At 41.5% G+C, this 288,358-nt stretch overlaps 1 protein-coding gene and 2 long non-coding RNA genes across 5 annotated transcripts; 2 read left to right on the top strand and 1 right to left on the bottom strand.

Annotated features, from left to right (window-relative positions):
• Positions 1-139,867: 139,867 nt before the first annotated feature.
• EPHA4 (EPH receptor A4) lies at positions 139,868-244,186 on the bottom strand. Its single transcript, XM_053951474.1, has 18 exons — positions 244,096-244,186; positions 243,103-243,170; positions 238,104-238,767; positions 202,802-202,957; positions 187,389-187,727; positions 167,154-167,278; positions 165,829-165,988; positions 164,666-164,777; positions 159,461-159,519; positions 158,590-158,703; positions 158,224-158,409; positions 154,302-154,363; positions 153,353-153,562; positions 150,707-150,856; positions 148,135-148,328; positions 145,532-145,687; positions 144,372-145,249; positions 139,868-142,189 (listed from the first exon to the last, which is right to left on the bottom strand). The coding sequence occupies exons 1-17, from the start codon at positions 244,184-244,186 to the stop codon at positions 145,135-145,137; spliced, it is 2,961 nt and encodes a 986-aa protein (XP_053807449.1). The 3' UTR covers positions 139,868-142,189; positions 144,372-145,134.
• Positions 244,187-257,193: 13,007 nt separating this feature from the next.
• Positions 257,194-261,611, top strand: LOC128792942 (uncharacterized). Of its 3 annotated transcripts, XR_008432607.1 has the most exons (4): positions 257,194-257,337; positions 259,233-259,304; positions 259,841-259,910; positions 261,397-261,469. It is a non-coding gene; the product is annotated as an uncharacterized LOC128792942 (long non-coding RNA). The 3 variants fall into 3 exon arrangements; XR_008432606.1 differs by lacking the exons at positions 257,194-257,337; positions 261,397-261,469 and adding an exon at positions 261,549-261,611 and having other exon boundaries at positions 259,135-259,304; XR_008432605.1 differs by lacking the exon at positions 257,194-257,337 and having other exon boundaries at positions 259,135-259,304.
• Positions 261,612-262,311: 700 nt separating this feature from the next.
• LOC128792943 (uncharacterized) lies at positions 262,312-263,158 on the top strand. Its single transcript, XR_008432608.1, has 2 exons — positions 262,312-262,500; positions 262,603-263,158. It is a non-coding gene; the product is annotated as an uncharacterized LOC128792943 (long non-coding RNA).
• The last annotated feature ends 25,200 nt before the right edge of the window (positions 263,159-288,358 follow it).

The following is a 288,358-nucleotide window of genomic DNA, read 5'->3' as shown; positions in this document are numbered from 1 at the left end:
CATATGCCGTGCCACATGAAGAAACTCCAGGTTGTTCTCTTACACAAAGTAATGGCATATACAAATTAGGCACGTGGTAATTGTGTTTATTTGGAAAGAATTTACAGAGCAGACCACAAAAGTCTGATAAGGAAAGTGGTCACAAGCATCAAGTACTGAATGGCTCCAAAATCTACCTTTTCAAGCCCAGTCCCTTCTTCCTAGCACAACTAAATTTCTGTTTCTCTTGAAACTGTAAAATTTGAGTGTTTACTTTTTGTCCCATTCAGAATGAAAATATTTTTGCATGTGGTAAAAATGCTAATGTTTGGTTTCAGTAATGTGAACACAAAAGCCAACACGCACAAAATATATCAATATAGCAAAAAGTCAAGATACCTTATTATCGCAAAAGAGTAAAAATATATTTATAGCCATCTATTTATGCACATTCTCCTGCTGAATTTCATCAAAGACATTATATTCTCATGGATCATTTCTCTTTTGGTGAAACTTCAGTGAAAAACTTCTCAAAATGGTACAGTTGGGAGTGGGCATTTGCAAGAACTTTCCTGAAATAAAAGCTGATGGTCAACATAGTTATTTAGGGTGGAAAGCATGCAGTTCTTAGATGCAAGTGCATTGAAAATTCCTTTGCATTATGAAAATACTATCTTACATTAAACCATTGCAGGGTCCTATGCATTTTTTCCAAAACAAGTAAAAAGACCCTCACCTAAGCTGATCTCTCTCTACCCCATAACCTATAAAAACTTCTGGGTTTTATCTATATGAGGTGTGTCTTTCTTCCCACACCTACACAGGACTCTGCCTGTCAGTACTAAATCTGTTTGCAGCAACAAAGGAGTCGAGGGAGAATATCCTTAGAGACAAAGTGAATTATCTAGAATAACTATGAAAGCTTAAGTTAAAATAATGGCTTACAGAATGATGGGTACAAGATGGAAAGAGACTGTCTCAAGGAGATAAATTTTGCTAACAGTTTTTCCACAGCGAAAAGACATATATTATATTTAAACAACCTTCTGATTCAATTGCGTGAGAGCTGCAGTAGAAATCCAATAGAGAAACATTTTCTGGCACTTTTACATCACGTGCTCAAAGCAGGAGTTAAACCACAAGTGTTAATGTGCAAGCTAAAGAAAAACTTAAACATTTTATTGCTATATTTTTGAATTAGCTCAGAAAGAACTAATGTTTTCTTCTTTCCTTCATTTTAATATAGTCATTTTAGACCTGGATCCTACAAGTTTTGTACATGTGATATGCCATACAAGCAAAGCTGAGATTGCATTAGGGTTTGCAGGATCTGTGCCTTATATGAAGAACTTATATTAAGTTCTTCATGCACTTTTCCACCAGTGATAAAGAGAGAAATAATTAATGGGACATGGGAGAGATTCAGATGCCATTTAAGGTAAGCTCATTCCCAGGAATTATTTTGATGCAGGCTATGTAGCATTGCACTGCATTTACTAACTAAATTTCTGCATTAATCAAGTCTATCTTTTATTCATGGGTTTTCATTGTTGGAAATGAATTGTGACCTCCTGGTACCTCTCCCTCTACCAGGCCCTGTATTAAATGTGTTGGATATGCTCTGATTTAATCAAGTTGCACAAATCTGACTCAGATGATGATAGAATCTGACCAGATAGCCTTATTATTTGTTTTGGACTGTCGACTAAATCTTTGGCACACCCTGTACTGGACTATAGCACGGATCAAAACAGGGTAAAAAAAAATGGTGCTGTGAAATAACATTTCAGTTTATGGGAGAGCACCTACATCTGATCTGAAGACATGCTGGTTATAAACACATGGCAAAACCCAACTCTAGGCAGTATGGGAAGGCTTTCATAAATTCCATACACAAAGACATCAGCATTACATTTATTCTTGTTTTTCCTTCTGATCATTCAAAACAACATGATGCTGCTACCATTTAGCCCCTCTTGTTTCTGGATGTAGAGCAATGATTTTCATGAAATCAAAATTAATGAACTCACAGAATACTGATATTTAAAGCAACACTCAATGAAGACATATTTAGAAGTATTAATGGCTGCAATCTGGGACTCCTTTCCATTCAAATGAAGCAACTAATTAATTGAAAGTAGTCAGCAGGCAGAGTCCAGCAAAAAATAATTGTTAATCTACAGGTGACTAGAGCTGTCCTTGTGACTCCTTAATAAAAGAGAGACCTCAGTCACCATCTCTAGTTTCAGCCTCTGCTGACATTCTGTATGTCAAGAAAGTGCCATATGTGATGTCTCTGGAAGATCTGGGATACCTTGGGCGGGGAGTGAAATGCAGAAGTGACAGGGGAGAGCTGATTTATGCATTTACTCTATCCCCTGCATTAGACATTAATAGATTGTGCCCACTCCTCACCTTGTACCAGAGACAAATACCAACCACTGAACCACCAAAAAGAGTGAACAGAGGAGTAAAGTTAAACCAGAGCAAGCTCAAGGCTCCTCTGTGCTCTGCACTGAGATTTGTCACAGCAAGGAGGTGTTAGGTAAAAAGACAGGTGTTATAGCATGGGCAGAGCATGTTTGAAACACAGTGGAACAAAGGAAAGGTCAGGCAGAATTAAGTGGACAAAAGAAGCACAAAGAGACAAGTGGACAGAAGTAGTTACTTCGGTCACCAAAAAGGACTAGAAGGGATCAGTTCTGAGGAGCTACAGTTAAAGCAGTAGTTTTTTTAATGTTTGAATTCAGCTGAAGTGGTTTTCCCGAGCCAGCTCAGCACGTTGCACAAGGTGAGCATTACAAGTCCAGGACACGGAGGACAGGGGCTGATCCAGTTTGTGCAAGTTCCCTTAGCCATAGGGACTCATTGCCTAACAGGACCAACCAGATACACAGGAAGCAGGTAGCAGGTGCTACACACACCATCATCACCTATTGCAGAAAACATCTGCTATCTCTGAATAACACAGTTCATGTGCAACTACTGGGCCATGTCCCCTCCTGTGCCCATCCTGACACACTGGTAAGAAGGTCACCTAACAACAAGCAGGACTTAGAGCAGGAGATCTGAAAGCTTCATAAAAGTGATTGCCCTGTGAGCTGAGTTCCTCATGCCTCAGTCTGCCACAAGAGCACAGGAAGAATCTGGAACGAGTCCTGTGCATGTCTTCTGAATCTTCATCACATCAATGGCTTTATTACACACCAGGATGAGCCACCTCTGAGACTGCCTCTCTGTTTGTGGCTGTGATTTGTCACTGCTTTCATTCCTAATAACAGGTTCACAGATTCAATCAGGGAATACTGAAAAATATCTCACACCATCTGTTTAGAAGGTATATTTCACACCCTAGGGCTGATTCAAGAGCTAGTAAAGAGGTGACAGCTTTAGTCTAGCTCTTAGGATCTTCCTATATGGCTTTAATGGTAACTAAATGCAGCCTTTAGCTCCAAAATTTTACTACAGTCTGAAACGCAGAGGTGATAGTCACATATTAGGGCTCAAATTCTTCCCACTAATCACACAAGCTATCAGTTCATTCCTTGCAGTCTGTCATTTAAAGGGGATTCCTTATCAACTGCTGCATTGTCATGGGCAGGATGGGAATCCTACACACTCTAAATCAAATCCATTTGTATGTACTGAAAAGGAAATGCATATGAAAACATTACTAATTATTATTATCATAATCATCACCATCATCCTGCTTGCTGAGAAACATAGAATAACATATTCCATTACTTAGAAATACCAAACCATTAAACCCAAAGAAATAAGTAAGAACGAGGAGCTCATTAAAAAAAAATCCGTAAGATAATTTATCAGAACATCACTATTTTCTGTCCAGAAAAGTTGCTTTTCCTCTCTAAGAAGTGATTAACATTGTGCAAATTTTTTACAGAGCTGTATTTGGTCTGCGGATGCATTTCCATGACCTGAAAGTGTGTTTTTAAATAAATGAACTGTGGTTATTTTCATTAACAGTCTGCTAAACTGGGAGCATTTGCCAGAATAACAAGAAAATATTTGATTTAGGACAGCGATTGTTCACCTTGGAAACAGAGTTGTGTGCTAAAGACATCCAGTCATGGCAAAGTCATCTGTCCCAACAAGACAGCTTGCTTTGCATATTGGTCCTACTCTAAATGTGCCAAAGGCACTTCTGAACAAGCCAGCCAGAGTCCAAGAAGCTCTGTTCTACTGAGAGCCACGGCAATGCTCAGCTTCAAATGAGGGCAGATTTGATTTATTGATGTTCTGCCTGCCAGACAGAAGCTGTACAAGAGATAACCAACAAACAAAGCTTTATAAAATGTTCTTAAAGGCAAGTTTCCAGGAGGGAAATAAAGAAAAAAAATACCCTATAATAATCGTTGTTCAATTAAAAATTCATCCAGGTGGCACTTTGCATTCTACTGAACAGCTGTTCCACAGTGACTCAGAAAGCTGCCATTGCAATTTGCCCACTCCTAAAAACCCTCTTCTACACAGGCAAACTTAAGGGAAAGTGCAATTGCTTCAGAGTACGTTCTAGTTTGGTTTGGAATTTGACAGTAAAACATCATCACTGTAAGCCTGTTGGACAGAGTGCTGCTTTCATTGCCTTCCTTTTTTCTGAAACCCGAATCAGGACAACCCCAAAATAAAGTTACACCATTCTGACCGCAGCAGTATCGCGCTGCTGTTCGTTTACACAACTTTGCATGGGCTTGCTTGGAAGGCTGTGTTCATTTATCAAGCCTGGAGACTTGGCTTAAGAAGACACATAAATAAATGGCATGTGGCCCCCCAACTTTTGGCTGGAGGGAAACCATCAAGTGCTTTGAAGTTTCTTTTAAAATGTAGAAAGCGGTACCTGATTCAAAGTGCAAATATGCAGATTAGAATTCCTCAGGTATTAAGCTCTTCTGGCTCACAAATTGTTTGTGTTTGAATGCAGTCTAAAGGAAAGGAAAATAAAAAGAGCTGCACCATAACACTTTTTATGACACCATTTTGGAAACCATTCAAAATTCCTGGGTTTTTCACCTCACACGGAGTCCTTTTAGCGTATGTTGGAAGCTGTTTTTTGATATCAGTAGATTTTATGCTAATTTTCTGCAAAGAACAAACTATGTAGTCATAATTTTTACAAGAATTTTAATTACCTGTCAAATTATTTTGTGTTTCACCTAGGGCAGCTGTAAGGGTATTTTTACCTCACTTTTGGTGCTGTTTGCAAATTTTGGTTGCCACCATTTAAGAAATGTTAATGATGCTACTGACACTCAGATACCAAGCTTGTGTAAATTATTACAGCTCAGTTGATTTCTGCACTTCTACTGATTTACAGTTACTGAGGACCTTAAGATCCTGGCATTGCAATTTATTAATCTTGGCTATAGCTTTTATTCCATACATTCAGCTGTTTAGAAGTACTTGCAGGTTCAAGTGAAAACGCAGGTTGATGCAGTGAATGCCAGTCAATAAGAAAAAAACAACTTCTCACATTCATTTGCATTCATGGCTACATAATTTTGACCATAGTTTTTTGCAGAGGCATTGGGGTTATTTTCTATTTTTAATATGAGCACACACAAAAAGGTAAACCTCAGTTTAAACCCTTCAAGTCTGCAATGAAAGAATGAACAGGGCTTCAACTGCAAGCTTCAGACTCACGGGTTTTGATTTGCACACCACTACACTTGGAGTATCAGACCAATCTGTACTTTTAGTATAAAATCATCATACAACAAGCTCACAACTGAGGCAATATATTAAAAAATAGTGTAGATAAACTCTTTGGAGGAATGTAAATGCCATTATATTTTAGCAGAAGTCTATTCAGTTTCATCCTTACTTCTAGTTTCATCCTGGTTCCTGGTTTCATCCTGCGTGACTCATCCAAAGGTGTGGGGTTATCCTCAAGCAGGACATCTGTGCCACATGTGTTGGGTCATGATTCCAGTCCCAAGGTCAAAGCCCACTGCACTGACCCAAGTGACCACAACCTCTGCTCCCTGTGTCTGCTGATCTCACATGCAAGGAGAGTTCTCCAGGGCAGGGCCACCAAGCCTTCCTAAATGAGTCTGAGTTTTAATGGCAGGTCTGGGCCACCTGTATGACACAATTACCTATGAGAAAATTCCTCTTTATTTGCTCTTCAGCAGGAAGTAGAAGAGCAACACAGAACTAAGCAAAACAGTGAGTCATCTGAAAAAACAAGCAGACACGTAGAGACTGTTGACTAATAATTCTTCATGAGACCCAGACTTTCCTGAAATGGTCATCTAAAAACATCATAAGATAAATCAGTATAGCCTAAAGAATATTAGCTCTTCTGGGATTAAAAACAAATCAGAGATTTTATCATCAGGGGAAAAGTATAAAACAATTCCTCTGAAATATTCATAAGAATGGGACAAAATATAAAGTGGCAATGATGACTTCCCTTTTACATCAGGATAGACTCAAAATGATTGTGAATTTTCTCTCTCACTCTCATCAAATAATGAAAGAGTTCAACCAGAAAAGAAGCCATTCAACGTGAGGTGCTGTAAAGTCATTGATTTGAGTCTAGCAGAAGAAGGATTTGAATATAGGAACCTGACAAGTAAGACAAATGTTTTACTTGAGAGGTTAAGGAGGAATAGTGTATAAGCACACGCACATATTTATTTCTGGAGAAAAGAAAGCAGAGTTTTGGTGAAAATATTTGAATAAAAGTTTTGTCAAGAAATAAACATTTTCTAAGAGATACCCATCCAACCCTTAAGCCCCACATACTTCTGCAGTTTTCATTATTCTTGAGAAATGGCCAACTGACCCTAGTTCTGAAACACCAGAGCACAAAAGTGCACCTCCATAGCCCTTTTCAGTGAATTACTTTCTGCCAACCTGAAAGCTCAGGTGTCAGTGCTCCTGTGTGAAAACACCTATTGCTGAAGGGCTAAGACTAGACAAAGAAATTGGGTCTTTGAGTCTTCTAGTTTGAAACCTTTTATTTGTGTGTCTCTCATGAGATCTTTCCTACCCTGTAAATGTGGAGGACATCATCAAAGACTGTAGGCTGATTCAGGTAGGGAGGAACCAGTCACTGGTGCTGCCCTGGATATGGACAGTGGGTCTGTAAGGCTTCTGCCTCCCCTCCTGCCTTAGCAGAATATCATTGCATCATCGGCTTGTGTCAGAAAAGGCAGCTAAGGTAGAATTCACTTTTATCATCACAATTAGCTTTTCTAAAGAATATTCAAAGTTCTATTTAGTGTTTTAAGTCCCCAGATGAAAGCTGGAGGAATCAATTTGTCATGCCCTTTTTGTTGATTTCAATTTCTTTATCCCCAGCTTAAGAATAATAATCTGCAGTAGGCTGTGGTAATATAAAATATACTGGTTCCCCCAGTGCAAGGATATTAAAAAAAAAAAAAAAAAAAGAAAAAAAGAAAAAAAGCAGTAACACCAAGAAGAAAAGAAGAATGTGCTCAGCAAAGAAACAATGACCCTGGGTGAACGTGTTGGTGTTTTTAAGCAGGGCCTGACATAACCTGGTGCTAAAGATACACACAGTATGTTGTGAGTGGGATTTCATAACACAACTTCAAGATCAATGAAGGCAATGACCCCTTTTTCTGAAGGCATCAGAAATCCTGGAGAAGAAAACATTTTGAATGTAAGCAAATGGGTTATGGAAAGGATCAGACAAAGATCAGATGGATTTCCTAAAATATTTTTTTCAAGAGAATTATCAGTATTAGTTCAGAATTATACTAAAAGAAGCTTAAAAGCTGAACAGTAATAAACTTCATTCTTTAGAATTAGATCATTTCAAGGGGACCTTGGTTAGAAAAGTGTAAAGGGCTTGAAAACTTCTTTCACAACTTTTAGAATCTGGGAACATACTTCTGTGAGAGATGCCCTGTATCTCCCTCTGTGACAAGCCCTGCTAGCTGTGTACTCTGGCACCAACTCTGCATCTTGTAAACAAACTATTGTACCTAACAGGTATTTGGACATTTGTTGCTATCCCTAACCAGGATACATATGAATTTGGAATATGCAATTTAAGCCAGCTTATTTCTCCCCTCCCTCAGGGAAGGCAAAAAAATGCATTTTGCACTCTCTGCCCAGGGAAGCTGCAGGAATCCTTGAGATGTGGACGATCTGTGGACTCTTCTGTTACTGTTGTCAGAGCCATGAACAGTTTTTGACTCTTCTCTTCTGTTTTTTCACCCTACAGGTGAGATAAAAGGCAGGCCTTTTTCCTGTCTCCCCCAAAGCATGCAACACAAGAGCTGTGATGGCAGTTTATTTTACCTTTAGTCCTTAATCTGCATAAATGCAACCAAACAGTGGAAATGCACATTGTCCCCTGGAACCCATGACAATCTGCTCTTCTTTTATTTCTATCTGTTTTAGATGAATAACACATTAGTCAGACTTCCATGCCTCCCACTGTCATTCACACCTTGCCCTCCCAGAACTACTGCTGTGAGGCAGCATGGCACAAGGAAATTTAGGTATACTCACATATCATGTCATCACAGTACAATAGTACAAAATTAAAGCAAAAAACTTGTCATTTCAAACTAAACTAATTTAGACAAAAATAGCTGGCAGCATGATGTAAAGATAAAAACAGACTGGAGCATAAGACAGTTTGAGCTGTATCTGACTGTGGATGCTCAGTGAAAGGTAGCAAGGAGAGAGCAGATACTAATTAATCCTTCCCCAATATGCCTCCAGCCTATTGCAGTTTTCTGTTGAATATATCCTACCAGTAATAATCTCTTTAAATTAAATGCTGTTCTACACTTAGAGAGACCAGGAAAATGTAGCAATAGCAGTTTGACCCTAATTATTTCAAGGAAACCCCAAGAGTAGACTTCTGCCATGTGACACAATGTCAAATATGCACAGGAAGAATCCAGGGAAGGAAGATGGGGAGAGGTTAACTTGTTTGGGCACAGCTGACACAACTGGGTAACTTTTGAGCCAAGCCCATCAGTCAGCTCAGAACAAGGGCTCACTGAAGATATGTGTGTCTATCCCGAGCATTGTATGTCTGTCTTAAAAACTGCACTCCATCCTTCAATTTCCTTTGCAGACAAACCACTCCATTTTCTCACACTGAGGAAGAAATACCTGCTGTGCAGCCTCTCCCTGTCTCCCTTCCCATCCATTCTCAGAGGCAGGAGGAGTCTCAGCTAACCCTACAACATGGTCATGCATGAAGCAACCTATAGTCAAAGGTGGAATTCTATGATGGCAATAGCAGGATGTTTTACTCTTCCTTCTAGTCAGGACATTGTAGCCATAATTATTATACATTACCTTTCCAATACAAATCACTACCTACCCATGTTGCCTGGGGGAAAAGTCTTGGATAGAGAATCTCCAATAGATCTGCCTGTACTTACTGCCATTACAAAGTTCACAGTGAGAGGAGGAGGCCAGAGCACCTCTGAGGGTTCTCAGGGCTGGTTGCACAAACGCTAATGAAATCCCATTAATCACAGCCCCAGCAATCACAGACTTGTCAGCACAGGAGGTTGCAGACTACCCACAGCAGGTAGAGAGGTTAGAAAAACATGTCACAAGAAGGTGCATGTATGACCTTTCCTGAGTCTGCAGTGTTGGTCAAAATATTTTTGTGCTGTGGCTAAAGCGAAGATGGGAGGAAAACACCATGGGAAGAACATCTGCAAAACTGAAAATGACACAGTCCAGGGAATTTCTATGGTTCCACTCTCCACCTTTCAAAGACTTGAATGGGAAGTATTTCTCCATCCACTTTGCCAGGCAGGTAATTATTTGTACTCCTCAGTACCCATATTAACTGCACCTGCAAAGGAATGTTGGTTTTTTAGTATTTTGCATGCAAAGTGAGGCAGAGACAGAACAATTTCTCACCACCAGCATTAAAGCCCAGGTAAAAGTCTTATAAACAGGAACTACAATACCATGATGAGCAATAGTTTTACTTGTCATGGTCCGCTCTGCAGTGCCTGTCACAGCTGTGGCAGACACTCAGCAATCCTACACCTGCCCAGGAGATCTGGCACCTGATAAGGTTTCACTGCTCACTCTGGGCTCAGGTTCACTCAGGTACACTGCTGTGTATTTGTCCACAGTCAGCAGATACCCCAGCACAGTCTAAACCAAAGCACACTCCTGGCCTCTTGTTACTATTCTGGACACCTCATTATCATGAAGGAATTTAGTATCTCTGGAGCAGATCTGGTAAAGAAGGGAAGCTTTTACTGTTCTCCTGTGCCAGATAAAGTGTCCTGGAACCTGCTCACAGATGCAGACTCGATCAGATAGAAGCTGCACCCCTGTCCCAGGTTTTCCTTGACAAACACAAACAGATGTAGGTGACTGTTTGAAAGTGTAATTTAATATGAGGTCTCCTTCCTAATGTTCCCATAACAATATCTGAGGGCCAATTTAGAAGTCACAGAGCATACAATTATGAAGTCACACAAAGGCTATTTTGCAGCCTGAAAGAGGCTTGATTTGTCTGCATAACAAGTCAAAAGTAGCCATTTTATAGTGAATATGAATTTCTGGGTTTGTATCTCAATATATGACAAAGTTGGCTTCTTTTCTTTTTCTGTCAGAATGGCCTGTGGTTTTCTTCTGTCCCCAGACAGCCATTTTCTGAAAACCTACAGAAAGAGTTATGCACATTTCCTCCTATGTATATTTACAGTGGGAAAAGAGTATAGTGAGTGAAATCTAAGATCATGAGGAAAATATATGTTTCTGTAAACCATGTTTCTAAGTTGTTTGGGGGACTTTGTTAACAAGAGAAAGTGCTCAGTAATGTCTTTTATATGTTTAAATTTATTGTGATACAACTTCTTTTGGTCAAAAAGGCCAAATACACGGATTTTTTTTGTACAAACTTTCAAGTGATCATTCAATAACGTTTTAGAAAAAAAAACAGAAAGGCTGCATTCAAAGAACATGCACAAGTGAATTCAGTATTTCATATGGGATGCAAAGAGAGAGTAATTTGTAAACTGTGAGATAAAAAAAGATATCAAGGGAAGAGGGATTGCCTTATATAACAGACTTCGATTGTAAATAAAATGTCTGGGCAGGATGTTTAACTGTAATAAATTGGCTGTTTGGGTCTTTGCTGACATATCTTTTTAGCTTTATTAACATTAGCTATTTTTGTATGGAACTTTATTGTATGGGAAAGAGTTTCTCGTTTGGAATTTGAAAAACTAACAGTACAAGCATCTTGAAAGAACAGAAGATGCTGTTGGAGAGAGACTGAGAAGGCAAGAAGACAAGAGCTGAATCTCTTGTATGCAAGAAAATCACAGAGAAGACAGGCAATGGAATGTGGATATATTTAATTGCATTTTGAGTAGGATCAGCATTTTGCTAGATGTCTTTTACTGGCCATTTGTAACGCAGTAAGAAAAGGGAGGAGGGAGAATGAACCCTCAGTATTGAATTATTGTAATCTGAGTCACCAGTGAAACCAAAGGATTAGGCTTCGACTTTAGCTAGGAATGGCATTCCTTCCATCCAGCCCCAGCACTTACTGCTAAATGAACAACAGCTCTGCCCTCAAATTCCAGGAACATGGAAGCAGTTCATCAACCAGGCTCTGGAACAAGCCTAAATGTTACATAAAAGACTCAAATAACCTTCCATTCTGTTCCATTCAGCTCTTCAAGCAAATTTAGTATTTTCATATTCTTGTCCTTCTTGGCTAGTCCTAATTGAAATATCCCCCTCGTCATGCTGAATTCTTCTATTTTCACCTAACAAGGTTCAAGAACCTACCCAATGCTCAGACTTTTGGGAGATGTGGCCTTTCCAGTGAACCTCCCAAGGCCCTGGGGACGTGTGTGCCCAGAGGGGAGGGCAGGTGGGAGCAGGGACGTTGCACAGTGTTGGCCTTTCCTCCCCACTTCAGCAGAGAGGGCTCACTACACTGGCCAAGGCACTTCTCCCATCCCATTCCTACTCTCCTCTGGTTGAGGAGCTTTCCCACAGCACAGGTGATGGAAGAACCAGCCCTTTTCACTCTGAATTTCACACCACAGGGCTTTTACTTGAAATTCTGCCATTGGAGAATGGAAAGATTTGTCCATTTAGGAAAGAGGTTTATGTTTGACATATGGCTGGTGACACCTTTCTCCAACCAGGCTGACACAAGGTGATCAATCATACATCCCCACTCTCCAGGAGGTGTGGTCTCACTTGGACCACGGCAGAGTTCCTCCCTGTCCAGAATTTTAGGTATCATCTCAGCTTAGAGATGATAATTCTCATGGCAAGACTAAAGAAACAATGGGAAAATTTCAACACTCCAAAGCACAAAAGAGAATACACATCAAACACATCTGGAAAGAGATCAGAGCTACTTCAGTGAGTCCTGTGTCACAGTAGCTTCCGTTTCTAAAATGGAATATTAGGGGCCTGAGCAGATTAGAAAAGACTTATGGGGGGAAAAAGGGTCAAATTACTAGAATTGTTACCTTTTTTTCTTTCAAAACCCACACTTTTTCCTTGCAAGCAGGATGGCTAGAAATTTATCCCCAAATGTAGTAAGCACATGAAATGCATAGCCTTTAATGTGCAAATTCTATACTGCACAAGGGAATAACTAATGAGCCACTATTTTAATGAATCAAGTTAAAATGGCAAGGTGACATATCTCATTTAGGGGAATGAATTCTTAATGTCACTGTAAGATGAGCCCCTCCTTCCCCTCTGAAGGGAAGACAGTACTGGTTTGCATTAAAGTCCTGCCTTTTTTGTGTTTGTTGGATTTTCCACAGTCCTTGAGATCTCTCCATGGATCATACTCTACTGAAAAACAATGGCAGCTTTTGATCAGGGGAGTTATTGAACTTTAGGCACACCCAAGAACTACACAGTGAACAAAGATGAGCAGAACAAGCCCTGCCATGGATGCCCAATACCCTGAGGGAGCAAGGTGGGCACAGGCAGCTGCCTGGCACAGCCTGGGGACATCTCTGCAGCCAGCAGAGCAGCATCAGGCTGCTGCCCTCCAGAGAACAACTCTCCTTCGTGGTCTCTGCACCTCACATTTCTGCTACCAAACATTTCCTACTACAAAACATCTTCACATGTCCCCCTGGCACAAGCTGCTGCTCCTTCCTAACCCACAGGCATTCCCAGAAGTAGGGCTTTGCTCCCCAGAATGGTGCCCTATGCCTGATCTTAGTTCAAAGAGAATCTTTAAATCCATGGTAAAAGAAAATCATCACCCTAATCCTTACCATCTCTTTGCACATTTTTAAGTTGCATTAGGAGTGGGTGGTGGGGAGCTGGCAGCAGGGCTGTAGGACTGCCTGGCCCTCAGGGAATTTGGTGCTGCCCATGAGAAAAAGCAGTGAGGACAGGGTGGAACTCTGCCTGGCAGCCAAGGAAAACGTGGGAGAAATTTACTTCTATCTGACCCTGAGTATTACTCAAGACAATGATCTGCCCAGTTAATTAACCCAGAAATCTGAAAGAATCTGCACTAAATTCCAGCACACTGCTGCTCAGGCTCTCGTAAATTCTTGATTCACATTGGCAGGTCTGATCCAAATCCCAGTAAAGTCAATATGAATCCTTCAATCAACTTCCCTGCATTTTCTGAGTCATTTCAAAGCTCCACTGACCACATAACTTTTCTCAAAGTAGTATTTAAAGAAGAAGTGTATTTGCACCATTATTCTTTCGATCTCCCACCCCAGGTAACTACGTAAGATTATCACAAAAACCTATATCATGCATTTGCTATCATGAGCTGTTATCAGACAATCATTAGCTTTCAGACAATATTGCAAGAAACAAGAACTGATTCAGTAAATTTTAATATTTCTCTTTTAGTCCTGGCTGTTTAGCACAACTATGAGCAGCCAGTAATGAGCAGGATCTCCAGTGCCCAGCAGGCACATGTGACTGTCACTGACTGAAGGAAAACAATCCCTCAGGATTGTGTAAACAGTGCTCAAACATGGCAAGGTGCTATGGACAAGTATTTAAGTAATCTCTGCAGCTGGGAAGTGAAAGAGGCTGGAATCATCTGTGTATGAAAAAAGAGCAGGGAAGATCATTTTGATTTTTGATTTACTGAGTGGGATGGACTCTGCAGCAGATAGCTGATAACCTCTTTATGCAAAGCCCACAAGCTACAAAGATTGAAGAAGGGATGAAGGGCTGCCCTGGAAATAGGAAAATAATTTATTTATAACCAATTGTCCATTACTGTTCACAAAGAAATTGTCAGAGTCCTAGAGTCCTAAATGTATTCATTATTTCAAATTGTTCCGTTTATTTCTTCAGCAAATAAGCTATGTATTCTGAAGGTACTGAAGTTGTGAAAGGTACAATTGACTATTCCATTCACAATCTGCATTGGCTTGGATAGCTGAATTATTTGCATAGTTTAATTACATAACACAGGGCATGAAAATTGAGCCTTTAATCACCATGAGTAATGCTTACTCAAGGAAGAAGTCCTATTGAAGTCCAAAGACTAAAGACTTTCCAACATTAGAAAATGAGCCAGGATCTGGCCTTGTTCATATTTTGTGCTCTGAGGTAGTTTTACTCCTTGCTTTTCAAATATGTACCTACCATACACAGTATTGCCAGGGAGTAGCAATAGATACCTTTTGACTTGCTTAGTCAGCCAGCATAGGACCAATCCAAAGCTGAAATGCTGAGAAGAAAGATATGAAGTTCAACAACTCAGGTCAAGGAAGGAGAAGAGGGAAATGCCTGTTTCCCCAGAGCCTGTATGGTCACGAAGTACAAACACTTCTGTTTAAAAAAAAAAAAAAAAGAAAGAAAACACAATAAACCACAAAACAACCAATATTCAAGCCTGTTTTGAAATTTAGATAAATATTGGTAGGTTAAAACAAAGCCTAAAATATCATACAGCAAATGAAAAATAAGACAGAACTGCACATGATTAGCTTTTAGAACCACCAAAGAAAATAATGAGCTTTTCTGTCATCATTTCTGGAGGTCTTTAGGAGGGATCTAAATTGCTATTGTGGGAAGAGCACTAACAGAAAAAACTACAAACATATGCTAACTTGCAGTGCTTTGTTTGCCAATTAACAACACACATTAGACAAAATCAACAAGCAGTGTTCTTTATTGAGAAAAGTGCTGTAAAGGAGACAGCAGCACAAAGAGCTGACAAAACCCTTCTGTACCCTACCAACAGTGTCAGCACGGATCTGAGGTGAAGCCATGCTGTAAGTGCTGATCAGCAGAGGCTGCACAAAGGGCACTGCTCACGTCCAGGACAGCTGGTGTCAGTGGGCACCTGTAACCTACACATGCACCTGCAAAGGAGAGGGTTATGAGAGGACTAAAAGAGAAAAATCTTCAAAATCAAGTTTTTCTATGAGTTCTTTTCTTTTTACTTAGAAGGCCACATTTTGCTAAAACAGTGATTTCAGCAATTTGAACTGAGTCAGAATTAGTTTTATCAGCCATTTCTGATAGCTGTCTTCAACTTTCCTTGAGAAGAGGTGAAGTAAAGGTTCAAGCCTACCTTGTTCTATTTAGAGATTGAGCCAAAGCAACACTAAAAGCTGATCTAGCCAGTAATTTGAATGTCAAGCTATTTACCTAGCTTCATTATTATTTCAGTTTGTACCTGCTTAGTAGAGTTTTGCCCACATCTGATGTGCTTGGTTCATTAGAAGAGGTTGCTAATAAATAAACTGTTTTAATAACAGAGTTTTGTGGCTTACATTGATGCCTTAAGTTTTAGCTTTCATATTTTCCAGATTCTGTACTGCGTTAGTATATAACTCTGAACTTCATATAAAGCGCTAGCATGTTCTCCTCACAGCTCAGTCAGACAAAATAATCCTTTTCCAGCCCAAGAACCAAGGACACTGTTGCAGCTTCAGGCCCAAAAACTATGAACAGCAACAAATTGAAGAGAACAATCTGGGAGGATGGGACTTTACAACTTGAAGCTGTAATTGGACAATTGACCCCAGTGTGCAAATGGACCAAAGCCTACAAAAGTGTGAAAACTCGTGATGGACTTGAGTCCATCTTGGCTGTACCCTCAGCTGGGTTCTTGTAGTGTCCACGGTGTATCCTTTGAAAGCCTTTTAATAAATACCTACTTTATTCCTTTAACACTGTCTAGCTTCTGTTCTAGGTAGCCTCTCAAGGCATCAACACTACAACAAAGTCATCACTTATATCTTGGGCCTTCCATCCTCCTTTTATGTGGAGGATGGAAGTTACTTTTGTAGACGATTTCACAATTTCGTTTTCCTTGGGAAAAAAACACTGTGAATTTGCAAACTTCTCCAGATATTGAAAAATATTGCTCTGGATCAAAATGTTTCAGTATTGATGGATTCAATGGAGGGTGTTATGCAACAGGAGACAACAGAGGAGAAGAGGCAAAAACACTGTCAACTGTTCAGATCCAGACACTACTCACTCCAAAGCATTGAGGGAATGTGGGCTTTCTGGTGGCAGCAGTGGTTTGGGTTTTGTTTTTGTTTTAACATATTCTATCTCTTAGATTAAGCATTCAGACTTCAGGTCTCTGAATCCTTCAATTAGGCTTGTGCAAATGTACCCAGACTTTTTGTGCTCTTCCCCCTTCCCTCCTCCTCTTTCATTTTCTCTTCCTGCTTCCCCATCCTCACAGTGAAGTCTCTCAGTCTTGGCAGAAGCTGCTGGGCTCCAGCCAGCTGCTACTTCACACTCAGGTCATGCTTTCAAGGCACAGTCCTGCAGCAGGGTGGGGTTGGATTGCAGGCTGCAAACCAAAGCCAAATTGTGATGCCCCAGAGAGCACAACACACAGGTGCTGCTGTAGGAGGGAGCCTCTCCACAGTCCCACCCACACAGGTGAGTGAGGACACCAAGCCAGGGCAGACACCTTAATGACAGTGTTAATACCACCCTGTGCCAAAGTGAACACATCCCATTTGTCTCAAGCCCACTGGACCAATGCCTTTTCCACCAAAATCGAGCTAGGGCTCCTTCTGCTTTATTTACAGGACTCAGACAATGGTTGTGTAGTTCAGTTCCTCAGTACTCCACTCCATTTAGCTTTTTAACTTTTCACCAAGGTCTAAGGGAATAAACCTAGCTACAGGGAACAGAAGTTACTCCCTTTCCTTGTGTCTTCATCTGGCAGTGTTAAACCTAAAAGCTCCAGAGTCACAAGTCCTCTGCTCTCACGGGCATATTGCTTATACGAAAAAGGAATGATCAGGTTTAATGGGGACAAATAGCAGGTCTGCATTAAATTCAGTCAAGTAAATCAAACCTATTTCTTAGCAAATCAATTACATGATATCAGCTACCCTCTTCTTTAAGACAACCAGAATTAGGCACAGCAGAAAGCCTGGTGGACAGAGGTATCCCCACAGAAATGGTAACACCCAAGCCTGATGGAAATCTTCAATAGCAACTGGTTTCTGCCACACCTCCTGCCAGCTGGCATGCTAAAGAATCAGCCACGTTTCTAAGATTTCAGTAAAAGAAATAAAGCACCTGCTCTACAAGGGGATACATGAGATCAGCTTTACCCTTTCAATGGTGCAGAATGAAAGAGTTAAAGAAGTTCCTGCACACATTCTACACAAACTTATATGCCCAAAGGCACTGCATTTGGCTTCCTGTAACTTATGTGTTCCCTTTTACTTATCCCTAGTGGTTCATTATTGCAGGCCTTTTGACTTGTGAGAACAAGACTCATGATTCCCTCTGGGAGTTTTGCCGCTGCCCCCTCGCTCCCCATTCCTCCCTTTTTTGTTTATCGTCTTCCAACTACCTCTCCCATTCAGGTTGGGAAAGGAGGCAAAAGGCAAAATTTATATCATGATTCCCTCCTCCACAGTCTCATTTCAAAATAATTTTGCACTTAACAAGAGAAGCACCACCATAATGTGAAGACACTGGTGTCTCAAGCCAGACAGGTTTATTCAGAAAGCAGAGAGAAAGAAACCACAGCCCAAATTAACAGCAGGGATCCAGAGCACCCTCTGAAAAATTGGCTGTAACCCTCCTGAATCTCTCCCTCCTTGTGAATAAGTCTGTAATTTAAGCAAATCAGGCCTCAAATACTTCTTCCTTTCAAGTCTCCTACACTTGCTTTCAAGATTCAAATGCTTAAAAGAGTCAGAGGCTGCTTTTGTACAGTGCTTGTAGGTATTGGCAAAAGTGTTGTTGCACCAAAAAGAAAGCCTCTTTTCTACTATTATCAATCAGATATTATAGCAAAGACTACTGTATGTCTATTTGCTGATTTATTTCTTTAGCACAGTTTTTCTCCCTGCCAGTCTTTTTGCCTGTCTTCCTGGTAGAAGGACCCAATTTGTGAATATAGCAACTGCCTCTATGATCACTGAAAAAAAATTTAATATTTTAGACCTTATTTTTTCCTCTGTAGGGTAACAGGAGCATCTTCCAGTTTAAACAGGAAGCTGTGACACAAGGTGGAGTTGCATCCTTCTCTCTTTTGTTCAGCCACCTTTAACTTCCACATGGGACAGAACATCTGAAAGAACATGGGAAGCTGAGCTCAGGAAAGATGAAAGTGGTTGAAGGAAAAAGGTAAAAAACATAAAGATAATTTACTGCAGGATTTTTCTAAATATATCAATTTTTCTTGTGGATGCAATAGCCTGTGCTGCACATGTTTTCTTTTCTTTTCTTTTCTAAGAATAAATAATTTGCAGGTGCGTGGAGCTCTGCTACAACAAATATTTCAAACTGAAGCTACGTTTTCTTCATATGATTAATATGTTACATTACAGCTTGCTTATAAATTAAAGGAGCAGAATATGATGTACTGCAAAGGAGTTGTACATTTCCCCTGCTAAGCTACAGTGACTGTAAATCATTTCCATCACAGTTCATTTTTAATTTGAATTCATAAAAGGTTGTACATTTATTTGTGGTTTTAAATAAAAAAAAGATTAAAGGCTGTAAACTTAAGTGTTTATTAAAGGAAAAAATATGCTGATCTGAAGCTTCAGGAATTAAAATACAAGTAAAATATAAGAAAGGAGAACAAGTAAGATTTCTAGTTAAGCCCTGGGAAATCAATGTGAAATTTAAGGTCTTCCACTATAAATGCATCTGTATTTGGTCAAGTGAGGGTGGTAGGGGAAGGCAAGGATGACTAAATGGAAGGACAGGAGTTTCCCCATCTCTACCCAGAACAGGGATTTGTGAAGTCAGTTCCCATGGTAGCTAATCATTGAAGAAGTGGAGCCTACAGACACAAAAAATAAGAACCACTCCTCACATGATGCCAAACCTCATTCCTGCCCTACTGTAAGCATAGGCCACCACATGGGCTGGCCAAGTTGGACTCTGAGATGATATCATAAGGCCAGATCCCAAGTTAACCTTCAGATCTCATTTTTGGCAGCCACAAGGTTATGCCTCCAGAGTAAAGGCTCTGAGCAGCCTCAGTGATGATCTTTGGTGAAGCATCAGGGTTACTGTACAGATCATGTTTCTGTGGGCATCTTGCTCTCTATTGGCATTTTGCTTATCACTCCTCTCATCTAGTTTAAGGAGAGATCACCATAATTAAAATGATGGCCAGCAGGGGGAAGTAATTTTAATCATTTTAGCAGCAAAGAAGTCAACATGGCATCAGACTAAAATTTTACAAGCACAGTAAACTAGATTACAACTGTTTTAATGCCTCTTTCAAGAAACTGTTTTGCCCATCAGTAGCAATCCCACAGGTCTACTATTAATGGAAACAATTGCCCTGATTCTACACATACAAAGTCATAATTCCATAAAACTTAGCAGCCTTCTTGCCTCACCTCTCCATTGATTGATTTCAGTGGGAACATGTGTTTAAAAGAAATCATAGAATATTTTTTATTGTGTAGGAATGCAGGTAAGTATTTCAAGATCCTTTCTGTATCCCACATGCTTTAATATGGACACTAGTGGAACAAACTGGGAGGCCACATTTGAAATGGCACACCACATATTTCAAAGGGAAACACTCCCATTTCACACTGTAGCTGCTGGGACTTCTCAGAGAGTCCAAAAGCAGTGGGCAAACCTCAGGACTGCCTCACCTTTCAGTGCAAACTAAGAGCAACACCCATGTAAAATAAACATAAAGTTTGAGATTGGTGCTCTATATGAGATGAGAATCACCTGAGCCAGGATCCCTAACCCTGCACTTGGTGTCTGGAGCAAGTGTAGGAAAACCCCAGCCAGCAAGACCCAACAGGCTGCTTGGAGAGCCATATTTCTATCAAGTGCCTGAAGAATGTTGTTTTGCTTGGCATTTCCTGCTTGACTGGTGATCTTCCTAGCAACCAAACTTTCTTTGTCTTAATTTAAGATGTTTACTTTTGCTGTGATTACTGTAAAAGCCCATGCTCCCATAAGCCACAATTTGCAGAAAACAATGCAGGGCAGGAAATCAACTCCTAACAGTGTCCAACAAACTAAGCCTATAACGTTTCTGCTAGGGACAGTGGCAAACTAATGAGCAATCTCCTAATTACTCAGAAGCTATTTAAGTAAGCAGATTACCCCAGATGATGCTAAATTGACACCTCTTGCAGGCAAAACTGCTCAGTCACAATTAACCCAAGCAGGAGCTGCAATCATGCATAGATTGTTCAGTCAATAAGCCTTTGTCATCGATGAAAAATAAGTTTATTCTTTTCATAGATGAAGTTTGTTTTGTCTTATTTACAGCTCCGCCCTGCTGGAAATTCTTTTAGAGTCTGCCTTCCTAGCCAGTTAAGCCTTCCCTTGAAATCAGTGGGCTCTGCAAGAACAAAATCAGCTCCTAAACTGAGGTCCAGACCCAGCGATGAAGTTTCACAGTAGTCCTCATTTGCTGCAGTGTTTATGCATTTATTTCTGAAGATCACCTCTTCTGTATTGCAACACCCTCCCACAACTCAGATCTCATTATCAAAGAATATTACTTTTCTGCACAGTTTCCAGGGAATATAGGATTTTTCTTGCCCTCTCTTCTTTCCTAAACTCAATGTAAGAAAAGCTTTTTCTGTCCACCATAAAAAAAATTATTGTATTTAAAGGGAACTTGAATTATTTAAGATGCATAACTGAATATATGCATTTTTAATACCAGCTACAAAATCAAATAATACAGATTATATAATACCAGTTATAGTTTGGATGTTAAATTGAAAATCAGGTATGAAATTAATATACTGACCTTCTCCATGTTCTACACTTAATATCTGCTGAAAGATCCCGTGCAGAATGTTTTCTTATTAATTCCTATGAGCTCAGGACCAAGTCCCCAGCTTTCACTATCAAGCAGCAATCAGAAAACACTGAGTTCTTTACACCAGCTGCTAATAAAGATGGGAGACACTCTAGACAGGAAACCCAGCCTGCACTCTAGAAATGGAAAGGAGATCTACAGGTGATGACTGTTCTCCAGAGAAAGTGTGAAGTTCCAGCTGCCTCGTGTTCAGCTATACCCTGCTTGACAGGTAAGGAACAAGAATATTGCCAGGGATGAAAATAATTTTGGAGATTATCCAATATATTCCATAATCCAAAAAGGTCTCTTCCTTTTTCAAAGTCCAACCAGAGTGGAACATAAGACTGAATAAATGCTCACATAGACAAGAACATGATAATGAAGAATTATAGATCCAGTATTAATTTCATATTTGCTTCCTTTGTGTTGCAATTGGACATTATTTACTAATAATTCTATACCATAAACTCTAGCCCCTAAATGCAAATTAAAGTACCTTTAATCGCACACTGTCCTTGGTAGTACTTTTTACTACTTTCCAAAAAGCCAATGTTCAAAGAAATTGTCTCCTTGAGATAGAGTGATTCACAGTATGACTCAGTGTTTTCTTTCATAAAAGGACTGCATTCCACTTGTTCCCTGTTTTAAGTTTTATAATAGACTGTGATAGAGCTAAGATATGCACATTGTATAGTACCACTTTGCAAGTTGATTTACTACCACACAAACCATTTAGAGTTCTCCAAAGAAGCTTTGAAGGGTTTAATATCAAAATCTTTCTCCAAGGCCTGCTTTGGTACCAATACTTGATTAAATTAAAACCTAATTATAGTCTAAAATGAATGATGTGCATTTTCTCTCCATTAGACAGACCTATTTGCATTCCATGAAAGACCATTGACATGGCAGCGTGCCATTTGATTCTGTTTAAATCAAAGATGTCCCAATGGAATTTTCTTTTTCCCTACCAGCTATATTTGTCTTTTCTAACGGGTGCCCAGGGCCTAAGGGTTTAGCCAGACCTCATTACCTGAGGTAGACAGTGCATCAAACCATTTAATTGGCAGTAGCCAGTCCACTGAGCCAGTCCTTTGCTTTGCTGCATGCCAGCCTCCACTGATGCTGTTTACCAGACATTTTGCTCAGGTTTTCTTTCCAAGTGAGAGAGGCATTTTTCAGTACCTGAAACCCACCATTAACTATCTTCCCCTTCAGGTGTTCTCTTACTTATTGCCAGGTATTTTGTTGAGCAGAAACCCACTAAAGCATAGCAGTCTTCATAACAATTAGTGAAATGTAATTATCTTCAACCAAGGAAAGCTGTTCTTAAGTTGCAGCCAGAACAATTGTGGTGTTTTAGCTGAAAACAACAGAATGGTATTTTGCTATTTATTGCAGGTACATTTTCAAGGGGCTTCTTGTTTTAAAGCATGAATCCCTACTGAGTTGGTATTGATACAGAAAATTTCATCTGTGGCATAAAAAGCAGCACTGTTGTCTGCTTTGACAGAAATAATTTTAATTTCAAAGAGAATGGAAGTGGCTTGGTCATTTAAAATCACAAGAAAGCAAACAAAGACAGAAAAGCAAAGCCCTGATCACTCTATGAGCCTTCCACACCCAATCTTTGAATTTCTGAAAACAGTATGAATGCACGGAACATAAATGAATATGAGATTTAAGAGTCCACAAAAATTGACATTTATCATCAGGCATTTCCTGCTTCCTTCCTTGCTCCTGGGGCAGAACAGTTCTGTCTCTTCTGTGCTTTGGACTTCTGCTTACCATTGCAGAAGAGAGAACACAGCCTAGACCTTCTCCAGCCTTGGATCCAAAACCTGAACTCAGAGACAGTTCTTGAGATGTTCCCAGCACAAGTTTCCTTTTGGCTAGCCAAGTTCCTTCTGTGTTCCTGCACATTTTTTACCATTTCTTAGAAGCCACACCTTTTCAAACCACTTTGTCCTTTTTTTCCCTGTGCATCCTCACAAAGTGCAAACAGTGGGGGTCTCTTCCCAGTCTCAGTAAATTTGGACCAAGCCCGATGCTTTCCCTATAAACCACAATCTGAACATCTAGGAACACTTTTCCTATTTTCCCTGTGGATTACACCTCCTGCAGAGCTTACTCAAAGAGGCCATTGCAAAGGCTAGTGATCCACCTACTGCACCACATTTGAGACAGTGATTTGCTGATGCATTTTGGTAATAAGTATTTAGATAGTAGTATTCCTTATCACCTCTCTCAATTAATCTTATAAACAAACTTTACGTTATGTATTTCAAAATTAATATAATAGGAAACTATTTATTTGTCTAATTTCCTCCATGTAGACCATAAAACTCATATAAAATCTATACTGAAAGACCAATCAGATTCTCAGCTAATGACTTTTTTCCTTTATACAAGTCACTGGAATTTTTCTGAATTGCACCTGCTTAGCCTGTAATGGAAAACTGTCAGCTGAGAGAATGAAATATTCTTCTGTTAAACCATACCTTTAAATCTCTATTTGTTCTGCTGCTTTTCTGAAAGGAAATCTATTGTTAAGTCTTCTATGATTACCTCTTAGAATATAATGCAAATCTGCTTACTACCTGTCTCAATTCTATTTGTTGTGCATCCAAAGTGCTGCACACTGTTATCTTTCAGCAATTCTCTGATGCAGGAAAGAGTTACTGTCCCCATTTTAGGTGTGGAAAACCAAGGCCTAGAAAGGGCAGGTTAGATATCAGTTAGATACCAGCTCAAGCTCATGCATTGTTCAGGAACCAACAGAGTGGGAATCCCCTTAAAGCACTGCCTGCCACGGAACAGCTGATTTCCATTAACAGCTTTATACCAATCATCTAATCATCTGTCACGCTTTCCTTCACTGTATTATAGCTTTCTCACATCAAGGAACAAGATTATTTGTAGGTTTCCAAGTTCATTTTGCTTTTTCTATACATCTAAACTATGACTAAATTATCACAGGTCTTAGCTGGGATTGGGTGTGGAGTAGGGCTAAGCACTTTGAGGTGTCACAAAGACACAGAAACCGAGTGAGAAGCAGGACATAGATCACTACTGGCAGCAGAAAGCCATAAGGAGTGCTTCTATTTATGGAGGGGTGAAGTTCACTTGGCAGGAGAGGAAGTTTACAGCTTTCTGAGGACTGAGCTGCTGAGTGGAATGGGAAGGGAGAAAGGCAGACCTGAGCCCCTCACCGTGCTCTGCCACTTTGACTGCCACAGATGCAGCAGACATGACGTGGCCTTGATCCATCAGAGGACGCAGTGTGGGAATGTGTTTCCTGGGCACTGCTGAGACATCTACTGATGTCTGTAGCATATCCAGAGCTCAGCTGAATATGTGACACCTCAACAGAGAGGCAGGGATGCGTGACTGCTGTGTGAGATACGTGCCATGCCCTCCATAGCATCCCCTTCTTTCATTTCCGCTGTAATGGCTGACCTTTTGGGGGTTAAAGAGCCCTATTTTCTCTGTTCATCTCTCCTCTTGTCCTTTTTCCAAGGTTATCTATGGAAACAATTCTGCCTTTTTGCTTACACAACTTTTGCTGTAGTGTCCAGTCTTTCCTGAGCGTTGCCATGGCCAGACCCAGCTTACATGGGTGAGCAGTCCTAACACACAAAGGACATTTTGAGCCTGCTTTGTCACTCAGGCTTTTTGCCTGGCTGCTGTTAGGATTAATATAAATATGCTCTTGAGAAGCTAGAAAATAGCTGTGCCTGGTATGATTCAAAGAATACATAATTTTCTCTTATTCACTAGCCAGGATTATGAAAAAAAGGCTGTAAGTAGAGAAGGAATTATATTAAGCTCATTAAAAATAATTTCACAGGAAAGGGACAATTCACTTCCACCAAATTGGGCTATGAGTGAAATAATAAAACATACAGCCTATTCTTTATCTATTCAGTGTAATTTCTGTTATATTGCTGGAACATTTTTGATACAGCACATGTGTCTTGACAAAAACCTCTATCTTACAAGCTTGCTCAGCATTTACTCATAACAAAGGAAGTAAAAGCAGCATTTTCCTCCAGTCCACACCTGGGCATGTTCCCCACAGGAATCACCAAATATGATTCTTTCACTAATTTAAACTACAATTGATATAAAAAGTCCTGGACTACTAATTCTGAAGGTAGTGTTTATTTAAACATTATCTGCCCAGGATGACCAGTTAGCCTTGACTTTTAAACTCTCCTATTAAGCTTAAAGTGTTGTATATTTAGTTATGTATCTGACTCATTAATCTCTCCTCCAGTTTGATAGCTGATTTGATATTCAGTGTATCAGAGATAACTGTCTTGTTATAGCTAAATGAAATATGCATTTGGAAAAGTTCATTAATAACATTATCATTAATTGGTTCTTACCTGAATCTCAGTGCTGCAGGGACTCTTCAAATTAAATGACAGATTGCAGCTAGCTTTTCAAAAGTAGAATTTTCACAACCTCCCCACATTGCAAATGAAGTCTAATGGGCCAAATCCTGTTCTACTGATCCTAAAAAAAAAAAAAGAAAAAAAAAGTTATATTGCTTAGTCTAAACTTACTTTACACCAAGATGTCAAGGTTCAGAATTGATCGCAGTTTGCTTTTCAGTGTTTAGTGCAAAATCACATCTTAATCTTTGGAGGGAAGAGTATACACAGAGATTGATTTCACTTTGCCTTTTACCAAGCACAGTTGCCAAGGTGCACACTGAAACACGGAGGAGAACCTGAGCTGAGGTTGCTCAGCAGCAGTCTCACACACCTGGAGTCCTCTCACACACCTGGAGTCCTCTCACACACCTGGAGTCCTCTCTCACTCTGAAAGTCACGTCCTCCCCTCGATGTCCTCAGGGCTCCTCTGAGTGCAGCTGGCCTCTGCCAGTGCAGCCCTGGCCCTACGTGGCGCTGAGCTGCAGCTGGGTGCAGCACAGGAGGTGGTTTTGGGATGCACAGGTGTGTCTGGGATGGCCCTGCACGTGCAGGGCGCTTCACACCCGCAGCTGCAGGACTGCAGAGCTGCCAGTCTGCAGCACGAACAACGCAGCCATTGGGACAGCAGCTGCCCTGGGACCCAGAAATGCTCCCTCTCACACTGCTCACCCTGCCCAGATTGTTTCTGAGCATCTAAGTGAAACACTTTCTAAAAGGACAGGCAAAAGAGACCACAGGAGTCACGCTAAGTCCCTGGAATACTGAATTTATTCACTTCTACCAGCATTGAATGAGTCCTCAAATCACAATGGCTTTTGGACTCCCGGCCTCCCCACCAGAATGCAAAAGATTAAGCAGTACTTCCTCATACACAAAGCTATATCCCATCTGATTAAAAGCAAATTAGATTCTTGATCCAACTTGTAGGATTAAGTATCTCCTAGAGAGATGACATGAGGCCTACAACTTACTTATTATTAATAATTTTCTCATAAGAGAGTCCACACTGGGATTGACTATAGGTGCAAAGAACTATTTTGTCTTGGTCAGCATATTAATTGACTTATTGACTTCTTTCATGCAATGTAAAACAGCTTGCAGGCTACAGCAAAGGCAGGGCATTTAACCACCCATCTGGTGAGGAAGTCCTGCATTTGGAGCAGCCATTTCAAAGAGTGCAGCAGTCATTTGCAAAATTTCAGCAAAGGAGATTTGTTCAAAAACTGGTCAGTGCTGCTAAAGAGAAATGTGTGTTTGCGAGGCCAAATGCATGGATGTAAGAGGAGGAAGGAGATTCTTATACCTGTTTTAATCCTACAGGAATTCTCTACAGGACTTCGGCACAGATTTATTTTTTTCCTTTACTTGGCAGCTTTTATTCTGCCAAGATGACACCTGACACAACATTTGAACAAAAACAAAAAACAAAACAAAAAAAAAAAAAAAAACACAAACAAACAACAAACAAACAAACAACCCCCAAAACAAAACCCGACAAACCCACCAATCCAAAACAACAAAAATCAAATCCCCAGAACTAACCAGCAAACAAACAACAAAAAAAAAAAGGCACACACAACAATTCTTTCCCTTCTAAAGCCCAGTCCTAGATCTAGAAAAGTCAAACCACTTACTATGTAGGTAAATGACAAAGATTAGCCAGCTTTTCCAAATAAGAAACACTTCACTGAGATGGAAACAAAATGCAATTGAAAGTCCCAAACATATAAGGTACTGCACAATGTGCTCTTTTAGACCCTGTGAGCAAATCTAGTCCTGGGGTACACTATATAAAAATGCCTCACACACAAGCACTATTATTTCTAATGAAAAAACAATAACAATAAAAAGCCTTTCCTCTAATAAAGTTACTAGTAAAAAATATCATTAATGGCAGGCTTTCTAACAAATTCTGTTGCCCTCCTGCTGTCCTCTGCACCTGCTTACTGTCTGGAGTAGCCTGCCTCCTGCCTTGTCCAGCTGTTTTAAACGATCCTTCATTCAACAGTGCTTTCTAATGACAGCAGTTCTGGGAGGCTGATTCTCCACGATGGATGTTCAGTGTGAAACTGCCCCTCTCTGTCCTGATGGCACATAAAGGAAGCCTGACTCACCTGTTTGCTCCAACTCCTCATTTATTTGCAGCTCTTTGCAGCCCCACATCGTCCCACATCGGTAGTAAAAGTAAAAAAGTAGTGCAGTTCATCACAGAAGCATTCTGCCAAAACAACTTTGGATCAAATTATTTTAGTGATTCCTACCTTGTCCTTGCTACCACAATGAATGTAATTGAAGAAAGAAAAACATGGTTTCTCAGGCTTTGTTGCTCCCTGGGTACCACAAAAAATTAATTGGCCAGGCAGTGCTCACAGCCCAGGTTTTACCAAGTGAACAGGAAACCTGCTCACAGTGGGTTTAACACAGAGCACGTACAACCCAGGAGGGTGAAGGGAATAGTGAGATTCACCTTGTTGAACACAGCCAGTCTCTTTAAAAGGAGCATAAGGGCAGGCTCAGAACTCAGCAGCTGGGTCTGAAAAAAGGGGTTTGGTGAATGTTGCAGTTACCCTTGAGCGTGGTCCCCAGGGGTTTGTGCCATTTCCATGCTGGCTGTAGAGAGCAGATAGCCCTGCCCTCAGTGCAACAGGGAGCCCATCCACCTTCTGTGCAGCACTGCTTTGACTGGGGCCACAGCCAGCCAGGCACTGGGCACCCTGCCACCTGACAATGGGAAACACAAAGTGCACCAGCAAATGGCCTTTTTAGCATAAACAATGCTTCCAGCCTTCTCTGATTCTGCTCTGCCCTAATCCACATTTACTGGTTCGAGGGACTAATTCCTCTCATTTTCCTGCCACTCTTTGCACAACTGCAGCTGCCTTTAGTGATATGCAATGAATTGAATGAAAATAAAGAATGAGTGTATGAAAAGGATATGAAAACTATGACAGGACAAGACCCACATTACAGGTGTCTCTTCCTCATTCCTGAGTACCAGGCACAGACTGCCTTTGTTTCCCACACCTTGCTGATATGGCAACATCCCAAACTCATTTGAGGTGACAGGAATCCTTCTGTAGACTTCAGCACATTTCAGAGCAGAGGTAAGGCAAGAGAAATCATCAGTTACAAAACAACATTTGCACTATTTAACAAGGAACCCTTCAAATCTCCCTTTTAGCCAGATTTTTAGCAGAACTCAAGGATGATCAAGCTGTGCTGTACAGCCCTTTCCTCTTGAGACCAATACTTAAGTTTCTAAGGCCCTAAGCTTCATTATATTTGTGGCAGACCACTCAAGATTTGATCTTAGCTGTAGTTTAGGCTAAGAAGTGCCAAGAAATATATCAACAGCATACTCCTATGCTAAAAGGTGAGTTTGGCCTTCTTGCTCCATTAAGTTTAAAAGCTTTCCTGATAAATTTTCTATTAAATTTCCCTCTTAAAAAGACTGCTGCTGACACTCAAGGAAAACAAGCAATCATGCACTCTTATAATACTCGAAAGATGTAAAGCTAATCAAACATTATCATAGTATTTCCATGAAAGATCAGCTGACTTTGTGCATGTGCAATTTGAGTGCTCTAGAAAGTCTTCAGGAAAGGTTCAGCTGCAAAACAGCATAAATCACTCTGTATTCCAACAGACTTATCAGGTATTGTTTTGGGAGTTAAAAAGCAAAATCCCTGGTGTGCTTTTTGATCAGATGCCATCCAATTTTATGGTGATGGTCAGCTAAAAGCACAGATAACTGATTAATGACCTGTGGACCAGGAGTCACCTGGAAGTCCATTTTCAAAAGCATCCTTAGGACATCATTTTCCTAGGTCACCATAGCCACATACCAATGTTGAATTTTCACACCACAGTGACCATAGTCTCTTCCTTTTTACCTTCTTTACCAACAATCCAAACACCTTTCCTTATCATTCAGCAAAGTCTCAATGTACAGGTGTGAAAGACAAAGAAAACAGCCCAGCTAGGGGACATCACTGCATCCACCTTAGCATGTGTCAGATACACACCTGTGCACATGAGAGGGACAATAGGTCCTCAGGTAGGCACACTGACATACAAATGGCCTTGTGGTGGAGGATGCTCACGCTTGAACAGCTCTTGGATGGCCTCTGATTTTTTTTTTTTTTTCTTTTCTGTAACTTCTACATTCTTTTTCCTCTGAAGAAAGGGGGTTCTCCTTTATTTGAAACACAGAACCAAGCCACAGATCCATAGCCAGACTCCTATTTCAAATGTTCCAGTGCTCAGGAATCTCTGGATTTGAAGCTTTGGTTTGACTCATCACCAAGTCATACTCACTTGACCATGGTTTATTGAAGCTCGTGGGTTTTTACAGTCCTCCAGTTTTCAGAACTGGTTCATAGTTAAAATAATGTGGGCTTACTAATTTATTTAAATTAAATATTATTTTATTTACTAGTTTAGCTTATTAATTTATTTTAATTAAATAATACTATTCAGATTAATTAGTTAATTTAAGTGTGGGTTTCATTTGTCTCTGATTTTGAAGAGGTGTTACCAACATGACAGGGTATAATCCTGTTCTGTGTTCCTTTTAAAAGCTGGGAACTGCTTTTATCACAAATAACCATCAACAAAAAAAACCCAACATTACAAATCATACACTGATGATGTTGAATTCCCCAGCTCTATTTCAGTTCTTGCCTGTTGTAGTATTTTCTTTCTGTAATACTAATGTGCATCTATTACTTTTAGCAGTTAATAGGTGTAATTTCAATATCATTTAAATGTGCATATCAAAATATTACTTGTGAGAAGAATAGGATTTTTTTTGCCTCACAGAAATGTGACGATAAAAAAATAACATTGTCTTGATTGTATCCCTTTTATAAACACAGCAGGATTGGGAAAGCATTCCAGGATATATATCTGTCGCTGTAGCTGGTATCACCCTATAACTGTGCTAGTTAAAATCACTCTCTAATCAGAAAGGGTAATGGATTTCTTCTGCTGGCACTGGAAGGTGATTGTGCAAGTGACAGATGTCAAAAACATCATTCTTTCTGAATCCTCTCTTCACAGCTGAGATTAAATAGAATAGCTTAATTGCACTTCAGACCCATTTAGACTCCCTGGAAGCAGGTAGGATTTTAAGACTACAAGAATGTAGAATAGATGCTAAGTTTAAGCTTTGGTAGCTAGAGAGAGACAAAATGCAGCTTCATGTTCGACCTTCTGGGGAGATTTGAAAAGTCCTATAATTTAACCAGGAGAATCTACACATGGGGCTAAAAAATATTACTTGAAAAAAGGCCAGGCAGACACATGACCTAACATTAAGGTCCTCCAAGCTTTGATGCTGCCCAAAATCTCTAAGCAGTGTACAAGGGTACAAGCAGGGTACAAGCAGGTACAATTCTTACCCTGAATGGGGGCAAGAGCAACAGCCTAGCTCTGCCCATCACCTGCATCGTGGACAGCAGCCCAGGCTGCTGCCTTCCTCCTGCTTGTGCACAGCCAGCTAAGAGATTTGAAGGAAAGAAAATTAAGGTCTATAAAGTTAGTTCCAAGGCAGTCAGAGCAGACAAAGGATCAGTTTAGTGCCTTTTTTTCTCAGCTGCAGTCCTGAGTGGTATCTGGGAAATTCTTTATTGGCATCCCAGTCACACAGAAAGACACTTCAGCTGCATATAGCACAAGTTCAGTTTTCCTTTTTTACAGGTAACATTTACCTGCAGGGTTTGGCTAGCCTGTAAACTAGCATTTAAGAATATCCTCAAGGGCTCTCTCATCAACAAAAGGGAAAAAACCCATAAACTTGTAGCTTGCTTGGTTTCCACACTCTCTATCAGAGGAAACAAGATGCTGCAGTCACACAAAAGGTGAATAGGTATTTCACCATCATGGCACCATTAACTAATGCCGAGTTTTAAAACTCAACAACATGATCGTCCTGAAAGGAAAAAAAAGAGGAAAGACAAGAAGAATCCACATTCTCTGAACCAGTAAGTCTTGAATTTCTACAGAGGAATGGGAGAAAAGGATTTGAATTAAGTCTTTCACACAGAATCTACAACATTCAGGCTTTGAGGTAACAAGAAAAGAAAATATTTCTGCAGATGGATTGGAGTAAGGGGAGGAGAAAATATGAGAAGTCAGCACAAGAAAACAAATACCTTGCACTCAGCCATCAAGTTTATATCCGGTCTGCAGCCAAATAACTTTATTTTATTTTTCAATTACAGGATAAGCTCATTTATGAATGGCATGAGCCTTGCTTTCCACAGTTTTTCACATAATGGAAAACTAACTAGAGAAAAGTGGCAGATGCAGTTTTTATCAATAAAGCTCTGCTTAGAGGAGTTGAAAATCTTTTCCTTTCATGCTTTCAAGTTCTTATTGTATACAATTGTTTTCCTCAGGGGATTATACCTGATCCCATGAAGCTTTCCCTGCCAAGACAGTCCAGCCTCTTTGTGGAATAAGAGCAGACATTGATTGGCAGGGACCACAAGGGAGGCTGCGGCAGCTCTGGGCCCCTCTCTCCCAGCAGGGTTTTGCTGCTCAGCCTGTAAGGGTCACCTGAGCATGGCTTAAGGGATCTGGAAAGAGGAGGATATCTGAAGGCCAAATATTTTAAAAATGCAAGCCCTTTGCCATTTCTTTATGAACCTCTCCCATCAAATAAAGTAGATTCAACATAGTTTGTTTCTAAATGTGCTGGAAATGAAAATAACTGCAGTTATTGAAGCTGTGGGAGGTACAATGGATATTTCAGCTGTAACGGGATGAGAATGCCCATTCAAAAGTTCCCTTCAAGTTCTTTATAGCAGACAAATCCTCAAAAGAAAACATACTTTGTTAACTTTCATTTGAATACATCCTGCTCCAGCTAGACAGCCCACTTAAAATGACACAGAGGTAGTAAATTGTTCTGATTGGTTAGCTGGAGTTTAACAGCTTGAGCTTATCAGGAAAGTGATATGAACAAAAGTGTCGGGCACATCATCGTTCAGGCAATACCTCCTTCCACTCTTCATGAACCTCTGAGGTGAAGCCTTTAATTATTCTTTGCAGTAAAAGATGTGTGATGAAAACACTGGGAGATGGACAAAGGCCACCCAGAAGGGATCTTGCTCAACAAGCCTTGCATACTGTATCCCACAAGAAACCCTCTTAACATGAATTCTTTCACTGGCTGAGGTGGTGCATTGGTCCGTGTTTTTCCAAGATAGTGTTTCCTTCAAAAAGTCCCTTATGAGGAAGAAACAACAGGAGATCTTGTCCTCAAGATACTTCCAATATCTAGCAACTGAAAGATGATGAGAAGCACAGATTTCCTGTTCTTTTCTTCTGAGAAATGGCACCCCAAGGCATTAAAATGCCCATGGAAATATGGAGGGCCAGATTTTCACAGGCACTCACAGCACACAGTGCTGAATGGAGAAATGCTCAGTTCCTGTTTTCTGGCCAATCCATTTAGGCTGCTGACTTTTGGCTCTGAATCCTCTCCAGAGCTCAATGGCTTGTTCCCAATAACATGCACATGCCACTAAGCCCAGCATTGTCAGACAGCTAAAAGCCGATCAGAAGCATTTGTAGGTTTGGATAGTTGCTTGATGCTACAGGCAACCTTAGAATAATTGCCTCTGAAGAAATAGGAGTAAATAACACACATCCAGACTGGCCAAAAGCATACTATCAGTGCCAAAATCTCCACAATGTACAAGACTGTACAACAGGCAAGGACAATCCCTCAAAGGCAACTGTGATTGTTGCATGAAAGAGTAACTAAGCTCAATTAACCAATTAAATTATCTGCCAAGAGACTAAGGAATTCACAGTACAAACATATACAAAACTAGGCTAAATGAAAAGTGAAGAGGTCTGGTCAGATAAGGTGGCCTCACAAGAAAGCAAATACTACAGGTATTCATCAGTAAGGCAGCCCCTACACTGAAGGGTCAAGGGAGACCACAGGTCATGAAAGGGCTGGAGAGACAGGCACTTAGGGCAACTCAGTGATAGTGCTCATTTAACACTGAAATAAAGCAAAATATGGAAACCCACAGCCAGGTATGAGCTCTCAGCTGCGTTGGGTATGAAATCAGAGATAACACATACCTCAGACCCTCTTAGGGTAGGATGTTGTCATAGGAGATTCTGTGTATGACACTGCAATTTTGAACTCAGGGTAGAGAATCCAATATGACAAAATTTAACATTTCATGTAAAGCTTCCTGATTTAATCTCACCTCCTTTGTTTCCCTGGTTCGCTTTCCAAAATGCAGCTATAGCCCCTAATGACACCAATTGGACTGATGAAAGGGAAATAATTCCTGACCAACCTGACAGCATTCTATTATCACATGGCTGGAGCAGAGAAGGAAGGGAAAACTGTGGGTGTTGCTTACCTTGACTTATGCAAAGCTTTTGACACAGAGTCCCATAATATCTTCACAGATAACCCATGAAATGTGGACTAGAGAAAGGGACAGAGAGGTGGGCTGGAAATGAACTGCTCTGCCTGGCTCAGAGCTGTGACCAGTGACACAAAGTCCATCTGGAGGCAGCTCACTGGTGGTGTTTGCATGGCTGAGGGCAGAGCTGGGCCCACACTGTTTAACATCTGCATCAATGACCTGTGTGGTGGGACACAGGGCACCTTCTCCAGTGTGCACATGATGTGTGAACACCAGCTCTGCTGCCACAGAGAAGCACGAGAACAGACTGGAGAGAGGAAAAAAGGGCCAACAGGAGTCTCATGAAGCTCAGCAGTGGAGAGGGAAAAGTCCAACCCCTGGGGAGCAATAATCTCCTGCACCAGAATAATCTGGGGATCAGCTGGCTGAAAAGCAGGTCTTTCAAAAAAGCCCTGGGGCTCCTACTGGACACCAAGGTGACCACAAATCAGCAGCACACCTCCACAGCAAAGAAGGCAACAACCTCCTTGGCTGCAGTAGGATAAGCAGCAGAGCACATATCTAGGACTCTGCGCTCGGCGCTGAGCTCCCCAGGACAGGAGACAGGGAGACACAGGAGCAGATCCAGCAAAAGGCCACAAAGATCACAAAGCCTTGCAGCATCTGACTGATAAAGAGAGCCTGAGAAAACTGTGGTGGTTCAATTTGGAGAAGACAAAGGCTGGGGGGAATGTAGTGGGGGGGTTGGGGCAGGGAGGGCAAATAAAAATAAATACCTGATGGGAAGGATTAAGAAGCTAGAGCCAGGTTCTTCTTAGTAATATCCAGTAACAGATGGCAGGACAGAAGGCAGTGGGCCCAAATTCAACAGAAGAAAATTCCATTCAAACATAAGAGAACACTTTTTTTGGGTGGGGGGCAAACACTGCAATAGGCTGCCCAGAGACATGGTGAAGTCTCCATTCTTGGAGACAACCAAAATCCTGATCACATGTGGGTAACCTGCTGCAGCTGATCTTGCTTTGAGAAGAGGAGTTGAACTAGAGTCTCTGGAGGTCTCCTCCAACCTCAACTATTCAGTGAAAACATGCCAATCACCATTAGAATCTATCAGAAATAGAGTTATCCATAAAGAGCCAAGTTTCTGTGTATATTTACTAAGAATGTATTTAGTGCAGGTTTCACCTTTACCTTGAGGCACTCTGCAACTGTTCATCAAAGTAAACGTAACTCAGATACGTGTACCAAAAGAGAAGCAAATCTCACGGCCGACAAGTATAACATTAAAATAACATTAATGTCCACGATGCAGGAGGTGGTGGTGCTGAACACTAAAGTTTTCAATCCAGCTTTTCACTCCAGTGCACTTGCAGTGCCTTGAGCCTCACCACATGTGTGTAATGGATGTTTGTGTACATTCACCTGCAGATCTTTGTGTACTTTAAAGAGACTATTGTCCTCTGTGGTTTACATAATTTCCTTACTATTTTTGGCAAAATCTAGGAGGCATTTGATACTTCACTTCTACCAGTAATCTCCCAGCTCACCCCTCCTGGTATAATATCTCTTCTTTGTTTCTGATTTTTCTCTTTCACCTTTTACTCTTTCCAGTGTGTGATTCCCAGTCAGTTGACATCTCATGATAGCCATAACACATTTGAAAACAATCCAATGGTCCCCGTCCTGTCAGTTCAGTGCCAGACAGTGTACACTCTGTGTACAATTTGGCAGAGGCTAATCTAGCTCTTCTCATTTGTTTTCTTCTTTTTTTTTTTTCCTTCTTCCTTTTTTTTGGGAGGGGAGAGAGAGGGCATGTGAAATAGGTAACTCTGAATCAAAACTTCAGAATAAAGAAGCCAGAGCCTCTTAAACGAATTTACTGAGGTTCAGAAATGCATAATTGCCTATTGCTGTTGCTGTAACTCCAGACTTAGTCAGCAGTGCAGCAAATCAAACCATGGTAGCTCAAACATACTAAGAGATACAGAGAGACTCCAAAGTGTCATTAAGCCCCCCCAAACAGTAGGTCTGTAGGTCTGGCTGGCTGTAGGTCTGCAAACACTGCCTCTCTTAGAGGGAAACTCATCCCTAAACTCCAAACTAATCTTTGGAAATAAATTGACAGGAAGAATACGAGGCTAAAGGAAAAATCTACAGGAGTCTGACCATTCTAGTGCATGCAGTGTTTGTAATAAATCCTCCAGTAGTTTGTGCTCTTTATTGCAGATGTCCATAAGCTATTTGCTTGTTTTTCCAAGGTATTCAAGATATCCAAACATCTTCTGTTTTTTTCTGTAAACACTGATATGAATCATATGGACAAAGTAAACAGAGTACTCTGCTAGTTTCCCTTTTCACAAATGAGCCATAAAATTGTCCATTAATCAGTCTTGCTTCCCCAGGGGTTGGACTGCATTGTTGAGGTTTCCTTTTCCATTTCTGACCCATGTTTAGTTGAGGAGATTACAAAAGGGAAAAAAAAAAAAAAGAATAGGCCTTTGAAAACTGCCTTGCTCTCCACAGCCCTTGGGCAGTGCTGTTCAGTAGTGGAGAGTTCTAAATTTAAACACTCCCTATTTTTCAGCCTCCACCTTCGAGTAAAATAATAGCCCTATCATGGTTCCTTCACCTCCCATCCAGAGAACACAGTGTTCCTATCTATTTAAATTACTCCAACAAGTTCCTTAGAACAATAAAAAGGCCCTTAAAGGTCTCCTGGGGTAAATACCTACAACCAGGGAACTAATGAAAAGCTGAGAGAATTTACTGGGAATCTGGCATTTCAGAGCTTTGTCTCCTGTTAATTCTTGAGAAAGGTGTCAGCTCTGACAGTGCCTGAATTTATCTAGGGGGCATGTCCTTTTCAAACAGGGCAGGAAGGAGTGCACATCTACTGGATCTGTCACTCCTCCTCGTGTGCCAGCTGCAGGCACAGGGGCAGCAGCAGCCCCACTGCACATGGATCTCTGAAAATCCAGCCCACAGCAGCCAGGTCTGCACCTGGTTTTGAAGGTGCTCAGTGGGAATGGGGTAAAGGAGTCAATCTCAGGTGCCCATAGGTTTTATACCTGACTGCTGTGGTTTTTAAAATGAACAGAAAGGTCATGAGGTTTACACATGAGCACTGGAAGTGGTGTGAAACAGCACAGAATGAACAAAGTTCCCCAAATGCACATGATCACGTTACCTGTAGATCTGGCCTCTAGCAGTCATAGATTTGTCATCTAGAAGCTAAAGCTTTTGTTATCTAGGCAATAGATAATTTAATACAAATTTACCAATTCATCCTGACAAAAATTAAAACTTGGGTTCTTCTATTGCCTCTTCTGCCTTGCCTGTCTTTCACTTTCTGTCACACATTTGGGGGGAGATGACATAAGCTCCTTGCGGGGGTATATTTTTAGCTGAGCAGCTTATTTAGCATGCAAACCAAATACATAATCAAAGTGGTTTGGGTTTTTTTTAAAGGGAAAGTCATCTCAAGGTTGACTTAAAAGCCAAACAGCTTTATCTCACCAAAGTCTCAGTTAAGTGCTGCAGTGTGCAGCCCGATGTGTAAGATGAGTGCTTTTTCCAGTGAGGCTGTGTTGATCTATGATCTAATCTGGGCTCTTTAAATAAGCTTTTAAGTATGTAACTAAGAACTCCTTTATCTGTTATTAATATCTCGTTCTGTTATCACTGCAAGCAATTTAAACATACTGGTCATATCTGATGAATTCCTCTACATATTTCCTTGCCTCTCAAAACCATACAAGGCTTGGTAAGGAATTTTTTCCCCCTCTATATTCCTTATGAGCTCAGTAGCACTCTGACAACATTAGCCTCAAACACATAAAACCCTGAAATGTCTGGACATGCATGCAATGTGACTCACTCACACCTAGTGAACAAATTCTCTCATTCAAATGCTACAGAAGTGTGAGTTTCTTGAATCACTGCTTTTATTAGTACAAACATGTTGAACTTTACTAACATACCTTTTGACTTTATTGGCGTACCTTATTTTATACATCTTAAGAGACCTTGGCAGGTTTTCTGCAGTTCATTTAATCAAGATAGCATTCTGAGGAGAAAATAGAATACCACACTAAATCATAAAGGGAATTTCTCCTAATCTCTCTCATTTTAGTGGTGGCTGACCTGAGAAGGTACCTGTCACATAACCTGTCTTTCTCTCACGGGGGTTTATTTATTCTTGTCTAAAGCCAGCTCTTACTCCAGTTCAGTCTGAGCTGTGGGAAATGTCTGGATTTTTCACATACTGTTAGGGAAGCCCTGTGTTCTGAATGAAACTTAAAGCAATACTCATTATGGATATTTGCATTGGCTTCTCTGTCACCCAGGAAAAGAGCAAATAAAAGAAAAGCTGCTGGAAACAATTAACTGCCTTGGGAACAGTACCTGCCAAGTCAGCTCTTAACCTGTGCATCCAGTTGCCACAGAATTTGATCAGCTCTGCAGCACATTGCATCTGACTTACCCTGTTGCATCCCAGAACTGCTGAGCCTTTTGTTGTGGACAAAAGAAAAGGATATCTCAAAGGTCACATCTTCCTTTTTAAAATCTTCCAGCCCAAGGAAAGGTTTTTCTTTTCTTAAACTCACAGTCTGCTGCAATGACAGATATTTAGATTTGTGGTGAGATAAATAAATATGCAAAAGTTAAAATCAGGATCACGGTTCTGTTCTTGCTTAAATAAAACTACCTGATGGAGCATTTTATTCTGACCTTCAGCTGTCATATCCACAATTGACTTATACTTACACTCCTTTAGCAGGTGTTGAGTGGCTGTGAATTTTCTGTGCCAGCTAGGAAGGCTTAAGCAAGTTTTGACTTCTTTGTTAACAAGGAAGTGCCCTTTAGACAATTTCATTCACAGCCCCCATTCCTCCCTCCAGCAAACTATTGCAAAACAGGCTGACTAATATGATCCTGGTGCCTTATTTATGCCAAGTCAGTGACCAAAGGCAGCTCTAAAGGCAGTTAAACTAAACAAGCAGGTGTAGAGCATGCACAATGAACCCAAGAACCTCATCCTACCATGTTTTTATATGGAGATATAAATCCAGTAAGGAATTGTCTAAAGGCTGTAATTCAGCAATATCTGCTTTTCCATTGTTTAGAGATTCAAGAAGAGTAATTTCATGTTGTTCACACTGACATACTTATGCATGCACACATCCTTATACGTGCATGCACACACAGAGAACAGAAAACAAGAAAACATGGTTTCAAAAAAAACTCCAAGTATGACATCAATAAAGCAGAAGGTGCAGAGCTGGGTAATGCTAAACATCTTGTGAAAACAGGCCTGTGAATAGTGTATCACATTTTTAAGGCACATTTTTTTCTCCTATTTTATAACCCTGAGTCAAAATTATATCATAAAGGTTCCTATCACAATTTCATGTACCACCAAATTGTGATATGTCAAACTCCAGACAAGAAAGAATTGAAACCATAAATTCCTTCAATACTAAGTCTGATTTTCAGAAAGATATTTCAGCTAATTCCATCTTAATACATAAACTCTAACCAGTAGAAAATATAGTGTACATTATAGCATAGGCTTCTGAAGCAAGCCTTAGGAAAAGACCCAAGGATATAGTTATTTTTTCCTGAATCACCAGGAATGAGTGAATTCTGTACCAACATGTCTTGCTTTCTCTTTCTAAATCCATTTTATAACTGTAAAATATCTCCTTTGTTGCCCTCTTGCTACCAGCAGTGACTTAATTTTTTTTCCTCTTTTTTTTTCCTCTCTCTTTTTTTTTTTTAATTCCTTGCTTTGTTAACAACCTTTACAATGCAGAGGGTCTTGCTGGAAAAAATATGCCTAGAGCCTTCATATCATTTGCATGTCATTTTAAATACATTTACATTGCATTTTAATCAAGGAAAATGCAAACACATGGTTATAACTTTTTATTTATAGAGTTCTTATAAGGCACTCAGCAAAACATACAGACAAAATATGACCTCAGGGCTGAAAAGGAAAAAGTATCAGTGAGAAGACTGTCAGCATGTCTTGAAAATCCATCTGATAATTGTCCTGCTTTACATATAGCTATTATTGTTAGAGGCTATTTAGAAATGTGTAATGTTTTGATTAAATCAGCTTTGTGATAGGGAAAATCTGTCTACAAGTGCCCACAAAGTATCTCAGGCACAGAGCACACATGACTCTCAGTTCTGGATGTCATGTGGCAGATATCTGCTGGGACAGAGATGCTCTGAGGCACAGGCACATTCTCGACAGATCTCATATGATCCTCACCTTCAGATTTCAAAGTTCTGCTGAAAATAACACCCAAGATACCCTGACATCTATTGCATCTCCTCAAATTGCTGTGATATAGTTCAGCCAGCTACATCTCACATTTCCTGGAAATAAGCTGCTGGTGAGGGAGCAGGGTCACAGCAATGAAGTTGGCCAGGAAGAAAATGTTCTGCTCTGCCTCACACCAGTGAGCTTGACACTCACAAGTCTGCCCACCCAGCCCCTTCTGCAGCAGCAGCCAGGAGCTCCACTCTTCCCCTCCCCATCTCCCACCCTGCAAATACAATTATTCCAGTGGCTGACTCTCCTTTGCCTTCCAGGTTAAGGGTTGGTGTGATCTGCTGAGAGGGAAACACAGACAACAGAAAGCTTGGAGAGGTGGGAATGGAGTACAAATTCCAGAAACCAAGGAGTTCAGAGAATATAACCTCTATAGTTAGAGGTACAGCAACAATAGTGGAGAAACTTCATTAACGTCATGCTTAAAAAAACATGCAAGCAATGCCAGAATTAATGTTATCAGAAGAGACTTAACCACTTTAACCATGTACATCCTGCTGATTCTCAGCACTATACTGAAAGCCTCCATGAAAACCTGTGACAGAAATTAGACCTGATTGGACACCAGATTTTAACTACACCAAAACTGTTGGTATGACTCATCCAAAAATTTAAAGCTGAAAATTTCTGCAGAATTAAAATCCTGAAACAACTTTCTCCAAGATATTTTTCAAAATGTGATATTCCCCAAATGAAATACCTTGATCTGATTTCCTCCTGGGTCTGTGGAAAAAAGAGAAAAGCAGACTAAAACGGAGTAGATTCTTCTCAGTTTAAAAATTACTCACGAATAAAGCTGAAGAATGGGTTTCATCTTCAGTAGATTTGTCCACCTTGAACAGTGAATGAACTGTCTCTTCTGCTCAGAAGGACTGAAGGAGGTACAAAACAGCATCATTATTACTGTTATCTTAGGTACAAAGGAGATACTTTTAATGTGCAAGCTTCACAAATATCTGCCTCAGTCTGACAAGCAATGCTATGAGATTTAACAGGTATTTGTAAAAAGTTTAGCCATTCCTATTTGAAAAGTCATCTTGAAGTATTATTATTGTAGAAAATAAGAAAGGCCACAGTGTAACTAAAGGCATAGAAACTATGGGCAATATGTAAGAAAAAAGGGAAAACCACTGCCATACTTCAAAAGGCACTGCTTCTAAGGCCATCACTTACTGCTCCATGGTTGATCTACCTTTTTGATTTTCCAGTCTTGAAAATACATCAGTGTTTCAGACATGTCTTTTTCACCTGACAGAAATGTATAATCTAATTCTCTGTCAGGGCAACCAAGTAAATGAAACAATGAAACTGCTACTGCGCTACATAAAGTTTGCTTCAGGGCTTTAAGGACAGCAATGATAAAGAGAAAAATCTCTTCAAGCCTACACTGATCTTCCAAGAAGGAAATCAAGACCTTCTTTTTTTTTTTTTTTTTTTTTTTTTTTCCTTTCCTGGAAAATATAGGACTTCTCAGGTGAACTAAAGCAGCCCTGGTGTGACTGAGTCAAATGATATCAGCCAGGTGTCTCTGTGGACTGCCCTTTGTGTCTGCCCACCCTTCAAAGCCCATTTGCATGGGGGGACAGAGAACTTGGTAGGGCGGGATCTGCAAGTCAGAGCCAGAGCAGAGATTTTAGAGAATAGTGAGCTAAAACTGTTTCTTCGGTGCATTTCAGGTTTGGACTTGTTTTGTTGTTCTTGTTTTGGTTTCTGATTAGGGATTTGGAGCTCTTGAGGTTTTTGAAAGGATGAAGAGAAAAACCAAAACCAAAAACAACAGCTTGCTACAACTGGAAAAGGAGAGCTCTTAGAAATAAAATGTTATGAAGGATAGCTCTTAACTCATCCCCTGTGTCAGTGCCATATTATCCACCTTTTCTGATATGTTCCCCCCCTCAAGGACCAATCCAGCAATAAATACGTTCAGAGTTCAGCTATACTTGATGATCACTGGAATGTCACTCTGCTCAAATACCTTATTTGCAGCTCTTAGGATGTTGTTCTTTCCCAGCTGCATTATATTCATTCCCAGGTAAGCTACAGGAGTGACCTCCACATGGATATGTGCAGAGTTCTTTGGACTGCTGAGGGGAAGCCTTCATTCAGGTATCATGTGACAGCAGCTGATGGTAACAATGATGAAAAGAACCACGAAAAAGAAAATACATCAACATATTCTTGAATTACCCCCTATTTTCTATGAGTTACAAATCACTTTTAGGTTATAAAAATTTAGAAAATACCAGGTCATTCATTTTTTTAAAAAAATATGTTGTTACCTGGGAATTTTTGCAGAAAATTGCACCTCTGACTCAGTGAAAAGGTTTGGAAAAAAGGACATATCTGGTATTCCATTTTTTCTGAGTGGAATAAAAATTCATAAAAGGTGTGACACAGTTCACCTGCAAGTCAGTACTTCAAACCCAGCTGTAGCTCATAATTATGACTGAGCTTTGAAAACTCACATGAAATAACCAGATAGGCTCCATCCTGTTCAAAGTGGATAGTCATATCAAGCATGTAAACACTACTACTGCATAATGCTTCCGTATTATTAACTGTTAAAAAATGCATGGGCTGAGCAGACAGTGTAACATTGTCAGCACAAAATTTTATCAAAATACTCACTGGTTTAGGTGTTTTTCTTTAAAATCCCAGTTGTGACTGTATTTGAAGGTCAGATTTCAAAACAATTGCTTACCTCTGTTTTCAAGCGGAACTTGACAACTGAACCCTATAAAAAAAAATCAGAAACCAGCAAATGAGATGCTATAAAAACATATTGTTTTAAAACCTCTCTTGAAGGCAAAGACAATCTCATGATTATTATTAATAACACTACATCAGTGTAGATCAAAGTTAAGGACAAAACTGCATTTTAAGTTGTGAAAGGTCACACTAATCTTGGTACCTGTACTTGCCAGATTTATTTATATTTAATGCCACTCTGACTGCAATTTATAAAGGCCATCTATCTTTTTCTCATATAAAAATACACTTTTAAGATTTATATAGAAGAGAAAGAAAATAGAAACTTAAAACTTTGTGATTCATAAGAATAGGTTTATATTTAAAAATAAATTCTACATGATGTAGTAAAAATAAGTTATATTTTAACCTGCATTTTGCTACAATTTTTTTTCTATGATTAGTCCAAATCCGAGAAATAATAGAACATGCTATATTATCCCTGTGCAATAAACTATGTGTACTCTGGGTTTTTGAGCAAAAAGGTTAGTTTAAAGCTTATAATAAAAATGTGGAATATCATGAACTGGGCAAGGGGAGGATTTGCAACACCAACAGTTTATTCAGTAATGGTAGAATCAAGCAAATAAAAGAAACATGTCTGTCATCAATAACACTGTGATGACACAGGGAACGCCACTTTTACCAGAATTTTCATTTCTTCCTCCTGGGAACATGAAACACACAAGTACAAGATCATGTACCTGGAGGAGCAGCAATACTGCCTGTGATCAATCATCCTTCATCTCTTAGTGGAAAGAGAAGTTTTCTGGAGTCAACAAAATCAAAAAGAAATTAATTCACGTACAGGTCAAGAATTATGACCACTGGGTCTATAAGTAAAGTGTGAGGGACAGTTCAAGAGTCATTGAACAATGACATGGCAATTATTCTGAACATCTCATCAAGCAAAATTTCCAATAACAACCACATAAAAGACAAACACTGGATCTTTTTCTTGTCTTTTTTAGGTTCGGTTGTGAACTGGCTTTCTGTGTTTCTGAAGTTTGTCATTCAGTGATTTTTCCTGAAATTTTCTTGCTGCAAGGGTTGGGCTTTTTCACAAGTATTCTGCTACAGGTGTATAATCCTCATCTTTCAAACTGGCTCTGAGGTAAGAATTACCCAAAGAAATGTTACCAATTTTACTTTCTTTTCTTTCCGCAACATGGCCCAGTTCTTTTCAAGATTTCCAAACCTCAATGATGGGCTTTGTCACAAGTTAGAATACAGCTGAAGTCAAGCATTGTGAAGTAGAAAGAACAGGAAGTTAAATATGTCAACCAAAAAGGCTAAAATGTTTTTATTTGTCTTGCTATCTATATTTGGTTGAAATATGTCGTTTTGTTTAATATTTCAGCATGATCGTATTGGCATGTTTTCCTTCACTCAATTGAAGAATTTTAAACTACAGGCAATACAGAATGTTAAATACAAGAAATTTACGTTGTCAAACACCATGAAAAATATATATACATGCACACATATAAAACTTCTATTTCAATTTCACTTTAAGAAAAAGCCAAGCACATTTAAAGCCTGTTTCAATTATTTTGCCTTCTTGTTTTCTTCCTGAGTTATTTTGAGAAAGACAAAATATATCCCAAATAATAATTTAAAGACATCACTTAATGTTCTGTCATACATCACCACATATTTCAGTTCCCAGACGTTTCAGCAGTTATACAGCTGTTATTTATGGCACTGGCTACTGGTTTATACATTGATTAGCAGAAAGGGAATAGGAGGTGGGCTTTTTTTCTGGATTCTCTTCAAGAATGAAAGCAGGAAAAAACCCAAATATAAACAAAGAGTGAAAGTGTTGCCTTGCATTTGCTTAGTTGGGGTTGTTTTCCTTTCAGGTTCTCTTCTACAGACTCCCACTATAAACACATCTCTAAGGAATATTTCCTAAGGTTAAACTGACAAGTGGCCTTGGTCTTCCTGTTTTTAACTATTTTAATTCTTCCATTATATCTACCACCAAAATATTCTTTCTGTATTTATATACTGGTGTCTTATACAGCTACACAAAACTGAAGTAGTATTCAATTATCTCTTTCTTAACAGCTTTCCACTATCAAGCACCTAAGATAACACAGCTCCAAAGACAACACAGTACAATGTTAAGTGAACTTTAATACTAAATAAAAGATGGTGAGTGTTCTCTCTCCCCACCTGTCAAACAAAAATAAACACTAAAAGAAAAATACAATCATTTCAGTTTAAGAAAACATGCATTTCAACATCAGCAGGCAATCATTAGCACATAGGCCAAGTTACCACAGGATAAAGGAAAACAGATGAATCATTTAAAAGAAATGGCTTGTTACTAGAAACACAAACTCATATTTGACAACAAATGGCATCACAAGATCAATTTGACATTCCCACAAGCATAGGTTATAGAAGAAAAATGGAAGAGGGATGCTCCTCGTGATAATTAAGAACTGAAACAATCATATTGTAAATATTCATTATAGAAAGACAGCTTCACTCCTTAGAAAACATCTCCAGGTTGCGAATGTGCAATTGACTTTTTTTCCTTCCTTGTTATGAAGGATGAAAGACCCCAGCATCTGCTACACCACACAATCGGTCTGTTCACAACTCTGGAAAGCTGGGCACTTAAAGGTGAAAATATGCAAGGGGTTTTTTTCTCATTACTCATTTCTGCAGGTCTGTAAAACTGAAAGGATTAAAACTTTACATCCATTGATTACAAGCCTAGGAAAAGGACTGGATTGGTGCAGTTAATACCCAGCTTCTTTTTAAATAGAAAGCAACAATGACTTACTCTGCCTACAGAAATAAGAGAATCTGGCTGGAAGAAGATCTCCAAAATGTGAAGGGCAAAATCCTAACACAATGAACTTTTGGGGGATTTCTATTCCCATGGTGAGAAAACAGCAGAGGTGTTAATTGTGAACTACAGTTCAATATAAAGGCCCCACAGAGTACTTTGTACTCAGTTTTGTTTCTCATGAAAGGCCCATTTTTTCCACCTAAAAATTCAATCTCCAACCCCTCCATTCCACTCAGAATTCATAGTTATGCCTAATCTGCTGCTTTTCTGGCTCACTTACAGGCCCTGTTGGCAGGTAGTGAATGCAAAATAATTTTAATGGTGGAACCCCTGGGAACGGGAGCAAAAGTTTTAAGCATTTACAATTTTACAATGACATACAGCCAGCTGTTAGATAAAATAGGCCTCCAGCAGTGGAGCCCACTGGAATGGGAACGCTGGCATGGATGTTTTCAACTCAGCAGTCTACTAAAGAAGGAAACTAGATCAGCCAGACAACAAAGGACAGGATTGGTCTGGACAGGGAAACATCGTGAGTACATATGGTACTTGTTAAACCACAACGAGAACTCCATCCCCAATTTGAGGGCCACAAACTCTCAAGGCCACAAACAAAGTGAGGGCCCACAGAGCTTGAGGGAAGGCAAAGTAAATAAAATGGTTTGGAATGGCAGCAAGCAAAGAAAAGAAACCAGTGGATAAGGACAATTCAATATGTTGGACAGTTTGCACAAATACGAAATTAATTTGGATTGAGTCCAGAGCATATTTAGGGCAAAACAATCAGACACTAATTCCCATCTTTTCTACTACTTACCTTCCTCTGAATAGCTCTAAGCAATGACAGCTGGTGCCAAGTTTAAAGAAAATGGACTTAATTCATTTCCCTCTGAAATCAATAGAAATGTCTCCTTGTCTTCAGGGAAGTCAGATTAATCCATTTATGAGCAAGAGTACCTGCCCATAGCAATCCTATTATAGAACAATTAGAAAAATTATAACAAACTGAAGAATAAGCACTGTGGATAGGAAATAATAAAATCCCCTCTTTTTAAATATGCATCATTCTCCCTTTGATACAAAAAATAGCCATGGTGCCCTATTTTACCTTCATTTCTTCCAACTCATTCAACTGATCAGTGGTTCCCAAGGTACCCATTTACCTTGTGTTCCACTGTTTTGGTCTTCTCCATGGAATCATTCCCCTAATTTTTCAAGTAACACAAACATTATTTTCATTCCAGTGCCCCCCAACACATCCACAGGAACATTAAAATCAAAAACTATGTCTGAAAAAAATCTTGTATTCATTGGTGTGTATAAATTTGTGAAGGAAGTGTCTAATAGAGCTGAACTTTCCTGAACGTCTTTGCAGGGGGTTCAATTGCACTTAGACAAGGAAGATGATGAACATTTATCAGGTGGGAATCAGCTGGGAGGGGGAGGCACCAGCAGCTACTTGTGTGTCTCCATCCTTGGAGGTATTCAAGACCCACGTGGTCGAAGCCCTGGGTAACCATGTCTGATCTCACAGCTGACCCTGCTTGAAACTCGTTGGCCAACAGACCCCCTGAGGTCCCTTTCCACCTGATTTATCTTGGGATCTTACTAACCCCACCTTCTTCATCACTATCTCCCAGCTGAGAGGAAAAACAAAGGAGAAAAAAAAAAAAAAAAAAGTCAGCTAAACAGAGTTACCTCAGCTGAAAAAAAAAAAAAAAATTAAAAATCTGTCTCTAGTGGATATGAGGAATCCTGTAGTCCACATCCCTTCCTCAAGGAAGAACCATGATATCTATAGCATTTCTGACAGATCTATAGTTTACATTCCTCAAGATTTCCTCTGCAGAGTTATGAAGTCTCGACAACCCCTGCCAGTAATCCATTCTGATACGTTCTATCCTCCTCAGGAAGGTTTATCTCAACTGTGTCTAAATATGTTTTGATACAGTAAAACTCCAAAATTTCTTGCCCCAGCTGCCAGACATGGAGGGAAGAATATTCCTTCCCTCTTTGCAGCATCTTGTTCTGCATTTTTCAATGAATCTCAATCTTCTATTCAGTCTGAACAACCCCTTGTCTTAACTCAGTTATAAATCTAGGCTAGGTGGTTTCCTTCAGAACTGGTACTGTCCCAGATCCCTACACCAAATACTATTGCAGTTGATTAATGTCCTAAATGTTGGACTTCCACTCCTCCTTTTTGGAAAATATCCAGAATTTTCCAAGTCACATCTTCAGCTTTCCAAATAATTCTGATTTCTAATTTTCATCTAAAAAAAGTTCAAGTCCTTCATAAGTCTATCAGTCTCTCTCTATTGCATCACCTGAGTCTTTAATGTAAATATTGACCAGAACTTCAGAGCTGTGTAACTAGGAGGAAGCTGTTATTTCCTGAACCCCTCTCCTAACTTCCTTCATTCCTTCCAAGTCCATTTCCTTCATTCTTCCCCTAGGGCATCTACAGAGAACAGGCAACCTACTAGAGGAGAAGGATGCAGCCAGTTCAGCAGACAGAAATATAATTTCATAGAGATAAAAGCCAAAATTCTGCCTTATTCTGAATGGCGGCAGAAAACCTTGTTAACATTCAGTTGTGTTTGAGTGCCTTCAATTTTTTTGGTGCTGCCAAAAAGCCACACCCCCTTTCTAACTGTTTTGAGACAATGCCAGAGTCAAAGCCACACCCAGCAGTCTTAATGGGAAGGCTTAATCATATATACATATTCATGAAAATTATTATGACTGTCAAAATGTAAAATATTGCCAATGTAGTTAAAAATAGGAACTTGGCCCTTTGGAATAGAGATTGAATTTAGATCTGAAAATCACCCACAGCTCAAGTTAAAAGTAGGTGCAATTGACCTGGGCTCTGGTCAGCACCCCACAGTGAAAAAGTATCTCTAATTAATAAAAAAACAAAACCAATTTTAAAAATCACAGAGTGCTCCTCCAGTATTCCAGTTTTAGGTTAGGTTTAATATGTTAATAGGTTTAGTGCAGTTAAATATGGTTTTATCAATCAGCAGTTCAACTACCTTAGCCTGACACTGGACAAAAGGAGGATCACACAGGTGGAGACCTCTAGAAACCTTGACATAAGGACTTAATTACATTACCTGTGAATATCTATCAAGGACAGCAAAACATCTTTGCTATTTTCCATCCTATTTAGCACTAAGAAGGACACAATATTCTTCTTTCCCCTCATCAGAAATCGAGTTTGTTCTTTGCACCACAGTCAGGATCGACTTTGCCAGAGAGTCCATAATATATGTAACATTTCTGCCAGGTGCACTGTTTTTCTCTGCAACAAAGGGGCTCTTCATGTTCTCTGAGTGTATCATGTGCTAAAAGGCATTTGCAAAATCTCAGTGAAGGAGAAAACAGAGATTCAGAGAAAAAAAAATTCTCTTAAGACATAATTATACAAGTGGTCAACACTAGACAAATATTCTTTTAAAGATAATTTTAAAAACCGAAAGGAGGAAGATTTCTGAGGCTCTCAGACAAGGGGAGCATTTTCCACTTACTTTAAAGAAAAATCACAAGGTTGTCCTGGCAATTAGTAGTAGCAATACAGGCAAAATGTCACAAGGTATCCCCTCCCTTTTCACAAAGTTTTCACAGCAGTTCTGGGGTGCAAAAATGACAATCTCACTTCCCAGTTGCCAATCCTTACACCCTTTGTTCCAGAGCATTATAATGATGTAGCAGCAATCCAAAAAAACAAAACTAAAAATGATTTAGCTGAAAAAAAAAAAAAAAGTAGGGGTGTTTGCCAGATTATCTGAAGCCAAATCAATTCTTCAGTCAGGTTCTTCACTTTCTCATGCAAGAGCTTGTGCTAGAATAGCAGGCATGGACACAAGGGTTAAGAGTGTTTGGGTTGTATTATTAGCCAAACTCTAACTGCAGTGTCAGAATCCCAGAAGACACATTAGCATGTTTGGAGCAGTAGGCTGGTGGGAGGCAGGAATCTGTCACTGAATTTAAACCTGGTCTCACTCACACTAGCTGCACACCAACATGCTGCTCTCAGTTTTCATCCCAGTAAGAGAAAAAAAATCAAGACCAATGAGTTAATGAAATGTCGGGTGAAGAATCAGCTAAACATGTCAAAATGTCACAAAAAATATTGCTCCCAGAAGAGAAAGAATCAAAAGTTCACCAGAAATGGCATATGGCTGGCAATCATTATTAATAATCAAAGAAATGGGAAAAAAAACTCTTCTCCCACCCCACAATTCAGACAGATCCTTCCCTGGTTACCACTCTAAAATGATAAATTACATATACTACAAAAGATTCCAAAATACATATGCCAGTCCCTCTACCTCAGGTTTATTTACAGTCTTTTCAAAGATATAGACAATGGAGGAACCTCCCATACAGCTGAACCTCAATATTATTGAATCATTAAAAATAACAGCAACTGACTCTTAACCATAAAGATCAAATCCTAATCTCACCTCTTCTTAAATGTCATTCTGCTATCATCCCTCTCTTCATTATATTCTTTTTCCACATTACATTTTTCATTATCAATTCTCCTCAGTGAGCATCGTTCTGCAATTAATTTTAGGGTGTTTTAGTTAATTTTCTTTGCTCATTCCAGAATCACATACAGGGTGTCCTTCTGTAAGAAACCAACTTAACAGTGTCAACAGACACTGGTATGACACAAATGTGGAATCCAAATACCTAAGAGGCTGTTGTACGATGACAAAAAAAAATGTAACCTTCTTTCTGTATAACCTTATTACGAGATAAAACTGATATAGAATGAAACAAGATGCACTTTAATATGCAAAATACATTCTCTCTGCTGGATTACTCTCCTTGTATTTAGAAATCAAAATAGATTTCAAGTGGATAATGAAACTCTGAAGTTTTAGCTTTTTATAAAAGGTCAGTTTACTATTGATGTAAATCAGCTGAATTGCGTTTCATACCATAACATTTATCTGCATCAGTGGAGGATCTGTAAACACAGGAAGAATAGTCTTTAGTCTAGAAATGAGGAGCTCAAAGTTTAGTTCCCAGCTGTGCCAACACTTTTCTACAAGAACTTAAAATGCAAATCCCCAGATATCTATTTTTGTTCCATAAAAATGGAAACAAAATTTTTCTGGATAGTGTATTTAAATTGTAAGCCACATGAGGCAAGACAAACACTGTTGTTATCAAAATGGTAGAAACATAGTACTCATCCCTTTTTGTCTCCAACTACTAATCTGGTCTCTGTGGGCTAGTCAAATAAACTCTCTGATTCACCCTGGGATTCTGCCTGCACCAAAAGAGATTCCAAGTAAAACTCCCAAAAAAAAACTTTCTCTAAGTCATTTCCAAATCTGTGAACCTCTGCGCCACAATAGACTTCAGAACAAGCATGGAAAAGGTGGCTTTTGCATTTTCCCCAGAGGTTACTCATCAGATGGAGCCTCGACCAGATTCTAACACAACTGATACACACCTCTGGAACTGCTGTTCAACAGGTGCAGCCCCCTTTTGATGCCTGCCAGATCTGCTTCTTTACTGTCCAAAGCCATTTCACCCATCATCTAAGCTCCTTCTGACAGCCTTCACAACTTACTCTCATGTTTCCTCTTCAGTTACTTTTTTGACTACCTGTTTCCTTTACCTCCCCAAGATTTCAACTGACCTAAGAAGTTGCCCTCAAGAACAATTTACAGCTTAAATTCCTTAGCCAAAATAATACTGTGACTCTGAACCTTGTGATTTTATTGCTGGTATCCCCCTTGAGTGCTAGTCATTTTTAACTTCTGTTTGGCACTCTCTCCACAAAAACAAAAGTGCAAATACTCCTTTAAGCATTGAAGAAGGAACTGCTATGACAAATGTAAACACAACAACACAGCCTACAAAAAGAAGGCCAGTGAATTCATTTCAGGTTGCTGATAGGCCAAGGAAAGCTGTTTTATTCAGCCTGAGATGAAAAAGACACTTAAAAATATGTAGTTTTCCTCCAAAAAAAAAAAAAGCAGCATTTAAAAGGGCACTTATATATAATAAGTGCTCCTGATCTGGGGCTACAGAGATTAAGAAAATTATATCCACCTTCAAAGCTCAGGCACCCAGGTGAATTCAATAAACCAGTGAAAGATTTGACAGATCTTTCAAACAGGGTCATGTGAATGAATGCACTTGCAATCAGATGGCACAACTGTGATAGCAGAGAAAGAATCTCAAGTTTCCTGAAAGCTACTAAGCTTAAGTCATATCTTCCTCCAGATAAAGGTCCAGGATAATTTGAGCACCAGGTCCATGTGTCCTATGTTTTTTTGTTAGGACAGGACCAGGAAGAAATACAAACATCAAACTTCCAAGATTAACTCATCTTCTACTTTTTCTTTCTCCCTTAGCCTGAGAGAACAAAGGCCCTGTACTAAACCATTTATAACGCTGCATTAGAATTAGAAAAGAGCAGATTGCCAGACAGTCTTGGTAAAAAAACCAATGTGAATGTCATCTACATGGAGCAGATTGTTAAAAATCAATCGGCCTGAACTTGTTCACACAGGAAAAAACTACATAACAAGAAAAACTAGGCAAGTAAATTGCAGCAAAAAATGCTTAAAATATTTGCACAGAAAAAAGAGTAAAAATCTCTTAAATTATCTGCTGTGAATTGCTCGGCTCCCAAGTTTCAGCACTGCAGTATGTTCTACCATTTAAGCAGGAAAAATAATTAGATTTCCAAAGTAATTCTTACATACCTCAGTAACTTTGTACTAATATGCAAGGTCTAGAAATCAAGCTGAGATCTCATGACAGGACTGGTATAAATAGAGGAAATATTTCATTACTATAATGATTGGTTATACTGTTAGGGATAAACCAACAGTGAAACGTCACAAGTTTGCTTCCAGTTGTGCAACAACGTGTATAGTGCACCACATTTCTGTAGCATGATAGGACAAACCTGCCCTTCTCTCATTCCTTTTAACAGGGTTAAACTCAAATTGATTTCTCAAATGTCTTGGCTTTTGTCATCCACAAAGCATTATCCTCAACTCTGTTTTTGAGAAATTGCTCAAGATTCCAAGGAGGTGAAAAGGCATCAGTCCAGCTGCAGCTGAGGTGTCACACCTGGTTCATCCTTACAGATGTACTCACAGACAGTGACTGACACAGAACGATCTGGCACAATCAGGTGACATAAAACAAAAATGTTATTGCTGTTTTCTTTCAGCAATAGTAACCAAACCACCTCACTGCATCCCAGCATATGCTCCAAGGATAAGGCACACAGGGCAAGCTGGAAAGGAAAGTACATATGAGTGAAGTTTAGGAAAAAACTGTGCAAGCAGTTTCTTTAACAAACTAAAAATTGCATAAAATTCATGTCTTTTTTTTTTTTTGTCAGGAACCCACTTGCAGCCCTGCAGGCATGAGCCCCTCTCCTTCCCACCCTGCAGCACGGGGCATACCGGGTTCCACAGCCCTCCTTCCCTCCTGCTTATGGCAACGGGAGGGAGACACCTCACCTTTTACAGGGTGAAAATTTTCCATTTCAGCACTTAGGAACCAAACCCATCTTTTTTTTAACTTTTATCTAAAACTGCTTCACAAATCCATGAAACTCAGATATCATTTCAGAATGATTGAAATTGTATTGCTTTGGGAGTTATTTTCTGGGAATAAATTAAATTTAAAATTAACAGTTCCCCTCTAAATGAAGCAGCCCTGTATTCTCTTTCTGGCTATGCCACAAGCTTTTTTGTCTGCTTAGTTATTCAAATTCTCTTTGCCTGACTTATCTTATTGTTCAGACACTGATCATGATGCTGCTGGTCTCCAAGGGTGCTACAAAGCTGTGTCACTAATATCAGCAGTCTTTGAGACTTCTACAGGGAAGACAGCATGGAAATGAAAAAATAAGAGTTTTGCACTGAGCAATGTCTTTTACTCCTTTGACAATGAGACAGAGAGAAGAATCAAATATACAGAGACACATTTAATTCCACATAAACTGAGAAAACAACTGCTCTAAAGAGCATAACTCTATAAGGAGTATTGCTGAATTTCATAAACATTCAAATTTTCCTGCTGTCCAAAACTATCATTCCATCAAGCTTTTAACCTTTGCTATAGAAATTTAAATATTTATTTTATGATAACTTAACATTTGGTGGCAGCAAGCTACAATCTCATTTTAAACTGTTTAAAAGGAAAATTTAACTTAGATTTAACCAGAAATATACACGAGAAGTGATTGCTATGTTTGTTGACAGAGGCCCTACCTAGCAGCTCTACCATCATAGCATGCAAAAATCTGCAGTAGAGGAATGATGATGCTGTGCAGAGCTCTCTGAATTGCCTGTAAGAAGTCATCCAGACTATGAATATTTATGCTTCTTTTTTTTTTTTTTTCAGGTTAATCACCAACAGATCACATTTTTCCCCCAAAGGGTGACCCACCCCTTCTGCTGGGGTGGAAGGTGCCCTTGGCTGCCCACGTTTCTCAAGGAAGGCCATGATCAAGAGCCTGACGTCAATCTCCAAAGGCACTGGGCTGCCTGCATAAATGTCAGCCTGGGGAGGAACAGGATGGAGCAGGGCTTGCACACATTGCATGGTTGAGCTGATGCAGGTGCTCATAACTTATTGCAGATGGAGATAAAAATTGCTGACATCTCTCCCAGGACCACAGCATTAAGTATGTGTGCACAATTCCATATGTAAGAGTTTGAAGCCACAATGACTTCCTCAGGAGAAGCACTGTTTAGGGAACTGAATGATGGAATTTTTCTTTCATCTGGAGGGAAAGGGCCCAAAGGAAAAGAGTGATGAGATGTTTGTTTATAATTTTTGAATGAGCTTCTAGAAAAAGAACGCTGAAACATTTTTGTCCTAGAAAGGACAGACATTGTGGTCTTTATTTTTATCACTTAGCAAGCCAATGGCATGAATGCAGCGAGGGATCCTCACCATGGACCAAGACAATATAGGTGTTGCAGGAGAAGGAAATGTGTCTCTTGACCCGAGTTTAAATGAGGGAGAAATTTGGTGGGTTCTACAAGGGGCTAAGTTAAAATGTCATCTATTTAAATTGCAACTGTGCCCTTCCAGTTTGAAACCTAACAGACTTCATGAACTTCATACATCAAACTCAGGAAGATAAAGCACCCACGGCTTCAATCTATGATTTCAGGGAAAAAATTGCAGGAGATTGTGAGCATGAGAACATCTTTGTGTGATTGCGGGAATGTCTACAGACCCCATTAACCCTCCAAATGCTAAATAGCGAAGAAAGTGTTCAGCTAAGCTGCAAACAGAGATTTTACCCAGCTTTTTGTTTGTGATTTAGGAATGTAGCCATCCTCCAAGAAATGTTACCAAATTGTCCTTTCAGCTTCCCCCTGTACCTTCTCACTGTATCCTGCCTCCTAAACCATGCTGAGCTCTCCAGACACCATCCCACATGCACTAAGACTAAATCTGCTTTTCTAGGCTAGGGAGCCTCTGTAGCATCACATGCCTGGATTTCATGCAAGAGTGATGCAAGAGCAATGCAAGTTGTTCTACAGTTAACAAATATATTGGTATTTAATCCAGCAAACATTGTAAACACTTGTGCAAATATTTTAATAAGCTACTGTGTAGTCATTAAATATTGAAATCTGTTCTTAATTAAGTGCTTCGTTTGACATAATAATCCTCATTCTCAATGCAAGATTTAGCCTCGTTCCAACACAAGGGCAGCAGCATGACATGATGTGTTGGACCATCTGTGTTTACAATCACTGACTTTTCTAATGTATATATGAAAATGAGGTCAAGCCTGGAACAGGTTGCTTTATTTAGTTGGAAGATAGCTCAGGCTGTTACTAGACACCAAATCCATGACTTTTCAGAAGTCTGACCAATTACAGAAATGAACTGTTTTGTTGAAATAACACTTCTGAAAGTTTTTCACATTTCTTGGAAAATGATGCAATGCTGCAGAAGAACTTAAATTTATCCCATTTTTTTTTGCTGCTACAAGTACCTGTGGCAATGTGTATGCTGAAAATTAGAGGAAAATACAACAACCATGGCTTTCAGGATTTTATAAATTCTAAACCATGTCTCCTATGGACTTTTCCCCTGCTTTGTTCAATAGAACGGTACCTTCAAGAAGAATTTAGAAAATGTACACTTTCACTTTAAAATTACATTTCCAGGCCCATTCAAATTTTTAATATCCTCTTACTCTTATTATTTTTAAACACTAGAATAATTACTGACAGATTAATGGATGATGATATTCAGCTATGCAGTCATTACCAAAAAAAGAATTACATCCCAAGTTTTACTGACTTTGCATTAGTAAGGATATCACTACTGAAAGAGGCCAAACCTATGGGTGGGGGAGAGGTTTGGCATGGGAAGAGAAGGAGGACAAAGACATCAGAGCACTGGGGAGAAGTGTTCATGCTAATACCTACAACGAAACAACGCCACTCCTTGTGAGCACTGCAGCCACAGCCACCAGCAGGCTGTGGGAATTCATATGGAAGGCAGCAGCTTGCTCAGTTTCCCTCAAAGTACACTGGAAAAAGTTACAGTCTGAGGGATGACTTCCTGCAAACACACATTGCCTACCCTCACAATGCATCACCTAAGGGCAATAAACGTCTCACAAGAACAGCAAGAAATTGGGAGAGCAGTTTTCAGTGCCTACAAGACACACATCCCCACGCTGCCCAGGAGCTGCATTTCAGGCTGGGCTAAGAGACACCAAGCACTGGGCTTCTAAAACCCAATGTATGAAATACAGAGGTGGGTTACTATTCACTCACAATGTTTGGTGGTTTTTTCATAAAATCATCAGTGTCTGTAGCCATGTGATAATTTGGCATTCTTTTAATGAAACAGTCGTGCTTCTAGCATTCAAAGTTTCAAAACAAAAAAAAACCACAAACCAGCAAACTGTAAAACTGTACTAGCTTGTATAGCCAGATGGCAAATAAAATTTAAAGGAAGAAACTGAAATGCATTTAGAATCTCTAAATATATTTGGCTTGAATTTTTATCACTGTGGCCTGCAAAGCACTAACTTCTATAAATGTATGAAAGGTTGGGATATCCAGGAGGGTGAAGAATTATCTACAGTGACTCCTAAAATTATAACTAGCAAAAGCTGCATTAAATCAAGGTAAGAATACTTAGAAAAATAATGCCAAAATGTGAAAGATTGCAGACATCATTCTTAGTCACCATTTTTCTTTTCTTCCTATGCCTTTGATCTGGCGAGAGGCAATAAAAGTAATATGAGCTATGAAAGGAAAATCATATAAAAGGAGGCATCAGAGGCCCATTAAATAAAATCAGTTACAGGGAATGAAGGACAATGCGTGAGCAAAGAAAGATATTTCCATTTTAAAATTTTAATCATGACTTTTAAAAATAATTTTAGTCCAGTTTCTTCAGAAAAACAGTCATTTCTTAGAATATTTTTGCCATTTATAGACCTTGTTATACATTCTATCTCAATATGCTTTAATACTGCACAAAGACTTTCTCTAAGCAACTTCTAGCCCATGCAACTACTTGCTCCAAACCAGTAATTATAAAAAGTCTTTTTGCATTGCTTTGCATTGAACCTCTGACAGGGAAAGGTAAAGAAGGAAATACTTCACAATAGATCCTCAAACTATTGTTTTAGAGTGACCAGGCAGGGATGAATTTGCTTAACTGACAGCACAAATAATCAAAGTAATGATTTATAGGAAGGATGGTCTACAGATGGCAACCAATTTCCCCACTGGAGGAAGGCAAATATTTTCTGGTAAAAAAAAAAAAAAAAACGGGAGAAAATATTTTATCCAAAAACCTCAGCTATGCTCACTAATATGACACCTTAAAATATTTAGAAGAAGTAAAGCACTCATTTCTAGGTAATATTCCTCCCTTTAAGTCATATAATCTGCAAATGTAAAGACAGATCTTCCTAGTACCAATACATGTTCAAGAGACTGATACATTGATCTGAAAAATATGATTTGATATCACAACCATTTCCTTCCTATAAAGGCTCAGAAATACCACATGTATTGCTGAATATGGTTTCTGAAATTCCAGTAACTCTCTTGTAATTAGCAGTCTGAAACAGCAACCTTTGTCCACATTCATAAGGACTACATGGGAATGTGAGAAATCCTTCCTGGTTACAAGAGAATTTTGAAACTTACCTGAGAGGAATTAATGGAGGACAAAAACAAGTATGGAAATTCAGATCTCATTTATTTATGATCAGCCTGCAGATCATAAATAAACAATTTTTAAAAAAAAGAAAAAAAAAAAAAACCAAAAAAAAAACAAACAAACAAAGAAGCAAACCAAAGACCTGCTGAGAGTCACCTTTCTCATCTACAAATATTTAATCCATTAAAAAATGTAATTTAAAAATAAATAAATACAGGCACGCACATTGGTAATAAACTGATCGCCATAAACAATTAATCTATAGGACAGAATGTAAACATGCCTCCTGTTGAATTGCAGAGCTTCTCCTCCTTAAAGAAAACAATATGGCACATGGAACCATCAAGAAAATATTAATTTTCTTAAACAGTAAAAGCACTAAGTTTTTACTCTTTCATTTGCTCATTTTCATATGCTACATTTAATTACAGCAGAACTTGAACTACTTATTAGTGTCTGTTGCATATGAGCAGTCCGGGAATTCCCAAGAACTGCCTGAATAAAAATATTCAGTTCAATATTCACATTCAGCAGAGTGCAAAGCTCATCCACACGTGGCTTCTCTTGCCTTGTGAACTGTCACAACCAGTGCAGCAGGATCAGGGGGAGCAGAGCATCCATACCTTAACAAATAGAAATCAAAGTGCCAACTGCTGAACAGAAATCAGGAGCTAAAAGCCACTTGTTGTAATTCCCTGCACTCTACAGCACAACACAATTATATCATAGACTCAGTTAATTTCAGGCAGCCCAGGTACAGGCTGGCCATCAAATCCCATTCACACCAAGTACTAAATTATATGAGGAGACGCCTCAGCACTTTCAATAGCATCATTAGTTGGATAAATGCTGCATAATACAAGCATTACTATTCAAATTTCCCTATAATTTCTAAAATGAAAAGTGATTACTTCAGGTACTTACTTGAAGCAAAAGTTGTTATGGTTGGCTGTTAGTATTACTAGCACCATCACTGAATATATACCTATCACTTAATTTTAAAAAATGCATATGTACAGCACAAATCTGTTATTTACTTGTTCTAAATGGTCTTTAAATTTCCCATTCAAAAGACAGTTTCCAAACACTTAACGCTTCCTTTGTGATAAATATTTTGAAAAGTGGAGATCCACATCTAGAGTCTGAACTTTTACTTAGTGAACCTAATGAGACTGTTGTCAAAAATGTTAATTGCAGAAGGATCTGCTTTTAATAATGCATTGTCACACAGGCATTCTCATTTGTGTTCCTAGGGACTGAAACTTCAGCTGCAGCAGCATGCTGCTCATGTCTGAGCCCTGAGATTGCTTCCCTATTCCTCCCCTGAGAGTCCCATGGATTTGGTTCAAGCACCATTGAATGTGATGCTGTATTAATTGCCCTGGAGGGTAGCAAGGCCTTTGAACTGTGGCTGTGAGTGATATTTTGCTATAAGACATATGTCAGCACTTGCCTGGTTAACTCTAGGGCTGGGTTGTACAGCATGCTGGGACCAAGTATCTGGAAAACTACTTTGCATCCTAATCTTACATCTGTTTTCTATCATGCTGTGAGATTGACTGGCCATTCTATCAGAGAAGCATCATTCTGGAATAGACAGTCTAAGTAAAAATATTGCACTGTCAAAGAATATTAAGGATATGCCATCATCTCTTGTAGTTCATGAAACCAGCTGGCAGAAGGAGACTAAATTAATATAGGGGTTGATGTGCTGTCCTTTCCCCTTTGAGAGTAACGGTCTGGGCCCAGCTTGGTTCAGGAGAAACTGAAGTTCAAACAGTTCCACAGTCCCACTTGTCTCTGTTTCTGGGTATAAATTTTCTGTCACACATGTCCTGATCACACAATCACCCATCACATAATCCATTACCATCAGCATGAGAACATCACCAAGAGGTCACAGCAGAGCTAAAGCAAGGCAGCCATGGACATGCATGAAAGCAGGAATCGTAGGAATATGAGGCATTTTCAGCAAAGCAGAACAATTTTCATGGCTAGAGGCATGTATAGAGAATAGAGGGACTTTAACTTGTGGATTTAGTCAGGATTAAGATGTCAGTTTTGACTTTCAGTGCCTAAATATTTTTTCCTATTTTCTCTGTCTTTCCCTCCTTCTCTCTCTCTGCTCTTCCTTATTTCTACCCCCTCCCCCCTTTTTCCCTTCACTTCCTTTCTGGTTCAGTCTATTAGGAATTCTCTGACAAAAGAGGGGACTAATCCTGCCCTTGTTATCAAGCAAAACCTCTCTGTCTTTCTACAAAAGAGCATGAGCTACACTTTATTCCAATAATAATCTCTGCTAATAATAATGTTCAGTAGTAATAATTAAATTCCTTAGTCTGGAAAGCATACCTGGTATTCAAGTGAAAAAAGTAACCATGAATTCACAAGATGTGATAAAAATGGTGTCACGTACAAATCTACATATTGACTTGTAAAGGAGAAATGTATTACATAATTTCTTGCATAAAATAATAAACATTCACTAGTAATTTATCTGACATTCTAAAATATCAAACAAAAGAAAAGACACAGTACCTATAGTAAATATTAAAACATATATTCTTTTTTTTTTGTTACCTCTTTAACCCATCACAGCAGAATATTTAGGAGAAAAAGAAGTTGCTGTCTGAAGTTGAGTGCTTAACAAGGATGTCAATTCTAAGATTAAAAAGAGAATTTCCTTTAAACGCAAGGTGAATTATTTCAGATTTCACAGTCTGATGGAGTGACATAGTATAGCCTTAGTCTTTTGACCTGGGACAAAGAGCTGTCCTTCATGCTGCTGATAATATGACCTAATGGTAGGAAAATATTGCTCCAACACCTGCAGCTTCAGCCAGTGGAGAGATGTGTAACTTCTCAGGATTTTATTCGCTATGAGGATGTAATTGTGCCTCTATGAAACAGTACAAGATATGTGTAGAATCTTTCGTGGAAAGAGTAAACACCCCAGACACACTTATAGTTAATGATTAAAAAGGTAAATAATAATCCTTTCCTAAGTAAAATGTCTTAAAGCCCACACTCACCTCTTTTGTTAGGGCCTAGTAAAATTATTGCAGTTGATGGAGAAAACTCCCATTAAAGCCAATGTTGCAGAAGAGATAATAATCCCATTAAGAGAAGTAAGGGGTTCTTAACACAGGACGCAGTGCCATTGTGTGTCCTCCCTTAGCCCAGATCCCTGGTAAGGTATCACCACATATCACCACTCACATGCTGACTGCCAGAGTTTGTCTGTGTGTGTAAGGATGTTTTCCATGTCCTAGGATGTTACCTTGTGTCACAGCATGTGCTGCAGCTGAGAGTGCCTCAATATACAGAATATCATCACACAATTTCAGAAAGCTTCAACCCATGCACAGTAACACCACACCACACCAGAAGGCTCCAGGCAGCTGCTCCTCTTGTTCTTTAGCCCAGCCTTTTATCCCCTCATGTTCAAGCATTGCACTGTGTGCCCTCTGCTCCCTTTGGTGGTTGCTCAGTGCCCCTGGGCACTCCCTGGCTCATTGCTGTCAGTGCTGCTCACTGCTTCTCACAGCTGTGCCCACTGGGGATGAGGCTCCCACAGCCCCACTCCCAGTCACCACAAACTGTGTGCCTACAACCTTGTATTTAGTTTCAAAGAAAAAGAGCCTCACTAGAAGACTCTAAATGTGAACTGTCAAACAAGAAAGTTTCTGCACTAAGTAGGAGTATGGTTTGTAGGGATTTATCAAGATAGCCCATCAGATTGACACTTGACATGTAAATTGAATAGCAAATCTGACAGCTCAAATATTAATGCATACACCTAGTTCTGTCTTACACAGTTACTCCTGTAATAGCTTTTTGAAAGCACCCTTGATATCCATTTCAAATCTGGCTGATTTTTAAAGCTGACATCGTATCAACCCAGATAATTTAGAACTAGCTGTTTAAAGACAGCTCAGTCTGTAATTATTAATTACTGATTCAAGTGACAAGTCATATTTGGTATTCATATTCCTCATTAGCTTTTAATCAGATGAAAAAAAAATCCTGAACACATAGAATATATTTGATAATTTCAACTGAAAGCATTACTATGCTTGTAGGCCAAAGGATTGCACTGAACTGTCCCTCTCTTGGGTTTGCTTGCTCTGCAGGACATGTTTTCTCCCATAATAACCTGATATCCAAAGGAGAAATGAGTTAAGACTTCCAAGTCAAATACTTGCATCCATCCAAAAGAAACAGTTCTGCTGTACTGCAAACAATAGAATAGGTCCTTGCAAAGCACATTTAAATCTTCATGTCCTGTAAGCTGGGGACTGCAAAAACAGAGATCCTGGCATCCTCTTGGGTGCTGAGAAGTTTCATTTGCTGCTGGGATCTGCAAGAGCTCCTTGCAGAACCAGCTCTGCATTTTGGAACACATGGCTGCAGAATAGACAGGAGCTCTCTGGTAGGGTGAGATTTCTGGGCTGCATGTGGTCTGGATACCTCTAGTTCTGTTTTCAGTGTCCTTTAAAATAGGCTAAATGTTCTCTGGGAAGAATGGAAATACCACTACTCTTAAATATGCCTTGTAAATAGCAAATAGTAGGCTAAGGGAAGATACAAAATGGAGTACATAGCTATTCTGCTTAACAGGAATGACTCTGGCCTTCTTTAAGAATAGTATTTGCATTTATCATCCAACTGGACAAAAAACCCCACATAACTATCACCTTATTTTCCCAGAACAGGTCTTGAGTTCTGTCTTTAAAAACAATTTGGCACTCACCTCAGACTCATTCTTTCATTCTTTAAATACAGTTTCACAGAATCATTATTCAGTAGTCATTTGAGAGATGCAATGATAAATAAAAATAGCTCCCACTAATCTCACTAATACCTCTAAAGGCTCTTCCAACTCAAGTCCTTCCTTTGATTCTATGATGCTAATTGCATGAGATCTTTATTTTCAAGTTTCCTGTTTATTTATTTCAGTTCTCTGACTCATTTCATATCCAGGCTGGACATTATCATTAAAAAATATATTGCTTTTGATTTTGGAAATAATCACCTTTCCCAGTCCTTCATGTTATTTACCAAATTACTCCATCTGTTCCTTAACAGATCTTCCTATCCAAACCAAAGAAATGTATATAGAAAGGAGGAAAATAATTTCTTGTCAATCCCGTTTTGGTTTACCTTAAAAATAACTGGAAGACACATAAAGAAAAAATGTACATGTAGAGAACAATATTTTAGGGGATCACTACATCTTCCAGACATAATCTAATGCCAGGACACAGGAAAACAGCAGAAACAAACTTTAGGAATGCTGAAACACAAACAGGCCCCTGCAATCCTGGTGACATGGATCAAGGTCTGGCAGATCAGCATGATCTAGCTCAGGCCAAGCACATGTCCTCAGTAATAGTTAGACACTAAATTTAATAAATTATTTGTGACCAAAAAATTCAGTTAGTGATACTAAAAATATAATCACAAGATCATTCGTTTAATGTATAAGAACCTCATGGCTTCTATTAAAAAAGATAGCTACAACTCTTAAATACCACTTTTCTCAGAGGGGGGGATATAATTTCCTCTTTTCTGCATTTGGTCATTCTAAAAAATACAGTAAATATATTCATAAAATAAATGTAATTTTGATCTGCAGCAGGTACAAGTATCTACTCCTTGTTACAGTAGATGGTAGCTTCTGGCCTTTAGATCAAAAGCTTGATGTTCCTAAACTAAGATTTCAGTGTAGATAGGCTCCAAATATTATGCCACATCTGCTGCTTCCCTTCTCTCACACCTTGCTCCTATTTCTATCCAATCTGCTTCCTCACCTGTTTTTTAGAGGAGCTTTATTTTGCTGCTTGAGTAACAAGTATTCATCTGGCAGAACCAAACTGGCTGTGAATTTTCATTCCAGTCAATTCAGTTTAATCTCTCTTAAAGGAGGAAAGGTTAGTGGCAAAGTTTACATCTTACCACTAAGGAAAACGGGGGGAGGAATATCTCCACCTTTTCAGTTTTGGTTGTTTGATTCCCCTTTCCCACCATGGTCATGGGGAAGGGCTCTGCCCTCCTGTGTGTCCAGACCATATGGCTGAAAGGAGGGTGATAACTGCTCACAGCAGGCAGTGCCTAGAAGACACAGAAAGGAGAAGGTAACAGCAAAAAACCCCAAATATCAGCCAAGGAAACAAAATGTGCCAACCAGGTTGAAGGCCCCAGGATCACTATTTAGAAGAATACAGTATTTAAGCTAAGTAGAAAAATAAAATTATTAATATGTTATGAAAGTGTTGGCAAGAATGACATGCACCTTAAATTATGTGGCTGGATTAGCAGATAGAATTCTACTAATTTTTTTTTTTTGATGATATGGTAAACTTTGATAACAATGAAAAATATTCTCAAAAAATTACTCTGCTTCAATATCTGTATTTGAGAAGAGGATCTGTGTGCTGCACGTCATACCAGGCTGTCCAGCAAGGCCCAGGGAAATATTTTAGGTCTTCTGTAAAGGTCTGTCTGAAAGAGGGGAAAAAACCAACTTTAATTTCAGGGTTTACACTATTTTGTGTGTACTTCCAACTTATTAAGAAGTACCATCAGATTCTGGGCTAAAGGTTCCCAACAACCTCCAGAAAGTGTCCTGATGAAAATATTCTAAGCCTGTCCTACCCGATACCTTGCCATTGCTGAACGCCACAGAACGTTAATCCCATACTCATTTATCTGCATTTTGAATATAAACACAGCTGGGACAATTGGGACCATGACAAATATAACTGCTAAGACATTTTTCATGCATTATTCTGATTTTGTGGTGCCTGTGACTCGTAAGTACCAAACAACTCATTTTCTATCCAATCAAGCACCATATGTCTTCCTGCTTGAGGTGGTACACAGGAGTGTTTAGGAACATTTCACAGGCCCCTAGAAGTGTTTTCATCTCAACTATGATTTGTTCTGGTGGAAAGACTCTTTTCACCACAATTTCTGCTTTTTAACAGCCCATGTAAAACAAGCTACCTGGGGATCTTGAGGAGAGCCTGCAACTGTCTGCCCATCCTAATCCAGCTCAGCAAAATGCTCAAGCATATACCTTAGGGGTCCATCCTGAGGGCTGCTGTGCTTCCTTTGGGTACCAAGGCACAGCAGAAAGCACCCATGGATCTCCTCTGTCCCTGGGCTGTGGCCCTACCAATCCTGAGAAATGCCCAAAGGAAGCACCCACCCACTTTGCCAACGGGTGAGCTCTTCAAGGGCTCACACAAGCTGTAGGTGCCTTTGAAATTCACAGTGAGGGCTGGTAACTGCAGAAACACAAGAATTTATAAGGTCTACCTCATTTGTCACTTGTAATTATTCTAATTTTCAAAGGTTCAGTATTGCAATGCATTCGCCTGAATACAGCACACCTGAAAAACAAGCACAATAAAATGAACAATATCCTTTTAAAGTTGAAAAGTATATGACTTTATCCTTCTGTTCATTTTGCTTTCAGCCTGAAGCAAGTACAAGAAAAAGACCATTTTCCCCAGTAGTATCAGAAACTTCAGAGGCAACTCGATTTTACAGGGCTTCTGGACTGTATGTGACTGCCATTCTAAACCTCAAGATATATGTGTATAAACTGTTTTAAAAGCTAATCCAGTCCCTGTCATTGAAGCAAGAATGTTAGCTAATAGATTGGTCTGAACTGGAGACACCTGTACATTTAATTTATAATTTGTAAAATCCTGTACCTATTCTTTGTGTCCAAAGTAAATTGATAAGTGAGCCCACTAAAAATGCCCATTAATGCAGCATACACAAACTGCCTCTCATTAAAGGGCATGGGCTCACTCTGCCTGACACATTACTACTTTACAGTAGACATCTCTATGAAATAAGAATTCATACTGAATCCACCTGCAGTGATGCAGGTTAAAGTATGTGTACAATGTATGCTGTGGGCAAATGCAAGCTTTGCCTCACCTGTCCTGCGAGGCAAGAGCCATAAATTAGCCACTGATTAGATAGAATTAATAGAGCCTGACTGCTTTGCCTAATAAATTGATTTATGTCTGATGTATTCCACAACACAAGTACTTGGTCTGAAGCAGAGATAAGCAGGGCACAGGACATAAGCAGGGAGAGAAAATAGGTTGTGCTGTACATTACAGATATATAACAGCCTTCAAGGGCAGCTGCCTAGCAAAATGCAGACTGTACAAGCATAGGGAACTTGATTGTAGTGCAAGAAAACAATGGTGAAATTAATATTGGGAAGAGGCTCTCTCATTTATCAATCAACATGTACTGATATCAGATATGAAAGTTTAACTATTGATGATGAGACTAAGAGACAAGAGTTTCTTAAAAATAATTAAACCATAGATCATTAAAATAATGAATTAGGCAAAGTTTTGCAGTCAACCCAACAGCTTGGATACAAAATTCTCTACAGCAATGTCTTGGGAAAAGCCTCAAATGTCTCTTGAGCCGTGTACTCCACAGCTAACACAGTCAAATGTCTGGATCCAGGAAAGAGATTGAGGAAAGTACAGAATTCATTTTCTGAGGACCTAAGAGTAGAATTGGTACTTTGAATGGAAAGTGAAAATGTTTTTAAAATACCATCTTTCTGAGTTTGGAACACTGTGTATGAAAGTTGTGATGTCCTTCACTTTGACTTTCTTTCTTACCAAAAGTACATTACTTATGATCAAATGTCAGATTGACTTAACCAACTTGTACTGATCTGCCAATATTACCAGCTTTTCTGATCTGATAAGATGTTCATTTCAAAAATACTTTATCAAAGAAAGATGAAGGTCTCCATGTCCTTTCACCATGTTATTCTTCAATATTGTTTCACTCCAAAGGCTGCTTTGCCCTCAAGATACTAAGATACCACATTTTTAAAATAGAGATGTCACTTATTTGGTGATTTTTATTTTTATTAATTTCAACTTGGATTCAAAATAAGAATGAAAATACACAACTCACAGTAGTTCACTTTGTTATTGCTTAAAACATTTTCACATCATTAAGTGGCTTGCAAATATATATGGAAATATTGATGAAGGAACTTGGCATTTTAACTTATCAATCTACTAGCTAATACACTAGAATGAAATTTTGACTAGGTTCAACTCACCAGTAAAAGGGTCACTCTGCTTCCTTAATCAAGAGAAGAATGAGTGACCCTCACTCATCTCTTCATCCAGTTTAAACCTACAGAAGAACATACTATTCCCCCAGGGTAATGTGATAAAGCAGCTCATCATGGAGAAGAGAGCCTAGAAGATTTATTAAAAAAAAAAAAAAAAAAAAAAAAAAAAAAAAAAAAAAAAAAAAAAAGACAAGAAAAAAAAGGCATATCCTTGAAAAATGTGAACTAGAAAGATGTGAAATACAACCTCTGGGAAATCTACGTGCCTACACAGTGTATGGTTCTGTTGCTCATAACTCAGACGTAAACAACTCATATGGTTCTGTTGCTCATAACTCAGAGACAACAGGAAGATAAGTAATTTTAATAAAGACAGCTTTAGAAAGCTCTCATTTCCTCAGCCTTGTTTGCAGCTGGTGCCCATGAGCAGAGCTAAAGGCAATGAGTGTGCCAGCAGGAATCAGCACTAAAGCCAATGGAGATGAGCTGCAGGCAGGATGAACCCAAGATGTGTAGCCTGGTGCTGAGCTTGTTTTTAATGGCCCCACCTGTCCTTCCTACCAGCTCTGTGTTCACCAAAATCTTTCAATAAACTACACCTCTACCCAAGAAACTAAACCAGATTTGATGAAAGCCAAACAGGCACTCTGGAGTTATTGCAGGCTCTTGTTTACTTTACTCTGCTCCAGGCAGGCTTTGTTAGCAGCACTCACCCAACCCTCCCGGAGAATGCAAACCCTGAGCTGCTCTCCACCAGCACAGGGTGGGTGGGACCTGACCACAGCCTGCTTGTGTCCTGCTGCATCCTAAAGCACCCTGGAGGTTGTAAGAGGAGCATATAGAGAACAGACAAGCTGTAAATTAACCGCTCTCTGCCAGCAATTTCCACATCTCTAAGGTACAAGCAGCACCACGGCTCCTCTCTTAGCAGGAAGTAATCAACAGCCAGAGAGAAAAGCCATGAAGCATTTTCATCAATGGCATCAGGACTAGTAATTACTGTGACTGCTTGCTTTCGGTTTCCAAAGACAGGTGATATAATTTTCTGGAAAAGGCTGAGCATGAAGGTGTTCAGAAAATATGAATACATTTTTAAGATATGTTCAAATACTTATAAATTTTAAATATGTAAATGCAGCCCAACTACATTACACTTCCAGGACATAAAGTGCCTTAAAAAATATGACAAATACTTACAATGAAAACTCCTCCCATTAAAATACTGATTTTTATCAGCATCTCTATTTTCTGTAAGATCATATTGATTCTAAATTAATTTTCTTACAATCATACCAATTAATTACAGCTTCCCTTTCAAAATTACTTTCCCATGACTATTTCAGGTGATTCAAGAAAAATTTTAGGTCTGTATTTTGGAGAAATATTTTTGTGCTTCTGCTTATTCATTACAATGAAAACAAATACCCAAATACTGGAATTTAAAAAAAAAATTACACAAATTCCTTGTTTTGTTAGCTCTAATATTCAGAATCATTTATTATTGCAAAATATAGAACAGCAGCTTAAAAAAAATAATTTGATTTAATACCAGAGACAAAGGCATATTATTCCTCACTATGGAATTGCCAGTAAATTTTTTTTTTTTTTTTAAATTTCAGTGTTGCATTAAAAACACTGCACTAAAGTGCTATGGCTGTGCTGGCAGAAATCTTGTTATATTCCTTTCATATGTAAGGACTCATAACCAAAAGAGTGCTGCTTCACATAAAGCAATAAAATTTCAAGGACCTCACTCTAACGTTAATTTGCCATTGTATCAGAAATTAATTACTATGTAATTAGAATGACAGAAAATGCAAATGGGATTTCTTAACACTATCAACAGCTGTTTGAAATGACATTTATTTGAAAATGCTGGAAAAACAGAAATGCTGCTTCACAAACTATGTGGCATTGAATTTGCCAGCTCTCCATCAAAGCCTAGTGAAGCTTCTGCTCCTTACACAAGATGCCCTGTAAAACAGACCAAATCCTGAATTTGCAGCCTCACTAACACAGCTCTTTCCCCCAACTCCTGCTAAGTAAGCAAGGACATGCAAGAGAAGCACGTCTGAAAGAATGCCAGCACTCATGACCCCCTCCGTGCTCAGAAATTATCAGAAATATCTGCCACAGGGAAGCACAGAGCTAATGAAAACAAAAATGAATTGAACCTCAAGGATAATGATAGCTCAACGTCTAATTATCTGAGATGAATTTTTGATGACACCTCCTCCGGCCAATTAGTTTGCCAGTCACCAAATAGTGCTTTTGGCAAGGAGGGTTAAACAGAAGGCTGGAAAAATAACAAGAGAAAATGGGATTGAAAATGCCCAGTTCTTTAGCCACTTCTCTCCGTGGCAGGGGCAGGCTCTGTGGGTGCCAAGGGGGCTAAGACAGGTTTAAACCAAGGTGAGAGAAGAGGATCACGGGACTGGCAAACCTCCCACAGCATCCAGGGCAAAACCCAGTCTGAGGGGAGAGCTGCAGCCTCTGCCCGTGCCCCACAGCATCAGTGCCAGCAGCTGCTCCTCCTGCTGTGCCCAAGGGCTGGGGACAATGCCCTGAGAGCCCACTGCTCCTGGGTACCCCCCAGTGGGCACTGCACAGCCCCCAGCACAGCCTCGGGACTCTGTCCATCCATCGTGGGATGTGCATGTCCCTGTCACACGACCCATGACACTGCTCTCAGACTGCGGCCAGAAAAAGATGAAAGGAAATCACTTTGGCTGCTAGTCAGCAATAAAATAAAAAGTAACTATAAAACAGTAGAAACTAGACATATGAAAGACCTTATACTTCACATATATAAATCAGCATAGCTCCATTAAATTCCTCCCTAACAATCCCAAATGCCAGCATGAACATCAGTCAGAAGCTAACTTGCACAGCCCTCCCAGGCATTCAGGAAACCATGTGGCAATGGCATTAGCTCACTCTTAGAAACCTTCTCCTTGTGCTGGAGAAATAGCTGGCAAAAAGTGAAAAGGCAACTGCTGGAAAGGACTGATAGAACTTTCACTTACTCGGATTTAGCAACTTGATTGGGGTAGAACAGTTCTTGTGCACTAAAGATCCATTATGCTTGGGAAGCTGGAAGAAGGGAGAAAGACAGGCAAACAAATAAAAAGAGACATTTTTTTTCTTGACTTTTCTTCTTCTTTTTTGAATTTTACAAGCTTGCAAAAGCAAAGGCCAGGTTTTGATACAGAGCCAGATAGACAATCTTTTTAACCAGAGCCAACATTCACCATAATGAAAAAATATCCAGCAGAACCTTGTATCTTGTCATTTTCAATAATCCTACTACATCCTACCAGGATTATTTTTTCCTAGACCATAAATTTGTTCTCACCCAGTAACCCACCACCTGCTGATCCCCACTTTTTCTGAAGCCTGTCACAGACAGATTAAGCTACAATTTCTTTTCCCTATTCCATGAAACAGAAGTACTATTTCCCACCTGCACAATGCATTTCTCATTTGCTCTGAGAAGCTACTGAGACATCTGGTACCTCACAGAGATATTTATTTTAGACTTTTCTCCAGTAGATAAGAGCAGTGCAGCAAAGGAGATCTATTTTATAGGAGATAAAGCTGAGAACACACTAAAACAAGCCAATATGAGCACCTGAGTATAACCTGCTCCTCTGTGTTGGAAAACACCGATCAGCTGTGTTAGATTTAGACTTGCTTGACTTCCAATGAATTTCTGCAATAACATCAGGTACTTATATTGACATTTCATAGTGCTTGAGATGCTATTCACACTTTGTACTCTAGGCATAATCAGAGAGTTCACCATGGAGCTGGTTACTCATTTGAGAAGCCGAGGTCAGCCGGTGGAGCCAGTGTCAATTTATGACCCTTAAAAGTTACTGAACAAGGACTGCAACACCAAAATAGCTCCAGAGACTGCCTCTTTTATTTGGAGCTGACTGCAGCCACCACCTGTGTTCCAAGAAATCAGTGTTGCTCTGTACTATGTCTTTTCATCAGCTATCTAATGCTTCATAGGCTGCCCGTGTAGGTTGGCCCTATTATATAAAATAATACAGTAGTTTAGGTTGGAAGAGGCCCTGAAGGCAAACATCTTCCTCAAAGCAGAACTTCAGTGTTAGGTTGCAACTATATCTGTTACAGGGCTTAGTGCAGGTGGGTTAAGAGCAGCTCCAAGGATGCTGGTTGAACAGCCCGTCGAGGCTCTGCCCCAGTGTTTGACCCCCCTCACTGTAAAAAACAAACATTTCTTATAGCTATCCTTAAGAAATACCCTAGTGAAAACAAGACCTAAAGAAGAGCAACAAACTATGTCAAAAGTTTTGAATAATTTCATGATATATAGTAAAGACTCAGCTTGTAAGTGGTGGCAATAGAATGACTTCAGGGTTAGTGAATGTTTGCCCTGCTGTCACTGAGCAAATTCATGCTCAAGTATTCACTGAACAGCACTAATGTGGGGTCAGCATTCTCCCATTCTCAGCTGGGCCATCCCACTGTTCTCTTCAATGCACTTGCAACTCAAAATATTCTTGTTATAGTTTCACCATTAAGCTTTTGCAGTTTTCCACATTTCAGAAATTATTTCCCCTCTTCTGGACATGGCCATAGACTAACTTTCCTCAGGCAGCAGGCAAACACTGGATACCACTGATATGTTTATAATCTAACCTTACACCAACGAGAAAAAGCAAATGAACTATTTGAAAGAGCAGTTATTTGATACAACTTGATTTGGTTGTGTTTATTTCCAAAGAATGCCTCGAGCAGGGTTGATCCAAACCAGTGACAAGCACTGCTTTCTGCTGTATACTCAAACTAAGGCTAAATTAACAAACTCTTTCAGTTTGTAATCAGGTTATAAAAATAAAGTGTGTCAAACAGAAACCAACCTGTTTGTTTTGTAGAGTAATGCATGTGCTCTATCCAGACCTTAATTAGACCACATAGTAAGAGACTTTTATAGATGGATTTTTATAGACACTTTTCCAGACATGCTGTGCTCTTGATATTCCTCCCCCAAGCCCCAATCCACACCTTGCTAAATAACTTTTATAGGTCTAATTAAACAGGCTGGTGATTCAGTAGTATTCCTATTAAAACAACAGTACCTGGGCACTGGCATTCCTACTACAGCATCCTTCTTTCTTTCAAGTAGGATTCCATAAAAAGAGCTGCTGGTAAGATCTCAGAGCATTTCTATCTTGCATAATCTGATGACATCTCAAAACACCACACCTAGCTCTGTGTGAGCTGGATTATCAGCACAGCACCAAGGAACACCATTAACTCTCCTGCCAGGAGCTCTGTGGCAGCAGCAGCAGCATGGCTCTGCACCAAGGTAATTATGTGCCTTTCTGCTACACTCCTCCTCCTCCTCTGGAACTAGAAGAGAGCAAGCATTATTCATCAGAGACACCCCCTGAGATCTTTTATGTCTAATATCATTGAAAGAGAAGATAAACCTCCATCATTGAAATGTTGCCTAGAATTTAATAGGAATCTATAAAAATTACCCTCCAAAATAGAAGAATTCAATTGAGAATGTTTTATTTCATTTTATTCTAGTATTATTAAATTTAAGGAACTATGCCATAGAAGGCATGCAGGCCCATAAAAGTTGATAACAGAGCTCCTGTTATTGGAATTGAGGCCACAATTCCCTAAGATGACTCAGAAATCTCAGAGACTGGTTAGGATATTCTATTTAGCTCCGCAGGCATTTTCTGTGAAGAATGAAATGTTGGAAAGCCCTCAGAAATTATTACAAAAAGCTGTTCATGTTCCAGGATTACCACTTTCCTAAGAACTCCCTTCAGTTGCAAATATGCCTCTGACATGAGAGAGTATGTCTGCTGAGCACTCCCTGGCACTGTGCAGGTCACACTGGCACTCCTGGAAGAAGAGGTGGTGGCTGTCAGGGAGTGCTGGTCAGGCCTTCCACCAACATGGAACCTTGGGAATGCACGTGGTAAATCTGATCCTATTCCTGAGCTGTTAGTGCACTCACCACAAGGGGATCTTTCTGAGCTCTGTGAAAATACAAAGTTACATGCCAAATTTTATTTTCTGTTATATATGGTCATTTTAATGTTTATATGTGTGATTTTCTTACTACTTTAATGGACTAATTTCAATGCAATGAGAGACCGAAGAAGTCTTCCTTTCATGCTTCCAGCAACATTTTTAAATATGTTGAAGTCATCTTCATGCTTATCCCTGCAATAAGTTTTTTTCCTGCATCAATTTTATCAGTATTTTTTATACCAGAAGTTGAAATAGTTTGAATAAAATATTCTTACCCAAAACTACTTCTGTATTTAAAAAGGGAATCTTGCAATTCTAATTTTAATTTTAAAATACTTGTTTTACAGTGGGTGAAGCAAGAGGATATTTCTTCACTACCTTTCCGGATATAGCTGATAGATGCTGCAGTCTAGAAATTATTTGGCACTAAGAAAACAAAGCTGAATCAATTATTTTTGGCATTAGTCACCCTGAAATGCCCTATTCCCTAATGCTGAGCCAAGAAATAAATATGTTTAGAAATAAACAAATTTCCTGCAAAATCCAATGCTAATCCAAATTTACAGTTAGGAACCAACATTAAAGGGTGGTTGGTCTGCAACAACTCCAAGATCATGAAACAACCTCTCCATTACAGTTCTGTGAGAAAGTTCCATCCAACACAGGGTTAAGCACTGTGGCAGCAAAACACTTCCTGCCTGGGCAATCCGTGCCACTAAAATAACAATTCCTCTTGTTTCCACCCTTATAGGGAGCCAGCAGGCCTTTTGCTCATGATTATTTACTTCTTTGATCTTCTTCCCCTTGAACCTCCCTGCACTTCCTTTTACAAGCTCTCCAGCTCTCTGGCCGAGGTGTGCATATCAACACCATCTGGCTGCAGGCAAGGAAACGCTGCTCCATGCTCCCCTGAACACAAGCCTGCTGTGCCAGCCATGAGCCACTGACATGACCTCCAGCTCAGCACTTCACAAGAGCTCCACTCCAACGCCATCGCTTACATTTCCTACAGAAGTGGAGAAGGAAAAAAGCCTAAGCCCTCCACGGGATCTATCGTGGTAGGGAATGTGCGTCTCACGTTTTATGAACGGCGAATTCCAGGCTCAAATATGTGTTACTACCACGAGCTCTGCCTGCCAAGCCAAGCTCTGTTTCTGATAAGCAGGCAGCAATGCAATGCAAGGACAAACTACAAGTCTTCTGAGCTGCTTTTTCAGTCCTGCTTTTTGCACAGCACAACCATCACGGGAAAGGCTTTGCATCTCAGGAAGGTTGTTGGCAAACCTTGTCTGCTGTTACTATGTTCTACCAAAATATTTAGCCAACTGAGCAATAATAACCTCTATTTATCATCTCCACAACTGGTGAGCAATTCCTGCTTTACAGCTGTAGATTTATGACAAAGTGACATTAGAGGAAGCATTCCTAAGCCAGAGCTTATGCTTTGTTAGTTGATTTCCAGAAGCACATATCTGTGCGTCTAAATTTTGTAGGCAGGACTGCCCTGACAAATTAAAGTTAAGGAAATTGTATGTATGTATCTCCTAGTTCTTGGAACTGAAATCATATTAGCAGTGCATGCAATGCTAAATGAGAACTCACTGTGAGCCTTTTGAGTGCAGCTCGTTCTTCAGCTGGCTACCTTTGGCTACACAGCTCCAGCTTATTTTCAGAAACCACCCTTCATTAAGCTGCTTTCACTAATTAACCAAACTATTCCATTGCTTGATGTGTCATATCTGTTCAAGTCAAGCTCATCTCCACCCAGGGATGCACTCATCACACCCACACACACCAATCCACAAGGACTCGTCTGCTCTCAGGAGCCCAAAGGGTCCAGGGCTGAAGCCTGGAGAGCACGTCGTGCCCAAGCCAGGTGTGTTTGCATCCCAGAGACTGCACAGGGGGTGTGTCTGCATCCAGCCCTCAGCCTGACACTGCTGACAGGGATCTTTGGGTGAATGCTCTGAATCCATCAGAAGAAGATATTTGTTAAGAAAATGAACAAACAAAATATTACAGCGACAACTTGCAATATACTGGCTGGATGTGCATCTTGAGGACTGTGTTTTTTAAAGAAAAACAATAAATTCAGAGTTTTGCTGCTCCATGCCAAATTGTCCGTGACACAGGAGCATGCTGCACTTAGGCACTAGCTTGGTGTGATTCCAGTCAATAAATTTTGCAGAGCAAAGGTCAGTACAGGACTCAAAATTAATCTCCTGCTCAAATATACCCATAAATGTTTCTCTGCCTGTACATATGTAACAGTAAGCAAAGTAGGACAAAAATTCCAGACCAGTATAAAACCTAACTACACAAGTTGGGTTCCTGAAATCTGAGAACTACTACAAATGCAAATAAACTTCCTCAACCTTAGAATTTTCAAGTAAATTGTGTTCAAATTTGCCATTTATATTCTTCTAAAGCTAGAAAGCTGATACTATAGACCTGTGCTTGAGATGTGTGAGCCAATGTATCCTAAATTTAAAAATGAAAGACGTAAAAAAGCTCCACATTAATAATCCTGAAGACAGATATTACTTCATTACAGTGGACAGAATCAAGCACAACAGACTCCTATAAAAATGCTATAAAAAGATACTTTTTATTGCAAGCCTAGTCATTGACAGTGAATTTGAATGCTAGCTATGCACAGGTCATATCAATACATTTTAATGTCTTGTTTTACACTAGGTTTTTGTGGTGTTTCTTACTAATTCTTTAAGCATAAAAACACCAGCAGGCGCCAGATTAAATTATCAGGCAACAGGTTTAAAACAAACAAAAGGAAGTACTCTTTCACACAATGCATAATTTAATTGTGGAATTCCTTGCCACAGGATGTTGTGTGTGCCAAAGTCATAGGCCAGTTAAAAAAAAAAAAAAAAACACAGAACAAAAAATTAAATAAACCCCACATAATTTAGACAACAGATCTGCACCAAGGCTATTATATAAATAAAACAAATATTATCTGCAGCTCTGGAATTGCCAAAACCACAGAATATAGGAATATGGAGGGTAACTAGGGAGAAGTGTCATTCCACTCTTTATTTAGCTTGCTCCCCAACTCCTGCCAAAAAATCCCCAAAACTTCTCTTAGAGGGTATCACTGGAGTAAGAGTTTATTGGCCCAAGTTGATTTTGGCCAACCTCATATGGCAAGGATCTTTTTCCTTCTCACTAACTCTAGTGACAATTAAAAAAAGTTCCTCCATCAAATTCTTCAGATAAGACTTTTGACAAAACCTAGCAAAAGTTTCTGAACTGGCTTTCCTAGATGCTTTTTTTGTGTCTCTATTATAAGGCAAATGCATCCCAAGTTGCAACTGTACAGTCTGTTCTTTTCAGATCAGACAACATTTGGATAATCATAGTTTATTAAAAATACTTGTTTATAGTTTCTGCCTCAATTTAGGTATAAACAAGCTGTATATCTACTCTGGCCACAGGAGCACAAATGCCTGTCCCCTGCAGCTCGTTATTGCTGGGATGCTGAGCTGCAGGACGCTGCTGATACAACGCCAGGGATGGGGCTGTGCTGCCTCCAGCCCTTGCATGTGAATGAGCACCATCCTGTGATGCAGGCACCACACGACCATTGCCACAGGGTGGGATCCACTCCCATTCAGAGAAGGGTTTCTTTGATAAGGAAGCGCACAAATAACACCTCCCAACGCAATATTCCCATATTCTTGGGATTATTCCCATATTCATGAATATTCCCATATTCATGTTATCATGCAGATTGTTTCCCTCCTCCAATGCAGCTCTCCACATGCCTACATTGCTGCCACATTTATTGTGGCAATTGGGAGCTCAGGACGTGATTGGCTCTCAGCTCATTGGTAATTTTTGCAGCAGCAGATGCTGCCATAATTCTTTTTCATAGCTTCACCTTTCGTGTTTTATCTGCAAAGAGGACTGTCAAATTTATCTTCTGTTTAGATCATCAGCAATTGAAATCAGATGCTTTTGGGAAAAAAAGTCAGATTTTTGAGCTACATGAAGCTTGAACATGTTTCAATGTTTCAAGCTTGCTTTTTTTGTTTCTGTAGCAGAAAACTATGAGTACACACATGAGCTATATCAAATCATGAAGTAGGATAACTCAAATTCTCTGCATTTTGTAATTTTTTTTTACAGAATTTTCAAAGATAGTTATATTAAACTGCTACGTGGAAGCTCTCCTTCAGAATTAATGCAAAGTAAAACAAATACATTTGAATTTACTTTCATTTCTAAACTAAATTAAAGCCTCTTTAATTTTGAATGATGGCTGGGAGAAGGACCTGATGCCATTTATGCAATCTACATTTAATTCCAATGGATTAAGTTTAGTTTAACTTTCCAAATACACCCATATCAAGAAGTCATTGTCGTTTTTTAAAAAATAATGTACTTTAACAGGTACATTGGGTAACATAGTAGATTTCTCCCCAGATTGTTTTTCCAGAAATAATCTATGCTACAAAAATATATTTAATCTGCTACTGAAACAGAAAACTGGTGTGTTAGTTTATAGCCTTTTTGTCAGAGACAGGTACTTCAAAATCATGCAACAGTTTATCAAAACAAATAATTTCATTTTTAACTAACAAAAGGTTGGTGGAAAATAAGTGGGAAGAAGCTGATTAGGGCCAGAAAGGTCTGAATGGAAGAGGCTCTTCACAGAAGTGTTGAATTAAAAGCTGGAGGATTTTTTGAGAGAACTGCTGCTAACTCTACTGATTTCATCAGTATGATGCATTGTGTGATTCACAGCCATGTAGGAACTCTAGCTGAACAAACATTTGAACAAGTTATTTGTTTCTGAAACAGTTCCAGGTTACATTACAGTAGGAAAACATATCTATTGTATAAGGTAGAGTAAAGCATCTTCACTTATTTTCACATTTAATTAAGTTTTCTATTAATGTTCTGAAACACCCTAAAATATTGGCCCTTCTGGGGCTGATATGGTTGCTAGGTGTTCCTGTCTGCAGGTGAGAAGGAATTCTAGTTGCAAGAGAAGATCAAGTCCTTACGGGCTGGGGATACACTACAAAAAATCCACTAGAGATAAAATAAAAAGAGGTTGCATAAATAAATATGCAATAATTCATGTGCGTGAAAGCTAACACAAGAAAAACCTAGGTTAGAAGAGCATGCTATGAGGAACAATGAACCACAATAGTTCAATCAAACTCAAACAAGGCTGTTTGAGATGGTTTATCCCCAGTCTGCTGCTTTGTTCAGATCTTTAGCATATGGGATTGCAAACCAATCAAGTTGGGTGTAATTTACTTCTGATTCACTTGCCCAAGCCATGCCTGCCCTTCCAGGGAAAATTTTGCCTGCATTTAAAACACTGATTCATGATTTACTCAAACATTTCACTGATTCACAGATTTGTCTTGTGTGAAGACCTTTAAGTGATACAATTGGGATTCAGATAGTTTTTGGTCAAAACAAGAAAACCTCATGAATACAGCTTTAACTGCATGTTTCTGTCCACAGTGAATAAATGGATTCTTCATTCATTCTTCTCAGGACAGTTAAGAAGAGAATATCACAAGTTTTAAAAACTTGCCAATGAATGATAGTGTCTACATTCCCAGAGGAAAATCATCATCTAGTCCACATGTTGCAAACTGTATGGGCATTTTTAAAGCCAGATGGTCTTCCTGTGATTTAAAACAGTAGAAGTCTCTCAAGAAGAGGCTACAACTCATCCAAAGACACATTCAGCATATGATTTAAACTTAACAGAGAGTTTAAATGAAAAAAAAAAAAAAAAAAAAAAAAACCAAACAAAAAAAAAAACAAACAAACAAAAAAAAAAAAACAAAAAAAAAAACCAAAAAAAAAAAAAAAAAAAAACAAAAAAAAAACAAAACAAAACAAAAAAAAAAAAAAAAACACCAAGAAAACCTTGAAGGAAGAGCAGTGTATCCAAACATGCAGAGTAATACATCAACAAGTTAATGAGATTCTGATCAACAGTCAGATTTGAGGCACCATCACACAAATCTAATGGAAATTCACAGACTGGAGACAATTTCATCAACTCCTGACTTCAAGAAGAAATTGTCCAGCCTGTCAGCTGCTATGGCACTGTACCTGTAGAAACTAAACAACCTCAGGCTGTCTTTCCTGGACTTGTCTGTGTCAGTGGTGACACATTTGGGAGATCAGCAGTCAATCAATTCACTCACTTTGGGTGGTATAATGTAAAGATAAAAAAAATTCATTGGAGCCAAACAAATCTGAAATATGGTGAAATCTGAAAGTTTGGTTTAAAAAAGTAGGGAAAATAAGACTATCCTATTCTTGTGGATTTCAATATTTTGTCTTCCCCAATGGCATTATTACCTCATTTCTGCCAGCCTGCTGATCCAGCTATATCTCCAGCACTACAGTTTTGAGCAATAACAGCAAGAGGAGAATCTGTACAAATGAGCTCATGTCTCTGTATGTGTGCATAGAACCAAGACCCCAAGCATAGACAAAGGGCTATTTTTAGTTGGTTTCCTTAATAAGAACAAAATCTGAAAAGTTTTCTTACTTACCTGCAATCTGCAGGGTCTGTAATTGCTTGTCAGCTCTTGCAGATGTGACCTCCTTAGCAAGGTTTTGGTTCACCACAGTGCCTGAATGCTGTCAGTGTCAGACATTTCAGCTGATTTTTAGGGGTCAGCTTCTCAGGGAGGGACATGAGAGAAAGAAAAATCTCACACATACTTGTAGGACACAAAAATCCTCCAAAAAGTCTTCAATACCAGCAAAAAACACTTAAAAGACTTTCTGTATTTAAGTGGGCAGCTACAGCACAGCTTGCTCACATGGTCAAATGTAGAGTCTGCACCATTTTACAGTGTACACATCTTTTAGTCATGTTTTATATGTATGTTATTATCATAGTTTAAACACTGCATGAGAATTTGGCATCCATTAAAATGAGCAGAGCATTAAAGAGGCTGGAACCCACTGGTCTTTGGGGAAGCATCTCTTTATGACACTCCTCTGCAAATGGCCAACTATTGCATTATGGAGCCTTTCTTGAATTCCTGCCAGCGACACTGGATCCTGTAATGGGTTTGTAATGAGGCTAAAATCATCACCTCCAAACTAAATGGGGAGCAGACAAAGGGACTGGGACATGGTGAGAGGAAACAGAGTGAGGACAATGTCATTTGGAAGGTCAGAAGATCGTGCTGTCACAGTGAACAGCAAAAACCATCCCCCCCATGCTAAAGTACTGAGAAAGGCCCTGGGAAGGAGCAGAACCACAGCATCAGGAATGGAGAGGGAACACAGTCTGCCTTCCCATTCAGAGCATGCTTTCCAAAAAACAGCTCTCAGAAAAGGTTAGGAGGAAAAAAATGTTTTACATTATAGTTATGATGATGATTAGGGTTCATCTATTTCACAATCACACTCTTCAAATAGGAAAAGAGAACTTCTAAGAAGAATTTTTCAGCAAATGAAAGCTCAATGACGACTTTCAAACATAGTCTTCAGAAGCAGTTTGGTTGCTATAAGACAGGTTTTCAGCTAATATTGTATCAGCCTGTTAGAATTTGCACAAACCCAACCTTTTCTTTGTTAAGAATCATCTTCTCCAGCTGCTTTCGATTGCATCTGAGGTTATGATCTTCTGTTCCCATCCTTATACTCAGGAGACTGTAGAGAGGAGAGGGTAAAGTTTTCATGCAGCAAGAGAGTTTAAATCTCTTCTCACAGGAAATACCTAATTTTTTTTCCAAGAACCATAAACCAGAACTAGATTAAAAAGCAGGATGAAGACATTCATCACAAACATGTACAATGGTGGTCAACAGTCACTAGAGACAAAGCCACGAAGAAATCATAATGGAAAGAAATATTGTACACTGACAAAAAAATCATTACACAGGAATGTAGGGGTGCTAGTGCAGGGAAGAAAAATAATTTGAAAAAGAACAGAGTTGTTAAAGTCTTGTTTCCACTTGTGCCACTGTTTCTGTGGATGGCTGTTTGCAAGTTTTTTAACCCCTCTCCACATCTCTAGTCTCTGGTTTGTGCAGGGTGCAGACAATAGTGAGTGCCCTGGCATTGCACTGGGATCTGTGCAATAACACATTTAAGCACTTCCTTTTATCTCCAACTTTTCTTATATCATCATTCTCTAAAAAAAATCACCTCAAACAGTTTTGTTTGGAAAAAAAAAAAAAAAGCAACTGTTTCAAGTGATTACATTTATAATTTTAATAATGTAAGAGGTTTACAGTAAGACACCATACAACCAAGAATTCATTACTTTTCCTTTCAGGTTTTAATAAAAGTACAGTATGAATTATTTAAACTACATGAAATTTGTCAAGATAAATTAATTTAGTATTTGTTGTGATGCAGTATATTCTGGCTTTAATTGTGTTTGCTGCTGAGTATAGCAATTCAGAAAGCTCAACAATATATTTTCATAGCTATTAAAAACAAGAACATGACAGTGTTGTATCATTTTCCACATTTTTTCTCAGAGATTTTCTTTACTTATTTTTTGATAAAATTTGAAGTTAGGTTATTGCATTAAAAGAAACAACTCACAAAACAAATTGTGAAAACAATGAAAGTCTCAGGGGATTTCTCATACATCTTCTAACACAACTCTAGTCAGCAGCATGCAGGAATAATCCCAGGATGAGCAGCTTTCAGAAGCTGCTGCAAGAAAATGGTGAGATGTAATTTGGCTCTATTTAATTCTTATTATAAAGGAAAAAGAGGGTCCCATGGAAGTCAGTAAAAATGTTGTTTCTGACATGAGTGAAAGGCTCAATCCATTGCCCCAGCACAGCTGTTGGTGCTGTGTGAGATGTCCTGGGGAACTCCACCCAGCTTCAGCTGGGAGCGCTGGTGTTTCCTGCTGTACCTGCAGCCTAATGGGGAATCCTTGGGTCACTGGGACACCTCAGATATCACTGAGCACTACTTTTAGATGACTGAACTGAGCCCAGGATGTCTCCATTGGACATTCCAGGCTGATGCTGGGCTTACACAGATCCTGTTGCTCATCTGCTGGCAGCCCCAGCCTAGCAGATCTGACAACATTCCTAACAAAAAATACACATAAGTGATATATCTTTATATACACTTAAGTATTTTTAATATACATGCACATTTAAAAGGATTCTTCCTTTCACTTCAGCTATGCTGTCAAGTGTACCAAAGATAGCATCCCCTAATATTGCACTGGTTTTGCACAGCTTGCTTTTTGGTAGTAGAGGGGCCACAGAGATGGCTCCTGTGAAAAGCTCCTGGAAGGTTCCACCATGTCCAGGAGAGCCAGTCTCTGATGGCTCTGAAGATGGACATGCTGCTGGCCAAAACTGGGCCAATGACAGAGGCTGGCAATGCCCCTGTGATGGCATATTTAAGAAGAAAACAAGTTTTGCTCCTACTTAGAGAGGAGGAGGAGGAGGTGGGAACATCCGAGGGCAACAACATAGAGACACCAAGGTCAGTGGAGAAGGAGGGGCTGGAGGTGCTCCAGGGTCCAGAGCAGATTCTTCTGCAGCCATGGTGAGACCAGGATGAAGCAGCCCATGGGGGACCACAGAGGATGCAGAGATCCACCCATAGCCCGTGGGGATCCACGGGTGATGCAGAGATCCACCCACAGCCCGTGGGGATCCACGGGTGATGCAGAGATCCACCCACAGCCCGTGGGGATCCACGGGGGATGCAGAGATCCACCCACAGCCCGTGGGGATCCACGGGGGATGCAGAGATCCACCCACAGCCCGTGGGGATCCATGGGGGATGCAGAGATCCACCCACAGCCCGTGGGGATCCATGGGGGATGCAGAGATCCACCCACAGCCCGTGGGGATCCACGGGTGATGCAGAGATCCACCCATAGCCCATGGGGATCCACAGGGGATGCAGAGATCCACCCATAGCCCATGGGGATCCACAGGGGATGCAGAGATCCACCCACAGCCCAGGGGGAACCACAGAGGATGCAGAGATCCACCCACAGCCCGTGGGGATCCATGGGGGATGCAGAGATCCACCCACAGCCCGTGGGGATCCACAGGGGATGCAGAGATCCACCCATAGCCCATGGGGATCCATGGGGGATGCAGAGATCCAACCATAGCCTGTGGGCATCCACGGGGATGCAGAGATCCACCCACCACACTGGAGCAGGTGGATGCCTGGAGGAGGCCGTGATCCAGTGGGAGACCCAGTGGAAGGAGAGGGCCATGCTCCCAGGCTGGAGCAGCCTGTCCTTGGAGGGATGCACCCCATGGAAAGAGAGCCACGCTGCAGCAGTCTGGGGAGCACTGTGTGCCCGTGGGGGAATCCACACTGCAGCAGGTGCAGTAGGGCTGCTACTCGTGAGAGCTGGGGCAGTTCAGAGAACTGTCTCCATGGCAGGGACCCCACAGCCTCACAGGGCAAGGACTGCTCTCCTGAGCAGGGAAGAAAATCTCGGTGATGAGCTGACCAAAACCCCCACACCCTGTCTCCCTGCACTGTTGGTGGGAAGGAGGGAGGGGCTGGGGGGAAAAGGTGTTTTAAGGGCTTATTTCACTTCTCCTTATCCTCCTCTGATTCTGTTAGTAATAAATTCACTTTGCAACCTTAAGTTCAACCTGCTTTGCCCTTGAAGTGTTTCTCCCTGCCCCTATCTCAACTCATGAAGCTTTTGTTAGCTTGTTTTCCTCTCCTCTGCCCAGCTGTGGCAGGGGAGGGTGAGCAAGGAACTCGTGGGTGCCTGGCATTGGGTCACTGTCAAACCATGAGAAATACACAGGTGAAAGTCATACAAATCTCCTTTCCAAAACACTTTTCAGCATAAATTTCTTGCAGGATTAGGTTGCAAAAAGCAAGATGCTCTTTTGGAAGTTCTGTACCTTCCTGAGAATAATATTTGATTCTAGAAAAATAACAATCAAAATTCTTACAAAGTCCTATCTCATAGTGAGCTTGTATATATTTGTCCACTTTTACTGGAGCAGGATGATGTTCTAGATTTCTCACACTTTAACAGAAACTCTGTTCTGTGCATGTCTGGAATCCAGACTAAATTTACTTTCTGGTTTGTGCTAGAAATGATGCTGTATTGAAATTTCTGGAGGAGTCCATCAAGAAAATAATCTCATTAACAGGGAGGAAGTTCAGGTTAGGAAGAATGGTGCAACAGTCTTCCAAAGTCAATTAACACTTGCTATGCAGAATGATGACATCTGAAACTGCCACTAAAAAGCTAGAAAAAGCAGGGCTAAAAAGCTAGAATCGTATTTTAAAAATAGAACTTCAAGAACTTCAGTCTGTATTATCAGACTATTCACAAGAAGTTGAGAATAATACTAGTATCACATATAATCTTAATATTTAAATAAAAATTTTAGCACTACTTGTTGTAACAAGTCTCTAAATAGAATAGTCATACAGCATTTTCTCAGCTGTTCATAAGGTGTTAGCTTGTGTTTACTTATAGGTCACACAGGTCAGAAAGACTCATTGAGGTACAATTACAAATTTGACCACTTTGGCAGAAAAACACAGCACTTCAGCTTTTGCAAGCAACACACACAAATCTAGAGATCCTGAATCAGGCTCTCTGCTCCCTGCAGTTGCCTTTATGCTCCACCACCAGCCCCTCTCCTCCCATCACCAAGCTGAAGAGGCCACTCCATCATTACTGGGCAGGAGAGCACCGTGTTCCCCTTGTCCCTGTGACCAAATCCAGCAGCAGAGACCCTCACCCAGAGCAAATGTCACGTGCAGCACCCATGAACATCCTTGCTGAGCTCTCCCAGCACTTGCTGATAGCTGATGGAAAAGTGACTGGGATGGTACAAACAGAGAGAATCTTCCTTGCATCTCAGGGAAGAGACCAACACCAAGACAGACACTTTCCTTGCATCTCAACACAAACCCTAAAATTGTACACACCAATCTCCAGGTTTAAGAGGAAGATCCTGAGGTTTTTATCAGTAATAAATATCCATACAGCAAGAAAGGAGGGAGGAATATTGCTACACACAGACAGGGTATTTCATACTGAATAAAAGATTGGTCATAGCAAGATCATATGTCAAACTGCCAGAAAAGGGGAGCATGAACAAACAAAAGTATGTGATTCGGAGCAAATCAACTTTCTCCAATATACTGGGATCCCACAGAGGGGTGAGCTCTGAAATAACAGCACTTCCTTGCACAGATACAAGGAAAAGGTATGTCAGGAAGTACTTGCACTATAACAACAAAAATAACTTTTATCATTTATTTATTTTGGAGAATCCCCAAGTTCTGCTCCTGGCTTGGGAAACAGTAGCCTCAGTACATATTGGTTTATGAAAGGAAAGAGAGGAGAGAATACCATATCAAATTGATACTTCAGGGAGATTTGAAGGAGAATGAACACATATTTGGAAATGGGCCAGGACACTGGGGCTACCATGCCCTGCCCTACAAAAAGAGCCATTGGATTGTTAATAACCATAAGCAATCGGGCCCTTCGTTTTATGTCTCATCAGCAAGACTACACTACTATTCATTTAACTCACACTTGCTTTTAAGTTCTCTCAGCTTCTATTGCTGGTGGGTTTAATTCTGTCTTGACAATAACGAGCACTCCTTTACTTTTTGTTCACTGGAAATCTGTGGCTGATTCATCCAGCACTACACTGATGAAATTGTAAATGAAGAAATACTGCACTGACAGAAAAAAACAGATCAAGCATTTTAATGTGTTCTCAGGTTTTCTTAAGCTAAAAACCTTATTTTATTCAGTGGCTTGTTAAGCTGTAACAAACTTTTTCATTTTGAGGTGTTGCTCAATCTTCTGTCTCCATTCTTAAACTGCTAATAGACATGGTATTAAACTAACAGTAAAACCAGCATTTAATTAAGTGCTTCAGGACAGAAAGTTCTTCTAATCTAGCAAGATAAAAACAAGGTGTAAATAGTTTTAACAGAAAACTAAGTCAGGAAGCAACCTGGAAAAAGCAGTCCAGTTGTATGTGCCGTAGGCTTCAAATTTGTTTATTTTTTCTATAGTCCCTATTTCATCAGCAGAGTTATATTGAAAATACAAATCTTCAGAAGTGACTGAAGATTAATTTTGTGGTACTCAGAAGCCTTCCTGTTTCAGCCTTTCTTTAGAAACACATCCCTTACATTGTCCAACCCTTACCAAGTAATATTTGCCAAGAGGACATCAATAAGCTCCCTTGCCATGTGTGTTTCCACTGTTCTGGGAAGGAAACCTGCATTTTCAAGTATTCAGCTTGAACAGCAACCTTCAGAGAGCCTTCTACAAATATTCTGCACAGCTCTAGTTTTCAAGACACCTGTAGTTAGATATACTAAATCTTCGTGGTGCTTTTTGGAAAGAGCACACAGGTTCCTGCAGTGTAGCTGACAGAAACACACAGTCACACAAAGGGCACCAGCAAATCACAAGCTTGTTTTAAAAGTCTTGGTGTCAAGCAAGTAAAACCTAGGCTCCTAGATCACATAACGTTAAACACACAAACAACAAAAAAAAACAGTTTAGTGAAGACTCCCTTTGAAAAAAGGTTTCTGCTCTTTACAATTCTGCAATTTCCTTGAGTGGTGCACATCTGTTCATCTCACTTGGTAATACAGGGAGCTTCCAGGTCATGCTATACATTCCAAAGCTTAGGTCTATCTCCTTCTTTGTTAGCTCTGGAAGAGCAATAAAGCATGCCATGACCAGCAAGACTAGAAGGCTGAGAAGTGCCACTTTAAAATCTATATCTATAAAGGTAATATCAGGCTTACCAATATTAAAAAAAAAAAAAGTTTGTCAACTATAAATATGTTTGAATGCAGTTGAGTAACATTAGCAGTTTCATACCCATCCTGCCCCAATCTCTATCAAATCAGTAGGGCTATAAAAAGGTTAGAGAGACAGGGTGATACTGGTTTTCGAGCAGAAGAACCCAGCTACACTCTTCTGTGGGAGACACAAGCCTAATTCACATAGCCTTCATTTCCTCTGCCATTTTGGGGGTACTATATATGAATCTCCAAAAAACCCACAATCCTGCAAGGCAAGGTGTATGCACAGCAGTGGGACAAACCAAGGACAATGTTTCTTTTCTACTCACCTCAAAATTAAATGTGAAATTCCATAGCAAATTACATGAGTATAGCAAAGAACACAACTAAAAGGAGACTCCAAAGGCAAGGCAAAGCTGGGCAAACATCCTGTCAGGGCAGCACCACTGGAAGTACAAAGCCTTGGGGGAAAAAAACATTATAAGAATATTCTTATGCAATTCGTTACACATCATTACCTTCCTCTTGGTATAAGTTGTACTCTGCTGAACACATCCAGATTTTGCAAGTTAAACAACCCTGTGTGAATGCAGGACAGGATACAAACAACCTGGAATTGGTGGGTATTGCAAGTACACACCAAGCTGCCACAATTGAGCAGTATATAACTAAAACTGAGCATGCTGCAAGAGCACTTTAGTTTTATCCATACTAATTAAAGGGAGAAGAAGGTGATGCTTTCTGTTTTTGTAGACACAGGCTCCTAGCACATCCCAAGCAGAGGAAATTAGTAAGTAGAAGGTATCCAAAACAGCTTCAAAACGGATATGTACTGTAAAAAAAAAAAAACAAAACAAAACAAAACAAAACAAAAAAAACTTTCTGATTGCATCTAAGTGGGCAAGCATTGCAAATGATCTAGAGCAACAACTTCACTCCTGTTATCACCATTCTGAGCTATTTATACTTACACTGATTGTTATCCTACACTCCTTGCCGAGAAGCATTTTGAGAGCCTGTTAGCCACCATTCCTCATCTCTTCAAGAGCTAGGTCAGATTCTGAATATAAATAAACAGCCCCTTTGTGCCTGAACTTGAAAGAGAAATCAGTCATCTGTATATGATCTGTGTTAAAGGAAAATGTAATTTTTCCCTTTGACAATGTGTGTATGGTTGTTAAGCTATCTTGATTGCCAAGAGAAATTTGTTTTCCATGGAGGCTTCTAAAGCTTAAAATGTCACTGGTTTTACCCCTCCCTTTTTTAAATTTCTTTTTCAACTGATTTACAAATTAAGTTGACTGTCTTATAAGTAGAAAAAAAAAATAAAATCAGATTCCTGAAAATTAAAAGTCTGGCACAATCCTATACTAAGAGGCCATTTTATCTTGTCTTCTCTAGAAAGACAGTTTGCAGATTCTGGCAAAGATCCCATTTCCAGTAATAAAAATCCCCAAGGACTTCTGGTACCTAAGACCTCCTCTTCCTGGATCCTAACAATATTGCTGCGATTAAACTGTGTAGGACAGAAAGGAGTTTTGTTATTTGTATTTATTATTGCAAGAGGAAAAGAACACAGAAAATATTTGTATATTAAGAGCTGGATAAAATAGTCACCATTGTACCTGAAGTGACTCTATGAGCTTTAACTAATTTAATTAATGTTCAAAGGCATTTATGCTCCCTACATTCTGCATTGTTACTCTGATCTGAGAAGGGTTTGGCACAGTACACACAGTCCAGGCTTCGCCTGCCCAGCAAAGCAATGGAGTAAGGCAGACTACACAGAGCACAGAAATCAGTCAGATACTGAAATCATCCCTTGGTAGGAGTGTCTGCATACAATCACCTCTGCACAAATCACCTGAAGCAGCATTTGTTATACATAAGTGTGGAGCCTGTAGCCTTATCTTGCTTAATCTGTGCCTCACAGTATATAATTGCTTATGCACTTTCTCCCCATGCAGTTGCCAACCAGGACTGTGTGCACTGCTCCCTGCCCCTGGAAGGATGAGGCTTTCCCAGCTGAACCTTGGTGTTCCAACCATGAAGATGCTGACTTCCCTGTGGCTCCAACCCACTCCAGGAAAACCATTACCCAAACTGCTTCATCTTGCAGTGCTGGAGAATAAAGAGCCTGCTTGGAACTCTTCCTGAGCACTTTTGCAGATGGGAAGAGCTGGCTATCCAAGTCCTTAGTGAAGGACTCACACGGGGCACCAGTTATCAGTTTGCTTACCCCACATTGGGCCTCTCCCTGGGGCTCCCCTAACGGGGGAAGCCCTCCTGGAGCAGTTCTGTGTCAGGAATGAGAGACGCATTGGACTTTTTTGGTCTTCAGCTTCTTGTTTATTGTTATCTTATCAAAACTGCAGCACACCATCTGCACCAGACTCTGTGTGCAGGAAAAGCAACACAAAAATGGCCCCAGATGTACAGTTTCAAGATCTTTTAAGGCTGAACTAAAACTAAACTACCCAATTAAGAAATGACACCGAGATTATTTTCCCTTTTAACCAAATAACTGATCCCCCAAAGTCCACAATGCAGACTTTTCTGTCCAACCACAAAACATCACCATGTAGAAGATAAAGAAGAACAACCTGCCTCCGCCCTAAAACCTCCATCTTGGTTCATATTTATTTCTATATTCTAAAAACCCCAAACTCTAAGTTTTCCACCCTGTGATATTACAGACTTCTAACCAACTACACACTCGTAATCCCAGTGCTATTAATCAATTTTGGAAGTCTTCTCCACAGCCTCAGGTCAAATGCAGTGCTCTCTTGTGAGTCTGTGCTTTTCAGCACAGAAAGTTTAAAATTCTCAGCATCCAAGATTCCAACACTTAGGACACTGCCCTTTATTTTAACCACAACTCTACTCACTAACAATATAATCTTCCTTTCAGCATGAGGTACACAAAAGGCTTTTAGCATGGGGTATGCTATAAAGCCACTATTAAGCATGCTGGTGACACTACAATTGAAGTGTATATCAACTCAATCATTCATAAATCAATGTGTATATTCTTCCTAAGCTCTAATGTCATGTCATCAATGCACTCTTTATTTTGCAGTTATTGATACTAAATTCCAGCATGATTACAAAATCACATTTTTCACTTTATTGCATTTTGAATATTGAAGGGCTTTCCCCTTTATTAAATTACACTATATTACAAGAGTCTGAGAATCTTCTGATGCATGACCAAGTACATAGTTCCATCTGTTTTGTTTTTCTCATTCATGACAGAGATGATTTTGTTTTAACCAGTACATGTATTTCACTTTAATTCCACTTTATGTCTGTCAGGTTACATCATTTGTGATGTGGGGATACTCTGCTGCAGAGCTTTGCAAAACCATTTAAGTTTAAAGTAAAACCAGCTTTCTGCATAGCTCAGGTGTTCGGAAATGAGATCTGGCTACTCAAGTTACCAGTTTAAATCGAGCACATGGCACAAAGCCATATCAAAACTGGCAAGACCAGGCTGGCTAAAATTCACTCCTGTTTGAAGGCTGCTGGTAGCCCATATAAAATGAACAAATTTCCTATCTGTGCCTTAGAAACACAGGTGTTTGCACAGCCAAAGCTGCTAGCACAATTGGTGGATTGTCAACAGTCTTAGCCCAAATTCCAGGTGTCTGACTCTGAACTCAAACACTGCACAGTAGACCAGGAGGAACTCTGCTCAGTGTCCCAGAGTTACAAGTGTGAGTTTATTGTTTGTATTGGAGAACTTAAAAGGCTGTGTAAATGAGAGCAAAACCCCATGGCATAGGGTGCTGTACAAGACTCAGAGGTGCCTAAAGTAGAAAGAATTAAAAACTAACTGAAACTTAATTTAGAAATCTAATCATCTTCACATCACTTTCAGGAGACACTCATGGAACACAAGTCAGATTGCAGCAGGCTGAATATTCCCCTGGAAGTACCCACATCTCTCAATGAAGCACCCAGGGAGTGAGCATATACATGGGCCACAACAAATGGACAAACCCTGAGCTTACCTGTTTTACAAATAAATCTCCTAACCTCAAGTTTTCCACATTAAAAAAAAAAATAATAGTTTAAAAAAATAAATAAAACAGACCTTAACATTTTACAAATAATCCTCCCTATCAAGTGAGATGAATTTAAAATTTCAAAGCTATGGGGAGTCATTGGCAGACTGTTGTACTGCCTCTGGTGACCTCATTGGTGTGACGTACTTTGATTCCAAAGCTCCCACACAGCAAAAGAATCAAACTGCAAAAAATCCAGGAAAATTTACTAAAACCATCACGTGAACATATTTTTTTGAATTTCACTTATTTCCTTGCGAACAGTCCACTATATTAAAAGCTGGTCATTATGTGGTGTAAATAAAATATAATTATGCCAATGTTGATCAGTTCTGCTGATATTTCCCACACAACCAGCACCTCCAGAAGCATGCTAGTTGGCAAGCTAAACAACCACTGCTATGTGAAGACAGGGAGAAGATGTTTCATTAGTCACTCACCCTACCTCACCACAGAATACCAGGCAACCCAAGGGCTTTTGTTAATGACTGATTATTTACAACACACAAGCTCAACACACAGGCTAAGAATTATTAGGGTTTGCCTTTTTTTTTTTCAGGAAAAAACCAAACAGACCAAACACAAAACCAAAACCCTTCTGAGTCTCTGTTTTAAGGCTTAAAATGACATAATTGTATCAAAGAGTCAGGGCAGTTTCTTGTCTGCACAAAGGGTGACTGAGTAGGAAAGCAGACAAGAATAACTCATCTCCGTGCACAAAAAACTACCTTCAGTTCTTTGCAGAGTCTAAGCTGAAGCAGAAAGTCTCATTTCTTCTCCTTTCCTGCCCAGGTGAATGTTTTTATTTGGATGACACTGTGAGGAATTCCCTTTCAACAGCAGGTACCTTCCATTTGTGATGCTGCAGCTACACACGTGCATGTGTCTGAGTGCACATGTAAATCTATATTTTTTTTCAATAATGCTGAAGGTAGAAAATTATATAATCATTCTTCCTTCCCTCTAGAGCACTATTAGCAGGCAACATATCTTTACACTCTTCAGAGAGGGCAATTTTGCAGTTGAAGGGCAGTGAGAGCACCCCACAGCAGCAGAGGGAATCTGTGCATGGCAGAGACTGGATTCATGTGCGTCTCTGGTTCAGAGAATAAACTATAAAACCATAAGTGTGTGACCTCTTAAGTTGAGAGTGCAGTGTACCCTTTCTCCCACTTTAAGCTACATTAAGATTAAAGCAGTTTAGCTTGAGATGGGATTTCTCAGTAGGACAAGAACAAAAATTAAATATACCAATGCCCCCCATTCCCTCCTTGCTTCTTTCAGCATTTTTGCACTCCTCATTGGAGGAGAAGCTGCTATCGCTATAGCACAGCAACTCTTCACATTATCAGTACAGTTGGGCACAGCCATGTAAGAATCAAGTATTAAAATGAATTACTGAAGACATTACAGACTGTGTCTAGCAATATCCAAGGGTCTTAATGCTCTAGCTTTGTAACACATTCCCTCTCCACAGACGAATAACATTGTTTAGAGCCTTGCACAAAGATGAACATTACATCAAAATCAGTATGGGCTGGGTTTTTTTACCAATATAACTAATAGTAGGTCTTGTTCCATTAGCCCTGATATTGAAGGTCATTTGCCCAAGTATTTGCTCAGGGATTGTGCTTCCCAGGCATCATTGCAATTTGCTTTGCTGAAGTCATCAGAGGTTGTTGAAACTTGAGTACAGGGTGAAGAAAACAGCAGAAGCCAAGTTGCTTTAAGAACAACTCTCTAACAGAAATGTAAATTTTTGGTTTGGGGTTTTATGCAACTCTGTTTAATATTTTTCGGCTATTTTATGCATGAGCAACATAAATTCAGCATCAGGGTTATTACCCAGGAGATACAGGCGGGTTGCTTTCCTAAAGCAATCATTTCCCAACTCATTAGTCCTTCCTGTAACTCTATAAATAATTAAGAGAATATGCTGTTTCACAGGAACAGCTCACTCTTATCAAGTGCCAGCTAGAAAGGTCTCCACATCTAACTGCACAGCAGAGCACGTGCTACAAACCAGATTGCTTTGATTTTCTCCGTGTGTGGAAATGTTTGTCTCAAACATCCAAACATAAAGTGGCATACACTAAAACTGTAAGTATTGGCTACCTCCACTTGTAGACTCATTTTACAGCTGCAAATTAAAGGGATTTAAAGGCTTTTTACACAGATGCTAATAAATTCCATTCTCAAAATTGTTTTTCCTCTCTTTGCTTTGCAGAACTTTCCCATGTGCTTTCACATGATCCACCTGTTCTCATTATGTGTACCTTTGTCCTGTGATAAAGCATTCCTTCGTCACAGAATAATTAAATGTCACATTTCTCTCATTCCTCTGGACTAATCAGTAAATTCCTCATAGCAACAAGCCAAATTGCAGCAAATGGATCACACACTGTAAGACACACTTGAATATTCTGAACAATATCTGACCACAACAAATTAAGAAATTTTCTTTCAGCATAAATTTGCATATGCAACAGTATGAAACACCATATCTGTAACAAAAAAGGATGAGCTTTTCCTAGCTGTGCAATGAGTATGATCCATGAGGTGCAATAAAAACAGTTAAACACACACACATTTGAAGCACTGAATGTTCAGAATGTTGTTCACTCTTAGGAACAGTTAGATAAATTGGTTTGTGACTGAGGCACAGTGTTAAGAACAAATGATGAAAATATCCATCAGTTGAGGATATTGGCTCCTGCTCTGTTGCATAAGGCCCACATAGCAGGGTGAATTCCAGCATGAGTAAGTGCATGAAAATGATTGGCAGAATGAACACTTTGTTTTCTAAAACAATTACTCCTTGTTCTCTATTGTAACTTTTCTCTTAAACACAGCTCAAGGTAGCTCCCATCTCCCTTTTAGAAAAGTATTATTCAGGATTCAGAATGATCTGTTTTCATGGTCCTGTGGGTTTAACTGGGAAAATGATCACTGTACTCTTGGTCTGTGGGGCAAGGAGGGCACCATCACAGCACAGCTGTCCCCAGGACCTCTGTGCTGGGAGCAGTCCTGCACATGCCCTTCAAGGAGTATTTTCACACACAGAGGTGTGCTGTTGGTGGTGGTTGTAAGAAAACTGAGCAGGGGTTTGGCCAGCTGGGCACATATGGAGCCTACACAAGAAGATCCATCCCAAAGAATAGGCCTGTAGATACAGAGGGGCCCACATGGATCAGTTGTGGTTATTTGTGTCACCTACACTGGATCACATTCCCTTTAATGGTGAAGAGTACACAGAGATCGGCCAACCCCTAAAGGAGGCACTAACAAGGCTTGGCTTTGTGAATATACTGTTCTCCCACGTTCACCTGAGCTCCCATTCTTCACCATGTCTGATTTTGGTGCTGTGCTGAACATGTGCAACATCAGAGTGCCAAATAAAAAAAAAAAAATCTCAAAGCTCTAGAGAGGAAATTAATCTTTGGGCATCTGTCCAGTTTATAGGGTCACTGTATAGATTTCAGCCAGTGCACCCCTGTTGGGGGAGAACACATCTCTGCAGCAGCTGAGCTCCCTTGGCCCCTCAGGCACATCCAGAGCAGGAGCTGGGAGCACGGGCAGGTTTGTGTTACTGCTGAGCCCAGCTCAGACAAGCGAGCTACCAGGGGTGTCTGATGCCATCACTGCTTGCTAAGGGCACGTGCAACCTTTGCACAAAGGAAAAGCAGAACCTTTGCACACACAGCCCCATTAAGAGCAGGAGATAAAGGGACATGTTGTAAATACATTTTTTGAAATAGGTAGAAGCGGTGCATTCACACTTGAGCAAGCATATGAAAGACATCAGAAGTGCACAGACATTTTCCAAGTGCTCTGCACAGGAGTTTGCCAAGAGAAGATAAACGTATTTGCATAAGTAGATTTAATTTGTGGTGCTTTAATTGCTGGATGCAGTATTTCAGAGGCGCAAACTGTTTCAGTTTCAGAAGTTCTAAGCACAAAACACCCCCACACCCTGTGTGACCCTTGTGATCAGAGGGGTTACAGTGGCACAGGAGAGATCAGAAATACAGACAGAACATATTTTCTAAGTCTCATTAAGCAAGAACAAATTCTGAAGGCAAGCAAGAACAGCCTTTTCCAAAAATGCAACAGAAAAGGAAAGCAATGGGTGCAGTCTCAATCACACGTTTCTAAATGCAAACATCCTCACGTTATCTTGATTGCCAACTAAACGATGAGTGTTACACAGTAAGACCTATATTTGCTGGAACAGGAAATCAGCAAAACAGTTTTCTGTCAGACATTACATCTGCTAGTGCCTCAGGACACTCAGACTGACTGATGCTGGTAAGGCTGATGTGTGACAATCACGGGCAAATTACATTTTTTTCTGGCTGGTTTATTTTGTTTTAATTGTGTTAAGTGCATAAATAAATAGCTTAAATGTTTTCTATCCAAGCAAATAGAGAAGTTCTCCTAAAAAAAAATGAAAAAGACTGACAGCAATGGATTCCTCTAACTGGTGGGTGTATCTCCATGGAAGCTTGCATTTTAATTGCCATTGAGTGATACAATTATGTCACGTGGCTCTGTATATTCACATATGTTTACCCTCAAAAACTACTGAGAAATCTGAGCAAACCTCCCTTAACAAAATCAATTGGAAATCCTAAGAAGAAATATAATTGCTTTGGGAAATTATTCCTAACCCTTAAATTTTAAACCATTTTCATAACTTTAATTAATTGTGGTTTGGGAGAGAGTTGTTAGCTACTGCTTTACCTCTAGTCCAGGTCAAGGACTCAACAGCTGGGATGCTGCAGTATTGCCTCTCGCTAAAAGGTGACTCTCTAATCACATTTTCTGGCATAAACACTTGGATTATGAAGAATCTGAGTGATACCAGTCCTCCAGCAAGCCTGAGCAAGAAATCAAACAGCTGTTAAGCTTGAAGGTGATCTGGGAGCTGAAGTTAAGTGTGTGACATCCACTGCACTGTGAGAGGTAGAGACTGCAGATAACTTCAGTCCACAATCACTCTGGATCCACCACTTTGTCCTCTGGATAAATAAGGTTTCAGCCCCCACAAAAAGAAATACAAAAAAATACAGATTTAGAGAGAGATTTGCCATCAGGTAGTTCCATTGATGTAGATCCATTTGTCTTTTATCCGTGTTGTGAAATCAGCAAGAAACCAGCAAGTTTATCCAAGTATTTCAAATATTTTCACTTTACAAGCAACCTGTGTATTTCATAAATACTAACATCATAATCCCTTCTTAATCTGGCAAGGGGTGGATGTTTTAATCTTTTGGTGTGCTGAAAAGTAATATTTTTGGAGAGTTATTTGCCCATTCCCTGGTGATGGAGTCTGCAGCATTCGGAATTTAACTATGGAAGTGGAATTTTTGCCTTTCAGGGTTTATTTACAGATTTTGCCAGATGAATGTGTAACCTGTGAACTATAATTAGGGATTTCCAGCTGTTAGCAGAAAGCCTGGAATGCACAGCTTGCAAGCTTTGAACGTATTTAAAAACCACTACTCATAATCCTAAAATATTATTAAACTGGCAGGTATGGAACAGCAAATATTTTAATGTATATTAACTCTTTAGTCACTAAAATTATAGCACGTGTATATTATAAAATATACATGCAGACCTTTGAGTCTCTGTGGTGCATTTAAGCACAGTTTAATTCAACTGCTGCCAGCTCAGTATTGCATTTCCATTTTGGCCACTGGGCAAAACCAGAAATCCCTGATTTTTGTTTAGATTGATTGGAAATGATTTTGTGGAACCGGGAAGAGATAGCCTTGTTCCTTTATTTAGGTATAAGCTAGAAAAGCCAGTGCATAGAAGAGGAAACAATCATCTTCACACGTTCCTCCCTGCACCCCATTAATTATCTGTTTTCTAGAAAACTAAATCAGATTATTTCTTAGTCTACCCATTGTAAGAGTTAATTCTCAACAGCTTTAGTTATAAATACAAGTCAGAGAGTTTAATATTACCCTAGAACAATGTTTTTAAGAGTGTTGTAACTTTTCACTTGTTTTAAGAAAAATTTCCTCAAAAAAAAACCCAAACACATAACAAAAAAAAAAAAGTTTAGGTCAAGTCAGTTCTGAAGTTTAGGTTAAGTCAGTTTCTAGAAAAGTCAGTTCTGAATTATGAGACTTTTAGAGAATAAACACATATTAGCATATGCCAAAATGTTCTGATATTTTGGTTCATGATGAGCTCATGAACTCAACTGTAAAATCCCTCAACTGTACCATTACCACTCCTCACCAAAAGGGCCACTGAAGGGCCTATTTTTTAAAAACCATGTACAAAATCTGAAGTTTGGAGAGATTTGAGTTCCACATCTCAGCATTAGTTAAGAGGGGGTTTTTTGTCTAAAATTTCAGAGATCACACAGCTTTTCAAAACTATCCAGTCTAAATAACCCTTCAGCTAGGGAAAAGTATATCCTTGGAATAAATAAGAGGAAAATGTAAACAGCTTCAGATTAAATAAGACAAAAACATAAACATCATTCTTGTTAAGAGGCAAGTCTGAATAGTTTCCATCATGTCAAACCATGATAGCTTCACTCCAAGATCCAGCCACAGTCCTGATTAATATTTATTCTGAAACCATACACATATGTTCCTGGTTTTGGCCACTTAAGTTTGAGCTATCTAGTTTATTATTTTTTCTTATATGATTTCTAGTCAACAGTTCCAAAGAGACATAAAACAAAAACAATCAAGAGTTCTTTATAAAAAATATAGACATGTGTAACCTTCTATAAATAATTTTCCCCCCCCTCAAGTTACTAAGTGCAGTAATTCAAGCTTTGGCTGTCTGCCTAAAGCTACAGTTTCCTAAAGTTTGAATTCAAACTTTCATCTATAAAATTGATTGTGCCATTAAAATAAAAGCGACATAGTTACCAACTACTCTCTATAATTAGATACTGTTAGGTGCTTCCTGCTACTTGAAAAACATTCTTCATTTAATATACAGAAAGAGGTAGTGTTGACTAATGAGCTGCTCCATTACTAACTTTTACCAGTTAGTAGTAAGTTTTATCAGAGCTGCAAACACTTTTAAATAGCCAGCTCTTTGTTTTGGGAGCTGAGCTGAAATGTTCCAAATACAGTAAAACTCTGGAGCCTGCTGCAATATGGATTCTTTTTTTACCTCCTATAGAGGGTGAAAGAGACAACCTAGACACAAATGGCCACTTGTTCTCATTACTGATCCCAAGAAAGAATGCAGAAATTAATCTAAGCATCCTGGCTATGTTCCATCTTGAATAAATACATCCTCTCTACCCTAAACAGCCCCTATTTCTCTCCATTCTTTCATTTGATTTTAATAAATTACTTATTTCCCCAGTAATAAAACATTCCTTAGCACCGCTGATAAAGAATGACTCCTGAGGATGGTTGCAGAAGGAGCCTTCCCTGCCCAGGGTCAGGTCTGGGGTGACACCATCCCACCCAGCTGAGTTGCCTCTCCATTAAAATTCCTGAGTAAACATAAGAAATAGGCCAAAGCTGGGAAGACAAAATTTGAAGCAAAACATTGCTCATCTCTGGTCAGGAAAGGGTTCACTGCCCTCCAAAGCCCCAGATCATGTTTGCAGTTCCCATCAGACTTTGAACTTCTTTGACCTAAGGCGGTGACTACAAGTTCTTTGTCACCATCAGCTGTGTCACAGAAGAGGTGCCATCAGCCCAGGTCCCATCACAGCTTCCCTCCACCCCCTGGCCACTGCTCCCTCAGGCCTCCCAGCCAAGCTGCTTGTCAGAGGGCTGTTTCAGCCAAAGAAAATCTGATTAGCACAAACAGCTTAATAACAGCTCTCTGCTAACCTTAATCCAGTCCCACACTGACTGGAACCAGGTTAGGGAGAGTGTCACAAGCTGCTGCATACCACAGGACAGGGTATTCTTCAGGGTGACAAAATTCCTGGAGGCTTGTCTCTTCTTTCAGCCTATCTGCAGCCCAAGAAGGAGCTGTGTCTCCAGCAATGCTGGTCTTTAGCCAAAAACAGGTAAAGCAGGATGCTCTGCCATCACACAGCCATAAAGGACATTTTGTGTGATTGTGCTGCACTGAGATGACCTAGACACACATAAGAGCACAGAAATAATGAAACATGGGTGTAAAAGATCAAGGTACTATTTCGAGAGATTTGACTTATATCAAACTGGCCTTTCAGAAACTCCCAGCAAATTCTGTTGCTCAAACTGAAGATTTCCTCTGTTGCCATATCCTATCAATGCTATTAATAAGGAAGGAAGGGAAGTGACTGTCAAAAGTGAGCAGGAAAAAAAATAATCCATGTAACATCCAGTATGCAATAGGGATGCAGTGCAAGTAGTTATCCCCCTTTTCTATAGTCCATCCACACTTTCAAAAAGCAAATTGTACACCCAAATCCAAATCTTAATCAGCTTCCTGTATTCTACGAGCTGAACAATCCTGGCTGCACGATCTTAGCAGAGACAGAGCCCCTGAGAGGGATTGAGAGGTACAAGTGTCAGCAGGGTACAACAAAACAGAGAGGAAGGGAGCTGTCACTCTGCTGCTTTTCCTTACTGAAGTGGTACTGACACTTTCCTACCTCTCCAAACCTTGGCATGCACCACCAAGATTCATTGCAATTTGGAGCTGCACTTCCAGCTTGTCAAGTGGCCAGTGTCTCACATGCACTCAAATATTCAAAGAAGCTCACAACATCCACAGTGTTGTCACTCCAAACAAGGCAGCGTCTTGTCTTTGTCAGCATTAAGTTCATTTAAGCATCAGTTCAAGGCTGGAAATGTTTAAAGCTTTTCCTAGCAAAAGAAGGTTGAATACTGGAAGTGGATTGCAAGTTTGGAAAAAAGATTGCAAAATAAAAAAGTCAAGCAGAGAATTAAAAAGACTCACTCCTGAGTTCCTTCCTATTAAGCCTCCATTTTCCTTTCCTTTTTTTTTTTTTTTTTCCTTCAAAACAAACTCCAAAACTATTCACAAGTCTTTAACCAGCAATAGTTCTGATAGGAACATTTGCCTTTTCCTTGTGAGCCTGGCTTCTCTCTTTTCTTTCAGTACAAGTGAAACATTTGGTGGTTGATACTGGAACCAATTCGAGGGAAATCAAACATTTAGGACCTCTCTGGAAAGGAAGACAAAGAGAAGAGGGGAGTTAACTTTCAAGACTGTTATAAAAAACAACCCAATTTATGAATCCAGCATCATAGGAAATGTTCACTGCATGCACATCCTGTCCCTGACTCAGTTTAAGCTCTCTGCAGGGACCAGACACAGCACATAAATAATATAGATGACAGAACTGGCATGTACAGTCTTTGTCTGAACTATATTCCCTACTCCCTTCTTGTCAGCTTGGAGGCTTGCAACAAGTGGTCGCTTCATCCATCACCCTCTTTTATATATCCACAAGGCTAGGTCCAGCAAACCAAAAAACACTTAATCTATTTCTCTTAACCATGACAGCAGCATCCCAGTTTAAGTAAAGATCTTTCTAGTTCTCTCTTTCAATTCTATATACTTTATCTTTGCATCAATTTTCCATTGTTTCAGTCAAAACACAACATTGATTTTTTTTTTTTCCTATTTCTCTGTATAGCTTTATCCAGGCCCAGGCCTGGATACCAGTGATCATCACTACATAGATACTGAATCCAGTCTCTAAACTGGGATAGCAGTCCAGTTCCTTAACCCCTTGTTACAGAGGATATTATCTAAGCTATCCTAGACAGAAATCCTCCTATGAAGCCATAAAATCCTGAGAGCTGCTTCTTAACTTTTCCCCCTCACTTTCCCTCAGGGCAGCTGAGAGGTTCTGCCAGTCTGGGCTATTTATTGTCTCTCACCTTCAGAAAAGCTGAGCACCCAGCTGTCCTTAACTCCAGTTAACCCCACCACATTCCTCAGGGAAAGCAGTGGCACAACCTCTGCTGCACTAACAGGAGGCACAGAGAGATGGATAACTTGTTTTAAACATTCACAAGATCTGTGGCAGTGGTAGGATTTCAGTGCTCCCTTTACAAGACAGGGCTTTTATCTCTTCCAAAACCAGGCAACACAGCAATAGGGGAACTTACTTGCTCCCTCCCCATCACCCTCCTGCTTTTCCAATTTTGATAGATAGGAGGGTCACATATTGAACACTTTCTAGAAAGTCTTTATTTCATGGGTAGGAGAAATAAATGTTTCTGTGTCGCTAGAGGAAGATGTTACTACCAGTCCAGCAGTCTGTGAATACAGTAATTTCCTATAACTTGTGTCCCTCAGCCCAGCTAAAGGTTCCCCAGCCATGGAAAATCTGGGAATACAGACAAATACCACTCCAGCCTCTCTAGATATGTCTTCTTTGTCAGTTTATAATTTATCAGTTTATCATTTCACAAATAGCGCATCAAACTCTCAAGAATCTCATTTTATATAAAATTTGCCAGCATCCATACAGACTTACAAGGAAATTTATGGGTTTCCAGACATCCTGTAGTTATGGCAAGTTATCTTAAAAAAAGTAAATGTCCTGTCCCAACTGAGACCATTCATCATTGTACTGAAAAATGTTCTGTTACAGACTTGCATTTGTAGCAGGCTAAGCACTCCCATCAATAGCCCCATAAGCAGTTTTCACACTTGTACTATCCAATTTAGGTGGAAGTGTTGGTTTCATCTCAATTATTTTCTGTAATCCTCTATTTAATCCTTCCATTCAGGTTTTGCTGTAATTTATTCTATTCAAACTCTACCTTTCCTGTACAAGATATTACTTTCCAGCAGGGACATTTGCAGTGCACTGTTTTCTCCTTATATCACACCAGACCCTTTCTAGACTATAAAAATTCCCCAGCAATTTTTCACATTGTTTTAAGAAATGAAAGTAAAAAACCTAAGGAAATTTTCCTGTGGGTACCACAACCAAGTAAAGCAAGTATCCTATCCATTTGTGTCCTCTAGTCTTAGCAGTTCCTCCTCTCCTCCACATCCTTTCTGTACCACTCATCCCTTCTCTCTCAGTTCCCAGAGAAATTTTCAACCAGAATGATTTGTAGCTGCTGCTGTCAAACTAGAGTTCCACGTGTGCTGAGTGCCCAGCTGGCTGCTGCTCTCTGGAATGGCTCAGATGCAAAGTTAAAATCATTCTCCTTCAAGGGAGGGAGACATGCAGCATCCTCTTCTGAGCACTGCTTAGCACCTTTGAAACCAACATCCCTCAGTCAAATTTGGCCAAAAATGTCCCTTAAGGTCCAAAGCTCCTGAGAACTGAAGGAGGGGCAGACTGACAGCAGGGCTGCAAGTATTTGATTTAAAAGCACATCACAGCTCGCAGTAAGCATCCAGCCATTAGCTGTCTCTAAAGTCAAGGCAACGAGACAGGTCCAATGACATTCCAATACCGTCAAAGACACAGATTTTTAAAAGCATTCGGTCAATCAAAACTGATTACCCAGATTACAGTAAAGGTCAGTGGATCTGGTTACTGCTCTGCCTGGGGGGTGCCACTCACTTCTCCTGGAAGCACAAAGAGCTGGTGTCATGGGGCAGCTCCACGTTTAACTCATTTTGAAGCTTAGAAAACTGTCTCATCTCCCACTGCATCTTGGAGAATGCAGCTCTTTTCCACAAGCACACTTTGCCACCCCCAACTAACTGCGCTGACAAACACATTCCAGTTGTCATTATAATCCTGCTGCTGGGAAAGGGGAGGGGCAAGATTGTTTTAAAGAAAATCCCTCTTTAAGCTTCACTTAAAGGATTCAAAATCAGTTCCAAGGGTTTTTTGTTATGTCTCTTTTAATTTCTCTCATCTGAAAAAATTGCTTGCGATGAACTGAGAGGTGCAGGAATTCCAAGGAAGGTAACTTATCTTCTGCACTAACCACTACAAGCAGCCCTAAAGCCTCAGTTACCTTTCATGTAAATAATAATGATTAAAAGTCAGCCTTATCAAATCAAGGTCATTGCTTTAATGATGCATCCACTCCATCCAGATCTTGACAGCCACTACAGTGCAGCCAGGCTGTTTAAGTAGGGTATGATCTGATCTTAATCAAATGGAGGTGCCTTCTAATCTTTCTACACATTTACTTTGCTCCTCTTGCCTACACATCTTCCAGCCACATGCACCTCACTGAGGTTTTCTGAGGCAGAAATTGAAGTGAGGTAGCAAAGCACAGAGCAGTTTTCAGGTAAAGCAGCAGGACTGAGAGGCATCATCTTGGAGAAAAGGCAGAGGACAGTATAGTATGGGGAAGAGAAGAAAAATGAGCATATGATTCCTTAAAAACAAAAGAAAAATAAATAGAAAGGGAAAAAAGTTAGAAGTGATGATAGAAGAAACTTTATTTTTTTTGCCTCCTCAGAAATAGTGAAAGGTGGAACAAAGACGGGACGCTAATAGGTCTGGTAAAGTTTTCTGGAGTTTCCTTCTCTCATAATTTCTGAGCACCACTTCGGAAAAAATTTGCATTTAAAACTTTTCCCTTGTTAAACTCTGACAAAGAGTGAAGCATTCCCCAGACCAATGGGATGTAAACTTCTCTGAGGTAATTGAGATTTTGTTAGGGCTTGCAATGCTGCCAACAGAGGAGACTTATACAAAGGGACAGCTTACACTTTCTTAATTCCCCTGCTAAGCAGAACCCTTAATGCTGTTGCCATGCACAACAGGGACAGGTACCTCTGTGCTTAATCCATTGGTTTTATTCTCCCACAAGGAATCCTCTGCTCCTTGATAGAACACTAATCTTCCATAATCTTACAAGATCAGGTTACCTGTTTATGGCCAGAAACTGTCTCTATCCTTATCCTCGCTTTCTTTCATGTTTTCTCCCTTTCTGAACAAATGCATTGTTTTGTGTCTGAGCAGGAGCTTACAAGGAATTTTCTCTGTTGAGTGGTATTGACCCAAAGGCACATCATACACACTTCACTCAAAGTCTGAGCAACATTTAGCATCACTTAAGAAAGGATGACAATAAAATATGTCACCCACAGCCAAAAAAAAAAAAAAAAAAAACACCAAAAAAAGAAAACAAACTCCAAATAAAATAAAATTACAAAGAGACAGGATCAGCACCTGGAGGGGATCAGCACCTTATATTCACCTGGAGGGGATTTTAAAAAGTACAGCAAGTTTTGAACTGAGGGAGAGGAATGGAACAGAAAATGCAAAATGTTCCTTGTAGTGCTAATTTCCCTGACTGCTTTGCACATGGTTGGAGGAAGATACAGGACAAAACCATTTCAAGATCACAGCATTTGATGCAATAATGTAGCTCATTTTGTCACCACTACAGATGGCAGGCTGTAATGAGCCCACGTTAATGACTACTATAGATATTCTATACACAGATACGTAATGCTGCGAGTGTCAGCGAGGAAAACAAATGCTCAGAGCCTTGGCCTCATTTCAGATTTTATTACAAGCATGAAGAACAGACCTGCTTTGCTCAAAGGTGGACATAAGATTAGTATGTCAAGAGAATTTGTTCCTATTTTTAAATAAAATGAAGGTTTAATAATAGCTTTGCAGCAAACCATTTTCTCACAGATAAAACCAGGTGAAACCTAGATTTTTTTTTTTTTTTTTTTTTTTTTTTTTTTTTTTTTTTTTTTTTTTTTTTTTTTTTTTTCTGAGCTGTCACATTCATTTTTGGAAACAATCTGTTCAAAACTAGAGGACAAACCTAGACAACAAAGAGCTGAAACTCAGAAACATCCCTGCCTGGATTACCTTTAAGCTGTCAGAGGTGCCCTTTCAGCACATAAACCCCCACAGAAGCTCACACAAACACACATTGCAGCCACTACAGTCAGAATGCTGAGCACACCCCTAGACCCTCCCTGCCCCAGCCAGCTCACCAGGAGCTGCACCCACCCAGCCCAGGTGTACCTGCTCCCCCAGGAGCTGCTGCTGTTGAGATTTCCCAGCCCAGCCCAGCCCTGCAGCCTTATTTCACTGACCACGGCCAGACTGCTCCTGTCACTCTTCCGCTCTGCTCCTCCAGCTCAGACCAGCAGTGAAGGTCCCAGTTTGAGCTCAAAAGGCTCCTGGATGCCCAAGGGAGGGGTGGAAGTCTCAGGCTACCCTGGTCTGGAGAATTAAGGCTTATTGGTACATTCAGGACATATAAAAACCTGTGAAGGTTAAAAAGGGAAAAAAAAAAAAAAACACAAGTAAACCAAATCCAGCCAAACAAACAACAATGTGACAGATATAACTTGCAGTCTTTCCAAAGAAGGTATTCCAAAATTCCAACCTCTAGTCCAGGGAAGATAGAAAACAGCAAAAAGGCACTGTGTGGGAACCAGGAATTTACTATTCCTTTTGGAAAAAAAAAGTTCTCATTTCCAACAGTCAGGTGAGACATGCTAGCACAATGCTTCTGACTCAGCAACAGGCAGACAACCTGACACATCCAAAGGATGTGCAATTATGCATTTCTCTGCAAAACTGGAGTTCTATTTTCAGCCTACAGGTCACATCAAAGCAGACACTACTTCTTCCCAAAGTGGGAGGTGTGTGAAGGCCACCCCTTGCTGGCTGGACATAGATCTCCAAGAGATCTATCACATGGAAGAATCAAATGAAATTTAGGTTGACAGCTATGCTTTGTGGGATGAAAGCAATTCTGAAGGACAAGAATTAGTCACACCAAGATCTGGCATTTGGGATTAGTAAATGAAGAGAAATCATTTGAATAAACTACCAGATGGGAAACACACTTGTCATGAAGGTCCCCTTAATTAGCTCCAGCTTGAGACTAATCTGGAAAAATGGGTTTGGACACAGCAGCAACCTGACCAACAAGAATCAATAGCAGAGACTCAGATAACAGCCCAGGAAACAGCTAAATTAATGTGATGCAGGATTATAAGGGTGTCTGATGTCATAAAATTATAATGGAGAAATTATTGACCTTGTATAATTTCTGCCTGAAGTGGTCATAAAATTCTTATCGTTTGTCACAGCACAGGAGGAAAATTAAAACAATGTGAGAATACAAACTGTCTGAGAAGATTTGTGTTACTATGAAAGTGCATTGCCTTGCTATTAAAGACATCTACCTCCCACTGTAAATATTTTTACAGAATCATATTCTCCTTTATCAAGATACAAACTAGGAATGTGTCTTACCTCATTTTCAATATCCTTACACTGATGTCAATATTTTAACATCAATGGAAATAGTTCTAATTCATTGCTTAACCACAAGAAAACCTGATGCTTTAACTCTCCAGGAATATTTAAACATTTCCAGCAGGGGCAAACAGGCAAGTTGTTTCCAGCATCACATGAACAAATAACCAATTTTATGTTCTTCTTCCAGCAGCCACAACTTACCCCCAAAAGACTGATGGACAAACTTCTTACACACTACCTGAAATTCTCTTGAGGGAACCACTTTTTTCAATCCTAACATCACATCACTGTGTTTCAAAGAGAACATTGTTCATAGAACACTCTTTTTCTGTTGGGAAAAAAAAAAAAAAAACGCTCAAGAACCTGAAACCCCACCTTCTGCCTGAAATATTCCCCCAATATTTATAGTCCCTCCTGCATAATAGGTTTTCTATAAGAGACCCACGTTATGCACAAAAACCCCTACACTAATTGGTTTTTATTATCTTAATAATCTTAACATTTCCTCATCTAATAATGGTTAATTTTATGTGCTCCTGTAATGTACTCCTAAATTACTAGTTTATAAAACAAACAAACAAAAAAAACCAGTGCTGATTTCAGGTTTCCACACGTTGCATTAATTACCTGAAAATGTCTCCAGGACTTCCTAGGGCAGATTTTCACAATATCCTTATTATACCTGTACAGGCATTTTAAACTTACTGTAGCTACTCTGAGTTCATCATGCTTGTAATTTACACAAACCTTGTAATTAATATTAGGAAGCAGAGTAAATCTGGAAGTGAAAATATTAGACTGCCTCCTGCTTTTAGCTCACAGGTCTTCCATGTGAACAGATGTTCTGAGAAGTGGTGCTACAAAGAGATGCAGACCTGCTCTAGCTTGAATCAGGAGAAGGAAATAAGTAAGCCCAATAATTTTCTTCTTTGTGCACAGGTTACCTTCAGGTTCTTGTTTGCTGGTTCAGCCAGATTTACTTGTGAGCTCAGCAGTGAGCAAAAATAAAGGAAAAATAAATAAATAAGATGGAAGAATAAAACAATCTTAAAAATGCCTTCCTATCAGAGCAGAAAGATTATTAATCATTAGCAAGAAAGCATGCAAAGAAAATAGTAAACCACCACCCAAAAGGTATAACTAGAAAATTCAGATATTATAAATGAGTTCTTTCCTCTCTGTCCCACCACTAGGGAGACAGAAGAAGGCCAGAAACCTAATCTTGAGTTTTCTAAATAAAAGCACACAGAAAATTACACAGCCCAATCTAGTCTGGACATGGACAATATCTATTAGGAAGCAGAATATAATGGGCAGGGTAATTATAATATATCACAGTGCAGCAGGGGGCTGAGGCTCTTCCACAGCCCATTTCTCTAGTGGTGCCAGAGTCCAGTGTTCTCTGACCAGGTTCTTTTAGATATTCCATACTTAGAGGGTGGAATTTTTCATATCAAATTCACTTATTTAAGGATAGCTGATGTTGCAGAGGATTTCTTATTTAGCACACTGGTCTGGTTAATACAGGGAGACATTCTTTTAAAGAAATGAGGGTATTTAGCCAAAACAGAGCCCACCCTCTGGACTCTGTGCTGAGGTAAACTCAGCTTCTTGCAGCAGCTGGGGTCAGTCATGTCCTGTATTATTCCTGAGGCTCACATCACCCTGGCCACTCTCCTCTGAGCTTTCTTTCATTTCCAGGGTGTATCAGCAGTCCCACCAGGACACACACACACTACCACTGCCTTCTGGGCAAGTCAAAAAGGAGGCTGGACAGCTTTCACCCTCTCTCTCTCATAAAGGAACTAAATTCTCTTGCTTGAAAAGCCACCTGTATCTGCTTCACCAAAGACAGATCCACAATCTCCAACACTACTGAGAGTTTATCACCCATTACAGTGAATAGTTCCTACAATCAAAGCTCAGTGTGTGCCCACTGCAGACCCAGAAAGATGCTCCTGGACATCAGGTGTCCTTCAGTCACACTGTGGCTTGGGTCAGAAATATTTTTTCACAACCGTGAAGAATCCACCTTGTTAAAGTAACTTTTTCAGGGCTGTGACTTTCAGACTTTTTAGGGCTAGGCTAACAGTTAGGGTCCTAATCTAGCTGTGTTAGCTACAAAGATGTGGAGCTGAGAGCAGCAGAAGTACAGACTGCTGAATGAACAGGTTATGCTCCACCAGAGAATGCAACCTGCAGTGACCAAAGTTTTTGTGCACACCTGACAGTCACGAGCAAAAACCTTCCAGCTGAAAGCACCTCTGTGCAACAGCAGAAAGCTGCAGGGGCTGTCTCCACCACACCTTTCCCAATGTCTCTCCTGCTTGCCTCCAGTTGCCCCCAGAGGCTGCTGAGAACCACTCACTCTGTTCCAAGGTGAAAACACATTGATGAAGGCAGGCGAGGCTGCCAGATACCGCCAGCATTCCAACGGGGAATGCGATTCATGGCCCCGGCAGTATTAATGCAGGTGCTCTCTGAGGAGTGCTCCTGCAGACAACAGCTCTGCTCAAATGAGTAAGATACTCAGCTGCAAATTTCAACAAATATCTATTTACACTTGAAAGTCAGTAACAGAAGAGTTAAGAGAAAGCTCTGTAAACAATTTCTTTTGTAACTCAAACTAAAACACACAGCAGGTTGGGTTTACCGATGTCAAGGGCAGGGTCTGCCCTGTAGCAGCTCCAAGTCAGGTGGGAATGCTCTAATTGTCCTCACCCAGGTCTTGAGCAGTGCCAGGCTCTATGAAAGGCTTCTTTTTGTCATTAGCAGTCTCTTGGACTATGACCCCAGAAAAATCCTGACAAAGCTTAATTTGTACCACTTACAAGGTAGAATGCAAGACATAGCTCCTTGTTTCCCCTAATTTTATTAGCTAGGACAATGTCATAGTCTCTTGGTTTAATGATCTCCCAGAAGAAGACTGATTGAGGAAACCGTAGGGGTCTGCATAAAGGAAAATTATGTTTCTTCTTCTTAGAATATCTGCAGGGATCATAGGAAGAAAGAAAAAAAAAAAGAAAAAAAATAAAGACAAAATATGTCAATTTAGAGCAGAATGAAAGAAATGCATGCACATTAACATGGCCTGAACACAAATATTATTGATCAGCAGCATACAAAGACTTGAGCACAGGGATGCTATATTGCTAAAAATAAATACTGAAATTAAGTTCATTTCTATTTCTAGTATATTCCAATTCTTCAATGAACCACTTGTTTGAGGTTCTTTAACCCAGAATGCAAGAAAAATAAAATAATGAAGAAATTACTGAATCACAGGAGCCTTAGAAAGCAGCAACTGCATACTGGTGAGTCTGTGCCAGCCAAGGCACATAAATACTAACAGTTGTTCTTTTCCCACCCTTTGGATTGGTTTCCACATGCTGGATTTCCTTCTCATTCCCACCCTCCTTCATATTTCTTTATGCTATTATTATTCTCTTAAATGTTGAGGACTTTCCAACTTCTTTGAAAAAGTCACCTTTTTGTATCTCCTCCCTTTGTTTTGGTCTCACTTTAATTCTTCCTACCTTTGTGACTTGCATGTACTTGGATTAACTCCTGTTTTTCAGAAAATTTGATTCCATAATCACTCTTTTCTGTGGAAAAGCTCCCTAGAGTTTATCAGCCATGACATTGCACCAAACCAGTTATCTGTAAGACCCAGAATTTAATAGGAGAAACTGAGTTCTGCTTTTTATATGGTTGGATTATTTGGGTATGGGTTTGTTCAGTTTTTTTAATTACAACCTCACGAGGACACAGCAGCCTATTAAATGCTACCGAATGACATGGAAAACCTGTTAAAACATTCATACTGTCTACTAAATCATATAAAGCTGCTTATAGCACCTCCTTTCCTATAAGATCTGAGCATCTTATGATCAATATTATGGCTGTGCTTGCAGCATGGCATAGAGCAAGCAAATATCCCTGTTTACAGCTGCAGAGATACAGCTCTCTGTGTATTAAGGAGGATGCAGCTGCTCTTAGGAATGCAGGGCAGGCTCTTTGTTGCTCTGAGCTTTGTGGCAGTAGATCAGTGACCCTAATTCCGGGTCTGTGCCCCCCTGGCAGTCAGCCTCCTTTCTCCTGGGGCTCCCAAGGCACTGGCACAGCCCCCTGAGAGCAGCATACAGGGAATGCTGCCCAGGAAAGCTGCCTCGCTGAGCAGCCCTCACCTGGTCTGCAGGGGAGAAAAGGCTACAGGAACCTGCTGGCTCTATTCTGTTCCCAGCTGTAACTTCTGATAAACATCTCATTTCAACTGCATTTGTCATCACAGAAACGGAACCACGAAGAGCATTTCCTGCAGATTTTGGTTGAGTTGAGAAAAGAAGGATGTCATGAGACCTGATTCTGAGAAGGGCTACATCACGGTATCTTCTTATGAGAAAACAGTGATTGCACAGGATCTTTATGAATGCCCAGCTATAAGAAGGATTCACACCCCTGAGACAATGATGGAACCCCGACATATTTGTGCAGGAAAATGTTGGCTCATACTCCATAAGGAATGAGGCTTTACTGATGTCAGTAGTCAAATAATTGCATGATTGCAATTGCTGTCTGCACAAACAAAGCCTAAAAAATATTAATTCAGAATAATTCAAAATTAAAATTTTAGCTCATGAGAATCTGACAAAATAAAGAGTTTTGTTTAGGGTCAAAGTATTTTGTGTCAAGCTGAAAAGAAATTTTCTTTTTTTTTAAGACATTTAAGAGAACACACTTTCTTGTTCACATCTAAATTCATAACAAAAGTGGCATTTCGAAATTGCCTGAAACCATTTGCCTATTTTGACCTCAACTTGGTAACTATTCTCCTTGAACTCCTTTTATCACCAAAATCCCACTGGTCTTTATTTTTCATACAGCTCTATTTCACAGCATTTGAAAAACATCAGTTCTGAAAAGTGTATTCACTTGCACCTCACTGGTCATTTTATCCTATAGACTGAGACAAAAAATATTCCCAGAACAAAGTATGTGGGGGAAAAAACTTCCCAGTTCGACCTTCTCAATTACCAAACAGGAAAACAGAATGATCTCTTCGGATGAGCTTTTCAGTGTGCGTTCTTCATCTAGCGCCACCAGTGAGGTTTTTGATCACACAGGCAGACGTTAAAGCCTGCAAAATCTCTCATCTTTATCTCCTGCCTTGTTTTTCTTCCCTCTGTTCACAATAGCAGCCTCCCCAGCGTGGGATAATTCCTCATAAAGATCTGTCCTGCTCTCTGTGTCCTGGGTTGTTTCTCTCTTTTTTCACACCACAAGCATCCCTTGAGTGGACTAATGTCCTGTAAAAGCTTAATAGTGCATGGGCTACATGTTGTCTGTTTGTGTTTTAAATGCCTTCCCTAGTGTGGTAAAATACCCAGTAAAAATCTGTCCTGACTTTATGTTCTGCATTGTTGTTTTCTGAAGCCAGTGAATTCTGCCACTGAGCAGTGTCAGATCCTTGTAAATGTCGGTGTCACACAAACAGCTACTAATACCATGAAAACAGATTCTATCCTGAAATGTTTCTCCTTAATTTCCAGGACAAGAATAGCTGGTATTCTGCATAAACTAGAATCACCATATTAGTGATAAGTACCTGAACTGGTAGGGGACTGAGAGACAGGTGCACAAATACTTTGGGGAAACACTTTGTAACAGTGTACATAGCCAAAGCTCATACCTACTCTCATCTCAGTTTCTGAAAATGATGATAAGCAAAAATTAAACACCCAGTTGTGCTTACTCCACCCAGGGAGCAGGGGACAAAAGCAGAGGGTTTGATCTGTGATTTCCATTGCTATCTCCCCCAGCCTGCTGTTCAGGGCACAGAAGCACTGAGTGCTAGGTCCACACACAGATGGCTCTCCCTAATCCAGAGCAGCAGGAAGCCTGGAAAAGGTAGATAATGCAAAAGCATGAACAACATTGGTGCTGCATTCTGCAGAACATGGTACTGAGACCCCAGACAAGCTCAGGTCCACCAAAGCTGCTTAGCCCCTGCTCAGCCAGTTCTCCTATCGTGTCCATTCTGCTTTGCCTTGCCCCGTTCTCCCTATCAGCACTATGCATGCTTATTTTCCTTTTAGCTAAAAACCTTTCATCACCCACAAGCATAAAAAACAAGTCCCAGCAACACTGGAGCTTGATGATCATTTTCAGTTACATGTTACTGCTTTATATATTTTCTGTGGCAAATCAGCATTTACTCAGAAGTAATTTTCTGGTCTAAACTAACAAGCAATGAGTGTGACAAATACTGCTGTTAGTGATTGTGCGTTTTAAGGTAATTTTAGAGTGCATGAGCTCTGTGGGAATTGCCAACCACATTTTGCTTTTCACATATATATAACTTCAAGTCTCAGTGATAAAGTCCCATTAAAGATATCCTACCCTCTTGACTGGGGTTTTTATCTTTGCTAATGGATTGCTAGTGGTTCTGATGCAATGTGGATGTCTTTGGATGGATTTAATTGGGAAGAAACCTTTGAAATATGCCACAGGCTAATTCACTTTGAGGGTTAAAACAATGAATCTGTGCAGAAAATAATGTATCAGTGAGTAAAAAGATGAATTAATGGCAATACTGGAATACCATCTCTACAGCAACCAGAATGGCTGAATTAATGACATCCTGGGTTTTTTTATGGCTTGAGAATTACAGCTGTGATGACACCATAAGCAGCTCAGCCTCCTCTTTATTGTACCTTTGTAGACACGGTAATCCTTTGGCCCCTGGAGAATTTGTTCTCTCATGATGATCAGGCAAGGTTATTCCATTTCCATGATCATCTCCTCCCTTAACCCTTTCCCTCCTTCCTGTCTGTCTCTCAGGTTCACACACAGGTCATCCACCAAAGTTATACCTGGACACATGCAAATCAGGAGATTGGAATCAGGGCTAAAAAGCTCTCATGCTTGCAAACAAAAAAAAAAAAAAAAAAAAAAAAAAAAAAAAAAAAAAAAAAAACCTTCTAAGAAATGCTAAGAAATGAGGGACTGAACTATCCTGTCATGAGCTTGGTAAAAAGCTGGAATGGCTCTCTTTTTAACCAAGTGAAGAATATCAGAATTACATTGGAGTAACAGTGGTAAGACAGCACCATGTGTTTTTATTTCTTTAATCTACTGACATTGTTCAACAGAGGCCTCCTTGTGTGCATCTGACACTGGGATATTTATCTTAATGTTCTTTTTTCCGCAGCAAGAATTTCAGGGAAAAAATCCTTCAGCTACAACATTATCTTCAGTTTCCTAAGTGCTTCCTTGATTGATACAAGTGCCATCTTATATCACAGAACCAGGGAGACATTTCTACCAATATGTCTAGTTCTTGAAAGTGCAGGATGAGGCTGTTGAAGACTATAGACATCTGCTAATGTTATCTGCCACTTCAGTGAGGAACTTTAGATTGTTTGTTCTATGAATATTGGTTCAAATGCTGCAAAAAAACCCAAAAAAAAGCTCAGGAATCTAAAAGGATAAGATTACCTCGAGGGATCAAATGGGTAAATGTTTATTTACCATACTTTTTAAATCTATTTTTTTCAGTCTGTTGGAGAAGGCAAGGGCTTTGCAAGGGGGTAACAGGACATGAGATTCTAAGCTAGTTTGGTTCTGGGGGGTATTCTTCCAATTAGAAAAGGAAATCCATAATGTACTCAGAAATTTGTGCAACTACTTTTGACCAGCACAGAATCACAATCTAAGCTGAACAGAGCTGTAGACAGAATCACCATTCAGCTTCCAGTCCCTGGAAGAAGCTAACAAGAAAGGAAGAAAAAGACATGAAAAAAGCATCAGAGGCAATGGTGAAAGGAAATGAAAATAGAGGCACCTTCACCTTTAAAGCTAAATTACTTTCTACTACATTCAAACCCTTTCTACTACACACATAATGATGACTTGGCTGTGGATATTTCTATTTCATACACATTTCCTGTAAATGAGAATTAGGCCATTTCAATCATAATCTGCTCACATAACAACTACTCAGGCAAAAGAGCTATTAAAATCAATGGGAGATTTTGGACCACTTAGAGAATGCAGAACAAAATCTATTATTGTTAGCATTTTCCTAAACTTATGTTGTTACCAGTACTGAAAGGAGTCTTTTACTGTGCAGGGTTTCACAGGAGATAATCTCACCTGTAAAGGGCTGCTGTGTTTGGAACAGAGCAAAATGAGAGGCAAAAGAAATAAATACCCAGATCTCTCAGGGTGGGAGCACTGGGCTTGGTCTGGCTGCAGGGTTTTTCAGGTACATTTGTGCTGTCACCATCCTCTCTGCACCTGGATCCTCCTCTGCTTTAGGCTGGGTTTGCCTTCTTCAGAGTGGAAACAGTATTTGTCTACACTACAAACAGGCACAGGCTTGGAGGCAGCACATACAGGAAGGGAAGATCTAGTGCTAATAACAACAGAAAGAGAGCCATAGAGAAATGCAGCATCTAGAAATTAGTAATTCACTTCAGATTAGAACTAAAATGCATTTTTTTTTTAATAGAGAAGGTAATTAAGTCATTGCAAGACATTACCAGAGGCATGGTTTTGTTTCTCAGTCACTCAAGTCTTTGAACAGTTGAATTTGTTTCCAGGGCTTAGCCCCACGTACAAATCTTTTCAGATGCAATATCACTCAGACTGAAGTGGCAACCTTGATGCCAAAATTGCTAGTTCTGGTATCCTGACTTACATGTCACATTACTGGGTACACATTAAAGAAAATTTTCTCTTACTTCAGAAACTAGGAATTTCCTAATTAATTCCTGAGTGAAGTTCCAGAAACCAAGTAAATCAGCATTGTGAATTGACAGTGCCTGACATTTTGTATAACTGTTTGAATTCAGGGTGTTTACACTGAAAACCACCTTAGTAAATCCTCTCAGCAGTTACCTACACCCATACAAGGAAATATCTCATTTACCTTTGCAAATAGATATATGCAAGATTGAAAATCACATTAGAATTGAGAGCAACAAGGCTCAATAGAGAGAATATGAGAATTGTCACTCATTTGAGGCAGGGGAAAAACCACCATCCCCTGCTATTATAAATCCTGCCTGTGTCAAAGCAATGAAATTATATACCCCGAGCAGAAATGTGAGTTGCTGTGGATGTGCCCCAGGTCAGCACTCGATGAACAGCTCATTGTCAGCACTGTGAGTGGGGCAGGAGCCGGTAATCTGCAGAGATTCCAGGTGAGGGGCAGCCCTGGCACCTCCAGCTAACAAGGTATGTGCTGGCTTCAGCTCCCAGCCCCTCAAAAACACTACCCCGCATTCATTTTCCAGCCCTCATAAATTGGACCCTCAAAACCAGGTTTTCTTTGAGGTTTAAAAGTTGAGTTATTGGTACTCCATGGGGGAACAGGCTACTAAGCTTCTGCATCAGAGCAATCCAGAGTGTTTTGCATGCTGTTTTCAGAGCAGCCAGTTTGTCTAATGAATGAGATGTGACATGAGTTCCTGGGGCTCGGGAGAAAGCCCAGGGAGGATTTCTCCATCTCTCTGAAGCCTTAACCCTGCCCAGGCTATTGCACATCAGTGTGTAACAAACACCCAGACCCACCAATCCATCACCAAATCTTCTGCAAAGCATTAGGAGCCAAAAGCAAGGGAAAGGGCAGGATAACTCGATTTTGAATTCCAATAATTTTTAAAGACAATAAAGGTTTACACTCAAAGTTTTTGCTAGCACAACAGTGTCTGCTGGGGTTCCAAGTGTCTGTGCTGAGAAAAGCCCCATGCAAACACAATGTAAGATGTCCCCAGGGCTATGGCTTGTTTCAGTTTCAGAACTATACACAAAATAAACTGGCAAATGCACTTTTTTACTGGTATAAAGAAAGTCCAGACTATGTCTGTTTGCCTGTGCAGGCATGTCAGTATTGCTAAAAAACACAGAAGGTGCTTGAAACTATTTTCAAATACCACACTGTGAACCTTTGCCACAGCCAGGTCATTGCAGGGACTGAATGAGGACTCAGATTAAAGAAAAAAAATAGGCTCTCTGTTGCAAACTGCTAATGCTTTGTCACTTATTTGCATACATAAACGTAGAGCAGAACATGTGGGTGCCACCCTAATATAAATGTTTCTTACAAGCTATAATAACATCATGATTTCCATATGTAATGCCCCATGCATAAGTACTGAAGAGTTTCTCCACAAATTCCCAGGCCTGCCCCTGCCAGCCAAGCCAGGCTCTTTCCTTCTCATGCAAATTCTGTACAGAAAGGGTGTGAGCAGAGCAAGGAGCTGCAGGAGAAAGATTCCCCAGGCCAAACTGGAGCTTCGCGAACATCTGTGACAAGCCTGGCTTTATGCCTGCAAAGTCATCCTCTTTGCTATTCAGCTGGAGGCACGCACTCTGCCAGAGAATGCAGGACCTGCTGTTGGGTCTCTCTCCGGAGCTATTACAATTGACAAGGATGAAGAGTCCCGAGAATTCACGGATAACTCAAATGAGGGAAGTCATCAGATGTGGGAAAAGGCTTATTTTTCTACTAGAACAGAGAGAAAGCAGGCTGTAAAAAAATCAGAGCAGTGTAAGCTTTTTGAAGAGAAAGCAGGGAGCCAAAGCTGGCATTGCTGCTGCCTCAGGTATTGAACTTCTCTCTAATTACCAGAGAAATTGTTGTAATCAAATGCCATCAGTCACATTCATGCATTAGATATTTCTAGAGGAGCGAGATGCCTCCCTTTCTGGACAGTATAAAAATCAGATTGTATCTTCATGATAACAGAAATCTCTAAGATCTCTCCCAAACAGCAGATGGACGACTAAAAACTAAGAAAATCATTTATTAAAACAAAGCCCATCAAAAGCAGAGTGTTCAGAGCCAAGAGTGATCAGCACTTTAAAAAAACATAAGCAACATTGACTGCATGTGCTCAAAAAGTTTCCAGTGCCTCAGATTCACTCAAGGTTCATGTTAGAGATTTTACTGTGGTTAATAGTTTTAGGATTTAGCAAGCTGCATTCTGGTATGGAGCTGAAAAATTAACAAATCACATCACTGTGTGAACTACTCTGGAACCAAATCCTTTGAGTATTGACCATCATTTGAACTCACTCACCACATAGTTCTTCAGCATGTAGCCTTTGTTACTAAAGTCACAGTTAAATACTGTTCCTATTTGTCATTTACACTTCATAGATACAGAGGAGTATAGATAAAAATCTTTTAGTACTGTATGGCACCCAACCACCCTTCACTGGCCGTAATTAAATCCTTCTGTAAAAGTGCTACAAATATTTCCCAAAAGCAGGAACAGATGTTTTTTTGCAACCAAGCATGGACGAAAACCTAACAAGCTCCATAAACCAAAGGCATGGGCACTTCAGAGAAATCCTCTTCTATGATTTTGCTACCATGCTGTCTCAATTTGCCAGCAATATTACAGAGATAAAACACGACCATTTTCTAGTATTATTATTCTTGTCTTTTAGTAACACAATAAGTGTCAAGGGAACTGTGGATTAAAAAAAATAATAATCATAATAATGAGGCACAACACTTACAAATTTACAGTTCTATTTCCAAACCATAATAAATTAGCACAATCCCTGAGACTTTGTTACGATTCACAAATCACATCCTCATGTGGCTTTTATAAACTGTGATTGTCTAATTAATATTGCTACTTATAAACATCTCCTGGTTAGTCAGTACCCTTTTTTTGTAGGTATTGAAATTCAATTACAGCACATGAGTTGCTCTAAGCAGGGCACAAGCTGTGCAACAACCTATTTGAGGGGGGACATTTTGCATTTTCCTGGATTGGGCCTGCTGCAAAGACAATCTTAACCTTTTCTTCAAAATGCCTCACTAAGCCACCCTGAAGAGCTGCTTTGCAATGAAGTAAACTTCCTCTCCAGTTCCAGAGTGTGTATATCCACACAGGTGTCATGATAGGCTGTCAGTGGGGTCAGATGAAGAGAGCTGTTTGATCTGCAAGGATGTAAATTGATGGCAGAGATGATGTGCTCTATCAAGAGTCACGGCAGCACCTGGAGAGCAAGATCCTCAATGGAGCTGGCTTTAATCCAGTGAAATGCAGTTTAAACAAAAAGAGAGAATACAGAGACTGGATTTGTAAGAATGCTCAGCCCCCCACCCCTAACTGGAGCAATATTTTTAAAGAACAGCTCAGATCAAAGATAGGCACCTGTAAAAACAAAGGGTTCTGCTTGGTGTCAAGAATTTATGAAAACTGGGCCACTTGGACTAAGTGTCTTAACAGCAGCTAAACTGCCTACAAAACCTGACACATAAATTACCCAGAAAATATAGTGCCTGCATAGGTTCTTTACTGAAAAGCATGATGACACCAGCTACCACTTATTTAAACTAGTGCATTTCATTATGTCAGGGCAATTGCCACCCTGGTACATATCTTATTAGTGCTTATTTATTATCAGTGTTAAGGAGGTTAACTGCGCTGTTATTTCCTCTGCTACTGGGCTTTATTGCATGTCTGAGGCACAGGGTTCTCACTAAGCTCAGGCAGCAAAAGGAAATAACAGAGGCTGTGGCTTAAAAACAAATATCCTCTAAAGACTATAGCAATCAGGTAGGGAAAAACAAAGCTAATTTCTTCTGAGGAGCATCAAGAGAGGAAACCTAGAGCACCCACTCTGACGGGACCTAGATGAATAACCTATAAAGGTCATTTATCTGAGAAATTGAATCTTTTTTCTGTGATTTTCACTTGCTTGGCAAATTGCCAGTATTCTTTGATTTAACATTATGGGTTGATTTCTGTCAGCTTCCATGGAAAGTCATTTCTCATTGCACAAGCAACATTAATTAGTTGCTGCCTGGTCAGAAAAGTTACCTTGTACTAGTGCTGATCTGTCATTGCATGACCTCAAAAGCACTTTCACTACTGATACTCATAGGTAACTGGAACATACAACGTGTTTAAAAGCTTTCCATCACACCTTCAAACAATTGCCAATGTGATTACAAGGAAAAGTGTTATCAATAGGAGGCCATCTTTCAAAAGAAAATCAGACAGAAAAAAAGTGTTGCACTAGTGTTAGCATTTTTGCATTATCCATCCACTTAACAGGAACTCTGGTACAAGAAATCAGCATAGCAATTAAGTTACCTGCACACAAGTACAGATGCATTAAATAGATCAAAAACATTTGGAAAAGATGGAGAAGAACTACAATATTAATCAAGCAGCAAACTAACAGCTGCAATTTTCTTTGCATTTCCAAACAGTTAATGACAAGTACTACATTTTAAATTCCTTTATATATTGTTGAAATTAGATTAAATCACATAGATTTTTGCAAAAATACAGTCTTGAACAGATAACACAGTCTCATCCTTTCAGAAAATAAACCACAAGTTCATGACACAAAATGACGCTTTACCCTCTCACACTCTGAAGCAATTCACCTAAGCAGGCCCATGTACACACAAAACCAAGAAATCCCTTCCCCAGGAGCTAGAGTTCCCTCAGTGTGTGAGAGAAGTCAAACATGGTGTTTTTAAAGGAGAGAAAAACCCCAGTTCTAAACAGGAAAAAGCTTTGCTGGGTGTTATGAGACAGAGACCTTGCGGATTTCTGGGTTTACTGAGACATGTGACACTGAAATGGGGAATAGCCGCCTCAGCTGCTGCTTGTGGCTCCTGGCTACACAGACAATTTCCTTTACAGGGAGACTGAGAAGCCCAAGGTGCAGAACAGCCAGCGGCTGATACAATGACTACCTCAGCTGTTGATTTTAACCTAACCCAACACTTGGGAATATATTATTGGATTTACTACTACACACTCAGAAAACACTTTTTAGCTTCACCTTTCTCAGCTTGATTCCCTCAAATACATGGAAACATATACCCACGGATACATTTTGTATGCAGGTCAGTAAAACAGCTCTTCACTTTCAACAGTGCTCTCACCAAATCCTGGGAGGAATAAAAACAGGAGAAGGTCTCCCCAGGCTGAGGGAGAGGTACCCACTGCTGGGACAGACCCAGTGGAGGGGAGGCAGCTCCAGAGGTGTCAGGTGTCCTCCATGGCAGCCCATGGACCCACTCAGCAAAAAGAGCTGAAACAAGGGAAGGAAAGCACCCCCTTTACCTTCAGGCAGCACCCTAGCACTTTGCTGAACCATTTGACCCCAAGCACTGAGTGTTGGCCATTACATCTCTGGGTTCAGATGTAGGAGCACACATTTGTCCTCCAAGAAGGGTTTTGTTCCTTTTCCTCTCTAAAGCCCCTGTTGCTCTTTGCTTCCCCTTGCGTTTATGCAGCTCTCAGCAGGGCACTGCATTTGTGCCTTCTGCTCATCCCCCGTCCAGGTGCCTCCTTTCTCTGCCCTTTTCCTGGTGGACTCAATGTTCCATCGACAGCCGGGTCACCACCTGTGCTGAAGACACCACTACTGCTTTTCTCTTTCATCTGCATAAGCCAGAGGAGATAGAGACAAAAAAATATTGCACAGATCATTTGGGCAATCCCTCCAGGAGAGATAAGATTGCTCTCGATTGCAGGTTTATTGGCTCTTTAATTAATACCTATAGGATCAATTTTCCAGAATCCCCCACAGCCTCACTTGGGATGTTATTTGAAAGGCTAAAGGCAGTTCAGAATATTTTTCTTAATATTCAAATTACTTTTTTTCCTTTTTATGTTCATACTACTGCTCCTAATTATATTGTGGCTTCTATGGTGTGACTGAATCCTTGTTTTCCTTCTATATACATCAATTACATTATTTTGCATTAATTTGCTACTTAGCTGCTATCCTGCTAAGCATGTAATTTTACCAGAACACCTTATGTTTACCTCTATGCAGCAGTCCTTCCAGACCAATTTATTTCCCTGCAATCAGTATTTTTCGGGCCACTGATATCTTTGCAAGACATCCCAAACACAAGTACGTGAGGGTGCATACAGAGTAATCGAGGCACCGGGAGATCACTGTGAAAAACTGAGGGCTGCTAGTCGAGGAAAAACCCACAGCATTAAAACCCCAAGGAGTTAAAACAAGACCCAGTCTCTGGTTTATTTGCTCCAGGACGTGTTCCAATCAATGCAGCCCCAAACTGTGCTAGCCTTTCTTCCGGTTATATCACGTTGCAGATCAAAGCTAATTTTATGGAAGCAATCAATCCCAAGTCTTTTTACTACATCATTTCTTGCTATATCCCTGCCAATTTGGAGCATGCTATAGAAAGGTTTTGTTCTCATTTATCTTAGTTTGCATTTTCCCATAGTAGATTACATTTTATTTTCAGCTCAAGAGTTACATCTACCTTTGGAAATAACAGCTTTATCTTGATAAATCAGATTTTGACCATAGACAAGAGTGAAATGGCTGAATTACACAAAACCACTCAAGAAATAAAGAAATCTCATAATAATATGAGACAAACACAAAGATGCTCCATGGATATGATTATCTGTGATATCTTTGCTTTCTACAATTACTATGGAAATTGAGTTTTATAGGATTTTCTCTCAATGCTCGGGAAAGCAAATCTTAGCTTTCTATATGTGATAATTCCCACAGGAACGTGATTAGGAGGGTTATGTTCATCTAGTTAAGAAGCAAAAAACACTCTGTGGCAAACTGTGCCACAGACCCTTGCAGAGCAGTTGGGAGTCAATACCTTTGAATTCAGGACTGATTTTGAAGTGAACAAACAACTTAATAGAGACTGCTAGGGATGGCAATAGTTAACTGAAGTGTGAGCAAAATTAATGAAACATTTAATCAAATCATTATAAAAATGAATGACATTTAAAAATCATCAGAGGCTATATATAAACACTGAAAAGCAAGAAAGTACATAGGAAATACACTTTTCCTGTAGTTTTACATATTTGATTTTGTGGGAGGTTTAGTTGGGTTGCACAGAGTCAAACAACAATCAAGTGAGAAGACTTGTGAGGTATGACAGGACAAGACTGGGGAATAATTATGTGATCTACTTGATTTGGATGAGAAGAACAAGGTGAAACAGATGAGGGGAAAACCCTGCTGAGAATTCTGGACAGCCCCACAGGGAGATTTCTAACCACAGGGGATGCCCAGACTGGTGCCCTCATGCCAAGGAGCACAGAGATGCTCAGCAGCTTGTGTCAGATTCCTGGCATTGCAGGGATCTTGCCACTCTATCCCTTTGACTTTGACTCCTGCCTGGGATATAGGAGCAGGGCTGGACCCACCCTGTGTGAAGGAGCTCAAACTTATGTCACAGCACATGGGACAGCCACAACACACAGAACATCACCACGTAATTTCTGAAAGCTTCAACCCATACACAATAACACCATACCTCATCAGAAGGCTTCAGGTGTCTGCCCAGACAGAGTAACTCCATTCCAGAAGGCTGCAAGCAGCTGCTCCTCTTGTTCTTCAGCCCAGCCTTTTATCCCCTCATGTTCAAGCATTGCCCCTGTGTGCCCTCTGCTCCCTTTGGTGGTTGCTCAGTGACCCTGGGCACTCCCTGGCTCATTGCTGTCAGTGCTGCTCACTGCTTCTCACAGCTGTGCCCACTGGGGATGAGGCTCCCACAGCCCCACTCCCAGTCACCACAGATTGTGTGCCTACAAATTTATATCTAAATACATGGCCCAGGGTCCCAGTATTTTTCTTTTCAGAGTGCCTATGCTCTGTTTACCTCAACAAGCAGGTGGACTTCATTGGTTGCTTGCTGCAGACAGCTGCTATGCAGCAGCTGAAATCCTCTTTCATACCATAAACCACCCCCACAAAACCCTCCTAACCAATCTGGAATAATGGAAATGGAAAAACAAATCTGGAAGCAAATTGTTCTGCTGTATTCAAGGCTTCTCTTTCAGCAGAAGCAGCCCAGCTGTATCCCAACTCCCAGCCTATGGACAGTGTGATCATGTTACCATTTTTCTCCTTCCCTGTTCAAAATGGACACTGGATACAGTGAAGGTATCTCTCAAGCCACTATGGATACTGTGTGCTGTAATGGAATACTATTCCTGTAGCATCTCAAAGGGAACATGAGATATCCCTTGCTTGCCATTCTTAGGTGACCACTGTTAAATAATGTAAGGACAAATGGGTGGGTTACCACACAACAGGGAAAATATCTTTTTCTGTGACTTCCAGTGTTACCTCAGTGAAATTCTCATAGACTTTGTTTATTCAAGTGCCTTTAGAAGGTGTCTGAACTCTCCTATCTAGAAAAGAATGCCCTGGTGTCCTCTGGAATAGAAGCTCCCAAACTGGGGTAATCTGGTCTTTAATGGACTTGTGCCTATGTTCAGGATGTACCCTGCAGGTTTGTGTCCTGCCAGCCTCACAGGAGCACTTTGCATTGCCATACTGGTGATTCCAGGTTTGATTTTCATTTCCCCTTCCCCATGTTAGATGAAGGTGCCAAATCTGCTTGGAGATAAGAATCAAAACCACATTCTCAGCTCATTCAGCCTTCAAAGACAAGTGTACCCCACTGTGAGGCCAAATTGGCAGGGGCTGTAGGAAAAGGCCTGGCAGGATGAGAAACACCCTGCTCATAACAATCCAGGCTCTGCCTGTTGCTGTAGCACAAAGAACAGCCCAGGAAAACTGAAGCAGCTCGCTCTCATTTCATGCCGTGCCTTGCTCTGTGCAATACAGAGCTGAGGAAATCATTGTTTGGGAGACCAGCTGATAGCACACAGATTAATCACATGGGTGTGCAAGAAAATAAATAGGTGCATAAATACTTCAGCTATGCTGTGCATTTCCCAATGTGGACTTCCCTCACTTTAATGCTGACAAGCTCCTGATTTTTTTATTTTTAATTATGAACTGAAATCCCTTTTGCTATCAGTTATAAATATAACAAACAGTCTGCTGTTTAACTTCAAATTCCATATCACTCATGCAAGTTGTAACTTCAGTCAGCTTAGTATCTCTGAAATGAAATATTTGCCGGCAGGAAAATGAAAGGTTATATTAAATAAACACATAGTGATATGACTTGTTAGGGAAAATTCCAGCCAGATGACTAGTGTTAATCTTGTAATACCATTAAACAAATCTACAGGAAGAGCTTCTCAGCCTATTCCAAACAGTAAAAATGCAGAAGGAAAGATGTCCTTGCCATTAAAGAACAGGTTTGTGGTCCTGAAGATCTGACTTCAGTTCCTGACTTTGTCACATACTGTCTGGGTGACCTTTAATAAAATAAGTACCTCTCAGTGAGTCTCAATTCCTACTTTGCAAACTGGGAATAATGAAACATTCCCTTTTTTCTAAATAGATGAGGGTTTCTTTGGTAGACAATCTGTAACTGACATGTTAAATAACACAAGGGGAGCCTCAAAGAAATTCTGAGATCTTCTAACATCTTATCAGAACTAACCTATAAAAATAGTAAGAAAATTATCACTGTTTCCATCTGGGGTGGAGGGGTTGTTAATTGTGGAATTAGCTGCTAAATGACCCTTTTATCATTTGCTGCATCCCAAAATGTCAGTGTCCCAGACAGACCCATCCATTCAGCTGCTGAGGTATTTGCTTCTGCTCTGCTCTGAGAACCAGCCTTCCTTCTCCTTTCCCTGCCCTCCCCTCAGGTCTTTTACCTCTGTCTCCTTCACTCTGTTCTCAAGATTGTCAAGGCTACAAGAGATTCACCTTTGAGAACCTCTGACGCACTCAAGTCATGAAAAGAGGATGTCTGCCTTCTGCAGAGAAGCAGATAATCTATCATTTTTCTTAGGACAGCAGTTTTATAAGAACTTGCTTTAACACACCTTGTCAGCTACTGGGATCAACAAATCTGTGTGAGGGAAATTCTGTTACCAAAAATATCTTAGAAATTCTGACTGGCATCCTTTTTCTTTTTTTTTTTAAGGAGGAGGAACAGAAAACCTAGCCAAACCCTTTGCTTACTTGACAGACATGCTGAAGGAAAGAAAAAATGTCTCCAAAAATGAAGTTCTGTTGAAAGGCAGTACAACACCTCACAGCTACAGCGAGTGGCAATAGGCAGTGAGCAGGAAAACAAGCTTGTCTTGAATTCATGAATTGACAAACTGGTTTCTTATAATAATTATGAATCATCATAAACTTTAAACTTCTAACTCATTATATGTTATTAACTGCTTATTCAGCTCTTCTCTTTCTTGTCTTTTGTCTCTTGGGAGAAATGGGAAGGTGTTTCAGAGTTTCCTTGGAATCTCTGCCTTATGGTTGATTACTCCAGTGCTATTCCCAGGAGCATCTAGTTACCATCTCAGGGCTATTACTCTAATTTAGAAGAGTATTAACAATTCTGGTAATCTGTCTATGCTGAAAAAAAAATATGTCCAGATAGCAACACACTGATAAGGAAGTTTCTATAGCAGAAATCTGCTTTCATATCTATTATTCTATTCTCAGCTTTTGAGGGCAGGGCAAACCATGGCTTTGTTATAGTCTTGAAATAGGAAATGTAATATTTACTAAGCAAAGGTAAGCCTTCCTCGGACTACATATTGTTAATCATCAAACCTCACCCTTACTCCAGAGAACCAATGTCACAGAGCAGTTTAGGTTCTGGTTTAGTGACACCAAGGCATGATCAGGGTCAGGAGGCCTCCCAGGCCCTCCAGCATCCATGATCTAAGCCCCACCAAAGTCAGTAAAGTGTACAAACACAAGAAACAAAAGCTATTATTTTTACTACAAGTGAATGTATTTTCTTTAGAGGATAACTACTTATAAGCTGAAGGTTAGAGAATAACTGCTTACAAGCTGAAGTTGGAGTCTGTAATTTTTGCATTTTAAAAAAACTTGTCACAACAGGTATGTTCACAAAAGAACATTTCCTGCCAGTGAAGTCAGGCAAGTAAAGAAATACTTTTCAGTAATTTCAGAGAAGACAAGCTAGTCCTAAGATCCTGATGTTACATAAGTTTAAGCATCTAACTCCAAAAGGGTTGAAATTTGAGTGAGGTTCCTAAAAAACATAGAGGCACCCAATGGAAAGGGTTCACACATCTAGAGAGAGATGTTTCTGATGAGCGAAACCAGATAGGTTCTTTCACTACCAATATTGTCTTGTCATGTGTCAATAGCATTAATTTTTCTTGGTGGGAACCTGGTTGGAAGTCCCTTAGAGGATCTGGAAAGTTCATCAGCTTGATTTCTTTGGATCCTGATTGAAAGAATACAACCCTTGCAAACTGAGTATTTTTTAAAAGTTATAAAACCTGATTACAGGTGTTTGTCCTGTTCTGTTAAAATGAGCAGCAGCATAAAGTGCTCAATCCACCACCAAAAAAAAAAAAAAAAAAAAAAAAGAGAAAAAAAAAAAAAAAAGAAACCCCAAAAAAAAAAAACCCACAAAACCTCTTCAGCTCCTGTAGGCCATTTTGCAAAGTAGCACACGAAAATGTAAAGATTTATTTGGAGTAGAGAATATAAACTTTTAAACTACAATTGGGGAAGTGTTGTCTGGGCCAATGGCATGAACATGGCCACCTACCTACAGATCAAGGAATTAAAAGGTGTTTTAAAGGCCCCATGACAGGCACTTTCTATTATATCAAGATGAAGATCAATCTCTTTCATATTGTATTCATTAGTCTGTTCAAAATGTCCATAACAGCAAAAAGATTAGCTTCAAGAAAGCTTTAGTTTGAAAGTGTTAACACAATTAGTCAAACACTTTCATTTCAAGCCCAGTAAGTATTTATCTGAATCTAAATGTATCCCTGAGACAAGGTAGCTCCACTGCTATTCAATGACATGTGAAAGCCAGGTGAAACAGAGAGGACACAAAGCTCCTTTATCTCATTATCAGCATGTGCTTCAGCTGTATCCTCTCACAGCCTTGCCCACCTGTACCAACACTTCTGTAAGTGATTCCTAAAAGTCCTCCTGGGCTATGGCTTCCCCTTCCTTTTAAATATAGATGTAAACTAATGGAAAGGCTGCACAGTTCTGAACCAAACTCAGGGAACATATTACTTGCCTATTCAGTGATTTGAAAGCTTTTATTCTTTTCCATAACAGCCTTTATTTTGTTGTGTGTATTTTTTTTTTAATTTAAACAACATGGGCTTTTTCCACACTCTGTTAAAAGAGGAAGGGGGAAAAGAGCTAATTATATCTGAAGTGTAACCATGGCCCTATTAAATAGGTAGCAGTTATGGGCTATTGATCTCAGTTCACAGGAAAAGCTTGTCATGTAGTGTCAAGAGGTTAATGTAATTACAAGAGTGGGCAGCAGGATCAGCTGTGTCCTCCAATAGGCGAATAACTAAAAGCTGCTTTAGAGACACATAATATTGTCAAAGCATAAATAATTCATTCCCAGCATTCGAGAAGAAATTACTGCTCTGTTCCAGCATATTATTCAGCCATTAAAATCCTGCCCTTGTAAAGTCTTTTGATGTAGTCATATTTTCAGTTCTAAGAGCAGTTTTGGAGCATTCAGCTTTTATTAAGCCTTATATTGTGCAGTTTTCAAAGTAGTAAAAAGGATATGAAATAGACTTACAATTTGTTTAATAACTGCATTGCGATTCAGATAAGAGGGGACAGAGCTGTGTGGATTTATGGAGTGCCTGTGCAGCACGAAGAGGAAGCTGTGGTGTGATGTGGTGGAATTTTTAACCCCCCTAAGCTGGACAGAACTAAAGGGCTTCAGCTGTTTACCAGCACTGATAGCTGCAGCAGTGTCCCAGAGTTTGGTGGCCCATTTCTCAAGAGCCAGCTCAGGAGGAGCCATGAGAAGGATCCATGTGCCAGGCTATTCTTGACTCCAGCTCTTTGCTGGTCCTTGTTAAAGTCTTGGCAATTGGATGGTGAATGGCTTCCAGTCCACATCTGCATTCTGAACTTTTTGCTGGACTCAAGCTGCCCAGGTTGACTGTCAGGGGTATGGTGCTGATCTGTGCTGAATTACAAGACTATCCTAAGTAATGGCTTCTCCACCAGGTTCTAGGCAGCCCCAAGCACAGGGGTAGCTGCTGGAACAACAGAAGAGACAGAGGAAGGGCAGGGTGTCACAAGGGCCTCTGCTCTCCTCAACTCTGCTGTCCTCATACAAAGTTAATCTGATGCCTGGAGAGTTCTGGTATGCAGGCAAACCCCCCAAAGTGCCCTTCACTAATAACTCCCAAATGAAATTCCTAGATACAATTTGCAAGTAAAACACCGTTGGGGTCTCAGCCCATCTATTCACAAACTTAGGCTTGCTGTGACCATGCATGCAAAGGAAAAAAAAAAAGTGGAATCTGAATATATAATTCTGATCTCTCTGATTATTTTTTATTTTCCATTCAAACAGAAAATACAATTGCTTGTTTGAGAACAGGATAAACAACTAAGAGCTTTAAGGCAAAGGGATGTGACTTGGCAGAGAATACAGGCCATCATTTCAAGCTGGCCAAAAGGAAAGTTGCCCTTTCCACACCCTCAACCTAGCTCTCCCCACCATAATTATTTATCCTGCTCTCCTTGAGCTCAATATTCACCCTATTCTTTCCCTGCCCACAAAGGTGTCTAGAGCTGGGAAGCTACAGCTGGAGGCAGGAGCCTTACCCTCACCTCTGCTAACAGAACTTCTGCAAGAATGCTGCCAATATCAGGAAGTCTACAGTGAGCTCTCGGGTAATGATGGCTGTGCACCACTGCTCACTTCTCATCAAACACAACAGCAGCCTGTATTTGCTACACAATTACAGAAAACAATCATGGGATAAAATATTGCAGCTCTCAGAAACTACAGGGATCGGCAGCAATCTGACCAAGAAAGGAATTGAAAATCTGGCTACAAAGTCAGTACAGGAACAAGGGGAAAAATAAAACAGAAACTAAAGGTAATGCTGAGAAGACCACAACTGCGTGGAGTAAAAGCTGAGAAACAATTTCAGGGGAAAGGTTCACCAGAAAAGAAAAAAATACAAAGAAAACACCAGGAGGACACAAAAATTATCTCTTATCTTTTGCCTTATGAAAGCCCTTAAACCACCACTATTCTGGCATAGCAGTTACTATTCTGGCTTATTTTCAACACATAAAAACCAAGTGAATTCTTGCCAAAAACTTATATTCTAATTTTAATTCTACTTTTGACCAGAATATCCCCAAACAGTAGATATTTTGCCAATGCCACATTAAGAGACCACATTTCTATGATGAAGGGGAGTTTGCTTTTTACCCAGTCATTTCTTTTCAACAACAGAAAAAGAAACAAATTTTCAGGAAAAAGACTCAGATCAAGCAAGTTAGTCCTCCCCAGGAATATCCTCATCTTTGAGCCATGTGTAAAGTGCTTTTCTGTGCCTGTTTCCCATGCAGTCGTGTGCGGATGTGTGCTGGGCTCCGAGGGGAGTTTGTCTTGGCTTTGTGTGGATCTGTATGGTGTTGACAGTGGGATTTTGATGTTCCTTGCAGTGTTTAAGCCAGAGCCTGAGGAACAGAGCCAAGTTTAATCCTAAGGGAAGTTGAATTTAGTATCTTAAATTCATCATACATGAGTAAGAGAATTAGGAATGTGTCAATATTCTGTATACACAGGTTGCAACTCCACGTTAATTAGGAGGCTAAGCTTGAAACTGCCAAACCAAGTCTGAATAGCAACCTAAAAGCAGCTTTCTGATGGTTCAATAGTCACAAGGCATGGGAAAAACCCCCACAAAATATGCAAAATAGGAGCTCTATGCTGTTTTTCTGTCCCTTAGGGTTTGTGTGGCCTGTGGCACCTCTGAAATCTCAACAGTGGTGCTTAGGGACAGCCAAAGGCCAATCCCATGCTGACTCCATCAGATAGAGATTTTGTCCAGCCAAGGACTGTACTTTTTGTCATTCCTGTCATTAAATCTCATCACCTGGCCTGGTTTGCACTTCACAGTAGCATTCGTATTCCTTGAATTTACCCTCTGATAAGCCAGGATCAACAACTGCTTCCCATGCACACCACGTAGTGAAAATGAGATCTGTGCCTGTGCTCCTGTGTCTGCGAGCAGGAGCTCAGCTGTCTGCCATGGCCCTGTGAAAACACAGCATTCATTGCTGGAGGTTGGACACAGACCCAAACTCGTCCTAGGAAACGAGCCAAGAGCTGAAGTTTTCACCTGGCTTGGATTTGAAAATTTTGCAGTTCAGCAGTTTTGAATGGTAGCTGTGAAAAAACATCAACTACTAAGATGAGACAAAGGCTTGTTTGGAAGGTTTTTGACAATTTTTCCAGAGAGCTAGTTCCACATTTCTGGTTCCTAAAGCAGTCTGACCCCCACTCCTCCCCCAGGGAAGAGCTGGCTGAACCCAGTTCTTTTGCTGTTAAGAGATTCACTGGGTAACTGAATAAAATAACACACAGGTTACAATCTTTCTTCTTTTGAAGACTGATAAAACTCCCAGTGGGGCTGGGATTTAACTTGAGGATTACAACTGCTGTGAATCAATCCTCTACCAACTTTAGAGGAGTTTGACCAATTAACACCAGCCAAGGGCTCAATCCTTTCATTCTACCCATATCCATTATTGTTTTCCCCAGCCAGACTCTGTCTTTCTTTTTCATCACAATTTCCCCTCTATCTCCTACCTTTCCTCATTTACCAGTTCTGATACTTGACTTGCAGAGCCCTCTGAACCCTTAAAAATACTTGTTCTCTAAAAAGCAACAGAAAGAAAAATGTTTGGATTTTTGCTTTGTCAGGAATCTGCTTTACTTGTGTCCAATTAAAACAAATATAAAAAATAATCTCCTCATCTTCAGTGAGGAAGGAGCTTGGGCTTTTAAAATATACAAATCAAGTGAAATAACAGCACAGACTGCCAGCCCCAGATCAGATGTGCATGGGGGGACATATGCAATGCATTACAAACATGCACTCCTCAGGCTGCATCCAGGGATGTCTTGGATCCATTGTCTTATTCTGAACTCCTTAACACACAACAAACTTCATGTTCTTAGATTATCTTTCCTTTTGGCACTTAGTAAACATAGTTATATGATTTTAATTCATCAGAGAAAAGCAAATACTGTTCATTTGTGCCTCCATTTCTCGTTGTGACAGCTCTAAAAATGAGCAAATTTTCCACTTTGAAAAAGTTTGTAACTTTTTTTTCCATGTTTTTGTGTTAGAAGTTTTTCCTCTGCCTTTTTTCTCCTCCTCTTTCTTGGCCTCCTTTTTGTTTCTCAGCCTGGCTGCAGCTCTGCCCCAGCTGCCTCCTCATTTCAGACCAACTTTTCACAGCCTGGAAACCAGACTGAAGCAGAGACAACCTCCTCACTCATCAGGGTTGCTCAGATTTATACCTGCTTACAATGCTGGGACTGAACTAAAGTGCTGTAAGACAAACTGCACTAACTCTGTGCTATTTCATGCCAGGAAAACTCCAGCTGACTTCTTAAGTCTTCTTTAATGCTGCTTCGCACTCCTAAAAAATCCAGGCCTTAGAATATAAACAGGGTTTTTCAGTTTTGTGTGTTTTTCTTTTAAATTACAGTTTCTTGCTGAGAAAGTTTGATTGATTCAGGCAACATGAAGAAAAAAATTCTATGCAACCCAGTTGATCAGTCACACACTGAATTTCAAATAGCAATGCATCAAAGAGGACAGTTCATGGGCTGAATGCTTGGCTGTGCTCTTCAGCAAATCCATTAAAACAATACCATTTAGTTCACAAAAAGATACATAAACAGCAAGAGCAGCACCATCGATATCAGATATCACAAACGAGCACACAGCTGAAAGGCAGCTGCTTTAGCTGGGTTCCACTTGAACCAAAGCCCCAGGACACAGCACTGATGCCAAAGAGGAGAGAAAAAGCTGCAAAATGAAACAAATGAAGCAAGGCAGCTCCAATCCAAAGTCTGATATTGCCCTTGGTAAATACTGCACTGCAAGTTGTTGCATCTACAGGATGAATGCAGTTCATGCAGTTACCTATGGGAGAGGCACGGGGGATTTTCTGCACAGATTCAGACTTTACAATGAACACAATTTGTTCACGACCAAGACCTTCAGTTGCTCAATTTAAGATTCCATATGCTGTTCCTGCTGGTAATGAGATATTAAAGATTATGGATAAACCAAGATTATGGCACTCTGATTCAAAAAGGCAAGCTTATAAGTCCATGGAAATCCCTTTTTTAATACAAGCAGAAAGGGCTTAGCATTAGCACAAATTTGTTCAACAATCAATAAAATTAGACCCAATAAGGAAAAGGATGAGTGAACAAAAGATTTCTATTCCAGCAAGAAAATAAGAGTTAGAATTACAAAAATCATCTGGTGGCTTTTCTTGTGCTGGGGAGCTGTTTGGGTTATGTGAACACTTGGAAGTGCCTGGGCAGCCCTGTGTGCATTGACAACACCACATAATGCTCCTGAGTCACACACAGGGGGCAAATTCCTCCTCAGGACATGAACCACACACAGCAGAACGTGCCTGGCTTTGACAAATGCTTTGTTGGAGAGCAAAGGGAGGAAGCATTCCAGTGCCCAGCAGCACACTGTCCTTATTTCTCGGTAATTTAAGGAGAGCTCCTTTCCTTTTTTTCCTGAAATGTATCTGTATCTGCAGTAGGTGCTGCAGATACCCTCTGCACATGTCATCATGACAAGCACAAACCTCTGCAGTCCTGAGACTGCTGTGGTGGGGCCAGCCAGGAACTCACAGTGCTTTGGGAAAAGGGAAACTCCTCACCAGTGGAGATTCAAGAGGGAGGGATGAAGGAGGTTTAATGATGGAAAAGAAAAAAAACTAGACATAAATGGGAGCTGAAGAACAGGAAATATGCTTAATTTTGGATGAATGAAGGAAGGAAGCAATCAGAAAAACCAATAAACCAGGACTTCATCAGACAAAGCTTGACTTGAGGTTGTCTGCATGGAGGGACTGGAGACCCAGGCACTGGTGAAGAAACTCAGCATTGGCATTGCTGGTAACAGTGTGGGGAGTAATTAACAGTTAATGCAATGAAATGCAGGTTTCTGGAGAGAGGAGAATGTCAGGTAAAACCTGCCAAGTGCATCTACTGCCTCTGCTGCAGCCCTGCCCAGGCTCTGGCTTTGTCTGTTGCTCTATCTGGTGTCTTTGATCAAGGCAACACAAACCAGAGCTCAGGCCCAGAACTGGCTCTGTCTGCTTCCAGAACATAAACAGATCCTGCTCAGCTTTTCTTCCTCCACTGCGAGAAACAAAAGCTTATTTCAGTTGGCTCAGGGTTTGACAACAATTAACTTTGCAAGGAGGGAATGGAGACCATGTAATTTTTCAACAAACTGCAAAACTGTAAGCCAAGAAAAAATTTGCCCCCACTTTCATTTAAAACACACACACAAGCCCTGCATCATTTTGCAGGTGTTTCTGATTTAAGCCACACTTGTTTGTTGCTTGCTGCTTTCCTCAAGCAAATGCCAGACTAAAGGCTTGCTGTGATACAAAACATACCTACCTCAAAAGCACCAGGACTGCTGCTCCCCAACATCTGAGCTCAGGAACATCGTCCCTTGGGATGTCCCAGACACACAGGGCTTGGGTGCATCCCTGGCTGAGCCTGGCAGCACAGTGAGGTCAGCAGGGACTTGAGTCAGTTCCATATTCACATGGAAACAGCATTTGCATGTCCTGATACCATAACAACTCCCAGACCTGCTACCCAGCCCAAAAAGGGAAAAAATACCTTTTATGCTCAGGGAACTGCTCCTTGTGAATTCTTCCTCCCCTTCCAAGCAGCTGCTGGCTGGGGAACCAAGAGCAGGGGAACAGTGTAATTGTGGCTTGCAATTAAAAGATGCCCAGCAGCTGTGATACACCTTGGATAATTTCCACAGCTGGCAAAGGTTAGATACACATTGACCACTGCTGATTTTATACACCTTGAAAAGGACACGTTGAAGAAAACCTGTTGTATTATCCACAGATGGAAACAAAAATAATGCAGCTGAAAGTCAGGGTAGAAAAAAGATGCAATGTCAGTAGTGTATTTGTCTTTTTCCTTAACCAAACTACCCCTATTCACAAGTAAAAATTGGCCCCAGAGACAGAATTTTGCCAACTGAATTTATTTCATTTTAATACATCAACAGTCCCACCTCAACTCTCAAGCCAAGCTCAGGAACAGATTGATGTGACTTGATTGTTTTATGACAAGAAGATATTATTTTTTTATTAAAATACTCCCAAGGAATTTCTTCCTGTTATTAGTAAAATGAGGTTGACCCAGGAATAAGTCTGTGCTCCATAGGGGAGGTGATTGCTCCAGGCACTCTGATTGTTAGACTCCGGGCTAGAATTCCCAGGTTCAAAAGCATTTTAAAAAAAGTTCTCAATCAACCCACAAGAGCCTTGGTCCCAACCCATCAGCAGACAGGTCTGAGAGCTGAGGGTGATGACTGAGCCCTGTTCAATGAGGGCTGGTACCTTTACTTGGATCTGAGTCACCTTCTGACAGGTTGCTCTGTATCATACCAAAGGCATCACTGTGTATTATGCACATTCATTGCCAGCTGGAGTTGTCTTACTGTGTTGAAAATAAAAGAATAATGGCATTAATGATTTGCCCTAGAACACTTTGCTGGGAAAGTCATACTTCAGGACTTGACAGGCTCCTTTTCAGTTGTGCAAGTAAAAGTAGCTGTCAGTAAGGTAAAATACCGGGAAAAATCTGACATTGGTGTAACAAAGCCTGCCTAAACTGTGTCCTAAGGGCAGCCCTGGGACAGATAAGCCCATGCAGCCTGAGCTCACACCCTCCAGAGCAGTGTGCCCACTCGGTGTGTCACTGCAGGGTCCAGCGTGTCCTCAGCAGGGCAGTTCTGCCACAGGGACACAGAGGAGCTGAGCAACAGTGCTCAGAGCTGCAGCACCACAGCCAGCCAGAACAAAGCTCTTTTCATGCACATGGGTGTGTAAAAGGCAATTTCATTTACACACAGACAGATGCAGGTAGATTTTGTGCTATTTTGTTGAGGTGAAAGGAACCTCTTTTTGAAAACTTCATTGCTAGATGCTACTAGGCATCTACTAGGAGCTTTTAACTGGGAAAAACTCCTCAAACCTTTTTTGAAAGGATCCATAAACCTATGCCTTCCACCATTTAACTTGTTACTAAGCAAGAGGAAAAACCCACCCATTATTCCAGCAGAGCTCTTGCACACCCATCTGTATATTTGGCTTATAACACACAGTACTGTTGAAGTCAAACAGGTTTAACACATCACCTACAAGCTATTCTGAGAACTGAAACACTGGTGTGGATTTCCTTGGGTTTCAGAATAGCTCCTTCAATGAAATGCCACAGTCAATCAATTAAGAAAGCTAAAAGTAATCAGTCACCCACGGTTGATTGGATTTAGTACTTGGTGAATGCTTTTTTGTTCTTGGATCAACTACACCCACTTTCAAAGCTGATTAAAAATTGTTGATGATGTCTTCCACCTGTTCAGGGTGACAAACTGGCTCTAAAACCAACCATTTCCAAATCTCTGCGTAAGTCAAAAGTGGCTCCTAACAGGGTGCAGCCTGGTCTGAAGACAAAAGCAGGTGAAATGTGAAGCAGCATCTGTGGAAGAAAAGCTTACAGACATCACTTTTTGAATCCACTAAAGAGAGCAGTGTCCCTGGGCACAGGAAAAGTGGAGTTGCTGCCTGCAAATGCTCAGCAGCTGCCACTGCTTGGGCTCTCCTGCCTGCCTTCCCCAGGGCCACCCTGCAGGTGCACAGTGTGGGACAGCATCAGCCTGGGTGAATCTCCAACTCTTGAACCAGCCCTGCCCTGCTGGTGCTACTGAGAACTCAACAGGCAGCTCATTCAGGGCTGCTGATCCTGGCTCTGCCATTCCCAGGGCTCCTGCAGGCACATAGATGTCCTGCCTCTTCAGCAGCCACAGTGGAACACTGGGACAGTCTGCAAAAATGACAAGAATGGTCTCTGAGGATGTCGTGCTGCAATCCAAACCATTTGGGCAAATAAAACCCCTCTGCCATCGAACCTGAAAACAGAAGCTGACAAAGCCAGGAGTTGAAGGGCTCCACGGAAACCCTCCTGTCTGTTGTTGGATACCATTATTTTGTATTGTTCAACAAGTACTTCAAATATTTGTATGAGTAATGGCCACATAAAAAAAGCAACAGACAAAAAGACCAACCGAAATGTGCTATCACTGCTTGAGTCACTGCCAAACCACACTTGAAAATATATTTTCTGGTGAAATATACAAACAAAATTACCTAAGTTTCATGTGGCACGTAGATAAGGACTAGATCTTTAAGATGATGCAAGTCAGGGCACTCCCAGTGAAATCAGTTCATACCACCTGCAGGCTCAGATCAACTCATTTATCCTTATTTCCTTAATTGTCAGTGTCACCTTTCCTAGACCATTCATTTATGCTGCTTCAATCAACCCAGCAGCCTCTTTAATTGTGGAAGAATATCAACAGTCAATTTTAACACTTTTTTTTTTTAGAAGCACTTTTCTCAAACAGAATTTTAACAATTTTCAAAAAAAGGTGGAAGTAAACGGTCTTTTATACTTGTCACCCATTGTGAATCTGCTGGCTGGGTGAAGTCTCAGACACAGGTGAATGTGCTCAGCAGATGAACCAGGCTCTCCCTGGGGACTCCTGTGCTGAATTCTTACATGTTGAGTTTGCAGGTGATTCCACTGGCACGTGGCAATGAGAGGGCACAGGCCTCCACAGCATTCTGAAGACTTGAGGCCAGAATCCTTAAAGGGCTTTTGGATTTAAACCTGCTGAAAACTGGCACCTCCAATGCCCACTCCCCTCCTGCTATCTGCATTTCCAGAGCATGAAAGATTTGTCCAGCCTCAGCTGCTGAACTGCCCAAACACTGATGATGCTCCTGAGTGAAGGATCTCATCCCAGCCCTCCAGGTAGCTCAGAGACATCTCCTGGGGTCCCTGTGACACCTTGGACCCTGCTCAGGCCCCGTCAGATCTCGGTGGCTGGAGGGGAGGAGGCAGGACACTGCTTCACCATCCCAGTGACACTGTCATGGTGAGCAAGGGCTGACACAGAGCAGGGGAGGCAGAAGGAAGAGGCAGCTCTCTCCAAGGCTGGCTCAGGGCATGGATTGGAGCAGGCTCCAGGGCAGCACAGCAAGTCCCCCCACACAGCTCTCCCTCTGAGAGCTCACGTGGCTTCTTGCTGTAATGGTTGGCTTCTGAAAAGTCCCTCCCCAAGATTATTAGAGTGGAGTTTAGGTAATTTCATCAGCAGGATGCTTAGTGCAAGGCTGAAAACCCAAGTGGGAAGTGGGAGTTCATTACCTGAGCTGCTGCACCCCTTTGCCAAGCAGCATCATTAAAAATTGGCAGTAGGCACCTACCTGCACCTATAAATGCTTATTGACCCTGGGGGAGGCTGGTTACCTCATCAGAAATGGGAGGAGAGCTGGGTTCCTCATGATGGCTTTGTTCTGCTGACCAGTGGGTTTTTTTCATTTTAAAAATAGTCTTTCAAAAAAATGAATGTCTCAAAATGCCTCAGCCCATTTAATTAATTACAAGATTTTATAAAAGGGAGTAATGAGTAAGTTCAAGAGAACTATAAAAACAAGGATTTATATCATCTCTTGTTGGTCTGGTTAAAGGCTAGTAATCCACAGCAGCTTACTGGGATGTAATTGACCCATATATACAGACATGTATATCTATGAAAGTAAGTTAACATACCATATTCCTGTGGCTACTCTCTCCATTCAGCCATGGAGAATACATTTGACTAAACTGATTGGAATGAAATGCTTTAGGTTTTAATTTTACTTTTAAAAGTCTACATGTTCATATAACTTTCTCAGAGGCTCCTATAAACAAAGAATTATGTTCAGGGCCACTGCCAGAAATAAGGTATGTCAGGGGTCTGTAACCCATTCAATAGAGGATCAGTCAATGGCCCAAGGGTACTTCCCTGCAAAGGAAAGGGTAAAATAACTGAGGTCAAGGCCTCAAACCCAGCTCTAGTTTTAATCATGTTGCTGATTTAGAGCATAACAAGCCGGGTTTTTTTGGTGTGGTTGTTTTTTTTTGTTTGTTTGTTTGTTTTGTTTTTTGTTTTTTAGGTTTTTTTTTGCTTTGCAATTGTCAAAAAACATTTTGTTTTTCCTGACACGTCTACAGTGGCCCCCACATCTGTTTTTTGCACTACTCCATGCTCAAGAACAGGGACATTCACCATGAATGAAATGCAAATATATAGGCTTTATGTGGAAATAGATTCACTTGCCTCATGATGCTGTATAAATATGTGGAAAGAAGGAGGGGTAGGGAGAAAAAAAAAAAGTATTTTTGGCCAGGAAATCTTTCAGTAAAATCCATATACTTGGAAGTAAATTAAACCATTGGAGTAAAAAGTTTCTAGAGGATGATTTCTTAGATTTGGGAGCTAAAAGGGGAAGAGAGCAGAGAATCAGCAGAAGGAGGGGAAGGACCCAAGTGTTCAACCCTCAAAGGACACTTTGAAACAGTTGTTTCTTAAAAAAAGATGTAAAGGTTCTTCTTTCATTTCACAATGAAGCTAAACAATTTTTAGAACATCTTTGTGCGTGTGAAATGAAATCTGTTTCTCCAGCCATGACACATTCTCCCTTAGTACCCGACTGGCTGGATCCAGGCACCTCAGAACCACCCAGCTGGCTGCCCTCCTCACCCAGCTACAGAAGGTGAATTTGCTTTTAAAACACAACCACCCAGTGCTAGCAGCAGGGCTTTTGGCCACCAGCACTGCACAGTACTGTTCTGCTGATATCACTGGAGTCTTTCCCAGTCTGGTTCAAAATCTTTTTCAAATAGCTCAAAATCTTAAGGAAAATTCTACAAGAGCCACCGTTGTTTCTTTGCCTCCCACAAATGGTGTACATGTGTAATTTGGGTAATTAAAGTTCTGTGCATCCCAAACTAAGCAGCAGCCCTGCTGTAGAGGTGATGGCTGAGGCCACTGCACCCTTGGCTCCCACGCCCATGAGCCATCACACAGCAACATCCTTTCCACAACATCCATGCTCTCAGGTCCTGGCATGGAGGCCTCCTCAGGGAAACTGTCCCTCTCCATTTTCTGCTGCTCCTGACACCTTTCCACGAGTCTTCACCACGAGCCCACTGGCACAGGCAAAGGCAGCCCCTGAGCAGAGCAGTGTGGGCAGAAACTCAGCAGCAAGGCCATGGCTGCAAGGAGAGGCGACAGCCTGGCCAAAGGACACGGTGGTAACTGTGGGAGCTCTGCCAAGGACATCTGACCTCAGGCAAGGTCCAGCTGGGGAGCAGGGGAGGGACACTATCCCTAGCCAATCCCAGACATGAATATGAAAAATTATGGCCCTGTAGGTTTTTCTCAGGCACAGTGCCCATGGATAGCACCTGGTCTCCAAGGAAGGATCACTGATATTATTACCAAGCACCCTTCCCACATCACAGACACCACGGCTCAGGACAGCAGCAAGGAAATCTGAAATCTGCTGAAGAGTATAAATCCCTTTGGGGCAAACACCAGGACTGTTACTCTGAATTCTCTACCTGTATCTGTTGTGGATACACTCTAGATTAAAAACAACATGCAATAATTAGAAATAGTCAATTTCAGGTTTGTACAGCAACTACTTTATTATTTTCAAATGCAAATGTTTGCATTGTTTGCTATTTTACAATTTTACAAACTAGGTATAAAAGACCATAAATAAATGACATAAGTTATGTGTACCTAAAATTCACGGAGGGAGAAAAAAATTACAAATTAAAACAAAATAGAAAAATCTATATATCTAACCCAGAGATCGTTCAAATGCACGAACCAAGAAATGCTGTTAGAATTTTTCAGTATGAACTAAATTATAATATGCCTCATACATTCTAATTTACACAGTCCTTGCATATTCCAACATACTTGCAGTGATACAAAAAAATAAATGCACTCTCTTTTTATTTGTCTGATTAGTATTTCAGATTTTTTTTTTCTGGTTATGAAAATGTCACATAAAAGAAAAATACTGCTTTTTAAGTCCCGTTTACTGGTTACTTACCAGTTTTGTTTTGTTTTTTTTTTTTTTTTGTATTTTATACATATATATTTTTAATACATAAGATCCATCACAAAATTAGCACAGCAAGAAACCCGGACAAACATCAACCATTGGTGTGTGAGCAGGACAATTGAACACACTCGTCGTGGGGGACAAGCTGGCAGCAGCCTGTCCCCGAGGGCAGCAGTGTCTGGAGCAGCCTGTGGTGGCCCAGCCCGTGGCCACCTATGGCACAGCTGGCACGTCCTGGTGCCCTGCCATGCCCAGCTCCCCTCGCTTCCCTGCCAGCCCTGCTGCTCCTCCTCCTTCAGAGCAGATGGAATTACCACAAAGGGGGGGAAACAGGGAACAGGAGCAACCTCGGGACACCAGGTCACAGCTCTGGGCAGGGCTGCACATCCAGACTGCCCCACATGTGCCCGAGAGCCCCTGGGCCACATGGGCAGCACGGCCACCTGCCCCCTGCCAGGTGCTCGTGGCCCTGTGTCCCCTGGGTGCAGGCACTCAGCTCCACTCCAGCTGCCCCACGCTACACCAGGGTGGATTCTCCAAACACAGCAAGCTCTCCTAGGTAGTGTCAGCATGCTGCAGCACTGCTCCCTGGGCCACGGAGCAAAGAGTGTCTTCTACTGCTCTTCAACTGCTCTTCAACTGCACAAGGAACAGGACACACTGCACAACTCTTGCTAACTGTTAGCTTTACAGGTCTTGTTGCATTTTTGTTCCTTATCTGTGCTGGGAACCAGGGAAGTATTCTGATTATTACGTTGCACACAGAGCAAGGTGCTTCTGTGAATGGAAGAACTGCATATATTTGCTAGCATTCAACAAGTCTTCAAAATCCTAGTTTTGTAGATAAAAAAGGCTACGTAAGAATTCAGTTCAGGATTACCAGTGGGTAGAGATGCAGGTGTTGCCTCCAGCACCCTGCCACTGAGAAACTGGTCGTTCTTGGTCACGAGCAGGGCACTAGTACAAATAAACACTTAACAAGAACCTTTAGCACCCTTTAGATCCTGCATTCATTACTCCAAAACTAACTTGAAATTGCCCCTGTTTCAGGCTGCAGAACTACTCAACAACGTTAGTGTGGCAGCTAAAAAATACACTTACAGATACAGAAATTGCAACACTTTCTTAATGTGTGTGTTCTCGCTATCATTTCAGACATGAGCTATCAGCCTGGTCTCACAGGACAGAGGTGTTTGGGGCACATTCACAGGCAGTTCTACACACGAGGTGACTTGCACGCCAACACACGCACACAAGCACACGTACGCACCTTTCGGAGGAGATAATAATCCATTCAAGGAAAAAAATATATTTATATCACTGCAATGGCACCTTTAGTGTAAATGTCACTTCAGCAATGTACACAGGCAGCTCACAGGAACTGGGTTCTTTGCTGTGGCACCTGGCCTGGCGTCCATGGTAAGATGTGTAGTGCTCTGTCACCTTCATTCATCCGGGATGCAGTGGTGACAGCCAGGGGAATGAGGAGAGACAACAACAAAATATATAAATAAAACCAAAGGTAAGCAGAGAAAGCAGAGGAGGAGGAAAATCAAAATCCAGAAGTCTGCAGGGCTTTGACACAGTACATTCCTCAAGTGACAACTGGGTGCTGAGTCTTAACGAGTTAGTTATCGCTCAGTGGAAAAAAACAACGGAGTGGGTGGCCCAGGAAAAAAAAAAAAAGAGACAGTAAAAGTCACACTCTCTTCAGGGACCGATGACTGTTCAGCACGTGTTTTCCAGAATCAGTGCTATGGAAGACGCAACTGTGGGTCCAGAAGGCTTCATGTCTAGTCTGTGTTCCTCCATGGTCAAATGTGATCAACAGGACGGGCTACGAGGCTGTGAAAGCAAAATCCACCTGCCTGCACAAAAAGAGAAACCAAATTAAATGTATTAAACCACATGCACCAAGACAGACAACCCAGACCTGCCCAAATGGCAGCGATCAAAGGGTGGGAACCCTTTGCCTTCCCTGTCCTTCTTCAATCCCTCACACTATTTCAAAATCTTGCTTCCATAGCATACCTTACATACAGATATGTAATCAACCAATCTATTTATCTGTACTTACTTGGGCCACCTTTTTTTCCCTAAGTCTGCTCTCTTCAAGCTAAAATCACATTCCAGTGGATGCCCCTCATTGGCCATATTTTATCTCACAGGAAACACAACCACGAGTGGCAGTGCTGAAAACCCAGCATCTGGGCTGCCTTCACAGTTTTCATTCTATAGGGACACAGTTTTCCATTTTGTGTGGAAAATATTGCACTGTTTTGAATTACCACTACTACACTCCAAGACAGCAATTTAACAAACTGGCCAGAAAATTGGGTGTATTTTGGTTTTAGATAAAAAAGATGAACTCAACAGAATGCAACAGATTTACAGCAAGGAAACTTCAAGTATCTCTGCACTTGAGAGGCAGAAGAATTTTTCCTGCTGAAAGTACAAATGTCAGGTCTTTAAAATGAGTAACTACTTCTTATGTTGCCTAGCAAAGTGACATTAAAACATGCTGGTTTAAGTAGATTTTTTTAAGGAAATCTTAAATTTCTTGAAATGGAAAAGCTTTTATAAGTAATACTGCAGAACAGTTTATACTGAGCTGTCATGACTTGACAGGATCCAAATTTAGCATCTCATATTCAGAACAAGTTGTTCTCTCAGAGAGTTGGAAGTGAGGGAAAGTCAGTGGTTAAAATCAGCAAGTTATTGTTAAAAGTGACAAAAAAAGTGATGTGAGTGACAATACGGTATGTGTGATTTGTCCAACTGAGTGAACTGTTTTGGATTTAGAATAAACTCAATTATTAAGAAAGTTTGACCTATAAAGCCACTAAATCATTTCTGAATTTGCTGTCAGGTGTGGAGTAGGACCAAAATATTATAGACTAAAGAACCAGTCTTAGTGCCATTAAACGATAAATCTCACCTTTCTGACATTGTGCCTGGCACAGCTGAAATGCAATGTCAGTTCTAAAGGACATGTCATGAAAATCCTCCTCCTGCTCAGTACAGAGTAAGTGGCCCATCTTTTTTCTAAGGTCATCTCATCACTTTGGTCCTCAAAAGGACTTTAAAGGAATCTAACTTACATACTCTGTTCAAAAAGAGTAATAAAAGCTTCATGACAAATAAATTCAAGCCTCAGTTTGTTCAGAGCTTTACTGGATAAAGCTTTATCCTGTGTGACCTGCTGAGGACAACCACATTGCCATGGCAGTCTCCTCAACCTAGCAAGCCACTCAACTTCCATCTATTCCCTAGAGGAGGCAGCTTTTCCATGCTCCCTCTCCTTGGCCATAACTGCAGAGGGGTGCCAGGCCCCAGCTGTGCAGTCTGCACCTGGCTTTCACACACCCACAGCTGCCCTGATAATCCCAGATACTCACCCTACAGGGCCGGTTTTCAAAGTGGATTTTGGTTCCCACAACTGATCCAACAGGATCACGGTGCACGAGCTGTTACCCTGCCTGACACCCATATTGCACAAAACCTGCAAGGCTGCATGCTCTATCCCATTTTTTTCTGCTCCCCTTCCCATAAAACCACTGACACCACAACTGAAACGCATCTTTCTAAAACTCAAATACTGCTTTTACTGCTGTTCATGAGAATGCAGGAAAAGTCTTTGGTTCTTCTCGGTGCATTTATGACTATTTGTACTTTGCATTGTGGCATCCATTCATGTTGAGTTTCCCCATCCACAACATAAGGGCATCCCTACTGCTCCCAGTGTGAAATGAGGTCAAGCTCTGAGCACCGAGCTGAGCCCTGAGACACTCCTACACCTTGTCTGCACACCCTACCAGGCAACAGCTTGGGAGCAATTTGAGATAGTGCAATTTTCACTGCCATCAAATAGAGCAAACAATGGGAAAGGCTCAGCAATTAGTCTGGGAAACCAGCACAGATTCTTACAAACCAGTTAGAACCCCAAATCATACCACAGTAGTTTTTATTTTCCCCCAACAGTGATGAAATCCTGGCACAGCTTACAAAATAAAGCACCGTGAATATGTTGGACACAGTACTTCCACTGACCTTCCATGACATGGCAAAGGGAGTAAGTTTCTTGAAAGAGAAAAGAAGTCTGAAAGCTCCACAGCCACGATTGCAACAGCTGACTACTGGCAAGATGGTCACAAAAGTCTTTCAATGGTAGGCTTCAGCATGGCACAACAGCCAAGAACCTCCCCAGAAGTCCAGTTTTGTCCAGTAATCCACAGGGTGGGTCACTTCACGTCTCAAGCCCATAAACGGGTAGATCACTAACTGGCAGGCACTGATTAGCCACATGATATTCTCACTGAGGTTTCTGCAAGGTGTTAGTGATGCATCAAGTCTGCAAAGAATATCCTAGGGCAGATTCTTCATTCCAGTGAAAGATACACAACGGTGGTTTCACCCACAAATAAAACACTATGGTTGTAATCCTACAGGTCACAGGGAGAAGAAAAGTAATGCTGTTGTTTTTCAAGCACAGTATCTGGCAGCAAACATAGCATCAAAACTTGAATGTGACTTTATATTTATATAGATACATGTATTTTACATATCATTGATCAACAGAGAAGTATGTTCCAAGAAACCATTTGTTCCAGGTCTGGTTTCAAATGACGGCTTGTCGTTTCTGGAGGCCCCTCCCAACACACACGCTCGGGTTCCGCAATCTGTACATCAAGCAATGCTGCAGATCTTTATTTCGACGGGCGAGGAGACGAAGTAAAAAAAGTGCAGTTCTTCAATTAAAGTGCATGGATGAGGTAAACTAATTTCAAGAGTTTTGAGTTTATTCAGTGCTGGCTCAGACGGGAACCATCCTGCCGTGCATCTGTTGCATTTGGGTGCGCATCGCTTGGACGCTGCTCAGGATCTTGTTCTGGTGCGCCAGGGCCGTGATCCCGATCCTGGCCAGGTCCCTGTGGAAGGCAAGAGAAGAACAAGGGGCTGAGAATGGTGGCTCAGATGCTGGTGCAGAGAAGAATATTAAGAGTCAACCGCAAGCAGCATTAGCAAAAGCAGATGTACAGAAATGTTTAATTAAATAAGTGGAGGCATTGTGGAGGCATTTTAAAGTTATCCTCCATCCAAATGAAAGGCATTCCATTCCTTTAATGACTGTAATGATATGCAGCACAAAGCAAGAGAGGCTGATTAAATCCAGATTTACCAGTTTTTTTGTTATATCGCTGAGTACTTACTCCTGGTTCATATGCACCACAGCCTCTAGGGTGGTATAGCCAGCAGCTGTGAAGTTATCCTTGTATCGCTCCATTTTCATGGCTTGGAGCCAGTCACTGACAGAAACAACCGCCGAGAACTCAGGGGAGCTGGGATCCAGCAGGGCTGTGCTAGGTCTGGATGCCAAACAGTGAAAGGACAGAGAAATGGTGTCAGCTGGATCAAAAACCACAAACCCGAGTTTGGTCTCTGCAGCAATTAACCTCAATGATGAGGGAAAGCAAGGGCAAGAGGCTGTGCCCAAAGAAACTGGTGGTTCTGCACATCAACTCAGATCAATGCAAGAAACTGAACAAGATGCAAAGTAATGGGCCAATTTTTCCTAAGAATGAATTTGACCTGAGGTTCTATTTTTGGTTTGAGATCTAATTTGAACCACAGTACAGCTTATGATTTACATCTCAGATACAACCAACTTCATAGAAAATGCTTTTAGTCTCCAAAACAAAGAAAATGGCAATGCTAGAAGGCATTTGGCCTGCTGGGTCTGTGTCTCATGGGCAGCAGTGCCAGACCTTGCCAACCCTGCGTGCGTCAGACTTCAGCTCAGCAGTTACAGAAACACTGCTGAAGTATGTGCAAAGAACTGGGAGCTCACACCCTGCCAGACTGGTTTGGAGGGTTAAACTCTGGGCAGGTTCAGATAACTCCTGTTTCTAGCTAGGTCTGCTCAGTGCATTCAATCAAACTCAGGACAGCAGGGAGTTAATCCCCTCTTTAATCAATCCATTCCTGACTGAGTGTGTGCCAGGAGTGGCGGGAATCACACGAGCTTTGATCTTTGTTTGCGCTGTGGAATGTGCTTCTCATTTTGTCTTGCACAGTTTTGCCAATAATTATTTTTACAACATTTTCTTCTCTTATTAATATTGCATTTACTATTTCATGTATATCATAAGTCACAGTTTCATTAAAGCACTATAAATTACTGTTATCTATCTAATCAAAACAATTATCATTTAGCAATTCATTTGAAAATGCACATCATCAAAGACTAGGTGTGCAATAGCATGGTTAGGTCTTGCCTGAGGCATGGAGTACACGCTGGCAATACTTGGTTCAACTCTTTCACTGCATTATCTAACACAAGACCAGTGATGATAACCTATTTATATATAATTATGCTTTAAGTATAAAGTCATATATTAATAATGTTATATGCATATTTGCAATTCCTATGCTGAAGAAAATAAAAATATTTATAAACAGCCATGAACGTGAAATGACCTTTCATAGGCTGTTAATTTACATACACACACACAGAGAATGACCTTGAACAGGTTATTAACTATTGGAAAACCTCTATATTTTCAAAGAACACCCGTAAATTGAAAAGAAAGCAAAATGGAGGAGTTCATACTGTGATTCTTCTACCAAACGATCACAGCAGATCATACTGTGATTCTCACCAAGTAAATTATTTAAGCCTCGAGGGAGGATACATTTTTGCCAGGCTCCCAGTGCAATTAGGGCAATCTGGAAGAGGTGGCAATAGCGGCCTCACAGGGTTAATGATCCCTCATCTGGTGACATACATTGTAAGCAAGACTCACAAAGGGACATACAAGCTTAAAAAAGGATGTTGTTCTGTTGGAGGCTGAGACAGAATCTCTGTTACTCCCCCACTGATTCAAGAAACTTAATTTTGCATTGTCTAATGCATATTTTTGTACCTTTCCTCCTAATAAAAAACATTTTTCTATTATCTTCCTTGTTTCTTTTAAACTTTTTTTCCATATTTGCTGTAAGCAAATCTACCTGACAAAGCAGAGACGTTTGGAAAAAATGGACCTGGTAGAGATCAGTAAAGCTCCTATTACTTCAGCAGGGTTTCACCAGCTTACACAAACTGTTGATCTGTCCCAACAAAGCTATTTTGGTTTTATCCTACAACTCTGGGAGTCTTCCTTCCTGCTGCACTTGTCTTGCACGTACCAAGTACACCATGCTCAGCAAACAAAACAAATGTAATGCAGGATCGGTGGAGACATGAAACTGGCTTTCCACAAAATTAAATTCAAATTCACATAAAAATTAATCCACACCTTCCCAATGCCCGCGAGGCGTTGGCTGTAATGCTGTAACGCTCATTTGCAAATCCTACACAAATCTAGGGTTTATAGAACTTGATGATGTGCTTTTCCTGCAGAAAACCACATCACTCCTGTTAGCTGCACTGATTGAGGTGACCCTACCCACTCAAGCCCTTTCACCAGGGGGAGAAGGGGAAAGAAGCAGCAAACTTTGCCTTTCAACAGAGCTTGCCTGCGTCAGGACCTGCTTCAGGCTGTGCTGGAAACTCGCTCAGCACTGGTGTGATCCAGCAGCAGCTCTGCTCACTCCCCTTTCCTCCTGGCAGGGCTGGCGAGCCTGGGTGCCCCAGGGGCCACACGGAGCCAGCAGAGCCCTGTGCTCACCCACGCAGAGCAGCGGCTGCTGTGCAGGCTGGCCCTGGGAGCTGCGTGCCACCTGCACTCCCTGTGCCACCTGCACCCCCTGTGCCACCTGCACCCCCTGTGCCACCTCCCCTGCACTCCCTGGTACGTCGCAGAGCACGGCTGACCTGGAGCTCTCGCTGCCTGTCCTCTTCAGGCTGTTGGGGTTGCGGATGAGCTTGTCCAGCATGTTGACGATCTGCCCAAATTTGGGCCGGTCGCTGCGCTCCTTCTGCCAGCAGTCCAGCATCAGCTGGTGGAGGGCGATGGGGCAGTCCATGGGCGGGGGCAGCCGGTACCCTTCCTCGATGGCTTTGATCACCTGCAAACGGCACAATTAGGAAGACATTGGAGAACATCAGACACGGCTCAGTCCACCAGCTGAGTACCGTTTACCCTAGGGCCATCCAGACTACGGTGACAAATCCCCAGTTAAGTGATACACCACGGAAAATTGCACTCGGACTCAGACAGCTGGTGGTCTCAGAACTGTCATTTCTCCTCAACAACTCAAAACTAAAAGTGTAGCCAGAGCAGACATCAGATACAGCAAGGCAATTTGTCACAAAAAAGCACATGGAATACAGGGATGACAGAAGAGCCCTGGTTAGAAATAAGCAACTAGCCTCATTGGACAGAGGGCTGGAGAAGCAACAGCTCTACAGCAACTCTTTACTATCAGTCAGTTTTGGGTACAGTATGTTGAGACTGTATTTTCCCCATCATTTTTAAGATACATCAGATCTCTCCCTCCCCCTGTCCTCCCAGGCTAGCTCATCTCTGTCAGTAAGAGAGGCCTTGCAGAGAACCTGTTCCCTCACTGCTGTATGCTTTGAGCCAAGAAATGCAGAGATAGGAACCCTTTTGTGCAGCTTTACAGAAGTCCAACACATCTTAAGTATGTATTTCATATTTAACAGAACCCAGAGAAACTCAGACTGAAATCATTTCAAACCCTCTAAAAAGCACTCCAGAGGCTCTAATGGCTTCTTAGCTCTCTCAGGAGAATGGGACACAACCAGAACTCATTCTGACATGACAGGGACATGACCCAGGAGCCTTCAGATCTGAATTAATCAATATGATACCGCTGGCAGGACTCACAATGAGACTAGACACCAGGAGTGCTCAGAGACTGAGTTGCACTGAATTCTCTCCTTCTGGACTTGTCCAATTAGTGGCTAAAATCCACTGGGAGGACAAGGTGAGGGATATGCTTGCATTATTAACAGCTATTCAGTGACCACAAATAAAGTGACTCTCACTCCTCCAGAAAGTATGAAGAGCCTTTTGATTTCTCTTGGTTCAACACACACTGAGTATAATTTGAAGTCCACTTCTGCTTTGTTGTGAGAAGCACTGCTCTTGCCATCATTAAGGAAGAAAAAAAAGTATGTCTATGCTATGGACTGTAAAGAGTGTGCACAGACAGTAATATTGGCTTTCCCTGTCTCGTTCAAGCCAGCTTTTCAACGTGGTTTAGCAGTGCACAGTCGCAGTGAACACCAGCCTAACATAAAGAGCTCTAATAAAAGCAGCTGTTTGTTGCAGTGAGCACCACTGCGCTGTGCAGACATGCCTGATATAACCGAGACACATCTGGTGTTTTATTTTCTTGCTAAGTCTTGATGACTTCCTGTTAGCAAAAGGAAGGCAAGATTGGGTGCCAGAAGAGACATTTCACATTAGAAGGAAATTAAAATTATATCCCCCATTTAGATTAAATGCCATCCACATCTAGACACTCTTTGAAAACGTTCAGCTCTACAGAAGAAAGCAGATGACTTGTAAAATGCCTTAACCACTCCCATGACTGTATATTCAGATTACCATTTTCTTCTTCCCTTACTTGCTTGTAAATCCCCTGGGAAAAGAATTACGGATAATCTAAGACTCATTTTCATTGGGATTTTTTTTTTTTTCATTTAATAAAAATTCTATTAGCAAAAGCTCTTATTAGCACTATTATTAAATACTCTTCTGGAACAGCAGCCATTGTGCACAGTCCCTCTTGGAACACACTGAAGTAGTCCAGATGGTACGGTTAAACAGGACATGCATAATTTAAGAATGGTCATTTATAAAAGCTGCTTTTTAATGCCCTCAGGGGGCATCTATGCCATTGTCACAAGGATGCTCTGACTGATGATCAGAATTGGATTTTCTATGCATTGATTTAGATATCCTTCAAGAAGTAAAATCACCTGGAAGAGTTATAAGCACATTGGAGCTTCAAGAATTAACTACCAATAGGAAGCCCAATCAAATTCAAGTGTTTTTCTCTTAAAGACATTCAGTAAACTCAAGGTATAATATGAACATTCAAATCTTCCTTCTCTTGACAGTATTACGATTTGACAGTTTAAATATATTAGTTTCTCTTTCCTCCATTTTTCTTTAGTTGCTATGTTTTTTACATTTAAAAGACCAAACCAAATAAACCCCATGCACAAAGTATAAACCCTAACTTGAGAATCCCCTATTCTGTGAGCTTAGACAAAGCTTGAAGTACTCAAGGAACTTTAGTTCCAGAGAGGTTCACTGAGAAAACAGGAGCCTACCATCCACGACATCCTTTTAAAAGCCTGGAATAAACATAGCTATATAGCAATTGCCACAGAAACACATCAGCAGACATCTAAGGACAAAGATGAAGCCATGGGGAGGGGAAAGGCAGGGGAAGCCCAGAAGGACACTCACATCTTGGTTGGACATGTCCCAGTAAGGTCTTTCCCCGTAGGACATCACCTCCCACATGACGATGCCGTAGCTCCAGACGTCGCTGGCCGAGGTGAACTTGCGGTAGGCGATGGCCTCGGGAGCTGTCCACCTGATGGGGATCTTGCCACCCTGCCACCAAGGAAAGGAACCACAGGCTGGTGAGGCACTGATGCAGTGGTGTGTGTGGTGACACTGTTCTACGTATTCAAAGTACAACAAGGTTTTTTGTGTACAGCTCCAGATCCCTTCTGAAAATCTCATCCACTTTCTCTCCTGCTTGCCATAAAGCTGTCAGATCCAACCAGGAGGCAATGCTGCCCATCTGTTTGCTTTAGTCACGAGAAGGAGAACCAGTAAATTGTTAAATGTATTTTTATCAGCCCTCCAAGAGATCTCTGCTTAGGGCTATGCTGAAGCCTGAGAACAAGCCAGGGGTTTTACAAACTATATATTAGAGATTTAGTTGACAAAACAAATAAGTACATGCTGTTAATTACTATTTCCTTGCTTGCCTGTCTGACCTGTTTGTCCTGTTTCAGAAAAATGGGATTATAAACATTTTGCTTTTCAAAAAGGTAAAATAAAGAGAGGATAAACTGGGAAGAATTATGAATACAGTGGTGTTTCCCATGGGCAATAGCCCAACTCCTGCCAGAGATGTGAGAAGGCAAGCAAGCCTCTGGGCTCTCAGACCCTGGAGGAGGAGTTCAACACCAAACCAGGGTACAAGGCTGCTTTTGATACCTGTTGGAGAAATCTGCCTCTTCTTACAATACTTGTTTTTTTTAACAAATAAAAACACTTGGCCATCTGATTTGGGCCACTGAGGTCCTACACTGTTTAAAAAGGAACTCACTCCATCCTGTTTATCTGATTTTGCCTTAGCTGAGTGATCCCAGGCCAGAGATTTCTCCTTTTGTTTATGCTAATATGCAAGGTGGTTTTAATTGAGCTTTTGGTTTCCTGCAGTTCCATCTGGGGAATGACTTAAGCTGAACAAAAGTTTTTGGATTTTTTTTTTTCATTTGCTTTTATGCTTCTTTGATTAAGTTTATTTTGGTAGTTTTTTTCCCAGACATCTCCTAGATAGCTTTTATCCATAACTGAGTGCAGTGTGTGCATACTTAATAGTATATTGTTCTACTATATCTCTCAAGTGTTTAATATGGACTGGTTCCAAAGCCAAGGGAAATCAAAAGGGGTCCTTCCCCTGGCTGCTTCAGCCTTCGCATCAGGCCCTTTGTGAATCAGGTTGTGGCAATATGTGCCTTGGTGACTATAAGATGCTCTCTCACTTATACTGAGTTACTAACAGGAACAGAACACATAATTTTCTTAAAATTGTTGCTTTAAAAACTGCATTCTCTTGAAGCCTCTCTGCTTTATTCCTCCTTTCAGACACAGATGCACTGACATTGTTTATACATGGTTGTCACTCTGAAAATTGTCAATAAGCTCTTTATATTTAGCTGCTTGAGCACAGTGGAGTTAATCCAAATATCCCTGATCCTTCATTACTGATACCAAATGAAGACAATGACTGCAAAGCAAATGTCATTGACTCTCTCTAGTTTACTCCTGAGAGTCAACAATACCATATCTTCACTTGCTGAATTCAAAGAGAAGCTTTTCAGCCATTTCTGTTTTGCCCTTGTGTGCTTGTCTAAACTCTGATTTCCCTGAATACAGCTTTTCAGACCTCTGCTTCTGCTTCTTCCACTTGCCACCCTTATGAGTGAGAGATATCAAGGCTGGCCAGCATTTAATACCATAGGAGTCTATCATTCCCTGTAATGAGCTGTGAATCCATTAAAGGATGAGTGTTGGGATTAAACAGTAAGATCTGAGTGCTGCAAACAAACTCAGCACTAGGGAGAACAGATGGAGAATGGCAGATATTTAAAAATGAAGAAAATAAGCAATTAAAAAAGGAGACTTAATAAACTGACATTTTTCTCTTTACATGTATGTTGATATCAGAGGTATTGGTACAAAGGTTGGTAATGGCTGGGATGTTGTTTTGTGGCCAGAACAGTTGCATTAGCCCTATTCCATGTACAGCATATTAAAATAGCTTTAGCAAAATTACCTAACAGTGGGATGCTGAAATATAGATAAAATGGGAAAGAAACAAAAAATGGAAATGCAGGCCTAACACTTTCCCCAGTCCAAATCATTTAGGTCAAATTTATGATTGGCTTTGTGATGGGCAAAAGTGGATGCATCTTTTTTATTTTTCTGTGGTGTGTCTACACCTGCTATATCAAACATGAGTATGAGCAGCCATGTGGAAACCATGTTTGTAGGTATCAGAAGAAACTGAAATCCAGGCTCTAATTTCTGGCATCAGATTCCTGTCACATGCTGTATCATGATGAAGGAACAAGAGGAATACATGGGTCACATCCTCAGAAAAGAAATACTGCCGTGGCCACTGCTGTAGCAGCAACAGCATATCAATTTATAGGAGCTATGGAGCCCGGGCCAATGTTTACTTTTAGGTTGTGATTTAGGTTTTCACTTGTGACGGAGACTATTTTAAAACAAACCACTGACACCTCCCACGCAGTCAGACAAACCCAACATGCAGGCACGACAACATGGCCATTTTCCTTCCCTCCTTACCCGTGTGGTGTAAGCTGCCTCAGGGTCGTCCTCCAGCACCCGGGACATGCCAAAGTCAGACACTTTGCAGACCAGGTTGCTGTTGACCAGAATGTTGCGAGCAGCGAGATCCCGGTGCACGTAGCTCATGTCAGACAGGTACTTCATCCCTGAGCCAATGCCACGGAGCATCCCCACCAACTGGATGACTGTGAATCTGCCATCATTCTTCTGCATATGGGGAAAAGAGCAAAATCACAGAGCATTAAGCTAAAAGCTACATTATTGCCACTGCTGAAATTGGCAAAGAGCAGAGCTGCGGATTCCCATCTTCTCGCAAATAAAATGCAATGTTATTTCCTCGCTCTCCTCACCAGTGTCTATAATTCACCAGTAAAGCAAAAACCCAAAGGTTCTGTCACAGCTTTCAGTGATGCAGTATCCTGTTTGCAATGAATCTGATTTTAATGAGTCTACAGCACTGCAATGCTTTCAAAAACAGAGCAAGTCAGAACTGTTCACACTAAACATGGATTATTTAAGATCCTACTGTTTTAAAAATTAATTTATTTTATAGTCTTCCACTTTATATTTATTCTGGTTTTCGATAGAAGCAACACCAGAAAACAGAATTTCCCAAGTACTAACATAGTTTCTTTAAAACTGTGCAAAGAGAAGGAAAAGGAAAAGGAAAAGGAAAAGGAAAAGAAAAGAAAAAGAAAAAGAAAAAGAAAAAGAAAAAGAAAAAGAAAAAGAAAAAGAAAAAGAAAAAGAAAAAGAAAAAGAAAAAGAAAAAGAAAAAGAAAAAGAAAAAGAAAAAGAAAAAGAAAAGAAAAAGAAAAAGAAAAAGAAAAAGAAAAAGAAAAAGAAAAAGAAAAAGAAAAAGAAAAAGAAAAGAAAAAGAAAAAAAGAAAAAGAAAAAGATGTTTCCCAGTATAAAATCTCCTTAGCTTTTGAAGAAATCACCTACCCTGAGGAAGGCATCCAAGGAGCCATTCTCCATGTACTCAGTTATGATCATTACTGGTTTACCTAGAGTGTGCAGAAAGAAAAACACAATTCCTTGATGAACACCAATGTTAATGGGATAAAAATGGCTTGCACATGATTTTACTGCCAAGACACCTGGCTTACACAATCTAATTTAATTTGAAATGCACCAAGCTTATGCCTCAGCTGTGGGGAGCAAGAGATGAAATATTACAGGACAGAAACATTTAATGGGCCCATTTGGAAGGTTAACCCTTGGGTTGACTCATTGACAAGGTCTTTAACTAAAGTGGCTCCTGTTCTCTAAGGAATATGTGAATTGATAATTGAGAATTAAGAAACAAAGATCTGTGCAAACCTGACAAAAATCTTGACTATAATAAATTGCTTGCAGAGCAGAAAATTATATTCGTGAATGCTTTGGTCTTTCTGTCTTTTTTGAAAGATCAGTGCTTTAGGCAAGTTGAAAGCTGCCAGGCGCTACAAGGTATTCCAAGACAACTGGATTCAAGAATGAAAAATGCAGGCTGTTCCTTTCAACCTTCTCTATCCTGAGTTTTTATTCTGTGTTTCCCTCATTATTTATAAATGAGCCAAAGCCATTTGCCTCGTGAAGTCAGCCAGGGGCAAAATGATTCAGTGCCCTGTGTCACACATGGGGCACAGAGCTCAGCAGCACCCAGCTCCCCATGCTGCACCAGGGGCCAAGCTGGGCAACCCGAGTAGAAATGCAATGTTACTGACAGGGGGATGCTTTCTAGGCACTCTCCTGCCTAAAACAACAGCAAATACACAAATAATGCTTGGTGTTGCCTTTAAGAGTTTCATAAAGATTATACATGCTGAAACTGAGAACACACAGGCACATACAAGGAACACAAATTATTTCACTGAGTTAAATCCTACTGCATATTTGACATACAGGTATTTTGTAGAAATAGGTCTGGTAAGATCTCAAAAGAGCGATGGCAGAAGTACAGAAGTAACTCATCAAAGGTCGAATGGCAAAAGCCCAGCCCCAAGATGAGCACCTGACAATCAGTGCTGTCTGGCATGTCAAACCTTCCTCTCTCTTATGCTTTACCTACAGGAACTATAGTTTTCTTCCTAAATAAAAGATGGTGTCCCAGAGAAACTCAGCTTTTACTTCCTGGAGCAGGTCTGAATAAGGGTACATTGTAGGGAAAGAAGGCTTCAAAGACCAGGTCACCCAGACTGTAAATAGCTCAATTGCATATTGGCATGGGAGGTATCAGAACTACTTAATTTTTCCTTGGTTCTGTCACCAGCAAGGATCTGCTCCAGAACAACCACCTCTAAAAATTACCCTACCATGAAATGTTACAGCATTTAAAGTTCCCCTAATAGTTTCTACCTCAGTGCATCTTTCACCAAGATTCTTTTCTCTTCATTTGTCAGGGATTTCTGGTTCTGAAGTAACCTTTTTAATTAGAAAACCATATGCAATAGGGACTGACTGTAGGAACATTTTACCACATTTCACTTAGTCCAACATCTATGTGCGATACGTAACTTATTTCACTCATCATTACTTATTTCACTTTTCCGGTCCCAACCTATCCTTTACAGGCCTTTTACTACTCCTGCTTTTACTTCCCTTCCCTTCCCTGCTGGTATCCAAATTATTACTGGTTTGGTCCCATGCAAGCTAGCATGCCTGTGAAATGCCATTACGGAATGTTGCAGAGAAGCAATGGTATTGCATAAAGCAAACTGCTCTGGAAGAAGGGCTGAGTGACCTTGGCTGAGCATATCCTTAAGTAAAAGGATGTGCTAAAACATCATCCTCCCTCTAATACACCTTTGAAAGCATTCTTTGGTAGAAAGAGGAAAAACTTCATGGCACTGTTTCATTTATGCTTTGCAACTGCGACGGCCACCCTTGCACTGAACAAATACAGCTAAATGAGTATTAATTAACCTTCTTCAATCAAAAGATACTATGTCAACGTAGAAGGGAAAAAAGGAAGACTCTTTCAGTGCATTAACATGTAATTTCATTACTCAGGCACTTCTTTAGCAGGGGAGGGGGGATAGAAAGAGGAGGGAGAAGTTACCATCAGCGAGTCAATTATTAAAGTACTTGACTAGCAGCCAATAATTTATTCATGGTTTTTTGCTGCCTCTCTCAACCCCCATCTATACCACTATTTATCTCACATTTTAATTTTCAGTTTATTAAATGCATCCATTTATCACAGCATTCAGAAAACCTATGGAGAAATGGAGATAAATGTGCTGTTAAGTAGCCCTGTTTCCCCAGGAGTGCAGCCTGCAGTAACAGAGCCGTGAGCATCACTTACTGGGAGCCGGGAACGGGGCACTGCCAGGTCATGCTGCCACCTCCTCGGTGAAAATTCCCAATCATTTCAATTCACTGACAACTGCATTATGCAAATGCCTACAGACATTTATGAGTGCTGGAGCTGTAGCAGCTCAGGGGCTTCCAGCCTCAGTGGGATTTCAACACAAAGATTCCCCTGTTGTCTTTCTTTTACTGAGGTGCTGAAAGAATCACTGTCTGAGGCCAACACCGTGCCTGATCACAGCCCTCCTTCCCCTTTGTTATTACAATCATGGAGAGAGACACTCAGACCTTCCAAATTTAAACAGAGTACTGTATTTTAATTTTAGTTTTGAAGGAGGCTCTCAGTAAAGGATGGCCAAAATTAGTCCCAACTGCTCTTTGCCTTTAAAAGCAAACTGCCACACACTGTATGAGCCATTTTCAACTGTTGAGAGAAGGCAGACCAGGAGACAGCAACAGAAATTAGCAGGGGTAATATTTCCAGAAACAAAAGTGGCAAAGAAAGTATCATCTCTCACTGACATTCAAGAGGGACAGAGTTTTACAGTGGAACTGATGGTTTTGATAACCTTTTATGAGAGGTACTTTGTTCTTCTAGTGATATTTTACTTTTCAACTTTTCATCCATCTCAAATTTTAATTGCTCCCACTATTAATACCCTGCCATTCATGTTCCTCATGCTGCAGAAGGTGAGCTTCACAAAGTCCACTCTGACTGCAGCTCACAAGATCACTGCCTGCTTTCTATGCTACCCTGAGATGAGCCCCAACACCCAAAGAGTCTTTTAGGATTAGCAATCAGAGCCAGGCTTTGCCACCATGCTACCCAGGGCAGCCGGAGCAGAGACTATACCTACACCATGGCAGTGGCACCTTGTCAGGGCAGACCCAAGCACTGGTGGTCTCACAGATGCATTTTCAGCTCTAGCCTACAGACAGCACCCAGCAAGCACTGTCACTCTCTAAAGCAGAGACAGACTTAAAAAACCCCAAGCAAAGCAAAAAGATCATCCAGGTAAATTCTGCAGAGTGAAATTAGCACACCTGTAAATCAGAGAAAAAAAATAAGCAAGTTTTACACTAAAATAGCTTGCTTCATTTCAAAGGCTTGCTCCTTTTATCTGTGCTTTGTACTTTAAACATATGACTGTGTAGTTTTGTTTTGGTATTTTTCCCCCATCATTTTGAATTCTTCGCTCACCATCTGCTTTTGCCTATCCTGTAACAATCATCTCAGTCTAGCAAAGATGTGAAAGATGCCTGCTTGGCATAGCAAGAAGGGATAAAAAAAAAGCCAACCCCTGCAGTATTAATTCCCTCTACAAAATCTTGTACAAGCTGCCTACAGATAGAATATCAGTTGAAACCGTAAACCCATTTATAGCTGACAACAAGATTAATGACTTGTCCTGCACTGATTTCCTCCTATTAGCTATCAGTGGATCTGTTCCATCTGTCATTTTACAGGAAAGAGGGTAAGAAGGAGAAAAAAAAAAAAAGCCAACACACACCACACAGACTTAATTTCTCAGTGACTTCTAAATTGGACTTGTCATGAAAATGACCTACTTACATTTAGTAACTACACCTTCCAAGTGGATGATATTGGGGTGGTCAAATTGTCCCATGATACTGGCCTCACTCAGAAAGTCTCTCCTTTGTTTATCAGTGTAACCAGCTTTTAGAGTCTTGATAGCAACACAGATCTCTCTTTTTCCTGGCACTTTGAGACGTCCACTGCACACTTCACCAAACTCTCCTTAAAGAAAAAGGCACAAGAATCCATGGTCACGAGCCTGAAGCATGCACTTGTGTTGTCAAACTGTTATGTCAGTACATTTGGGAGAACTGTCATACAAAAATCATAGGATCACACATTCCCTAAAAGCAAATTGAAAAGTGTATTTACAGAAAAAAATGCAAAAGTTCTGGCACTTACCCACACCAATAACTTTTTCAATCTTTATGCAAGAGGCATCGATTTCTTTGGCAAATTCCCTCACAGCTTGGTTTGGATCCTCATATGTAAAAGGATCCACATATGTTCTAACACCTGCAAGGCAGAAATGTTTTATTTGAAGTCACTGATCTACATGCTGCTGAACACAGAACATATGAGACTGAAGCCTTAATGATATACAACAGCAAAGAGAGTGTACAATCAAAATGTACTGTAAGCCAGGAATGAGTGATAAGGAAAGAAGGACTTAAGTATTTTTCCCCCCCCAGTGCAATATTTTAAAGTGTAAACATTTACTATTTCCCAATATTGATGTAAGGAATCAGGCTTTTGCCAATTAATGAGCTTCACAAATCACTGCCATCACTAGCATAACCTGTCACAGACCTGTGAGAGTAAAACACATCCCTTTGTCCTGTGGGAGCCAGGTCCTGGGTTTGGCACATGGAAGTAACAGTAGGATTAAGTGCTGGAAAAAAGGCAGCAAAGTTCACATTCCCTTTCTTGCAGGATTGCCTCTGGCCCATTCAGCAACTGCTTTAGCAGAATGTTGTGGGGAAAAATCCTGCCTAGAAATCAAGTGGCTAAGAACAGCTATCTTTCAATGGCAAAAAACAATGGAAAAACTTGATAAACCCTTCTTCTCTCTGTACTCTTAAAACATTTTACCCAGACACTTCTATTTTCCCTGTTACTGGAGTAAATTAATTTCAAAGCAGGATGTTTGCAAGAGAGGAAAACAGAAACCTGTTCACCTCAAGAGGAATGTAATCCCTTGTTTCCCAAGCACCAGAACATGAGCCATGTTTTACAACCCAAACCAAAACCCCCAAGCACCAGGGCCTTTTACCTTGGTTCAAGTGTTTCTCCTCATCTGCCTCTTGCTTTGCCTTGCTGTACTTACTGCGCCTGTCAGAACAAAACACAGCGTGTGAGTGCAAAATAAAGATCTCGCTCTGGAACAAGCTCAGTTGTCCTGACCTGCAGAGACTTGAGCTGCTGGCACCTGCCACAGCCATGACACAACACACAGCCAGGGCGGGAGGATCCTCACACTCTCCTACGTGTTATTGGCATCAACAGAGCATCAAAGGAAACACAAATCTATTTGTATCTCAGCATTTAAGAATGAAAAAAAAAAGTTTGTGCTTTGGCTGCTTTTCCTTCAAACTTACTTTTGCAATTGAGGGGCCAAATTGCTTTTTCACCCTACCACACAGGGATTGAAATGCTACCACAGAGATGTTTTGGTAGATTGACTTTCAAACATCATTAGGCAAATGCCAACATCAATACACTTATTTAACAGCAAATTTAAAACTGGAAACAAGTCTCTTAACACAGAAATCAGCATCTCAGCAGAAAAAAAAGAAAAACCACCAACCCTGACCATCAAAAATTAAGATCCCAAGGATGTTGCTTATTCTTGCTTAATTGAAGGGGCTGAAGAAATCCTGATGGCAGAACTCCTCTACTAACTCTCTGAGGTGGAGGCAATAACATGGAGTATGTTAATTCTATAGATTACTACTTCTACACCTACACCTGTGATATTGTAAGCTAGTTATGTATTTAATTAGTTCAGCTTTCAGCTCCAATGGACAAGGAGCACTACAAAAAGCTAATACAAGAAGCTAGTCCATTAGGGAGGATATTTAGGAGTCTGCTCAGCCAAATGTGTAGGAATTTGAAGTTGCCCAGCATCCAGTGGTATGTAGATGCAGAGAAATTATTTGGGGTTTTACCCACCCATCCTTGAGTGTTCAGAACAAAGCACAGAACAGACACTGATGGAGAGAAAGGCTTACTGTTGCTTACTCTCAGTCTGCCTGCTCCTGGGAAATCCAGGTTTCCCAGCCAGACCCAGGAGAGCTGACTGGCAAGAGGCTGGAGTGGAGAGAAGAGGGAAGGCAGAAGGAGAAACTGAGCTTGGAGAATGGGAGGGGAGAATGGCACAGCCAGAAATGTGCAGCAGCTCCCTGGAGTGGGGCAGGGGACAACCAGGCCTGCCAGGGACACCAGGGTGACACTGGGGTAATCAATAGGCTGAAAATGGTGAATAAGGAGAAGAGGAAAATGAGAGCAGGTACAACAAAGACCTAGAAGATGTGAGTTAAAAGGGGTCAAAAAACTCACAGATAACAGGAAGAGAAGACATAACTGAGAGCCTCACTTGCAGCACATCTCCCTGAGTCTTACCATACCTCTCCAGTCAGCAAAACCCCTCAGCCCCTTAGCAAAAAACATCTCACTTCCCACTCTGCACCTGCCCTGTGGGGAATGGCAGCTTCCCACTGCTGTCAGCTGGGAGGCCATTCCCAGCCTTTCCCTTTGCAGTCCTCGTGCTGGGTCATACAACACACTATGCCAAGAATAAAAAAATACAAATTAACCATTAAACAGAAGGAAGAAAGTCCTGTTTGACATGTGAAGACAACCTGATCTTTGAACCAAGGGTCACAGGTCCCAACATTGACAGGACTTGTGTCCAGACAGAAAAAGCAGGTACACATCCAACCACAAACCAGTGGGAGCTTCTTCTCTTGAAGCACAAATGGCTCCAATCACAAGAAGACCATTATTAAAACCCACACTGGATCCAAACATCCATTAAAACAGATTATTTGGCCCAGAACTTACAGCACTGGTATAACAGAGATGAGTAAAATAATGGGATTCTGCTCCCAGCTACTGAACTGTGTAAGAAGGAAGAGGCAGTACAAATCTCACCCAAGGCCACAAAAGACCAGGTCACCTAAGGGAACTGCAGAGATGGTTTCAGGTATTATACAACTTCTCTCAGAAGAAAGAAAAAAAAAGGGAAAAAGATGATTCTGCATTTTAATCAGGATCCTTCTAATTTATTTGAATAAATAAATTTCAGATGGGAAATACAAAATGCAAACAGACTTTGCATGAAAGCATTTTAAGTATGAAAACAATTCTCTTTACCTTATTTTTAAAAAAGTACAAGCACCCTCACAACAGATTAAAAAATAACCTTCCCTCCCTAAAACGCAAAGACAGCAAAAAGCAAAGGGAAACAAAGGGATTAGTGTTCAAGCAATGTAATTGTAGCTTATTAAGTTTAAATAATACATTCTAAACTAACTACCTACTTCCACCTCTCACCGTGTCACCTGTTGACCTCTCCTGCCTGGCTTTGGGCAGGACACTGCTGTGTGTCATTGTCCTGGAGAGCAGCCCAGGAGCCCCACGCCACGGGGCACAGGGCTGGGGCTGCCTCTGGGGCAGCTCACCTGAGTGGCAGAAGGGAGCCTTTGTCACAGATCTGAATCCCCTAATTACGGGGATTTTGGCAGTGGTGATTAAGTAGCCGGCATTCAGGAAAAGAACACAGAAGCTTTCAGGAACTGCAGGGGTCAGAGACAGGCAGAACTACAGGTGGGGCTGGTGATGAAGAGGAGTTAACAGCGGGGGGGAATTAGCAGGCACTGAGGTGAAACAGCAGGACCTGGTTGCCATGCCCCTGCTCCCACCTCCTCCTTCCCACACAAAGAGGGGATGGGGGGCTCAGGCACCAGGCTGGCAGAGCACCTGCTCCAACACCACCGGAAAAAGGTGGGCAAATGTGTCAGCAGAACCCAAGATAAACCAATCCATCAGCTGGAAGAATTTCAGAGAGAAACTTTCAGGTGACCAGAGGACTTGGTCAGACCATCTTACAAGCCCTTTTAGAAGGTGTCTCTCTCTGTTTTACACTTCCCCGAATCCTTTACAACTCATTTTGAGATGCTGCAATTTCCCTCGGCATTCCTTCAGAGCAGGGTTTAGGAACACCCATGCCATGTCCTGCCTGCTGCTCCATGATTGTCCCCATCCAAACCTCGGGAAGTTTAAAGGAACATTAGGCAGATGGTTCTCGCATAGCAGGACAGAGCCAAACAGCTTGAGCTGCCTGAAGGCAAAGTCCTTCGACCAATTCTGCTGTAAAGATGAATTTTGGGATTTGAACAATGTCTTGAAAAAAGCATGAGGCTAAATTACCAGTAATAACCCAGTGTTCAAAAGTGGGCACCCAGAGCATATGCCCTGTTCCCACATCGGCTCGTGGATGCAGAGAGGTCGTATCGGCAGGCCAAAGCACAGGTTTGATTGTACAAATATGACTTTTGGGTCATGATTAGATTACAAAACCTTCTCATGGGGACTCTCTGGACAGAAAAGCTTTTTCTCATCTGAAGTAATTTTGGAACAAAGTATAATTATTTTGCTATTAACTTCTGCTGGCGTAAGAACATCGTGAAATATCCCCAAAGTCCACACCTCTAAATGACATTGTGATAATGGTTAAAATCATTAGAGTTACAGTGAATGTTAAAGTAGATTCTGTTTATTGAGAGCTACTTCCAGCTACTGGAGAGCTGTGTATTAAGGGCTATTAATTAGCAAGGCACCATGCATTAGTATGCACAGAGTAGTTTCACTGTCCTAGTATTTCATTCATCTTGCTCTGTCTTTCCCCTTCCATGGCCTCTCTGAGAGAGACCAGTGCAGAGCCACGGAACATCCCCGAGCCCGTGGCCACCAGGATGCTTTTATCTCCACTGCCACCAGTGCCTGGACCCAGCTTTTGTCCCTGCTGCCCACCTGCTCTGCGGTGCCTTTGTGTGACTGCACACTCGTGGGCAGAGATAAGTGAGCAGACAGCCCTGAGCAGACCTGTCTGAGCCCAGCAGGTCTGTCAGTACCTGGCTCCAGGCAGCCTCTCCTCTGACAGCTTTATGGCCGATCCTAACGAGAATCAATACGAGGGCAAGGGGTTGACAGTTCATTTTCTAAAGAGTGATCCATTGAGGGCCAATCACCAAGCAGTGTTTATCAGCCTTGGGAAGAGACATTTTTTTATAGGGGGAGAAGGGGAAGGAATAATCTCAAAGCAGCTCGACAGGCTCAATTCTCCAAGGTGGCGACTCATAATTAGAAATCCAATGTATCCTGCTATCAATCCTACCTTAAATAATAAAGTGATCAATAAAAGCGGAGAGGAGATTAAGTCATCAAGCTCAGTGATGCTGTTTTCTGTTGCAATGGCTTTCAATAAACCTGTCTCTCCACACCACATTTTCATATGTTCTGCTCTTCTTTCCTCTTGCCAGCATGGAGGCTTTGAGTTTAATACCCACAGAAAGCGATCACAATGCACATCTACTTTCCAGATATCACAATCATAGTCACTTAACTGCTCCCCAGGACAATTTAAAGAGAGCAAATGAAGAGGAGTTTGAGTGCATTTACAGCTGATGCCATTAAACTGACCAACAGAGATTGACAAAACGTGCATCCCTCAGATCCCAGGCTGCAGATGCAGTAATGATACAGAGCAGTTTTATCTCAAAATTACACTGAAGCAAGATCATGCTGATCTTTTTAAACGAGATTGAACACAAACGTGAAGACAAACACTCACACTGTGTTTCTGCTACACTGTCCTCCCACTCACAGGATTCTTCCTGATGCCTGGGTTGAATCTGGGAGAATGAACAAGCACTTGGTGGAAGATTATGGTGCTGCATCGATGAAATACCCATCGATCCAGTTCTGCTGTGTTACTGCTTCTGATGCTGAATGACTGTGGCTTCCATTTTACAGTCATATCCCCTCACACAGGAAGGTCTAGTACAGACTCATAGACTAATACCGAAATCACCAGCATGGCAGTCTGATGGCTTAGTTAACAAAAGTGCCGTTGTTTATTCCCTGTCTGTCAGGAGTCAGTGCAAGAAAATCTACTGTACCCATACCATTAAACTTAACTTCAAATTACACTAACCACAAATCTCTAGCTGGCTTGCTTCTCAATGCCAGTTATTGGAATCAGCTTTGCATTTGAAGGGCAAATAGAGTTGGAACTATTGCCATTACATCACATGCTGCTTGGTACTAAAGTCGAGAAGATCAAAGCTACACGGGAGAAGGCTTGTAATGCAAATGTACTGTTTATGATGCTAATCAAAGAATTTAGCTTTGTTTGGAGGAGACAAAAAGCTCCCTGATGAAAGAGAGAGAGGGAGAGAGAAGCTTAAATTCTTACCTCCTGCTGATGACAAAGGCTGCAATGAGAATGACCACAAGAACAACACTGCCAGCCACTGAAACAAGAAGCACTGTGGGATTGGTACCATCGCCAATGATGGGGGAAGGAACTGAAAACAGAAAAGGGAGTATTTGGGTCAGACAACCTCAAAAAAATCAACCTACGTAGCACTCAATGAGCTTTCTGGCTTATAAAGGCAGTTTAGAGTAGCACTCACATCTACTTTCAGGCCTTTATTATATAGTCATTTGACACAATTTTTCCAGCTGCTAATGAGCTAAAGACATGATGTTTGATAATGATTTGGGGAGTTTCAGTTCACCAGGAACATGGATTCCCTCTCCTTCTCCCCTCCAATGCTGCTCAGAGGGTATAATGACTAAGTTTTTTGCCTTTCTAATTGCTTTCCACACTTCTTTCCTCCTCCTTTTTCTTTCAAGGGGACCAGATGATCACTCCACAACTGACAGTAGGAGAGTAAGTAATTTTAAAATGCCTACTCTCCTCCTGATGGATTGTTTTCAGTTGTTAACATCCTGAATGATATTGCCACTAACTGGCATGACCTTAAATTGATTTAAGGAGACCTCTATGTCCAAAATAAAATAGGTTTGGTCACAGTGCCTTTCTGCCACTGAAAAGCAAACATTTTGGGGGCTAAATCTGCATGTTTCCTTGAGCAAAGTGAAAAGCCTTACTGACAACATAGTTTGAACATTCTTGTCTTTATCTAACTGTCTAAAGAAAAGTGCAAGTATGGGAGCTGATGTAGGACACCTAACTAATCTGTGTCAATAGCTTGTAAGGGGGAGTAACAGGGCTCTATTCTCCTTGAAATAATGTATTCCAGAAACGTGCAAATGTCTACTTTTCTGAAAACAAAATCTCTCAAGCATCAGTGGCTTCCAAGAGTTTACAAGGTGCCTGTTTCCTTACGCCACAGTGAAGCACTGCTAGAATCTACAATACAGCATATCCAAATAGATGCCTCGGGCCAGCATCATGCCATCACCAACAGCCATGTGGCCACAGAGGAACATTTTCTCAGAGCACACACAGCACAGTCCAAGCATCCATCGGGAAACTCCCACACACAGCCCAGTTATAGCTGCACTCTCTGCTGGAGGAGAAGCAGAAGAACTGGGTGGGAATGCCATTACCTGTGTTAGTGGTGAACTCGAAGGGCCCGCTGAAGTCTCCGTAGCCTGCTGCTGTCCTGGCCCGCACGTGGAACACGTAGGAGGTCAGGGGGTTGAGGCCTTTGATGTCGGTGTTCCTGGAGGCCGTTTTCACGATGCGATAGCTGCGCTCGTTCTGGTCCTGCCAACGCAGAGCACAGCGGTGATGGAGTGAAACTGTGAACCTGGAACCCCAGTGCCTTGCCAAAACTGTCTCATGAAAGATGAGTAACAGCAATGGAATTCTCAAAGTACATCCTGAGGGCTCCTGCTGCTGGCCTTGCTCAATCCCCCTAGCACTGTGTGCTGCATGGGGCTCTGAGCAAGCCAAAAAAGGAGGATGAGGCAGTACGTGTGACGCTCATATATCACTGATTATTTAAGAAGTCACACAATGAAAACCTTTGGAAAACAGCCAAGCATTCAAATAGGATCCTCTTGATGAACAAGCACATTTTATTCACACATGCTAGCACTTTCTTTTTCTTCCTACCAGCTAGAAGCCATATAAAAAAATGAAAAAAATATTTTAAAAAAGAAAAACTTAGAAAACGTCTTCCAGAAAGTCCATTATTAAAAATTGTTCTATTTTTGGCTAGAAAATCTATCAGAAAATGTAATAATCTAGCTTCCCGGCAAATCAGATGCCTTTTAATGTATGTGGAAAGCAAGTAAGTGATTTTTTTAATAAAAAAAATTAGAAGTATTCGTGTGCGTGCGAGAGACAGCGCACAGAAGCAAGAGCAGGTAATTGTTCATTTTTGCAGAGAGCCTTCAAAGAAAATAGCTCTTTTCATAATTCCCTACTTGAGAAGTTATTTGAAGGAATAACATCTCCCTCTAACTTGGAAAGTATGAAGAATCTAATTTTCTCTCCTTATTCTCTATTAAAAGCCAGTCAGTCCACACTATCACTCTAAGCAGAAGCTGTCGGCAAACAGATCTTTTTATTATGACTCGGTTATATACTTCATTATTATACTTCTGTCTATGAAGTAAAGTTAATGTCTCACTTCTGCTGAACACTATTGACTCTCATTATAAATGTGATTGCTATAAAAGCTCAGTTTCTAGGTAGGAAAGAAATAACAAAATCAACTCATACTGTACAGTGGGAACAGCCTATGAGTGTTACTCTTTCAAGCAACTATTCAAGTGCATGAAATCCTTAACTGGATTTTATTAAACTGAATCTATTTGCTTTCAAATGATGGAATCCTATCTGGAAATAAACCACATTGGAATGAAGTAAAAAAGCTGTGCCCAAGCCCAAAGGGAACTCCTTGCTTGTCCATTTTGAGCAGTACCTTTTCATAGTATTTGACCTCATACTCCAGGATGACTCCATTTGGCCTGTCAGGTTCCAGCCAAGCCAAGGCAACACTGTGCCTTGTTATCTCCTTAGCCTGGATCAATGCAATTTGGGATGGAGCTGCCAGGAGGAAAAAAAAAAACAAAAAAAAACAGACCAAAATTATAAGCAATCATTTTGTTTTAATGAGGAACATGTATTTTTAGTTGTAACTTTCACAACATGTGCACTTTCAGAAATCATGTTTTTCTTGGGGGGTGGGGGTGAGGGGAAATCAGAAACATTAAAGATTTTTCCTGTTTTCTCTACCAAAATTACATTTAATCATCTCTCAGAAAGATTGGGTTTGTATGCTGGACAGTACTAGATAGGTGGGTTTTGAAATAACAACACAGTTGTCTAAGCACTGCAATGTTCATGCTGCCCAGGTAAAAACCTTCATAAGAGATCAGGGTACTAAAAGGATCTCTTATTTTTGTCCTGTGTCATTTTGGTCCACAGTCACTCTCTTCTTCCATCTCCTAAAATTAACTGATGTTATTCCATTAGCTATTTACTTTAAAGGATTTATGAAGTTCCTGAGATTCCTATCTTGTTTTCTCTAAAGCTGAGAAAATATTGCCACTGAATTTTGTAAGGCCAGAGTAAAGCCAAATACATATGAATTTGGGCCCTCCCACTAAAACCAGGAAACTTGTATTTCAACAGTCTGAGCCAATTTGTGCCTCACAACTTGCCCTGCTTACGCCCAAATCTATGAGCAGTCCCTGGAAAATGGCCAAGGGCCAGATTCTGGCTATGATAGCTCCTTCCCAGCCAAAAGATACCAGAGACTGATCCACTGTGTGCCAAAATGGCATCTCCTGACCCTGTCCCATGTAGTGCTGCACTGATGCCATGAATAGAAAGAGCAGGATTGCACCACCAAGGGTAAGGGCTGCAGCATTTTTGGAAAAACTCTACCTAGCAACAAGCTAAACTCCAAGACCCTTTAAACTGTATCTGTGTCAGTAATAAAGGCTGCAATGAAGAAGATAATGGAAAACATCTCTTTGTGCACCGTGCACTGTCTAAAGAGCCCCTGCTAATGCTGAAGTTCAGGTTTCTGACTGGCTGGAGGACAATGCCTTCTCCCTTTGCCTGTGATAGCAGCAAATTCATGGCTGCGCTGGGGAACGGGTTTTCTGAAGATTTATGAACCCGGCTGCCCCTTTCTTGCTGTTGTGTTGCTGTGTGGTCACATCTCTAGCCAGCTGTTATCAAGCTCTTTTGATGCTGACAATAGCTGGTATAAATGGTGGAGTCTCCAGGGATGAAAAGGGACATTCATGAAATTTTTAATCTTATCTAACAAAGCTGTCCTGTATAACCAGAGATTAGAGGTCTTCCTAAATTGAATATATTTCTTCTTTTGTCCTCCGATGCTGTAGCTGCTCTTTTTCCCCCACTTCCCTTTCTTTTTGTTTCTTTTTCTACCTTAAACTTTGGGATGATTATCCCTGAAAATGTTATAAAGTTAAAGGTATCCTTGAAACAGATATCCTTGAAAACTACCAAGAAAGGCAAATAAATAAAACAGTCACTTTAAATGAAAGGAAAATTGAATGTTGAAAGCCTCAAACCTACTTGACCATATCAGACAGTTCTGATGGAAGTGAAAATAACCGGTAGATGCTGCAGTCACAAAAGGGTGTCTCCTCTTGATGTGAAACCATCAGGGAGCTGCTTCCCTATTTACTATTTGACAGTTTGGCATCTCTGTTAGAAATGCCTCCAAAACCTTTATCTCTTTTTTCTTTGTCTGTCTCTCACAGGCAAAGGCAAATACTGAATGACAGAGGAGACTATAAACACACAGCCAACAGGGAGGATCCAGGTGTGCTCCATCAAATTATATCTGTGGCACAACTGCAAACCTGCTTAATAACCTCACACTTCCTCAAGAGAGAATCAAACCTTTTTTTAATTCCCTCTGCAATAAGAATACTGCTCAGCTAATAAATTAGAAATCAGATTTGTTACCCTAAAACACACACGCACACGCCATTACTGATAAACCAAGCGGAGAGAAATCTGCTTAGTTAATCTCTGCCTCATGCAGGGCAGACAAGCAATTCTTTTTACTGAGAATCCATCACTTATGCTGGTCTGACCTCAAGAACTGTAGGGATAAAGTTCACTTTCTTTCCTTTATCCCCTCTTTAACTTCCTTGGTTTTCCATTTCATTTCAGCAGGCATCTATATTGGAATTTAGTGAGTCCTTCAATATTGGGCTGGTAAATGCTGTATGAAAACACATTTTCTCCCTGTTGTAAAATGGCTATTTGCAGCAGAAGAATTCGTATTAACTAAGTCTTCTAGTGAAAGACTCTCAGCTTTATATAGCTTTACAAGTGCTTTCTCACTTCCCCCAAAAAATGGACAGCTGATCTTAGGCACTACACCATACTGGAATAAGAAACACGCTCCTGGCTTCCAGGACACAAAAAGGATTTGTACATCAAAATTCCTTTGTTACTCCTTACACTTCTAAGATTGGCTCTAATTTTTTCCTTCCTATCCTTTATATGCAAATTCATCCTCCTTAACATTTAGTATCTTCTTTTGTCATGGATTCTGCAGATGAACCATTTGTTCCTGACTTTGTTCAGACTGCACATCCTGTCTCTCCATACGTTAAACAGAAATCCTAAGAATGCCAAAGTCCAACCACAGAATAGCAAGAAGTCTTCAAGAGTGACATCCCTGCAGCACAGACCTACAGTGGTCTATGCAATAGGATGGTGAGCTGAAACTCTGAGGTCCTACAGTTATCCCACTGCATGGATACAATCCTCAGTTACCAATTCCCTTTTATATCTGCAAGTAGCCCTAAAAATCAGGTCTACTTTTTCCCCTTGTTTTTCTGGATCCATCATCTGACCTGAAAAACTGGACTCCTGGAAGAACAACAGTTTCTCCCTGCACATGTATCCCCAAAGGGCCTAAGAGTCTGGTCAGTACTGTCCAGGACAAAGAGGATGTCAGCACTGCCAGCTCAACATGGCACTCCAGGCAGCAGACACAGCCTTCTGAGTGAGCTTGTGCAAAATATTTACGTTCTTTGTTCTTCTGCCTTTTGCCTTTAAATTGCCTCTTAGGGATGATGTGAAGATAAACATGTAACAGGTTGTAAAATGATGCTTTGATCACAAGCAGAATAAAAGAGAGAATACTCTCTTGTATGTGCGTGGGCTAGCTGTTCATTAGATGCACACATTCCTACATAAAACACATTGAGGACAGCTTGACCAAAAAGAATAACGTTCCCAATTAAGGTGTTCACAGTAAGATCCCATGAAACTTATGGAAGGGGGCGGGAGATCACTTTTTCTTTCACCTTTTGCACTTTCCTCCACCCTGCTCCTTTATGTTTGGAAAGGAACAGTAAGCAATGACTTGTTTCTCAATCATCACTGCTTACAACAGCCAGCTTTCTGCCACACGTGCACAGACTGCACATACCAAGCACCAATTCTACCAGAACAGCCCATTTCACAGAATGAGGTATTTTGGTGTCTAAAAAGGGGTCTCCCCTTGAACAAAAGCACCAAGTGTAACTTTCCTGAGTTCAAAGCTCAGCAGTTCCTCTCCCTTAAAAACCCCACTCCCTACTGATGTGAATGCTGCAATTTTCTTTCATCTACTTCCTCAATAACCTGCCATTAAACACCTACTAGTAGTTTTATTACCTCAGTTCTGAGCTTGCAGCCTACAGAGAGAGAAGGAGCACAGATGTACTACAAAAACTTCACCCAAATGCCATAAAGCCATGTCCCAAGGCTAGCAAGTGCTGAATTGTAGCAGTTTTGAGGCACTTTAAAGGATGGCAGAGGCAGAGTGTCAGTTTTTCATTACTGGTTCAAATTAGGAGGGGTGGGGGGGATGGAAAGAGGAAAAAAAAAAACAGGAAATAAATAGATGCAATAAAGTCTCTGGCATGTAGGCATCCATGAGTGAAAACAGCCCTTTATAAAACTATGGCACATGAGTACTCAGATATCAAAGATACACAATGCCCAGTGCTTTATTGAAGATGCCTTCTTACCCACAGCGGGGTTTACTTTCCACTCCCCACGATTTGAATTTAAATGGACCATGTTTACTCAAGGGGTCTTTCACTGACTGAAAAATATACCCACAGTTTGTACATTATCTCAGCTAAATTCAAATAACATATTTAAATTTAATTACTTGAAGCTTAGGGGTTTTCATGCTTTTCTTTATTCCCTCAATTGCACACAACACTTATTTGTTCTTATCAATGGCTATGCGCTTTGTCAAGCATCAAAATTAAATGCTTGAAAGCACTAATGATGTTACTGTGATTAAGGGTTTTTACCTTCCAGGGTAGATACTAAAAGCCTGCTCCATTATTAATTACTAACAAAAAAAAAAAAAAAAAAAAAAAAAAAAACAAAAAAAAAAAAACAAACAAAAAAAAAAAAACCCCACAAACCAAAAAAAAAAGAGAAAATATTTCTGAGACCTTAACACTGAAGAAAAGTCCACTTAGAAATCAAAGCAAGAAAATAAAAGGTCTTTCATTAAAAAATCTTCTCTTGATTAGGACACAACATATTTAAGGGAACCTGGCACATTTCAGGTTTTCCCTTTGACTATTTACCTTGTAACTCTGTGGGTGTTTACATGAGATTTTGTAAATTATATTAGTAAATAATCTCACAGCAGGAAAATTATATACAGCACAAAGAATCAAATACAGTTTTAATAATTTCTAAAGGTCCATACTCACACTGACGTCAAACTGAGGGAAGAGAGATATGTCCAACCCTCTTTAGTTACATAAAACGAAAACATATTTACCAGAATAAATTAAGAAGAAGGCAGCGCTCTTCCACAGAATCACAGAATTGTTAGGATTGGAAGGGACCTCTGGAGGTCATCCAGTCCAATCCCCTGCCAAGGCAGGGTCACCTGGGCAGGTTACATAGAAATTAATCCAAATGGGTTTGGAATGTCTCCAGAAGGGAAGACTCCATGACCTCCCTGGGCGGTTGTTCCAGGGCTGCTCTTCCTCACGCTGAGGAACTGCTTATGTTTCAGTTCATGGCCTTTGCTCCTTGTCACATCACTGGGCACACTGAAAAGAGCCTGGCACCATCCTCATGGCACCCCTTTGAGATATTTGTATGCATTAATGAGATCTCCCCAGTCTCCTCCAGACTAACCAGGCCCAGATGCCGCAGTCTCTCCTCATAAGAGAGATGCTCCAGACCCTTCATCGCCTTTGTGGCATCCACTGGACTCTCTCCAGTGACTCCTTTTCATTTTTGTACTGAGGATTGCAGAACTGGACACAGCACTCCAGATGTGGCCTCACCAGGACCAGAAAACATTTTAGCATGACCACAGTTCCAAACACATGCAGAGCGTATGTACAAGGCATGTATGTCCATCAGGATAAGCACAGGAAAGGCTCCTGCACGTGTGTGAGGTGATGTGCACTCCCAGATTAGATGTCTGTGCACATCTGAAGAGCCAAGCTGGAGTCTGGCATTCCCATTCCTCACTGTCAGCATGACAGCTACGCCTTCTCCCAGGGACCTGCCAGAGTCTGTGGGCTGCCTCTGCACTTTAAAAACTAACCACATGCATATTTGGGGCTTTTTTCATTATTCCCTCTGTAAAAGTGGAGCAAACATTCGTACTAGTGATGATTGGACCAGGTTAGGACTTGGACAAGGATCTAGAGGCCTGATTGCTCAACCAAGCCATTGGAAGCTTCCCAAGACATTCCCGAGTCCTCTGTCTTCCCACCGTCTGCCTCTCCTTCCCCCAGGAATGACGACTGGCGAGGAACACCTCCCAGCCTGGAGAGTGAGACACGCCAAGATTCAGGGCAGCATTTCCACGCTTTTAGCGTTTAAAGCAAAGTCTTGAAATCTCCGCCTGTGGAGTAAAGCGCCCGCGGTTATCCACCCACACACGAAAATCCCGGCCGGCGCAGGGAGAAGCAGTGTGACAGCTGAGCTTGGCCTCCTTCTCCCAATCCCTTTAACCAGCCCTAACGCTGCTGAGCTGAACTTTCCCTCCTTCCTGCTAGAAATTACACTGCTGAGGGAAAGCACCAGCTTGGCCACAGCATATTCTCACAGGACACCTTCACCCCAAAGTAACAGGCACGAGGGATCTTCCCTTGCTTTCCAGGCTCTGCAGCCCAGTCACAGACCTCTGGGAAAAACAAGTGACAGGCTCTCAAACCTAGGGACCAGCTCACATCAGTTGTTTGTAATGACATGCTCATAAAGAAAGGAGCTAGAAAATGAGATTTTAAAGACTGTTAACACAGTATTATTATGTTTTAAACATTTCCTCTGTTCTAAAGTTTTCATTTCTTGCCTCTCCCAAAAGAACCTTTACTGCAAATCTTGCCAAACCACAAAAGCTGGCTCTGACTTGCATCAAATCAAAAGCTTGAAGGAAAATCCAGGCTCTCAGCAGCAACAAATAGTAGTAGTTGAGGATTATTAGAGTGCTGTACTTTTACCACCTAAGTCCAGCTTCATTTCTTGGCGACTAGCAGTGTCTGCTAAGGATCCACAAAGAGCCTGTGTATTTTCTGGGCTGCACATCCAGTTGTGTGTCACTTTTAGCACAGACTACTTCAACATACCAAAACTACTCTAATTTAGATCAAAACTATTACAGGAATTGAGATGTGACCAGAGTTCCCTGTGGTTTACATCAGAAATGAGGGAAGGATGAAGAAGATTTTGCAAGCCCAGGAGATGGCTTGTTCTGGGGATCAAAGAGGGCCAGCTCTTGACAGCAATACATTATTTTCAGGTACTGGCTCCTCCAATTTTGAAGGCCAAATAATGATGTCAGCTTATGCAATGCAGGTCTGGAATTACTCCAAAGATCTGAATCTGCAACCTACAGTCTCAAAGATTGCCTTAAACCAAAAGATTATAGAATCTACATAGCATTTAGCAAGAGATTTGTATTTCAACTCAAGCATGGGGTCTGTTTCATCTGAAAACTGCTTGTTTTCTTTCTGCTAGCTCGCTAAGAAATCCTGTTGGCATGTTCTGACAAGGATAACTTAATAGCTGCCAACAGAAACATGGCAGAATACTGTGTATTTCCTGTATGTATGAATGCCAGTTTAAAACAAACAGGAAAACAAGCCTTTCAGTTGGAAGGCAATTTATAAAAATCTATCTGAACATCACAACCACTTAAAAACCCCAGCACCGAAACACTTCTAAATGCTAGAATGATTAACATGGAAGGGTGAACATACTTTGAGCTGTGAGTTGCTCTAGAAACTCTAGAGCTATAAGTAATTTGTTAAGATGGGGAATTAGTCAGCAGCTGTCTGACCCGAGCAGGTTTGGAACCGCTGGTCACAAAGCAAGTCACATTGCAGTTACTCTTCCCTCTAGTTGAGTTTGGAATCTGACCCAGTATAAACAGCAATAAATTCTGTAGCCTAAAGAAGCCAACGCTGATGCTCCACTGCATTATACTGGCTTGAGAGAAGCAGAAAAAATGGGCCAGGCAGTCCAGACAAAGAGAGACTGCTATGGGCCAGAGCTAAGACCCCAGGACCTGAATTTGGGTGGGACACTTGTGGGAAGGACGTGCTGTAATCATCCTCTTACTGCTCAGATGCTGGTCCAAGCAAGCACAGACCACCAAGAATCCCTGATGGTGTCACACAATGCACAGCACCCCTGAGGACAGTGGCTCTGGGGGAGCTGAAAGGAGGAATTAGAGACCATAACCCCTAGTTATTAAAGCAGATAATAATGTTGGAAATGGAGCATTCCCCTACAGTTCAAAATAAGTAGTCTGGAGCAAAATGCTCCCCTTAGCATCTTTCCCTCAGGGCAGCTCTGCCTCACCCACATACCCTGCTGTTCCTCCCAGGAAGCCAGAAGTAGCCACCAGAGTTAATTCCTGCCCAGAAATAGCCTGTCTTTCACCCTTGCACTGCTGCACAGGAGGAGAATCTGCTGAGCTGCCTTTTCTAAACAAACTCCACTCCTCCCCAGCCCCCTCCACCAGGAAATCAAAGCTACCCTTAAAGAAACACCCGTTACCCTCAAATGAGACCCTTATCCCATTCTCTAAGCCCTTCCTCAAGTCGCACAAACATCCAGCTACTCCTCCTTCATTTTGCCATCCTCCCGCCCACAGTTAAGACAGGTTTGCACACACATCGTAAGTCAACACACAAGAGGGGAAGAGCTGTTCTCAAATTGTACAGAAGCAATGAAATAACTTACTGTATCTGTGCCCTGCAAACCACTTGTTGTGCACAGCTTTCAAACCTCTTACAACAGTGTTTCAATAATCCTTAAAACAACATAAAAAATGCTGACCCTGCTGTTGTAATAGCCCAAAGGGGCAACCCTTTGTCTCACAGGGCATAGGACAGCTCTCACCTGATGCCCCATGTCTGTATCTATTAAGAGAAAGCCTCATTTCTGCTCCCTGGTCCTTTCTTATAGTTACCATCAAGTCACCTGAGCATGTGGTTACCCCAACAGTTATGGCATAAAGCTTAATCCATTATGGGGCAAATGTGTCATTTGGCACCCAAGGCAACACATCTCCTAACGCTGCTCTCCCTGGTTCTCACACAGTTACTTTTTATTTACTTGAAACATGGATGTCTAGATGATGTATATATATGTGCTAAATAACGTCCTTTGTCACTTAGCTTCAGCATTAAGAATATTAGATTTTGGAAAAAGTGCTGCTTAAAAGCCTTTTTAAAATCCAGACAAACAGAAGCCTCTGCCCTATTTGCCACTTAGATGCCTTGGAAATACTGAAGTATCTTCTAAACTAACTAAATAAATAAATAAATGGCATGACTCATTCTGCTAAAGCAGCATTCGCTATTTTAATAAATAGATTTGGCCACATTGCCTCATCCTGGCTTCTGAAGTGCTTCAGTAACAGCCGAAACTTAGACTTTGCCATTTGGGTTTCTCAGATCAATCATCTAAAGTCAGAAATGGCAAGATTCTTGGGGGAAGAAAAAGTAATAAAATTATAAACATTTTACTTGCACTGTGATCCACAGCTCCAACAGCAACTGCAGGCTGGGTTTGAGCCATGCCCTCCTGAGCCTGCAGCACCCAACAGAATCCAAACCCAGGACTCACTCAACAATAAAAATCAAAATTCTCAACTTAACACTTGAGAGCATAAATTGTTTCAAAGCCACCAAAGGTAAGGAACTTCAGCCATATTTAGTTTCAGCTCCATCACACAGAAGAGGCTGGTGCAGAAGGTTTGCATTTATGCATTTACATTACAGCTGAACAAGCTATACATTTTAATTGTAGTTGATATTCAGAGCGTTCAGATGGAACTGCAGTGAAGTACCTTCTGTACAAAGGTTAGATGGATTTGACATGATAGCATCTCTGTCTCTGTGCTGTTGAGAAATGCTTGGGATTGAATCAAGGTTTGGGTTTTCTGGGCTCAAGTTAGGAGCACTTTGTGAAGGACACTGCTCTGACAGCACTTAGGAGATCCTCATTCTTGGAGGATGCTGCAAAACACTCTGCCATACTCCCCCATCAAAGTGTCTCTTCTCCAGGGAACAAAGATACTCTGTGCTTATGGAAAGTACCACAGAGAATCACCACAGCACACTTAACTCACACTTGGAGCTCTCCCACGAGGTCCTTTCACTGGAACTGAATTAAACCCCCTTTCCTTCACTCACAACGGGCAGATTTGTGCAGGAAATTAAAAATCATTAATAGACCCGATGAGAGAGAAAAAACTCTGCACACAGCGTTGCTACAAAAAGCAAAATTACCTATGTTTGCTATTCATTAAAAAAAAAAAAAAAAGTGATGAGGTACAAACTGGGGAAGAGTCCTAAGCTTCCTGAAACACATAAACCTTAAAATTAAAATCTTAGTTCATGATGTCAGTAGCCAGTTACATCATAGGTGGCACATAATTAAACTTATAAAGGGGTTTCATTATTTTGGTTTTATGTTGGATACTGAAAACCAGTGCATTATTTGTTTTAAAATTGTGTCAGTTGGAAAAACCCCAAGTGGAATCAGCAATTAAATATTAAAGGTGATTGCCTCAGTGTAAAACACTCCAAAGAATAATTGGTTTCCTGTGCAATGCAAGTGCCATTATGAAGTCTGAAAGATTTCAATCCTAAAAATAAATAAAAAAAAAAAAATAACCTTGTGAGGTTATGAGGATGTTGACCTGTACAAAGACCAGTCAGATTTGCATCCTGGAAGAGTACTGAGCAAAAGTCTGAGCAAATGAAAGCCCATGAAAACAATACCTTGTGCAGCAGTCAAACAGACTGGTCTGTATTCTGAGTTTGGACCTTGGTTTCCAGTCCCATGTTCCAGCAGATAGGATGACACTCACTGACCTCTTGCAAAGGCACCACTGGGCCTGCACCCCCTATCTGCAGTGCCACGGAGAGCCCACAAACCCCTGCAGCTTCTCCAGAACTCCCCTGCGCTGCTCCATCCCTGAGTTTGAAAAACACGGGATTTAACACTCAGCCACTCACATATTCCAGTCACTTTGTGCCTTATTTATGTGCATGCACAATATCCTGATAAACTATAGGGGAGGCTGCGGCTACTCCATCTGCATTCCCTTTTATGCTGGAAAGATAAATTGGGGCTGATTCAGAGGACAGATTTAAAGAATGCAGTCTGTTACTGAGACAAGCACAATCTTCCCAGGGAGCCCGTGTAGCGGGTTGTCTCCAGATCATGCCTTGATTTGTTTGCTAAAATAAATGGGACAGCACACAAAACTCAATTCATATACGAGACACCTCTTCCAGCCCACTATACTTTCCTATTTTGCTCAGTCAAATCTGTCATGTTCTATGATCTCGATACGACTACTTAACAGCAACACAGAAAATTAAAAATAATAAAAAGCTAATTAAAAATTTCAGTGCTTTCCTTTTAGCCTTTGGTAATCTGTGGGATTGGAAGACATTTATATCCAAAGCACGTTACAGTTTAAGGGTTTTTCTGACTGTAATATTCCATGGACACTTTAAATGGATTTTAATACAGACAAAATCAAAGATATTTTATGGAGCAGTAGAAGAATTTAATAAAAAAATCAGAATCAGTCAATTGTCTTTTTAAGACTAGGTGATAGAATTCTATAGCAGGGATAAAAGTCCTAATAAACTCTGCAGGAACAGTTCAGGAGGCTGAGACAAAAGCTATCATTTCCTTTTAAATTAACAGTAGGATTTTTCCATAAGGGATGGTTTGAAATACAAATGACCACAGGAATAAAATACAAATGCTTGAGCTTCCTACACCTCTTTTGACTGCATTTAAAAAGTAAATACAAAACCACCGTCAACTTTTGTTATCACCAGTTTCCAAACCACAATTTTCAGAGACCCTGAATCCATTCTCAGAGTGCACTCAAAGTTCTGGGGCTCTGGCTCTTGAATTTAGTAATGAAGACAGATTACCTTAATCTGAGGAGAAGCCATGAAATCCTTCACGGGGATGCAGAGAGAGGCTACGCATTTGCCCACTTTGTTTGGGAGGGGAAGCCCACTGGAGCCCTGCCATGATAATAAAGCGCTCCTGCACACCAGTTCACACGTGGGGCTAAATCTGAAGTGACATTTCTCAATGAAAGAAGCAGTATTCACTCGTGTGCTCAGCATTTTGATGTCCACCAGAAGCTGGCAAACATGATTATAGGGAGCCAGCAGGCATGCCACAGCTCTATTTAGCCCTCACGGTTTAGCGCAGTGCTATGCAACGCATAAATAAAATATAACGGGCTGCCTTGGGATGGCATTCTGGGAGTGGGATTTCATGCATATGGATGGACTTGACACACATTTCACAAGGACAGAATATCTGAACCAGAATGGGCTGCTTCACCCACCCTTTGGGGTCAGTTCAGCATCCTGCCCTCCAAACTATGAGCCAATGCAGAAACTTTTGGGCTTCAGGGACCAGTGATGTTTATTTGTGGTACTCTGCATGGCATTTTAATTAGTAACTGTGTGGATTTAAAAACTGTGAATGGACACACAGGGGCAGTTGTGCAGCCTAGCTTTTGTGTTTCTACTCTCTCAAAAAAATCCTGTTTGAGGACATCAGCGGGGGGTTAATGGAAGCTTTGATAAAGTTCTCTGAAGCCTTTTATTGTTGCTGAACTACCGACTGGACTCTGCTGTCTCTCTGGCTGCTTTCCAATTTATTTAGTCAGCTGCAGAAACAACTAGACATTTTAGAAGCCCATCTAAACATTTAGTAGCCACAAACATTCTTGGGCAAATTCTCCTTCCACATGAAAATATTTCTGTGCCAGTTGTTTAAGGGAAGTGCTCACACCGATCACAAGCTCCATGAATGGGAAATGTCAGTTTGCTGCCAGGGAAAGTGAGCACACAGTTAAATAGTCCAGGGCAAATAAAAGCTGCAGGACCGCATCTCCATCTCTGTCAGTTTGGTAACTATTCATCTGTACCAACATCACTGAGACCAGAATTTTATGCCTCCTTGAAGTAAATTTATACGACTTAAATATGATCAACACTACCCAATGCTGAAATTAAGCATCTCTTTCCTAGGAGGATGTGTAACTAAATTCCATTTTCCACAGCAAACCACGAGATCTTTTAAAAAATGTGACCAAACTTTTATTTAAATGCTGCAATTACATCTTGGCTCTATCTGACATGCAGCTTGTCTAAGCTGTTCACTGAACCCTGAAGCTTGTTATTTACTAAGGATCTTTAGAAAGCACTTTTTTTTTTTCCTTCCAACTAAGACTTGTATCCCCCACCTTGAATACAAATTCATGGAAATGGGTGGTGCAGACAGCTTTGCCAGAAAGCAGGCAGTTGTTATTTTAATTATTATTTCTTTGTGGAATGCTGCAGTTACCTTAAAATAATAATTTAATCCTTCTCAACAATAGTTTTCCCAGTTTTGTTTTTAAGACAGGAGCACGTATGCCTCTAACTACATATTTATTACAGACCATCAGCTAAAGCCTCTGCAAGAACATGGAGTTGTTAAGAAGAAACTCCCACTTGCATCTGCCAGCTTGGAGAAGCTCCTTACTCAGACACTTAAACTTACACACGTAATTAAACGTGCAGAAAAAACCTGAAGCAGTCAACACATGACATCTTCAAGTCTCTGAGAAATCTCATGCTCAGTGCTGAAATCTGCCCATTCAAAAGTATTCCCCATTGTTCAGTTCCACACAATTCCCAAATTTCTAGCGCTAGGATCACTTTTCTTTCTGGATCTCCCACTGCATTGAAGATCTGTAGTTTCCCAAAGTACACCATTTGGTTTGCTTCAGAAATTTTTGCAGAAACTCATTCAGTGTAAATCTTCAGATGTCCAAAGCCAAAACAGGGGAAGAAAATGCAGGTGAAGAAAAGGCAGGTGAAGAAAAGGCTGTCCTGCACATCCTGGCAGGTCACCTCACTGATCAGGGCAGATAAAACCCAACAACAGCAGGCAGCTTGTCCCAACCCTCCTGCTTGAACAATGTGCCGGGGGGTTTGCTGCTCACGACTAGCAGAAAAACATGAAGCCTTAGAAACCCCACTGGTTAAGATTTGAAATGAGAAAGCTGCATATAATTACCCTAGAATTCTGCAAGATGCCGTAAGAAATCAGTCAGAGTGTCATGCTCATGGACCACCCCTTTTCCATGTCCTTGCTTACTAGTTTTGATTTTCTTTCCTACTGAATTCAGGCTTGACACAGCTCCATTTGGGGAATAAGGAGACTGCTGGTCTATCATCCTTAGTACAAACACCTTAAAGCAAAGTAAGAACACCCCTTTGCAGCTCCCTTTTCCCACTACCCTGACATTGTACAGAAAAAAGAATGCAGCCGCTAGCATCACACACACTTCCCATGCTCTGGACAGCTGGCACGCATCCAGATGTTTGCAAAGAGATTATTTTAAATCAGGCTTGTTGGGAACTGGGTGGCCAGGGTGCTGTGACTGTTTATACACACCCAGATACATGCATGAGTTTCCTCACGGGTTTCTGTGCCTGAAAAAGGACTACTGGAACAGGCTCTTTGTATCCTTTGGCTGGGGGGAACAAGTAACTGGAAAGGGTGGGACTGTGCTGGTAGCAAGCACTTAGAATAAAAATAAAAAACTAAATTGACTCTTGGATGTCTGTGAAGGCTACAGGCAGACCAGCTGTGCCCAGCATCTGGAGTGCCACTTGCTCCTCTGCTTGGGCAGTGACATGCAGTGACATGAACTCACTCACCCTCCAGCACCTCTTCCAGGTGGGCTATCGAGCTGGATATCACCTCAACATCCTCCAAAGGTCCAGACACTCCTGAGGAACAGCCTGGCCCAGCACCTTAATCCTTCTCTCCACAAAACCCATCCCCACATCCCCCCTGGGAACCCGGCAGGGGCCGGGCTGGAGAGCCCAGCTGCCGTGAAGGGGGAGCTGATGAGTGTGAGCATCCCCACAGCCTCGCTAGGGAAGGGGAATGCCAGCACAGAAAATGACTTATTTTGCCAACTTCCACTATTTCATAGGGTCTGTGAAACTGTGACACGAGTGCATGATGAATTCTGTCTTCACATTCACAGAGCTCCTTTGCCGGCTATTTGGAGATGAAGTCTTCCTTGGGGTTATACAGCCCTTCAAAAATTATGTTTCAACACAACAATAAACAGCTATTCACCAGGACTGCATTAAAAAAGGAACATTTTTTGCAAGCGCTGAGCATAAAACTAGCAGTCTGAATAACTACAGACATCGCAATTTTTAAAATCAAAATTAGCTTCCTTCAGCACCTCCCTATCGATAAGATTCTTAATATGCACATAAATATCACCACACACAAAATTAAAAATGTTATGTTCACTCTCAGCAAACAGAAATTATTTACTATCACTTGTATTGAAACCAGGATTATACTCAGAGAACACGAGGGAGCTCAGAGAATCAGATGGATTGATCAACCTTCAGAGTAACAGTTAATTTTATTTTCCAGTAGTAGTTTAAGGGTGTTCATGCTGTCATCTAAAGAAAGCTCTGTGACTGAAATCTACTTAACAATGTCTTTTGATGTTTCACTACAGAGCAATTCTTTATAGGTAAGTTATAAATATCCAGCAAAATAGTGCATTAAAAAGAAAATACTAAAATCCTTAGCTTTCCTGGCCTTGGCATGCATTGCTTTTGATCTGCCTGAGCAACTATTATTATTTTTGACACAAGGAGTGCACACTGACCAAGGGCAATGTATGTCCATGAATTTTTACTGACTCCAAATGTAGCTCAGCACAGGCTAAACCACACTGGCATAATGTAAGACCTTATATGCATTTTCTGTGCTGTTCTGTACAACACGTGAGGAATGCTAATCAGCATTTGAAAGGAAATGTGGGCTTTCAAAGAAGACCCACCAAAATGCAAAATGGGAATATCTATTCCCCTAGCAAAAAGTCCAGTAGAACTTACGAGTCATAACTCCTAATTCTTTCCCTCTACCCTTGCCATTTCTGACTTAAAATACCATCATCCTCAAAGGATTGGGATCTTTCAGATTTGGGTTTTTTTTCCCCTTTTAGCAAAGGAATTAAGAACGTTAACAACAAACAAACCTAAAGGCTGAATAAAACTGAGTAACAGCTGACATTTCCCTTCCCTGCTCTGAAAGTCAGCATTTTGGGTTCACCACAACTGCAGCCTGTCCCAGAAGAATACTAAATTCCTGTGGATCTTCTTGGGGCTGCTGAAATCCTGGTGGCACCGTGACCCATTTTAGCTCCTGCCTGGAAAGGACACTGAAGCACTGCAGGGCTCTGAGCTCCAGTGCAGGACTGGGGGAGCACACAGGAGAGGGGCAAGGACTGCAGCACCACCAGCTCCCTGCTCTGCCAGGAATGGGGCAGCTCTGGGACAGTGAACACTCAGCTGCACAGGCCAGGAGAGGGGCACTGCACACACAGAGGGGCTGGGCAGAGCAGGGACAGCAGGAGCAGGAATAACCAGGACAGAGAGCCTGAGGTATATTCTCCAGAAAGATCATTTCTTGGTCCTGAGCACAGGCAGCTTGAAAAATCCAGGGTGATGCAACAGGAGAAGAAGTAAGTTTATTTATATATATTCTATTTTCATCCTAATTGGCACATCCTGCATCCATCTAGCTCTGCCAATCCACTTAAGGAAACACAGAGCCCAAGGTAACCTAACAAGGTAACAAATCACCAGGCAGTTTGTTTATTCAGAAATATCAACTGCTTTAACTCCAACAAGCAAAAGAGCGAGCAGGACACCCATCCCTCATAAAATGCAAACAAAACAAAGGGAGCCAAGAAAGTAGGAAAATAAGTTTGGATTTTAAATCTCATTTAAGCCTGTGTAGGCTCTGCCCCCCCAGCACTCCCTGCCTTACGAATGCCTTCAGCATCCATGCAAAAACCTTGTCCCTGTGGCAGTGCCCCCTCAGACACAGGGGGACAGAGCAGGGAGCTCTGCCTCTCAGGCTGGAGACACAAACAGCTCAACTGTTTCATCCTTAATATAAACTGTTCAGCACATCTTCAAAAGAAAACCACACAAGCTTCCTGCATGCTGTGAACAAGATCTCTTTATTGAGAGCTTTACTTTTAATTTTGAACAGCTTCACAGCATTAACCTTAAGAAAAAAAAAAATCAACCAAGAAGCCCAGAGATTTCTGAGCTACTCAGTCAACAGCCTGATAGAGTTCTTAATTGAAATTAGCTTCTCCTAGCAGCATCACATGAGAATTGCTGATCTGCACCTCTTCCACAAATCATTTCACAATTTTTTAAAGATGGACAAAGTGCTGATTTAATTTCACAGAAAAGTGAAAGCCCAAAAGCTACCACTGCCAGTGGTGAGACCCCCAATATCAGCACTTGCAGTACTCATTGTTCTAAGGAGATTGGCTCCAAGTTTCAGCAGCTCAGTGTTCCATCCTCGAATTTTCTAATTTTTTAATCTCATATGGGAAAAGAGTAATAGTTCCCAACTCAAAAAAAAAAAAAAAAACAACAAGCTAAACATGCAGAACAATGAGCTGAATTAATTCAAAATTCTTAAAATGTCGCAATACTGAAGTGTTTCACTAGAAGATAGAAATTTTTACTTGCTTCAAAGCCTGAAATTTAGTTTTTGCAAAAAAAAAAAAAAAGCAAGCTATAAAAACCAATACCTTTTCCAAAGAAGCAGAAAAAATACTTTTTCAAACAATTTTTGATCCTACTTTGAATGGCAAATCTTATTCTCATTTAAACACTTTTCTATAGTATTGGAAACTGAAAAGAGTTTCTAAACGAAGAGTGGAAAGTAAACTGCCTCATTTCATTATCTCAGGAGTAGAACGACAAAAACAAACAAAAACCCACCTGTGCTTTTCAGCTGCACCTTTTATGTCACTGCAATGCATTCCATCAACTTTGTGCTGAATATACCACAAGTGATTTCTCATTGCTTTCTGCCTCTCTCCAAATGCACACCTTCCACAGGGGCTGGCACCACGGCAAGCAAACACACAGACACCCGGATTCCTGAGCCTCACATCAAAAACCGCTTGGAAACTTTCCGCCTATTTTCTTCCGATTATACAGGTGCATATTTGGAAGGTCAAGTTGTTATGAGGAAGAATTCCCTGGCCTCTTGCGTACTTACCATTTTTATTGAATTTAACTCAGAGATGCACCTCTTGCAAAGACTTCTAGCAAATTCTCCAGAAGACAACCCAAAAGCACTGCTCATATGTAAAGAACTAAAAAAAAAATCCCCATATTGACAACATTTTTTCTTTCCTATCAAGTGTTGGGAAGCACAAGCATAGAGAATACAACCAATGAAGTAATTTACAGATTTTCGGTGTTGGTGGCTTCATTTTTATCAGTAAAACAGGGAAGAAGTGCTATTAAGGGAGGAGCTTGGCTCTAATCTGAATTTAGATTTGCCTTAAAGAAAACAAGGCAGCTTTACATTAGTGCAGAAAAGGTGCACGATGAAAACCAAGCCTGTGGCAGCGCACCATGATGACATGATTTCTTTATAATGAAATATAGTGAAAGAAAATTAGTGGCACAAGGATTTTAATGCACCCCAGACACACATTTACAATGATTAAACAGATGAGTACTTGTAAAACCCAAAGGTCTAACGTTACAAACCTTTACTCAAGCAAGCAATTTCACCAAAATCAATGGGACAATTTGCATATGTAAGGCTATTTATCTCAGCTGGGATCTGTAGGTTTAGGCCACACATTTCTGTTTAGATCATCTATGCAGCAGAAACCACAAAGTTGTATGAAGAACAGGAGAACACTGCACCTTGGAGTTAATTTTCATTTATACCAGTATAATTTTCTCCGTCCCTCTGACACATTTGATAAACCAGGCACGTTTTGAAATTGGAAATGTTGGCAAAACTACAAATTTCCTCATGGGAAGAATACTACTCATGGATAATAAACAAAATCAATTCTTATTTGCATATTCAATCAGATTTTGGTTTGCATATAAAAGCATAAGATGGTAGAATTTTCACACGGTAGATGGATCCTGCTCGCTTATTCATGCATATATGCATCCACTAATCCTTACACATGCCAAAATCAGTCAGAAATACTCTCTTTGCTAGGCATTCACAGCACAAAAACACTGTCCCTGCTGCTGTTCTCAACCTTCTCTTTTCCTATAGTGTATGACAGCACTCTCCCACGGCTTTCTCCCAAGACTCCCTAATAGCCCCTGCTCTCTATTAGTCTTCTTTTCACTAGGCAAAGTGGTGGTTTGAAATTTGAATCATAATTTAAAAGGGATGCTGTCAACTGTATATGAAGAACAAAATACACTGGACCAGATTTTCAAAGGCGCTTCAGCACGGACTTGACAATTTCACTTGTAACTGTCACTGCAAAATTGAATGTATCTCCCACTGGTAATACTGACATGTCCTGGACTACAGCTAAAATTTTCAGATTTAGACTATGCCTACCTATTTTTCACACACACCTACTAGGAAACAGAATTCAAAATATTTATATGGTCTGGTCCTATCAAAATATGCAATATTAATATTGCCTCATACACAGTAAGCCTGGCAATAAATGATACCCTGTAAGCTACGCTCCGAGGTGCTGAATGCCTGCAACATCTGTGGGACCTGAAGGCAATCAGCACTCTGAGCCATCAGATAACAGGTTTGACTATCTTGTAGCCAGTCTGACAGTCTGGATATCTCATTTGCATTTAGAAGAGTGTCATATTCAAATGTATATAATTTTGCGCATTAAATTAAAAATTCAACTGGAACCCTGTGTGTTAAACCCGAGCTGGCTTTTCTTTTTCATTTCTGAAAAAGAAATGTTTTCACTGAATTAAAGAAAAAGATCAAACAAATTAGCATCAAAACGGCAATCTGCAGCTGCAGCCTTTGCCCTTACTAGGTCAAGCATGAGGTACCAAAAAAGCAGAGCTACCCAGGGTATCTGAAATAATCTCGTATACACAGAAATAGTATTTCACTCTCCCAGATGAATGGAACGCAAAAATCAGTCAGCATGAAGTTGAAAGCTCATATAGGATTTCCACAGCAATGCCAGCTCTGATCAATTGAAACATTGTCAGCAGCAGGTTAAGGAGGTATTTATTTAACAAGGGGACAGAATCTAATTGACTTTCCAGGAGAGGAGAGCGAGCAGGCAGGCGAGCGGGCGCCCACTCGTTCCGCTCGTTGAATCTTACACAGCCCTTTTTCAAGGAGGCCAGGAGCACATCCTTGCGCTCCCCAGGCACGTATTTTGCCCTCTGCAGACACCAAGGACACCCTTGTGTCCCTGTACAGCGTGTCCCCTGCAAGGAGCAGAGCTGCTGGTGGGCCAGGGGAGGATCAGGGCAGCCGTGCTGCTGCAGAATGCCTCCCAGCGTCCTGCCCGCGTGCTGCAGCACAGCCTGCTCCCAGACACAGCACCCAAACCCTCCTCTCTCTCCCTGCCTCTGAAGCATTTAAAGTATCCATATAAATCACCAGAAAATAAGGGTTTGACCCAGTTACACATCTTAGGGCTCCTCGCATTCATTTGCTAATGCTAAATGTAATGGAAATCACAGCTTTCCTACAAAACAGGCAGCAGAGATGGGAAGGGAATTGCTGTTTATGTTCCTACCTGCTTGGTTAGTTGTCACAGTGACTGACACCGCCTGGTCCTGGCTGGGGTTTTGCTTGGACACTCCATTCACCGCCCAGACTTCAAAGGTGTAGTTGGTGTGTGCCAGGAGGTCGGTGATGGAGACTTTGGTGGTTTTCAGGCCGTTCTGCTGGGGGCTGAAGTGCACCCCGCTGCCACAGGAGCGGCAGCGGCTGAGCTCGCCGGCCCCGCACCTCTTGCACACCACGTTGTAGGAGATGTCCTCCCGGCCACCTTTGTTCTGGGGGGGGCTCCACTCCAGGTTCACTGAGGTCTCGTTGACATTGGAAATCAGGTGCTGGGGAGCAGATGGAGGGCCTAAAAAGACAAAGTCCATGTGTTTTTAGTTAAGGGAAAAAAAAACAAGCTTACAGAGTGACATCAGAGTTAAGGGTCCCAGACGCTGTGCAACTCCCATTGAAGTTAAGGACAGCAGAGACCAAGCAGAATTTTACCTCTCTATGTTCATAATGAAGGCAAAAAAATTAACTGGTAAGTCACCTCTGATCTCTTTATCTGATGAACTAACAGTATTTTCCAGCTCTAAATGAGCCTGAACGCTCAGTATTGCAATTAAACAGGAGTGGGACTTTTTCACTTGTTATGAAAAATGTTAAATTTATATATCTTGCACTCATTTTTTTTCCCATGATTTCCTAAGCAAAGCATCAAATGCACAAACTTCTGCTTCACTTGAGATTTTCAAAGTCCCCCATTACCTACAGGCAGGCTCTCACTGAAATTATTATAGAAATATCTCATGGTATCTTTTTCTGAAAAATATAAGTGCAATATTTTCCAGACAAGTTGATGTCAAATCACATTCAGTGAACACTGAAACCCATCAAGCAGGGACTTGAACATGACACTTCAGCATGCAGGATGGAGATTTGAGTAGGAAGCCAGACACAGAACTAAGGCTTTGAAGGATGGAAAATAAAGTTTACAACAGGGGAGTGCTGGAGAAAGTGAAATAATTGAAGAGGAAAATATGGCGAGCATCTGAAGGAAGGGCTGATAAAAGAAACCTGGTTAGAAACAAGAGACCAGACGGAAAGCTTGGCAATAAGGCTGGATTTGAGATACAAGGTCAGCTTTTCCACCACAGGGGTGGGAGACTTCATAAACACGCTGCCAGAGAGCTCCCAGCTGGTTCCAACACAGGGACCATGGGATCAGAGCACAGAGCCCTAGGCAGGCTGGGCAGGAGCTCCCTGGGCAGGCTGGGCAGAGCCCAGAGGCAGAGCCCCTCCTGCACCTCTCCAGAGGTGCCGTGGCCAGCCCTGCCCTGCGCCGACCAACGCACGGGCACAAATCCTATTTATGTGCTAAAATCCCCACAGGCCCATTGAAATTGCAGAAGAGCTAATCCTGCAACTCTTAATCTAATTTCAATACAGTTGAGACACATGTTTTGTACCCTTAAATTTAAGGTAGATGATTCAGAGCGAAGCCATGAAAGAGATGGCTATTTTATTCTTCCCAAAAAGCTTCCCTGACCATCACCAGGCAGCCTGCTCTGGGACAGAGCACACAGGTATTCTGACACACACAGGGCTTTGGGATAGGGCTGCAGGTAAGCACTGCACCAAGCAGAAGAGAAACAGAATGAGAATGAAGATTGCAAAATGTATCAATCCAGACCAGAACACAGTAAAAATAGCTGTGCTTACTGTTAGTCAGAGCTTTACATACAAATATTATTAGCAGAAAAATACTGGAAATAATTTTGTAAAGTCACAAATGCAAGACACAGGAAAGCTCACAAAAGCTTCTTAGATTTCATCAAAATACATTTGATGGTTGCAATTCAAAAGAAGTTCAACTAGATCTCCTTGCAGAAAATAAAGGAAAGGAGAAAGTTCTGGCAAATTTGTCAAACATTATGAAACTATGAACCTGGCAAAAAAGAATCAGCCAGCACCAACAGTTCCATTAAGTGCATAAATAAATAAGTCATAATCTCTCATATGCCAAAGGTACAAAAACAGTCATCATGGTAAGACAGGAACCAAATGCATTGAAAATGTGAAATTCTACTGAAATTACAAAGTGACTCATCAAGTGTAACATCAAAAAGGTTAAGCTGTTAAGGGATGACTATGAGGAAGATTAATTGTGGCTCCCTCCTCAATTTATCAGGTTCATCTCACAGGAAGCCTGAGGCCTGACCAGGCTGCCTAGGACAAGGTTTTGAGGGCTACATCACTTCTTCGGGTCTGTGCTGGAAGCCACTAGGATGTAACACATGCTCAACAGGAGACAGGACTTTTATTTTGAGAGAGGTAGGTAAGTTAGGAAAAGAGTCTTAAATGACACCTAGGTCAAATGGGTCTTCAGTACCTAAATGAAAGGTCTCTGTTGCAGGAGTAGCTAAGCAAGGATTGTTTGTCTGTGTTTACTTCAAAAATACAAAATTAATATATTTCTTTTGAAAGGAGGGAAGTCCTCCCTTCTTGCCAAACCTTTGAAATAGTCTCTGAGTTAATCAGGGTTGACAGGTAGAATTACTGCAAGAAGAGAGAGCTGAGTCCAGCCCCTGAGCCAGGGAGCCCTCCTGCCTGCTGCACCACCAGGCTGCCATTCATGGCTTTTATTTATGCACTGGCAGCATTTTGGAGTCCTAAGGACAAAACCCTTTTACTCAAAGATCAGTTACTGAACACAGTAAGAGATGTTTCCTGATCCAAAAACCAGACATGAAAAAAAAAGGAAAGAAACTCGTTTTAATCTCTATTCATCATGTGGAAATGGAGGCAGAGAGAGATGTGGTGAGACAAGGGCACAAAAGACATGCTTTGCACATCTGGGCAGTGGTCAAAACTGTCTCAAGTCCCAGCCCAATGCCTCTGTCCCATAATCAGCTCTCCTTCCCCCAAAAGCTGGCTGTGCTAAATCCCCTGGGTACGAAAAAGTGGTCTCTGCTTAGCCTGCAAATACACAAGCTTCCTTTTCAAAAATAAACTCTGAGTGCAATGAGGTGGAAGACACTCCTGAAATGGTGAACTCAAGCGGCAGCACAGGAACTGCTGAGCAGGGACTGAACCAAACTCTCTCCACCCTGGACTTCCCCAAACTGCCTCACACCTGGGCTCTCTTCAGGGCAGACAGGTGCACAAGGTAACACCTGTCCCTCTGCACTGTCAAGGGAATGGGAAAACCAACACAAGCCTCGGGGAGGAAGAGCAGCCTCAGCAGGCTGCGAGCCCAGGTGCTCATTGCACAGTGACGGTCTGCCCTGGCCAGAGCAGCAGCCAGAGACTCTGGAAGCTGAGGCTGTGTGTCCTCCCAGAGACTGGTCAGGACCTGGCAGCAGCAAGCCCTGAACAGAAACTGCTCCTGTGGGAAACATCAAGAGCCTGATAGCGAGGAAAAGCAAAAGGTGTTTTCTTACAGAGCATTCACTCGCTGCAGCCACACACAGGAGAGCATCCACTCGGAGCGCAGCCAGGAGAGCCGAGATGAGGTGGTGCCAGTGCAAACACCTCCTTCCCCAGGCAGCACCAGCTCTGCCAGGGCAAGAATATCCCCATTTCACAGGGGTATTCCTGAAGCAAAGACCTCCATGGGGAGAGGGTTCATACTACCACAGTTGCCGTCTGAAAGATGTCCCTCTTAGCTCAGACACAGCAGCCAGTTTGGGGTTAACCTCAGACTTAGTCTGATGTCCATTAAGATATTTTCCAAGGCTCTAAGTCCAGTTTCACATGGGAAAATGTGCCAGAATGAATCAAGCTCCTCAGAAGCAAAAAGTCAGTAATTAGTATGTGGGACAGGGCACTGCAGTGTCTAAACAGAGATGCGACCAAGCGGAAAACCAGGGAAGCAGATGCTTGCAGGTCACAGAGATGAGTGCACCACCTCCAGCATGAAAAGGAAGATGCGGGGGAGTCTCCAAATGGTGGGCTGACATTACAGTGAGGGGAAAAGCAATTTGTTTTCTTCCTGGAGTATAGTCATCAATGGAGCTGTTGGCACAGGGAGCGGGGAATAGCTTCAGATTGATGGGCCTGGTTTCAGATGTTGAAACACAGGGCGTATCCGCTCCTTCAATGGTGATCAGGATTTGCTTTGTTTCTGACAACAGAGCTGCTGCCCATAGATGAGACAAACCCTTTCAGGGCCAGAGCAGGCTGCAAGGGCCAGGATAGTAGCTGGGTGAACCCAGCTAGCAGGATCCCACAGGGAACAGCATCCTGACAGCCAGACCATCACCCTCACATAAACCTGTGTCCTCTGGCAGAAAAATCTAGCTACGGGGCAGATGAGAGAGGAGACAAGGACCTGTGCTTAAATCACCATCACCATCTGTAATTTTGTCACAAATCCCACTATCTACAGCATTTTTCATCAATCTCCTGCCAATGGAAGCTTGCTATTGCATGGGCTATTTGGCACCGTGGAAGAATGGAGCTGATACTGCCACACTGCCTGGAACAGTTTGAAAATGTGACAGCTCCTACAGGAAATCAAAATTAAATCTAAACATTTTAATTCTGAAAACAAATTAATTTTAAAATTCATTTTATGATGTTAGGAAGGCAGGTGCTGTTGTTTTCTCTGCACAGGGCAACAGAATCTGAGAGATGGATCTGCAGAGCCACTCAGTCTTCTCCAGTCAGTGACTGCAAAGGGAACACAGTTTGATCATGGGACCTGAAAGCCGGATCCCTCTCCAGCCCCTTTAACCAGCACCCTGAACGGACAGGGGGGCTCCTCTGTGGGAACACAGGGAACGGAAGTTTTCAATTTTATTCCTTCCTGGGGCTCCATAAATCTTGCTCCACAATAAACCCATCAAAATCAAGTGAGCCATGAAGCAAATGGGAAGGCCCTGGGTGGAGCAGTTCATTGTGTGTGTCAGGGCTGAGGGAAACACTGAAGAGTCTGTTTAGCAACAAATAATCTTCACCAAGCTAATCTTGCTATCTTCCTCAACCCTCCTATTAGATTTCCTTAAATATATTGGGCAATGCAGATTGTTTGGCTTTCTCTTGCTGCAATAGGCTACAGCCATAACAGCTATCTGTCTTTCATCCACAGGTAGAGAGATCTGTCTGTCTTAAGGACAATGCACCCTATGTCAAACAAACATTCACAGAAACAAGAGTTTTTAAGGCAGCAAAAGCATAAGCACTACTTTTATTGAAAGGACTCATGTATTTTAGCACTCTTTCTACAACTTCAGGCAGTATTTTAACTTTTCCTTTATCAACACTTCTCTCCCTCCCTTCCTACACTCAAGTCTCTCTCCAATCAGAAGCCTCCCACACACGCCTGTACAGCTGACAAGAACCTGGTGAAAACCATGACAAGGGCACATACTAACACCTGACTGTCTCCTTCCTTCCTTTCAGACCACAGGAGATCCCTGTGTGCCAGCTGTCTGTGGGTCACAGGTCCCTGTGGGCACACTTAAGGAGCTTTGATGATGCACACCAGGGATCAAGCCTGGTCCAAGCACTGCAGTGACTCACAGGCAGCTTCCACAGTGAAGACCCGGTAATGAACTTGCTCTCCAGGACTGAAGTAGCACCTGTGGGGTGCAGATGGCAAGGGGACACAGCTGGGAAGCAAACCAGGCTGCAGACTAACACTGGGCATAATAACACCTCAGTTAAACTGTTTATTTGCAAGGAGTACAGTATTTTCCACTTAAATCAGCTGCTCTAAAGACTAAGGGGCATCAGAGATAGTTGAGTCAAACATCAACAGGTTGTTTGTTGTTTGGATTCCATCCAGCTGAGAACGTTATCCCAAAGCCCCTTTCTTTCTGTCCCCAAAGGACAGCAGCACAAATGCAGGAGGCTCAGCCTCACAAATCTGGCAAAGTCATTCTGCCAAGGAGAAAGAATGTCTACCCCAGTGTAATGAATGATTTCAAAGAAAGATAGCAAAAGGGGATTAGCTACAACTGAGTGAATATTCCTGCTGCCCTGAGGGATCAGCATGCCCAGCCCTTCAGGCACACCACAGGGAAAGCACAGAGCCCAGGACTGCAGCATGCCCAAGGACAGGATCTAAGCAGGACTGCAAGTGCAGCACCACCACAAAGGCACAAGTGGGGAGGAGAGAGCCCTTCCCCTGACAAATGCAATACACCACAAACCCACACAAAGCCATGGCAGAGGACATGCTGCAGCTGGGCTCCTGAAGCTGGAGGGGCTCCAGGGAGACAGGCAGGCAGGGTTGGTTGGTTGGTTGTGCAGGGAGACTCCAACCAAGTCAGTCCTCTCTTCCTCCCTACAGCTGCAAACCCGAAAGATCCACGTAACCAAAAAATATCCCTGAAAACTAACCCTGGGATTTGAAGGCAGACTTGTAAGTGCACTGTGCTGGGGAACTGCATTTAAATGGTTATGACAGAGGTTTTAATATCCCTGGTTTTACATCTTCGTTTTTTATTACTGATCTGCCCAGCAAGGTGTTTCTCTAAAAGTCTCTGTGGGTGTATGCGGTAAATTCAATTACAGTTTTCTACAAGGAGACCAGACAGACTTGTTTGACATCAAGAATACTGTCTTCACTAAACCAGTTAATTTAGTTCAGCAACAGTGTATGGTTAGGAGGCGTGGATTAAAGCACAGAGAACGGAGATGAGAAAATGATTCCCAGCAAAACAGCTCCCAAGTGACCTTGTTGTCCCATAAAATGAGAAGAAATAAGAAAGACCTTGCAGCTTGGTTCTCTGCTGCCCCAGGTTGACAGGACTCAAGAATCCCACTTCAAGACAACTAGCAGCTCCAAATTTTGGGCAAACAACTTTCGTTCACCAAAGGTAGACATGAGTAAAAAAATTCCTCTTTCCTTTTCTCAGAGGTCTTATGGCCACAGGATTAAAGATAAAGTTTCAGGCTTTGGTTTGGCCAATTTTATCAGATGCAAGTAGCCTTTATATACTGTTTTCTTATGTTGAAAAACAAAATCATCGCAAAACAACCCAAAAAGCATTTCAGCACAGGGTTCTGACATTTAATTCCTTTAAAGTGAATCTAGCACTTCCAAGAAACCCACTCTGGTGGCACCCAAAATAAAGCTCTCTTAGCCACAAATAGCTGCCTGTCTGCACGTTTCTGTCACAGCCTGGCAGAGAGCTCCTTCAGGAGCTCCTTTTTTTATGCCAGCTTCGTCTTCAGCCATCAGCAGTGGTAGTGAATTATTCTGGCAGCAACATTACCCACTAAGGACTGAACTGATATTATCAGTATTAGGACTGTAACCACATCTATTTACTACTAGCCTCTGTTATAGTTAAGATTTATTACCTTGAAAGATCTGTCTGTAGGAGGAGATCTATTAAAAATGCAAACTGAAACACACACTCTCCATGGAAGTGCTAATGGAGATAATTCAAACATATACCCTCAAGAAGGCAAGCCTTTGTTAGGAGCATCCTGTCAGTCACCAAATCAGTGCATTTAAAATGTACCTCCTTTAAAAGAAAAATGCTTTCTAAAGGTACGTATGTGACTAAGTAACTAGCAGGATGAAACTTTTGAAACCTGGAAGAAGAAAATTATTTAAAAAAATAATTTAGTCCTTCTGCTTGGGCACGTGTGTAAAAGCACATTTCTCCAGCAGGTAACGGATGTCTCTGCAGCCGGGGCAGTGGATAATTATTTTCAAGTGGGTTGTCACACTGCATTCAGCCTGCGTTTGCCTGACAGTGTGAAATCAGAAGGAAGCTTCATTGGCAATTCCCACCAGACATCAGAAAACCTCAAGCATGTAGAAAAGACTTTAATCTTCTTTAACCATTCCCGTACTCTCCTTGAAGAAAATATCACTACTTTTTTAAGGCAGCAAAAGCAGACCGTAGCTTGATAAAGATTCAAAATTATTTTAACAAACAAAAAAATATTTAAATACTTTATTCAAAATAATACAATAACCTGCTACAGTTTGAAGCTTTCTAACTTCACCCTAAAACTGTGAAAGCCCTGCAAAAATACTGTGTGTCAGCTATGGGTGTTTGCTAATCAAAGTCAATCAGGCAGACCAGCAGGCCTCAATGGGCTTTGGACCAGGACTGACAAAAGGATCGTCTTTATGAGCCTGCTCTAGAGACGCTGACCCTCTTCATCTGCCCTGATTTCAAAGGGAACTCAGGGTATTCAGAAATCTTGAGCTAATTTGCTACATAATAAACAAGATTCATACAACAGGGAAGGTTGCTATGATGCAATGTGGTTTAAAAGGAGCCCAGGATGAACTGGCCTGTTTTGAATCGGCAGCTTGGCCTTGGCTGCACTACAGAGGAGCAGCAAAGTCTTTGATAAGTTAAAGGAGCAGCAGGCACCTGGGAGCAAGCATCCGACTGCCTAATAGCAAGAAAACCTGACTAGAAATGCTCTGTCAGAAGCAGGGAAAAGTTTAGCACATCTGCTGTACAAGATCTGAGAGCCAGCTTTTGTGTGTAACACAGCAAGAATAAAGAGACCAAATAAAGAGGTGCAAAAAAAAAAAAAAAAAAGGATCCATACAATGAACGCTTCCAAAGATCTTTGGAGCCTATCTGCAGAGAGCAGTGAGATGCCAGTGGAAGTACACCAGGTGCCTTTGAAAGGGCTGGCTCAGGCACAGAGGCAGCACCAGGGCTCTGCTAGGCTGTTGGTCGTGTTGCCAGCCTCACCCACAGAGTCACACTGCTGCTCTCCCAGCAAGGCCTCACCACGATGGTACTGTATGGATGGCTTTTAACAACTCCAATCAATGCTCTTTAATTTCATCATGACCCTAGAATCATCTCCCTGGGGGCAGGGCTGAGCGTGAAATAGAGAGTTTACTATTTTTTAAATAATCAATGTCTTTAAACACCTTAAGTTCACTGACGAAAACGTCTGGCAAAGCTGTGCCAGGCACAGTGTTCAAAAGGAAGCACTATGGCCTCCTTTTTCCAACTCATAAGGTTTTATTGAACCTGTACAGCAGTGGAGCTGTCGATGCTTCAGCATGTGAGCTCTGATGCCCTTCAGATACGCCTTTGTTGTTGATCTCTAACCATCTGAAAGAAAAGTTCTAACACACAGTAAATACCTGGGTCCTGTACATTTAAGCTTGCAAATAAAGCCCCCACTTTCCCGAGACAGCTGTGCATGTTGCTGCCACTAATTGCTTCTTTCACCAGTTGTGGACAGGTCCCCTGTTGTTGTGGGCTAATTTACACAAGCAAAGGCAGCTCGGACAACCCTCACTTCTTGCCTGCCTGGCTATTCCTGACCATTTATCATCACAGATTATGTGTTTTACAACTGGCGAGACCAAAGCCAACAGACCACAAGATGCAGCAGTCACTTAAAATACCAGTAATCTGCTCCATTTCCACCCTCTCGCCTCTCTGTGCATAGTTAGCTTTACAACTGGGTTATAATAAGGCAAATGATTTGGTAAACAATTCTTCATTTATTTACTTGGGCAAGATTCCTTTGACTTCAGCAGGAGTTCTGCCAAGCCAGGGATGCTGGACCAGTGCCAGTGACAAAATGCCCATTTCACTGGAATGTATGATTTCCTATTTACTTGCCAGAAGTAACCCAGTTACCAGCTTCACAATAGGCTTTGTTCCTTTCACCCACAGAACAATCCAACTAATAGCTCCTCTCCTAAAGAGGCTAAAGAAGTTAAGCAAAGAGGTACAGTTACCACTGGCAGAGGTGTGGGAAAACTGATGCTCACAGGTACCACTCCTTTGGAGTCTAGGCTTCTCTTCCAAGAACTGCCATATAAGAACATTTTGCATTGTCATGTATGCTGAGCCATGTTATCACATCTACTCTACTGCAGACAATACCACCCGTGTTCACTCACTCTTTCGAGATAAAAAGAATTCCACTGCGGAAACCAGAAAGTTATCTGACAGTCTGACAGGAAAGAAATCCAACCAGAAAAATAAGCTGTTCTGTAATTGGCCCATCTGCTGAATTTCTTTGCCCTCTAATTTACTTCAACAACTCTACAGAACTGGGTCCTGACTAACCAAATCAAAGCCCCCATTTAATTGAGTAAATGTTAATTTAAGGCTCTGGCCAGAAAATCAGAAGACAGCTAATAAACAGTTGCTGTATTTAAAGGAGTGATGATTTCAAGTCTACTGATTATAAACACACACTGTCAAATTACTCCCATCTCTTCTCTTCAAGCCATAACCACTCCCCTTTTTATTCAATTCCTTCAGCCTGTCACCACACACAAGGAGAGACAGCTTTCTCCTTTGAGATTCCCATCACTCACAATCCCTTTCTCTCAGTCTGGCAGCGATGCAGCGATGGATGGTCCATTTTCCCAGCCTACGTGGAGAAGAAAAATCATTCACTCCTTACAGCCTACCCACTGTTCCCTCTGCTCTTGTAACTGCTGTACTACAGCTTAAAAGGCATTCGTATGTACTATATGTACTATTTACATAATAAACAATATCATAGGATGTTTTGAGAACAAAATCATTTACTGAAGTTGCAGATATATATATATAAAGATGTGGAAGAGTTATTATGTCATAAATTTAAATTCTGAAGATCAGAGGCTCTACTGGCATATACCTCATACTACAGAGAACAGGCTTCAACAGCAGAGGACTGCAGTAATGCCAGCACAAGTGTGGAAGTGTGGCAAAGCCGGTGCAAAGCCACCTACAATGCAGTAGCCAGCACGACTGTGTGGTGTGCTTTCCTTTTTCCTAGCAGCCACAATGGCGATAATCCACATCTGACTGGAAACTTAGAAAAGGAACAAGTTCAGTTGAAGGAAAAAGCACATTTGCTTATTTATATTGTTTATAGTCTAAGCAATCATTATAAACATGTGCTCAAATAATCAGCTCCTATGTAATTACTCATTTGCAGCCACAGTTATTAGGTAGGTAAATTCACTCTTTTTTGAAAATGCAGGTCAAATATTTATCTCTGAGATACGTTAAAAGTAACACAAGATTGAGTTAAGGGTATATAAAAGACTGCAACATTAACAAAATTGAACTGTTTAGACCTTTCAAACCTTTTTTAAAGCCTTGACCTTGGAAACAAATAAGGACAGTGTTATTTTAATGTGCATTCAAATTTTAACAACACAGTCACAGAGCTCTAGTGGAATTCACATTGAGTTTCCACTGTAGATTGCTCATCATTTCATTATGGTTCATTATGCTGATAACTGTCAGAAAGCATTAGAAGCAGGAGCCTTGAGTAATAGCACTGAAATGGTAATTTAAAAACAATATACTTTCTGAAGGAAATACAGCACTGCACTAAATTCAATTAGAAGAGGGGAATGTAAAGACAAGTAAGTGATGTTTGCTGTTTGAAGTCAGGCTATTCAGTTTCTTGATAACCTAGACTGGAGAAAGTCCTTTTAAAGCAGGCACTCTTCTCTTGCATCTCACTACATCTACTCTTATTATCTCCAAGCTTCTCTGGTATAAACTGTCTTAAATGCAACTGTTTTTGAAATATTTCAGGCCATGACAAAATATCAATCAATCCATCAGTCCCTGTTTGGGTGACACAACTGACTAAATTATTCAGGGTCATTTACTGAGGCAGATTTCAAGCTGGACAGTCCATGATGGTAATCTCTCTTTTGTAAAGGGCTCCCAATTAAAAATCATTAATAATTTGAATTGAACAGACAACATAAACAATACAAAACCGTCCCCTTCTCGGTCATAATGTGAGCATTGTTTGTTAAGAGTTAGAGAACCCAACTCATTAATGGTGGGGACGCAGGAACAACACACATTAATTTGGGTGGGAACTGCACCTGCCTGCACCAGGCTGCAATTCACAGGATATCTCCTTACAGAGAAGGGAATTCAGGGACAAGGGCCATGATTGAGACTGATTTGTTTTCCTGCCTCATGGATTCATGTGTGGGTAAGGCAATTTATTCTCCATTACATTGCTAACCTTATGAAAGACCCTACCTCTCTGCAAGTACTGAAATATAATGAAGGCCTGTAGAGTTGCCTTGACATTACTTTTGCAATGCTTCCGAAAGGGAAAGGCGGTTTGGGCTCAGGTGTATTACAAGTCAATCATCCCATCTCCATGCCCAAGCACACAGCTGACAAATCCACTGTGCTTCAGAGCTCAAAGTCTGAATTCCCAAGTTTGGCCAAAGCGGCAGATCCAGGCTGGCTCTGCCCCTTGGTGGTGACAGACACGTTGACGATTACCCCCAGGAGGCAGGTTTGAGGGGAAGGATGCACCAGTAAACACGTCTATGTCAGGGTCTCTGCCTGGCCTTTGACACAGCCCACTCCTCTACCTCTACACCCACACTGCCACATTGTGCTCTTCCTTGCACAAACATTACACCAGACATAATCACTCACTCTAGCAGAGCTGAAATGCCGAAATAGAGCAGACTACAAAAACCAGAGTTTGAGTAACTTGTTTAGGAGCCTGATGCCTGTCTTACCTGAGGTTAGACACAGTTTTTACAGCTCAGCAAGGGATGGCAATGTCAGAGAGTAGTGTTATGGAAGGATAAAACTTTGGAGCACCTCTCCTGGCCAGCACAACAGGAAGTAGATACTGCTTTTGTTACTTAATTGCAAGAAAGGAAAGGAAGGGGAATTCTCTTATTCCCTTTCATCCACTAGCACAATCAGGCTAATGGAAAGTCCTAACAGTCTTCCTCCCCCAGCCTAGAAGGCAAGATAAATGACAAGGCCAGCCAGTTTACTACTAAAGGAAATCAATAGCCAAGGGTCAAAGCTTTACAAAAACACATCTTAAGAAGGCTGAAGTTCTTCATCTTAAAAAGTGGTTAGGAATAATAAAGAAGGGATCAATCCACAGTCCATTCCAGCTGTTCTTTCCAAATTATCCAATGTTACTTTTATTCACCTGGTCTAATAGTTCTCCAAGTGAACAGAAACCTGATTTTACAAGCCAGTGGAGCAGAGTCTATCTTTTTGCTAGAAGAATGGATCTCAGATACTGTTTTATTTCTTCATTAGTGTGCCGTCACACTGAGCGATTACTAAATGCAGGCCTGAATGAGAATACCAGAGTTAAAGAGAGCATAATGAACAAAGAAGGTGCCTGATTATTATGGCTGTCAGCACAAGGGAATTGGGTTTGTCACCTGGTTTAACCAACTGGTAAGAACTGATTACAGTCAGAATCCACCTGAAAGCACCTTTGATGTTTACGCTCCCTTCTGTCTACACCTCTTGTCAGGAAAGTCAGACAAACGGGGACCTTCTTCTGAAGGGTCCTCCTTCAGCAGGGGCCCTCTGAACGCTGTCACTTGCCTCAGATACACGGGCCCAGGGCCACTGAGAGGGGGAGCGTGGCCAAGGAGGAGCCCGCGGGCCCGCGCACGGCTCGGCGGGCAGGGCTGCGCTCGCGCCCGGGCGGGCAGCACCCTCCCAGCACGGCCGAGGCCGGGCTCAGAGACGGGCTCAGCAGGGCTGGGGGAGCACAGCTGCCCACAGGCCAGCGCAGGAACAACTCCTGTGTCATCCTTCACCTTGCATCACAGCAAAAGAAGCCCTTCAGCTACAGGAAAATTCAAAGCTATGGAACAGGGCCTCCAGAGACAGGCCTGTTTTCCAAGAGCAAGGATTGTGCTGCTGGCTTGCCTCTGCCTGCAGAGCCCTCCTGGGCCACTGCAGAGATGAAGACTGAGGCCAACACCACAGCCTTTGCCTTTTCTCTTTTCCTCTCTGTATTTTTGGGGTAAAAGACCAGGATCGGGAACTTCAGCTTTGTCTGACCTGCCAAGACAGGAATGGGGAAGAGTGCCTGCAGCAGTCCCAAGACTTGACAAAAAGGGCTAAGCTTGCAGGGGTACATTTTGCAATACCAGCAAACATACATATCATTTGCTTACAATTTCCCCATCTGGAAATGTTTTGCTCTCTCCTCATACTTCCCTAACTGCATGTGCCCATTTAAATTCAACCAGTTGATTACTAATTTGATTTCAATTTGGTCAAGATATCATTCACAAGGACCAGGGCTTTGAAACTCTTTTGTTGGTATAATGTTATTTAGGGTGAACATTCCAAACAATAGTTTTGTTGTTGCAGAAAGACATTTTTCCTATCAAACTGGTCACGTTTTAGATCTGGTAGTGTAAATTATATTATAGAAAGCATGTTCTTGCCCATTTAGACAAGGTTTCACAATACAGTTAGACTCCATTCCCAGTCAATACTTGGCAAGGGATATATGCACCACTCTGCTTCCTACTAAGCAAAAGCAGCTGCTCTTGGCTATGTCCTGGCCTCCTCAACCACCACCCAGCAAAACTCACTGCTGAAAAGAAGGAAATCGCTGGAGAACAGCTGGAATCAAGGGGGTGTGGGGAAGGGATGAGTGCTAACTTAGTTACGGACATGCTCTGTTTCTGCCTTGTAAGGGAGAAATTAAGGTTTAAATAAATGTGAGTCATCTCTCACAAAATTAATTCTCTATATATTAAAACGTTACAAAATAAATATCTCGGCCTTTCCTCACTCACCCACACATACACACTCTCTACATAAATATACAGCTGAACTCCAAAAATCTGGAAACACTTCCAATAGCTTTCAGGGAATGCCACACATGGATATCCCCCTGGTAAAATACAGCCCTTTCACTTACTGTTTCAAACTGCTCTGCTCCTAAGAAAGTGAAAACCAAAGAACTAGATGATCACAATTTTAACACCAGGACATGCCTAGAATCCCAGGTCTTTGACTGCATGAGCCATTAACCAAAACAGGACAAGGAGTTTATCTAGCAACCCTGTGACTGTGCTCAGTGCATCTCTCCTTCTCCCTGATGAAGGCATTTTGGTGGAACTAAAGCAAATTCCATTTGCTGCACATGATGTATTTACCTACACGGGATAAAATAAACCATGCATTGAGTGGTTGTTTGATTAAAGTTTAAGATTTATTATTACCACCCCTTTTAGATGAACACTTAGGTTCCAAAGGATCACCAGCTATATTTCAACCAAATTAGAAATATAATGAGATTATAAATATTGCCTGTTTACCTGAGGTCATACAATTACAAGGAAAGCTTTCACAATTTCTACGAATATTCATATTTAAAGATATGAAAGGTGATGTGCTGTATTAGCCAGGTGCTCAGACTGGAACTGAGGCCTGTATTTTACTACTACCCATGTTACTAAGGTGTGCAAGTCCCTCTTTTGTGACTGTGTCTCCTGATTTATTTATACTGCAAATTCACAAGGGTCAGCACAACCATGCCACCATTAGGAACTGAGAGCTGAGAACTAACACTGTCACTCAGAAGTGTGACCACAATGCAAACTGCATCTGCACAGGGCCAGAAGAGCTACTGAACGCTGCTGTCAGAAGCTTTTTAGAGACATAGAGAAGAAATGGGTGATAAAAGGGGCAGGAGATTGTTCAAAGACCAACTTACGAGTGCAGGGCATGGAGGCAGCATCGTTTTCGGCTCGGAAAAAGCCGCGATCGCAGGTGCAGGACGTGGAGCCTTCCCAGATGGAGTAGCTGTGGGGCGGGCATTTGGCACAAGCAGCATCTGTCGAGAGAGCCTTGTAGTATCCGATTTTGCAAGCTAGATGGAGGAACAGGAAGGGAGAGTGTTACTGGCCCGGGCTGTGATCATAAATTGCTAGCTTACTCATTCAAAATCAAGGCAGGAGACATTTCAAAGAGATCTAATGATGTCCTCTTAGACCCAGGTGAAGAATTAACAATCATCACACTCTTAATGAGTAGTCCTACATCAGGGGATACTGATTTCTAATTCCAACAAGAAGCCATTTTAAAAGCTGGCTTCGAGATGGCAAAAAAAATAATATACTCTTCTGTTGACACTGCCAGAAAATCAGCTGCCTCTTTGAGCTAACTGTGGAGTTGCATGTGGCTTAACCCATGTCCACCTGCACCCCACACACACACAGAACATGACAAAAGGAGTGCAATTGGTTTATTTTATGACCACTTAAGGAATGGCAGCTGACAGTCAGACACTGCCAATTTTTAAGAGGGAGTGGGACAGGAACCCAACATGCCCGGAAATGGCACGTCTCCCTCCTGGCAAGGCAGAATTCATTTGGCTCTTTCTCCCCAAGGGAGGAGATCAGCAATGCTCTCCCCTGCTCAAAGCTGGGGCACAGCAGTAACTGCACCACTGCCACCCGGGCCCACGTGCAGTTGGCAAGCTTTCGGTGACATCAGCTTCATAAAAGCAGGACTTACACAAAAGGCAACTTTTACATCATTTGGAAAAAACTCATTAGCATCATTAATAACACATTTTCATGGTGGCTAACAGGTATGTCATCCTGGAAATTTCTCCCTTGGCTAGAGAAAAAAGCCCACCATCACCAGCACTGGCTTTTAGCACTGCAGAGAAGAGAGAAAATTCCCAGGCATGCAAATCAGTAAAAAAGAAAGGCTGTTCCAAGTATTTACTGTGTGACTCACTCCCACATCTTGTCATTTATCACCTACACTACCTTTAGGGTTCCCCTGCTACACACAGGCTCCTGTTGGGAGGGCATAAACCCCTGCACAGCCAGGGCTCGCTCTTGCTGTTTCAACCTTCCCTCACTCTTTCCCTGCTTCTCTTATGAAGCCCTCCAGTGGGAAATGGAGAGGGATATTAGTAACAGGTTTATAAAAGAGCAAGTTACTTCATTCTTATTAGCCAAAGCCATTTATGAAATGCCCTTAACAAGTCCTGACTTTACAATGTGCCACAAGCCATCTGTGAGAGCACTGGGAGATCAGCCCGGTGTCACTTGCTGGGGCTGTCACAGGACCAGAGGACCTTGGGAAAACACATTGCTCAAGTGACTGAGATTTACGCTTCCAGAGCTCACATGCATCGTGGTTTTAGATAAGGTTCGACTTGCAAGGTGTGTTTTGGCCACGTTTCAAAAAGCCTTGGGGTTTCCATTAAAATCAGCAGCTACAGCTCTGGTAGGGAGAACTACAGGGGTTAAACCCAGCCTGCCCACATCAGGAACAACTTTTTTTTGGTTGTTTTTTTTTTTTTTTTTTTTGTCCCTGAACACAAATTCAAACCCACCACATCTAACCCATCAGCTAGGCACTGGCGGAATGCAAAGGCAACACCTGGAAAACTGTTTATTCTTCCTGGGATGAGAATTGCCCAGCAAAACAAACAAACAAGGAAAATAATCCTTCTTTCTTTATATATATTATTTGCACTATCTGGTGAGCAAGTTGCTGTATCACTATGTGTCCTGAGTTTAACAACAGCAGCAGTCAAGTGGCAGATGCTGGTCTTAGATATTACTCCTGGTTTGCACTGCCACAGCACAGATGAGAAATATGCCTAAGTCTGTGTATGACCAGGAGAGACACCCACGGGAAGGATTTTGCTGCCACATATATAAAGACAAGGCATTGAAAAACAGAATACAAAAGAAACCAAGCTGACTGCTTTTATCCACAAAATTCTTTCTATTATTCACCATTTTAATACTAAACATGTAAAGTCTAATATTACTCTTAATATGAACATCACAATCCACATTAAACAGTGAGATGTTTAATGATTATCTTTAGCATATTTGGGGTATTAAAATACTTATCTATTCAACAATCTAGCTCAAGGCTGAAAATCCTATTTGGGCTATAGCTTCTAGACAGACAAGAAAATGTCGTAGGTAAAGATTTTTGTGACCATTCCTCCCTGTCTTTTCATACTCCATGGTTTAAAAGGGAATAGATGTATTCAGTGGGTACTGCAAGGTCAACACTCTAACTCAAGGATTTTTTCCCCCTCGTTTCATGCACTGTATTTTGTTTTCTACTATATTAAGCCAAGATCATTAATATTTCAAGACCTGAAGAAAGCTCTCCAAACACACTGGCTGCTCCTAAAGCACACACAGCCATTTTGCTTCAAAAATCAACTACTCCTGAAGACCGTTTTCTTCATTTTTGTGTGCTCAGAGATTCACTACATTTCATAACAGACATAAAAGGGCATTAGAGAATGTGCTGCATTAAACCAGGAGTTCTTTGCCCCCAAGAGCTCCATGGTAGCGCCACTTAAAAACTCAAACCTAATCCTGTAAAAGCTGTTCTTAGCATGAAGTGCTGCTGACACACCTATTACAACTACAGATGGACTTTTTTTTGAAGGGTAATGATTTAGTAGGCAAACAAGAAGCCTGTACAGAACTCATTCCCTGGAAGTCTTTATTGCTTGCTCATGACAAATCTTCACGCAGCTGCTTTTCTAGGAAGGATTTGCTGGGTGAGACCCAGCATGAATGGAGTTCTTACACAGTTTTCGAAAGATGCCTTTGTAAAAAGATTAGTTCACATGTGCAATGCAAACTTTGAGTTCAGTTTCTTAGCTTTGCCTTAATTAGTTCTTTCTGTGAGGTTTCTTTTTGTTTTTTAAAGGAGCAAAAAGTTTTTCTCACATTCAGGTCACCCCCAAGTGTAACACGGTTACAATCGGCTGCACCACATTCAAAGGAAATTCTCAAACAAAAATATTTTCAGTTCACAGTTTTTCCTCAGAACAAATCACATTAATTTAAATAGGCATCAGCTTGAAATAATCATGCTGATGTCTTTGAGTCATAATATTAAAATCTATTTGATTTCTATTTCTCTTAAAGCAAGACAAGATCTGGCAAACATTGCTGGTCATTATTACATGCTTTTTCCTTCTTTTTTCCAAATATATCAGAGTGATGCATGTCAAAACTGCAAAAATTACTCTGAAGAATTATGGAACTTCAGTCAAATCTAGATGTAAATTTTCTCAAGCTGTTTTTCCTACTCTGTTTTCACATTAAAACCTGATTTTCAGACTTAAAGATTCTTCAAAAAAAAAGAGAAAGAACACGTGTGTGGGCTGCAAAGTCTGCTTGCTTGGTCTCTCCAAATGCTGAATTTTCTACTAGAAAATTTCAGACAACAATTTCAGAATTTAAAAACTCATCTCATAGTGGATGGGGCTCTAATCACATTCTTTTTAAACACTGCTACAACAAAATACATGTATTAAATTGGTTTTAACTATTTTTAAACAAGCTATGTTCTTGGGGTTTTTTACTGGGGGAAGGGGAAATATTTAGGGAAATTATTCTTTCAAATTTAGAGTTGCTTTTAAAAAAAATCCCCCGTACGTGCTCTTAAATTGTTCCTTTATCTTGTGGAAATGGCAATAATTCCTTCCGAGTTCGGAAAAGGCTTGACACACCTAATACTCCTTTGAAAATAAATTAAAAATCGCGTAATGTTTGCAAAGGGGTAGATAAAGAAATAATCCCAACCTCTTTTCTGACAAGTTCCTAAACCATTAAAAATGCAGTGCGCATCTTAAAAACATCTCAGGGAGCTCCAGGCAGAGGCTCTGGCAGTGCCTGGAGGCTGAGATGGGAGACACGCCTGAGCCTGGCAGGGATCTGAGCAGTGATGGGATGGGGAAAGCCCAAGAGGGCCAGCCCCGAGCTGAAAACTGCTGGGCAGGAGCTCTGGCAGCAGCCCTGGACACCAGGGACCAAGGCCAGGAGAAATCCTGCTTGAAGCCTCAGCCTCTGCTGAAGAGGATTGTAACCAAGAAAATACTGATTTCTGATTAGGGCCTCATAAAGTGACTAGAGAGAAAAACAAGCACAGAAACGTGGTTTTTTTCAAGTAAATCTAGTTAAGTCAATAAACTGATATTAGAAGCAAATGTGACAGATGTTGTGAAGTGCTCATTCACAGAAGCCCCATGGGATGCAGTCCTGCACAGGCCAGCAGCACTGGCTGCAGAGCCCTGAGCCAAAGGTTGAGCTCTCCCCACAAGGAAAGGGCCCTCAAACAGAACAGGACCACAACCAAACCATGCTCCTGCTGCACCCTCCTGCCCAAAAGGAATCCTCTGTACCCCCAAGAACATTTATTATCACAGGCAAGCGAGCAATGCTGCTAAAACTTGTGCAATCAGTGCAATTGTCAGAAGCTATGCATTCCAGTTCCCTTTCTTGAAGCAGAAAAATATGTTAGCTACATACTCAAGAAAACTTCAAAATTCCTTGAGAAGCAATTTTGAATCAAATCTCTCTCTGCACACAACAGAAGAGGGAAAACTACTTTTAAGTCAATGATTGTAGCCAACTTTAAAGAAAGACTCCAAAATAGTACTCTTGAAATGAAGGACAAGGCAAATAACTTAGTAAGAGATATTTCAATGTCACATTTATATTTTTCAGTGAGAAAGAAATTTGTGTTTAAAGAGTTGAACAATACTTTGATAGCACATTTGATGTGTTTCATCACTGGTTGCTTTTTCTACAGCTCTTCTCCCTGGAAATATTTTGAGCTCACATTTTAACTGCACCCTTAGGAACAAAAAGTTACTTTTACTTTTCCCCTTCAGTGTTGTTCTTAGACTTCAAGAGGATGGATTTTCTCTCTCACATCATAACAAAACTACATCTGCCACATAAGAAGGCAGCATCTTCTTATCTTACTTTTACTGTTATTACCATTTCTGAACAGATTTTTGTGTGTTAATTATAGAACTCAATTGTTTGGATAGTCTCTTTTGATGAGCTTTCTGCCCCGCACCATGAACCCCTCCATTATTGTACAGCTGTTTTACTTCCAAATGCTCATCAGGGTTTTCTAATTGTCAAGCTGTCCCAGCAACCAGGTCTTTTGACCTAAAAGTCAAAGAAAGGGAGTCACCCTTGTCTCCCCGACATGAATACCCCAGCAGTCCCAGTGGCCCCCCTGATACCTACAAGACAATGTCTTTCCAGATCATTGCCACTACAAGCATAATTGAGTTTGGGGTGAAATGAGAAGATTTAAAATAGGATGAATTAATGAGTTTCTTGTAAAATTAAGTCATTCTCCTGGTCCAATCTAATTACTCACTGTAATACCCCTGAGGGTGATAAATAAAGATCCTTAGAAGCCAAGCAGGAGGGAAAAAAAAAAAAAGCTTTCTCTTGAGCATTTCTTAAAAGTCAAGTTGTAGAATGTGATGTGATATACCAAATGCTCTTTCCAAATAACGTCAGATTCCTTTGATGTTCACATTGTAAGATCTTTGCCTCCTGTTCATAATGACTGTACTATTGCTACACATAAAAAGGAGCTCCCCATCTTTAGCTCATATCTCTGATGAGAAAACCAGTATTTCTACGCACTAAGCATGTATTTTCGATGCATGAGTGGCACAAGGAAACACAAAAATCCCACTGGGGAAGAGTCTAGACTGTTTGACTGCAGAACACTTTTACTCCATGATTGGGTAAAAACTCAGGAAGCTCAAAACAGAAATAAAGGGACCCTGGAACATTAATGTAGTATGATTTGAAATCCAAACTCTGAGCATCCAAGCCACTGGACCTGTATATGCTTAACCCTAGTAGGTTAAGCACTCAGACCTCCTTTGCAAAGCTGCAGCATAAACCAAGTGGAGGAACTTTTCACACACCCAATCTGAACAATCATAAAAAAAAATTAAATATCTTTGGATGCTTTTTCTCCAGTATAGCTTCCTTGGCTACAGGTCTGCTGCTAGTGCTGTGGTTTGCTGATTTAAGGCTAGGGACTGATCCCATGATGCCAGTCACAGCAGGACTCAAACAAACACCTTTGGTAAATCTAAGAGTACCTTGCCTGACTGTGCATCCATGGAGACATTGAACAGTGGCAGATTTTTATTTGGCTCATGGGCGACTAGAAAGTCAGTTGCCTACTTCAGTTCAAGAAGTGAGGAGCAAGATCGATCTTTGGTGTGGAAACAAACCACCATCACCGTCCAAAGTCTCTCACTGAATCCTCAGGAGGGAAAGGGATGAGGCACTCACTGCAAGGTGCCCATTGCCACAGCCTGTTAAAGACAGCAGGGAATGGCAGGGCACTGACATCAGCCAAATCCTGCTGCACCATCAGGCACATCCCATCAGGTCCACTTCACTTAAGTTCCTCTGTACTCAGTCCTCTCCTGTAACACTTCACTTTGACAGACTCTGGTGGACCTGGAGGGCCAGCAGTCAACAGTGCCGGTGAAAGCCAAGACAAAAAGGCATTCACTACCTCTGCCATGTCCTTGGTCACTAGGTCTCCTCCCCTGCTGAGTACTGGGACTGTGTTTTCCTCAGCCTTCCTCATTGTGCCTGCAGGAGCAGGTGTCCTTGGTGTCCTTCATGTCCCACACCAGACAAACTCCAGCCAAGCTTTGGCTTTCCCAACACCTCCTCTGCATCCTCAGGCAATGGCTAGACTCCAGAATCCTCCTGGGTGCTTCTCTTGTGTGTCTGAGCTGTGCCAAGGGCTCCCTGCCCAATCCACCTTGGCCTTCTGCAACACCCCCTTTACCTTCTGCAGCTGCTGTGCATGTGCTTGCAGCAGCTTGTCCTTTAAAACCCACCAGCCCATATGAGCTTCTTCACTGCCCTGCTGATAAAATTCCTGAACAAGCCAAAATCTTCTGACCTGAATTCCAGAGCTTTCAATTTTTTTTTTTAATATACATGAAATACAGGGAATCAAACCATGAAAAATGAAGTCTCCAGCTCAGCAAAGGGCACAAGCACAACAGGACTGGACATCTGACACGGCAATCTGTTCAAGAGAGAGCTACAGGCACTAACAAAACTCCCAGGTGTATGATACAAGAACCAGAATGGCCTATTAATCCCAGCCAAGGAGGTCCTGTTCACCTGGGTATCATTTTCTTTGCACTGCCTTCAGAGCCAATTGCCAGATGTTTTTGCTGTGCACTTGGGCACTGCACACCATGGGCACAGACCCACGGCACCGCTGGCATGGCCACACTGCCAAATCCTCTCTGCAGGGATAGGGCTTGTGGGTTTGGAGTGCCACTCCTCAGCAGCATCAGTTCTCCTGTGTTTTACACAGAGAAGCACTTTGCTTGTGCTCTACAGAAATATTACAAATCAACTTGTACTTCGTGCAAAAGAAATATAATTATGCTGATAACACAATCATTTCAAAAGCTTAAATCTGCTTCATCAGTCTCTTTTTTCTAAAGAAACTAGATAGTCAAATTCATAAACTAAAAAATTAAACATATGCAATTAATATATTAGGTTTAATAAGTACATACATAGAAAAGTCAAAGATGGAAAATTAGCTTTTATTCTTAAAAATTATTAGGAATTATTCTTATCTTTGCTACATAGCTGATAGATCACAACTGCTAAAAAAACCTCTTCTTAGAAATATACAAATTTGAAAAGCTCACATTTCTATGTATTAATAGTAACAATAGCTTATCTATGCAACCCTCTTCTCTGCTACAGCTGTGGAAGTTGAAGGGAATAGCTGGGGATAAGACTGACATTTCCCACATCATGCTCACTCCTGGTCTTTGACAGCGCCCTGATCTCACATCAGCTCTGTCAACCCCGCCAGCACACAAAGCTTCCAGCCCTGCACCAGAGGGGGGAACAGCTGAAAAATCTCACCAAGGAAAATCAGCCCCTGGACAGAACACTTGCTGCATTGGGTTTTTGTCTGAAATTAATATAAAAATAGAAAGCTAAAAATTCAAGGACTAGGTGAAAAAAGATTGTGACTGAAAATAACCACAAAAAAAAAAAAAGGCAAAAAAAAAAAAAAAAAAAAAAAAACCAAAAAAACCCCAAAAACCAAAACAAAACGAACACCCTTTCTCAGTGAGAAGTCAGCACTTTCCACGAGGAAAGAAAATCCCAACCTGCTCTGCTCTCTACAGGAAGATATTTGCTAGGACTGGCAGCGGCAGCGAAGCTGCTGACGGCCACCAGCAGGAAGCATTGGGGACACTGTGCCTGCACAGTGGCACAGGGACCTGCCCCTTCCTTCCAGGCAGCAGAGCACTAAAAGCACACACAACTTCACATTTAAGTGCTTTGAGGAGGAGAAATGTGTTACTGAACTGGGGACTTGGCAGGTCACTGTTTGCATTTTTACTTTTAGAAAGTATTTCAACAACGAACAGATGCCCCGGTATGATAAAGCGCCTCTGCTCGGAAACAGCGCTGCAGCAGCCCTGTCCTTTTTGGGAGCAGAGCACCAACACAGCCAGCACACTGACCCGAGTGCTAAGGGCATCTTTAAAACACTGCTCTGAGCCAAGAGTTCAGATGTTCTGCTCTTCAGAGTGCTCAGGCTGTCACTTTGCTCTATCACAGACTTCATCTAACTTTGAAAGTTTAATCACCTTTATACAAGCTGTGAGATTTAAGGGATGTCAACTAATCAGTTTCAAATAATTACTCAATTAGAAAAACAAGTTGATGGATTCCCTTGAACAGAAGCAGCACAAGGAGAATCACAAAACTGACAGATTTTCAAGCCAACCTAAGATAATAAGGTGGGTTTTTTTATAAAAAAACAAAACAGAAAATCGTGATTTTTCTTCTTTAGCAACTACATTTTACAGGGAGAAAGAAAATCCCTACTGAAATTTTATTATATACTCTAGTGAAAGCTGATTAATTGGCCTGAATCTCCACATTAACAAGCCCTAATCCTCTTGTCAGGAGACCTGCTTACAAGCTTCTCTCCCCAGTGGTGTAAAAGCACTGATGAGAACAGAGATCTGTATCTCAAAAGCACTGTCCAGCCAGCCTGGGATTATCTCTCATCTCCTAAATCTTAACAGCTCTGTAGAAAGGCAATTAAACCTCCAAAGTTAGATAAGCCTGTGCTAGAGCACAGCATCAGCTTGAGCACTTTGAGACAGAAAGGCCCACCACAGAGCTCTAACATTACTGTTTAAAATGTCTATTTGGTCCTAACACAAGCATCAGCTCAGGGTCCTGGACTTTGCAAAGATTGTACTCATAATGTAAGCACCTAATACATTATACCCCGTTATTTTAAAGGTGCTTGTATTTTATACAGGTTATTGAGACATTGCAAGTTGGCTGAAATAATTATTACATTAATACTCCTTAACAAATTGTCTATTGTGAAGAATTTGAGGATTGATCCTGCCCTTAAATCCCTTAATGCTGTCTCTTTTGTGCAAGTGGAATTTCACTCCACAGCAGAACCCGGCATAGCTGTAATGTTTTCTGCTACTGTTTGAAATTGTATCATGAGTGTGATGGAGCCACATCATGCCAGCAAACTAACAACTACAGTGTTTTTCTGGGCTTTTTTTATTCTTGCTTTAACTGTGAGCAGCCTGGTACACAATTAAGCCTCCTATCTCCAGAGCTATAGCAAGATGTCTTAATATGGTTTAATCATCACATCCTCTCTAGATGGCTGTACAACATTATATATAAACAACGAGGAAAAAAAAAACCTATTTTGGTCTCCCCAGAGAATTGCTTGACACAAAGGTTTTGGAAGATGCCTAAATATAGACAGTTCTGGTGAGATCCGGGTCTATGCAAGATAACAACTCTGTACTATTTTTGACTGTTTAACAAAGATGCATGGAACACAATGACTTCAAAAAACCACTGCTTTGGCTCTCCCCAGCACTAAAGAAAATAGACAAGGTGCTTACAGAGTCATTTAGTTTGGGAAAAAACTGAGTCCAACTGCTAACTCTGCCCTGCCAAGTCCACCACCAAGCCATGTCCCTAGGTGCCACATCTACACATCTTTTAAATACCTTTGCTTCTGAGAGACTCCCATCAACCCCACTGTAAAAAACTATCAAACCTCTACTAAGTAGTACATCAATCAAAATAGTGGCATGCAAATCATGATCCATTAAGTACTTCACACTTGATTACCCTCAACACTTTAGAGAGGGTCATACATTGATGAGTTGCTTCTCTCTTCTTTGCCCTTTGCTATTTGGAGCACATGACCACTTTTAGTTCATTACCAATGCAAAATTTAGCACAAAGTTCAACTTCAGCAAGAGGAAAACAGCAGCTCAATTGTTTGTCCTTTTCTCCCTAAATCTGCTCAAGCTGCATGTTTCTCTGTTCTACACAGATCCCACCTTTTCAGAAGTGTTGGAATTGAGGCACATGCAGCTCTGCTCTTGTTTAAATGTGGCATTCACTACAAAGAGGTTCTGAAAGAGGAAGAGGAAGACTCAAACCACCCAGGATTTCCCTACATGCCTTTTGTCTCCCCCAACTCTCTCCTACATGTGAAAATCAAGCCAAAGTTTCACAGGATGGGTAAGGTTGGAAGGGACCACTGAAGGTTCTCCAACCTGTCTGCTCAAGCAGGGCTCTGTAGAGCACATTACTCAGGACTGTGTCCAGACCACTTCTGAGTATCTCCAGGGAAGGAGATTTGCCTCTCACTGGGCTAACCTACAAACCCCCAAACATGCCAGGAGCTATCTGGAAGCTATTCACCCACACTTGTTCTCCCTTACAGCCTGAAGCTTCTCAATGAGGGGCAATCTCACAGCTACACGGGAGACCAAGACAGGTGCAACTCCTGGCTCTGCCACAGAGGCTGAGAACAGCTTGCCTGACATGCCTCTGGCATTCATGGACACAGCAGTGTGTATCACTGTCTTAGAGAGGAAATATCATTCATTTTCCTCCCAGCTGGTCTGGTCTCACCGTCTGCTCGCTAACTTCCAGCTCATCTCTCTACAGATCATGGCAGATTCCTGTGTTATGGAAAACCCTCTCACAGGAGTTAATGGAATGAAAGAAGCAGGGAGCAGAGGAAGAGAAAGCAGGGCTGCTCCTTTGGGTCCCCTAAATTGAAAAGGGTAACTACACAAACATCCAAAGTGTATGCTTCAATGTCCCTGCCTCAGTTTATCCATTTAGGAAGTGGCAATAAGATTCACAATACGTACACCTAAAAGCTGTTGTGAGGTTTAATTAAGCAATAGAGCACTTGGAGATCTCCAGATAACAAGATGCCTATAAAACAAGAGGAGGTGATTATTTCTGATGAAACAAATCATGGCAACAGCCTTGCTCAGCAGGGAATACCCAGGGCTGTCTCAACTCTCCTTTTACAGCCTTGACGGAGGAAGCTTGTAGAGATTGTTCACCCGCTCTTTTGCATCTCAGGTTTTGGTAGGACATTCAAGAGGATGCAGCAAAATGCCTGCATGGGCTGCAGTCTCAGAGATGTGAAATACAGCCCCAATTTAAAAATCAAAGAGCTAGGAATCTTCTCCTGTCAACAAGCCTTCCAATAGAAAAGAATAATTTAGCAAGAATAGCTGAAATCTCCCACCTTAGGGTGATTGGGTGGCTGTGAGGAGAAACGCGTTTTGGCAGTTCCCACATTCTTTTGTCAAACTTCTGTTGTCTGGGAAAGAGCAGAGTGCCAGAAGCCCTTGCAGGTGAATACCTTGGCTGTTTCATGCTCATTTGATTCAGAGCAATAGCGTGTTTATCTAGATGTTTGGAAAGTTATTAATGAGATCAGCAAATCCTTTCCATGTATAAATTGTAAATCACCTTCAGCAATGCCATGTAAGTTATCAAGTCAAGTGAGAACATGCCTATTTATCTGTGATAGTCTTTTATCACCAATAAATAAAAGCAAGACAGGGAATTACCTCAGGAGAAAATAGCTCTGAAGCAGAGTCTGTTAGGTCACCAACAGAAACACCAGCACAGCAGAACCCCTGTGAGGTTGTTTATCATGACATTCTGAAGGATATGCCCAGGAGTGGCACTGCAGCAATCCAGAAGGAGAAGGAAAGCAGCTCTCACTGCTGACCCCATTCAGGTGCATTCAGAATGCTTCCCACCACTCTGGTTCACCAGCACTTGCTCTGCACAGAGCAGATGTCACCCCCAAGCCTGCACAGCGTGCCTCTTTTCATCCTCGCACATCCCTGCAGAGTGAGGGAAAGGCACTTGATGTGCAGAGGCTGGTTTGGAGGACCTGCTGTCACAGCCCCAGCAAGCAAGAGGTTCAGAAAAAGAACAGCCAAAGAGAGACCAGTTTTATGAGTGGCTGCTGGGGGTTCTGGACAAGAAGAATTACAATTTGAGCTGGACTCAGCTTTTAAATCCTCTACTATTCTGAATTCATAAGATCTTTGGTATCTTTAAATCAGAGCTCTGCCCATCCATCTTCCAGGTCCAGGCAACCCAGAGATTTACAGCACAGCTGCTGCTCCAGTACAGGATTTGGCCCAGTTGTGCAATGGACACATCACCTGGTAAAACTTTAACGTAGGGGTTTTTACAGCGGCAGACATTTAATGAATGCTTTAAGAACTCTTCAAGGGTCCTGCAGAAAGTCTCCCTTTTTATGAGAAGGTAAATTAAATAAAGTCCTGGGGGAAAGAAGCCAATGTCAGGCATGACCAAAAATAGCTGTGCTAGGTCTCTTCTGTCCCAGCTTAGTACTTGCCAGGCAGCTCCAGGGAGGCTCTCAGTAGACACACCAGTGAGCAGGAGAAATGATGAATTACAAGAGGATGGCAGGGCCCTCTGACTTGCTCCAGGGGAAGCATCTGGAGTGTGAATCCACCTGTACCAGAGCAAAGCCACAGTGGCTGAAAGCCTACATGGTGGAGGTGCCTGCTGCTCCTGTGGGAGATGGAGCTCACGCTCTGGGCACTGCAGGAGGCACCAACCATGGCATGATAACACAGTTTCAAGACCAGCTCCAGCATGAGGAATGAACCCACAGCTGAGCCAGCTGCTAAAGCAAATGAAGACTTCTCAGGTGACTGGGTTAATGTCAGCTAGTGCTCATGAGGAGTTTTCTTCCCTCTCTCCATACAGGTCCCAGGATGCCAACCCCATCACTAGCAGGGCTTTGTCACATTGCCCCAAACCTCCTGCAGCCCTGGTCACCACAGCAGGTACCCAGAGGGCACACACAGTCCCCAGGCTGGGATACAGGTCAGGACACAGCCCAGTCCACAGAGCCTTCACTCCAGCAACGGTGACACACAAGAAGGAAAGCTTCCCTTCGAATTCCTGCTGGATGTCGTACAGCTGCTAATTAGGAGAAAGTGACAAAACAGTTTTGCTTCTTAATCTGGAAAAGCATCTGTCTCCAACAAAACTACTGGCAAATAAACTCAACAATAAAATTCCATTTTGGCTCAGAGGCCCCCATGGTTGACACGATAGAGCTATTTATTCAAATATCTACACAATATGTAAATTAGTGCAAGATAATAAAGAAATTAATTGTGGTAACCATGGAGCTATTTAGAAATGGCCAAAAGCACAACTGACTTCAGTCCAGGCCACAGAAATTTAGCCCAGCAAAGAAATGTGGTGGCAAGGCTGGAGCTGGCGCGTGACTCACGTCCGCCCCGATCACCTCACACTCTTCCTGATATGATAAGCTATCAGCTCAGAGCTCTTATGAGCACTACTTTATCTACTCTCACTAAACTATATCAAGACTTAATTTTGCCTCAACAATTAACAAAATGCTATCACCAACATCCCAATTGTATCTAAGATAGCTTAGGAGAGCGAGGTTTTAAAACACTTTTGACATGGTGATCTTACAGAAGTTAAACAAATTTGCTTGGGTATGCAGGACAATCTGTTTTCAGCACACATTTCTCATTTTTCAAGAGATCTCAAAGTCACACAGAGTAACCTCCACTCCCGCCTTCAGCCAAGACAGAAGAGCTGAGGCAGAAACGGATTTTTTTTTTCCCCCTTTTTCTCTCTGCCTCTGTCAGCTACCAGTAGGGTCTTCCGGAAATAGAAACACCTTGCAAAATTTCATTGGCTTCCTGGTGTTCCTCTGACTGTCGAGTTTTATACAGTGAGGCACCCTACAACTACAGACGGATAATCCTCTAGAGCAGCCCTACTGTCCACCTGTGGCCACCCCACAGAAGGCTTATTGCACTCTGCCTTCAACCACCAAAACTGAGTTCCCAGAGGATTTGTTAGGTTGCTCCAGCAAGGAGTCCTTCAGGGATCACCATCTGCTTGAATTTGCAAGCACTTTGTCACTCGTTTACCAAAATTTTTATTAGACTATTAAAAAACCATAGGAGAGCCTGTACTTTCCAAAACTAATGTTCAGCTCAGCATAGCAGTTTTCCATGTTCCTCACTTGTAATTACTTAGCGCTTTCTCTTGCATGCATTCATTAAGAAATATAAATTTAAATAAACAAACCCCAGATTTTCTAGCAGAACCAAACCATTAAATTTGTACATAATCAAAACTTGAGGCAGTTAAGCAGAACAGGAGGAAATGTGCTGGCTGCAATGATTTAGTTATGGCGTGTCTGATGTGCCAAGTTTATTTTCTAGACATAATTTTCCTATGTGGAGGTGCAGCCAAACAGCAGCCACTAATGGATTAGTAAATCTGCACTGTGCCAGGCAGAGCCCCAAATACATGAGATCAGCAACCAACTGAGGGAAGAGAGGAGAATGAGATTTTTCCTATATTTTATTCTTATGCATTTGCTTAGGTTTTGTGAGTGAGACACTTCAGGCTATTTTTGCAGTTGTACCCAACCCATCATGGGAAATAAGCAATCTTTTATAAGACCCATATGGATCACTTTTGCCAACATTAAGTGGATTTTGGTATTGCAAACATTTAGTGACTTTATTCAGGTATGCACCAAAGAACCCAAGGCCAAAAGACAGAGCAGCTGCTCTGGGATATTAAAAGTTTTCCCAGAAATACTGTCAAGGAGCAGTGTCAGCATCCAGACAGCTCAGTGGTTACCTGAACACTCACAGAGAGCTGTGCTGACTCATAAGCCAATTGCACTGGAAATTCTGCAACTGGGGAGCACAGGGCTGCCTCAGAGCTCCTCCACCTCGTTACGCACACAGAGCCCATGACAAAGAGCATTTGCAATTCAGAGCACACACAGATTCAAGGTCAAAGCTTCCAAGTTTCAAGAATTCTCCATAAGTACAAAGTTTAAAGCACAGGTACCAACAGATTGATTTTTTAGCGTCTACCTGAAGAAAGCAAAGATGAAGGCTATCATTAGTTCAGCTTCTTGAGGGGGACTTCCCTGTCAGTGTGTGTTAGAGACTGGTTAAACAAAATGTTCTGCAGTAAATCACATGGAAACGTGAACTCAGCAAATGCCAGAGGCAATGGCAGGCGGATATGAATGACAATCAGAAAGGCGTGTCAGGATGCTTGAGGTATGAGCCATGATGAAGTGCTCCTGAAATTTCACCTGCCCAGAGTGGGACAAGAGGTTGTGGCCTTCAAAAAAAGAAAAGAAAAAAAGAAAAAGAAAAAACAAGGAAAACAAAGCACTTGATGTGCTAATTAGAAAGTAAACTCTGTGTCTGAACAGACATCCAAATATTCCAGTTTCAGCAGGGAATAAAACCTAGAGATTGTAGGAATTAGTCTGAATCAGACCTCACTAAATGGTCATGGCAAGGTTGAAGGAAGACAGTGCAAGCCAACAGTTACTGCAAGCACCTCTTTAGTCAGAGGGAAGACTGAATTTTTTTCACATAATCATTCATTTGTACTCATGGGCTTCTAAAATGGATTTAGCAGACCTCTGTTCTTCTCTGAGTTGCTTTTGACTTCTTAGAAAACACACGGAGCTGATAACAAACCTTGCAAATTTCGAGAAGGAAAAGCAGACAGACACATACCTTAGCTGATTAAATGTTGAACATTAACATCCATTACCATCACCAGCAGCTAGAGATAACTAACAAAGAGGAACACGAAATCACATTACTGCATTCAACAAACCTTCAGAAAATGCTACTTTTCACAGTCAAAAATAGCATACCTTACCAGCCCAGATTTCATCAGCCCATTCTGTCAGCATAAAAGCTGTTTTCTAGGCCACGGCATTTTCCATTAATGCAATGTGATTTGCCATTGCATTTTGAGAAAGCTAAGGTGATTGTGTGATACTGAGAGAGGATGGTCAGTAATCCAGAAATGAAAGCCTGAAACTCCTCGTGTAGGGCAAGGTCAAAGAACGGCTGCCCATGGAAACCCCTGCACACAGAGACTTGCTCACCACATTCTAACTGGTATTCCCAGGAGCTTTGTACTAAGGGTATTTTAAATAAACAGCACCATCCATCTCAACAAATGATTTAAAAAATGTGGAGATAATGACTTCTCATATGGCTTTACTACTGCTTGCACTTACAAATATGTCACCTGGGTAGTTTTATCTCCCACATTAGCTGATATTTAAGAAGTTCTTATTATTAGTCACACTGTTCTGAGTGTTATATCTGTTCCTAGCAACTGAGAGAGGAAAACAAGCCAAATTAAAACACAATGGTATTTCTGAAACCACAATGTAATATCCACGTGGGATAAAATCCTGCCTGTGAGTTTCTAAGAACAGTGGTACCACAGAGAATTAGTGATGAAAAAGCTGGTGGAAGTTTTTGATAAAGACAACTACCTCTCTTAAGTTACAAGCAAACTAAACAAAAATTAACAAGCTCCATAAAGCAATTAAAATCCAAAGTGTAAAGTAGATGTAATGACTCAACAGCCTGATCACTGCTCTCGTAAAACCACCCTAATAATGCATGGTCTGAGTCTCCTCACCCTGATATCACCATAAAATTAAACAGCAAATTGAAATTCTCATCCTCTATCGGTGGGGTTTCACTGATGAAAAGTTTTAAGGCAGGAGAAGCAGAGCCAAGGGCTATGCACTGAGAAGCCTCACAAGAAGCCAGATCAGTGCACCACAGGCTGCCCGAGCTTGGCTCGCCAGAGGCCAGCTATCAGCACTGCACTGTCTGCACGCTGTGTGCTGCTTTATCAGTCCCACCCTTTAAAGACAATGAAGTGGGCACTGTCACTCACATCCTAGAGGCAAAGCACATCCCTCCTGGCAGTAAAAACAAGCCTGGAATGATTCTACAGTGGGCTTAAAAAAAAAAAAAATGAACTAACTAAACAATCCTCATCCCAAACTGTAGAAGGGAACACACACCATGTAAACCCCTAATTTCTGCATTTTAAACTTGTCTCATTACTGGGTGGACAACCCTCCTCTTTCCATCCTGCCCTTTGCCCTGCCAATAAAATACTGCTTACAACTTGACGTGATTCAGCCTTAAGAGAACATTCTCATTCTAGACTAGCACCCAGCTTAAAAGTTTCAAAGATGTTCTAAGACTCAATATAATAAAACAACTTGGTCTCCCAAATAACAAGGCTTTTTTAGTGTTTCAAATAACCAATATGCATTCCATGCATATTTAAACACATCTTTGTATTACTTCTTTATAAAGACAACTTTGGTCCTCACAAAAGAGGCTGTTCATGGTCTTAGGTAATGCAGAGTATATTAATTGGGCAATACCTCACACTTATTTTGGAATGCTAATTTGGACAGAGCCCAGCTCTCACTGCACCCACTGTCACTTGCTGACTCTTTAGAGGGGTGGCAGTGAATCAGGAACACAACAGCACATTTGTGAGGTGAATTTCAAGCATGCTTGGGTGTCACAGTATGGCTTGAGCAGTGCCCCTGAACCACCAAAGCCAATGGGTTGAGATTTAACCACCTAGTTTTAGATGGTAGATGTCATCAGCAGTTTGGGATCAGCTTTTAACTTTGGATGGGGTAAGAGAGTTCAAAAATTAACTAGATTTAACCCTGCCAGTATCACCAAGCCTCTGCCAGGAATGAAGCAACTTTTAGTCTCAGCTTATGCAGCTTGTATCAAAATTAACCCTCAAACTCATTATATTAAGGAGTCCATACTACATAATAATTTGGGGCACCACCTGCCTGCAGAAAATACAAGCAGCATGTTTAAACAAATGGAACGGCCCATGCAGCACAAACCTCCCCAGCCTGGCTTGGAGCAGAGGAGCTCAAAGCAACGAGGATTTGAATAGATGCCACTGCACCCCTCCCTCCTGCTCTCCCGAAGCCATTCCTGAGGCTGTGCCCTGAGGAAAGCTGAGGAGGGAAAGTGGAGCCTGGCCCAGGCACCACCCTGCAGTACAGGGAACTGGAGGCATCAGAGCGGTGCCCTCTGAAGCTGCAGATTGCTCAAGGAGCTCCAGGATTGAACGGGGCAGCCTCGGGCTGCGTCTGCTGTGCGCTGGCTGGCACTGGCTCCCCAGGGCCACAGAGCCTGCTGAGCCCTCTGCACCTGCCCTTGGGACTGCAGGGGTTGGCTCAGCAAGGCTCTGGGAGCCTCAGGCTGAGAGCAGCCCCGTGGGAAGTCTTGGCTCTACAGCACCTCCAGATCTACTCTTTAGCAAAGCCTGGTCCACAGCCCCACTCCTTCCCTTCCCATCAGTAACACCCGGACCAGAACTAGTGTTAGCCAAACCCCTGCTATCCTTTGCAGTTTAAGTACATCAGTTTGCCATAGTTACTCTGTCCCAGTAAAGCCACCAGCAGCATAATGTGACTTGCAATCCTACCACCTTTTATGCTTCCTTAAGGCACCCTTACATTGCCTTTCCTCTTTCTCAAAATGAAACTTGGTTAAATCAATGCAAAATTAAACACAGAGGACCAGAAAGACCCTTCTTTCCTTTAAAGATTTTCCACTGAAAAGGATTTTTGGTGACTGGTGTTTTTTGTGAGCTGGGTAATCACCTACAATTCTACAAAATACCTCATTCAGGTTTTGATTATTTATGTGCTTCTTTCTTACACAAAAAGATGCAGTGAAACAGACAGAAGCTCCCACAGCCAAGCCCTGCTGTGAGCACCATCTCTGCAGCTCAGGTGAGGACTCTGGGCACTGCCAGCTGACACATCCTTTCTCTCTGCTTCTCACTGCTGACCCCAGCCCTTAATTTCCTGCTACTCCCTCCCTGTTGCAATGGCATTCCCAGCAAAAGCTTTAAATAACAGCCTGGGGTACAAGAAGAGTGACTAACTCTTCACATTTCCAGTCATACACGGTAATCTCCCAACAGCAACAGCACTGACAAGCCCTTCCTGCAATACTCTATTTAGCAGACATTTTTTTTCTGTGGACAGATGCTCGTAATCATATCTCAGAGCAATTAGAAACACAAATTGTTTTTCCCCTTTCTCCTTGCAGGCAGTGGCTGGCGGTGCCCTTGAAGTGCAGCCAGCCCAGCCAGGACAGGTAGGGCCAGCTGCTGCAGGGAGCAGGAAGGGCTGAGGCCCCAGGGCCAGACCTCAGCTCAGCCTGCTGGGATTCAGCAGGACTGCTCTGCAAACGAGGGCTCAGGCAGAAACGGCTGGGTCAGGACCAGATGAAACCAAGCAGATGAGCCAGAAAGGATGACTTTTAAATGGGGAAGAGCATCTCAGTGGGCAGGGCAGGTGACAACCCACGACGAGAAGATGCCGCCCTCATTAGGGCCCAGTGTTTTTCAGACAAGGTTTACTCGACAGGTACTGGGGAGCAAAGCACCCACCTCACATGAGAAAGTGAGCTCCTAATATAAGGTAAACAGGGGCACTGTAAACTTGTCATATTTTATTGCATTGGTACTGCAGTCACCCATGAGAACACTACAATGGTCTTTATGACTCTAAGAAGCTTCAGAATGTTTATACTAAAATCAGCATGAGCCCTCAGCTAAAATATTCATTTCCAATTTTATTCAAAACTAGAAACCCAGTGATTTGCTCACATTCACATAATTCAAAGGAATAGTCCTTCTCTGGCACTTCCCTAAGCTCAGGAGTTTATACTAGCAAACAAAATTAGTGTTGTAGGTTGAAGCTACTCTTTGATCTGCTAAATAAATCCATAGTAAATTCAGGTTCAATTACAGTATTCAAATTTATGACATCCACAGTGCTTTATGAAGTTAGTGACAAATGCCAGTTTCATATAGAAAACATGTATTAGCCTGCACAAGCCACAAAAAGAAAAGGAAAAATCAATTTGCTCTATACAGATGTATGAAAATGCACTTTGACAGTTTTATACAGTCTTTTACATGCATTTGTCAATACATTTGATTGCAGCTGTAGATACTGTGAATAACTCATTGATACAAAGAAATTTTTAGTTTGATACACTGAAAAGTGAAATTTGCTTTACTGATACACCTACATGCATATTCACCAATGCAGTCATTGTTACTGCCAAAATTTCATTTGCATGCAAAATACCTCTGGTGCAAATTACCAATAACATAAGGGAGCCCATGAAATGTTAAAGACTTCAAAGGATGAGAGAAAAACTATTTGCATTTTGGGCCTGATCCAAAGCACATTAAAGTCAAGAGGAATCCTTCCATTGGCCGCAACAGATGTTCTGACTTGAGGAAGTTTTGATGCAAGTCATTGACATAACAGCAGACTAGCAAGACCACAAAATCCACTTTCTAAAGAAACTGAAAGTTAACTTTGCTAAATACTGGTTTACTGTGTGGCAGTTGTCTCTCAGTTTCTCCCAGGACAATCTCTGCTGCCTCTCCTGCTGTCCACAGCACATCTTTCTGTTTGATAGCCCGCATTCATTCAGCTTTTACACCTACACTTTCTTCTTTCTTGTTCATGGCTTTTAATTTCTTTCTTGCTCTGCAGATACATAACTTCATAATAGTGTTGTATAATTCCACAAAAGTGACTTATGAGACAAGTATCTAGGCAGGACAATACAAAAACTGTCAAAATATGTTTTGATAGATCACTACCTATAGAGCATCAACTGCTTTCAGTCCTTGAAAAACAGCTAGTGGGTTTCATAAAAGATGTAAGCTGCTAGGTGCTCCCATCTTTTTGGGGATAATCAGCTTAATCAATGTTGCTTCAGCAACCTCTGTTCTATTCCCTCAAAGTTTTAGGAGCAACTATTCATATGGCATGAATGTAATAATGGCTCCTACTCCAGGGCATTAAACCTGTTGACAGAAAGGACAGGAAACACAGCATGGAAAATGAAAACAAGTGATTGGACTTGCAACAGTGCAGGTACCAGGTAGATAAATAATAGCATGTTTATTTACATAAACTTGAATAATTTCTTCCTTTTAGGAAGAAACATTTTTTCTAGTGTGACCTAAAAAAAGAAATTAACTAGTAAAAAGAGCATTTCTCTTCCACAAACATTAGCAAATGCTGTATCTACTCTTTGTGTGTCACCAGTAAACAAAAACAAATCCCTGCAATAAAACAAACAAGAAAACCAAAACAAAACAAACAAAACCAAAACAACCACCAAAAAAAAAAACCCAACCAAACAAAAAAAGGTACTAGGCCATAATGCACATTTTTCTGCCTCTCTGTACTTCAAAATCATAAGCACTCCTCACATTTCACTGTAAAAGGTTTTATTTCTTGGTTCCTGCAGCTCAGGTAATGATATCATAACTCAAAGGTGGTGCAAGGCTCACTATAGCTCTGACCTCATAAACAATTTTAATATCCCTTCTCCACATCCTAACAGATACAGGACTGCACCTGAGCAGACAGTATCTCCTCAGGAGTTACTTGTTTATTCAACTTGTAAGTGAGCACAAGTGCTCCACATTAAAACCAACCTGGATGCAAAGAGAAGGCTTCCTTTGGCATAAGGGGAGCATCTTTCAACAGGCTGAGATACATCTGCCAAGTATCTCAGGTGCACAGGAGGGAATGCAAAATTCAGCCAATGTCCAGCACAGACCCACAAAGCAAGGAGTGCAGCAGCACTTCTGCTGACATCTCCTCTGGGCTGTCCCGAGTGCCCAGGAGGCTCCAGAGCAAGGAGAGCAGTGCTGCTGCAGCAGGGCCAGGGCAAAGAGCCAGGCAGCAGCAGCACTTCTGCTCCTCTTTCCAGGTGAGCCAGGCAGAGCTCTTCATGGCTGCTCCACAGCATCCCTGACATTCTCTATCATTGCCATGGCTCAGATGCTCAGGGGGATACTAAGGCCAGGAAAATGAAGCTAGGAATCTCATATGTAGGGCCATGATTCACTGGAAAAGCCAGGGCCTGTCCAGGATCCCTCTGGCTCCATGAAGGACTGGAACAAACAGAGAGGGTTATCCAAGACACTTCAAGAAGGTTCTGTTTAGCTGGAAGTAGCCAGTTAAACTGGAAAGCTGAACAGCACAGCAAGAGCTCTAGCAGCCAAGAGACCTCTTCAGACTGAAAAAGTTTCTCTTGAGGGAAAGGAGCCAGGAGACAGTATGATCAAATCTCATCAAATCTCTCTTTCTAGGTCAGACCTCAAGAGCTGCTTTTCACCTGTAAGACAATAGTGATCCCATAAGAAGTGTACAAGAGTACTTACCACAAGAGACACGGGTAGGGATGATCCCAGTCAGCCTATTCCCAGCCCCACAGAGGATAACATGTAGTTAAACCATGCTCCTGGATGTCTAACTTATTCTGAAAATCCTCTGATACTGAGATTCCCTCACATTCCTGGGCAACCTGTGCTGGCACTACAGATCTCAGTATTTTTTTTTTTTCCCTTGGGTCTAGCCTAATCTTTTGGTTTTGCAATTTAAACCCATCTTTTCTTGCCCTGTTTATCAGCTCCATCTTTATAGCCAAATTCTGTGCAGCTCTGGTTAAAGAATAAAGGTGAGAGACATTTCAAGATATCTTCAATTTTAAGCAATTCCAACCTTTGAACTACTAAAAGTGAACTGGACAGTAAGCCCTAACATAGGCAGAAGAGATGCCTTAGTCTCTTAAGCCTGCTTAAGGGCTACAAATCCATCAATCAAGCTCTGGACTACTTATAAAGCCAATGTGTAGTGTTTCAATTATTTCCTTCTGGAGCAAGGCCAAAATAAGCTTGTTGATGTGAATAGGTAAAACAGAATCTACTATTTTCTGAAAAATCTCTTTGAGAAGTGCTCTCAAAAAATTTATCTCCCCTTACCTTACCAGAAGGACTTATTTGTTATTGAAAGCCTGCCTGCAAACCTCACGATGCTAAACTCAGGGCAATAAACAATTTGTTTTGAGAAATCACAGACAGACTGACTGAAGACATAGAAATTAGAACCTAATACAGAAAGAAGACACAGGTCAAATCAGCACTGGGCCATCTCAATAGTACCTCTAAAAGGCATCAGTAATGATTAATAAGCTTGAATTTATGCCATATTTATGGCTCTTCTGAAGGCTTTTACATAAAAAAAACAGCAAGAAGAAAAAACCTGGCAGAGGACAGGGGCTATTTTCCAAAAATAGTAAGGAGGTCTAATTTTCTCTCATTGGCACAACTCATCCATAGCCTCACTATCTGGCTGACAACTTCCCTGGACAAAATCAATCAGAGCAGTGGCACCAAACAGGGCCAAGTCTCCAGACTGTGGAAATAATCCTTGGAAACATTAGGAGTCTTTTTCCAATTCCTGCCAACACTCTGGCAGGGGAGAGGAGGAGCCCTCATCCTTTTAATCAAAAAGAGTTGTAGGTAAATTGTCAGAGTATCACACTCCATATACACTCCATATTTTTTTATAATGGGCAAGTTCTGCCCTCTTCTATACTCTGACAACCTCTACTAGTCCTGAGTGACATAAATATAGTATTTGACCTAATTGCATTTTAAAGCCCAACTAAGGTTCTTGCACTCTAAGCTGAGACAGACAACTTTTTTCCTACCCACAAATCCCTGTGACACAATACTTCTGACACATTGCAAATTTCTGAAGCATTATTCCTTCCAAACAAGTATCTTCCTTGTTATTTAGCCAGGCTGAAGGGCAGTTCACTGTCATTTATGGCACAGGCACAGAAAGCAGTGAATAGCAATTACTCAGCATTTGTTAAAGGGAAGGCCTCACCTTTAATAATTGCACAGTCACATTTCTTTCCACAGGGTCAACCAGAACTCCGGAAAGGAGACTTGCTGATTGACACAAATATGTTTGTATTTCAAAGGGCAAACTACAAAGTCAAATAAAAGGCAGTGTTTGCACAAGAGTTAACTTTGTCATTCGGCATTCTCAAAGAGCTCAACAATCCCACGGAAAAACGTCTCTCCTTTGCTACACTACATTTTTGACTCAAACTTTAATACAGGTGTATAGAGAGGTCAAATTAGCATTACTCCAAAAGGCTAGCTAAACACACAACCACAAGAAAGAGGAGTTAGTGGCAACCTTTAAAAAAGCAGAGGAATATAGTAGGCAGAACTACTGTCCCTCATATCCCCACAGTGAGCTGGGAACTGCTAAAAACTCAGTACAAGTTAGAACAGCAGGGTCCTCTGATTGCACAGACAGACAAACCAATGCCCAACCAAACAGGAAAGAGGGTGGAGATTGCCTTTTGCACACTCTCATACCCCAATTATCGTGAATAAAAGCACAGTCACCGCCTCAGCACAGCCTGATGGGAAGGAGATGAGATAATAAGGCCACATACTGCTCTTGGGACTGCTCCACTCCTGTTAAGACAAGGGCAGGTCCCTGCAGTGCTGGACCAACCCACAGGGCACCTCCACCAGCCTCTGTCACAGCCAGTGCTGCTCCTCCACAGTGGACAAGGGCTCCTGCCCCTTTCTGGAGCTGGCCACCCTCCCTCCTTGGCAAAGCTGTGGCTGTGCTCCTTTCCCTTCTGCTGCTGTGACTCTAGGTGGATTTTGTTCTCTTTTCTCACCCAAATTAAAGAATCCTAAAGCTACAAATGGGTGCTTTCACAGTGCCCACAACCCTTTGAGCTCACTTTCCCAAGCTATTGGGTGTGTTGAATTCAAGGTTACCAAGTGCATTAATTCTGGGCACATTAAAACTGGGCACCAAGAGCATGTCTTCAAAGAACCACTGAGAACTTTAAGGTGAATCAACTAAATGGATAAAGGATCTGCACAGGGGTAGATTCAGATGAAAAGGATGGAAACAGTCTTGCAGGTAATTAGTGATGCACCTTCAGTTATATACACTGACTTCACCCCTTTAGCTGATTGCTTTCAACTTTCTTCCCCACGTAGAGAGGCCTTTGAACCTCAAAGCTTGACAAAACTCTACATTATCAGCCACATCTGTAGGCACATGTGTTGCACTCAGCACCCACTGAGATGTCATGTCCAGCCTAAATACTTAGATCCAGTATTTTCACCTTGTATGCATTCTTGGCAGTAGTCCAAATTTGGGCCAGCCTGACAGAACTGCACCTGGGAGTAGCAGAGGTTTCTAACGTGCCATGGGAATGACTTCAGCAACAAACCACAGAAGAAGTTCTTTCACATTAAATGTAACTATTGCTACTCTAAGATTAAATATTACCTGGAAATTACACTCATTAACTGCAGAGTCCTTGATTAATGAGCAGGTGGAGTGCACACAGGGACCTGGTCCTGATTTCATCTGTCTTATTAGCTCTACCCTGGACACTACTGATCACCACAAAAATAAACGAGGACATCCAAGAACTAATTACAAGTGGACAAAATGTGTCAACCTAATAACTGTGTTAGGGTACTTCAGAGATTAAGGGAAGGCTGGCAGATGTGCAAGATGCAAATACTGAAGCCACTAAAAAGAAACAGCAACAGAACTCTGCTATCTTCTGGTATCGCTGGCGAGTGAGACCACAGGATGCCTCTCAAGAAATAGTCTCCATTTCAGAACAGCTCCAGAGCCATTTTGATTACTGCCATCATCTGTTTGTTGTTTTAACAGTGGTGGACAGAGGAAGAACCTCTAGTGCTCCCCCACTCCCAAGGCAGGGGCTGTCTCTCCTCAGGGAACAGACCCTGGGCTCTGCCAAGGCCAGGGGGGGAGGTCTGTATCGGTGAGCAGGAGTCTGGCAAAGAAAGCCAAGGCCAGGAGAGAGCAGCCCACGCCAGCCCCCGGAGGGTGCCCTGCAGGTGTGCGGGCACACGGGCTGGGGCTCACACGGGGAAGCCAGAACCACCTTCTGCAGTTTGTTGGCAAACACAGCTGCATCTGAGCATCTCCTGCTACACTTATCCAGCAGCCACTGCCTCCAAGCACTTCTGTGAAACACTAGGGACTGCCCACACTCCCTCTTTTTAATTGGTGTTTACTTGTCTCTTCAAAAAGCCCAAAGAAATCTTCTACACACAGCAGCTAAGTACAACAAAACTCAAGCATCAGAAGAGGAGTTCAGCCAACTTGTGCCCCACGATTGATCTCCTATTTCTCCCTCCACTTTCCTTCTAATCCTGTTTATAATTACACAAGCTGTCTGATCTTCCCAAAGCTATCAATTCCCTCAAATCCATTTTCAAATCACCATCCTTGAAAGAGCCTGGGCACCAGATCAAGCAGTCTCAGCTTGACACAACCCACGCCACTATTAATGGCTCCCCTGAAATGCCGGGGTGCAGCTGGCCAGACCCCGAGCAAGGGCTGCCAAGACCCAGCCCCAGCAGAGATCAGGGGAAGAGAAAGTATTGATCCGCTCCTTTTAACATGCTAATTTGCCCAGTGGCTGCTTAGTCACTGCCAGGCTGGACACTTCAAAAGGAAACTATTTTCAAAGCAGCGATGTCTTTTTCAGCAGCAGAAAAGCTTAAACTGAAAACAAATGAATTCAAGCCCCAAATTCACAGAAGTACTCGCAGGTATCTTCAGCTCCCCAGACAGAGATCTTTGATGTATGGAAAGACAGACTTACTAATTAGGGTTATTAAAATATGGCCTGGCAAAAACCTTCTGGGATTTAAAATAAGAAAATCCACACCCTCTAAGTGCACACTTTAATATAAAGATAGCCTGTATTTGTATCAAAAAATATTCAGCCATAACCTCTGGAAGTGTTCCATTGATTCCCCCACACATGCACTTCTTAGGAGAAGAATAAAATGTATTTAAAATTAAATTTCTGTAATTCAATTTCTGTAATTCAGCATCAACACTGGAGAACATTTTGGCCTTTCTTAGCATGGATAATGGGGAAAATAAAGGCAATTGTTCAATCCCTTCAGGCCGCCGAGAACACACAGTGAAGGCCAGACAAAACCCTCGGTGTGACAGAGACGTTATTGAAGTATTTCGGGAAGCAGCAGAGTTATTGACTGACGCCTTTGCTACCAACACTCGCCTTTCAGTCACGGGCTAAACACAAAGTGAGGAATGGATAAAATGGCAGGGTTTAATTAACGATCTGGGCAAGTACTGAAATGCATTACATTGCACAAGTTTTGCAGGCAGAACAGAAATCAATTCAGTGTTTTGCATCAGTGTTTGTGGCTTGCATCATGCTCCTAGGAAAACCTGATATGAACTATGAAAACTGGGAGCGCTCTCCAAGCTAAGGGGGATAATGAGCTGAAGTTCTGACCCACAACATACTACTCTGTTTGCAAAGGTTGAAGAGCCAAAAACTTGAATTTCCCTTGAAATATGTCTTAATTTCCAAATGCAGAAAGAGCTGAAGTCACCAGGCTCAGCCTGCTCCCTGGCCTGGGAGAGCCCCAACCCACTGAGCCCAGTGCCAGCTATACCAGCAGCACCAGCTGTGCCCCTCCACACTCACATGCCCTGGAAAGGAGGGAATTTGGGATGCTGCTGACCTCTAACCCCTGGCTGCAGGGGACAAAAAGCTGCAAGACAGAACAGACAAATGGGGAGAGCTGACTATCAGCCTGACCATTACTCTGGAGCAGGCAGCAGCATCACAGCAAACTCATTCACAGAAACAAGGCATGAGGAGATAACAGCAGAAAATACAAGCAAAATGGAACTTGCTTCCTTGCCACTAAATTGTCAGCTTTATGGGACTTCATGCTGAACGGTATGAAAAAAAATCCAATTTGCTTTGAAGCACATTAGTCTAACATCCTAATTATTGTTTACATTGCCATTTGCCTTCTATTAAGAATTGAATAATTACTCAGCGCTCCATAGTTTAAAAATACAAGCAAACAGGATTATCTGGGTAATTAAGACACTGTACTGCAGCTTTGTAGTGTGGCTGTACAAAGCTTTCACATATACAAGCAGAAGCAATAGGTATTGATTGCCTTGGCTCAAATGATGTTTTAAGGATGTGTAAGATGGGTCCCTCATTAGGAAAAGGTGAACAAAAACTTTTGACAAGTGAGGAGGGGCAGAAGCTATCTGTAGCTAGGACACTACATTCAGCCATTCACTCTGGTCTTCTCTCAGTCACAGACATCCTGTGTGCCTGTAGGAAAGTGACCCAGGCTCATCCCTCCATCCTCTGGCTGCTGCATCTCAGGAGGATCCTTCCTCCTCCTCCTGCCCAGGACCCGCCTTTGCCCAGGTGCTGAAACTGCTGCCTCTCCCAGCCTGAGCAGTGCAGCACCAGCCCCGCAGTGAATACAACGCCTGTTTCCCAGCACAGCTCTTTCAGTGGGTTTGTACAGATCGACTCAACGTTAGTGAGATTTAAACCCACCCATCTAAGGGAAGTATAAAAAGCAGACCAGTAAATGTTTTTTTTTTTTTTTTCTAGGCATCCATGACTAAATGAGCCAAAGCAAATACCAACTGTATAGTATAGCTTTTTTTTTGCTTCTTTTTCCTTCAAACCTTAATAGCTCATCCATACTGTACTTTGAACAGCATGACCTCCCCTTCTGGGTGACTATTAGGACAAAAGAAAAGTTTTTGCACGTTCCTTTGTTGTTTTAAAGAGCCTTTCCTCCATTTAATTATGCCACCAGGTTTCACACTGCGCAGTTTACTACCCCTGTGAAATTACCTTCAAGTTAAACACTAATTGGACATCCAACAAAAATGAAAACCCCCCACAACCATGTTTTTCCTTCTGGTTTCTTATAGGATGTAGCTCCAACACGATCGGGGTCCCAGTTTCATACCACTGATTTATAAAGACACAAAATGAAAACCAGTCCTTTAAAGAAATACAGTACATTCATGCAGCATGTGTTCTAACTTATATCAATAAACCTTTCAACAAATCCATTCTGAACAAGCCTGTGTTTGGGGAGCATTTAATGAGCCTCAGCTTTATTTCAAGCCAAAGGCAATTTTGAGTAAAGTTGAAATAAAGAAAAGTTAAAAAGAAAAGAAAGCCACTAAAACCAAAAATAAAATAAAATATGGGTTCTCATATAATCCTGAGGCTTAAGAAAGCAGAACTTTTCTCACAGATTATTTTCATTCAATAAATAAAGACAGCAGAGCATTTCTGCATGTTTACTTACCCGAGTGCTGGGAGCCCATTTTCACCATGCTATAACCATGGGCCAAGGCCAGCTCAGACAGCAAAGAGAAGAGCACTAGCCCAGGCCTGAGCAGGTACTTGGCCCAAAGCATAGGAAATGGCAAAATGTAATGCTGCTTTTTCATGCCTTAAGTGCACACTTACAGCCCAGAGGGGATCCCACCTCTGGAACCTCATCACCCCCCCAGCTGAGGCTGCAGCTGCAGAAGAGCTTGGTGATCACTGGTGAACATCTGGAGGAGATGACACCCAAGGGCTTGCAGCCCCTCCAGGCATGAGGAGTGGCATTTCCACACCCAGCCATGGTTTTAGAGGTGGCCAGCGTGTGAGCACAGCACTGTCCCACACACCAGCTGGAAGGGAGCTGCACATGGGAGCGAGAGCAACAACCAGCCATGGTCAAGACATGAGGAGCACACTGAGCAAATATCACACTGTCTCTTAAACAAAGAGATCAAAAAAATTAAACCAGAATTCATTTGCATAAAATCCAAATCTTTTGAGCTCTGCATAAACAGAAGACGATTCTGGCTGTGGTTTCCAAAGGAAGCTCTTATCTCCTTTGTGAAATGGGGAAATGGGTGTGCTACTTTGCATGAGGGTGTATACAAATGATGTAAATGAGGAATTTGCTGCATGCAAAAGGCAAAGCGGCCGACAGCTGCCAATCCCCATTCACAGGGACAGATTCCCCAGTCTCTAGCAGGAGGAAGGAGAAGGGAACCAACGTGTTTGCTTCCCAGGGAGGTGAAGCAGGCTCTGAATATTCATAAAATGGCCATTTAGTCATGGGAGTGTTAATTGTCTCTGATTCACAAAACTGTGTGACCTCACCTGCTCCCTGCAACATATGAAAAGGATGTCACATAATGGGAGGAAACCAGATAAGATATTTATCTCACAAGTTTGGGGGGCTTTTTGATGCAGTCTCAAAAGACCTTAGAGTACTGCTGAGCATTTCTTTAATCACTACTCACAAGCACAATAAAGACCAAGCTCAGTGGAGCATATTATTAGACAGATAATAACCCTTACCCAGCCAAGATTTAAATACTGAACTCATCACACACAGGATGAGTTGTCTGGAAAGTTTTGGGTTGCCTTTTTTTTTTTTTATCATCCTAAAAGAACACACAAACCAGAATATGGGCTGGAAGTCCCACAAAAGACTACCCAGACCTACCATGAAATTCATTACCACCACAAACTCATTTGGCTTTGATTCTGAGGACTATGTTTTGCACCAGTAACACAGAGGATAAGGATGAGATATTGCTCCCGTGTGCAATAGTAGCAGAAGTCTTGTCAGAAATTCAAAAGGAAGCAATCACAGCCTTTCTCCAAGCAATACATGAACAGACAATTGTTTGACAACTGTAACTTGACTTCTGAGGAGGCTAGGCAGGAGAAAAGCCATAGAGTTCCTGCAATGACATTTAAATGCAGATTTTGAAATGCACCAGGTGGTACAAGAAAATCACAGAGGGAGTAACCCTTGGAAGATCTATTGAGCTACATGAGAACATAACATAACCAAATCAGCAGAGAAGAGAACCAACTAAATTTGGTTCAGACAGACTGTGTTTCAGTATCGCTCCCAGGCCCCGCCTGTAGCTTCCGTCTTCTCAGCTCCTTTTAAAACGTAGCATGTTGAGTCTGTGCATTTTTTCCCCTGCCAAAAATAATCAACCTGAAAAAAATCCTCCTGAAATCTCAAATCTGCACAGTCTTAGTCACCCTTCTGATCACCCTTTTGTGCAGACAGACTGCACATCAGTGCTATTTTGACAAAAAAAAAGTTACTACTAAAATGGGAAAGTACACACAAATTACATTACTTCCCCACCCTTGAAAACCCACCATCCAAGAATCTTATCACAGAAAAACATATAATTAGACTGTACACTTCTGATGTAAACTGAACTGCTGCTTTCAATGATCACAGCCACTCTTCAAAGCCTCCAAGATTAAAAGAATCTTATCATTCAAATTATTACTTCTTAGGGATGCTCTTATCAAAGTTCCAAGGAAAATTCTAAAAACAGCAGTGATATGAAACCAGGACTGAGCCATATTTTAAATGACACTGGATTTTCTGCCAATTGGCCAATTCACAACTCAGAAAAAGCAAGTGTAGATGAAGACAAAGCTGTTGGCTCTCATAACCTTTACAATATCACAGTAAAAATCTCAACTGTCTCACATATTTATACTAAATGGCAGGTCTAAAATTGAGATTTGTAATTTCACAGCATCAAAATCATCACAGATGGCTACAGTCTATTGCTTCTTTAATCTGTCTTTTCTCCCTTCCTGCTTGTTTCCCCCCCTCCTCCTTTGAGTTAGAAAGATACGTGTTTTATCATAAGGAAATCATAACTAAATCCAAACCACATTTTATTAATGTGTAACAAAACAATTTACATAACAATGACGTGTACAAGTGAAGTTTAAAATTACTTTATATCTCAGCTTTGCCCTAAAGCACTAATTGCCTTAGCCTTGAGATGTGCCACTATTTGGGATAGTCATCTTCCATCAACAATATTCCACATTCATATTCTCCTAAATGGATAGCCACCAACACAGAATATTTGAGGGAGAATAAACAGTAGTAGTAACAGCAAATTTGAATTTTTTGGCATCTAATTCACAGCTACAAGTTCATTTGCAATCAAAGAATCAGAGCTCACCTAAAATTTTTACACATCAGGACCAATTTTGCAGAACTACTGCCATGACACACCTGTGAAGCTTCCCAAATAAATATGGATTTAGTACTTAGCTCCTTTTCCTTCCTGTCCCAGGTTTTTGCATATACACACACACACACTTATGGATGTTCAGTGAGACAATCATCATCAATAAAGTCAACTGAGAAAAAAAAAAAAAAGCAGTCAGAGAGGACAGCTTTTTGTCATCATATTCAAACACCTCCATAACACCGACACAATTTTTTAAAAATCCCATTTGAGGTCAGAAAGTCATTAACTCCCACTACAAGAACTTTAGATATGAAAAGGCTTTCCATTATGCTTCCCACACACACATCAGAAATTAAGCAAAAGAATCTCAAGGAAAAGGTATTATTTAAAAATTGGGAGGGTGAGTGAACTTGAAGCAGCTTGCAGGACAATGCAAGGGCCAGCTGGTCTGTCCCAGCACTGTGTGGCAGGGAGCAGGTCCCAGGAGAGGACAAGGAGCTCCAACCCAGACTGGGGATCTCCCAACAAGTGCAAAGCCCCAGTCCACTGGTCCAAACCATTCCTGCCCACTGAGCTTTTGTTAAACATTTAAGATCTTAATCAATCCTCACTCTGACCCTAGGATCACAGGGGAAGATGGATGAGGAAATGGACAACCTCTGACCTTTCGTTGTATTTGTCCTGCCACAGTCAACCTATTGAAAAACAATCGAGGTGGAACCTGCTCACCAGCTCCAGTCCCAGACCAGCGCCCTTTCACAGCTTTTCCCAAACTCAAAGTCTCTTCCCCTGCCCCCAGTCCTCTGTATCAAAACCACAGGAATCCTCCTCACTTCATCCTCCTCCCCTCCAAAAACCTGTCAGAGCAGAACATTAGCTAAACGATTAAGTTAAGAGGGGAAAGAAAAGGGGAAACCTCATTCAGTAGTGTCAAAGGCCAAACTGCTTTAACAGCCTCACTGGAAACTGGAGAGAAGCTGCACAGTTCTGGTGAGCTTCACAAATTCATCAGGAGAAGCTTCTCAGTTAACTGTTCTGGCTGGAGAATGGCAAATGTGAGAAAAGGAAACCACAAGTAACAGCTGATGAAATGAGTTTAGCACTTTCAATTATGTGCTGGCTCAAACACTCTCAAAATGACTAGCACAGGCCAACTTCACTCTGGAGAGCCCAAGAGACAGAACATTTCTAACACCTTTGGCAATATGGCATCACCTGATCTCCCTTTTAACTGGGAAATGGAGAATTGGGTTTCCTGAGCCCAAACGTCCCCAGATGCAGCTGAGAGCCCTTAGGTAAACTGACAGTCATCCCCAAGGTCTAGTCCAACACTACAAAAATGAATTTAAAAAGCATACCACTATAACCACTGCTCATCAGCAAAACCTCAAGATATTTCCCCCCACGCAGATTTGTTGGACAATCTGCTCACCACATCTGGGCCACTGACACTTAAAAACAGATGATCTGTGTCAGAGCGACCCCAGTATTGACCTAATAGGCTTTGGGAGAAGGTGGAATCATCTCTGTGCAATAAACCAATAAATGCTTCCTCACTTCACTTCCTCCTCTCACAACCCAGCCTGATAAGGTGTCAGGAAGCTTTGCTCAGAAGTTACTGAGCGGTGAGAGACTAACAGCATCTCCCCAGCCACCAAAGGCTCCCCAAGCAGCACCCAGGCAGTGCCACAGCCACAGGTTCACACACTTGGTAACAAACAGGCTTTTGAGTTTCCATCTCACAGGATGGAAAAACCAACCAGAAAAAACAGTATTTTACCCCAGACAGGATGCCCTGTCATTGTGCAGCTCATCTTTCAGTCCTCTGTAATTTCAGCCCATGGCAGTTTTGTTGCCACTATGCCACATTAGGCTTCTGTCATACAGCAAAAACTCAGGAAATTAAGGCTGAAGTTCACACATAGCAGCTCTTTCCTATTAAAATATAATTTTAATGCATAATAGCAAACTTCATATTGACTGTAAATTACCATGTAAAAGAAATCAAGTAGGACATTCAAAAGACACCATTGTCTCAGGAGCCCATCACTTAAGCAGCTGGTTACTTGCTTTGCTAACTTGTTCTCAGTCTCAAGAGGATAAAAATGCTCTAGTAAAAACACACCAAGAAGATAAGGCAAGTGACTCCAAAGAACCTTTTCTAAAAACATGGCTCCAAATCCCTGAAGGAGCTAAGCACCTTCAATTCAGCACCCAGCAAAATTAAGCTCACTGACCTGTGCAAGAAACCATTTAAGTTTGATCTTAATTTATGCTTACATGAGCAAGAATTTCAAAGCAGAGGCTATAGATATTTTATTTATAAACTGTCTTGTCTCCTTCCCTAACCTTCTACAGCTTCTCTATCCAGAAAAGGGAGGCGAAGAGAATATAGGTATTGGGTTTTTTTCTTTTAGGCGAATCTGTCTTCTATACAAACTTTAATCCCTAATTCTGCAGCACACAGGATGGTATGGAGGGGGGGGGGGGGGGTGGAGACTTTTAGCATTTCTAAGAGTATCCTAGCACCTCTATTATTTAACTGACAATAGAGACTCTCTGAGAAATGAAAATATTTAACAAAGGCAGCAGTGTCAAATATCAAAGGGTATTTAGTGCTAAAAATTTGTGACAAGTAAAACACCAAAGATTTCCACTTCCTAAAGTGGGAAAGTAATCCAGCTAAAACTCCTGTCCTGCCTCCCAGACTGGTTCTTAACCGACTGCATTATCCAAAGTCAACTTTGCCAGAATTTCCTGTGTTTAACAAAGTTCCCTTGAAAGATTTGTCTCTTCAAACAATGGTAGCTCAACTGCACTGCTTTGCAGTCATCCATATTTTGGTGACTATCACGAGCCAAATCAAATTTAGGCATCTGCTAGAAAACGTGTTTCACCTTCTGCCTATTACAACAGTATCATTTGTTTTGCATTATAGAATTCTTAGTCTTGCCACCTGGAGCTATTGGACTTCTTCATTAAACCCCTCTGTCCCACCACATCCCACAGGGCTGCTAATCACTGGCTTTAGTCCATTTACTCTCATCTCTGATTCAATTATGCATTCCACTAAGCCCTAATGAACAGTACAATATGGCTCATCCTACCTTGGCATTCTCCGTTGCGCTCCTCATAGCCAGCATTGCACAAGCAGTTGCCAATGGGCACCAGCCATTCACCATCTGCCCCACAGTACATTTTTGGCACATCCTTCTCTTCCGAGTTGTTGACACAGGAGCCACGAACCTCCACCAGAGAGGAGGTGTCAGCCCCAGTAATGGTGTCTGGAAACTGCGCCAGGTTCCGAACCGTCAGCGGGCACTTCTTATAGAACACACGGACAGAGACCAAAGCAATGCAGGCACCGACGTCCTGGAAAGCCAAATAAAACCCCTTCTTGCTGAGTGGTCCCACGTCCCGGATCTCTGTATTCAGCTTCATGATCCTGTCACCAATGTCCACCTGGGTGAAGCTCTCATCAGCAGCAATGGTGTCAATCTTGGCAAACTGGCTCTCGCGAATAAAACGCTCTTTATCGTTGTTTGATTCGTAGTAATAAAGGTTGAAAGTCTCTTTGCAAGTTCCCATGACACCCGGCAGGCTGTTGCAGTCTCTTAGTGTGAACTTGATTTCAATATAAACCCTCTGAGCCCCCTCTCGGGGAATCCAATCAGTTCGTAACCAATTATTCTGACTGGGCTCCATCACGTTGCAGACTTGATAGGTGCGGATAGGAGTGTTCTTCTCATCCATGATGCTCACTTCCTCCCACTGCAGGGAGGAAAAGGGGAAGAAAAATACGTCAATATTAAAAGGAACAACAGAGCTTCACAACAAACAATATGCACTTGTTCCATTACAGGGAAACAAACAGACCAAAAAACAACCCAGCAGACCAAGCCATAGCCAGGACTTCAACTACTTGGACATTAAAGGAAGCATCTGTTCAGGAGAAACAAATTCCAAATCCCTCGAGGAACAAGCACATGTTTTAAGGGCCCCCTGAACCAATCCAAGAATGCTACCTCGGCTGACTAGGGTTATTTGCAGTACAGTTCAGCCTACAGACCACTGCCTGGAGCAGGGCTACACACAGAACTTTACTGACCCACAGAGCAGCACTGACCTGCAGTGCTCTCTCTGCAGCAGACATCTCATGGACTCTGCCTTGCACCTGGGAATATCCAACAGGTGACACAGCGTGACTTAGTCACACAGAGTGACATCCACATTTCAGGCATCACTACCACATATTTTCAAAACTCTTGAGCCATCCCTTATTATTTCTCTAAGCTGCCAACTACTTTCCTGGGCTACCAATGTCCCAGACAGACTCAGTAAATTCTGCTTTGGAGCTGGGCAGAAATAGCTGTCTACAAAGAACTGGGTCCTTAACTTAGGTAGCTCTTAGAAAAGGAAAAACAGGTAAAGAGACAACATCATCAGTCTACCAGGAACATCACCATAACTTTGTTATCCAAACAGAGTTTCTTACTAGTGGGACGGTAAAAAAAGAAATACTACACATTTTTTCTGGAGGAAATGTCAGGGAACAGCTAAATTGATATTATCAAAATCCCAAAAGGGTTAGCAGAGAGGGAAAGTGCTGAAAGATCAGGATAGCAGCATTCTTCAGAATTGTTACACCCCTCAAATCAAGTTCAGGCATCTTCAGAAGTGCCAACCAGGCAACATGATTATGAAACAACAACAACAAGTGTAATCCAAGGTGGGTATGGAAGGAGGAGAGGCAGGAGTTCAGCACAATGAATTCAGAAAAGGAAAGCATACATACTCAACAGTTCTGAAAAAAAATGGTCAAAGTATCATCACAGACAGAAGAAAGTTTATCACAGTGCTCTACTGGTGGGAGAGAAGGGAAAGTAGGGGCATTAAGAAAAGAAATTTCTCCAGGAAATAAAACCAGCAAAACCATAGCACTTCAATTTATATTATTCAATTTATCCTTCCCTATAACAATATTAGATAATGATATGCTGACTAGGTTTGCAAGCAATACAATGAAGCACATAAAATTATCCTTAGAAAACAGTAATAACTTTAAAGAGACTTTTCAGAAGTGCTTTTCAGAACTACTGAAGCCATAGCTTTGATAAACAGAAGCCTTCTTAAGATGAAGGGGCTTCTTGTATAATATCCTGCATTCTTCTCACAAGGATTGCTCTTATGCAAGTGATTTTTACTTAAAAAGCTTCCAGCTTAGCTGAATCCGTTTATAGAATGACAGCAGTTAGCACCATGAGTCACTAGGAGCAGAAAGAATAATATTTTATTTGCTGCCTAGAGATAACTGCAAATTAAAATGAAGGAGGGGGGAAATCAATACTCAGCATGTCACTCCTTTCCAGAGAAAAGGAAGAAATAAATCTTAAAAAGTAATCTATCAATGTAAAGTGTAACATGTTATTAGAAAGACAGACTTGTTTAATTTAGAGCACCACAGAGCTAGTGTACTGTTACAATGTTGTCTTTATGATCCATCACTCTCCATTCCGCTTATCTTCAGATTGACTATGCTACCAATATTGTGTGTGGTACAAGAGAAAGGAAGAAGCAGAGGGAAATAATACTTGTTGATGGGATTTCCTTTAGTGCATTTACACAATGGAGGATGCTGCTAGAGGATTCAATAGCGAGACCGCTGAGGTCAACAGACACACAGCAACTGAATTCAGCAAGTTTTTGGATCGCGTTCTCAACACACCCATCTGCTGACCAACACACAAATGTACAGAGCTGGGCTTCTATTCCATTAACACACAAATACAAAACAAACCCAAGTGCATCTTTCTGACAGAGTTCAAAATAACTACAGCTCAAAATATCCAGCCACTGTAAATTTCTTGTGACTCTAAGTATGCGGTCAAAGCTGTAACTTTTTGCTTTCAAGCTGAAATTAAATTTAATAATTCAGCTCTTCCCACAGTTTAATGATGCAGATTAAAATATTCTGGGCACAAAACCTGCTTTTCAACTGTGAAATGCAAGAATAAATCATTAATTACATTTATAATGCAATTCATTAATTCTTTCGGGGCTACTATACAGCTAGTCACTGCTAAATGACTAAATCTTTATCTCCAGCCCTTCTTATCCACACAACCCTCACACCCCAGGAACAGTGTGGTTCAGATCTAGAAAAATACCTTTTTTTAATAGACAATAAAGTATATACAGTTAAAGAAAAACACTGAAGGACAAATTCTTCCCAGGAAGATAAAGGAATTTGTTTCTGCTGCTTGAAATAAATCTGCAGCATACAAAGTAAAGTAAATGCTTTCCAAGCACTGTATCTCAGAAACAGACCATGTACTCTTAAATTTTTCACTACAGGCTTAAAAATAGAACACACATATGTAGGTTTAGTGAAACGAGTCACGTCCACAATAAGAGCGCACATTTTTCCTTCTCAAGCTTGCATGGCGCTTTCAGAAAAAGCATGTGGAGAAAGGGGCAATCCAACAGCCATTAATAATACACAGCTGTCCTCTGATCATTGATTCCACTGCCGACTTATTAAAACTTGTATTTTAGGTTCTGTTTTAATATACAGTGTAGATATTCCTTGGAGAGCCGTCCGAAAGACCCCATCTCATTAACCAACACTTCCAGGGTGTAGGATTAACAAGGAAGCCCAACTCTCCCTGAGATAGAGCTGTACCTTTCCACGCTGTCAAAAGATGAGGGCAATTGCCTGCAATCAGCGCTGAATGTGCACCGTGGGCGCTGCCAGAGGCCTGCCAATCACATCCTCACTCTCTGGAAAACCAAGTTTCAGGGACAGCACAGTGTGCTCAGGCGGAGCACAAGCCAGGACTGTCGTCAAGTTCACCCAGAACAACAATGGGGGAGAAAAACAATCCCCCATTCTCCCATGTTATGGTTATTCAGAGCTTATGCATAATGCATCACCAGCCAACGCAGCCTCGGATTCCTTCCGCTCACTGCTGTTTCCTTAGCTCTGCTTCTTCTAATTACGAGCGGGAACGCACACAAAAAAAAAAAAAAAAAAGTAAATTTGTAGGTTCCTGAAGAATCCAGTGCTTTGTTGTGCACAGGTCCTGATCTTTCAGCATTTTCCTTTTTCAGACACTTTGACTTAGTTACTTCTGCTTAAGGATTCCAAGCTGCTTTTACTCCTTTAATATTAAAAGGATTTGGGATTTTTTTTTACATTCATGCTTAGTGTGCATTGTTGGCATTTTTGCTTAAATTGTTCATATGAAGAAAGAAAAAGCCTTTCTAATTGCTTATTAAAAGAAAGTCCCATGAAGTACAGTCTCCTTCAGATCCCAGCAATTCCAGAGTCCAACATATGAAGGAGTTTCCCAGAGAGGCACTGGGCACCCTGTAGGTCGGGGCACAGATGAGGGAGCAGCAAGTAGCATCCAATAATATAAAGCTAAACCAGAAATTAAAGCTACCTCGTGTGCAATTCTCTAAGCAAAGGGACTCTAAGCCCAGCAATGAACCTCTTAACGTCATCACATCAGCACTGGGCAGTGCATTCGAGCAGCCTTCTGTTCAATACAATAATTGTAAAAGTACATGAAAAAGAAACTCCAAGGAATCACAGTCAAGCACTGGGTGCTGCAGTTTATCTGTTCAGAAACCAAAACAGACGATGTTTACACCCTGAAACAGGACAACTGTCCCATCACAACAAAAGGTCTATCGTGTATATTGATCCATACTCCTTCATCCAGAAATAGAACAGCAATTGCGCTGAATATCTCCCAGCCGAGACAGTCCACAGATAAAATAATAGCAGTCAAGAATGCCAATTCAGTCAGCAGATCATATTTCTTGTTGGTATTTCAGTTTTAAATAGGCATCTAAGCCCAGGCCTCAACCAATCTCTTAATTCTGAAACCTCTTTTCTGCCCTTTTGGTTTCCACTTATTCCATGACAGAACTATCCAAAGGGAGTATAGAGTTTCTCCAACAAAGAGTAATTCACTTGGTAAGCCGGGGAAGAAATATGACCTCCTCACCGCAATCAACAATAATCGAGCCATTAGGACTCTCTGAAAGTTACTAATCACCCCCTTTACCCTTTTGATCAGATAGCGGTTTAAAACTTACCCCTCCTTCCAGGGGACTTGCTATCCACCCCAGTTCTCCCTGAACCGATCTGGAATCCAGCAAGGTAACTGCAGAAAGGTACAAATAAAAGAGATTAAATTCCAGCTGCCAAAAGGCAATACTAAAATAAATGGTTTACCTGAACGTTTCCATATGTGCGGCGCACATCGCATCCACCTTCCACTTGAAATGAAATGTTATTTCCGAACGCGCCAATATCTTAGAAACACTTCGAAACTGTCACGGAGGAACCGCGTGTTTGCTTCCCGGCGCACTGGAGCCGCTCAGGGGCGCGGAGGAGTCCCGGCACACCTGCGAGAGACGCCGGAGCGCCTCTCGGAGCGCTGCCCCGGCGCTGGGCACCGCACCTCCTGCCGCCCGGGACACCGCGCCCGCACGCCAGCCGTGGGCTCAAAGTCGGTACTTTCCGAGACCCCGGCAGCACGGCAAGGCACCGAGAGATCGGGTCGGGCTCCCGAGGCGACCGGCGCCGCACGCCCACAGCGCGGGACAGCAGCGCGCTTCTCCCGCGGAGCCGCCGCCGGACCGTCCCGCAGAACGGGCTGAACCGGGGCCCTGGGGAACGCCGCGGAGCCGCCGAGCGCTCCCGGGAGAATCAGTTCCATGAGCCGCCCTCCGACCCGGGGCCGCTCCGGCGCCGCTCGCGGGAGCGCGGCACCTCGGCGGCCCGGCCCGGCCGGGGCAGCGGCGGCGCGGGGGGACGCGCGGGGCAGGCGGCGGCCGCTCCGCTCCGCCCCGCGACACCTGTGCCGGCACCGCGGGCGGCCCCGGCAGCGCCGCTCGGGCAGGTCCGCGGCCGCCGGACGGGCAGCGAGCGGCCGGGGCGGCGCGGGGCAAGCGCCGTCCCGGCGGCGAGCGGAGCGGCGAGGCGGGGAAGGGACGGGACAGCACCGCTGCCCGCCCGGGGATACCGAACTTCGCCCCTGGCGCCCCGCCGGGAGAACGCGCAGCCCGGCCGCCGGCAAGCCTCACCTTCGTTGGCGGGATAGACCCGAGAGCCGGTGACGGCGCCGCAGACGCCGACGAGGAGCGGGAGGAGTGCGCAGATCGGGACCCCGGCCATGCCGCCGCCGCCGCGCTCCGGCCGCGCTATCCCAGCGGAATAACTGCCTACATGGGGCGCGCGGCGCGCGCTAGACATTGCCAAGGGGGCGGGGCCTGCCCGTCCGTCAGCCGCCGCCGCCAATCGCCGCCCGCTCCGCGCCGCGCGCCCCGCCCCGCCCCGCCCCGCGCGCGCGGGGAGCGGGGCCGGGCGCTGCGGGGCGCTCCGGCGGGGCCGTGTGGGGAGCGCTGCCCCGAGCGGGCGGCGACGGCGGGCGGCTTGCGGCCGGCGGGCGCTCCGCGGGGCTCTCCGACCGTAACAGTGTCCGAACTCCGAAAGATGATGGAAAAGGCGAAAAGACAAAGTGAGGAGAGGCAGAGAGGCGGGGGAGCCGCGGCCACGGAGCGCACACGGACCTGCCCCGCGCCGAGTCCGCCGCGGCCCCGCGTCCCGGGAGCGTCCCGGGAGCGTCCCGGGAGCTGCCGCCGCCCCGGCCGGCTCTGCCCGGCCCGGCGCTACCGTTGAGCAACAGCGCCACCTGGCGGGAGCAGCGGTTCCCGCGGCAGCGGCTCCCCGGGGCCGGGCACAGACGGACCGGGAGGGACCGGGACGGGCAGAGATGGACAGGGATGGGTAGGGACGGACAGGGATGTGCAGGGATGGGTAGGGGCGGACAGGGATGTGCAGGGATGGGCAGTGCGGGCGGCTGCTCTCAGCGGCGCGTCCCTTGTGAGCGGCAGAGGCCGGGCCCCGGCGCTCTCCGCGAAGGTGCCAGTCGTTCACGCTTTTATGCGCCGGGGCAGCGGCTGGGCGGGGCGGGCTGGCGGGAAAGCCGGGTTCGGAGCGATTCCCTCTGAGCGCTAAGATCCACCGGGACGCAGAAGCTCGTGCACATCCCCCTCGTCCACAGCCGTACACGGGACGCGTCCCCCCGAGCCGCGCCCGGACACCTGTGTTGGCTGATGCCCTTAGGCTGTCCCCGCGAACCTGCGCTGTGCAGCCGCAGCCGCGCTTTGCTTTGAACGCTCCGAACACCTGGCTTCTTAAAAAATACTCCCTAAATGCGCCTTGACAACAAAATCCTAGTTTTTAGAAGCCCGCTAAGCCTTGGGTGGGTCAGGCAGCGTCAGTGGGCTGAGCACCGTCCTTGAACAGACCGTACTCACAGAGCAGCCCCCGGACCTGTCTGTCTGTCCGGCCGTCCCAGCCGCCTGCCGGGACAGCGCTGCGGGACCGGGGGAAACCGAGCAGTTCCGCCGCTGCCCGCCCCGTGATGCTCCGTCCGTCGGCCGCTATCGGTACCGCTGCCTGAGCCTCGGGGAGCTCCAGAAGCGGCGGCTCCCGCAGCGCCTCCCTCTTCGGGCGCCGCGTCCTCCGCGCTCCCATCCGCGGCTCTCGGCGGCAGCGCTGCCTCAGTTTCCCGCAGATTCGGAGGCGGTAGCAGCCCGCCTTGTCCCGTGGGGGCAGCTCCCTCGCTCCCGCGGCTCCCTCTCGGCACTCCCCTCGCTCCGTGCGGGACACAGCTCCTTCCCCCGGCTGCGTGCCAGCACCCCGGACTCGAGGAATCGCGCCCACACTCTCCGAGGATTTTTCCTCCGTCTAGGCAAAAACGAATCCTTGCCAGAGTTAGCTGTAGCTGCCGCACAGAAGCCCTTTGCAGGCTCGATTAGCTAAAAAAAATATTTTGAATGCGACTTAAAGTTTGACTAACAATTCTGTGCATCAGGAAACACGCCTGCTCAGAATCTGCTGTTTTCTCTTTAAATCATTCTACTTTTCCCCAAATCCAAATATCTCTGAAATATAATACAAACACGGCCTTACTGACACTTTTTGCTTAAAACATAGAGTGTCTTTCACCTGGTTTAATTTCAGGTCAATATCTTGGGAGGATGCATTTTTTTGGCTCTTAAAACTGCTGTTAAGAAGGTTTGGTAACACAGTATTTACAATGTGGTTCCTATTTCTGAGGCTCAGATTGTTTTCCTTAGCCTTGAACATTTCTTTTGGAGCTCCCACTGGCAGAACCTTAAAGATAACCCTCCAAAGATAGCTGGTGTGTTTTTCTCTTTCCCTACAAAATAAATCTTTTAAGCGGTTGCTTGGATAATGGGAGTTAGAAAACAGTGTAGCACAGTCAATGCAACTGTTGAAACTTGTACTTCCTGACTTTAATTATCTTCAAGAATTCTTGGCCTAATGAGAAGGAAGAAAAGGTTTAGTGCCGTTTTTATTATTTACACAGAAATATAGGCAGTCCTCAATTAAAACTATCTGAATGTTCTTTTCACATCTTTGATGCCTCTGACGGATCTACTACTAGTCGGGATAAACTTTATGGGAATGGTGAAGCATCAAAATGTCTTATTTTTTTAATTAAAGTTATTTTTGTGGCAATGCCAGAAGACTCAGTCGTCATTAAAAATATATAAAATGCTTTGAAACCTTAAAAATTTTTCTGAATTTTAATGCAACTTTAATTTGTTAAAAAATTCAAATAAAATAAACTCAGACAATGTAAAAAAAGGCCTGCAAATGTCATAAAATAAAATGTTTGCAATCCTACCAAAGCTACTATATTTTGGCTCCAGTATGTGGGGTTTTTTTAAGAAGTCTTGCCAAAATAATCACAATTTCCTTACTTTGTGTCATTTCAACGAATCCTAAAAGCCCAGCTTGGTTTTAACAGATGTCATTGATACTTGGACTAAATCCTGTTCTCGGCTTCAGCCAATAACTCCACCCTTCAACAAAGTATCTGACATCAAAATTTATTCCTTAAAATTTTGTTACAGCTGTTGGAGCTGTTATATTTGTCTTAAACGCCTATTACCTGAGCAGCCTGTGCTGCTGCCAACCTGACAACTTATGTTATTGTAACTCACTATCAGGAGTGATTTGGCTTTGATGGGAACTAATCATGTTTGCACCATCATCAAGCTTACACCATTTAAACGGTCAATTTAATGCAGCTCAATAAAGCACAGCCAGCGTCTCTGGTATTTGTCTCAGAGCTTGTATTTGTCTCAGTTCCTCGGTGAAATTGTATTCACTTGCAGCAGACGTTGTAATAATTATGACAGCGTGTTAAATGTTTGATCCTGTCTGCTTCAGAGAGGTCAGCCCCAGCCGAATTATTTAGAGATCAGGACTTGAGCGGTACAGACAAACAGGCACATGAACACACAAACACAGACCCTCTGAGAAACTGTAAATCATCTTGAAATGTAAGGACTGAAATATTGTTGTATTTCTTACTCAGTCACAATTTGTTCTCCTCGTATTTTAAAGCACTGAGGGAATATATTAGTGTATAAATAATTGGGCACTGACACAAGGGCGTTGTCTTGGATGTATCTCTGTAGTTAATATAATTTCTAGCAGAACACTGAATGGATATCAAATGTCTCACACACATGTATGCTTATACATACAGAGTTGCTTTATGTTTTTTCCAATCACAAACACAACATTTGTAAGTTACTTTAAGCCCCTGAAAGGGCTGTGGTTTTGGATGAACAGTCGGTTCTATTTTTACTTTATCTTTTCATTCTCCATTTTTCTATGTCCACCTACTCATGCTCGTCCATCTCCCCAGAAGCTTTTTGCTGTCAGTCAAGTGACAACCTCAGTAGGAAGCGCTGTGTGTTCATGGGCCTCCTGTGGCCCAGCACTACATTTAGAAGGGGGAAAAGGAAAAAAAAAAAAAAAAAAAAAAGGAAAAATAAGAAAGCAGGGGGAGAAAGCACAAGCTCTTCCTTTAATATGCAATTCCACAGCCTGCAGGAAAAATTCATCCGTCTCCTCTGAAAAGCCTTTTCCTACAAAAATGCAATCCTCTTTACTCCACTCCCACACAACTTCCACACTGCTTGGGTATTTGCAAAAGAGTGTAAAATAACCCCAGGAAGTGTAAGACTCACACACAGAGTCTCATTGTCAAAGGAAATAATGCCCCAAAGGTGCACCTTTATCAGGCTTGGCACCAGTCAGTCACTGCCAGCTCCTTCCCAGTACAAGTGCTCAGATGTGCCCAGCCTTTCCCTCCCTGGATTTACTGATTCTTTTGGATCTGTGAGTATTAAACATTTGCCAGTAGATTACTTGACAAAATTTATTGCTAGCTATTTCAGAATAACAGCTTTTATTTGATATGTATAAGATTTCATTCCTCAGGTCATGTTTGCTTTAGATGAAGTTGCAGGCTGTAATACAAAAAAGCTGTAGCAGGAGAACATCTCCATGAAGGTAAATATGCATTTCTATAAACATCAAGTTGGCAGAATGATTTTGTTTCATCTGGGATTAGCAGGAGTTTTGCTGTTGACCTCAATAAGAAAAGGATCAGGTTTATAGCTCACTTGCAAATCCACTCTGCAAAAAAAAGTGAGCTTTAGGCACTGTAGATTATTTACATTTCCTATTGTTAATCGTGATCATCACCACAAGATTTTCCTATTCATTACTGCCTCGATGCTGATTACAGGACCTGTGACAGTGTCTTTATTCAGAGCAGGCACACGGCGTGACTTGACAATATACAGACAGACAGATGCATAGATTTTTTGCCTTTTCTAAGCAGCAGTGCTAAGGGAAAGTAGAGAAGCGTAAGTGAAATGTAACAGGATTTTAATCACAATTGAAAGAGTATCTTTTATTACATTGGTCCTGGCAACACAACTCAAATCTCATAGTTAGTCTAAAATGGATAATATGCCATTACCAGGTCTGTGAAAAGAAATCCTATCAGCAAAGCTATTTACAAATCCAGGAGTGTTTACAATGCAGATTATGTTTCCTAAAACAAATAAACCTAAAAGGGCACTGGCAAAAGGTAAAATCAGTATGGATGAAGCAGAGAAATAAATGCATCAAAATGTCAGAACAGGAATTACAGCTTTTCACTGAATGAGCAGATCAAATGTAAGCAATGCAAGCTCCCACCTCTGCAGCAGAGGTGTTGGCTTAGCTCACTGCAGCTCTCACCCTCAGCAAGGCTGGGGGCAAGCAGGGACCTGCAGGATTTTCCTGTGAAAGTGTGACCAATAAACCCGAGCAAATAACTGTATAAGGCTGCCGGTTGTTTGCAGTGCACAGATGCTTGGCAACCTGGAGAGGAATGTGCCTGCCCACGTTTCATTGAAAGGTTATTTAAAGCTGTGGAGGTTAACAGACACCTTAATTATTACAAACTGCTTTCGAATATCTCCCTTTTTGTACTGCCTGTCCTCGGCAGCTGTGCTTCTTACTCAGGATCATTTGGGAGTGGCGTCAGCTTCCAGAAATTAAAATTTGTCGGGATGGTGATGTTGGCCTGGCGCAGGAGCGGTGCCGGTGGCAGGAGAGCTCTGGCAGGGCCAGGGCCACCAGCCGGAGGGGACATGCAGGGACAGCCTCCTCCCAAGGGCTCCGTGTGCCATCAATAATGAAACAAACGTCAGCCAAAGAGCCTCTGCCAGAACGCGTGGGGAATCCGCCTGTAGCAGCTTCAGAGGAGCCTCAGCTGAATTGGAAAGGTAAAGCTGGAACTACAAACTGCATCCAGACTTCCTTAAAAGCACCCACACATTTTTCTGCACTGGGAAAAACAATCAGTCAGGCAGACTTGGATTTTGTCTGTCAAGAATAGGGTCGCAGTTTAAGATTCTGAACCAGATTCTGGCCTGTTCTAAAGTAAGGTTGAATTTTACCAGCAGCTTAGCTACTAAACTTTAATATGTAGGCAGAATTGGGCCCTTCGTGTGAAAACAGAAAAAATCTAAAATTAATATAAATTAAAATGAAGTGCTTCCCAGATTTTTTTTCATACTGGAATTTTAGGTTTCCTGCCATAATTTACTAGAGGTATTACTAAAAAAAATAAAGCATTACTTTAATTGCACCAGTAAAAGTTCAGTATAAACAAAGATAATTTTTGCGCAAAAATCTTTGAATTGTCTTTTTTGTAAAACTGTCAAAAGAATAGAGTGCCAGAGCTCTAATTCATTTTTATTCTGTGTTCGGAGACAGTGATCTTTTCAGAGATTATTTATGCAATGATGGTACCAATCAAACTGCATCAGAGACAGGTTCCCTACAGAGCACTGAAGCTTTCTGGCACTTCTAATAGAGTGTAAATTCTAATTAACTCAGATTAAACCATCCTATCTGAGATGGTCTACCCATTATTATGAACAAAATACTGGCAACCATATAGGAGAAAACTGTGTAAAGTAAGAAAAAATACCAACTCCTCCTTCTTTTTTAATGTGTGCTATTTTCAATAGTAGGGCAAACTCTTTGTCCTTCTTTACAATTAAATAAAAAAAATGTTGCTTTTTATTCCACAAAGTGGAAAGTATTTGTACATTTTTTTCTATGCATGCGGCATGACTGATACATTCACAGGACAGGAGAAAGATTAATTTTGTGAGTTTACCTCTGGGAGAAGAGCTCTGCTCCCAGTTCTGCACAGACCTCCTGAAACAGCCACTGGCAGCAACACTTTTGAAGCTGGATGTATGTGATTGCCCATGTTAAAACTCTGATGCTAAATGAACATAGAGAGATTTGTAGGGATCCAGTGCCTGTTGTGCCATTGTTGCCAAGAAAATGGAGATGTGCAGCTCCTTGTGGTAACATCCGTAAGGAAGTGTGGAACTTGTGGTCTAGAGGTTGGCCAGCCTTTAAGTAATGGTGAGCTTACTCAGGATCTGAAGCACTGCCTGTGTTTCTCTGTCCTGATTTCAGATTATGTGTAGATACAAAAGAATGGTTGTTTATTGGCTAAGAAACTACTTGTCCTATTTTAGGGAGCCACTAACTGGAAGAAGTGAGTATATGTACATGTGTGTGTTCTAGTTCACTGTTTGCACTGCTTTTGTAGCAGAATACTGCAAATTCTGGATTAACTTCATTTAAGCAAAATCGTAGGCACAGAGGTGAAAAACTGCAAGGACAATGGAAAAAAACAACCCAAAACAACATCCCTCACTTTTATATTAGAAAAGTGGCAGCCATTATTTTCCTCAGTGCTGTCACTGATATTGGAAGAGTTCAGAGAATAAGGTAGTTTGTTCTGCTGGGCAATGTTGCCAGAATACTACCTTGTTCTCTTTTTATTTATACCCATCTGCTGGGTCTTGTCATGCACTGAGATATTCTTGTACAGCTTTTAGCACAACCAGATCTCAAATCCACTCTCAAGGAGCTGAACATCACAGTTGCATTAGGACAAAAGATGTTCACAGGTCTTATACCTGCACTACACAGGCATGAAACTCATTTTAAGAATTTTTAAATTTCTGACATGTAAATTAGTTCCTCCTATTTCCTACACCAAAGGCACCACAAACAATATTTCTCCAGCTGCAAACACTCTTTGTGTGTCCCATTTCCCTCTGAGTTTTCCTTCAGCAGTAACCATCTCATTCCCTTAATGGAAGTCAGGCTCAAACCCTGAGCATATTTTCTTGTAAGCAGATTGGTAACAGCGATAAAGAGAAGGGACACATCTCCCTGAATTCTACCTTAAGGCCAGATTTCCATTTAAAATTACTCATTGGTGTTTTACTGAGACAGGCAATTGTAAGACTTTCCTGACATGTATGTAGTTGATATTTCTGGTGATATTTTTTTCCCAGTGAAGTCATCTTGCAGTATTCTGAGGTAAACAGCAAAAATATTAAGTTTGGGGAGAAATGTGCAACCACTACAGCTTTTACAGGCACAAAAATGCCACCCCTTCAGCTACCTCCCGTGCCCACTCACCATTACTAATCCTTATTCACACAACCACACTGGCCACAGTCTCCAATGCAGACCAAAATTAGTAGTGGAAAACTTGCTTGCCTTGCTTGAACAATGGGTTCAATTCTAAGAGAGAGTGTGACTAACTCTTTGCCTTGACCCATTGTGATCCCTTGTCCCCCATTTCCAGGGCTTGCACAGGACCAGGGAAACAGCAAACAGTCATTTGCAGCGTGTGTGAAACAAAAGGAAAGTATTCTTGGTCATTTTTTTGTCCTCTCCCTTTTGCACAAAAGGAACACCCATAGCAAAATTTATGGGTTTTCTTCCTTTGATTACTATCCGAAACTTTCATCAAAATATATATTTGGGAGAAATCAAGTAAAAGAAAAATATAGATTTGTTTGAGTTTCACACACATCCACACCCCATTCCAAAACATCAAAAAATGCCAGCAAGATACTCAAACAAAGAGCTGTAAAAGGAAAACAGATTCCCAGTGGTGACATCTGTTAGTATAAGGATTATTCAAACATCTCTAGAGTTTTTCAAAGAAATGCCAGGATGGCTTCCTACCAAAAGGCAACTCAGTCTAATATCCTCCTTAGCTAATCTACATACAAACCATGTTTCTATATTTTGTTGGCACTAGAAAACCCACATGTTTGTCTTGACATGGAAATAAAAAGCAATTCAAAGGGAATCTGAAAGTGTATATACTGGGGAATCAGCTTAAACTGACCTTGGGATTAGAGAATTATCTTTTTGTGAAGCTGAGCACAATTGTCAATGCACAATGGTAAGAAATACATTTCTTCTGAAAGCAACTTTATCATCTAGTGCAAGACAGTTTCAGTTTAAGAGGACAGCGGCATGATAAGGTGGTCTGTAAATAAATATTTTCAGTCTATTTTTGATATGTTTTTTTACCAATGAACACAAACAGACATGCAAATGTGCAAAACCTGAATAAACATGCTGCCAAGCACGTGGATGGAAGGCAAAACCAAAAGGACCCACTAGAAACTGCGCTGTAAACAGAACCAAAGGCCATGAAGCTACTCCAGAGCTGTCCCAGACATGGCATTCTCCATTTTCCTGAAACTTCTCAGGTGGCAGATGCAGACCACCTACACGTAGAGCCTCACAGAGAGAGCTCTGAGCAAGCTGGGGCACCACTCCCTTTGTGTCAGTGGCAGAAGTCCCACAGCAGTGGAATTGCACCAGGGATGACGTGAAGTGTGACGCCAGCAGCTCCACACCCCATGTGGAAATACCTGATGGCTTCATCCCACTGGGAAGCTCCTAGAGCTCATAAACTGATGAATAAAATGTACCTGAGGATTGCAACGATATTTACAGCATTGAGAATGAATACATCAGAACTTGAAGTTTCCAAAGCTTGGGCATAGAAACTTGATTTGGGAGACATTTACCAATGTACCAATGAAATCAAATATAAGACAAATACAAGACAGCATTTAGCCTGATTCCAATGCATGGTGTTTGTAAGTGCTAATGATTTTTTTCTCTTTTAATTAAAATTCCCTTTAAAGTGTTCTCTAAATAAAACATTGCTTAAAATGCATCTGCTTCAGAGTCTATCACTCACACTAAGCTTTCAGAAAAAAATTGTCACAACTTAAAAGGCACTATAGGATATTTAGACTAGAGTTATCTCACAACATGTTCTCTGGCTGCTCTGTTATTTGAGCTCTAAATGTTAAACACGTGAAAGCAACATAAAAGGATCTTCCCTTTAAAGCACATTTTCCAAATTCTCTCTATCTGTTATTTAGAACCCCATGAAGATCTGTGTGTGTCTACCCATCTGCAACCACATTTATTTTTGCATGTTTTTGAGTGCATATCTCTCAGTGTCATAAGGTCTTCATAAATAAATCAACCTACTTAGATCTGCATGCTTTGAATAACAAGTCAGCCACCAGCAGATGGATACATTTTTAATTAGGTAAGCAGTCAATGCCTGTTGGTTTGAAAACTCTCTCGTTTCTCTTAAAAAGACGGAAACTAACCAAATTAAATCCAAAATTGCAGTGGGACAGCACAGTGGTTTTAATCTGCATGTAGCTGCAAATCGGCTTAGGTCCCAGCCTGTGAGACAGCTTGAACAAATGCAATATTTTATATCAAGCAAACCTCAAAGTGAAATATTTAAGGATCTTGCAAGAATACGTTATAAACAGTATGTATTTTTCAATAACACATGCGGTTACTTATGCAATCTTCTCACTTGAGCAAGACTCTGATCTTAATTCATTTACTCTGTTGCCTTTGCAATCTCTCAAGTAAAGTATTTTTAAGCAGCAACTTTTAATTTACATAATCAGACATACTTTCCCAAATAACATGGAAGAAACTCAGCATTAACAACATCTTGTACCGCTTAAATAATCCATGAAAAGAAACTTCATCAGTTCCAGTTAACTTCTTCCCACAAAAAAAAAGTTTTCAATTTTGGACTGGGAACAAAATTTAGTATGACAGATCTTACTCGTACCAAACTTTCCACACTCCTCTGAACTTCTCCAGCTCCTGAAAGTCCAGGTAAATGCCCCAGAGAGCACCAGGACAGGGGTGGCCCATGGCAGAGAGCCCCAAAGGAGACCTCCATGTACCAAGGATTTCCAGGGCACCCTCCTGCCTGCAGGCAATGGGTCAGCCCAGAGCCACTGTCCTCAGCTCACCTATCCCTGATGTGCTCTCCCCATTGGCTCCCATTCACCAAAACAAGGCCTTTTGTGTCCATCTAGTTCTTTCTCCCATAAGAGTTTGGAAGTTTTCCTGTAGTTTCCCAAGCGTCTTCTGTCACTCTTCTGAGCTAGTGAAATGAATTAAAGGAAACAATTCTCAGCCCAGGAAGGCAGCAGAGCTGGCAACAGGCTGTGGCTTCATGGAGTGTGAGGAGACACCACGGCACCTCTGCCTGCCCAGACAGCACTGGCACTCCCACTTCTCCCCAGACTGGGCAGTGACCAAGAGACAACGTTATCCCACACAAAATTACACCTGTCTCAGTGTGACCAGGTAGTGCAGACAATTGTCCTTGGAACAAAAAGGCTGCTCTGGCAGTAGGACAGCCAGGGCTCCCCATGGGCAAACAACTGTCTCCTGCTTGGCTAAAACCACCCTGCACCACACTGCTGTGCACACTGACCCCAGTGTGCAGCTGCTCTGTACCTGACACCCAAAACTGTCAAAAGAATTTCAGGGGCCAACGTCAGGGTCTTACGTTAGCATTGAGGCGACAAAATAAATTCTTTTTGATCCTCATTCAGTTTTATGCTTACAAAAAGGAATAAAACTCACAGAGTAGAGAAAATCTCCAGACATAAAATCTGATACTTAAACAAAACAGATTAAAAGTAAATGGGCCAGGTTTAATCTTTGATGTCACTTCCTTGGATTTCATGATACAACACCTGAGGTGAAGTTTTTCCATTTTACTACAGCACACTCTTTTTCCTACATAAGCTTATGGTAAAATAATCAAGTTTCCCATATGTTAAATAGTAAAATTTAGTTCTATCATTTCTTTCTATACCTTTACAGTTCTCTTCAGTTGACTAAATGGAAAATACTATATCTCTGGAGCAGGCTGGAAAAGAAATAAAGGTCTGAATCTCATCCTAGTTTTATGGGGATTGTGCTGATGTAATTGTACTGATTTCTAGGAAATTGCTTCAGATTTGTGCCATTAGTTAGATCAGAATCTAGATGTCAGTGCACCCTGAAAATACCCAGCTCTGCGAAAAGGTTCTGAATTACTCTGAGTTTTACATCCTGAAGTCTAATTGCACTATGTAAAATAATGTTTATTAAAGATCAGATATGAAGCATAAAGATGGCAATTATTTGAAACTTTAGGATGTAATATTTGCCCACTGATCTACATGGGCCATTATGGTAAAAAACTGCAGTAGTACAGGAAATAAAATTTCTCTTATATGTGGCATGATTTTATATTCTTAGTTGAAATGAAAATACTGCAAGATGGAGAATATTAGTAGGGCACTCTGAGGCCAACTTGTATTGTTTAGAAAATCTTTTTAGCTGATAGTTCCTGTCCTGTGCCACAATTTTCCTTGTGCCTAGTCTGAGATGTGTGTTGTAGCTTACAATTGAGAGGGAAGGAAAATACTTTAATTTAAGAGTTGCTGCTGATGAGAACTCACCATATTTATTCGAAAAAATTACAGTGGGCTGTGCAGAGCCCTACTGCTCCCATGTACAGCAGCAGTGCTGAACAACTGAAGCACAGGTCTTGGAGCTCTGCAGGCTGGAAGGCAGGTGAAGGAAAGGGGCAGTGTGCCCATTGGTGAGCTGGGGGCTGACAAAAGTGGGATGAAAACACCCTTGCTGTATTTCAGCTCCACATTAGCAAATTAATATGACAAAGGGAAGGATAATTTGAGTCCTATGCATTCAAGTATTTTTGTATTGGGACCTGGAGCCTTGTGCTCAGATTGCCCTGTAGACCATCCAAATAGCATCACCCTAACTCAGAGGAATAGACCTCATCAGACAACCACCACAGTCTTTGTTTTACCACTTTGTACAGTTTCTTGGAAGGAGATAGGCAGCCAAAAATTCATGAGGTTTTCTTTATGGGCAACAGTAGAAAGATGGAGCCTTTCTATTGAAATAAAGGGATTTATGATTTACATTGATCTGATGTTCACTATCAGAATAAGTTAAAGGAGGATTATGCTTGTTCCATTTAACAGGACTTCCAGACCAATGTTTTAAACAATAAGAAGAGTTGGTGTCAATTTCAAAACAATATTTTTTGTGCTTATCCTTCAGTCCTGTCCTGACCTCCTCTTCTAGAGTCTCTCAAGTAAAAAAGCGTATAAAAACCTAAAGAATACAATACTATTGCTCAATTTTGTCTGCCTTTCATTAACATTTCTATGAGTTTATGCCATGCCTTTTGCTGTTTTCCAGCTGATAAATGTTTTTTTAATATTGCACACAGATCATTTTGCTTATAATCAAGGAAGAGAAATTAAGTTTAACATCTGAGAGCTTTAGGCAAAAATGTCAAGCGTGGCCCAGATGACCACATGAGAGCTGCAGCCTCTCTTTGTGCCCCAGATTGGCTGGTATTGTTTTGATGCTGCTGCACTGGAGCAACAGAACTAACGTAATTATGAGATCAAGCAACATCTGGCGGGTTTGGCACCCAGCTCACAATCGATTGTTGGCTCGGGTCACGGCATGAATGCGCCCCAAGTGCACGTTAGGGTGCGCAATCATAAAGCTGCATTAGCCAGCAAGGGGCAGCCCAGCATTCCTGGGTTTCATCGCCCCACAAAATTGATGGCCCACAAAAGAGCAGTGGCACAACACACAAAAGTGATGATGCCGGAGAGACTGATGCGCTGCGGGCGGTGTTTGACATCTCCTGGCTGTGGGCTCTTGTGTGTTGCGATTTATGTCACCCTAATGATTGATTACTCTCAGATCAGTCCCATTCTACCATATCTCTGAGAATTTCCCTCTTCTTCAAACATCTTTTTGTTCCACCAGCCCTAGGCTGCAGATGGCATCAACCCACGCATCTCCATTGTTTGAAGCCTGCAAGAACTCCACCATTCTTTGGGGAAATGCTCGTAGTCGAGTAGCTAGTGTCCAATTAAGTCCTGAAACTGTGGCTGGGGGCACTTTAACCTTTTTATTTCCTTGCTCTCTTAGGAATTTCATTTCCCATGACAGCTGCAACTCAACAAGACCTAAAAAAGTCATCAAGAACGAAAATCAGGAGATGCATTTTTAAGGTTATGGAAAAGAGCTTCAAGTGATGGCTACAGCTGCATCTGTCACACCTCCATAAAGGTTCTTCTGATCATGTTTCACAAAGTGAATTATCATCTCTGGCATGCAACATTACAGCAGACTCTGTGTAAAGACAACAGACTAAAGCTTCTGCATGCCGGGAAGCCAAAAATGCCTCTGGGATGCTTATGCAAATCATTCGTTTTCTCTGATATCTCAACCATTCTGTGTGACATAAAATATCAATGACTCAATATTCATATGATGGAAAAACACAAGAATCCAGTGTATCAAGAAAACATTGAATTTTTTAAAATCTTTTTGATTTAGGCAAATCTAATAGGGCACAGTGTCAGGGGAATTGGTGTAGTGGATAGTAAATATCTCAACTTCTTCAAATCACAGCAAGCAACTACAACAGACTTCATTAGTTTATATTTTCTCCTTCATTAGAAAGCAGCACCACCAAAAAGAAGATATTTCCAACTACTTCAGTCACTGACTGAAGCTATCCAAAAGAACTTCAAGTTTCCACAGAAGGCTTTTTCTGTCACCGTGTACATGCAGTACTGCTGCCCAGTGCTCTCTGGAGCTCTGTGTGCTCTCTTTCACTTCTGGAAGCCCTGGCACATAGAAAGGGATATACCACAATTCCCAGGAAATCCTTCCAGCTTCAAGTTCCTCAAATAGCACCAAACACCATTAGTCAGATGCAATACCAAGAAGTAGCAGAAAAACCTTTGCTTTTTGTCACTCAAAACACAGACTAATTTGGGGTTTAGGTAGGATGTAACAAAGTCTACAACACACTTCATTTATCAACAATATCTGTAGAGGGATCAGTTCCTGTATACACATGGTCAGGATTCATGCCACAGGGTACACTGAAGCCCATCAGTTTCAGAAGGAATTGGGCTCCTATCTGACAAGCAACACTATGTGTATGTACAATGCAGAATTTCCCACTTTCTGTCAAAAGCCAGTGAAAACTTTCAGCTGGACTGGGGAGGTCTGGTCATACCAGACAAAATACTCAAAGGACTCATATTGTGCCAAAAGAGGGGGGAAAATACCAGAGAAAGAGGGCAAGAGCAATAGGTCAGCCTGTTCTGGCCAAAGTTACGACTGATTACGCTTTTTCTGAAAAACAAAATGATCTTAAACTATGGCATTTAATAGTTCCATGGACACAGTTAATTTCTTACCCACTGCTGCTCATCTCTTGCTTTGTTTAATTTTTGTACAGGTAACAAGGGATGCAAGATAGCTGTCAATGGCTCCAAGCCTGGATGTGTCCTCAGAGTGAAGATCAGAAGCACTGATCTGTGTTTTCCTTTCTTTTTTTCTTTCTCTCTTTTTTTTTTTTAATAAGTATCTGAGGAGTTCCTGTGAAAGCATTTAATGTAACTGGGTCACAAAGAATGAAAGCTGTCCTTGGGCAGCCTTTGAACAGGCACAAATATGTTTTCCTCTTTATTTCTTTTTCAGCACAGTAGAAAACATAAGCCCTTTTCCATAAGCTTTATTTCATTTTTAACAGGCTCTGCAACTCCTGAGAACCCATAAACAGTGCTGAATATAATTCAAATAGCCTTCGATACACACACTCCAGGTCTGAGTCCCATTTAAACTAAGCCTTGCATTGTCTTAACGCCTACTGCAAAACTGTTTTCATTGCTGGAACTACAAGGAAGGGTTTAATTTTAGGGAGAGGGCAGATCAAAATATTTTGACACTGCCAGTTCCTACAGGAGGTCCCGTGCAGCAGAGACAGCTCTGCCACCCACCAGGGCCTGACCTGTATTGATCCTGTACTGAAACCCAGCTCTCATTGGTTTAATTTACCTCAATGCTGTGGATGTGTAGAACTTTTTAGATGCAAGAAAAGACAGTGAATATGTTTTTGAAAGAGGGCAGATGAGCCCATGTGCCCTGACAATGGTGAGTGATCCCTGTCCTGGTTGCCTTTGCAGGAGTGGGACAAGCTCACAGTGTCCCATAACATGTTTTTACTGCTTTGGGGCACAGTAATCTTAATCTTACAATTTAGATATGTTTAATATAACCTGGGTGTAATGAGTAAAAAAAAAAAAAAAAAGGATATCTATTTGGAGAGTTGAGAGCATATCTATGGCTTTCTTTTGCCAGACTGCCTTTAAGCTGCCTTGCGATTCCCTGATGGCTGCCCACAGCTGCCATGAGCTACAGCAGCTCTCAGGTAAGAATAAATTATTTGAACTGACAGAATACTTGCATAGCAGGGTGAGGTGATGGGGAGGAGAGCAAACTGAAATAACTATTTGGCTATTTGGACACTGGGCAAGATGGTGTTTGTCCAAAGTCCAGTTTACTTCATTGCTAAGCAGTAAATTATGTTTTGAGAGATAACTCTGCATCAATCAGTTAAGCATCAGACTTTCAAAGGCTGTGTAAAAGGTAGAGACTCACATGCACCCATGTCTCTGCTGCACAAACTATGTGCTTTTCTCAGTACTGTTTTAGTGAAAATCAGGATGGCTTTTATGCAGCCAAGCACTTAAGCTTAAGTATTGAGTATAAAAGCACCTCTCTTGACTTCCTCGAGATTATTCGTGTGCCTGCCTTTGGCATTTAAGCACTAAGTTGAGCCAAAATCCATAGTGTTATCTAAAGAAAATAACTAAATATACTGGATTAAAACACTTACAAATGTTGTGAGCACCACTGCTGTGGGGAGCCCGTTTTGTAGAAGGGATAACATTTATAGAATAAAACAGGACAGAGGTTTCTATTGCTCTATCACCTGAGTCCCAATGAAGAGACTGAGGAGTTACAAACAGAGAGCCACAGACTGGCAGGGACTTGTGGAGGTCATTTTATCCAACCCCTTTCTCAAGCAGAGTCACCTACAGCAGGCTTCCCACAACCATGGGCATACTTGTTATTTTGAAAGCATGTGAATGCTAGAAACACCTCCAAGCAAAACAAAACAAAACAAAACAAAATAGAAATTCATATTATGAGTAAGTTTACAGATTCCTGAGAGAACTGAAGTCAAAGCAAAGACTTGCAGGAGAACAGAAACAGTCATGAACATCACAAAATAAACTCTCCTCAGTCTCCAATCTGACAGTAACTGATGATCTTAAGATAATACATCATACATCATTTTGGCCTAAAGACAGAAAGAGCTCTTTTTGTGAAGTAACATTCCCTGCAAAAGGACAGAAAATTCTCTCAATTCAATCTCTACACCTCTATTTCATAAAGAACTTGGGGATACAACTGAAGGCAGAATTGGGTCTATTCTTCCAAAGAAAATAGGAGAAGCTGTACATTTTTTACTAAGAAAACAAATTTTTTGACTGATGAAAACTATACATTTTTACACTTATTGTTTTTGTCATGGGAGGAGGAAATGAGCCTTGTGCAGAAATGACCCTTTGAAGGCATCAGCTGACACAATACCACAGCATAACTGCTGATGGGGATTTTGCAATGGAGACAGGGATTCCATTGCCATGGAAAAGCAGGATCTCCATCCCAGGCTGTACAGCTCACAGATCCACATGAGATCTGACACAGACAATGGTTCTATTTCCACTGTTTGACTCAAAGTCACAGACAGCAGAACCTATGGACAGCAGCAGGCTCTTCCCAAAAACAAAGTAGTCAGAAGAATGGAGTGAAAATACTAATTTCTAGAGACTGCACATTCTTTCTAGGTTCCCTACAGGAGGTATTTCTGTACAAAGATGGACTAGGCTACTGTTGAAATCATCTACATGCTAAACGCAGTTCTAATAAAGTTTCTGTGAAAATAAGCCTTGACAGTAGGCTCAGCATACAGGATTTGCTTTTTGACTTCTCTCCCCAGTGAAAATAAGCCTGATATGTAGACCTGTGTCTGAAGTTCTGTTTCATGCCAACTGAAAGAGAGGTAAAAATAAAACCAAACCAAAATTCACTCCTAAAACTTTCTGAGTTTCCACGCTCTCATCAGGTTTGACATATTCATGGCAAAGGCACATCTTACCTGGAAACACAGGAAGGAGTGATCAGTGGCGAGATCTGTGTTATCAGAAAAAGAAGAAAGATTTCTTTTTTCTTTTCTATTTTTAGTGGCATTTATTTATTATTTATTATTTAGTAACTCCACTAAAAATCAAACAATGTTCTTCTATCTATGATCAGCATATAGCTCATAAAGAAGAATCAGCAGTTTGCAATTTCAGCTCAGTCACTGTAACTTTTCTTACACTCTCTTCTAGATTCTTCTTATTTATTTATTGCATTTCTAAGGATTTTCTGTTAGGGCCTGTGGACACGTGTACATAACAGCCATAAAAATCAAAAATCCAATCACAATCCCTGACCAAACAGGGTTAGTGAAAAGAAATGATTTATGCTCTGCACAATTCCTCTATGTGTTAAGCTTAACAGAAGCAATTGTTTTTGTTCCAACTGCACTCATAACACAATCACTACATTTGCCCTTGAAAAATGTCTGCCTAAGAACAACACAACTTCCAGGGTTAAAGAGCTGGGGTTTGGGGTTTTTTTTTGCCCCAGATCAGAATCTTTTAACATAAAAGGTTCAGAGATTTCTTTTGAGCTACTTCGATGGCTGTAGCCCTGCACAGGGTCAGGCAGCAATGAGCAACCCTACTGTAATGGTGGGTTTTCTGCTATTCCCCCTCCAGTGCAGAATAAATGTCCTTTTGTCACTCTGTGGAGCACTCGATTTCCCACAGAATGGTTTATTTCTACAGAATTCTCCAGGCGCACAAACCATTCTGTTCTGGTGAGCTCTGCACGTCTTATTCATGGTAATTACGTTCACATCTTTGATCTCAGATGAGATCTCTTGTGCATATTTTGTTCTATTTATGTCTTTGATCTTGTTACTTGTTTTTCCCCCTTTTTTCCAGTTGCCTGTCTTTCCATTTGAAAGATATTCATCCTACATCACTTTAAAGACAAAAGGTGAAGCAGTGCTGTATGTATCCTAAGTAACCTTGCAGAATATACAGGAGCACCGAGCAATTTTGTGAGCAGAGCACATCAGGGTTTTGTCTCCCAGCTTAAACGAGCAGTATCACATCGTGCTGCTGACACCAAGAGTGTATCTAGGCAGCTGAAAACAAGATGTGGTGCAGAGAAAAGTATATTAAAAAAAAAGAAAAGCTAGTTATTGTGATGACCACAGTGACAGCAGATTACCCTGGCAGAGAAGAGCCACACGGGAGTCATGATTGTGCAGGACCAAATCTGCTCTCCATGGCAACAGGCAAGTGACAGGGGACAGCGTGGCAGGGGACAGCCTAGCAGGAGCCTCATGTGGAGCAGGGACACGCTGTCCCACAGCCCTCACTGCCCTGGCCAGACTCTGCAGCTCTGTCAATGCTGGAAGCTTTGGTCTCCAAAGCACCTTTGCAGCAGACTTAACTCCTAACAGGCATTTACAAATAAAGGAAGCAATAAATACTTGTATCTTTCCAGGTGCTTGTACTGTTAATACTAAAATAGTGAAAGCATAGCTGTCCTGCTAGCATCCTGCACAGTGGTGGCTCTGGTGCTGAGCAAGGGGCTCCTCAGTGGGCACACAAGCATGTGACAGCTCTGGCACTTAAAATCAACAGGATCTCGACTTATGGTTGAGAGTAAAAATGCAATACTGTTGCACTAAAGCTGGTTCTTCCCTAGTTATCAAAGCAGAACAGAGGAGTAACATTTCCAGGGTTCCGAATTACCACAGTAAGATGACCTGAATTGACTGCAGCATTTCATGGGGATTAAGCTGAAAGAGTAGCTGAATTTCCAACTATGAAAGAATATGCATGGATCGGTCAGAGCTACTTAAAACAACTGTCTCAAACCCCAAATTCAGCCAAAACTTAAAGCCAACTCTTTACTGTGAAACAGTTGCATTTATCATTCCCCACCTCTGTGCTGGCTTGGCTGAAACAGCAGAGACCTGACAGCAGATCTATGTTGTGACATAGCCATGGAAAAATCCTCTGCTGTCCTTTATCACCTCACAGACAACATTTCATATCAGTAATACATACAGAGTCATCACAGAAGGCTAGCAGGCTGGTTAAGGGTAAATGACAGTTTCTATCTGAGAATTTATATAGACTAATCAACTTTTTCATGCTAGAATTTTTCAAGCTATGGGAAGCATGTAGATTGGGGGCAGAAGAATTCATAGGGCAAGGTGTTTCTAAATGCCTACATTTATCTGCCAGACCTCAGTGGAATTCTCAAGCAGCCAGTATGTTCATCCTACGTTGTAGCACTAAGAAGCTTGTAAATCCCTGTTTGCCTCCCTGTGAAACACATGGAAGGTATGCTAAAGCTACCATGTTATGGCAACATAGAGCTACCAGTGCCAGAGTCACTGCCTGCAACGTGTGTGTAACTAATTTCTCTGAGATCTCAATTACCTCTCCACTCATCCTGTTGTGAAAGTGGAGTTGTTATCTCAGCAGGGAATATTAGTGTCACATTGCTTACTTTGCACAGGTTCCTCTCCACATGACTAATCCTTCACCCATGGATATAAAGGTGCAGGGATTGGTTGCTAAAAGCTGTGTGAAAATAGCAGACAGAAGCTATAACTCCCAGGTCATCCCTAATCCAATGGATTAGGTGTCACAGAAAGTATGAGCCAAATATGTTCTTCAGTTTTTTTTAATTATATGTAAACATTAATTAAACAATTACGATGATGAACAAATTTTCATTAGGATAGAGCTAAAAGGACACGATATTATTAGGATATGACTATTTTGAGAAAGAGAAAACAGAACTTTCAAATTATTTAGGCTCTATTTGCCTTAATTTCAGCATGACAGAGCAAGTGTTTCTTTGGAATATCCTCAGAAGCTATGCTCATATTTTCTCCTGCCTTCCAAAAACATAGCAGAAATCTCTCTTTGTTATTGTGGATGAGTATTTCCCCAAGCTACTCTCATTTTAAAGCAGAACCAGTAAATACTTTGCAACCAAAACCTCTCTGCTGGCAGGATCCCTCCCACTGCAACTGAAGTGCCTTCTCAACCTGAGCCACAAATTGTGCAGCAATTATGGCACTTGCTGTCTTTGATGATGTGCAGACATCCCAGCCTTGTGCAACCCAACAATGCTCCATGGGAAAGTCCTTTCTGTGTAAATTTAAGGTAAATGGAAAGAAACCTTGATGCGTGTACTCCCATTTGGAAAATAATTCTATGGCATGGGAGCCTGGAGATCCCTGTTTGAGCTGAAATTAAAAAGCAAAGAGAACCAAGACATTTTAAATCCTCCCATAGATGTTCTTCCACGATCCCAGTAATATGGGTTACACCTCTACATTTCAGAAACTTTTCTTTTTCTCATCCTTTGCTCAACCGGACTGGTTTCCCTGAATCCAAACATCTTGTGTCACTTTAATCACTGAATTGTTAAAAATAAATAGGACAAATGAAGAGTTGTCCACTGAGACCCCTGCCCCAAGGCAGGATGCTGTTCCCAGCAGGTATTTGCTAACCTTTCCTCAGGCAGCTCTGCATCACCCCAGTGAAGGTCTGTCCTAACACCTCTGCCTTTCCTCTCCTCGCTCATCCTGTGTGGTCCCTGCTCTCCACCCAGCCTCTGGCCCACATCTCCTCTCCTGAGCAGCTGGGCCAAAGCATCCCCCACTCCACACAAGCTTCCCTCACCTTCCTGCAGACCCTGCTGCTTTATTGGGCTTTGGTGGCAACCTGAGGCACCACGGGCAGGTGCCAGCTTGGGGTGCGGCTGCACAAAGGATCCTCACCCCCCCAGGATGAGCAGTGCCGGGTACCCCCTTTAGGCTGAGCCTAAAACCTTCTTTAATCTGCCTTTGGCAGCTCCAACAAGGCAGGCTGGAGGGAGGGCTTGGACAAGGCAATCCGAGAGCAAGTCCTGCAGTGAGAAAATGAGGCAGAGTGTGTCCAGCTGTGGGGGCAGCACCCACTGCAGCCACGCCTGGGCTGTGCCGCTGGAATTCCCAGCACGGGGACAGGGGATGGGGGTGGCTTGGCAGGGCACAGAGATCGGAGTGTGGCAGCAGAGATAAGTGACCAGCAGTGTGGAAAACTGCCAGGAACTCTCTTGACTTCATAGCATTTCTGCTGTCTGGGGAAATTGCATAAAACACATTTTAATTTTTATTGTTACTCTTTCGATATGTGAAGAACAATGCGTTATTCCAGTTGAAAGTATTTTAATTTTAACCATTTTTTGCCGGACTTCAACGAATATATAAATACTCTAACATTAGAATATATATTCCTGCTTAATCTAGATGAAGCAATATTTTACATTCATATATATATATATATATATTCTATATTTGCCTATAAAACAAAAAAGCTAAGACACAGCCATAACTACCAAGTGTTTCAACATATTTTCAGACATTTGCCATAATGGAATATTAACAAGAAATTGAACTCTCATTCAGATGGGACTTAAAATTCAAGTCAAGCAGCTATTTTTTTTTTTCCTTCTCAGGAAGAGTTGTGGTCATTTTAGACAAGATCAAAAATTCAGTCCTCCCAACACCAAATTTTGTGATTTTTTTTTTCCCTCTTTTGCAGAGATATTCAGTCAAAACATTTTGGCTGCAAGGAAAGGGGTTAACAACTGTTAATACCTTTCAACTGCAAAGATTTCCATCATGATCATTTCTTGACTATGTGAATTTCATGTCTTAGAAAAGTATCTTAATTTCAGATTGAATACAATAGTTCAGCACTATAATTACAACCCCCCCCCTTTTCCTTCTCTTATGGAAATAAAATTCATAATTCTTCCTGTCATTTTTACATAATATACTCATGTCACCAGGAGTTTTAAAGTTTCTTTTTTTAAGGTAGTTACTGGTGGTATAATAAAAGAGAGAAAATTAATTTCCTGCAGTTTGAATCAAAGTGCCCCAGTGTCTCAAGATGTGATGTTATAGTAAAACTGTAAAGTTAATGGAATATTAAAATCTGTCACTTGAGCTTCACAGGGAAAAATAGTTCATCATCTGAAGATTGAGAGTGTGATAGCAAAAGGGGCTATGTATTTCACCAATTAACTGCTCAAAATTAAAATGGGAGAGGACTTGTCCTTTCTGTTTACAGAAACAAGAGCTGTATTGCAACAATTAAAAGCTCCTTCTCATTTTCAGGTAAATAATAATTACCAATTCTTTTTAAACATCATATGACAATAGCAATGCTCCAAACACAAACAGTTTTTCCATGCCTTTGCTGGAGTGATTAAAATGTTGAAGGCATCCCAGCAAGTCCCTGAGCTCCTTGACAGCTGTCATTGCTATTGAACACAGCTATAACAGCCAGAGAGAGCTTTATTGGTAAACTGTTCTGCTTTGCCACAAAGGCAATCTCCCAGGCATCTGCTGCCATATTTCAGAGCTTTTTTCCTTCCCTCTCAGACGGAGCCGGTGACTCGGTGCCATGTGCAATTTCTCCCTCTTTATCAATACCATTTGGTGAGGCTTGTGCCACCAGAGCCCAGGAGGTTTTGTTTCCAGGAAAATGAGCAAGGAAAATACATTTTTGCTGAGTATAATGGCCTTTTTCTGGGTTAGTCATGTGCAACAATGGAGCCAAGGGCTTTTCAATAGGGAGTGGTGTGACTTCAGTGTTTAAATATAAATGCACAGAGTTTTTATGAGAAGTGCTGTACCCTTCCAATTTACATCTCTTTTTTTTATGGTAGTCAGAGGAGAAAGCTTCACCACAATGAGCTGCAGGCTCAATAAAGGCAGGTCAGACAGCCCCACGTCTGGCTGAGCGCCGTGCACAGCCACAGCCCGGCACTGCCAGAGCCCCTGCCAAAGGCAGCCCCTCTTCCCTGGCTCCCCGAGATATCCTGCCCCTCACATCCCTGCACCCCAAAGCTTCCATCCCCACAAAGCCCCTCGGGCAGTGGGAAGCACGTTTGCTCTACTTTCTGTATTTCACAGACAGCAAACCAAGGCACAGTGAAATAAGGTTACCTGCTCGAGGTCCCCCAGGCAGCCTATGACACGGCTGGGAGCTGAACCTCAGCTTCCCAAATCCCTTGTTTAACTGGGGGGCTGTTCCTGGCATCTCTACTGGCCTCTCCCAGTGTGTCACCTGTACCCTGGGCAGACCAAAGGTCACCAGTCCCCTAGGGGTGGGTAACGCTGTCCTACACCCTGTTCCCAGCTCAACCACCCTCTGCAGACCCCCACATCCCCCAGGTCCCTCACCAGCACCTCCCTAGGCTCTTCCAGCACCTAGCCCAGTTACATTTAACACCTCTTCCTCCCTCCCTTCCCCACCCCTCTACATTTGGATAGCCGTGTAGCTTCAGGAAGGGACCTGCAAGGTGGCTTCAGGTATCAGGAAAGGCACAACGTCCCAGGGAGCAGAGGGAGGGAGGCTGGGACAAGAGCTGGGATTAAGCTGCACAGAATATTTCAGCCAGGAAAGAAGTGATATGTCAAAAACGTTTGGAGATTTTGTGGTGTGTGCTCCTGGAATGATAACCAGATTGGTAAAGTACAGGTTTCTTCTGTTAACTGCTTAAATACTTTTTGTCTTCCCCTCTTAGTGGAAAATGGGAAATCAGGAAAGAATGATGTCAATCACGAAGACACGGACTACTGCAATATCTAAGATATATACATATCTCTGGGTGCTGAAAGTAGTTAAAACCAACCTGTATTTATACAGTTCCAATAACCCAAAAAGAAATCTTAAGAACAGCATGATTCAAACAGACACAAAAGGAATTTTTATTCTCTCAGATCAGATAGTGCAATTCTTCAAATTAAAGCAGTAATCAATTCTCTCTTATGAAGGAATCACTGCCTGAACAACACTTTTCAGTTAGAGAATTATGACACCTTTCCTATATTCTGCACCTTTAAATCTGTCAGATTACTACTATCCATTTTAGACTATTGTGTTCATTCATGTGTGCAGACACACACACTGTGTCATGGAGACTGCAGGATATTCTTTCCTGTTTGGTGGTTTTAAATACAAAACTTATTCAGACCACAATGATCTATTTACTGTTCATTGAAATATATAAAGCTTTATCCAGCACTGAAATGCATTTGTGCTTGAGGTGCAGTGTGAGAGCTGCTCAGCAGCACAATGGAACATCACAACTAGAGCTTGTTAGAAAATAGGTTTGATGTCCTATAAAACAGTCCAAGATTTCTTCTTCTTTGTTGTTGCTGTAGTTCTGAATCAGGGCAAAAAGCTACATTTCTAAATGTTTTCACTTGATTCAATTCTACAGGAGGGAAATTATTTTTTGTTTGATATATCAATTCTCTTCACTTTTATGTAAAACTCATATTTGAAATAAAAAGCATTTTATAGCTATGTATTTGCACTTCAGAAATGACAAAACCTGGTTCTCACCAAGTTCCCACTCCCCTTTGCTTTGTTCAGTCCCCATTTTGCGAAGAAGGGCCATTTTGTCAAAGTACTGTTTTCTACATAGGATCTGTTTTTTCAAGAGAGAAAAAAAGATCAGATTCAGGTAAACAGAAGAGTCTCTGGGTGGTTAAAATTGCCAATCCACACAGCTAGAATGCAAGCATGGGGCCTTAGCATTCATTCTTCTCTAATTGCCAAGTACAGCCAGAAACTTCTTACAACCTGCAAGAGGTATCTAAATGTTTTTAGATGCTCCCAAGAGATCCCTTAACCCCTACTCTCAGATCTGTTCATTGCACCATTATGAAGCCTCATCTTAAATTTTAGACTATCTCAAAATGCTCCAGGAAATTTAACACCATCCCAAAGAACCAGCTCCACAGAGGGTTAAAAAAAAAAAGTGAACAGAAGTACTGTTGCATTAAAATAAATGGCTAGCAAGTGGTCTAAATAAAGCATTGCTATCTGATGCCTGAAAACAGATTTCACTGAAAAGGTATGCTTTCAGACTAAGAAAGCAGAAAAAACTAATTAGACAAGAAGCAACCGTGAACAAACATGTTAGCAGAATCAATAACTGGAACTGATCAGCTATTTCTTTAATTGTGCCAGCTGGGCTCTAGCGATGTGCTTAGAGGAGCATAATTACCCGTTTCAGTTGTACAGCAGAGTTCTTTTTCTTTCCCTATCCTTTTATTCACCCTCCTTTCTTTCTTTTTACATTAGGAGCTGGTTATATGCCATTAGAGAAAGAAAAACAGGGTTGAGAAATTAGTGGAAAATGGGCCATCCTCATACATAAGACAATATTATATGAATAATTAGAAGTAGCCCTAAACAGTTATACCAAAATAACTTAATAAGAAAGTGAGTCATCAAGGAAACATAACTCATTTCTTTATGTGAAAGGACACTGTGTGTGCTGTGTGCAAAGCAGCGCTGCAAAATAAAATAAAATGAAATAGGGACTGTTCTCTCTCCTGTTTGGACATGCGTACCAGGGATTGTTCTAATTGCTGAGGCTGTGACTGATCAGACACAGAGTTCTGCTGCTAAAGCACTGAAGTCCACGCTGTACAGCTGCCTGCTACTATTAGAAAGAAACCAGGACAGATATAAAATAAAGCACAGAAAGAAAAGAGAAAGCATAGAGAGAAAGCAAAGAGAGAAGGGGCTCACTGATTAATTAACAAGCCAAAAAAAAACAACCCACCCTTCCTTGACTGATGTTTACCCATCTTTAATTGTCAGCAAAACAAAGGATTTAATAACTACAAGGCTCTTATGGGTAGCTCCATGGAAAATCCATAGCAGCACAGAGCAAGCTTGGGTTTTGATCTATAGCAATGACTAAATGGGTCTCCATTAGAGTGATGGCTACCCCAAAAAGTGAAAATTAAAAAGTGAAATATACATTTAATCAGCAACAGGCTAATATATCAAGGGCGTCAGCCTCTCCCAACCAGGGGCCTGGTCCAAAACACACTGACGTGAGTAGAAAAGAGATTCATGCCCCACAAAAGCTTGAGCTCAGAAACTTGTCCAAAGCTCATCTAAACCCTTTATACAGCTGAAAGCCTCAGAAAGCCACGACTGGTCCTATTTTCTAGTCTCATGCAGGTCAGCTCCCTGTTCCAGGAGCAGCCCTAATTGGTGGCATGGCCAGAGGAGCCCAGCGCTGTGCCGGGAGGATGGGGTGGCTCAGCTGTCCCCACCCCCTGGCAGGGCTCTGGGCCACCAGCCACCTCTGACCATGGCATGGCCTCTGAACACTGACCACTTCTGCTTTCTGCAGCCCTGCTGAAGCTGCACACTGCCCACCGAAGGGGAAAAGCCCCGGGAGTGAGGAAGGAAGCCGAAGGGAAGTAGAAGTAGGAAAGAACTGAGGTACTTTGGGATTGAGATGTAAAAATAGGCACCGGTAGCAGCCAGCAGCTCTCACCCACAACCTGAGGCTCAGGACTAAATTCCTAGGAAAACCATGGAGAGATGCTGCTCACAAAGGTCCCTACAGCTGTAGTTCATCCCCAACACCCAGCAGAACACATTCAACAACAGCAGCCCAGGCTGGCTTTTGTATGCCAGGGAGGCTTAGACAGGTTGGTATTTTATCTGAGACAAGTATTTCTATGCTTTTCATTTTCTTAGCTGAAGCCATTTAGCTTTACTGTGTGGCACAGATGTCTCTTGATATGGAAAAGAAAGTTTTGTGAGGCAAGATTCAAGGGGGTCTGCATTTCTGTGGGCAGTTACGTCTGGCAGACGTCAGTTCTTTACAGAGAGGAGTAGCAGGATTCAAAGCTAATTAGGAAATTATAAAACAAAAAAGTATTCTCTAATGATAAAAGATTCTTCAGTCAGGATCAGTCAATCATACTGATAAGGAAAATAATTTAAGAGAGAATAAAAATGCATTACATGGGGTTAAGTTACAACAATGCTCATGTTATCTTTTAACACAAGTTTCTGTATAGGCACTTAGCATTATATAGTACACACAGAATATTGTAACAGAAGATCTCAGTTTCATCTTTCAGCCTTTCAAAAAGTATCTAAGTTCCTGATCACTTAAATCTTTGCTGATTATTCATCACTACCACATTTTCAGAAAGGAGATGCTAAATTAGCTACTTACTATGGATGATATTCACTGTGCTGCTGAGTGCAGTCACAGAACAAGCCTCACAGAAGCAGTGGATGATAAAGCTTTCTGTGCTCATCCCAGGTATGATGAGCTCCATTTCAGCACAAACAGCCTGGCACAAAGGGTGGTCATGGGGCCAGGCTGAGGAAGAATGGAAGTATTGGCTGTTAGCAGCAGATATCAGCCCTGATACAGGTGACACAGAGCACTGTTCCAAGGGCTTCATCTTCAAACAGCCTGATCAGGACAAAACAAACTCAGAAGGGAGAAATTTGACCCAAATTAAATTAAGGCATTGATTAGATTTCACTGGAACCCATTTCTTGCACTGACAACAGACAGGGTTTGGGCTGTCCATCACTGGGCCCAGTTAAGGTTCATTTGCACAAATGTTATAAGAGATGCAAAGACAGCAGAGCTCTGCCCAGGACTGCCCTAGCTCCAGGAAGAAGCCACGCTTCCACTGCCAGCCCTTGCCTGTGCCTTGGTGTCCCAGGTAAGGAAGGGCTTTGATGAGCTCAGAGCAGCCTGGGCAGGGAGGCTTGGGAGAGAGTGAGATGAAAGATTTCTGCCTCCTTCCTGTCAGCAGACTCCTGTCCAGTGCAGGTGGCCTTCACGGGCTGGGAGGAGATGTTTGGAAGGCTCAGGCAGAAGAGGAATTTTTTCCTGGGAAGGGAGGGCAGGAGGGAAACTGCTCCCTGCATCCAGAGCTCGGGAGAGCAGGCTGGCTGTGCCACCACACTGCTGCTGAAAGCGAACCTGAAGGCAACAGATCTTCGGAAAAGCCAAAAATTCCTTTTTGCCTTCATATTACTGCCTTCATATTTCTTTTTACTTCATATTACTGCTGCTGTCCTCAGAGGCTCCAGCTGGAATCAGGTCCCCCTGTGCCAACTCAACCTTAAGGTTACAGACACCCTCTGCCAGGGTTTGCAGCCTAACAGGACCAGACAGACCAAATTAACATCAGTCCTGCTTTCCAAGTAGGAAGCTGTTACATAGAGGGATTTCAGTAGGAGCTGGGAAATGTTTCTAAAGTATGACTTTCAAGCTTTCTGGGTCTCAGAAGCAGAATAAAACTCTGCCTTCTCCTCCTATAAAAATACAGCCTGACTTTGGAGTGACTTCAGAGCCTGAGATACAAAGGGAGCATTTGGCCTCATCCAGAGCATGAAACCCAGCCCCAGTCACACAGTCTGCTCTAACAACTGACAGGCTTTTACATCCCCAAATGCCAAGGTGAGCATTTACTGTGAAAGGAAAAATGTTTTAAAAAACCAAAACAGCTCTGAGAACTGTTAAGCAGAGCTGTCATCAGTAAATTATTCCTTTCTGCTGTTATATTTTTTTCCCTCCTGTAGTAGGATCGGAGAGCTAAGTGCAGCAGTCAATACGTAGTAGTCAGGCTAATGATTGTCTAATAGCTAAATTAGAAGAGTGACTCTTAATCATGCAGTAGTCTAGCACTGAAATCCAGCCATGAGAACTCTTTGATTACACTTCACTTTTTTAAAGACCTAATTAACTTTTATAAGACTTCTTGATTTTTAAAATATCTTGAGCAAACAGTACAACATGAAAGCTATAGAAAGCAGCAATTGTTTCACTTACATATCACTTGCATGGTCTACAAAGATGGTGGACCTTCACACAAAACTTAAAAGTATGGAACCCAGAATCATATATAATGTTACAAATCTTTTGATATTTATATTAATTTTCTATAAACCTAACCTCCCTAATAAATGCATTTTAAATGGTCTTGCAGAAACACAATCTATTAAGCACACTGTAATCTACTCCTGGACTGTCTTATAATGAACCCTAAGTGAATTTGTTCAGTTAAAGTTCAGAAAAAAGGTAAAGGGAAAATGGAAAAAAATAGTATAATATAACCAATATAAAACATGGGCAAAAAGACAAATGAGCCTGTGCAATCTCCCTCTGTGCACTAATATATTTGATTAGTCATGTACTGGTTCTATCATTCATATTAGAAAGAGCTTCCATTAAATTAGGGTGATTTCAAATCCTTTATTACAAATCTGTAATTCTTCTAATGAAATAGGAATACAGAGATCCTAATTTTAAGAAACAAAATGTCACAATCTACTTTGCTGAAATTGCTGTCAGTGGAACAGGGGAATTGTCTGGCTTCAAATAACATTATAGTTTTGTTGCCACAAAGAAAAAAACAAAAACAAAAAAAACCCCAAACACCTCAAAACCCAAAACAAACAAACACCGAACTTTAAATATTCTACCAGGGAGTTACTTGCAGTCTGGATGCTCTTGCAGACTTTCTGCCAGAAAAGCATCTCAGAAACGAGGATGAATTTACCATAGTAAAAGAAGAAATAAGCTATAAAATCTAAATCTAATGCTCACTGAAATCAGTGGGCAGCCTTTTGGATGAATAGAGAAAAAAATGAGTGCAATTAGTGCAGCTAGAGACCACTCTTGTTACTTAGAAAAATATTTCTGTTGGCTTCAAGCAAACCAACTGCATGGCTACAGCAGGCAGGACTTGGCCTGTCACTACTGGAGAGAGGCAGGGAACACCACAGCAACTCAGAAAATTCCTCCAAGGGAAGGGGCAGAGAAGAGATTTAACATGCTTTGCCCCTCCCTACACACTGAACTTCCTGAAGTTTTGACACTCTCTTCAATCACATCCAGCATGCTTTCCATCTTGGGGAGACTGCAATGCACCCCTCTCATTTTAAAATGAATTTGGATCACTTTCCACTTGCCTAGATAATGAAAACAAGATCCTCAGGTACTACAGCACTTCAGAAATCAGATAATGAACTGGAATCATATGTTTCATGGATTAGTCTCTCTCTGAATCAATTTATGTTGGCTATTTTGTTGGAAAACTGACCCAGATTCCATACATTTTTTAATTACTGGAAAATCACTTCATCCAATTCTCCCATTATGGATGACATATTTCATCATTGCTCAATATTAAATCATAAAGGAAAGAAGAAATTAACAGTGAGGTGTAGGAGTTTGCATTTCACGTCCCTGCACTGACTGCAGAATTTTATATGTGATTAGTCTGATGGGTCACTGAATTACCTTCAGATTTCTAAGTCTCCAATTCAAAAGCATTTCTTCTATTATTATTACTTTAAAATTCAGTCTTCTGTTTTTTTAACAAAGGTGCAAGTCAAAATAGAGTTTTATAATATGTTATAATATGTTTTCCCTGGCCCCCTGCCTGCAGTTGTTTGGATAGCTGGCAGAGCGTGATATCTGACAGTACAGAAACAGTGTGGATAGTTTGCCATTCCTATGGGGATCTATCTTTGGCAATAAATTTGGACTGGATGTCTGTTAGCAAAGTGTGTCAAAACTGTGCCAAAAGCACTTTTGGACATATAATAATAATAAATGAGTGTTGCACTGCATTAGTAGGGGAATTCTAATACAAGTTGTCCATCATTTTGCAGTAAGTTCTTTACCATGTTAGCGAATTTATGTCTCATTATAAATTAACAGTTTCTAGTACTTCATCCCATAGGTTCAGTAAAGTAAATATACATAAGTCTAGGTAACTTCCATGCCAGCAGAACAATGCCCACATCCCTGCACGTTCCCTTAGCACACAACTCAAACAAACACAAATCCCAAGGCCAAATCCATGGCTGGGGCAGGGGAGCACATTAGAGCACAACCCGCAGAGCTGGGCAGGCTCTGAGTGCCACTGGGGCTCTGCAGAAATCCTCAGCTCCTGGGGTAAACATCCCTCACATTCCACTATTCTGACTCTGCAACAGCCAGTCTAAAAGGGCTTATCTTTATATTGCTTTCCACTCTGATGCAGAAATGTAGACAATTAATCTCAGTTGGAAAAATATGACTTAATCGCTATGAGAACCATGCCAATCCTTCACAGTACAAAAGCCAATGTTTAGAAAATAGGTACCTGTTGAAAGCAAGCAAACATATCAGAAATGTTGGGTGTTTCTTGAAAAGTCTCATAAATATAAGAATAGGTAAACACCCAAAAGGATTTTGGCATCTCCAAATTCTGAGAGCATTTGTGAGAACAGGTGACAAGAATCTGAAGATGTTTGGCACATGTGATGACACCAACAACAAATGATCACTACACACAAGCAGCAGCCCAAACAATTGTTACACTCATGGAAAATTTACACCATAATCTGCGGGTGGAAGATTCAGAAAGGACTTCATCTGGAAAATGGAGGTCACCAAAATCCACACTCGCAAAGGAAAACACACATTAGTTTTAGCTTCTTTTTTTAAGCATACTTAGACAATTTGCTCTTTTGGAAGGCAGGACAGTTATGCACAGGGTCAGTAACATTCCTGAATAAAGCAATACATGGCTGGAAGTCCATGATTCAGCTTTCACCCCATAGTTTTCCTATTATATGGTCATGATATGACATGAAAAATGTTTCAAAATATTAGGCTTAAAACGCTTGCCAAAAGAATCAAAGACTCATCCAACTTTAAGGAACATCATGAGTTCATCCTTTCAAAGCCAACAGAAGTCACAGGTGAGCCTACTTGCCAAAAAAGCCTGTTTTTGAATCTGCTTAAATATGGATTGGAAAATGCCCATGTTTGAGCAGTGACTTGCTTACACTGACACCCCAGGGATGGCCTGAGGGGTGCATGCAGGGAGGCAAATTGGCTGAATCAGGAACACAGCACATCCAGCCTTTGCCAAGAGGTGTCTTCCAGAGATATCACAGAGCCAGGAGCAGCATGGGTGGGTGGGTTCACGATGGCAAAATTGGCAATGCACCTTGCACAGCAACATGGCCCATGGACAGTGAGGTTAGCTGGAATTTCTGCTGTGCACTTTTCTCAACCCCAAACACTCTGGTAAGGAGGGAATTCCTTTCCACTCTCAAAAAACTCTCTGCATGTCTCCTCAGGAAGACTCACTGCCAAGAGATGCACATGGTCTATGAGACAGGCTGGAACTCTCCTCCACCCAGGTAAGAGCAGAAACCTTCTGAGAGAGACTGCAGAGAGCAGCTGTGAAAGGAGCAGCAGCAGGCAGCGAGGCAGGGTGCAGCTGGGATTGATGTGCACTCTGTGTGCTTTGTGCCTCGCTCTGTGATATTTCTGAGGGAATCTCCTCGGAGCAGTGACTGGCACATCCGTGCTGCAGCTTCCCCCAGCAGCAAAGGGAGCTGCACAGCTCAGCTCTCAACCCCACTGGAAAGCACAGAGCTCAGGCACCCTCAGACCTCTGTCCAGATGTGGGCTGGGTTGGTAAATAACACATTCAGGAATAACAGCTCAGCACTACATAGTTTTTATTTGTGTAGGTGCTTTTCTTCCTTAATTTATCACGCCAAGGAGGTGATGGTGAGGGTTGCACTGTGGCCAATGGCACCAATGTCAGCAAGAAAGGGAGGGCTGGGACCTCCCTCCACATCTCAGCAGCAAAGGGTCACTCACAGCAAGTCCAGGGGGCTGACACTGAGAACAGGGAAACTCCACCTGCCATCAACAGCATCCAGTAGCAGGAACCCACCTGTTAAAACACCACTGCCACTGGGTGATGAAAATGGCCACAATTTTCACATAGCCCTGATTTTGCTCCAGCACGAGGCACCTCTTAGGTCTGCTTTGGGGCAGCACAGTCGTGTGCTGCCTCCTACTACAGCAAAATGGGGAAAAGCTTAGTTTAACTCTACAGTGGTAATTTTTAAGGTGTTTTTTTTAGGCTATAAAATACCTTTCCTCATGTAGTAGGCATAAATGCACTTCAGCACTTAAGATGTTGGTTCAGCCAGCTGAGATGGAGTAATTTTATTTCTAGAAATGGTATTTTTCAATGGTCCCAGATGAATATTTGTATTCTTCATAATGGCTGAGGAAGGAAAACTCAAAATATTATAGTGTGAGAGCACTCTCATTACCTTTTCTTTATAAATACTATTTTAATCAAGACTCAACTTCCTGCAGAAAATGCTGCACGTTTCTGAAATATACTTTTTTTAGTGCTGAAGAACAAACAGCAAACATCTGAGTGAAAGTCACATTGTTTCCACTTTTGCATCTGAACAAATATACTGGCTTACTATGCCTTGAGGAAAGCTATGGAGTGCTGTGGCTCAGATGTTCCCAAGGATTCTTCTGGACATCTCTTAGTGGACTGAAGGACCGGTCCAGAGCACTCCACCTCTGTTCCAAGGTTTTCAGTATTTTTCTATGGTCACCATGTGACCAATCTCTTTCTGTTGTATTCTGACACTGATTTGAAGGGTTCCTGGTCATACAAACATCCACACCATCCAACACACGTTCTGGGGAAACCTGTGCCTTGTGACAGGAATGCAGGCATGCCAAAATAAGATTCCCTCAGGAAATGCTGTACAAGCTTCTTCAGGACAGCACAGTTTGGACAAAGCACCTGACTCTACCCCAGGGTTTTGCTGGTGAGGGTCTGAGCTCTCCTGACCCCTCTGCCTGTACTGAGGGAGGTCAACAGCAGGAACCCAGCTCAGCCTCCACCTTTTCTCTATCCAAAACAGTTGGGGGAAAATGAGTCTTCGAAAATGAAAACATGACAAATCAACCAAATGTCTTATAGAGGAAAACAAGTTTGGAGGGCTCTCTGCAGCCCCTTCTTGGTTGATGCAGCACAAGCCCTCCTGCTGCTGCCAATGCTCCATGTCCCACCGAGACCAGAGCCAAACTGCTTGCTTCAGGTGCACAGCCATTCCCAGACAGGACAGCTGGAGATCTAAACACCTAAATGGCAGGTGTCTGTGATAAATTCTGGATGCACAAGTATAGGCACTTTCTCCTTCAAGCTCCTGGTAGTTCATTTTTCTAGTTGTGTGCTGAATTGGTCTCTAATTCGCTTCCTTACAGCTCTCAGTGTGCACAGACACCACTGATAACTGGAAATGGGGAAGCCTAAACCCTGCTCCATAAATTTAAAGCCTGTAAAGGCCACCTAATAGCATTATAAATTTCTTAACATAATTTAATTTGTGTATATGCAACTCTTAAAAACTCTGATTTGCCTGACAAAGAGAGCTGATGTGTTTTTATTCTGCTTTTGTTGTGTACACTAGCCCCTATTAGTACATCCTAATAATATATACAGAGCGATTAATTTGTGAAGTAAAAGCTTTTCTTCCTTTCTAAAAGCTGCTTAATGTAAACTGTAAACATCATGAACACTCTCATTCAGACTGATTCTGAGCCCTTAGCTGGGCTTCAGAGGCACAAGATCAAATGCCTGTGAATGTTGATGGATGGCTTTAGGCAAGGAATGCTCAAATCTGCACTGGAACCACTCCTAGCACCTTACTGGAGTACAGCAAGCTGAAAACCACCAGCAATCCTTCCAGGTAGGTTATAATGCCTTGAAAGAGGAGAGTTTTTCTTAGAGCAGCACCTGGTGTTGACAGGAATATTAAAAATCACCTCTCCCCAAAGCCACTATCCTTTGCATCACATATGCATTCAGAATAACCCTTAAACAATCCTTGCTATTGTTCATTAAGAGTCACAACATCTACTGTCACAATGCCTCTAATCATGGTCAAACTCGCCGTATTTTAAGGAATATTCACTGGAACAAATATTGTGAACGTAAGTGGATTTTTTTGCATGTAATCAGAGCTGTGTTTTCCAGAGATACTTACTAAGCTTGACCCCTTCAGCTACAGATCAGCAAGGTACATAACAACACCTATAACTTCAAGCATATGTGTTTTGATTACAACTGAGCAAGTCATATATCTAAGTTAAGCACATACTTACAGGTTTTATGGAAACAGGAATTTGATACATGAGAGTTTGGAGTTGGGGTTTCTTTGCATTTTTTTTTACTTCTCCTGTTTGGACTGATTTCTCCAGCACTTCTATAATTTTTGACTGATTATTACCCAATTTATTTTTAATTTAACTTCATACATGCCATATTTCCTCTCAGACAGAACACTTACTTTCTCTCTAATAGATTTCTGTCTTGAAATACTGACCTATTGACCACTGCAAAAAATAAAATATAGGCTCTGGTATAATGCCTACTGAAATCGGGCTGGAACAGGTGTGGGATCTGACACACAGAGAAGCCAGTAAAATGCAAATGGTATTTAGTTATTGAGGCAAATGGCAGCCTTTAAAGCACCACCTGTGTATATTTTGCAACATATCATGAAAGTGGTGAGAACCATCCTCATTTATTCATGCGTTAAGTTGTGACATTTGGCTCAGAACAAAAAGCTGTAGAAAAAAAGTTATGAGATGCCAGGGAAAAATGATATGAAACACTGTAAGATGGGCACCTGGTATTTTTCTGTTCACTTCAGTGTTATTCTCAGTCCTGTAGCAAGGAAAGAGTCACCTGGGGGGGGAAGGATGGGTCATTTTCTTTACCCACTGAGAAGAAGAACCCAGAGTTATGTTCATCCCAGCACCTTGCCAGCCTGACTTTCCCCTCCACTCCACCAGAAAAACACAAAACTGCATTTCCCCCACTTATTTCTGCAATGTAAGCTTTTCCATCTCCCCCAAGGAACTTGGTAAGAGAGAAATCCACCCCCTCCAAGAGGTCAGCAAAGGCAAATTGCACCCAAAATATTCTGAAGTTCTGAGAGGCAGCAGACTCCCCTGAGCTGGCAGAGGCCCTGCCAGTGTTAACACACAAGGGGAGGATTCATTTCAGACCCACTGGTGGAGTGTCCCAAGCTAATGCTTCCATTAGTGCCACAAACTGCTGGAGAGGCAAACAAATCATGTCTCATGTCAGCATTTTACATAAAGTTGAGTTTTATTTATTTATTATGTATTTAGACTGTTTTAATAGCTACAGAACCCTATTAACATAAGAAATTGCAATGCTGCTTCTCTATTTACTTCAATATATTTACCAGTAAAATCTGACAGCTGACAGCTTGTGAATGTGATGATAATGTAATCATTACATTGACACTAGATAGAACACAACTTTCTAAAATCGTGTGACAATATTTTCAGACTTAAATGATGGTTTAGGGATAAAGACATAAGTATTTGTTTATAAGTAATCTATCTTGAATATGTTCATTAGTAATATTCCTGAAGGCATCCAATAAAAGTTACTTGAGATTAATTAGAACAGAAACAGCTAATTTGTCTGCCTGAGTGGTTATCACATAAGCCCTGACTTGACATAGCACCTAAATAAAACAAATATAAACCTGCCACAAGGATGTGAACATGCTGTCCCAAAAGGCACAACCACTTAACTTGTGTAATTGTTGGTACAGTCAAGAAAAGCTGTTCTAAGATTTGGTTTTCAACACCAGATTAAACAGCATGTCCAAACAGAGCAAATTAAATTAGGCTGCGTCTAAATTAGACTTCTTCCAATGGCAAGATTACTTTACATCAACAGAAACATTGATCTACCTTAGCAGCATCTACTACAGATGACAGCAGAGCCAAGAGGAGAATTTAGAAAGCCACTCTTAGACCTGATCCAATTTCCCCCATCCTTAAAATAAGACCACACGCAACTCACTCTCACGGAGTTCAAAGGACACTGACAAACCCCACTGTGCCTGTAATATCCCAATGTTTTCATGAAAAAGTTGCCTATTGTGGTCCATTCTGTTTGGTTCATCTCTTCTTGACACAAGCCACATCTCTCTATTACTGTATTTATTTACAGAGTGCTTGAGCAGAACTTCAGCACTTAAAAATATCTCCAGCATCACCAGGCAATAAACCCTAGTGTGAAGGGATCAGTGCCAGTCTATACACGTCTCATTAAAACAGCCTAACAAAAAGAAAGGCCTTCCAATGTCTCTGCTGCTGACCTTATTTTAAGATATAAGAAAATGACCCAGAAGGCTTAAGTTTGAAGATTTCCCTGCTCCATATTTTCAGACCTCTTTGTACACCATTTACAAGTGGTAGGAGCAGGGGAGGGAGAGGAGAAAGCACTTTCCCCTCCAGGTCTCTTTTAAGGATGTGCTTCTGAAAGCTCCATCTACCGTTGAATTCTGCAGGAGTTTGAGGCTGGCAGCCAAGCACAGGCTCTGAAGTGGACCTTGTATGGAAACCAAGGTCTGACTGAGGGTAGGTGGGACTCTTGTGAAATAATTTTTCTTTGAGAACCTCAGAATTTGCTTCTCTAAAACTTGCAGCATATACTAAAATCCAGGCTGCCAATTATTGATCAGTTCTGATCAATGGTTCTGCAATCAATAGTATTGCAGAGGACACCAAACTGCTAAAATGAGGGCAGAGTAAAGAATGGGAGAGGCTCAGGGAATGCACACCACCCTCTCTGGGGGTTTCCCTGTTTTCAGTTGCTTCCAAAATTGTGAGTTGCACACAGCAGGCAGATGGCTGTGACCTGCCCTGCAGGATGTGGTTAACGGATACGTGGCAAAGATCCCTGAGCTCCTGAGCGAAATACTTTTTCATTTATTTTCGTTTTTCTAGACAATAATTAAGGAAAAGGGGGCTTACATGTTTTTATTGAAGCATGGAGTATATGTTCTCTGTTTTGGAGGGGGGAAACCATTATTGCTTTCTTTTCAGAAATAGTCATGAAATAAAACCACGATAACCATTTTTTTCAATCTCCACACTATCAAAATAGATTGACCCTTTTGTCACAAATCCACATTGTACAGCTGCAGAAACAAATGACAAATGGTATCAGCCACAGTAACAGACTGGGACTGAAACATATCTCTGAAATTTGCTGTATTCTGGAGGAAATAACAATATGCTAAGTAGCAATCTATGAATATCATGAAACTATTCTTTTAATTTTAAAAAGGAGGAGAAAGAGGTAAGAATAAAATCCAGGAAAAGCAGTCACAGCTGAAAATGAAACAAGTAGCTGAGTCCAGACTGGATGACTGAAAAATTCTTTATACTAATTTTTACTGAGGATTTTTACCTTCTATGGGGAAAATGCTCCTGAACCTGCTTGTCCTTCAAATAATTACCTGCCTCTATTATAAAAAGTCACTGAGACATTAGCTGCTGCACATGGACAGACTGAACCCTGATGTGCCTTTTCCCCCTGTCTGCACTCTCCCCCCTGACAGCACAGGGTATTTATGGTGTTTTCTCAGGGAAAGCTGTACTATACCTTAACTCAGTAAGCAAGATTCAATCAATGACAGTACTTTTTGCCTGGATTAATTGATGCTGTACACAAAACAAGTCTTGTTCTGATTTTCTAGAAAGGTACTGGAGGTGAACTCTGTTGCATGGACTTAACTCTTGTCTGGCAGGATACAAAAGCAATATAACAGATAAACATTTCACAGGAATAATGGGGTTTTTTTTTGTTGATGAAATCTTCATCTGTCTTTTGTCCATCTTTCATAAAGAGTACAGGTAACACAAAGTCACTGCTCACAGCTAATTAAACAGCCAGCTCACTGCTAGGTATTATTTAGATGGGTTAATCCCTAAAAAACCTCACAACGTTGTTCTTTGCATCACCGAGTCCCTGGGAAAGGCAGATCCCTCCCCAACAGCCACAGGTGAATGTAACAAGCAGATGAGAAAGGAACAAATGTATTGTGTACCAAATATTACAGAATAACCACCAGGGATCAGCAGATTGGTGTAAGCAGAAAAAAACCAAAACCAAACAAAAAAAAAAAAAGTTTGCTGTAAATGGTCTGCCTCACTCCCACTAGCAAAAAAAAAAAAAAACCTCTCCTGTTCATTAAATAAGGAGCTTATTACAGATGTAGACAATTGCCTGGATAAATCTGGGACAATTGCCTGGATAAATCTCCTGTTCATTAAATAAGGAGCTTATTACAGATGTAGACAATTGCCTGGATAAATCTGGGACAGACAGAAAAGTTAAGAACCATTGGAAAGTTAATTTGAACATTCAGAGACGGCTCAGAAATATTTTCTTCAGTTTTGAAACAGAGATCTTTCCTAGTAGACAAAAAAATTCTTCTTCATCCAAAAATAGGTTGAAAATCATCCAGGAGAAGTGCAGATGAACAAAAGGTCAATCTTTCCTCAGTTCTGCCACCCCTGTTTTGTATCACAAAGAGGTGGCATAAGGTGTGAAAAGAGAAAAGACATCAGAAAGCTTTAAGGGAAAAGGGGGAGTGCTGAGGGGGCTTTTGCCAAAGAACAGCCCAGAAAGGAGGGGTCCTCACGCAGCCAGAGTTGGGCACAGCTGCACCAGGGGTGCTGCAGACCACAGGCATCACACTCCCTGTGTTCCCTCCTTTGCATGTTGCCAGTGTCCAAATTAATCATGGGAAAACAACACTGCATCATTCTGAGGCTTACGTACAGAAAAATTTAAACTATTTCTTATCATGCCTGTAAAAAAGTTTATATTATTAACAAGACAACAGATTTACTTCTTAGCTCAGAAAGCTGACAATGAAAGGAAAAGGAGGATAATGTTACTAATAATTTATTCTGCATATTTGGGAGTTGGTTATGAAAAAATCAGGGGGAGAGGAAGACAAAAATCTAATTACAAAACCATCATCAGAAAGAGAAAACAGTACTAACTTGTAAATAAACCAAGGAAAACAAATCAAACATTCTTCTGTGCTATGGAAGGGATATTTAAAATGAACAAAAATATGTATGGTCTCAAGAAATGGCTGAAGCCACATGAATTCTCAGCTGATTTCTTCTGAGAGAAAATACAGTACTCCCTGACTTAGAGGACAGTATTTGAAAGGATAATTAATGCAGCTCACAATGAAAAGTCCTGTATAAATACAAAGATATGGAACTGATAAATAATGTACTCATTGAATTTCTTTTTTTTTTATTTTCTGAGGAACATATAAAATCTCCACTCATTTGTCATCTCATTTTGTTTCAAGGATTTACATTTGTAATAATAATTTCATTAAGAACATTCAGAAAAATCTTCTCAACACAGGGACAATGCATCATATTGCATCTCACAGGCTACAGGAAAGTTATTTTCAGTGAAACATCTGTGAAATGTATATATATCCTGTGAAACATCTTCCCATCAAGTTATTAGTGTAAGCACATTGGAAAGGGTAAGACAATGTAAGCTGAAACATTAAATGGAAAAGAACTGAAGCACTGCCTTAACTGTATTTCTGAACTGGCACCTGAAGTTTAACTTTTTGTTGAAGGAATTGCATGTTGTTGTGGGACCTGTGTAAAGCATGCCAAGATTCATTTTAGTTTTAAGATCACTTTTGCATCTGCAGACCTAAAGACAATGCCTTACTGGTGATAAATCTCTCAATGGTTTAAATTGCCTCCTATAAGTGTGCAATGTCTCTTCCTCCAAAGAAACAGAGAAAGAAACCAAAAAACCTTGAGGCCGTGGTTAGTTAGCACTGTTCACAGCAGGATTTAGCAGAACAGTGCTGGGTCCTGATACAGAAGCTGTGCAAAGGATGCTAAAGTGAGTCCACTGGTAAGAAAACAGGAGAGAACAGCTTGTTCCTCATTCTGACAGTTGTGGAAAACAGCACAGGAGTCAGAGTCCCCCCCATGCAAAGGCAAGATTGGCATAAGGAAGGCAAAAAAGGAAATGGCACAAGAAGAAAGGGAGTGCATAAAAGATGAAAAAATTGGCCCAGAGCTCCTTGACAGAAGAGTTACCATTTACTCCAGTCCTGCTGCTGGAAGGAATATTCTCCCATTGGTTTAAAATTAGGGTTCAAGGGTTTGATATTTGTAACACATAACCCCATTAAGATTGCTGAACTCTCACTCACAGAGATCAATCCTCCTATAATCTCTGCATATTCACATGGGCTTTTTGTCATCTTTCCCAAAAGGGCTGGGTACCAAATGCACAGGCAGAGCCCTGCTCCAGCAGGGATCCCCCCTGGATTACAGCTGGGCTCCTTGAAGGCTGAGCTGTAGCTGCTCTCCCAGCCTGTGGGACTGGCACTGCCCAGACACTGGCACACACTGAGTCATTTCCTGAAGGAATTTTACTTGACATTATCCTGGGTGTCCATGTCAGCACTGACTGCTCTTCTGGCCACCCAAGTATCTAATGGTGCTTCATCAAGCTGTGGCCACAATCTGAAAATACACATGTGTTTTCTAAACACAACTGAGCTTTAATTCCTTTTAACTCTACAGACAGCACACAGCTGTTTTGAGCTAATGGATGTTCCTTCAGTTGTAAGATTGCTTGCAAATATAACGGATCATATAATGGCAAACGAACAAATACATTTTTATCAACCTCTGAAATGAGTCATTTATCTTCTGGGCTATGTACTGAATCATGACACCAAATGATAAGTTTTATCTCTTTTACTGTCAAACTCAATCTCAGTCAAGCCCCAAATTGCTGGGAATGCAAGTGAAGAGTGAGCTTGACTCCCAGCTGAAAATGGAAGAAAAGCTGCCTAGCTGGCCTTTCCCTAAGTGGCTTTAATCTTTGTGGGGCTTGCCTTAAGTGAAATCTTATGGCAGTGTCATCCCCCAACACCCAAGCATGATACCCCAGCACAGCTCCACTGGCTGGGAGGGTTATCAGCCAGCAGAGTGCCTGTCTGCCCTCTCTGCCTTCACCTCCTTACTTTTCCTAGAGAAAACATTAAGCATTCTCTGGTCACCCAATCCCGCTCTGCTGCTCAGTTAGGGACATAAATTTCCTTTTATTGCCTCTTTTAAACTAATCCAACTTTCCTTCATACTGTACAATTAAAACTTAATTTTGTGTTAATCCTTGATAAATGATACCTAATATAAAGGGTGACCCCTTGGAATAGGCTAACCTTTAAGGCTTTGATGAAAACCAAGCACTTACAACCTATTCAGCAATAGCTGTAATATCTTCATTTAACTCTTGGATGGCTGGCTCATTTAAAAGCCATTGTATTATAAAACTCAATCATTTCCTCCTGAATTACTTCAGAAAGAATATCAAAATTGGATAGTGACAAGGACATACTAAAATTACTGCTCACAACAAAAGAGAAGCAAGATGGCAAACACCCTTGGGGGCAGGGTGCAACTTCTGGTGCTACTCATACTAGGAAATGCTTCAAACATGGAAATTTACACTCTTGTGATTATCAGCTTAAGATCTATCTTAAAATAAATATATTTTAGAGCATCTAAGACCACGGACATTGAAGCAAGAGCCTGTGGCAGAAAGGGAGGCAAAAGAAGATTTATGGCAGGCTAATTTCATTTGAAATAACCTGGTTTCAGCCAGCTGACAAAAACAGAACCCAAAGGAAATTTAGAGGCAATAACCCTTAGGTCAATTTGATATCTGTTACACTATGTGTGAAGAAACATCCTTCACGAAACCTGGACCCTCCAGTCGTAGGAGAACTGATAATCAAGAGTAATGTGGAGGAGAAATTGTTGGCACCATCAACAGCCACGGGCAGCCACTGGTGCCACCTAAACCTGCAGGCAGGGCACTGCCAGAGCAGCCCCTGCGGAATGTGGGAAGTGCTCTGAGGCCACGAAGCTCCGGGAGGTGACTGGGCAGAGGCAGCTCTTCCCAGCAGCAGCCCAGCTCCCCTCCTGACCCGGGGCAGGTTTTGCTTTCCCCCATGCCAGCCTCACCCCAGGCAGGGATGCTGCAGTGCCAGCTCAGCTGCTCCCCCGTGGGATGCCCCAGGTGTGGCACTGCACGATGCCAGCTGCTGCGTGGCACGGGGCTGCTCTAAGGGACAGCATTCTCTCTTGGATCAGCACTCTGCTCCACATACAGGCTTGGTTCTGGACACACAAGGGCTCCTGAAAGATTCTGCTCAGCACAAGAAGCATGGAAGAATCCAAGCACGAATGTTTGATTTTAATAAGTCACAATTCTAAACTGAGAATATTGCTGCTTGCTTTCCTTCTAAGATTACAGAAGCACTTGGACATGATCTAGGGTCCAAAATATTTCCTGATGACATTTTCTCTGTGTTCCTTTATTTGTAAGGCAACAAGTAAATAACTTATCTGAACCTTCTGACAACAATACCAGAAAAAAACATTTTTCTACTAATTTGTTTGGTTCCATCTGCCTATAGTTTCTACAAAAACCAATATCACCTGTGATCTATCTCTGTTATAACCTCTTGTGGCAATTTGTTTTGCATTTTCTCACCATAACCTTCCTTACAAAATAGATATGACATGAATAATAGACATGCCATCACATTGTGTATCTCTTCTTCACAACATGTGATTCAGTATCAAGCATATTGGCTTTTTTGAAAAAAAATATGTCTCATTTTAAGTTGACAAACCCTAGAAAATATTTCTCACCATGATTTTGAGGGCTGCATGAATCATTGCAAAACTTCTGATTAACTAAATGGACAAGAAATGGGGATGCACATCAATGGGGAAATGGCAGAACATACACCAAAAAAAATCTATCTCAACAAGTCTGTGCAGAAACATCAAGAAACAGGTAACATTAAGCAAGTAAGAACATTCCACAGACTTCTAATGAGAAATGCCCAACAGTTGTGCTCATGGGCTGAGATTATGTAAAGTAGCTCTAATTATTGATCTGTTACACTCCCTATAATGTTCAATTTTACCTGTTTTGTAAGTCCTGCTGTAAAGAGGAAGTGGTGTAAGCTGTCCAACTATTTCAGGGGGAAAGAGCAAGAGCACGAACAT

The sequence above is a fragment of the Vidua chalybeata genome, chromosome 10 (assembly GCF_026979565.1).
Source record: "Vidua chalybeata isolate OUT-0048 chromosome 10, bVidCha1 merged haplotype, whole genome shotgun sequence".
Classification (NCBI taxonomy): domain Eukaryota; kingdom Metazoa; phylum Chordata; class Aves; order Passeriformes; family Viduidae; genus Vidua; species Vidua chalybeata.
This window is presented reverse-complemented; position numbering and strand designations above follow the sequence as displayed.

Coding starts and splice junctions, on each gene's coding strand:
- EPHA4 (XM_053951474.1), bottom strand. CDS start 244,186: ATGGCCGGGGTCCCGATCTGCGCACTCCTCCCGCTCCTCGTCGGCGTC. Junction 164,778..165,828: donor CGAGTTCACCACTAACACAG/GTAATGGCATTC, acceptor TTCTGTTTTCAG/TTCCTTCCCCCATCATTGGC. Junction 154,364..158,223: donor GGAAGGTGTAGTTACTAAAT/GTAAGTAGGTCA, acceptor TGCACACTCTAG/GTAAACCAGTAATGATCATA.